The sequence below is a fragment of the Lepus europaeus genome, chromosome 11 (genome assembly GCF_033115175.1).
Source record: "Lepus europaeus isolate LE1 chromosome 11, mLepTim1.pri, whole genome shotgun sequence".
NCBI classification, from domain to species: domain Eukaryota; kingdom Metazoa; phylum Chordata; class Mammalia; order Lagomorpha; family Leporidae; genus Lepus; species Lepus europaeus.
The window spans coordinates 21,435,906-21,706,892 of NC_084837.1; the positions used below are offsets into that span (position 1 = coordinate 21,435,906).

Sequence of the window (270,987 nt, forward strand, 5' to 3'; positions counted from 1 at the left end):
CCTGGGAACACATGTGAAGGCCCTGGAGGTGGCAAGGTTCAGTGTGACTTCAGCTCAGGTCTTGCTGGAGCAGAATCAAGTGGGTCCCAGGTGGCCTTCCCACGCGGCTGCCAGCGAGGGGCACGTGAGCCGGGGAGCCACAGGGGCAGACCACACGCGGCAGCCTGGAGCCACGTTTTAGGGGTGCGGAGACCCCCTTCCCACCACTGTGGCACGCCAGTAGTCCAGCTTACTTGATCTGCAAGATGAATATCAGAACCCGAGACTCCAGATACGAGGAGCAAAGAAACAAATTGGGAACACTGTGTGCCAGAAAGATTTTAATAAAGATTGAGCAGGCTCTGTGCGTAGATTCTGCCGTCTTCTTATTGGGATCTTGACAGTGATGCCGGGCAAGCATGAAGAGAAGAGCCGGGGGTGATTTGTATTCCTGGCACTGACGGGCACACGCGGCCTAACCAGGGCAGCCGTACAGGGGCAGCTCCAGGGGCCTTTCTGGCTTCTGCCAGTCTCCCAGCCTTGCCCTTAGCCCCCCTGGCCCCTGTAGCCGAGGAGTCTCTTCTGTCTGCCTGTGGGGAGCTGGACAAAAAGCAGATCCCTGGGGCCTTGACCTTTATTCTGCACCCCCCATCCCAGGCACCCCCCGAGGAGCTGCGTCTTTACCAAGCTCTTTACATCCTCTTCCTCCTCCTCTTCCTCCTTTTTGTGACAGAAGAGTTTCACCGCGTACAGAAGTAGGTGGAGGAGTGTGACGGACCTGCCTACCCACAGCCCAGCCTCAGAGTCACCGAAATCCAGCCAGTCTTGTTTCGTCTCTCCCCGGCTTCCTCCCAGCCTCCCGTCAAATCCCAGCCATCCTGTCGTTTCACCCACAGTCAGTCAGTAGGTATGGCTGAGGCTCAAGGGCTTCTTACTTAGGCATCACCACAATGTCATTATCCCACCCAAGACGTGAACGAGGCTTGCTTTCTCCTGCGTGCTCAAGTGTGACGGCCGGAGCCCTGCGCTCTGCCGTCCAGTGGGGAGGCATTCCCTCCGCGGCAGGAGCCGCACCTGCACGCGTGGGAGGAAGGCGGGCGTTTACAGAGAAAGCTCCAGCGTGGGGCTCTGCTTCGGGAAATCCACACTCACGAGAAGAAACCAGCGCCGAGTCACGCTGACCACTTGCATTGCAAAAGGGTCCCCGCGGCTTAGCACCCTACCTGCAGCCTTGTGGGAGGGGCCTCCTTTGGGTTTAAGCCAATCTTGTGCTTTCACCTAAGGGGCAGCACAGAGCTGCCATTGAGTTCCCTAGGGAATGGTCCCTGGGGGCTTCCGGTATGGTCACCGTGCAGGGGTTGGGACGTGGGCCTGGATTTGGAATACCCAGTCAGGGGCCGGGTGTTTGGCAAACCCACATCTCATATTGGAGTGCCTGGGTTCAAATCTCAGTTTGCCTTCGCTTCTTGCTTGCTGCAAATGCACACCCTAGAAGGCAGCAGATGATGGTTCAAGTGCTCGGGTCCCTGCCATCCATGTGGGAGACCCAGATGGAGTTCCAGCCTCCTGGCTTCAGCCTGGCCCAGCCCAGGTTCTTGTGGGCCTTTGGGGAACGGATCAGAGGGGGGAGCTCTTGCTGTCTCTGTTTCTCTGCCTTTCAAATAAAACAAACCTGCGGGTTTTAAGAAGAAGCAACAACACGACCCCAAGCGTCTGGCCGGAAGCCCTGAGTCTGGCCTGTGGCTTTGCAGTGCATGTAAGTTTCCTTGTCTGGGTTGGGAAAACGCCGCTTGGCCCGGTGAGCAGGCAGGGGTGTTGGCTTACAATGAAGGCAGTGGATGGTGTGCCCAACAGCAGCCAGGGTGCGTGTCACCCAGTGTCTCCCGTCTGCCCAGGCACTTGTCCTGACAGCTTCTAGCATCTTCTCTCTGAGGTCCAGATTCACTTTTTCCTCCAGGTCTGGGGTCTCCGTGATGCCCAGAACCCCCATGACGGGGGTGCGGGGCACATGAGACTCGCAGGCACTGCTGGGACCCTTGGTGGGACCCCTGGGGAACCCTCCATGGTGGCTGGCAAGGTGCTCCAGGCTCTGTCTTATGGCCCTTGCTGGTGACAGTGCCATCAGCACCTGTCCCAATCCCATTAGAACTCCAATTGCTTTGCCCATGGCTAACCAGGTGTCCCTTGATTATCTTTTTTTTTTTTTTTTTTTTTTAATTTTTGACAGGCAGAGTGGACAGTGAGAGATAGAGACCGAGAGAAAGGTCTTCCTTTACCGTTGGTTCACCCTCCAATGGCTGCTGCGGCCGGCGCGCTGCGGCCAGCGCACCGCGCTGATCTGAAGCCAGGAGCCAGGTGCTTCTCCTGGTCTCCCATGGGGTGCAGGGCCCAAGCACTTGGGCCATCCTCCACTGCACTCCCTGGCCACAGCAGAGAGCTGGCCTGGAAGAGGGGCACCGGGATAGAATCCGGCACCCCGACCGGGACTAGAACCCAGTGTGCCGGCGCCGCAAGGCGGAGGATTAGCCTAGTGAGCCGTGGCGCTGGCCGTCCCTTGATAATCTTAAAGGCCAGGGAGGAGGAAGGGCAGCTTTGCCTGCAGAGGGAGTTGCATGGGGGAGAGCGAGATGCCAGGCTCTTTTCTGGTTGTCTCTCCTCGGAGGCGTGTGCAGCTCAGTACGAAGCTGCGAGGGCCCTGGCACTGGACCCCTTCTTGACAGAGGCCAGAATGTGCACTGACACGGGGCAGGACCAAAGCAGGGGCTGTGGTGTGACAGCTGGGGTCAGAGGCCACTTCTTGGCCCCTTTAGATGCAGGGAGGCCAAGGCGCATCCCCCGAGGGCCCATCTCTCCGGAGCAGCTGTCCTTCGCGGAGCAGGAAGCTGTACTCCTGGACCAAGCTGAGCTCCAGAGGGGCCGGGAGACGCCACTGCCATGGCTCCTTCTGCAAAGGTGTCCGCCACCTGCCTGGCGACATCTCAGCCATGGCCTGGAGGGTTTGGTGAGGAGGAGGTGAGCTGTTGGGCAGAAGCCCTTGGCTTTGAAGCCAGGAGGCCCCAGGTTGCAGTCCCTGCCAACGGAGGGTCACAAGCACAAGAGAGAGAAGTTGGACGACATCTCCCAGTGACCCAACACTTGTGCGAGAGGACACAGGTACAAGGCGTTCACTGCGGGGCATTTGTAACAGCACAGAGTTGGCACTGTCTGATTGCCTCTCCATGATGGGCGAGGTCAATGGCACATGGCATCCATACCAGGGACTTCCCAAAGAAGGCAGCTGTGCACGACTGTGGCGGCGCGGGCTTCCGGGGTCTGTGGAGTGGGGGTGGGGGTGGGGGCACTATGTGAGCACATGGTGTCGTACTCTCTGATGAAATCAGGTACTTAGCATTTCCATTTCCTGATTTTTAAAAATTTTTATTTTATTTATTTGAAAGACAGTTACAGAGAAAGAGAGAGAGAGAGGTCTTCCATCCGCAGGTTCATTCCCCAGATGACCGCAATGGCCAGAGCTACGCTGATCCAAAGCCAGAAGCCAAGAGTTTCCTCCGGGTCTCCCACGTGGGTGCAGGGACCCAAGCACTTGGGCCATCCTTCACTGCTTTCCCAGGCCATAGCAGAGAGCTGGATCGGAAGAGGAGCAGCCGGGACTAGAAGCGGCGCCCATATGGGATGCTGGCGCTTCAGGCCAGGGCTTTAACCCACTGTGCCACAGCTTTGGCTCCTCCATTTCCTGATTGAAAAAGACTCCTTGTACATGCAGGGAATGAAATTCACAAAAAACCAAACTGAGGTTGTCCCTGGGGCGAGGACCGGGGGAGATAGCAGTGGGGGATGTGCTGTCTTTGAACACACCTGTTCAATTTGACTTACCTATGACTTGTGTGAATTACAAACCAATAGACTCTGGAGGGTGTACGGGCTGGGTGACATAGGGCAAATCACTCACCCTCTCTGAGCCTTGTCTGTGAAGTCAGATGAGATTAGGTCGTAGTGTTGCTGAGATGAGGACAGAAGTGCCTTGTGCAGGCCAGGACAAAAGTAGGGATTCAGTGTGAGCGGCTCCCAAGATGGTTAAGTGGCTAGAATCCCAAGGGCTGCGCAGAACAGCCCCTGGTGAGCTGGGACAGGGACCTGAGATCCTGTGAGTGCTTGGGGCAAGGTGGGGGGGCTCGCTCTCATCTGGGTCCTCTCCGTGGCTCTGGCTCAGGCTCTGCAAACAAAGTCACACTGGTGCCGAGTGGCCTCCTAGAGCGAGTGTAGAGTGAGGGGACATAATCCACCAGGGGGCGCCAGCTGCCGCTTTGCTTCCCGGCTCAATCTTCCAGCTGCCAGAATATGACCGATTTCCCTGGGGGACATGTTGATGGTGACCTGTCCCCTCCTTGCTAAGGCCACTCAGTACATGGCTTAATTGGTTCCCATTTGGCCTAGAGGGATTCATAGTCATCAAAAGTGTGTGGGGGGCACTGCATATAAGGTGTGCATCAGGTGTGTGTGCGAATGTGTTTGTATGTACAGAAGTGTGCATCAGGGAGTGGTGTGCATGTGTGTGGTGCACATGTGTGTGGTACAGGTGTGTACATGTGTGTAGCACAGGTGTGTGGTGTGAATGTGTTGTATGTATGTACAGATGTGTGCATCAGGGGCATGGTGTGCCTATGTGTGGCGCACACGTGTACAGGTGAGTGCATGGGGGCGTGGCATGCGTGGCGCATGTACATACAGGTGTATCGGGCTGTGGTCTACATATGTACACACGTACATGTGTGCACATCAGGGGCATTCTTGGTGCACCCCCGCCCACGGTCTTGCGTGTGCAGCAGCCTCGATTGTGGGTTGCAGGTCAGTGAACCTCTGCCCAGAGGGTGACTCTGCCCAGGAAGGGAGCAGTCTCGGGCCCTGTTTGAGGAGGGCTTCCTGTTCCCAAACAGCTGCAGCCCAGCCCGCCCCACTGCTGGCAGGGGGTCCTGTCCTCGCCTTGGTGGACAAGCACTCCATGGCCAGGGGGAGGACAGACTTCCCGGGAGCCCTCCCCAGCCCAGGCTCAGCACCCTCCAGACGCTGTTCCCAGCAGAGGGCGCTGTCACAGCAGCTGGTCATCTGCCTTCCCCTCCTCCCTCGGCAGTCCCAGGGGCCACAGGGCCTCTTCTGTCAGCAGCCCCTGGGGGGCAGCACGCGGCAGCTCAGGCTCCTGAGTCTTGGGTGCAGCCTTGATGCTGGACGCTGTGGATTCCGAGGGGGCGTGGAGAGCCTGCCTGCCTGTGGGATGCCTGGCTTTTGCAGGTGCTTCTAGGCTGGGAATGACCTGGGGTCCTCACTCTGTAGCTAACGACTGTTGCCACTGACTGGTGGGGTGTGGCGGGGACAGCACGTGGGGTTGGCAGTCATGATGGGAGGACTGGCTGCTCGCACTCCACAGCGCATTGTGTGTGTCAGGGCCTGTTCTAGGCTCTCCGCATGCATCCTCTCCCGTGCCCCTATTTCACAGATGGGGAAACTGAGGCACAGAGGGGGCGGAGTCATCCCCAGGAACACACATCTGCAAAGTGGCAGAACTGGGAGCTGCGTGCAGGGAGTTGGGCTCCGTCACCGCGGGATCTGGAGGCAGGCCAGTCTCAGCCGAGCAGGTGAGAGAAACCCCATGGTAAAGGCAGAGGAAGCTGGATTCCAAACTGGGCACTTGCTTCTGACTTCTTAGGTTTACTCCAGAGGCCAGAGCAAGGCCTTCCCTCTCCACCTTAAGAATGTGCCCAAGACGGGTGAGGGGGCGCTTCTGGGGAGCAGGGTGCTGTGAGCTGCCCCCCACCCTGAGAGGTGCGTCGAGGCTGCCTGCAGCCCCACTGGCTGCAGCAGCAGGGCGGGCAGTGGCTGTGTCCGCCTTGCCTCGGCCAAGCAGTCCCAGCGAGTGGGTAGGAAGCCGCCGCAGGCACACCTGCCACTCTTTCACCTGCTTCTTTGTGTTCTACTCTTCAAGTCAGTCCCTCAATCGGCTAGGCTCGCCGGCTTCCTGCTGGCTCTCCGCTGAGCCCAGCCTTTGAACGGGAGACTGAGTCGGAGCGGCCTCAAAGGTGCCGGCAGGTGCGCGTGCTGCTCCTGAGAGCAGTGCCCCAGACTCGGCGCACCTGGGGGGAGCCGCAGGTCTCTGGCAGCTGCAGCTGGTGCATCGAAGAGATTGGCCCGTGCGGCGTGGCGCCCGTGGGTGCAAATGGGGAGGAGAGTCGGCGCCAAGAGGGGCTGGGTGTGGTGTGGAGACCCAGGCCACCGAGCAGCATGCAGGGTTGGGACAAGATGTTGCCCAGGACCACGCCATGTCTGCGGATGCCACTTCCAGCCCCTTTAGGGGAGCAGCGACCGCAGGTAAACCCATCAGAATTTGTCTTCGTAATGAGCCCGCGCTTCTCGCACCGGGGAGGGGTGTGGGCCAGACGCTGCCTTGAGCTGTTTGTTTCTTTGCTGTGTTGGGAAGCTGGGAGCAGCCCCAGGGCCGGAGCCCTGTCCATGTCTGCCCCTCCGCGCCTCCGGCTCCCTGGGAGTTACATGAAGCCACGTGGCTGGCTCTGGCTGGTGGAGGGAGGGCAGAGGTGACCAGTGTCACTTCTGGTGGAAGCCACATGCTTGTTCTCTGGCCCTGGCTAATGTGAATGGTCCTTCTGGGGGTGGCGGTGCCTGCATGGGTTCTGGAGGGAGCCCAGTGGAGCCGAGCGAGGTCCCAGCTGACCTGTTTGGGACGTGCAGCTGGGTGAGAGAGAGAGAAAGGTCTCTGGCTTTAAGCGGCTGAGCTTTTGGGGGTGTCTGGGAATGCAGCATAATCCAGCTAACACTGACAGCTCAGTGGATGGTCAGGTGATGAGTTCAGACCAGAGGGTCATTCAGCTGATGTACTGGGCGCCCCAGGGAATACAATGCGCCAGCTTAAGTACAGGACGCGGGATCTACAACACTGAGTGCTGGTGGTCGGCATGGTGGGCACCATCGGGACGATGCTGGGAAGTGGCCTGAGCCTGCTGGGGCCCCAGTGCTTACTCAGCCTGGCTTGTAGGACCCCTGTGGGTGGGGCACCTGGGCGTGCGAGGGCTCAGGTGTGTGTGCTTGGTGCTCCAGCACTAACAAAGTAAAAGGCTTTGCCTTTGGATCTCATTTGTCAAAGCTGCGGTAGTGCGCAGGTTGTGGTTTGCACACGTGCTGCACGTTGGAATCACTTGGCCATGACACGCCCCCCTGCCTGGCCACGCGCCAGCACAGCTGGGAGCAGCTCCAGGGGATTCCAGTGAGCAGCCAGGTTGAGACGGACAGCCGCTAGGCAGGTGCCTCTCCTTCCATTAGCGGCCGTAACTGAGCCAATGGCTGAGCATGGTTGTTTTGCAGAATTCTGCCTACGAGGAACCTTGCGTCTCAGGCTGTGGCAGGTGTTGGAAAGGAGAGGCCTGGGGAAGTCAAAGCAGTCTCCTTAGTCTGAGGGCTCCCCTGGGGTCCCCGCAGCCCCACACAGCCAGTCACGGTCCTGGACTTGAGTCCCCGCCTTGCCCTATGACTGTTCTGTGACTTCAGACAAGCTGGTAGACATTTCCAAGCCTCAGTGTGCCCATCTGCATAGTGGGGGAGGATACTGGCTTCCCCAGCCTGGTACAATTATCTCTGCATGCTGCTAGCTATTATTCATCGCCGGTGACTTGTGCGGAGCATGAGGTGGGATCACGTAACATAACAAGTTCCAGCCTGCGCCTCCCCCAGCCCCATGGTCTTCCCCCGCTGAACCGGGCCCCAGCTCCTCAGCTGCCCAAGCCAGAGCCTTCGGGAGGCATTTTGGCCACTTCAGTCTCTTACCACCCACATCTGTCCCATCATCAGTCTTGGTGATGCTACCTGCCAGAACCTCACAGCTCTGTCCCGCCCTCCCCATCCCTCGGCCACGCCCTTGAGCTGGGGACTTGTCTCCACCCTTCCACTTGGACCGTTCTCAACTCCACTTCCCAAAGTGTAACCAGAGTGAGATCTTTGTAAGATAGAAATCTCCATGTCTGATATTGAACCAATGGTAAAGTTACAGTAATTAACATGGTGAGGGTACTGGCGCCTGAGCAGACAAATGTGTGGATGGGAAAGAAATAGAAAGTTGAAAAATTGTTCTAAATACAGAGAGGAAGTTTGTAGATTACAAAGGTGGCTTAGCATGAAAAACTGGTGATTGAACCGAAGTGCAGGCACAGCTGAGTGGGCATCTTGATATAGAAGTGTGGTGGGGTTGGTGCCCCAGTTACTGCCCAGGAGGGTTCAGAGCTGTAAATGCAGATATGTGGATCCAGGCAGGGGCCAGAGGAAAGCATACGGTAAAGTGAAGAATGCCTATGCAAATGGGATTCAAAGTCCAGGGAAGACTAAGAAATTCAACTACATAGAACTTCTAGAAAACTTATCATGGCAAAAATTACCATGGTCTAAATCAAAAGATAAACTGAGAAAATATGTCTAACTCATCATGACAGTTACCTGCCATCATCTACAAAGAATCTACAAATTAATCAGAAAAAGACTGGGCCGGCGCTGTGGTGTAGTGGGCTAAGACTTCGCCTGCAGTGCTGGCATCCCATATGGGCGCTGGTTCATGACCTGGCTGCTCCACTTCCAGGCCAGCTCTCTGCTATGGCCTGGGAAAGCAGTGGAAGATGGCCCAGATGCTTGGGCCTCTGCACCTGCATGGGAGACCCAGAAGGAGCTTCAGACTTTGGCTTGGTCCAGCTCCAGCTGCTGTGGCCATTTGGGGAGTGAACCAGCAGATGGAAGACCTTTCTCTCTGTCTCTACCTCTCTTCATCTGTAATTCTACCTCTCAAATAAATATGGAAAATCTTAAAAAAAAAAAAAAAGATGACAACCAACAATGGCAAAATGGGCCAATGCATGCAAACTTAAAAGGAAAAAAAAAATAATGGCTCCTAAACAAATAAAAGATGCTCAACAGCACTCAAGAGAAATGCAAAGACAAGGGGGTGCTGATAGTATTTTTCAATTTTTACTTTGGCGAATATAAAAGTTTTTGGTGACAAATGAGTTATAGCACAAGGACCAGGGCACTGTCATCCCTTGCCACTGGAAGTGTGCTTCTATAGAAAATAATTCGGCAATGGTCAGCAAAACCAGCCTGTGATGGTTAGTGCCCTGTGTCACCCTGACAAGGCCTTGGTCCCCGGTTAATTCCGCAGATCCAGGGGCTGCTGTGCAGCTGTTTGCTCGATGTGCCTAACATCTGTGATCACTTGACATTAAGGAGCTGTTGGCTTGGGGGGACCTCATTCCAGCAGTCGGTTTTGGGGAGAAGGGAAGATTCTGCCTTGAGACCACAATGTCACCTCTTGGCCTGGATATGAGTTCCCTGGCCTGCCACACAGACCTCCCGGACTCCCTTAAAAATAGAGGCAAGTGGGGTGCATCCCACTAGTTCTCCCCTGGAGATCCCTGCCGGACAGGATTCCCTGTAACCTGGCAGTGCCTCTCTCCCTTGGGAGCAGGAGACCCCTGCACATGCGTGAATCGAACCTGTGCCACTTCATCGGCCCATTGCCTGCAGCCCAGGAAAGGCCTGAGTGCCCGCCAAGAGGTGACTGCTGAAGGAGTTGTGTTAACCCACAGCAGAGCCCTCGGGGCTCATCTTGGACGTGAGGCGCTGGGGGAGCCATGTGGGCCCCTGTGTCTGCCTGTGGGGGTTGGTGCTGGAGGGTCCTGGTAGGTGCACAGCACACCCGCCCCTGATGCCCCAGGGAGGGGAACTGAGTGCCCGCAGCATGAGACAGGAGGGAGACGCCGCACACCTGCCCTTCTGTCTTGCAAAACCAAAATGCTCGCAGCTTCTGTCGGGAGTCCGGTCGCGGTTTTCACCTGGCTTGTGAGGCACTACCTGATCTGGTCCACTCTGCCCCAAGCCTTCATTCACATCTGGGCTCCAGCTCCTCTCACTCACAGACTTCCTCTTGCCACCCTCCCCCCGCCCCCCCATCTCCAGGGCCCCAGGGTGCTCTCCCAGAATTCCAGCGTTTCAGCCCTGCTGGGGTGCCTGGGCCGATTCCCTCTGGGGTGAGCAGTGAGACTTTTCCAGGGAACGGCCAGGCGGAACGCTGTCTGCGGGCTTCCTCCGGGCGAGGGGGAAGGCCCTGCAGTCCTACTTCTCCTGCACCAGGACACACTCCGTGGGCCTGTGGGCCTCGCGCCGAGGGACCCAAAGGGGAGCCCATGCCTTCTCGGGTGGGCAGGGGCCTCGTGGTGACTCTGGCCCTCTTCACGTCACTGCTCCTGGAGGTCTCCTGTGTGGCCCCAGCAAGTCTGGCGCCTGCCCCTGTCTGGCCCTTGAGGCCTGGTTAGATGTGAACCCGCCAGGAGCACCCGTGGGTCAACCCCATGAACTGTGGGCGAAATAGGGAGGGCTTGGACCCGCCAAATGCGGTAGGGTTAGGAGCTGAGCTGCCCAGACCCCAGCACACAGCAGCAGGATGAGGTGGGCACACGCGGCCGTGGTTGGGGGCCTGGGTTGCTCCCGTGCATGTGTTTGGGTTCTGTCCCCCACAGCTGGCTGTCATGTACATGTCCCATCTTGGGCAAGGGACGGTGCTCGAACAGACGCGGGCCCAGAACAGAACTCGTGTTGGCGATGGCTCTGGCATAAACAGGACAGAGGGCAGAGTGCGGCTGTCCGGTAGAATACAGTTTAGGGTCTTGGAGGTCCGCGTGCTCGCTGAATTCCATCAGGAGTCTTGTGGCATGGAAAGCTGGAGCTAGCTTTGGAGGACCCTGGAGAAAACAGAGACCCCGAGGGGCTGCCTGGGTTCCCACGAGGGCTTGGCCGGAGCCCTAGGCTGCGCCAGGGCCTGGCGGCTCTGCTGGGGCCGCTCCGCTCACCATAGCTCTGATTTTGTTTCTCTTGGATCAGCCTTAAAAGACAAAACGTCAGAAAACTGTGCAAAAACACTCCTTAAAAACATGTCCTCTGAGGCAGACGCAAACACAAAGTGGTCTTTTTAGAAAGTACAAGCTTTATGAGGTTGCCAAGATGTTTCTCTGTTGGTTTGAAAAAATTGCAATTGAAACCACTTAAGAGTGAAAAATATTCCACTGAAGACGCTGGACGCCTGGGTTTCCATCCCGGAGCGAGGGGATGGCAGGGCCAGGGAGGGCGGAGCCCGGTGCCCCAGGCAGCCGTCCCTGTGGGCTCCTCCCGGATAATCACCTCACCGTGTCTGTCCAAGTTCGCCCAGAGTGCTTCCGGTCCCCAGTCACTGGGCACCCTGTGTCCTAAATGTGTAGACAGACACACCGAGGAGCTGTCCTCTGTTCTCAGCGCATCTGGGCCAGATGAAGAGAGGGTTGCTCTGCAAACAGCGCCCTGTTGACCCAAAGCCAAAGACTTCCGGGTCAGGCTCCCACCTCCCCCAGCAGTCCCAGTGCCACTGGACGGACCCCTTCGTACCTTGCCACCCCTTTCCCATTTACTTTGTTTTCAGCTCTTGCAAATGGCTGGGGAACAGAAGACACACCATTCTTTAAGGTTTATTTATTTGAAAGGCAGAGGTAGGGGTGGGAGACAGCGGAGAGAGAGAGAGAAAGAGACAGATTTTCCATCTGCTGGATCACTCCCCAACTGGCCACAACGGCTGGGGCTGGGCCAGGCCAAAGCCGGGAGCTTCATCTGGGTCTCCCACATGGGTGCAGGGGCCCAAGCAGTCGGGCCATCTGCTGCTGCTTTCCCAGGCCATTAGCAGGGAGTTGGGTGGGAAGTGGAGTGTCTGGGACTCAAACCAGCACCCATATGGGATGCCAGCACCGCAGGTGGCGACTTTACCTGCCACCACAGCTGGCATCTTGCAGACCCAGGGTCACGTCTCTATCCTGCTGAGAGCCTTGTTGGCCTGGGCTGGGGGAGGTGGGCATCCGGTCCCATCAGCACATCCTGAGGGTGAGCGTGCACGCTGCTGACGCAGGCTGACCCCAGAGCTCAGGGAGGCAGAACAGGGCAACTGGATAGCGCTTTGATGGGTAATCTTGTCTGTTGAATATAGCAAAGTATTGCAGGGCTGTATGTCCTTGTCATTTTATTGTACTTTATTGAAGAACTGATGATGTGAACTGGAAAACAGCAAGCAGCAGCCTTCCTGGAATTCACAGATGGCTTGAGCCGCCCGGAGGGAGGGAGGGGATTCCAGAGGTGGAAGTGCCTGGGGAAGGCGCAGCTTTCAAGTACTGAGAGGCGAGGGCTGAGAATGGAGACTGGGGGGTGCTCGTGGGAGACCAGGGACACCCGCGAGATGCTGCGGGGTGCGATGTGCTAGCGTTGCCCCCTGGGAGAGGGGGCTGCATGTTTCCCCAGAGAAGGAATTACGCTCTGGTCATGGATGAGATTTTTGGCTGATAAAGTGCTGCTCCCCAACCTTAACTTCTGGGGACAGTGGCTCTTGGGCTGATGGGGAGTTGGGGCCAGTGATGTCCAAGAGAACAGACCCTGGCGCTCCCACCAGTCTGGATTCTCTACTTCTGTCTCCATGTTGAGTACACGATGAGTTGATTAGAACCTTCCAGGCCAGGGCTGGTGTTGTGGGGCAGCAGGGGTAAGCCGATGCCTGCGACCCTCGCAACCCATTTCAGAGCGCCTGTTTGAGACCCAGATGCTCTGCTTCCAATCCAGCTCCCTGCTAATGGTCTGGGAAGGCAGTGGACAATGGACCCAGTGCTTGGGTCCCTGCCACCCACGTGGGAGACCTCAATGGAGTTCCTGGCTCCTGGCCCAGCCCTGGCTATTGTGGCCATTTGGGGGAGTGAAGCAGCAGACGTAAGATCAATCAATCAATCCTAAAGGATCTTCCGGCTGCTCAGGATTCTGGGCGGAAGCCCCCGCTGCCTCTTCCAGGCTGTTCTGTGGTGTAGACAGTAATCATTGTCCTTCCATAGATGGGGTCAAATCCCTTTCTGGGAGGGAGCTGTCGGGGCAAGAGTTGAGAGTGTCAGGGCGTGGGCCGCTTTTCTCCAGGACTGGTCCTTTCGTCGCACAGGCTGCTGGCTCCGTTTTTGCCGACGACGGCAGTGGCTAACCAGCCACGGCAGGCACCACGCCGAGCCCTTCGTGCTGCCTCTAATCTCAGCGCTCTGCCCTCATTCCGACATTTCAAAGCAAGGCTCGGATTTGATCACTTCTCTCTCTCTCTCTCTCTCTCTCTCTCTCTCTCTCTCTCCCCCTCTCCCCCTTTACGGTACCCGTCATCCCGAGACACAGCTCATTTGGGTTTTAGGAATTCTGCTTTCTGAGAAATGGCATCTTATGTCTCTGCAGATGGTGCAGTTCTTTGTGTCACCATGGACCAATGTGGACTGTGCTTCGCTGGAGTAGCTGAGCCTAGCGAAAAGGAAAATATATTTGGGTTGACTTGAAAGGCAGAGAGAGGGAGGATGAGAGAGAGAGAGAGACTTCCATCCACTGGATCACTCCCCAGCCAGGGCTGGGCCAGGCTAAAGCAAGGAGCCAGGAACTCCATCAATTCAGGTCTCCCACGTGAGTGGCAGGGACCCAAGCACTTAGGCAAACACCTGCTGATCCCAGGTACATTAGCAGGAAGCTGGCTCCGAAGGCAGGTGGCCAGGACTCACACCAGGGACTCTGATATGGGATGTGGGATCCCAAGCATAATCTGCAGGGCCACAATGCCACCCCCGCTGAGAGCTCATTGTCACACAGCTCTGGTCATCTCAGAGGACTCTCGGGTTGCTAAGTTATGGTAGTGATAACCCTCTGTACCTTTTATATTTTATTTTATTTTCACTGTTTTGGATTAGAGGTTTAATTACATAAACTTTGACCAAAAAACAAACAGGCCAAAAAGCAAAACAAAAACCATTCAAGGCTCAGAGAGGTTAAGTAACTTGTCTATGACCACACAGCCAGAGAATGCTGGAGTCAGAATTCAAACCTAAATCTCTCTCTCCAACCTTATGCTTAACTGACCCGATGTTTATATGAATGTATGTACTGTCCTGGAATCAGAGTTGTTAGAATGAGAGTCAAGCTCCAAGCTTTCAAGGAGGCTGCTACTTTTCTGCTGTGATTAAAGTGTGAAATAGTTCAAAGGCCAGGAGGGCGGAGAGAAAGCAATGAAGCAGTGTCTGCAGGTTGCAATTTATTTAGCAACTGCAATGGCTCCAATGCCATTGCCACATTCATTGGATATTCTGGGCACAAAGCAAACTGCATACGTTTCCACACCCCTCTTCCCACCATTTTGTTCAAAAAGCAGCTTGTAGTTGATTTTTTAAAAAATATTTGGGGGCCAGCACTGTGGTGCAGCATGTTAAAGCCCCGGCTGCTCCACTTCTCACCCAGCTCCCTGCTAATGTGCTTGGGAACGCAGCAGAGGATGGCCCAAGTCCTTGGGCCCCTGTACCCACATGGGTGACCCTGAAAAAGCTCCTGGCTCCAAATTGGCTCAGTTCTGGCCAATTAAGGCCATTTGGGAAAGGAAGACCGCTCTCTCTCTCTCTCTCTCTCTCTCTCTCTCTCTCTCACTCTACCTCTCTCTGTAACTATCTTTCAAATAAATAATCTTAAAAAATTTTGAAAGGAAGTGACGGGGGTAGGAAGAGAAAAAGATCTTCCATCTGTTGATTCGCTCCCCAAATGGCTGGGGCTGGGCCAAGCTGAAGCCAGGAGCCTGGAACTCCATCCGGGTCTCCCACATGGGTGCAGGGGCCCAAGGACTTGGACCGTCTCTGATACCTTTCCAGGAGCATTAGCAGGGAGCTGGGTTGGAAGTGGAGCAGCCAGGACAGGGAGTGGCGCTCTGACACAGGTGCCAATATTGCAGGCAGGGGCTTTACCTGCTGTGTCACAGCACTGGAAGACATGTGTTGTGTAGCAGGGCCAAGCGGAGAGAGCTAGCAGGACTCTCTTGCTGCTGCTCCTCTCTTGCTAGCTCATTTCTAAGACTCAGGTCTTATTTTCTAATCGATCGTGTTCAGAAGGAAAAACCACACACACCAGTGTTACAAAACCTTGTATTAATCATTTCCCTTCACTTTCAGTATAACATTGATATGAAATATAGCCATGATTCTCTGTAGTTACATGGGAGGAAATGAGTAATAAATACATTGTAGCAAGTTTCAACCACAAGGGTGTTTCACTGGTAACAACATTTGAAAACTGTACACTTGCAAAGAACAGCGTCTTCACACATGAGTATATCTGTATATCAGTAAAGCTTTGACATGTAACAAACATGCTCTTTCCATATATGACAAATTTAAAAAATATGCATTGCTTGGCAACATGAACTAGGCAAAAATATTTCTTTGTTCACTAACTTTATACAGGAGAACGGGACAGAAGGCATGCATGTACAATACGGGTGCCTGCACAGGGCATGCAACAAAAGGAGGCTTTGAAAAGGCAGCTGACACGGGGCATAAATACATGGGGGTTATATATTAATAAGGGAGGAAGTCTTCTGTTGGACATTATTAACATTCCCGTTTTTCTTCCTATTCCTCCCAGAGGAATACGCATTCACCTTTAAGTAAAGATAAAGGAATTACAAAAAGAAAACAGAAAACTTGCTTTGCAAACATCTCTGATGACTGTTAAAAAAAAAAAAATCAACGTTAGTGTTATCACAGCTCCGATGTGCAGGTGATCCCTCCCGCAGACTATCCTGGCGAGGGGTGGTGTGGGTCAGGCTGACGGCCACCGCCACCTCTGGGGGGGCCAGGCTCTGGGGACTCCACGTCTCCAAACCTTGCACTGGCTGTGTAGCTACGAGGGGTGTGGGAGGACAAGGGGTGTGGGTGACCCAGAGAGGGCTCCCATCCAGAGAAGGCAGCCCAAGACCCCTCAAAAGAAAACTTTGTTTCCCTCAGAGTCTTTCCAGGTGGATGGGAGTGGGGCCCAGCTGTAGCTCCCATCCTGGGTACTCACCCATCCCCCAAAATTAAGAATATGCGACACACAGAACTCGGAGAGCTGGGTGCAAACAGCCGCGCTCAACCGGCGGGCCCGTGGGTGTCCAGGCTTTGCTTGCTGGCTCTCGTTGACGAAGTGAAACTCAAAAGCGTGTGGAAAAAACCTGTAGCAGCAGCAACGTTTGATGTCTTGTACACAGTTCGTGTGTTTCTAACCCTACTGTTACTGGTAAGAAACCACTAATGAATAGAAAGCACCAATAAAACCGCATACACGATAACCATCTCGCAGACGACCGCTGCCGCTGGGACAGCACGGAGATGCCAAGGACGCACTGTTGAGATCAGGACGAGGGGCAGGAAACACGGAGCGAAATAGATTTTAACTCTGAGGTTTTGAAAGCATCAACTATTTACTTAATAGGAAACAGTTGCATCTGAGGGTTAATGGATCAATACAAAAAAAGGCACTGCCGCTTTCTCGCCGAGTCTCTGACTTCACAGCCTGATGCATGCAACTGTTTGATTCTTTTATATATAAATAAAATTCTTTAGGATTTTAAGATTGAGCTGTATACCTGCAGTCAACACAGGACACACAAGAGGGTGGGGACAGGCTCCTGAAATGGATCAGAACACTCAATGTAAAAAAAGAAAAGGCTAATAGAGCAGAACGCGACTCCGTGGATAAATCTATACACAGTCAATGAAAAATAAGCTTTTCTGTTTTTAAAAAAAGAATTGTTATTAATAACAGGCTTTCTCATGGTTCCCAGCCATCGCAAGTTCATAAGGAACATCTCCAAAATCATCTCTCTGCCATTGTGAAGGAATAGATAGAAATCCAGACCCGCAGATTCCCGCAGGTCTCCCTGGAAGGACCCCGCTCCCGTCCTGCGTTCACGCTGTTTTCTTTAGAGTCTTTCGGCTGCTCACTTGCTTTCTCCTTTCCCCACGAGACCTGCGATTCCGCTGTTTCTCCTCCTCTCCGTCCACTTTCTCAGCATCCCCAAACCACATCCTCACACCCTCTCATCTTACCTTGGGCCTTCGACACCACGCGCTCCCCCCACTGCCGCACTCCTGTGCGGCCAGCCCCCTGCATCCCCTCCGCAACACACGCTGCGCTTACAAACGGGATGCGAAGGGTGCGTGTTAATAGCACTTGGTTCAAACAACTAAGCAAGTTCTGCCTCTTTCTGCACGTGGGTTTGCATCTTTAGAACTCGGTCATCCGAGGAGAGATCTGAATCTTTCTTAAAAATGCACTGCATGAAACAGTGGGTTCACGCCTTTGCTCGTTCGCTGCAGGTGGCTGGGGCTCAGGCGCTCTCCTCTCCCCAGGATGGGCTGGGCGTCTGTTTTTCATCTTCCCGGTCAAAGAACGCTGCTGTTGGGGTTTCATTAAGGCCTGCCTTCATCCGTTGTTTCTCAAGAGCCATCAGCTTTTAATAAACAGGCCCTCCGCACATCCCTGAGCTGGCTGCTGATGCAGCAGCCCTGCCATCATCTACGGGACCCGGCCTCCCGGTGCCAGCCCCAGGCCGCGGCTCCTTCTGATGTGATCACATTCCACGGTGCTGGCTGCCTTGCCCTTCAGAAGAGCTCTCCCTCCGTGGTACCGTGGCTAGCGGATACCTTGCGGCATCGCGTGCTTCTCCCCTCCCTCTGTGTGGACAGGTAAAGCAGCTAGCACCACAGCCCATCTCTGACTTAGCCTGTGTAGATGGAGCTGCTATTTCAACATGAATGCCCACCCAGGCTGCAGGGTCCCAGCATCTCCGTCTCCATGCACCCTCTCCTCGCTCAGCGACCCGGGGGTGGGACACAGCTCCACGTTCAGGCTGCCACGAGCAGTCCCCCATGAGGGTTTGGCTGTGGTGCACCGGGAAAACCATCCGTGGAGGTCACACCCCACTGTGTTTGCAGAACAGGGCTGGGAGTCGCAGGCGAGTATGCGTGTGGGGGGGTGCTGGGAGGGGAGAGGGGTCTCTGGTAAAGCAGCGAGTGTGGCCCAGAGAGAGAGGCTGCCAGGTTGGTCGCTGGGAATCTCTGGGCGCCTGAGAGCTCCCCCTTGACTCGTCATAGGTGCCGGCATCCTTGCGCCCTGCTCTTTTGGGCTGCGGCCTTGTCTTCCCATCTGCTCCTTCTACCAAAGCACCTGCACCCATCTTCACAAGCAGCAGAGTCGCTGCTCTTACAGAGACAGAAGAGATACCAACAATGTCCCCCACAACAGACCCCTGCCAAAAACCCTGGCGGGAAGAGGCACTCCGCCAGACGTGCGCGCACCCTGCAAGCTTGTCCTGGAAATGATGCTCAAGTCCAAGTTGCTCTGACGTTCTGTGGGAGGGGCACCTACCTTCCTGCTGCCCTGGCCACGGGCCACCCTGGGGCAGCTCTGTTTCAGGCAGGGGCCTGGGGGACAGCCAGTCGGGGGAGCTACAAGGGGAGCCGCCATCTTGCAGTGGCCACTGGCACCCATGCCCCTGCCTGGGAGCCAGCCTTGGCAGCAGGCACCCGAGGGCTGTGGCACTACTGGTTCCATCCGGGAAGCCACCTGCGGTCCCTCCACCTCCCTCCCTGCCCCCATGTTTCCCTAGAGAACCCCTCCCCACGGCGCACAGCAAACCATCCCATGACACAAGCAAATGACAGAGCAATCGACCCCAGGTCTATGGATATGTTTACAAGGATGACCTACGCTCTCACAAAATCAAAACGGGCGAGGGGCCGGGGGCGAAAAAGGCTGCGGAGCATCTTGGAGGATTCCGCGCAGCCCTGGAGATGGCTGACTCTGGGCCCGCAGCAGTCGGGGTCACGGCCAGCGCGGTCACTCTCATCTTCGGCTTCTAGATTGTGGAAGTCCGGTCGACCCCGTCTGCGAAAGAAAGCAGCACACTGTGGGCACAGGTGAACAGCACGGTGCCGTTCCTGGCACCGACACCATGCTGGTTGGGCTTCCTGGTGTCTGATGAGAGATAAGGGCTTCATTCATTCACATTCATTCGTTCGTGCATGCATTCCCATACTGACCCACTGAACCTCTGGGGTCAGTGTTTTTTTTTTTTTTTTTTTTTTTGCCAGGAGCCATGTTGAGCTTGGGCTGAGCTAGGATGAAAAGCTGGAGTCCTTGGGAGGATCCAGGTCTGGCCGGACGCGGATATGCAGCAGGGATGCTACAGGGAGAGCTGTCGTAACGCAGTAGCTACCAGACAGCAGGAGCAGGAGGGAGACTTTGTTTGTTTGTTTTTTTTAAAGGTTTACTTTATTTGAAAGGCAGAGTTAGGGACAGACAGAAAATGAGAGTTGTCTTCTACCTGCTGGTTCACTCCCTAAATAGCCACAAAAGCTGGGGCTGGGCCAGGCTGAAGCCAGGAGCCTGGGATTCCATTTGGGTCTCCCATGCCAAGCCTGCTTGCCATCTTCACCCCACAGGGGGCTCCGTGGGCAGGGGACCAGGGCCACCAGAAGTGAGCAGGGGCCCAAGCACTTGAGCCATTTTCCTCTATCTTCCCAGGTGCATTGGCAGGGAACTGGATCAGAAGTGGAGCAGCAGGGACTCGAACCCGTGTCCCTAAGGGATGCCGGTGTCATAGGCGGCAGCTTAACCTGATGTCACAGTGGTGGCTCTGGGGGAAATGTTTAAGTTGGTCTCGGAAGTCAAGGGCAACTTCATAGAGACGCAAAATGACTTTTGCAGGCGGGAGAGTGTGTTCTGAGTAAGCGGGGGGGGGGGGGGGGGCGCGGAGGGCACACGGCACCTGCACAGGGCAGTGCCTGCACGCGAGGGTGTCTGTGGGGCCCCTCTGTCATGGGGGTGCTTGCACAGCTCCCTCCCTTGTCTGCAGAAGCGTGATGCCCATTCTTGCTGATCCTCCCCGCCCCCCGGCCACTCATGACTGCCAGACCTTCACGGCCGTCCATGCAGGGAGCCGGAAACACAACCTCAATGAGCCCCGCCGTGAGGTGCCTTTTCACTGAAGTCCAGCCTCGTTACACTCTCCAAGGGGGGCGGTGGCCCTTGGGCAAGTGACCACCCAAAGCCCAGACTCTGCCTTGACAGTCGTGCAGGCTGTGTGCCGCACAACTCCAGGGGGAGCCATTTCTGTGCAGCCTTCGTGGTTATTATGGTCAGCACAGCGACCACGAGGGAGAGCCTTCCCCTAATTTGTACCAAACCTGGGAACTGGCTTGGGGTGGGGCTGGTAAACCCCCAGAAAGTGGGGAGCGGGAGTGGGGGTGGGGAGGAACGGCCAGGCGATCATCCCCGCTGTGAACCTTGAGCTGCTGGCCCTGTTGGGAGGGGCTCGCTTCTGGTGGTCCCCCACCCATGGAGCCCCCTGTAGGGAGAAGATGGCATGCAGGCTTGGCATGGCCTCTTCAACACCCGGTGGCCACTCTGCAGGCACAAGCCCAACTGAGCTTAACAGAAGCCCTCAAGGGAGAGCCCCAGAGCAAGGTGGCAGAGACGACCTACCCCTGGGCCCCTGGGACAGAAAAGAAGGAAGGGAGAGGGTGGGCTGAAGAGAAAGGGGCTTAGGCTGGCTGGCAGCCGAGGGGGCAGCAGTGGCTGGAGCAGAGAGGTCAGTACGACGACGGTGTAGGCCAGGCTGGGAGGCGAGACCTGGGCGGGGACGTATCCTGCTCCGGTCCCGAGTTGCACACAGAGGCACCTCTAGGACACCACTTCCCTCGCCTGTGGGGAAACCCTTCCTGCCGGGGAACCACTTGGTGCGGGCATGCTGGGCTGGCTCCCCCATTCTGTGCTCAGCAAACTGCGTCCCCAGCGGGGTTGGGGGGGGGGGAGACGGTTGAGAAAAAACAGAGCAGTGAACAGCCTGCAGAGACGAACAGGATGGAAAGGGTAGCAGAGTGGCTGGTACAGAGGTTTTCCGCACAAACAGAAGGCCTGGCTGCAATGGTGAAGCCTTGCCTGGGAAAGCCTCCCTCTTAGTCAAGGACATTTGGTGTTCTGAGCCAAGGCAGTAGCGGCGGTACTTGGAGGTGTGATGAGAGCTGGATGATGCTGGTGGATCAGGCCTGGGCGGTGGGTGGGTGGGGTTCAGCCTCCCTCCCCGGAGGCAGTGGAAGGGCGTCACATCCTTCCCCCCCAATTTGCAGAGTCCGAGGTCCTGGGATGTCACAGCACCCCTGGGGTGCCTCCCACTGCCATCGGGCATGGGGGCTGGGGATACTTGTGCCGCCTGCAGTAGGCTGGGCTTGCCTGACAACCTGGGGACCGGCAGGCCTTCCCTCCCTGTGTGTCAGGGCTGTGGCAGGTGCCAGGCCCAGGGGCTCCCTCACTAGCTGCTGCTCATACTCTGGCCTCATGCAGGCCCTCTTTTTTTTTTTTTTTTTTAAGATTTCTTTCTTTGAAAGGCAGAGTGACAGATGGAGAGGGAGAGAGCTTTCATCTACTGGTTTGCTCGACAGAAGCTTGTAATGGACAGGGCTAAAAGCCAGGAGCCAGGAACTCCATCCTGGGCTGCCACGCGGGTGGCAGGGACCCACATGTCTGCACCATCCGCTGTGCCTTCCCGGGTGCTTTAGCAGGGAGCTGGATTACAAGCTGAGCAGCCAGCACGTGTGTTGGCACTCGGATATGGGATGTCGGTGTTGCAAGCAGAGGCTGAACCTGCTGTGCCACGCCCCCCACCCCCTGGCCCTGTTACTCCTTGAAATACATGTAGATCTGAAATGTCACCCCCTTTTGGAATGTGTAATTCAGTGGCTTTTAGTATACCATTTGTACACCTTGTGCCACTAATTCTAGAACATTCTCACCATCCCCAAAAGAGATGTGCTTGCCAGCAGTCACTTGCGACTCCCACCTTGCTCCAGCCCCTGACAACCACCAAGGTGCCTTCTGGCCCCAGTGATGACCCTATTGTGGACACTTCACACGAGTGGCACCACGTGCTGTGTGGGCTTCTGTGTCTGGCGTGGTGTCTTCAGGCTAATGCCCAGGTCCCTCCGTCCTAGAGCACGTGCCAGGACATGCTTCCTGTTTAGGGCTGGGTGCTGATGCTCTGTGCAGCTAGATCAGGTGGCATAGAGCCACATTCATCTTCCTCAGTCTCCCAAGGTAGAGACAGGCAGCTGGTACACCTGCTGCCAGAGGTGCCAGGAATGCCTCAGTGATGCTGCAAAGCTAGGAACTGAATGGCCAAGGGAGAGAGCAGTGGTTTGCAAACGGGGGTTCCCTGGAACCCTGGGGGGCGGGGCTTCTGCTCCCTTCTGCTGCTGAGGTCAGGCGGCCTCTGGCCTGGCCCTCCACTCTGTTCCATGCAGGACATCAGCTGTTCCATTGTTTGGTTTTGGACTGAGACTGTTTGCAGAGACCCAAAGCCTGAACCCAACAGTCTGGAGGACAGGGCCCTGTGGAGCAATGGCGGACGGCGGCCCTTGTCCCCTGGCCAGGACTGGATCCTGGCATGCCACTCGGGGCCGCTGTGACTCTGCTGCTAGCACGCTGGCAGGCAGAGAACAGGAGCCATCCACAGGGATCCAGGCCTGTTGGGTCCCCGGGGGAGCAGGCACAGGGCAGGACTTCAGACCGAACAGAGTTGTGTCTGTGAGCGCCCCACAGGGCCACAGCCCACGCCCCTCACTCGACTCGTCCCTGCCCCACGGTGAAAGACACCTCCGAATGGGGCTCTGGGCATCAGGGAAGCCGTGTGCAACAGGGACACAGAAAAACAAGCAGGGATTTTTGTTTCTAAAATTCTATTTTTAGAGCACGTTGGGCTGTGCTTGGCCTGCACCAGGGGACCAGTGCCGAGCGGGGAAGCAGCCAGGGCCGGGGCGGACGCTCGTGCTGGAAGCCGCGTCTGTGTCCCTGACTCCTCCAGCTCCTGGCCTGGGACAGATGCCGTGGGGCCGAGCTTTGGGCAAGAGACAGGGCTGGCGTCGGTCTCCAGGCCCCTGACTCACCTCCCGGAAACGGGGAGGGGCAGCAGGTCTCAGTGGCTGCTGGGTGGGGTGAGGGCCCGACGGTGCCCCTAGGCCGCACTCTGCCCGTGTGCCTCCCTGGACCACAGGTGGCCAGCACTGTCCCCGACGTGCGTGGTCACAGGGCATGTAGGAAACACACACTCACCTCCCAGGGCGTGCTCGGTCATACTGAGGCACAAGGACTCCAGCCTGTTGTTGATGTCAGGTTCAGTCACGGGAAGCTGGAATTCTGCAGGGGACAAAGGGGGTCGTTGGTGGCGGACTCTAAGGATGACAGGACAGGGCACAGAGTGCCCCCTGACCCCACCTCTCAGGGGACTGCAGGGGCCAGTGTGGAGTGCGAGACGCACTCAGGTTCAGCCAGCTTCCGAGGTCTCTTAGACACAGGAGCCCAGTGCGACCCCGGGTGGCTGGAACAAAACCGGTGATTAAAAATAGCCCGTTGCACTCATAGTCTGTGGCTCCTGCTCACAGAGCCGTCCAGCGGCCTCCCGTCAGAGGAAAGGCCAACCTCTGGCTGCACCCTGCACGGTGCCACATGACCTGGCCCTGCTTCCTCCCTGTCCTGCATAGCTGCTCTTGTCTTTCCCTCCGCCACAGTGCTCTTCTGCCCCAGGGCCTTTGCACTGCTAGTCCCTCTGCCTGGAATGCCATCCCCACGCTGACGTCGGGGCTCCTTCTCCCGGCTTTCACGTCTTTGACTCTGCGGTCTCCCCAGAAAGGACTTCTCGGGAGATTGTGAACATTGCCACACCCCAACACCCTTCCCCTGCTTTGTGCCTCATCGTCTTCACCAGCCTCCGGCATGCCATGTTTTCATTTTCTGTTGCCCTAGGGTTGAGGGTGTCATTGGAGCAGGACTTAGCATTGCTCCCTGTGCCTAGAGCCAGGCCTGGCACATTTCTGTTTCATTGGGAGGGGGCAGGCAGGGAGAGCCACAGCACGGGTCAGACCGCTTCTGAGCCCAAGGCTGTGCTGTGTGCTCCAACTCTGCCTGCGCCTGCCTCACCCAGCCTGGCTCCCATGTGGGCTGCAGAGAGGCTGAGCCGCTCCACAAAGGTGGCCAGCACCCACAGAGCTGGGCCGGGGTGCACGTCTGCCTCCAGGGCTGGGGCTGTCCACACTGTGGGTGGCTTCAGAAGGAAGGGCCTGGCGCCTCCTCCATGGGCAGCAGGGGTCAGCCACCGCCCCTCGCCATGGCCCCTGGTGGGTGGCAGGCGGCACCGAGTGGCCCCACGTGGGTCACCCTGCAGGTGGTGACGATGCTCACGTCTCTGAGTCTTCTGCGCCCCTCACGTGTGTTTAGAGTGGAGAAAGAGCAGGCAAAGGGAATGGAGAGCTACAAACTATGAGCCCACGGAGGCAGGCAGCAAAATGTCCCGGAGTGGGCGTTGGCTGTGGGGCGGGCGCCAGGCACCTGGGAGGTCTCCTCCTCGCCACGACCTTCCTCGGTGAGCCCCAAAAGTGGTTCCTTCCTGTGCGCCTTCGCTCTTCTCCCTGCCAGGTGGGGCCCAGAGTCAGGCCGTTTCTCTGCTCCTTTGGCCTTTCCGAGGGCGCACGGGGCCGAGCGAGGTGAGGCTGGTGGTGCGTGTGCGCGTACACGTGGTCCTCCACGAGCCGTTGGCCGAGTGCTTCCCAGCGATGTGTGCTTCTGATCACCAGCCAGTGCAGGGCTGGACGTGTGGTGTCACTTAAAATCCTCCAAGACAAGGCTGGCAAGCTGGATGGGTGTGGGAAAGCGGGAGGGGGGGGGCGGGGTATGGCAGACACCTGCGCTGACTCCCGGGTGGACAGAGGCCCAGCACGGGGTGGCGGGGGGGGGGGGTGTGGGGTGTCCAGGGGAGTTGGGAGTTGGACCCTGCGAGATAGGCAGGGTGGCTCCTGGCCCCTCTCCCCACAACCAGTTGCTTTTAGAGTAGGGTCAGGACAACTAGCCGATCCCAGAGGGAAGATGTTCAGCATTTTCATCCATTCATGTGAAAGTCATATGCGTGCAAAAATTAGCAGTCTTTGGGGTGTAAAATCTATGACATAGAAACACCGTTTTATATATAGCTAGTTAGCAAATACGGGCAAAGAACCCTCCGCAATTATAGCCCTCCATATGCTCATTGTGAGATTTCGTTTACTCTCCAGCCCTCCCCTTTAAACAAACACTGTGGAGAGATTTGGATAAATAAAGATGCTCGACATTTGGAGATGCTTTTCAGCTGCAGGATTCCTTGCCAACACGTGGCAAAATGCCGTCTTCCGAGCGTGGGACCGCGTGCTCCAGGAGCGGGGCTGAGCTGTGCCGGGCTCCTGGCTCCCGAGTCTCCAACGCGTCGTGGCTGCTCTTTTAGGTGCTGTGTGGGTGCGCCGGTGTCTCCTCGCCCGGCTCCACGTTCTGATCGCCGGGGAGCCGTGACCCACACCACTCTCGGAGCGGCTCCGAGAAATTCTCAGCCTTGGGAGAAGCCCATATGTTCACACTGCAGAGTTTCCTAATAGTGTGACTTTTTAATTGTGTGTTTGATAAAAACAGATCTGTGGCATCAGATAAGACGGAAGGAGACAGTGGCTTCCATCCCAGGCAAGAAACCCTCAGCCGGGCAGGGTGGTGGGCAGCGTGCTCGCAGAAGCTTGGTGGGGAGGCATAGGGGTGGCCCCTGCCCGACCCAAGGCTGCTGCCACAGGCGGGCAGAGCTGCCGGTCCTCAGAGAGGGAAAGCAGAGAGGTCCTCCCTCCCTCCCCCACCAGTGGGCCCATGGCCTCAGCTCTGTGGTTTGTCTGGGTGCCAGGAAAACTCTTCCTCACCCTCAGGCTGGCCTGGTTTTGCTGAGGACTCTTGGTTCTAGGATCGTCAGGGTCTAGGTTCGCTTGGGACTTTTGTACCCTCCGTGTAGAGAGTAGTTGCGTGCTCAGGCCCACAGTGGAGAAGGTTCTAGAAGGAAGCAGCTACTCATCTCTGAGAGGTGCTGCTGCGGGGCCCTCCTGGGAGCCCATGTGGCTTGTCCTCGGCAGACTGGCCACCCTGCTGGATGTCACGCCCGTGGCACTGCAGGTGTGGATCTGCAGCGCGCTCTCTCCGAGGCCGCTGGGGCCGAGAGGCCGACCTCAGAAGAAACAGGCGGGGGCATTCCAGGGAAGCCCTCAGCATCACACTCTGCAAATGGCCCCTCAGCTGAAGAGCTGGCAGGGCCCTGGGGCATTGCTAGAAGGAGAGGGGCTGACCAGGAAGGGGACAGGGGACAGAGGAGGGAGCTGGGCTTCTGTGAGGAAATAGGTGAGGGAAAAGGGGGACCGGGGAAGGTGGAGATGAGCAGGAAAAGCAGCCGAGGGCAGAGTGGCAGGTGGGCTGATGGCCACAGCCACGGTCAAGGTGGGAGGCAGGAAGATGTGTCTAACCGACAGCTCCCCCGATCAGCCGCAAGGAACACGACATCTCTCTGATGGCCTCCTCAGAGTTCTTAGCTTGCAGAAGGAAGCCCCGTGGAAGCCTGCGGGGACCCACCCTCACATGCAAAGTGGCGGGCAGGACAGGGACTAAGCCGATGGGGCACCATCCTGCCCCAAGTTCATGCTCAGAGGCACGGGGGCGCTGGTCCTGCTGGCTTCTTAGCTGTGACAGCACTGAGTTCCCAACCTTGGCCAGTCCTTGGCCCAGGCCTATCAAAGGGGGGAAGCATGTGTTTGGTAGGTATGGCCATGCACAGCTTTGTGGTGGCCGAGTTCCGAGAAGCGTGTCATCAGGGGATTCTGTCACGATGTGAACACCACAGGGCGGGTGCACGCACACGGAATAAGGTGCTGTGTTGTCACTGGGCACTGGGGTCCACAGGAGACTGTCGCTGACCCAAACGCTACTCTGTGGGGCTGGACAGAGTGAGTTCTTCTTCAGGTCTCTGTGGAACAGCCCCTTGACGCTGCATATATTTATTTACAAGATTTATTTACTTGAAAGTCAAGAGAGAGCAAGATACCTTCCATCCATTGGTTCACTCCCCAAATGGCTGCAGTGGCCAGGGTTCTCTCTCCCGCGTGGGTCTGCTGGTGCTTTCTCAGGCACAGCAGCAGGGAACTGGATTGGAAGCAGAGCATCTGGGACTCGAACCAGCGTCGATAGGGATGCCAGGGTTACAGGCGGCGGCTTTACCCGCTGTGCCACAGTGTCGCCCTCATGCCTCATTCTCGGTAAAGGCAGCTCCCCCAAGGAATCAGACTTTTCCCACAAAGGAGGGAACGCACGGCAGCGGCCTGAGCCCCACAGCCCTTGATGGCAGGAGCGCTCCCAGCAGGCTCTGGCGTGAGGGCAGCTGCGCTGACCCACGAAATGCTGCCACGGGGGTGCCCCTCCCCCATCTCGGTGGGTTTGCGTGTGGCTTTGTGCACGAGGAGGAAGAGATTCCTGGAACGCAGTGTGGTGGGCGCCCAGCCCGCCCTTCTAGTAGCTTTTATTCGAAGTCTGTTCTGCACCTCTTGGTCCCTTCCTGCCAGGTGGTGAGCAGCCCCTGTGGCCTCCCGGTGTTGGACGAGAGCCACAGCAAGATCCTCGCGGACCGGATCCCCAGGGCGACTGAGCCTGGGTCAGCAGGAACGGAGCTGCTTCCCCATAAAGGCTCGCTCTCTCTGAGCAGACTTCCACCAGGACAGGAGCCTGCCCTGCTGAGGGACGTGAGCTTTCTCGTCGGTGCTATATGTGCTTGGGGCTCACTTCCCTTCTTGTCCCTCGTGCTCTGGGAGGACCAGATGAGTGATTCTTTGTCATCCAGAGGCCACCCAGTGCTCCCCGGAGACATCCGAAGCCTGTCTGTGTGAGAAGGAAGCGACCTCCCCCGAGAGAGCCTCAGAGCGGGCGTGGGTGACTCGGATCCAGGAGAGGGGAGCATCTTGCAGACTCGGGCTCACCACTGGACAGCCGGCTCTAGTCCCCGATCTCCGGGTGCTTTGTAGACAAATGAAGGCTTCCGTTGTCTCAAGGAAGTTTCTTTTATGCATGTGGACCCAACACTTCCGTAGAACGCATGGGCTTCTGGGTTTGCCCCTGTGTTTGCACGTGGCTGCTCTGAAGACGTGACAGCCAGGAGCACGAGGCATCGCGTTGCACGTGGGTTCTCCGAGTATTTAACGCTGCATGGGGCACGCATTGCCACCGTCACTGCTGTTTGTGTCAGGTTGACAGCTGCTTCTTGGCTTTCCCGAGTTCTGCCCTCCCGATCTGCTGCTTGGTGTCCAGTGCCCCCCGCGGTCTCCACGGCTGGCCAGGCGGGGCAGCTTTGTGTGGAAGGGCTTGTCTGTGAGACCCTCGTCTCTGATGGACCAGCCTTGTCTAGGCCTGGCCAGCGGCTCAGAGGTGCTGCCCCTGTGAAGGGGGAAAAGTCCCCCCGTGACTCCTCATCTGGCCAGCCGGCCTGTGACCGGCAGGGGATGCGCTTGGGGCCAACCCTTTCTGCAGCCCCCTTTTGCCTTCAGCGAGGGCTCCTGGGGCCTGGCACTGCCCAGGAGGAGCCCCCAGCGTGGCAGTGGACACGACGGGCAGGCCCTGGAGCCGCTCCTGCCACCTGCTCACGGAGTAGCCTTGTTCCCAAGCACTGGCCGCTATTAGAAGTGTCATCCGGGAAGTCTTCCTGGAGGTGGGCCTGCGAGGCTTGGGCGAGAGACACAGTACTCGGTTCCTGATTTTAGACGCTCATAGGGGACTCTATGAGAAAACCCAGCCCTGTTCTAAGCAGACAGGGACGGGGAGGGATGGTCACTCGGGCTCACAAGCCCCTCTCCATCATTTGATTCTCTAACCATGGGAAGCAGAAGCTTCCTGTGAAGCGAGAGAGAGGCCTGTTAGGCTCACGGATGTCCCGAGCACGCGCCAGCCAGGGTGGAGGGAAACAGGCACAGGCTGAGGACCCGCGTCGTCACCAGAGCCTTGGAGAGTGGCCTGGCTGCCTGCTCCTCCCACCATGGCCGGGGACGACACGACCACCATGGGGGAGGACGAGGACCTGGGGAAAGGGCCATGTGTGTGGTGAACACAAAGAGGAGGGGGTCCAGTGGCGCTAGGGCGCCTGGGAGGGTGCAAGTGGCTCGGTGGCAGTGTGGGGACTGCGGTCAGGGTGAAATCGTCACTCAGGGTGCAGGATCTCCTCATGCCCACGGCATCTCCACATCTTGTCCAGGTGCCCTGGTGCTGGGAATGGACCACCCATGACTCCGCACGGCGACAGGGTGGGACTGTGTGACCCGGGGCGAAGACCTTAGCAACTGCTACGTTTTACGGCATTTGTTCCCAGGAAGAAAAAGAGCTGCCCAGTGTCGGAACAGAGAAAAAAAAATTTACAACCGGAGCGAGCAGGTGAGGATCTCCATGTAATCTCCATGGGAGCCCCATGCGATCCCCATGCGGCACCTGGGCCACCTTCCCTCATGTCGTCGTCTTGCCTTGGCCTCACCACCGCCCCTCACTCCTGCCTGACTCCCACAGATCCCAAGGGACCGGGGCGGAGCTCCTTTGCTTTGGATCAAAGTGCCCCACCCTGGGCCACAGCCTTTTCAGCACCCTGGGTCCACTCTCCCCAACACTGGAGGGACCGTCAGCCCAGCCACGGCCTCCAGGAGGCGCCATGACATGGCACCTGCGCGGGCTGCTGCCTGGGACTCTGCTCCCTCCTTCCACCTCCTCACCCTCTGCCCTGCCGCTGGGCTCCAATCCCGACGCTGCCCTTGAACTCCAGGGCACTTAGCCAACGGCCTTGCTACCGCCTAGGGTGGCTGTTTACCTGCAGGCAATCCCACGCCTCTGGTTTGCCTGTCTGCAGGGTGGGAGGGGCATTCAGATCAGTGTAGCGACTGATTGTGGGGCTTAGTAGGAGGGCAACCCCAACAACTGATGGCAAATGGAATTTGATAGTTTGTAGGTGCACAAAAATTGAAACCCATGCGTCATTTTTTTGATAATACGCATTTTCCATAGTTTTTGAAGACCCTCTGTATGCAGGGGTCTGAACATTTTTATGTCACCAAATACACTTTTAATTCCCTTTGCTACTAACTTCCTGAAGTATCCTGGCATGGCTCATGGCGTCGGAGTGTAATTCCAAGTACCGCCTCTCGGGAGGCGTGGCGAAGCACGGAATAGACCTGAAGCATGCTGGGCTCCTCTGTAACCAAGTGCAGCGAGGATGGCTGTGCCACGCTCGGCACTTCGCCAGGCAAGCCCACACCAGGGACATCTCTGGCTAAATCAATCTAGAAAGATGGCCGCCATCGAAAACACCGCTCCAGGTGCCGGCTCCCAGCCAGGCGCGGTTTACAAAAGCAGGGGCCTCTCTGAGCTCCCAGGAAGGCCTGGGGAGGGCAGAGGCTGAGGGCTTCCTGGCGGGGTGGGGGCCCCCGTGTGCCGGAGGGGCCTACCTGGTGGCTGGAACATGAGCAGGTTCTGCGGGGAGGTGTGCACGGGCAGCGAGCGGGTCCTCTGCACGGAGCTGTGGGTGCGGCTGGGCATGCTGTTGCTGCCCCCCGGGTTGGCGAACCACAGGTTCTGGTGAGAAGCACAGAAGGGGGACCCCGTGAGTGCGGATGCCCTGTGGTGGGGGAGCAGAGCCGCCAGCCAGGATTCGGGAGGCAAGGATCCCGGGAGAATGCCCTGCTGTAGTGCACTGCGGGTGCAGGCCAGCGCCACCAGCCGGGGTGCCGAGAGGGGGTTCCGTCCCAGCCTCCTCAGCCCCAGGCCTCACTCGATGCCTCAGCTTAATGCAGACCCCTTTTTCTCTCGCCGGCCCCCAGACTCTTCAGGAAATGGAGGAGGTTCTAGAAATGTTTGCAGCAAAGGGCACGCAAAAGTACTCATTTTTTTTCTGAGGTTCTTAAGATTTACTCCAGGGGCCGGCGCTGTGGCAGAGGTTAATCCTCCACCTGCACTCCCAGGATCCCATATGGACAAAGGTTCAAGTCCCGGCTACTTCACTTCCAATCCAGCTCTCTGCTGTGGCCTGGGAAAGCGAAGATGGCCCAAGTCCTTGGGCCCCTGCACCCGCGTGGGAGACCTAGAAGAAGCTCCTGGCTTCAGACTGACACAGCTCCGGCTGTTGTGGCCATCTGGGGAGTGAACCAGTGGATGGAAGACCTGTCTGTCTCCCTCTCACTGTAACTCTACCACTCAAACAAATAAATCTTTTTTTAAAAAAAGTTTACTCCAAAGCCAGAGAGAAAAAGAACTGGTGGTTTGAGTCGGCTCATGTTTCCCAGCGGTGACTGTCTCAAGCTGACCTGGGGGCTGGGGACCATAGGCAGAAAGTCTGGGGCGTGAATCTTGCCTCCCTCTCCTGTAGCGATTTTCCTGTTTTTTTTTTTTTTTTTTTTTTTTTTTAAATTTTTATTTGAAAGGCAGAGAGACGGATCTTCCACCCACGGTTCACTCCCCAAATGCCTGTGGCAACCAGAGCTGGGCCAAGGCCATTGCCAGCAGATCCATCTGGGTCTCCCACGTGGGTGGCAGCAACCCAAGGGCTCAGCCATCACCTGCCGCCTCCCCGAGCGCACATCAGCAGGAAGCTGGATCAGGAGCGGAGCTGCGACTTGCTCGGATGCAGAGTGCGGGGGTCTCACGCAGCCACGGGCGCCCCTGCAGTTCCAGTTTCCAAGGCCCTCTGTCACCGAATCTCAAACCCCCTTGGAGCCCAGCCTGCAGAGCAGGTGGAGAGGCCGGGGACAGGTCACACAGCCGGGACCCCAGACACCTCCAGGCCTGGGAAGGGCTCACCTCTGCCAGCCTCTCTCTGACCCCACGGTTAAAGCGCTCGCGGGGCAGCCCCAGCACAGCCCTGCGGTCCCCTCCGCCGGCTTGGGCACAACCTACCTGCCGGCCCTGCTTCATGATGGTGGGGTTGGCTGCCGCGCTGCGCTGGCTGGAGCTCACGAATCCGCTGGTGCCCAGGAGGCCAAGGCGGGCGGAAGGGACGTTCCGGGAGGGGATCTGGTACTGGCGCGGGTTCCGCCTGCCCACGCCGCCGCCCACAGGGCCGGCCGTCGGGAGGGAATTGGACTGCCCAAAGCCGCGGCTGCAAGAGGGCACAGGGAACCAGAGGCCGCTGGTCACCACGAGGACAACGCTGTGGAGCGAGAGCTCGGAGCTCATTCTGTGGCTGCCCGAGGGCTCCTGGCCTGCGACACACCCGTGTCCCCATCCCACCCCCATCCACAGCCCGCCCTGCAGAGAGGGGGCGCCCCGTGGAGGCGCGTGCTGCTCCTGGGTGCGCGTGGGGAGGCGGCGGCCTCGGGTCGGGTGACCTCAGCGCTGAGGAACTCGCCGTCCGCAACGCGCCCCAGGTTCTGGGAGGCTCCACGACAGCCAGCGGGGTTTCAGGAACCAGCGCATTCTTTCCGGCAAGAGTCAGCTTTAGTTACTGCCTGCGCCTCCGCCCGGGGCGTGGTGTCCCCACGGGCGGCCGCGAGGTGGCGCAGCCGCGCTTCCCCGGCCGCACGCGCAGGGTTTGCACCGAGCCTGCCAGGAGACTCCGGCAGACAGGGCTGACGTAGCTGAACCCGCGCAGGAGGAGGGCGGCCTGCAAAACAGTCGTTTCCCGAGCAAAGCAGGGCCGTGCGTGTGCGCGGGGGCGGGGACGCCGCAGACCGCAGGAGGCGCGTCTCTCCTCCCCAGAATTCCGCACCGTCCGAGGGAGGGGAGAGCAGTCGAGGCTCGCGTTTTTGTTTTTTTCTTTGCTACTTTTGGGCTTTTTTGGTCATGGACAGTTCTAGATTCCAGGGTCAGAAATGTGGTGGTGAGGGGGCCACACCCTGGTTCTGGGACTCTTTATTTTGTCCTTTAAAAGGGGTCATTGCATTGAGATACATGACAAGTGTTTACAAGAAATCCATATGGATCAATGAATCTTTAGCTTTTCCCTTTCTTTTTGCTAAAGCCTAGGATTCTTGGGTTTGAAAGAAGAAGTCGCATCGTGATCAGAGGGCGACATGGTATGGGGCAGGTGGACCCAAGGGGGAAGCGCTGTTTTTAACTCTGGAAACCAGTCTTTAGGGTTCCTCGGTTGGAATGTTGGCCACCTGGGAGATGATTCAGTATTCGGCTAAGACTTTTCCTTATTTAGCGTGGATAGCTTTTTCTCGCCGTTTTGGTTGGGTTTCTTAGAAAGTTATTTCATGTGCAAAATGCCAGCAGTCCATGAGACATGCTAAAGTGAGTTGTGCTTCCAGGAAGGCAAGCTGTGTGCTTCCACACTGTCGCGTGGGTGGAGGGCTCTGCCTTGGGACACTGAGTCAGTGGACAAGCGAGTGGGATGGGAGGGGACGGCTGGTGAGGCTGGCTGTCTCCTGGGGTGGGGGTCCCTGCTGGTGCTGTCCTTGGCTGGTCACTAGGAAGCCAGTGTGGCTGAGGGCTGCTGGCCCTGTGCCTACAGGCATGGGTGGCTTAGGGGTGCCTGCCTTCTGGGCAGAGACCACAGCCCCCCCAGTAAGCCTCCATTCCTCATTCGCTCGGCCTGCTCCCCTGCACCTCTCCTTTTCTGCTTTCTCAGTCCGACAGGGCTCAAGACATGGAAATGCATGAAAAGTCTTTGGTAACAATAGCATTAATAAGGACCAATTAACCTGAGTTTTATGATCATTCAACAAGAGGCTGGGTTACAGTTATCACTGAATTATTGGAGATAGAAGATTTCAAAGCAAACCCATAGCATCAAGAGATCCCAGAGGACATACCCATGAGAACAAAATGTTCTCTGGTGCTTCAGCAATACTCAGTTAAACATCTACAACTGACGACTGAATTCATTCTCATTGAAATCAGTTAAAAAAAAAAAAAAGTTGTGGCCAACGTTGTGGTGTAGCAGGTTAAGCCACCGCTAGCAATGCTGGCATCCATACTGGTGCTGGTCCGAGTCCCGGATGCTCCACTTCCCATCCAGCTCCCTTCTAATGTGCTTGGGAAAGCAGTGAATGATGGCCCAAGTCCTTGGGCCTCTGTGCCCATGTGGGAGACCTGGAGGAAGCTCCTGGCTTTGGCCTGGCCTAGCCCTGACTATTGTGGCTATTTGCAGAGTGAACCAGCAAATGGAGGAACTCTTGCTCTCTCTCTCTCTCACTCTCTCTCATTCTGCCTTTCAAATAAATAAATCTTTTTTTAAAGTCCATTCAGGACTCCAACCTGGGAAACCTTGGGTCAGCCCAACCCAAGCTTTCCTCAGAACTGGAGAAAGGGGTCTGTGCCTGCCCCCTGCTCTGGGCCGTGCAGGGCTCTCCGAAGTGCAGCAAGGACACAGCAGGCTGACAGGCCCTGCACCACAGGAGCCTTCAAGGTGCACAGGTGGGGGCCCCACCCACCAAGGCTGGCATTCCCAGAGAGCTTGGGGCCAGGGAGCTGGCAAGAAAGTACTGCTGTGCCTGACCCTGCTGTCTTTAAAAAATATTTTGGCAGAGAGACACAGAGATCCTCCATCCACTGGTTCACTCCCTAGAATGCTTGCAACAGCCAGGGCTGGGTCAGGGGCTTAAGCCAGAAGCTTGGAGCTCAGTACAGTTCTCCCATGTTGGTAGCAGGTATCCAAGTAGCTGTGCCTTCCACCCACTGCCGCCCGGAGTTCACATCAGCAGTAAAGGTGGGATGGGAGTGGAGCCAGGACTTGAACCCAGGCACTCTGATCTTGGAGTGGGTATCCCAAGCAGCAGCTTAACCTCTGTGCCACATGTCTGTCCCTGGACCGTCTCTTGCCAACATCAGCCTGAGGCTGTGAGAGGTGCCTGGCTCTCTGGAGCTGACCTGCTCAGTCGAAGTCCTGGTGTCACTGCGGACCAACTCATCTCTAAACTCAGGCTATGCAAGGGAACTTCAAAAGTTCATGGAAATGGCATTGAACGATTCATTTATTTTGGTTCAAAAAAGTTTTGAAATCCATACATAGTTTTTCACAATACATAGTTTTGCTGGGCTTTTCAAAGACCCCTTATATGCACAGATTTCCGAATTTTTCACACCAAAATAAAACTGATCTTCTCATTCCATTTTTCCATGAACTTTTTCAACTACTCCCCTAATAGCAGCCCTCCCTGGTAAGGATACTGCAAGGATTAAATGTATAAATGGTCTGAAAGGGCTTGGCTGCCACTGGGCATGCAGGAAGTGCTAAATAAATGTTTGTTTAATAAATAACAGTGCTGTATATGCTGGGAAGGGACTAACACGTCAGTTTTAAAATTAATCTTTCATGACTACTCTTCACAAACTCCAACAGGCCTTATCTTCCTTAAATAATACAAAACAGTGATGTTTTAAGGCATACTTATGCAAATAAATGCCAAAAATTTTTCACAACACAGACAGAGCTTCTATATATGCGCTGGGAAATGAAATGAATTCAGAGCCTTTTAGGTGCAAGTGAAGACATGATTATCTGCCCATGTTTTAAAATGTAAAATAGAATGTTGCCTTCTTTCCCCTGGGATGTTTGCATTATCATTCTCTTATTTCCAAACAACTCCCTATCATCATTCAAGGCTTAACTCAACCCTTGCCCCAGCCGTAATTTTTCCCCCAAAGTTCCCCCACAATTCATCTTTCCCATGCAATGCAATCAGATTCCTCCATTAAAATCCACATCAAGGGAAGAGTTTCAGAGTCCAGGCTGATTTTTAGCTGTGTCCAGCCGGCTACAGCACTAAGATCGATCAAGAGCAGTGTTGTTCCACTAGTCCATGCAGCGCAGACCAAAATAGACCAGCATTGGGTGCTTCACCCTGCCACCCACTATAATTAGCTTGTCTGCAGCTTGGGAGGAGACACGTATACTACTCCTGGAGGCGCCCAGAGAGCAGCCAGCACTGTCCTTTCGAGCCCCTCTTGCGGGTAAACCGCCAGCGTTTGCCTGGCATTTATTCGGTTCCCCTCACTCTGCCCTTGGTTGCCCATCCAGACCAATAGCATCATTTGACAACGTAAACTGAGTACCAAAACTCCTCTGGGAACACTCACTCTCTTACAGCCTTTTTCCAGCCCCACCTGTTTAGGGAATGGGTTTGTGAACAATGCCTGATGCCTTGCCCCTGGCCTGATTCCAGCCCCAAGAACCCGAGCAGGCAACGGGGTACCCAGGGATCCACTGTGCAATACCAAGAAACCCCAACGTACTTTCTTTGCTGTCGATATCCTGATATGTCTAGAAGGGTTTTCCGAGGGAAAGACCGAAAGAGCTTCTGCACCTGCTGTTTCCATGACAACAATCTTTTTTTCTGTGTCTCCGTGAATGCCTGCAAAAACAAACAGGACTTTTAAATGGGTGGTGCAGCCTGGCATGAGGAGGAAGAACGTGCAATTAATAGGGGGAATACGTCAAAGTCTTGGAAATTGCCTTCCGTCACCTGTTTCCAACCTGGTCCAAACAGCAGTCTGTCTAATTCAGAAGCCACGTGGACTGAAAATTCAAGTTATTGGACACGGGAGGTGCCTGGTAAGGTACGTGCAGTAAGCTGCGACAAGCCTCGTTTCTGGGTGCATGTCTGGCAGATCCAGACCCACCCCCCACCTCCTCCAGGACTCTGGACTCAAAAATGGGTTGTGAAACAGATAGTTGAACACTCTAGCGTTTGCTGGTATTCCTGAATTTTCATAATCAATTGAAATTCGAAACCACTCCAAAAATCAATACGTTTGATGGCATGTGGTCACCCGGGAGAGGTGAGTGTGGCTTTGGAGAATGGAGTCCATTCTCTGGGCCTCAGAGCTTAGCTGAGAAAGCTCTAGGAAAGAGGCCCTGTGCGCCTCTCCCCCTGCCCCCCAAACCTCCGTGCACCAGTCTGGACTTCAACCTAAAGTTTAGGAAAATGAAGAGACCCGATGTATTTTCTTTCAAGTGTAGCTTAATAAAGTTGGAGCATGGGACATTTTGCCTGAGCGAGCAGGCCAGGGAAGACCCAGACAGGGCTATGGGTCCCCAGTGTGGGCACTTCTCAAGTTCATGCTATGTGAGAATCACCCCAAGGGAGCAGTCCAATGCAGCTCCCCAGACCCCTCCCTCTGGCCCGGAGCCTGACAGAGAACTAGAGGGGAGTCCGGGGCGCCTGTGTCTGACCCAGGGCTCCCACCTGGCAATTCTGGCACAGGCTGAGCACAGACGTGGCATTCTAGATGGCGAGGACCCCAGGAAATGCACGAACCCCTGCAGAGTGCCCAGAACACACTGTGGGGAATCCATTGGTTTGGCTGATCAGCGGTAAAAAGGACAAGAAAATATTCCAAAGACTTGTGTCAACCAGGCCTGGAATCTGCTAAGGAGTAATAACATATTTCTTAGAGGAACACACTAAATGGCTAGTTTCCTTAAGTGGAGGGGGGGGGGTGACAGCTTAATTTCCTCTTCATGATGCTTCATCTTAAAGGACCCACACACAGGAGAGCGCTCTGTTGTCAAAAGCCAAGACAACGCGCATGACGGATTCCCACGCTGACCACTGGGAGACCCCTTGCTCCTGGGTGACTCGGCTTCCAGCTGCCCCCAAGGTGGGTAAGCAGGCTGAGCGGCCAGCAGAGACGAGGCCAGAGTGCCTGCAACACAAGGCGGGAGGGTCCCGTGGCTGCAAAGTGAGGATGTGCTTCTCCCGTTGTCCCTCTCAACGTGGGTGATGGCTACCAGTGTCCACCCACACGGGCCAAGGCGAGAGCGTCTTCCAGACCAGTAGAGGGAGGGAAGGGAACTCCGCTTTTGATTGGCTTACGCAGCCGAATGTGGAGTGAGGACACACGATGTGACCGTGACGGATGGGAGAAGAGAGTCCAGCCCAGTGGGTTGGAGGAAGGTTCTGGAGGAAGACAGGCAGGGCTCAGCTCCCTGCAAACCCTTAAATAACTTTTTCCACCCAAGACTCGGCCCCTTCTGGAGACAGGTAACTTCTCTCTCAAAGGGATGTTGTGAGGACAACACCTGAAAGGCACGCAGACTACGTAGAACGTGCTGCCTTGTAGCAAGCGGCTGACCCCTGCAAGAGTTCCTGGTTGCACAGAGCAGCAAACTGTGAGGTCAGCTCCCTCACTCGGCATCTGCGGCAGCAGCTCCTGCCATCCGGGGTCGTGGAGAGGAGCCAGTCCCTCGGCAGAGCTGAGCCAGAGCTGCGAGCGAGCTAGCCGGAGCTAGGTCGTGGCTGGCTCCAGGGATCTGGAAACTGGTTCCTGTGCCTGCAGAGCAAACCCTCTGTGGCAGAGGATCCACTAAGGGCTCGGCGCCTGGTGTCTCACTGCAGCACCACGGCGGGCTTGGGGGATTGGCGAGAAAGGGAACATTCTAGCCAATAGATGGCCCCGTCCGAGCCCTCTGTCCCCGACTGGCCCACACCCATGCCCTCCCCGAGGCCCTGCTGCAGCTGAGACAGCAAAGGTTCAGCAAGGGGCCGGAGCCTGGCTCCCAGCTCCAGCCCGAGACAACGAGGAGCCGGGCAGCCTGCGACTCGGGAGGTGCAGCAGAGCCCAGAGCTCCCCTGCCCTGCCTCTCACCGCCTGGGCAGGAAGGGCAGCGGCTCAGCTTAGTCAACACCTTGCCGGCTCAAGCCAGCTGCAGAACAGCACGCGCAGGCGCTCAAAGGGAGGCCTGTCCGGCCCGGGCCAGGCTAACCTCAGCCAGGACGGAGCCGCTGCCTCACGCCGGCCTCCCAGGGCGGGCGTGTTCTGCCCACACACAGCAACCCCAGGCTGTGGAAAATTATTCAGACGCCTTTCCTCTTTCTCCAACTACAATAATAAGAGGAGGCCTTGAGCAACATTTTCCCTTGCATCCTGACGGGGAATCAGCCTAGCAGACGCGTCACGAGCTCTTTCCTGCCCATAACCACCCTGGCCAGAGCCCCCTCCATGGATGCCAGCAGGAGACGAGACCACGTGGTGCCATCTTGGCCCTGGACTGCTAAGGAGCTAAGGAACAGACCTGAGTCTCAGGGTGCCTGGGGTGGGGAGGGGTGGGGAAGGGGAGGCACAGGTCGAGTGTAGGGGTTGGTGTAGGCTAGAAACTTGTCCCACAGAGACAGCTGGAGAGACTAAACGATTTAGTCTGAGGCCCAGCAGAGCCAAGGCCAGGTGGAAAGTCCCTTGTTCTCCCATCTCAAAGCCCCCGTGCCGAGAGCAGGACAGGGAGGAAGCAGAGTTCTGGGTCACTTTTTTGGGAGGTTGTCCCCTGACCTGCCCATCTCAGGACCCGCTATAAGTGTCCTCCATGCAACCGAACATGAAGCCCACACCCTGGGTCCTGGGCTGCCCTCACTGACCAAGTCTTTCCTTCCCTAGCCCTCAGCTGGCCTCCCGGGTGCTGGCCTGCAGCAAAGGCCCTGCCTCTGGCTCTGGCTTAGGGCCCCATGGCTCCTGCTCGGAGCCCTCGCCATCACGGACGAGTGGCCTGTGTTTTCTGTCTCGGCCACTGTCCTTACCCCGGGAGCTGTGGAGCAGGGCCCATGGCGTGAATGAGCCGTAACCCACTTCCACGCCTTCATCCGGCCGCTCCTTGCTGTTCAGGCACGTGCAGAGTCAGGCTTGGAAATAAAAAAGCAGCAGGCCTCGTGCCTTCCAGAAACCACATACACACCAGCCCTCAAGACAGTGCCTGCTTGCTCTGGGAGCGCCGACGTGGAACGTGGGTTCCCTGAAAAGCCAGTGCTATGCAGATCTGGAAACTGCAGAGATGGGCCGTCTGCCTGAGCACCCAGCCTCGGCAGCCAGCTACAACAGAGAGCCTGGGCACACTGAGAAGCAACTAAACACGGAGGATTGGGGGTGGCAGGGATGGGGTCCCACAGGGAGACTGGAGCCTGTGTGTGAGGAGTGGGCAGCGGCATACCCTGGGGAGGTGGAGGCCCCCAAACCACAGGAGACCTTCAGCTGCATGGCGGCCGAGGCAGTGGCTGCACTGCTGCTCAGGGCGTCTCCTCCCCTGGGGTCCCCGCTCACATTAAAACCCTGCAGAAGGACTTCCTGACTCTGAGAGTCTCTGAGCTCCTTGTGGGGGTGCTGTGTGCTCAGGGAGCCACTGGAATCCTGGGCCTGAGGCGCAAGCCTTTCTCCCTACAGGTCTCTCAGGGACAGCCACCAGGGCAGATGCCACCCAGCTGGGCCCAGGGGATGGCCTGGCCCTGTGCATAAAGGCTGTGCCTGCGGGTTGTGCACCAGCCAACCTCAGAGCAAGCGCCAAGCAACACAGCAGTACAGCCGTCCGTCCACCCTAACGCACTGTCCCTCCTGCTCGTTCACCCTCCAGTGTCCCTGCACTAGAAGGCAAAAGGTTCCAACACTCCCTCACCCACCTTCTCCACGCCCTGGTCCCAGGCTGGGCCACTCAGGGGCTCCTGGAGTCAGGAGCTCACCCTCACCTGCTCTGTCCCAGCCTGGGTGACCTTGGGATGCTGTGTGAGGTGGGAGGCTGCTGTAGCTGTTCAACTCAACAGCCGTCCACTCCCCAACAAGTTGGCCACCACAAGGATCGCATCCCAGAAACTTCGAGAAGCATTTCTAAGCCACGAGGAAGACCGCGTCGTGAGAGCCGTCCGCACTCACCTCGTGAATCAGACACTTGTCTATGAGTTGTAAGTAGGAACTTATGTTTTCCTCATCAGGTCTGCAGACCAGGAGCTGGGTGCACACTGCGAATCAGAGACAGAGAATCAGAACAACGCACACCCCCGCCACCCCGCGAGATCTGCCTCTGATTGATTTCCTTTCGGGACCAACGTTTCGAGAGGTGTGTGTGCCCGTGGCTTGCCGTCAGGTTCACGAACAAGGCCAAGAGGCTCCTCATTCCCCTGAAGTCACAGGCCCCGTGAAGCCCCTTGGGTCGAGTCCAGGCATGCCGTTCTATATTAAGCCTGCTGCAGCTGAGTGGCGATGGCAAGGAAACAGCCATGAGCCCTGCTTCCCCCAGCCCCGGCCCTGGAAGAGGCACCGTGAGAGGGGCCTCCGAGCCTCCCAGGGCAGGGCTGTGTGTGTGTGTGTGTGGGCGTGCACAGGAGTGGGAAGCCTGTTCTCAAAGTGAGGCTCCCAGCTACATGCACACAGCTTCCGACACACCCAGCCAGCGTATAGGAAGACGGAGAGGGTCAGTCTGGGGGCAGAGCGGAGACGCTGGGCTCCTCCCAGCCACAGGAGGGCAGCCGTTCTGCTCGCGTCAGAGGCTGTTGGCTACACTTTGGTGGTGGTCTTTACAAGGCCGTAAGGGTGTAGGGGGAGAGACGACGGGACACAGACGTGAACCAGAGAGAGGACGCTGGCCCCTCCAACTGGACACCTGGCGTCACCCTTGATTTCTTCCTTCCTCTCCCTGGCCCGCCTGACCAGTGCCTCACAGGATCCCGTTGATTCTGTGCCTTGGCATATAGATTTTCAGTACTGCAGTGTTTGCAATCACACACAGTTGTCCATTTACGGGGACCCTGGTAACCAATTATGGTTCATGCATTCAGTGGTGGTAGAAATATTCAAAGAATATAGTGTTAAAAAAATTTAAAAAACAAGCTGCAGACAAGAATAAAAAACACTGCAGACCACCAGTGTGTGTAAAAATGGACGTTTGTGCACTCGTAAGCGATGAAGTCCTGCAGGGGATGGCTCCAAGCATCACAGGGCCACCTCCGGAAGAAAGAGTGCAAGGATCGTGGTGGGAGGGGGGGAGGCTGTCATTCCCTGGGCACCGTTTTGTTTAACGTGGAGTGGGAACTGGTTTGTAATTTGTTGTAAAGCAGCTACGGTTTAAACAGAAGCAGTAGCAGAGGGTTGGCAAGGGGCCAGGCCCCTCTGTCACACTGCTGCTTCGAGAAGGGATTGGCAGAGCTGTGTCAGGCCTGGTCCCGCACAGCCCAGGGGTGGGTGGGTGGGGTGGCAAGCAGGGGACAGCAAGGAGCCCCCTGGCCATCAAGCTGGAGGGGAAGCTAGGAGTTATCTCCTGGTACAACCAGATTTTCATGAATTGAAGTCTTTTTTAGGAGACCTATGGGGGTGGGGGTTGTGCGCCTATTGCAACTCTAAAGGTCAGATGTCCATTTCTTTTGGTGAAAAACTTGGCTCTTCACAATGGTCTGAAATAGCGACAACAGAGGAGAAAAACTGGCTTCCCCTGCTGTAAGAAAAAGGGGCAGCATTTGCCGCATTTTTTTTTTTCCAAGTCAAGACACATCCATCAGGCACAAGTTATTTTAACACTGGACATTTCCAAGGATGTGGACGTAAGGGTCAGGGCCACGGGGAAGGACCCCGCTGTGGATTCCCGCCTGCCCCACAGACAGCCGCCCAGTGCGGCCACGGTGTGCTTGGCTAGCCCAGGGTCGAGGCTAACTTTAGGTACTGGTGTCACCCTTCAGCCTGTGCCCACTACTTGGCCGGCACCTAGCACAAGCTGGGCGCTGTGCTTCAGGCAGGGCGTCCTGCGCCTATTACAAATAGAGTGCTGCCGCCAAATGGAGAGGGTGAAGCAGACAATGGCAATCTAGCGTAAACCGGGTGCAGACAAAGAGAAGACAGGGGCTGGGGGCCTGGGAGAGGGGCACCCTACCCCACCCAGGGGATCAGGCTGTGTTACTCCCTTCCTTAGACCTGGAGGATGAGGAGGCATGGTGTGAGTGAAGAGAATGGGGCGAGAGAACTGTCTTCTAGGCAAGGCAGTCCCGTGTGGATGTGTAGGTTGTGCACTACACACAGTCCCAGGTGAGGGCCCGCAGTGCTGCATTTGCCCAGAGGGTGGGAATTAAGAAATGGTACCTTAAGGTTTCACATGGAACAGTGGGGACCCTTGCTCCATCGTGAGCTTATAAGCACGCACAGATGGTAGAAATCCCAGCCATCTACTGTGTAAGCCGAGGTGGGCTACTCAGCCCGTGTGCCCCAGCCTCCTCTTCTGTAGAATGGAGGCATCTGGGCGACTGGCACGGAGACCCGCGCCCGGCACACGGTAACCCGAGTAATCCCATGCTAGGGGTCCTAAGTGTTTCTGGTGGTGCAGCCACCCTAGAGAGTGTGAACCTCACAGCTCTGTGCAGAGAATCCTCACCGTGGGGCACCTGGCAGAAGACTTTAAGCAATGAGGGTCCGAGGCCTCTGCCATGGGCCCGGCCCCTCCCACACAGGGGGCTCTTGGGCTCTAGGCCAAAGGCCCCAACCCCGCATTTGGCTGCCCACCCGCTTCTGCCACTCTGGATTTGGGGAGGGGCAGCACGGAGCCAATGGCTTGTCTGTGAAGTCACGGTTGTCAGCCTCCCCCAAGGACTACTGGGAGGGCCCCATCTCCTATAAGGCTGAGGGGGTCAGAGAGACGGGGCTGGGGGTGTGGAGCCCATGGCCTGGACGTCAGTCCAGGTGCCTCCACCCTGAGCTGCTCGTCCTTCTGGGGCTAAGGAGGACAATACCTTTTCCCATGACGCGTGTGAACTGCCCAGGGAGGTCCCCCTCCGGCAGGGGGGCGACGGCCAGCTCCCCGTCACAGCTGCTCAGCTGGTGCGGCTGCAGCCCGCCACTGGCCCCGGCTGAGGTGCTGGCCGAGGCGCTGCCAGCCGTGGCGCTGTCCTTGCAGTCGGCGCTCTGACTCTCGGGGCCCATGAGCGAGGGCTGCTGCGCAGCCGGGGGCTCCCGGCGGCGAGCTTCCGGGGTGGCACTCGGGGAGCTGTAGGCCTTGATAGGAGTCAGGATCATCTGGTGCAGCTCCTGGAGGGGGACGCGCAGGCTGCCCCCCTCGATGATGTCCTGCATGGCCAGAGGGAGAGGCGTCGGCATCAGGCTCAGGAACAGGGTGTCCCCCTGCCACGCCTGCCCCTCCCCGACCCCAGCTGCTCCCACCCACCCAGGAGTCGCGGCTGCCTGTACGTCAGAACGCTCTCAGGGAGAGTGGCCACTGCCACTGGTCCCACTGCCATCAGCCCGGGAGAAGGTCTGGCGGACACAGGTGTGTGCAGGGAAGAAGACACCCGGCCCCAGGCCACGAGTGGCACGTTCTTCCCTGGCTTCCTCCAAGACGCGTTCCTCGACTTCACCCCACACTCTTTAGAGGATGGGTCACGGGCTGGCCTTGCAGCCTGAGTGCGACTCCTTTCACGTGAAGGAAGCCATCCACGTCCCGTCACTCAGCCCATGCCACCAGCAGCCCAGGGCGGCGACTCAAAGTGCAGACTCTGGGTCAGATTCTGGCACTGTTGCGTGACCGTGGGTCAAGCTCTTGGCAGCTTAGTGTGTGCCTTAGCTTCTGCTGCAGCAGGTGGCTATGGAGACGCCAGTCCTGTACAGCTGCAGGTCAGTGTCACAATGCTCTGTGCATCTTTGATACCCGAGTCAATGGGTGCCTAGTGCTTTAGGTTTTCGGGGCTGTGTGCTAGGCCAGGGGGTCTGCATCCCACTGTGAGATGAAGAGACCATGCCAGGGGCTGGGAGCCGGCCAGGGCTGCTGTGCAGGGCAGCTGTTGGCAGGGGTGGCACGGGAGCGAGGACCCAGAGGAGCATGGGCGCAAGGCTTCAGGGACAGAGTGGCCCAGGTCGAGGGTACGCTTGGAGGTGGGAGCATGGGGAACTTCGAGGAGGCCTGCAGCGGAGCGGGGTGGGTGCAGGCAGAAGGGTGGGGCTGAGGGTTCACCATGGAGGTTGTGGGCTGGGTGGGGGCGAGATGGGAAACCAGGGAAGGTTCTGAGTGGGGAGGGATGTGTTTTGGGAGGATCATTCCGGAGGGAAGTGTGTAATGAACAGCATGCTCAAATACGCATGTGTGTGTAATATATCCATGTCTTCGCTGCATAAGACTGGAACATTGTGCACGTACGGTTTGATATACTGCACGTTAGTTATTAGGAAAAGGGAAACTGATACAGTGCTGTCCGTTCCAGAGGGTCACAGGGCCTGGCTGCTTGTAGTTGGGGGCCAGGGGCCTTTCCCTGGCTTGGGGGAGGGGTGGGTGCTGCCCCACTGCTTGTGCAGATGAAACTCTTGCTATGACAAAGAGGAAGGACACGGACCCTCCAGGCCCTGCAGGCTAGTGAAGTATTTAACCTTCTGGGAGCCCAGTATGGCAAGGACATCACTGAGGAAACTGGACACCAGTGCCCTTCCCGGGACCCCCTCTGACCAGCAAAAATGGCTCGATGACGTCAGGGAACGCAAGCACACGGAACACGATCATTCCTGCCCCACACGTTTCCAGTCGGCCTGTCCGGGGGGACAGACACTCCACAGGGCAGCCTTGGAGGAGGGCACCAGCAGCCCCGCCCTGGCACTGCTGCATCTGGGGGTGGGGTGAGGGGGGGGTGGAAGCAAAGCCTGGATGGAGCCTTAGCCCAGCTGGCACGAGGGCTTTCTGCAGGAAGTGAAATTAGCCACCGGGATCGTTGCAACCCTGGCCAGCGCCACTGGGCAACCTGTTTCAGGGAAGAGAGAGTCCCTTTCTGTCAAAGAGATGGGCGTCCAGGGACCCACGCTGCTTCTACAGCGGCAGCAGTGCCTCAGTGGGAGCAGCCACACCGGTGCTGGCGGCCCAGGGTATGAGCTGGGCTGGGCCCTCCTCCAGCCTGGTTTTCCTGTACCTTTTTCCAGTGTCTGGCCATCAGCATGCAACTGGCTCGCCTTGACTTTGGACCTGGGGATCTGACCAGGACAGGGCACTTGGAGGCAACCTAGCAGGCCCCATGCCAGGAGAGCAGTCACAGCCTCTCCTGACACAACTGGGTGTCAACCCGAGAACCCTGGCCCCTACCTTGAGTTCCTGCCAACTGTCTACCTGGCACCAGTGTTGCTAGGATACTGACCTCCTGGTCCAGCCTATGACTGGGGGAGGGGATGGAAAAGGGAGAAAAGGCATGGGGCTCCTCCATGAAGGAGCCTGGGCAAGCAGCGTTGGGGGGTCGCTGTCCCCAGGCATGGCTGTGATACTGTCACCTGCCACTGAACCTTTGCCTACTTCTGTAGCTCAGGCGAGGGAAGGAGAATTTGGATCTGCTAAGAGCTGAACTCTTGCAAACAGGAAACACACATGCCCCGAGTTCAAATCTTACCTATCCTTCTGTTGGGGGCAACCACACTAAGCACCGTGAGGAGTGTTGGCCGCTTTCTGTACTCTGCTACCTCCCAGGACTCAAGACAACACCTGGCTTACTGCCCATCTGCCAATCCCCTGCCTGTGTCCACACTGGGAGTAGCACTGTGGTCCTCTCCCAACTCACTAAAGTGGATTCCTGAACTCGGAACCCGGTATCCACATGGAGAATGAGGCAGGCAAACAACCCGGACAGAATTCAAGGTAGTGTCCTCGACCGGCTATGGAGCTGATTCCTCCATGGTGACAGACAGGGAATGCACCCGAGTCTCCACTGATCCCGCACAGCCTGAGTCTAACACAGCCCCACACACGCTGGGAGCGCTCTCACACCACCGGCGATGCCAAGCTCCCAATCGCTTTGAAAGCCATCCGTTGGGGGCACAGCAGCACTCACTCGTCAGACCAACAGGAAGCTAAGTCCTTTCCAAAACACAGCCCTGGCCAGTCTTTGGGTCTCTGGGGATGCCGGGTCTGCCCTTCCTGGGCCTGCAGACACCTGGAACAGGGCTTCAGGCAGCTACAGGAGGCGACCCGGGCCCCACCCTTCCTATAGCATCCACTTAAACCCATTCCCTTTTTCTTCCTTGCATTCGTCAGTCAGCGGCGAGGCTCTGCCACTGGTCAGGCCGCGCTGATTTGGGGACGTGGAAACAAGGAAGCTGAAACCTTGTGCTAAAGAGGATCTGTGTGTTCTGACACACACCCCAAGCTCCCCATGGGCCGGGCCCAGATTACTCACGCTTAACCTCCAGTGGACAGGGCAAGTCGAGCCCAAGCTAGCTGCTTGGTCAGTGTCCAGTAGCTGAATGGAAGAGCTCACCTGTAGCCACACCTGATTATGAACTAGCTCGGGTGGGGTCCGAGCGATCTCCTTAGAGATCTCTGGGTTCTGTGTGACGTAAGAATGCTACAGGCTGGCTAGGGTGTGACGACAGCACTTCCACCTGCACCATGGGGCCAGGGTGTCTCAGGTGCCGGAGACGTGGCTGCTCTGGGTCTGCCTTGGTGGCGCCCAGTGATCATGGGTCACAAACAGCCCCTCCCTTGAAGGGCAGGAGAGGTAGAGGTCCCAGAGGCTGAGAGCCTCACCCCCACTCCATCAGCTCCCGTAGGGACAGCATGCGGGGGTTCTGACCACAGACAGGTAAATGCAGCACAGCTTCCCTCTTGGCCATTAGCTGCCATCACACCATATATTAGGTTTGGCACCTTTTTTAACCTGCCCGTTCCCATGAACCTGGGATAAAGCACTTTTTTGTGAGTCTGTATTATTCTCAGTGTGAAATCAGACACAGACCACGTCACTGATGCACGGAAGACTAGACAGGAAGGCAGAGCAGGGCCACTGCGCTCCCTCGCTGGCCCGGTGCTCCTCATGCAATTTTAGCTCAGGGCTCCAGGGAGTCAAACAGCAGCTCCAACCCCTTGCCTCCCAGGGGTGTGCCTTTCCGCAGTGACAGGATGTGAGTGAGCTGGGGAGAGATGCCCTGGGAATATGGGGCGGGGAGCTACTCGGTCACCATAATGCTTAGCAATCTAATCCTCAGATGCACTGGGGTGCAGAAATACTTCCTACCGGATAAGGAGAACACTGGCATTTTGAATGTTCCCCTAAAGAGAATTTTTTTTAATTTTTTTATATTAAAAATGGCAATAACCACTCTGTTACACAAGCTGTTTGGTAAGGGAGTTGGCATAGAACTAAGACTAACAACAGTAACCTCAAGTTCAAGTTGGATCTTTCACTTGCAATTTGTGATTCACTTTAGTTAGGAACAGGCCTTTAACCATGACTGTGCATGACTGTGCATGTGTGTAGCTTCTACCTGTCTAGCCACCAGAGGGGGGGAAAAAAAAATTTTGCAAAAGCAAGTTTCCTCCCTGGGGCAGGCATTTGGCCTAGCAGCTAAGATGCCCGTGTTCTACACCGGGGTGCCTGGGTTCAATCTCTAGCTCTGGCTCCTGACTCTACCTTCTTGCTAACCCAGACGTTGGGAGGCAGCAGTAATGGCTCAAGTAGTTGGGTCCCTGCTGCCCCATGGGAGACCAGCATTGAGCTCCCAGCTCCCGGCTGTTGTGGGCATTTGAGGAGTGAACGAGCAGAGCTGGGAGTTCGCTGCCAGATTTCATGTAAATAAATAAAAATTCAAGAGAAATTTATTTTATCAATTTACATATGTATGAGGGTACTTCAAAATGTTTGTCCAAACATGGAATGAAAAGGATTTTATTTTGGTGCAAAAATTTTTGAAATCCATGTGTATGAAAGATCTTCAAAAAGTTCATGGAAAATGCATATTATTAAAAAAAAAAACTAGGCATGGCTATTTTTTTTTTACACCAAAATAAACTTACCTTTTCATTTTGCTTTTCCACGAATGTTTTGAAGCACCCTTATATATCCTAAATATGTATATATATATGACATACAGAATATACATTAAATATAACTATATAGTGTATTTAAATATATACACACATATCTCTGTGAATAAGTTAAAAATATTTCCATTCCATTAAAAAGTCTATGTGCTAATAAACCTGCTGTGGACCTCCTCCCTTACTACTCTGTCACCTTCTAGAGGGTTCCTGGGTCTCTAGAAGAGATACCCACAGAGCTCTGCAGGCTGCAGATGCCCCCAGCCCCCAGCATCCATGTGCATGGGAGCCCAGCCCCAGTGTGGAGACAGCCCCGGGTCGCCTGTGTGTGGGACAGGCCTGCTGCCTTTTGTACCTTAAGGGAAGTCATACCGTCACCAAGTCCTAAAAATGACACCATTACCAAAGTGACATCTAGAGCCAAAGGTGAGAAGGGATCCCGTGCAGGCAGCATATGAAATGGGATAGTGAGCACACTGAACTCTTTTCCTGGCATTTAGCATTTTGGAGACAGTTCCTATCAGCGTCATGGGAACCCATTCTGCCCAGGTAAGGCCTCAAGTTATTCTCCCAGGAGCCCACTGCTGCATCTGGCTGCCACTTGCCTGCGGGCCCTGGAGTGCACCTGTTGGTGAGGGCTGCAGATCCTCCCCTGGGAGAGCCCTGGAAGGAAGCACATGGGCCTATCCCCTCCATGGCTGGGTCAAGAGTCCCACCTCTGACTTGAGTGAACACCTCGCTAATTTCTACAAAGATGCACAAGGCAGAGGCCGACGTAAAGGTAAAGGGTGCGGATGGCACCGGAGTGCTGGGTGGCAGTCACCGGCAGCTGGGGAGCAGGGAACACCTACCTATCAGCGACAGCGTACAAACGGGAACCTCACTTCTGAATCATTCTATTTTTTTTTTTTTTCTGACTTGGGTAAGGAAGAGGCAAAATGCACCCTGTAAAGCCTGCCCATGACATTCAACTGAGAATTTTCCTTGGTGTCTGCACCTGCTGAAGGCCAGAACGTTCCTCACCTGGTGGTCACTTACCCTTTCCAATGACTTGAGGAGATTCTGTCTCTCTTTGAGCTTCTGAATGCTGATGACAATTTTGTGTCTCGCGCCTTTGGTGACGTTCTGTAATGACAAGTGGGTTACAGTTCTGAAGATCATTTTTGAGAAGGAGCTGGCGACCCTCAGAGGTGACTTAGAGCTTTGCTGGCCTTTCTTCCTACGCACTCTCCAACGCCTCCACACGCACCAAGGCTTCTCCTTGGTCTCCTCTGTCCTGGACCTCTTCTCCCTGGACAAGCTGACTCCACATTTGCCTTCTGGCCATGACCTTCAGGCAGAGCAAGCCAGCACAGCCAGTTATCTCCCTTAAGAGATAACTTTTAGGTCACACGCGGCTCTCACTTCAGTCCCCCAGTTTCCCTGACGGCGCCACGCCCATCGAGACACCGGCTGCTTTCTCAACACCTCCGTGGGTTTATCCCTCACGGGGCGGTGGGAAGCCCAGGCATTCATTCCACATGTGGTGTCCTAGGAAGGTTGCAGGGAACAACCTGTGCCCATAATGCAGCCTCACTGCAGGCAAATGTGGGCGAGCCTGTCGTGGAGAGCCAAAGGCTCTCAGTCCAACACTTGATGACAGAGACAGCAAACTTCCCAGGAGGCTCTTTTTCAAACCAAGTCTCTTATGTGAATGCTGGTGACCGTTTACCACTATTGCATAGAATTCAATGAGAACACCAGCAACATCTCCTTTCCTTAGGCCAGCGACGCTGACATCTCACGTGGGTGTTGTGTCCCAGCTGCTCCACTTCAGCCCCCTGCGAACGCGCCTGGGAAAGCAGAAGATGGCCCGAGCGCTTGGGTCCCTGCCACCCACATGGGAGACCCGAATGAAGTTCCAGGCTTCTGACTTTGGCCTGGTCCAGCCCCAGCCATTGTGGCCATCTGGGGAGTGAACCAGCAGATGGAAAATCTCTCCCTATGTGTCTCTCTTTGTCTCTTCCTCTCTCTGTAACTCTGCCTTTCAAATAAATGAATAAATCTTAAAAACAAACAAACAAACAAACAAACAAGATTCACAGGACCACTGAATCCACTCAGATGAAACGCTGGGGTTGTATTTCTGTTTAGCCTTTACTGTGGGTGTCAGTGAATTAAATTCCTCTGAGATGTCTGTGCCGGACCCTGGCTTTAGCCTCTGGGTCAATTATTTCTTTTCTTTTTTTTTTTATCCTCAAGTTGAACAACTGATGACACAGATCTTTTTTTTTTTTTCCCTCCCCCAACTCTGACCCAAAAGCACAAAAATGCTCTTAGAAACGGTCTTCATCAATTTCTGGGATCACAAGCAGCAAACGGGATCCAAAGAGCGGTGGGAGAATGTTAGGAAGTTGAAATTAGTGCCTTTCACTCCGAGAAGTCCCAGTGACTTCGGGCTTTGTCTTGTGTCTCAATGCTGGTATTCAGCCTGGCCTGCGGAGGTTAAGTGAGGGTACAGAAAGCGCACTGGGAAGCCAGGGCTCCGCATGGAGCTATGCACACACACCAGCCACGCCCCGAACGCTACAGTCGCCTCTTCCTGTGGGTGAAATATTATTAGCCAGGCCAGACCATCAATTCTTTGAAACCACGGCTCAAAGAAACTAAGGTCAATTTGAAACACGCAAATAGCATTTTAAACAAGGAAACAAAGACACCGCCCGGATCTGTTTCCTCGGGCACGGCATGGTAGGAAACGGGGCTCCTTTTAGGAGTTCCACTCACTGTCTCAGACCAAAGGAACCCTGTTCTTTCCCAGGACAAGGAAGCAAGCGAGATCTAAGACCTGGGAGACTCTCGCTCTTGACGGTGCGTGGTACTCAAGGTGTTCAGAAGAAACAAAATATTTTGTACAATTTACTGCCATCTCACCCAAGGCCAGCCTGAACCCGATGTTGGAAAAGTGCTGGGGCAGGTCTGAGCGTGACCTGGTAGCTTCTACTCACCGGTCCAGCTAGAAGTTAGCTGATCTGTAACCAAACTGGACAACAGACAGCAGTTCTGTCCCTCCTGACCCAAGCGCCAAAGGGGCAGTGCGGGGAGAGAGCAAGGAAGGCCCAAGTAGAGGCACGGACTCTGTGAGGCCTTGGGCTGCTGTTTGAGGCCTTGGAGCTGGCGCTGACTCCTCCTTGGAACATTGGGGTGCACCCAGGTCCTGCCTTTTCATAGTGCTATGGAGCTCCTTCTTGTTATTCTCTGATTATCTGCTTGTCTTGGTCTCATGGGCTCTGTAGGCAGGAGCCCAGCCTTACTCACCTGGCAGTTCCTGGAACAAGGCAAGCTACTGGGTGGGACAGGCTTGGGTTCAGACAAGGTCTGACCAGGACTGGTGCCTCAGCTCCGGCTGGGGCAGCCTCTCCCCGAGCAGTCCCCTCGGGCACGTACCTGGGCCTCCAGCTGGCACTCGGTGAGGGCCATCATTTCCTCGTAGGTCATCTGGGAGAAAAGCGCAGCGTACTTGTGCAGGCGGAGGCTTTTCAGCCAGGCTGGAACATCTGCAGAGCAAAGATGTGCGAGAGATGGGGACAGAAGTGACCGGGAACGAGAAGAGATGGTGAGAGATGTGGGGAGAGACAGAGGGAAAGAAGGTGATGATCAGAGGAAAAAAAAAAAAAAGAGAGAGAAAGCTTTATGTTACTACTCATTCCATTCTGGCAGCCAATGTGGGCTCAGCTGTCTCAGGCTAACCCTAATGTTCCTGCTGGTGAGCTCCTTTAGTCCACTTTCCACTAGGGGTTGCTAACTTGTGGGTCCCTGGGCTTCAGCACATATAGGAGTTCTCTAAAACTATATCCCAAGTTGTGAATATATAGTTTTCTGGAAGGAGAGTCACCCATTGCTTCTACAAGAATCCCAAAGGTAGCAGGGATTTGGGGGTGGGAGGCATTTAGCCTGGTGGTTAGGATACCTGCATCCCCCATGGGAACACTTGCACTGGAGTCCCAGCTCTGCTCCCATCTCCAGCTTTCTGCTATGCCCATCCTGGGAGGCAGCAGGTGATGGTCTAAGTAGTAGGGAACTTGCCACCTATATAGGAGGTCTGGATTGAGTGTCCAGCTCCTGACCTCAGCTTGGCCCAGCCACAGCAGTTGAAGGCACTTGGGTTGTAAACCAGCTGATGGGAACACATGCGCTCAGATAAAATCAATTTTAATAAATCTCAAAGGCTTTGGGACCAAAAACCAACAAAATAGCAAGGAATCTCTGCCTTAACCTCTTAATTATTGATTTGGAATAAAATCAACAATTAGGATGATGCCTCTGTGGCCTCAAGACCATCTGTAGGGTAAATGCAGACCTGCACATGCCACTTGTAGAGTGACAGGAAAAAGCAGGCAATAGTTGCACCCTAAGGGTGGAGTCACTGTCATTCCTAACCTGGACTTTCTTCTGTCTCTCTGTAGCCCGGTGGGAAAAAGGCACCCTGGACCCCCCAAACTCACTCTCATGGGAGTAGGTCTCCCGGCCATTTCTCCAAGCTATGGGATGTATCTGGATGTATGTTTAGACTTTTTCTCAAAAGTCAACAAAAAATATATCAGGACATGAAAGGTTCAGGTTTTGGCTTTATCATAGGTTAGCAGAAATTCTAAACACATCCAGGATAAGCCCCAAGTTTGGGATTCTACAGTCAAGAGAATTAAATAGCAACTGTATTAAAAATCCACAAGAGAATTATCTTGCAAAGCACAACCAAAATACCTGCCTGTATTCTTTTAGGTCAGAGTTTTTGGGCTGGGAGAATCTTGAAGTTTCTAGAATCATCTTCCTGTACCCCTGGCTCATTCTACAGAGGGCAAAATTAAGTCATTAAACCTAGAATCATAGAACAAGTGTGTAGTGAGATGGGAACTAGATCCCAGACCTCCGGATTCCTAAATCTTTCCTACTCTGTATCATTTCCTGTAAAACAAAGAGCAAACAGCCCATCCATGGTAGGGCTGAATAAACAGCGCTGGCAAAGTTTTCTGAAATGCTAACGCACTGAGGAGATGATATCCCTGCTTTCTGTGATGCACTAATCCATTACTAATGGATTCAAGATACTCTGAAATCAGGCCCTGCCTCCTGGGTGAACCAAGCCTAAGTTTAGGGAACACGGGTAGGGGATGGGCTTCTGAAACGCAGAGGCAGAGGAAGGGGTGGTGGGCCTGCTGAGGTTACTTCTTGACTGATGGTGAGGAATTTCTAGAGACTGAGACTTGGACATCTGAAGGCATTTTAAGAATACAGTTACCTCCAGCTAGAATCTATTCCATCCTGTGCTTAGAAGCCCTTCGTTCTACTGTGACAGGCACAGGGTCCCTCTGGGAGCATCATGGGACCATCATGAACCACAGTCAGACAAGGCTTTCCCAGACACATGGCATTAACCCCACATAGCCTCCTCAGCTCCAACTGCCACTGGACCAGGAATCCAGGGCGGGCCAGCTCAGAAGTCTGGTATGTTCCCACGAGCGACATGCTAGAATATTTCAGATTTTAGTCTGTACCATGCTTCTATTTTTGTTGAAACAAAGCTAAGGCTTCTGCAGAGGGAGCAGCAGTGACCTTAAGGACAGCCCTGGCTTTCAGGCCCACTCCATGCTCTCACTTTGTTGCCATTTCATGTTTGCTATTTGGAAAGCCTCAAGTTGTTGCTCAGAAAACTCAGTGATCATGACTGAGAGAAGTCTAGGTAGGTCAATGCCACACGAGGGCACAATTCATCACAACAGTGTGTAGTGACCTCCCAGACCACTCACTGGGTGCCCCACAGCTTGGTCACCAGGTCTACTGATGGTTGACAGAATCCTGAGCTACTGAATCATGTTGCAAACTGGTGCTTTGCAAGCCAAAGTGAACAGTCAGCTAGTATGGGGTGCAAGTCTGTTAGAAAGCCTCAAATAGTGTTCACTCCTTTCTTTATAAAACTATCGTGACAAGTAGAATTCCCCTGTTAGAGACATGAGAGTCTGCCTTGCTCTTTGAGTCTGAATGAAGGTCTTGGGAGTAGTTCTCCTGGGGAAGGCTCCTATCCAACTTGAGAACTTGATGAGCTAGGCCTTCCTGAAGAGTTATTTCTGGATACATTCCTAGGAACTGGAAGCTCCTGTTGACCATCCATCCTTTGATGTATCTGAGTGCCTAGCTCAGTGCCATGTGCCTTAAGAGCTCTCCTCCCTGCAATGTGAGTTGATGAACAAAGAAAAGGAAATCCCAGTTCTTAAGAACACAGCCTACTAACCTTTTACACACCCCCCACCCCAGGTTGGCAGCAATGCATCTTGCCTTGCCAGGGATTAAAACAAAACTCCATTACAAAGGAAACAAACCAGAGTACTGAGAGCCTTGACCATGTCATTCCCCAAGCCAGGAATTTCAATGACTTGGATGCTAGCTCCTGTAAGATGTTGGCCAGGGATGAACTCTTACTACAAGCTCAAATCCTTTACATTGGTCCAGATGCCCTCATTGTTGGATGCAATGCCAAGAACCACAATCATGGAACCTCAGAACTTCCTGTCTCATTCTGTGAAGCTGTGGCTATGCTTGGAAGAGAGAGATGAGCAGGGAAGAAGCACTGTTGTTTCTGGGAGGAGCGGACACGTAACTGAGCTCATGTGGGCCTCCTGGGCTCCCAGCTCTTGTCAGGACAAATCTGTTCAGCCTCATCCGGGCTGCTCTTGATAGACAAGCCAATGGGGGCCCCAAGCCAGAATGTCACTTTGTTATGGAGGATGAGAAAGACAAAGATATTTTTGCTATAAGGGTGCTTCAAATGGTGGAAAATGCATCCTATGAAAAAGTTACTCATGGAATTCCAAATATTGTATACCTAAAAAGCTTCTCTTTTCATTGTTTTTCCATGAAGATCTGGAAATACCTTTGTATGTGTTAGAGTGAATTCTTTGCCAAGTGTAGAGATTGTGATATTTGTTCATGCCGCATTTGCTGGACACCTACAATGGGGGACAAGCTCTGTGAAGACATGCCCTGGCTATGAAAGAAATTTCAACCCAGAGAGACTAATGCACACGCACGCACACAGTTGGAATAGCTGCATGACAAATGCTGAGTACACCGCAAGTTTTAGGGGAATCAGCATTTGAGTTTCCTGAGGGAGGAAAGGATAGCTTCAAAGTAGCAGCAACTCGGGTTCCACTGGGCAGACCATATTGAGGAAGCAAGAACGGTATGGAATTAAAACACAGAGGCACAAGAGCATTCAGGGTAGAGCAAATACTGGGTGGTAGAGAATGATTGGACACATGATGGGCAAACAGGCAAGGGTGAGATGATAGAGACAGGAAATGCAGAACAAGGAATGGGTATCAGCTTGTGGCTGAAGAGAGGCTGCTGATCAGTGGAAGTGCCATCAGAGGAGTGTGTTAGAAAGATGGCACTGCCAATGTCAAGGCTGGGCTGCAGGATGTGTGTGGAAGCCAGAACATGAGCTGAAGATGGCTTAGGTGGGTGGCAGAGGAGAAAGGAACACTATAACCCGACAGTACTTTAAGATCAGGAAAGAGCAGTGAGAGAGAGACCAGCTACAGAGTCTCATCTGGTTCAGGTTTTTGATGAGGCAGAAAGCACAGGGGAAGCAGTATTTGGGTGAGAAGGGAGAGGGGGTGAAGTCCATTTTAGATCACCTCATGTCACTGCCTTTGGGTCATCCCAGGGGAGAAGGCAGCCAGCCATGATCTTGGAAGAGAGGTCTATGCCACAGAGCAAGTTACCTTGTCAGGAGGTCACAGTGGTGGTTCTGGCCATAGAGGTGATGAGATTCTACTCAGACTGCAGTCAGAGTAGAAGTGAGCCACAGGCGAGCCCTGGGAGTAGCAGGCTATTGTGGGAAGGTATAGGAAGAGAAAGCTGACAGGTAGGAAGTTTCTGCAAGAAATCAGCACTGTCCCTGTGTGTGACAATGGCCCCATGCCACAATCGCCATCCTTCATGAAGCTTCTTCAGCTGCTGCTGCAGACCACATTGGTTTATCTTCTCTTGGCCATTTTTGATAACAGTGCCACAACCATCTTGTGAATGTTCCGTATTTACCTGCTGGTCATTACCATGGCATCCAGTTTTAAATTATGCTGATTTCCATACTCCTCGTAGAGTGTGGGTGTGTCAGCCAGAGAGGCCTCATGGAACGTACAACAGCTTGCACATATGTTGGGCTCCAATTAGGTCTTGGGTCACCAAGACGTGCAGCACTCAATGTACAAGCAAGGACATTCCAGAAGAGTGGAAGATGGGACCGATAAGGGGAGAGGGCCCAACATGGGAAGCCCTGAGAAGGAAGGAGTAAGGCATCCCTGGAAGAGAAACATGAATGAACCTCCCCACAAAGAGGGCTCACAAGGGTTGCTCCTGCCTCCCTTAAGTGGAAGATCAACTCCCACTCACCAGAGAGCCAGGCTGATCTCAAAAAGCCGTCTCCCTCCAAGGTAAACAAGACTATATGTAGAAGTGAGGAGAACATTCAGGACCAAAGAGCAGAGGTTTAGGGACACCATCGAGACTACAGAAGCCTGTCTATTTCTGGCCAGAGCAGAATGAGCAGTCCCATTCTGTCCCAGCTCTGAGCAGGAGAAAAAAGGAGCCTTGGTCCCTGGTCTCTTTGGAGTCAGATCCTCTTGAATGAACTCCTTGACTCTGGGATGAATCCATCATGGGCTCCTTGCTTGTGGGGACCTATGCCAGGGTCTTCAAAATGTTCATGGGAAATGCATATTATGAAAAAACTATGCCTGGGTTACAAAACATTTGATAGCAAGATAAACCATCTTGAAGTTCTCTCAACTGTGGGTTTTGGAAGGCACAAAAACAGCCTAGTTTTGGGGTAAAATACCCACTTTGAAGGGTTAGATGCAAGAGAGGGACCACATTTCTCCATGCAGTTGTCAGTAGCTGTGACAAGTGCTGTTCTACAGTCAGCCTGCCCTGCACCGAAGCACCGAGGCCATGTCCCTCTCACACACTGCCCACTGTGTCCCAGCACAGTCCTTCAAGCAATCCGCTGAAGAGCCAAGTTCGGTGGAGTGCAGGTTCAACGCCTCAAGACCTTTACAAATGGGGGAATTCCAGAGATTTGCTTTTCAGGGACATTGGAGCTCTCAGACTATCGAAGAAGAGTTCACTGAACCCCAAGCCCACAAGGACCCATGCATGCATGTCACATGTTGGCTTTTGGGGATCAAGAAAATGAAGCAAATGTGTGAAGTCCCAGCCTGCCCACGAAGCAGATTCAAGACAGCTCCTAAAGTCACCATTCAGAAAACAATGACTAGTTTCGATGCCAGCCGTGCTGAAAAGTGTCCCAGCCACTCACTGTGCCGCGTCCCTCCCACTCCATCACATGTCCCTCTGCAACCCCTGGAGGTGTGTACTCACAACCTTTCTTGCCAAGGTTTCTGACAGGTTCTTTTTTCTTAAGAAAGATCTCCCCTCTGAACGATTTTTCTAATCTCATTCTGAGAAAGGCACAGGTTCACAGGTTTGTATTTCGAAAACAACTCCAAACCCCAAATTGGTGATTCCAGAGAAGATAATAGATTTCTTTTGCTACAAAGACAACATTTTTTTAACCTAGGATTCATCTGTGAGAGATTCCTTACAAAAGACAAAGTGAACTTAACTGCTATGTTTCTATCAAGGTTCTGCAGCCAAGGATTTCTGTCTTCCTTTTCCACGTCTACATGCAAATCATCACTCAGTTTCAATCATCTCCGTATTTTTGTGCTAACACCACACATCAGAGGCATTACCAGTAATATTAACTCACAGTGGTGAGGCTGACATTCATATGGAGAGAAACAGGTTGCCATCTCCCCCACCATCTCCACAGGCAGCCACCACAAAGGAATCACCACTTCCCAGGTGCCCACATCTGTGGACTTTTTAGCTAGAAATCTGGAATGGAGTCCCCCAAAGTAATGTTGCTTCAGGTAAGCTGAATGCTGAGTGCAGGTGAGGAGGGGAAGCTAGGGAGGGTGGGCCAGGGAGGCACCTGGGGCGCTGTGGGCATCACTGAAGGGCTTGTACACCTTCACTGGGATGGCCTACACATCTCCACACTGTCCTCCTACAGGCTCTTGGCTGTCCTTGATAACGCAGGCTAGCCGGATGTCCCAGGCAGAAATTGAGGGCACTGTCCTAAATTCCTCCCAGTCCATCACTGTCTGCATTCAGTTGGTTACCAAGTCCTCTCAATCTCTCACACAGGTCCCATGAACACACTCCCTTGTCCCTGTTCTAACTGCCACTTGCCTTGGTCCAACTCAGTTACTGAAACATCCTACACCTTTCTTCTGGCCTCCAAACCCGGATTCCCCTATTCCCTCCTCACGTTAATGAACCTCCCACACTACCGCTGGAGGCCAACTTTCCATATGCAAATCCAAACAAGGCATTCTGCTGTGGAAATTCCAACAGCTTCCAGATAAAAGACAAAAACTCCTTCAGAAAGACCTCTCTCTCCCATGTACCCTTAACAGTCAAACCATAGGATCAACTTGGCTACTCCCTCTCATCATCACGGGCTCACGCACGCCTTCCTCTCTGCACAGAAGGCCCCTCCTTTGCATCTTATACTCAACGGACCTGTGATCACGCTTGGAGACCCAGCTGCAGGCCTCTCCTCCTCTAGGAACTTTCCTTGACCTTCTACCACTTTGAATCAGAGCCCTCTTGGTGCCTGCCCTGACCCAGGTCAAGCCTCTGAAACAACATATTTTCTCATCAGTACACCTAGAGCAGGAACCTGTTTGTTGCTCACAGGCTAGTGATCCCTGGAGGCAGAAATGATATCTCTCATCTCTGTCTCCCTGGAGCCTCTCTCAGCAGGTGCTCAAAAAAGTCCACTGACTTGAACGGGGACAAAAGTGGGCCTGTGAGTCAGTCAGTCATTCTTCCTGTCTCTTTCCTCCCATGCAATAGAGCCACATCATTCATCAACAGCCTTGGCAATTTGACAAGTCTTTAGGTGTTGGGTTTGTACACCTCCTGTGAGGACAGGATGCTAACATCCTTTGTACATGGGAAGAGGTTTCGGAGCACACTTCATTCACGAGTCAACCAGGGAGAGATAGAATCAGGAATTTTACCCCCAGGACAAGTCACAGCAAAGTTTCTGAAAAGAACAAGGACAACTGACTTTAGAAACCACAGCTATCATATTTAGTCCAAACATATATAACCAGTAGCCTCTACAGAGAACAGTCAAGGTGGAAAATTTCACATTTCAGTTCAGTTGCCATCTCTATGGGTTAGTTTGGAGTTGAGCAGCTAGTCTCATTTTTTCTTTAGTTTGCGTTAACAGCCCAATAGCCCTAACCCAAGGGACATTCAACCTGTACTTTGGACCCGTCTTAAACCATCGTGGTGGTATTCACCATACACAAGGAGGAATGAAGTAACATAGGCAGATGATGTTGATCCTCTGAGAGCAGGCATTGGTCTAGCTGGGAAAACACTAGCTGGTTAATGCCAAGATAAATCATACACAGGAAAAAACAAAGAACAAGACAGGTTCTGTCTGCATTTGTTACCCAAGAGGTACATTCCTAAGGGAAAATTAGCAGCCAAGTCTGGCTCATCCATTTAGATGGAAAGGAAGGAAAGGGTAAACAAGTATTTCAGCAAGGTATGCACACCGAGGCCAGATGGATGAATCCACATGAAATCAAGTTCAGTTATGGTGACTTTCTATTCCTTTCCCAGGGTACAAGGTGAGGGGGACACACATGCCCCCAGAATTTGGGAACTCATTCAAATTCTGTAACAGCATTCTAGTTCTCATGAGCTGAATGTTTGAAAATTAGAGGGGCTGGCACTGTGGCATAGTGGGTAAAGCCACTACCTGCAGTGCTGGCACCCCATAAGGGAGCCGGTTCAAGTCCTGGCTGCTCCATGCCCGATCCAGCTTTCTGCTATGGCCTGGGAAAGCAGTAGAAGATGGCCCAAGTGTTTGGGCCTCTGCACCCATGTGGGAGACCTGAAAGAAGCTCGTGACTTCAGATGGGCTCAGCTCCAGCCATTGAAGCCATTTGGAGAGTGAACCTGCAGATGGAAGACCTCTCTCTCTCTGTCTCTGCCTCTACTTCTCTGTAACTCTGCCTTTCAAATAAATCTTTTAAAAAATTAGAAGAAGAGCAGCTACACAATGATACCCTGGACAAGGAGATAGCTTAAAATGATGCATCTGCCCATGGGCATTGGTCACCAAGAAAGAAATGAGTCCAGAAGAAGGAGCAATTCACTTGATTTCACATTTCTTTTCTCCAAACATATGACTTAATTTGAAATTTAAAACCAGCATCTACTTTCAGACAGAAGGTCAGGTGATAACCCCTGGGGATGGGCTATCTAAGGGCTGCTTCTTGGCTGCTCTCCTAGGAGGTCACTTGGAAGGACTCTTGATGGCAGAAGAGAAGAGTCCTTGACAGTGGCTGCCTTGCAGCAAGGCTAAGGGTGGGGGGGTGTCTGTGTAGAGCAAATGCTGGCCTGTGACGCCGGGAATGTGTGGTCACACATGGACATTTCTGCCATCTGACCTGGCAGCTGAACTGTACCTGCTCCATAAACAGACCCCTTCTTCATCTATGATGGTCCCTCTTTCAGATATTTTTGCCGTTAACGTTGCTGATACCTTTAGACTTTTAAACCTGACTGAATTCAGTGGGAGAAAGTCCAATAGGTCAGCAGAAGATGGAAATACCCAGAAAGGACCATTTGTTCCCTCCAGCCACCAAGTGGCCCATTTCCTGACCACATCCCCTGGGTCTCTACAGAAAATCTTGGATTGAGGATCATGTCTGTCATTTTCTGACTGAATAAGCTTCAGGGGACAATTCTCACCCATTCTAAAGAAAGAAATGGAAAAACATATATAGGCTCTTCCTTGAACTTTGGAACATTTTGGTTCTTATCCTAATATAGTGATAGGAAATTTACTCAATATTTCTCACTCATTTCCCTTAAAAAAGTGTCCTTACTCATTTCTCACCTTAAAATGCCAGAATACAAGGAGAACATCTTTACCTGTTTTAGAAGAATGTCTAGGTGTGCATAAGACCTCAAAAAACTAAACAAAAAGGAAAGAAAGTACAAGGAAGGAGGAAAACCAATGTCCAAACACCTGACAGTGGAGCCAGCATTCCTGGAAGGAATCGTATCATGGTGCATGGTCTTTACCCAGAGTCCTCCACGCCCTTTAACACCAAAGCCAATGCTGATTAGAGCTGCAGTTTAGGCTGTCTTGGACATGTGCCTTTCAAACATTGATCTCCACCTACCAAGAAGCTGGTCAAAACCAGTGCTTCCCTTGGTCCTTTAGGTCTTTCCATGCTGGTGACAGATACTGAGCCAGGCTTACCCGAGCACTGCGGAGCCTCACCAGCAACTTGTCACCTGGAGCCCCCAGCTGCTTGACTTCACACATAACTATGTAATGTACACTCAGAAATGCTTTTGCTAGTACTGCAAAATGATGACACACCACTGAAAACTGGGAAAAAAGGAAGACGACACACATCCTCTCTACCCCCAAGCCCCAAAAATGTGCACCACCAGAGGAGCACAGCAAGACACAAGCCACTTGCTCTGAGCTAGCAGCACAGATCCCGTCATGGGCGGGAAGGACACAGGCCCACCCAAGGAGCCCAAAGGAGGCTTCGGGGGAGAAGACAGGAAGTGCCTTCCAGCAAGCTCCACTGGCTCTGCTCTTCAGCCTAGAGCTCTCTCATGACTGGCATGTGGGCAGGCGTGGGCACGCCTTCTGGGCCAGGCTTCCGTTACCGAGCCTCCAACATCACCAGTGATCGTGTTCAAGGGAAATACCAGGAAGAGCCGTGCCTGGGGATGACTGGGTAAAGCCAGCACAGCGCTGCCCCTGACATCCGGGTCCCTAAAGCATGCCTGGGTACTGTCTCACCATCCAACATTGCTCCTCATGCAACTCTGATGAGCATCTGCCCTGAAGGACCTTATAGCCCTGGAACAACTGGAGTCTAAAAATACACAACGCGTGCATCCTCTGTGGGCCTGTGGGGGTAACTTGGAAACCTCTCTCTTCTGATGAGTATCTTTAGAAGAGGGTAGATTTATGGGGCAGCTAGGAACATGTGTGTGCTGCATTATCACCTGTTTGCAAATCTGCTATCAGGCTTAAACCACTGTCACACTCTCTCATATCCCTTAAACAGATGTGGAGAAAAGGCTTTAAAGTTTTCTTCTGATGTCAGAGAGGAAGGGAGCCAGGAAGGACGCATGACTGCGGTTAGGCATTACAAGAGCTCAAGAAGAAAAAGATCCTGTGGTTTGTTTTTCGGAATTACTGACAGGTATCTGGCCACGGCAGCAAAGCAGAAGGTTGGAGCAGGTTAGTGTCATTATGAACCAAGGGTCTTAACATCATGATCTCTGATGCATTTGACCATCTGCAGGTCAGCGCATTGAAAAGAAAACACAAAGAGGGCGGTGACTTCTCTTGCTCAGGTTCCTGCTTCCTGGGTTTGGGCAAGAAGCAGAGGGAGGGGGCCGTGGACCCTTCCTGCCATGGTCAACCCTGGAATTCTGTAAGGGAGGGCATGGAGCAACACACAAAAAAAGCCCAGGGACAGGGGCTGGCTCCTTGGCTCTTGCTGACTATCTCTTGGTACCAAATCCCAGTGGTTTCTCGCATAGTCACTCACCTTTCATACCACTACCTTCTTCTTGGAATGTGTTACGAGCAGCAGTCTGATCTTCTAAGTGTTCACTCCCACCACTTCCTGAAGAGGCTACACTGCTTTGTGGAGACAGGGGGGCATGATCGGATGGGAGGCACTGGGGGCCTCTAGCTCGTAAGTCCTCATGAGACATCCATCCATGTCCTAGAGGCTGGTTTGGCACATTCATGGGTGGGGTAAGGGACACAGATCGTTTCAAAGGGCTGTGATGTGCCTGGCCTGAGAGAACTGGAAAAAAAAAATAAAATGAAATAGGTTATTCCCCACCCCCCTTTAGCCTGGGATGCAGAACCCACAAAAACCTCTTAACCCTGAGACACACCACTGTCTTGTGACTCCATCCGTGGGCACGGCTGGCAGGGCCCTTCCCTTGGGGTGCCTGCTGCCTGGATTGCTCGGTGGGTTTGGTTTCTCCAAGGAGGCCAGACTTGGAGTGTTTGCACATCTGACGGTGGCCTTTATGGGTCTGGGTCTATTCTCCATTCCAGCTCCAGAAAGCAGAATTCAGAGCAGTGGGCCCATTAACCAGACCAAGCCTGACAGCTGGGCACGGTGGCCATCAGCCCACAATGGCAAGAGCATGTGTGGATGATCCTGGTTTTTTAAACATGAAATCTGACATTACTCTCTGTGGTTGGGGGAGGGGGGGTACCTCTCAGAGGGCAGGCCGGCTGGCCACCATTTGGGATCTTTGCAAGTAGACGGAGGAGACGGACTGGTCCTTCCAAACAGGAATCTGGGGGATTCTCGGCTCTGAAGGGTGGTGCAGGCTCAGTGAGGGGCCCTGTACTAACACGACCTCAGGCTAGGGGACAGTGGCAGCTAAGGGTGAAAGGGCCGATTCATTGCCTTGGCCTCACGGGTTAATGCCAAACTCGATACTGCAAACACTCTGAGGTAACAAGGCTTCCATTCAGAAGCCACAGGGCGCTCTCCTAAGCTGGGAATGGGTTCTACCAGCATGTCCAGCCCTTCCACACAGTGGGCACCATCTGTGCAGCCCCTATGCTTACTTTCTTTTCCAGAAAACGTAGGAAAAAGCAACAAAACTCACATCCCTAGCCAAATTAAATTGAAGTTGTTTCAAGGGAGGGATTTAACCAAAATGAATGCCGAGAGAGTCCATGTTACCCTTGGTTGGTTTTTCTGGGTGTGCGAAGTGACAGTGTCACAAAGTAAGTCTATTCATAATACTCTCTTAGGTACCAGTTGCTGACAGGTTCAGTTTATTTTGACTGCTGCTACACTAACATGAAATTGTGCCACATGCATTTTTAAACATTTTTCAGGGAAGCCATTAAATTCCATCTCAGGCGCTGTCCCCACCCACGAGGCGTTTGCTCTCCCAAGTTTGGACTAGGACTTCTTTGCTGGCATTCACCTTTCTGAGTGTGCATGTGTGTTGCAGGAGGTAGACCAGACACCCCAGTGGTGGAGGTCCTCTGCTTTTGGTTAACCTGCCTTTCTGGTTGGGACCACACCTACTTAGAGACCTAAGCAGTAGATGACTGTGCACCCACTTTAAAAGATGAAAGACCAGAGTTAACAGGCTAGGTGTTTCCAAGGGGGCAGTAATGGTGTAGGGAGGCTGCGGATGGTCCCTGGCAGGAACCAAGCCCTGGGAGTGATGCAGCTCATTCCTCTGTGGTCAAAGTTTCCACTTGGCCTCATGTGGCCAGAGCGGCGGGCCTTCCTTGAGTGAGAAGGACTAGAAACTTCTTCATTAACCAAAAGGGAGGCAAACAGGGAGTTTAGTATTTGTAACCTGAAAATTTCCAATTTGGATAGAGTCTATGCCAGGCAAGGACTTCTGATCTAATGTATAGATATGCAAAACACAAGTGACACCAATAGGCTGAAAGAACTCACATGTTCTTTAGATAGACAGACTAGGGAAGAAACTATTTCTTTTTTCTTTTTCTTTTTCTTTTTTTTTTTTTTTTGACAGGCAGAGTGGACAGTGAGAGAGAGAGAGAGAGAGAGAGAGAGAGAAAGGTTTTCCTTTTTGCCGTTGGTTCACCCTCCAATGGCCGCCGCGGCCAGCATGCTGCGGCCAGCGCACTGCACTGATCCGAAGCCAGGAGCCAGGTGCTTCTCCTGGTCTCCCATGGGGTGCAGGGCCCAAGCACTTGGGCCATCCTCCACTGCCTTCCCGGGCCATAGCAGAGGGCTGGCCTGGAAGAGGGGCAACCGGGACAGAATCCGGCGCCCCGACTGGGACTAGAACCTGGTGTGCCGGCGCCGCAAGGCAGAGGATTAGCCTTTTGAGCTGCGGCGCCGGCCGGGAAGAAACTATTTCTAAAATGCTCCCTGGAAAATGCATTGCTACCTGGATGGACCACAATTAGCAAGAGAAAAAGGGGGGGGGGGGAGTGGAGAAGGAAAAAAAATGTATGAAAACAGCAGCAGCAGCAGGAACAATGAAGAGAGAAGCCAATAGGAAGGAAAGCCAGACACCCAGAAAATCCATTTCATGCCTGTCTAAGTATTTGTACAAAATCAGGCAGACCCATTGAGAGCTGCCAGAGTGCTGGGACCTCCCAGCTCAGGCATCTTTGCTTTCTGGGACCTCTGCATCTACTTCAGAATCTCTGGTGGAGGCTTTGAATGGCACCAGCCAGGTGTTCCCCCCATGGAAGTGGGGGAGCCTCAGTACCGCTGGGCTTGGACTGCATCTAAGAGGGACACACAAGTCGGAGCCTGTGGGACCCTCAGCGCCTGCACTGGTTCGGGGTGACCACTGAATGGATAACTGATGACCATGGGCGGTTACTGCTAGGTCAGTGCCCACCTCTGGATGTTGGGAACAGTGCAATGCATATGTAGGAATTGAATTTCATTACTGGATGGAGTTAATTTCCTTTTATCTTAAAGTTTTCCTAAAGTCTATGCCACACTCCCTTTGCCCCATCACGGAAGGACATTCTTGGGGAGGAGAGACGCTGGTCAGTCTAGGAGGACTCTCCTGGCTGGGTAGAGATTGGAAGTAACTTAATGGATTTATAGGGACTCGTTCATAGAAACCTATACTCCTTTCTTCTCATTTTCCTGTGCTGAACTGGAGTCACAGCGGATATGGCATGAACCCAGCCTCTACCTCTGTCTAATGAAAAAATCAATTATACTTGAGGTGCCAGGGTCTTTTGTACAAAAGGCCCACACCCTCTATATTCCAAAGGGAGCCCCTTGAGTCGCATGGCTGCTGTCCAGCTCAGGCCTGTGTCCCTGGGAGTCAGCCCACTGTCTCGACCAAGCATGGTGCCTGGCACCAAGCAAAGAGGGCCACGGGTTTAGAGCCAGGCTGAACGCGGCACCTAAATCAAAGCAAAGTCTGCTGGACAAATGCCTACATTTCTCCAAAGAGAGCCAAGGCCGGCTGGCAGTCCAGGCTCGTGTTCCCATGGGGAGCAGACTGAAGCAGGTGACGGTAACCTGCCCACAGTGCCGCTCTAGGGGGAAGGCCTATCTTCAGGTTTAAACCATGGGGTGGCCACAAAGCCGACTCTGGTGCCATCCATTGTGCTGGGGCAGCTCCTTGTCTGGCCTGAGTGGCAGAGGAAAGCGCGGGTGTCATGGGCAGAAGCTCTGCAGTCGGATAGGCCACACTACTGCAGAATTCACCAGGCAGCCAGCACAGCGTCCAGTGGCCACCTCACGCTGTTGAACCAAATAAACTCATCTCAACTGTGGGCGTTCCACCTTTCCGCCCCAAATCTCAGACTTTTCCAGAGTAGGGAGGGGAGAACAGTACAAACAGGCTTTCCCATTGCCTTAGTGCCTCACAACGAGGCCAGCCAGAGGCCTCTGAATGCTTTTGCTGTTGAATATTGTGCAGTGGCCAACGATTCCTTCGGACTTCCGTTGCCCCGAAGTAATATTCAAACACTGCAGAATGAGATACGCCTTAAAAAATCTTCACATAGATTAGAAATCGGCACGTCCCAGCAGAATTGAAGGCCTAAATTTATACTGCGTTTGTGACTTTTAGAATAGCCTAGGTGGAAGGACAGCATATTTCAAGATGGATTTTTTTTCTATTGAAAAAATTGTGCCTTTTCTGGTCTTGAAATACTGAAATGAAAACTTAATATTGTATACCACATTGACTCAATACTGCTTATATTTTTAGGAATCAGACAAGAAATTACAGCTCTATATACTTATATACATATGTTTGCATAATATACACATATGCCATTAGGAAACTATAATTTCTGGATCATTTATAAATGCAAGTGAGCCAAAAATAAATACTAACTATTAAGTAAGTCTGCTTGGACTATGGAGGAGGCAGCTACAAGTCCTCTTGCCGCAGTAGTTGAGCCGTGTGATTGAAGTGCAGAGGGTCTTCTAATCCAATCTGGCAATGAGACTCGGCCATACCTTTCAGAGTCATTCAGCTTCTCTGACCTCATCTAACCTCAGGATTTCTTTTTCATCTCCAGCATCTTTAATGAGGCCCCTTTCAACACCTTTCTAGGGGGAAATTTGATGCCTGTTTCTGGATTCTGTTAAGTATTTTCTCGAAAGTCTGGAATTTAGCTTTCCTTCCCATTTCCTTTGACCAACCTTGGTTTCACCTTGATTTTTAATGATTCCAGTAAGATTCACACAAAGACTTTTTTTTTAGGACACTTACTATTCTTTTAAGAAAATTTTCTGCTCTCTAATATGAGTATAATAGTGCTTGTGGATAGTGGAAGGTTTGAGATACCGACTACCTCCTGGGCCCATTATCAGGTTCAATATTGTACTTCAATGTCAAGTAGAGAAATCATTGGCAGAAGCAGATAGTCCACATATTGAAGCTTGGCGCTCACACCAAAGCTTTATTCTAACAAACTTTGAGATCTTTCAAAGATACATTACATATTTTTTCTGCTGTCTTTAAATTTATAAATTACACGAACTTATGCTTAAAATTATTTTTATGAGGTGCCAGCATTGTGGCACAGCAGGTTAGGCAGCCACCTGCAACACTGGCATCCCACATGAGCACCAACTGGGTTCCTGGCTGCTCTGCATCTAATCCAGCTGCACGTTAATGCACCTGGAATAGCAGCAGAAGACGGCCCAGGTACTGGGGTCCCTTGCCATCCGTGGAGGAGACCTAGATGGAGTTTCTGGCTCCTGGTTTCAGTTCTGGCCTAACCTTGGTCATTGTGGTCATTTGAGGAGAGAACCAGCAGATGGAAGATCTCTTTCTCTCTCTTTCTCCTTCTCTGTAACTCTGCCTTAAACATTAAAATTAAATAAATAAATTTTTTAAAAAAGTGTTTATGAGTGGAGAGGTTTGAGTTGGAAGCCTTCTGACATATGCTATAATCAATTCCTAAACTGTTAGCTGTGAGCTCTTGGGTGATGGAAAGATTTTAAATTCCTATGAATACCAATCCTTGTTACTGTATGAGATACTGTGTTATAAATTATTTCTAGATATATATATATAAAGAGTATTAAAATACAATATAAATGAATTGAAATAAAGTGGATTTAAAAGATCCATTCTGAGTACACAAGCATTTTTGATCAGTAGATATGAAAGATAACCATAGTTTCAATGGGAATCCCTGTTTTTAAAATCTTAGTTATGGACTCTCATGTTCACATTACTGTTGGTGTAGTGCTCTCCTATTTGATGGCGATAACTTCTGTACTACACTGTCTCTGTTGAGGGAGGCTTCCATGGTTAATGTAGGTAGCCTCAGGAACTCAACGTTCCTTTCACAATCATAACATCTTCCCACATTCAAGCTACCTATTACTTCTCTTTGCAGTCACTATGTGTTTCTACTTATTTCCAGGCTCAGTGTTGTGTCCTGGACTCTAGGATTCAGATGGCCAAAGCTGTCAGAAATTTGACTTCTTTTGGAATAAGAGCATTAAGTACTCCCACATTCTTCACACCACTCTCTTTAACCAAATACCCTGCATTCTCCACCCGAGGCTGGGTTCTGTATTCTCATCATATCCTCCAAGTCCAGCCACAAAGATCTGATCTGCAAATGTAATCTTTTCCTGAGCCAGTCTCTTCATTTTTCATTTGAGAGCTTGCCCTTTTCACACAGGCAAAAATAGGCTTTGTGAAATTTTTAAATTTCTAGATACTCACATGACCAAATTCAAGCCAAGAGCTAGCACAACGAACTTCATAAAAACAAGTCATCCAAATTTCGGGATGTTAGAAGGTAGAATGAGAAGACTAAGTAAGTATTCGCAGAATATTTTAAAAGGTTAACCTAGAGCTTCTTTCCTTAATTAAAAGATTCTGGCCAATTCCCTATGATATTTGCCATGTGTGCACATACCTGTGACAAAGCAGGGCACTATTTTCTTTATAGGTGGCAAATATTTTTTAGACTCATTTCCAAATGAAATTCATAAGTGTGCTATTGGGCTCTGGCAATACCAATTTGAGGGTTCGTAACACATACTGCTTATATTTTGTGCAGCAAATGGTTTGATACTTGTCAAGTTTGAAGACAAAAAGGCTCTCATTTCATAAGAACTGGGTGAAGGGGGACCATTCCCTTAGGTTTAGGCCTGCTTATCCGGCATGCTGCAGGCTCCATCCCACAGATGTCTTCTGAGAACTCTGGCTTCCTCTAAGAACTACTACTGGATGCATTTAGTTCTCAAAGAGGGGAGTTGTGTGAATGATTGCAGGCATTTGCTTCAAAACAAAACAAAACCAAACCAGCCAACATTTTAAGGAAGGCTCAGTGGTGAAGTGACATTAGACCCTGGATTCCTCTTCTGTAGTTGGCTTTGTGGTACCACAGCCAGTAATCTCAGGCCCTGTGGTGGGAATCTTTGGGGAAGAAAAGATTAACAGTACTCCAAGAATACATTTTGAAGAATACAAAACCACAGTAGTATTTAAGCAGTGACATCATGCAAAAAAACAACACCAGTTGCATTTATGACCGCAAACAGATCTGTGTAAGTAGGGTGGAGGGGTGGGGTAGAGGGAAAGTATTCATTACTAAGGTTAAAAATTAACATGCTCTGCCATCGCTGCTACAGGGAGCAGATTAAAAGCAAATCCAGAAGGTTAAAAACCTCAACTCCACATGCTTGCTCTCCGCTTCCCATTCAAAGGTTTGGAAAACCAATACTCATAACATCTGGGTGCCAGAAGATGGTTTCCCCAAGCTGCTTCCAAACTCCATCTCATTCCAGTGGGAAGAGGAGAGAACTTGCTACAAAGCGAAGATGTGGTTGGTGGATGGGATGTTCGCTACAAACCCAAGGAAGCCTCATACTTTCTGTGTACATTTGCCTATGCAAAATGGAACCAAATAAAACAGAAGAGGAACCTGCAGAGAACATCACAAGAGCAATAGATGCACACAGCTACATCTCTCATTCACTGAACCTCTGCACACAGTGTGGGAATGGAAGCATTGAGATGCACGGAAAGCACTGGGAGAGGCCTTTCCAACAGTGTGAGTCCTTGTCACTGGTGTCAGCGCCTGTCACTCTCAGGACCGAGCAGCCTTTGGGCAGAGCAAAGATGTACGATTCTGCCTTCACAGTATCACTTAAACATTTGGGCTTTTATGAAATACATTAAAATGTTTCTGGCAGACTTTTATTACTGCATTAATCTTTGGTACATTTCATTTGTCCTCTTTTGTCAGTGTCTATAAAGGCAAAACTGGGTGTCATCCAGTAGAAAATCTATTTTAGGTAACTGCTGTTTGACTTTATATTGCCACTATTTACAAAAGAAGTGCGACGTGCAACCAATGTCTACTTTTTATAGAAATCAGTAGCATCTCATGATTTTAACTTCAGATCAAGCTTTCCTGAAAGGCAACTGCCCAAATCCTCTCATTCCCTTCTATCAGAACCAATGACATCAACTAGAGAAGTGATTTAATGCCCGTGAAGCAGATGTTTAGGCCAAGTCAAAGGACTGTGGGATCAACCCAGTCATTGCTAAATCTCCTGCATCTTGGGTTAAATTCTACATTCCTGCACTGTGTGTGTGTGTGTGTGTATGTCTATAGCCATGCCTATGTGTATTTAACTCATAGGTTTGTCCAAGAATTGCTCTCCACATAGTGAAGAGATGTCCAGAAAATGAGTTTAGACGGATCCACAGAATTTCATTCATTTTGCTTATGACACCAAGTCAAGAAATCAGTGGAGGGAAGTAAGTGACTAGCAGTACAGTAAAGCAGAAATTTCCTCTTCAGTTTTTCAAGGTAGCTGTAAAAACGACTCTGATCACTGTTTAAGGAAGATGGTACAGAAACTCAGAGTTGTTTGATGACAAATCTTTCCTCCTACACCTTTTCACCAAAAACAACTTTGGAACTGGAACTAGAGTCGTAATGGTGACGTCAGCTCACAGGCCTACTAGAAAGTGCATCTGAGGCTCAGTCAATGCAACATGCAACCTACGCTTAACAACTTCCAGACTTACTGAATGTGGGGACCAGCAAGGCAGTCCAAGTTCAGACATGCAAATAGCCAGGATTTCATGACTGAGCAACCAAGATGCTCTCACAGCATCAGTTCCAAGGTCATGGCCAGAATTGCTGTACCCTTCATCAGGGTATCCTTTTACACCTGGTCACCAGCAATACTTGTCAAGAGAAGTGGGTCAACAGTTTGACAGGAGCAAACAATTCCACTAATCCACTAATCCCTATCTTTTTTTTTTTTTTTTTTTTTGGACAGGCAGAGTGGACAGTGAGAGAGAGAGACAGAGAGAAAGGTCTTCCTTTGCCGTTGGTTCACCCTCCAATGGCCGCCATGGCCGGTGCGCTGCGGCCGGCGCACCGTACTGATCCGATGGCAGGAGCCAGGTGCTTCTCCTGGTCTCCCATGGGGTGCAGGGCCCAAAGACTTGGGCCATCCTCCACTGCACTCCCTGGCCACAGCACAGAGCTGGCCTGGAAGAGGGGCAACCGGGACAGAATCCGGTGCCCCGACCAGGACTAGAACCCGGTGTGCCAGCGCCGCTAGGTGGAGGATTAGCCTATTGAGCCACGGTGCCGGCCCACTAATCCCCATCTTGAGCTGAACTTCAGGCAAGGACTTCACTCCTGCTGGAGTTGAAAGGCTTCCAGATAACTGAAAAAGGTGGCTCTGTCCCCAGAGAAGCAGTGTTTACATGATTGCTCTCAGCCACCAATCATGGCCCTGAGTGGGCAAGAATGGGCATTAGAAGATGCCTAAATGTTATGGCCAACAGGGTATCCACTCAGCAGTGGAACACACAATGGGGACTAGGGTTTCTCCGAGCATGAAAACCTCAACTTTTACCTTCATCAAACAATTTCTTTCTTTTCTTTCTGGCATTAGGAGAAGGGTTACAAACAATTAGAAATGCATTATGTAGTCCTAATTCTAAACTTAGCTCCTTGTTAAAGAATGGGACTGCGAGTTTCTCAGCATGATGGCCAGAGGGGCAATTTACTGATTATGGAACTGGTTCTTCTTTTCATCAAAGCATTCTATCTAAATGTCAAATGTAACAATACACATAAATGATCATTCCAAAAAAAACCCACACAATTTGGACTTACACTAATTAGATGATTTTTTTTATTGTTGTTAATTAGAGAAATTGGAAGATGTAGGTTCTCCTGGCTTCTTAATTATGTTTGATTGAATCACCATGTGATTCAAGACAAGATCTGGAGGTTTCACACATCCCAGTTCCCACTTGCACTTCACCTTCAGCCTCTTCCTGAATTCTAAACCATCAGAAGTTGACCCCGTGTGGTGTTGGAGCACGATGAGGTTGGTACTGTGTGTGTACAATTGATTTACTGTGGTCTGTAATTACAGCAGAAAATAACGATTTGAATTTTTGACTTGGTACAGCATTTTTCATTTAAACCGTTCTGTTCTTCTCGACTCCAGAGAAATAGTGTTTACGTAATTGCTCTCAACTCATCTGTGTGGGCCCTATACATCCGTCCTGCGATAAGAGACTTCCAGGGATGCAGCAAGCTGCATCCTGGCATAACTCAGCCCCAGGACTGTTCCAGTTTAAACTGGACAGGAATTGAACAGCATTAATTTCCTACTGGAACAAGATAGAGAGGGCCGTCCGGAGCCTCAGACTGTGGCAGCAAACAGGCTTTGCAGGCGGTCAGGAGGGCTGGATCAAGCCCAGACACCAGCTGTGACCCAGAGGTTGGGCTTCCTCTGATCTAGGCTCCTGCCAGGCCCCCTCACCTGTCCTGCAAGCTGTGTCTAGTGTCTAGTGCATGTCTCAGACACCCCTTATTTATAGATTACATGTTTCTGAATTCACCTACTTGTGAAAACTTATTTGTAGCCTAACTCAATATTCAGAGTGGTTTTTGGTCACTAAGAGGCACAAACATAGTGACAAAAAGTCAAGTTTCTCTCGTACACGCTCCTAGCTGATGTCCGACAAGGCAATGCTCTGGCTTCTCCTGTCAACTGTCCTATTGACAAGTGCCCTTTCCTGTGTTTTGCTGATTGCAAAGTTACAGAGAGAGGTGAGAGACAGAGATCTTCCATCTGCTGGTTCACTCTCCAAATGGCTGCAATAGCCAGGGCTGGGACAGGCTAAAGCCAGGATCCAGGAGCTTCCTCCAGGTCTCCCTTGTGGGTGCAGGGGCCCAAGACTTGGGCCATCCTCTGCTGCTTTCCTAGGCCATTAGCAGGGAGCTGGATGGGAAGTGAAGCAGCTAGGATTTGAACTAGCGCCCATATGGGATGCTGGCATTGCATGGGCAGCTTAACCCACCAAGCCACAACGCCGGCCCCGAATGCCATACTTTTTATGTGTTTGTACCTTTTGTTGACAACTTCACTGTTAAAACTGTCCCTAAGTGCTGTGTGAAGTGCTGCCTCATTTTTCGAAGTGCAAGAAGAGAGGCCATGTAGCTTATTAGTGCTGGATACACTTCATTCAGGCATGAGCAGAGTGTTCTTGTTATGAGTTAAATGTTAATGAATCAATAATATGTGGGGTTCCTGCAAAAAGTTCATAGAAAATGAAACTAAACGTTGTTTTCAGTGTTAAGCTTTAAAATCCATGCATGGTCCCCCTACCCCAATGAATTTTTTAAAGACCACTGGAAAATGAAGCATCTTTAAGCAAAACACACAAAACAATGGTACACTATGACTGGGATGTGACCAGAGGCACATGGGAACCTAATGCTGTATTTCCCTTAGGAGCAATTGTTCAGCATTTGCCAATTCAGCATTCACAGCAACTTTATAGAACTACTGTGAATAGCAAGAACCAGTTATACATCTATATTGATAGAGACGCTTCATTCCACCTGACATCTTGTGACTAACCACATTTTTCTCCTAGGCCAGTGGTTCTCAGTCATGGCTGCACATTTAACCCCTCTCACAGCCTTAAAAATAATCATGTTGCCCAGGTTCCACACTAGATCAAAGAGTTGAGAATCCCGGCAGTTGGATCATAGAGTGCCTATTTTTAGACATACTAGGTGGTGGGGGGGCTTTAATGGATAGTCAAGGCTAAGAACCACTATGTTAGGGTTATCTTCCTTGCCTCAAGTCACCCCCATCCAAACGTTGCCTCACATCCTGGGCATTCCAAACCACCCCACATCAGCTGCTGCTTCTGCCTGGTCTCAATAAGATGCCCCTGAAGAATGAGCTTGTTGTTTATTAAGATGCTTTTAAAGGATAAAATTCCAATCATCGCTTTGCCCACCAACCAGGATCTTGCTTGCCTTGGGTTTGCTTTGGGCTACAAAGGTTGATTCTTGGGCTTCAGCCCAGATCTACTGAATCAAGATCTGCATGTTAGCAAGATCCCAGGGGACACGTGTGCCCATTCCAGATTAAGAAGCACGAACTCCACACTCAGCTCTACCTTGCTGGTTTGATATTTGCTCCACCAACATTGGGGTAGGCATCAGCCAAAGCCAAAACACCTGGCAGAAGTGAGAAGCACTGGGGATTTGAGTGGGAATGCCAGTGATGCTTCTGTGCTTCAGTTCTCCCATTAATCCTCAAAATCTACATCAAGAGATTGTTGGGAAAACGTTTAATGAACACTAACGTATTTTTTTCAAACTTTAAGCTGCTATAGAAATCTTAGTTACTAGTTGTCCAAGTAAGAATAGCCCAATATAAACCAATGCTGTTAACAGAAAAACAGCACAAATTACTGGCTAACCTAATGACTTCCTTAGAGAACTTTTAGTGCATTACATGTGGCAAGAAAAAATGCCTTCCACTACTTGATGGTGGTTCACAGATGCACCAGAGATGAACTGCCACCATGGGCTCTCATATCAAAGAGAATGTCCACCTTGCCCCTTCAGAATCTTTAACTATGCTGACAAACTTGTCTCCACCTGCTCCAATGTCCCTCTCCCCTGAGCCAGACTCAGCTTGGCCTCTCCCTGCCTCCACACATTCATAGTCTTCACATTTCATGTCTATTTTCTGGAGGGACATGGCCTATAAATCATCTCCTTACACTTCAGTGATCAAAGTGCCTCATGACACTTTCTCTTCCCCCTGACAGTGGTAAGCAATACTGATTCACAGAAATCCTTACGGAAGAGTCTGGGTACCTCCATTATGTTGAGAAATTCAGACTGAGGACCTGTTCTGTCAGCAAGCACCAGTGTGGTCCTCATATGCAAAGCAATGGTGGGTTAATTCATTCATCAGACATTTGTTGAGTGGTCCCCATGCGCCATGCTCTGAAAGCTGAGGGTGCAATGTCAACAAGCCATTACAGCCTTTCCCAGGGCCAATCTATGATGCTATGATTCTCTCTTAACATCCCCGTTTGTTTGGACAAGATACTAATTTCCCCACATCATTTATGCATTTATTTATTTCTCCGTATTTTTTAAAAGTCTTCCTTGCAATACCAACAGAACAGCCAGTCAGGGTAAAGGAGCCACCAGCTGCTCCTCCAGGAGCTAGATTCTGGAGAAGAGAGTGCACAGAGTGGTATCATCCCTCAGGGTGCCTGGCGCGTCCCCACGTTCTCATTTCTCCTGCATTTTGGGACTGAATGAATTTTCCGGCTATCTGTCCTGTTTCCTTCTTACCAGCCTGGACTGGGGATACTGTGCTGTCATTTCCACACATGCAACCTGAAGACCCACTCTTGAGGACCCATTTCCCAGTCCTTTGCCCTTTGAAGAAGGGGCCACATGGTAGTGATCACAAGGCCAGCATCCGCTACCACCTGCCAGTGCTATATGTCAATTTCAACTACACATGTACATAGTGTTCTGCATAGTCTTCATTTAATGTCTGTGAAGCAGAATCCATCATTATGTTCCCTGTACGCCCATTTCACAGACAGGAAGCTGGGATGCAGAAGAGATGAGGGGACTCGTCAGAGATCGGATGGCAAGGAAGTGCTAAGAACCAGAGTTCAAAACCCAAGGCCTTGCAAGGTTGTCCTTAAGCCCAGGGCTACACTGTTTCTCATGGCAACAATCCACATCAACCAGCCAATATCTACACCCCTGAGCAAGTGTACTATTTTCTCAGGGCCTTGGTACACTCATCTGGAAAATACCTATTCAACCCACCCCAAGAGTTGCTGTTGGGCCCACAAGAGCATGCAGGCCGAATCCCTGCTTGCTTCAGCCAGCCCGCCAGCCAGCTGCATTTGCAGAGCATCTGCCTGTGTGTTGGGCATATGTTCAGCACCAGGAAGGATGATGGTGCAGGCCCTCTGAGACAGTATACAGGAAGATGCCTTTAGAAATGAAAAAATATTAGTGTTACCTTCCTGGGAAATGAGTTGAAGCTAATCTCCTTATTTATGTACTCACTCAACAAACCATGTGCACCTCTCTGCATAGGATACCATGCTAGTCTCTAGGGCGGCAGATTCCAGAGGCGGCGCTACACAGAGGCAAACAGTGCCTTGTATCACGTATTAAGCCATCACCATCCATTACTTGGAAACACACAGCAGCCAGGTGCCTCAAGGCAGCATTAATATTCCAAGTAACGTTTTACATGAAGGTGAAGAATTGCTGAAGGAAGTAAAAATTTTACATGATTTCAATTTCAATTAATTTTCTAGCATATCTTGAGGACTAATAATTATTTTAAAAGATTTATTTATTTATTTATTTGAATGGAAGAGTTAGAGGGAAAGGGAGAGGAAAAGAGATCTTCTATCTGCTGGTTCACTCCCCAATTGGCTAGAGAGGCTGGGACTGGGCCAGGCCAAGGCCAAGAGCCTGGCTGTCTATCCAGGTCTCCCACATGGGTACTGCAGCCCAAGTAGGGCCATCTTCTGCTGCCTTCCCAGGCACATTAGCAGGGATCTGGATCAGAAGTGGAGAAGCTGGAACTCGAGTGGGTGCCTATATGGGATGCCTGCATTGCAGGTGGGAGCTTAACCTGCGGTGCCATAAAGCCAGCCCCTAATGAGCGTTTTCTGAGGAGGCAGTGAGGCCCTGGACCAGGGTACCTCTCTACATCCTGGCCTTTAGAGTGCTGGAATCAGGGGAACTCTATGATAAAGTCTCAGAAGCTGTTCTCCTTTGCTTCTTGTGTACATATCGTGTCCCCTTCTGCAGGGTGGCTGTTCAATGCAGTCATTTAAAATCCACGGCTCTGAGTAGCATCAAGATTCCCTATGACCAAATTAGAAATCACCTGCTCCACCACATGGCAAGCATCTCTATTCCATTTGGGCTTTCCCCAAATGGCTCACTAAGCTTATGGTTTTGGTCTTGCGTGGGCGTCCCAAGGGCAGAGTTAAGGAGGCATCTGTACAAAACAACAACAAAGCCATACCAGCATCTGCATTTTAAATTAGATGCCGGTGGCACAGCCAACTAAAGAGAAACAACCTAGAAGATGTTTCTGCCTGTACAATGCTGGGAGAACCATGTCCCCCTAAAGACAAAGCTGAGCTTAAAGAATGGCTCCCTTGAAATGAACACGCTGACTCACCAGGTACCAGATGGGGTCGGTATAGAGCCTTTCATGCCTGAGCTGAGCCTTCCAGAACAGTGGTAGAGAGTGACGCCGGCATTTTAGCTGGAAGTGGCTGGGGCTGCGGTGACAGTGCCTGGTGTAATCGGCCCTGATGGATTTGAATGACAGTGCTGTGCTTCTCAAGTTCTTCCTCCAGGAACATTATTTTCAGAACACTGGGAGGTGTCACTAACCCTGTACTTTGTTCCCCTCACCTACTGACTCCTCAATTATCTCAAAATTCCAGAACTTTAAAGCAGGAAGGGATTTCACAAGGGTGATTAGATGAATCCCATTTAACCGACCCCCTCAGCATCTTATCAGTTAAGGAATCTGAAAAACAGAGATACAGCTGCCCAGAGTCACTTAACAAAGTTGATACTGAAACCAAGACAGAACCCCAATGTTTTTGGTCTTCATTGTTCATATCACATCAATGGTCTTTCAGCTGTCCTCTGTACAGGACTGATAGAAACATAGAAAATCTGTGATCTAAGACAAGTAATTCCTTGCTTACCGCCAGCAATATGCATTGTGGAACCTAACTGATGTGTCCTATAGATGTGCACACTGCTTATGTGGTGTTGGCACAACACAGCATCAACAAGGACCTCGCCCCATCCCAGCACCCCTAAAAACAACAACAACAAACACTGTATTCCATTGAGAAACTTCTGGAACCAAAGCTATCATATCCTCACACTGGGCTGGAATTTTTTAAGCCTAACCACTGTGTAGGCCTCTCCTAGTCATGTGAGCCATCCCAGCTGGTCAGACAGACGGCCACCACTGATGTGAAAGCAGGTGTCATTGTTGGATTGGAATCAACAACGCTTTCTTCAGCCAAAGTTCCCATTTGCAGAAGGGAGGGAGGGGGAGACTAATTTAGAGATTCACAGATATTGATTCATGCCACAAATGCCTACAGAGCTTGGACCAGGATTAAGCAAGGGGACTCAAGCATTTAGGCCATCATCTGCTGCTTTCCCATGCACATTAGCAGGAAGCTGGATCAGAAGTGGAGCACCCAGGGCTTGAACCTGCACTCTGGTGTGGGATATAGATACTACAAGTGGCAGCTTAACCAACTGTGCCACAACACCACCCCCAGAGATTTTTTTAAAAATTTACTGGTACGTTAAAACTAAACAGAACTGCAGAATCTATTATTTTAGAGCCTGAAAAGAAAAAGAAAAACCCTTCAGGTATTTAATCAAACTCTCTGTTATCCACAGCTGAGTTTCCAGACAAGACAAAAGAAACTGAGGGGAGGCAGGTGATGCGCTGAAGGTATGGTTGGGAATAAGAGCTGAGCTCTCCCCTTCTAGGTCTGCTTCTACTGGCAATGTGATCTTTAGTGATCTCTTCCATTCTAAACACAGACCTGACTCTAACAGAGACAGCCCATTTCCTATTCATAATGGAGTTGACCAGGAACAATGAGCACTTGAAGAGGAAGCTATAGGGGAGATAAAGATATTTCAGACACTCCCCATTAAATTTTTCTGAGACAGATTGAGTCCCAGTGAAAATCAGTTAAGTTTCATATTCTATTCCTCAAAGATTAATTATGGGCAGTTATTTATTGGGCTATAGGCACTGTACAAACAGATCTGCATACATGTCACTCATCCACGCATATACTCATTTATTCATTCAACAAGCATTTATTGAGTAGATATGCATGACATGCCAGGCAGTGCTTTGAACCATAGGAGTACTTTGGAGAACAAGACAAGGTTCCTGACCTCTTGGAATTTATATTCTAATGGGGGTAATAGACAATAAACAAGTAAACAAATTAAAATAGCCAATTCCAGCTGTTATCTCTGTTCCTTCTGGAAACACTAAAATGACAGCAAGGGCATAAAGCAATGAGGACAAAGAAGGCTGCAGAGAAGGTGTAAGAGATGTTTGAGTTATCAGTCGACCACTGAAGTCAACGAAACATTGGAAATTGGACAACAGAAGTACAAGGGGGACTTGACTCAAAGAAGGGGAACAGATGTCCCCGCAGCAAGGGGAAGCTGTAGAACATCCGAAGAACTCAGGACTTAGAGACCAGTTATCTCCTGGGGTGGGACCAGCGGTGTGGGCAAGGGCCAAAAATAGCCTCAGTAGGAAGTGTGTATGTCTAAGGTACAGGGAGATCCTTAGATTCTATCCCTAACCCCAAACAACCAGATGACTGTCAGCACCTTTTTTTTTTTCTTTTTTTTTAAACAGGCAGAGTTAGATGGTGAGAGAGAGAGAGACAGAGAGAAAGGTCTTCCTTTTTCCATTGGTTCACCCCCCTCCCCAAATGTCTGCCATGGCCAGCGCGCTACGCCAATCCGAAACCAGGAGCCAGGTGCTTCCTCCTGGTCTTCCACGCAGGTGCAGGGCCCAAGCGCTTGGGCCATCCTCCACTGCCTTCCCAGGCCATAGCAGAGAGCTAGACTGGAAGAGGAGCAACCGGGACAGAATCCGGCACCCCAACTGGGACTAGAACCCGGGGTGCCGTCGCCACAGGCAGAGGATTAGCCAAGTGAGCCACGGCGCCGGCCAGCACCTTTCTCTTAATAGCCCCTGGAGCTCTGACAGCCAGGCGTGTATCTCCCAGAAGCAGGTTCCAGGATTCCTCTAGTGGAAATGGGCTAGATAAAAAAGAATTATAGGCTGTGATATGTGTGAATGCCTCCAGAACAGCCAGGCCAGGCTCCTCCCTGATCTTCCTGTGATGAAATCTGCACACACAAAGTTCTGGTGCCTTCCTCTTAAGTGAAAGGATAAACCAAGGGTCAACAGATAACGGAGGACTGCTTCTCGCTTGAGTCCAAAACAAACAGGAAAGCAACTCCAAGGACGCATAGGCAATATTGGGAGCATAAAACACACACACACACACACACAAATCAAACGGAAAAATCTCCGGAGAGATTAGAAAAGATTTTGTACCCATGAAACAAGAACAGAATGAAGTAACAAAAGAAACATTCAAAGAACAAGAAAGCACCTTAGAATTAGAAAATAGGACAGTACAGATTTAAAATTATATGGTGGTTTTGGAAGACAGCTCTGGGGATCAGATAGCAGAATAAGAAGACTGAAACTAGAAAACAACAATAAAAACAGGAAAAATTAAGGAAATCAGATAGATTAGAGCTATCATCTCATTCAAAGGGGTTCTTGAGAGAAGAGAGAAAATTACCGTTTGGCAAAATTTCCTAGAGCTGAGGCAGCACGAGTTTTTAGACGAGGAGACTCAAAAGGTGACTGGCATGGGCTGCAGTAGAAGACAGAGGTTCCAAGAAGGCGGTCTTAAGAAAAAAGACTACTTATACCCAGAGAAGAGTGGCACTTAAGGAAATCAAGGCAGAGAGAGGTTAACACATCTCTCCAAGGCCACACAGCTGGTATCAGACCCAGGCTGGGCTGACTGCAAAGCATTCACTCTGAAAGGCAACTTGCTATTGCCTGCGACTTTTCTGGACTCCGATTCTGCCATCTGGGGTCTTAGTGATCCTGCCGGAGCTGGCCACAGGCACGTGTCCCTGAAGGAACCATGACAGAACAATGAAGGGAAGGTCCAGAGGTGTGGGTCACTTGTCCCAGCTCTTCCTTCAGTCCTAGAAACTGGGCCCCCTGCATTACTAGCCTTGGGGACTGTGGATCTGAACGGAGACAATTCTAGCAAGTCAGATTCATCTTGGAACTCCAGGACTGGAGGAAGGCAAACTACATAGCACCAGAAGAAAATCCCAACTGTACTTGGTCACGGGCTTAAGGATATGATCCCCAGTGGGACCCTCATATGGCCATGATGGGCTTGAGGTAGACATTCTACCAGTGTTCCAACTGGATAGACTTGGCATTGAGACTCTACATTCTTTAAGCTGAAGATAATCTGTGTATTGAGCATCTCCTAGAGTTCTGAGCTCAGCCAAAGGCCCACCCAGACCCTTGCTTCCAAGAGACTCAGTCTAAACTATTTAATCTAACAGAGGGAGGACAGAGGTGAAAGGTATTCCTCTGTGCCATTTTGTCCCCCAAAACCAGGATTCTTAAGTGACTTAAGTAGATGCTTTATTTCTCCCAGTCCACCTTGTTTCAGGAACAGGGTATATGATGGGGTGAACATCCCTTAAACAGTTTACCCAAATGATGAAGTAGAGTTAATAATAAAAAAAAAATCCTACAGGCAAAAGCGAGCTCCTAAGCCAAAGAATTTCAGCAGCCCTTTGGCGTGGTGTCCCATGGTTGAGAGTTTAACCCCTGAGTGTACAAAGCTTCTTGCTCCTAAGCCATTGCAGGGGCAGCCAAAAATACAGAGCTTTGGTGACAGATAAGGATATATCTCTTTTTATTGACATTTTGTGGCTATTTTTCCAGGCGTGAAGACCCAAGAAGTACATGTGAAATCCTTTCTTTGCTATGTTCTTTAGCAAAAAGCATCTCTTCCTGTGTTGACCTTTCTAAAAAGTTTGTGCACGCAACTGCAGAAGGATGGAACGCAGCTCACAGGCAGACATGGAGACAGAATGAGGATATGGCCACGAGCGTGACCCGGCACTGAGCGCTCTCAGTCAAGCACTTAAAGAGCTCTTCTCTGGGCAACTGCTTTGGCAGTACCCCTTAATTAGCCCATGCTCTCAACTGCATACAGATTGAGTGGCTGGGGGAAGAGGAGCAAGAGAAATGCTCTCAAAGCAAAAAATTATGCAGATGTCTGCTAGAGAGACAGGGATCACCACCAGAGAGTCGGGGAAAGAACTGTGACCACACAGAACTTTACATTCTTTGTCACACATCCCGTAGATTGAAAAAGTCTCGAAGCAACACATCCTTTGCTGGCTAGACATTTACTCTTCTCTGAGAACTGACAACGAAGCTTACCTGGAGTTTAGGATCTGCAGCTCAGATCCCTCTTGAGGAACTGGTTGGCCTCACCCACACTGGCAGTCTCCTACCCTAAGTGGACACTCTGTTGGGAATCAAGAGTTCTCATACTGTGAAGGTCAGCACACAGTGCTTTCAGATTCCAGGTGAATTTGGAAAGTGTACAGATGTACAAAGAGTGGTCATTTTTACCCAAAGTCACATCAGTACACCAGCAGTGGGCTCTGACTTTTAGATTAAAACTTGTACATAGCATTCAGTTGGGGTGTTACATTATGCTGCTAAGCATAGCAGAGCTAAAGACACTATCACAGGCGTGAAAAAATAGCTTGTCAAATAATGATGAACATATGGGAACAGTAACCTTTCTCACAATCTAGCTCCCTGAGGCCTAATGACTACACTAAAATCCTTCCCACTTCCCAAGCATGCTGCAGAGTTGAGCATCCCCTCACTACAACCCAGCAGATACAGACCCAGGCAGTATTCTAGCCAAGCCCTCCTGGCCGTCTCTCTCAGCCCTGACTGCATCCAAGAAGACCATGTTCCCTACATCTGGAAGCTCAGCTGAGGGGTACTGAAAGTCACCATCGCTCTACCCATCCAACTTCATATAAATGGGGCTTGTCAAAGACAGCTGAAGTCACACAGGTAATCCCGACACCCAGACAGCAATCAGAGGACTACTACATACACTGAAAAAAAAAAAAATCACCTGCAGAAACCTTTTCAGTACTTGCTGTTTTAAATATTTTATAGATCAACTTGACACAGGCTCTCAGGAACTGAGGACCTAAACACTACATCTTAAGAATTCCTGCCAATGAGGATTAATTAGCATCTAAGACAATTCATGCCCCAAATCATAGTTTTAGTCAATTGGAAAGTTATTTTATTTAAAAAATGGTCATTTCAGGCAACTTTTTAGGAATACTCCTGCTGCATAAAATGAGATGTTTCTATGGTGTGCATTTTCTTTTGTATATGTTCCTAGATATTACAAACAGATAAGGAATTCACTCTGTTCCCTTATAGTCAGCCCCTCCACATGCGGGTTCTGCATCCAAGGATTCAACCAATGGTGGATCAAAAATACACAGGAGAAAAACTGAACCTGGGTCTAGCAAGGTGGTGCTGCAGGTTAAGTCACCTCCTGCAGTGCTGGCATCCCATGTGGGCGCTCGTTCGAGTCCTGGCTGTTCCACTTCCAATCCAGCTCCCTGCTAATGCACCTGGAAAGTGGCAGAGTATGACCCAAGTCCTTGGGCACCTGCACCCACATGGGAGACCTGGAAGAAGCTCTTGACTCCTGGCTTCAGTCTAGCCCAAACCAGAGGATGGCAGATCTCTCTCTGTCTCTCCTCTCTGCAACTCTGACTTTCAAATAAATAAATCTTAAAAACAAACAAAAAACAAAAAATTGTGGGCCAGTGCTGTGGCATAGTGGGTGAAGCCTCAGCCTGCGGCATCCTATGTGGGCGCCAATTTGAGATCAGGCTGCTCCACTTCTGATCCAGCTCTCTGCTATGGTCTGGGAAAGCAGTAGAAGATGGCCCAGGGGCCAACGCCGTGGCGCACTTGGTTGATCCTCCACCTGTGGCTTTGGCATCCCATATGGGTGCCTGTTGCTCCTCTTCTAGTCCAGCTGTCTGCTGTGGCCTGGGAAAGCAGTAGGAGATGGCCCAAGAGCTTGGGCCCCTGCACCTGCATGGGAGACCTGGCTCCTGGCTTTGGATTGGTGTAGCTCCGGCTGTTGCAGCCATTTGGGGAGTGAACCAATGGAAGGAAGACCTTTCTCTCTGTCTCTCTCTCTCATTGTCTGTAACTCTACCTGTCAAATAAATAAATAAAATCTTAAAAAAAAAAAAAAGAAGAAGAAGATGGCCCAAGTCCTTGGGCCCTTGCGCCTGCTGGGGAGACCCAGAGGAAGCTCCTGGCTTTGGATCAGCCCAGCTCTGGCCGTTGTGGCCAATTTGGGAGTGAACCAGTGGATGGAAGACTTCTCTCTGCCTCTCCTCTTTGTATAACTCTGACTTTCAAATAAATAGTTTTTTAAAAAAAAAATTGTACCTGTAACTGAACATATGTTAATGAATAGAGGAAGGGGAAAAAGGATATGCATACACATACAAAACTATGCCATTTCACATAAGAGACTTGTACATCTACAGATTTGGGGATCTGCAGAGGGCCCTGGAACCAACCCTTAGGGACACTTCATTGAGGCCCAACTGCTCTTCCCTCCAGTAGCCTTTTTCCTTCTAAGGAAGTTTAATCTCCAGGCTCCTTCAGATGGTGCTGGGTACCCCAGCTACCCACTGATGCCAGTCAGAGACCGCCTCTTGGGAAACTGGAGCTGAAGGATACACATCTAATTTTGTTTGGACTTGGACAGAGCCAACGTTTTTTGATCCAAAAAGGGTAGTAGTTTTTGAGACAGCCCTGAAGTTGCATGTCCCTGCTCCCCCGTGGAAATATTTGAGCTGGTGCAACAGGGTGAGGATCAGTGACATGCAGATACTTCTCAGACCTCTGGAAACAGAGCCTCCACACAGTCCACTTTCCTCCCAAAAGACTCCCATCACTATCAAGCCACAGCCACAGATCAAGACTGGCATGCAAGCGGCCTGTCCTCTGATTTTTCTCTTAGAAATATGTGTGTGGGGTCCACATTTGTAATTGAAGCATGCTCTGGACTTTTACAATCACCGAGACCATAACTGTTATTTTTTTGCCAATTTTCTTTTCTTTCTATATGGTAGAGAATAAGGAGTGAGTCTCATGATTCCGCCTTTCCTATTAATACATTTGAGTATATTTCTAAATTATCAAAATCACTCCCTCATTAGCAGTATTATTCCAGGATAAATCATGCTGTCTTTTGTTTTTTATTTCAGGATATCTTCTTTTTCCCTTTTCTCTATTCATTAATATTTTCCTATCTTTTTCATTTTATATGCATGTGTACTTTAAAGATTGATTTATTCATTAGAAAGGGAGACAGGGAAGAGGGGAGGGAAGGAGGGAGGGAGGGAGGGAATGACCCATCTCCTGGGTCATTCCCCAAATGGCCACAATAGCCAGGGCTGGGCCAGGATGAAGCCAGAAACTCCATCAAGTCTCCCACATGGGTGGCAGGGGCTCAAGCGCTTGGACCATCCCCTGGTTACACTAGCAGGCAGCTGAATTGGAAGTGGAGCACAGACCCAAGTATTTGAGCCATCAACCTTGCCAGGGTGTGCATTACCAGGAAGCTGGATGGAAAGCACAGGAATCGAAATTCAAACCAGGCACTTTGATATGCGAAGCAGGTATCTCAAGCAGTATCCTAACCTCTGCACCACACACCCATCGTGCCTATTTTTTTTTTTTAATAGGTACTTCATGGCACGAACATGGTACGCACTTCAAAAGGTAGACGAAAAGTCTGCTAGATTTTCTGTTCACATTCCTGGAAGCAGTTACTGATTTTCACATTCTTTTTTTAAAGTGAGGAAACCAAAATCCTATCAGATTTTCTACCGAGTGTGTAGTTAATGCTGAATATAGCGGTTTTGACGTCCCCCACTTCTCTTAGACACTTCACCCTCCTTCCCCCACTCTCCCCATGTGGTGACGATAAGCCCCATAGCCTCACCATCAGCACTCTGTGGGGTGGGGAGTGCTGCCTAGGAAGCTTAGACTGAAAGTGCTAAGAAAGATCCTCAGGGACCGTGCAGTCCCAGGCCTTCGTAAAGAAGTAGGGGCCCCTGAGAGTTCAAGGTCATGCACTGAGTCAGAAGTGGAGGGAATTTGCTAATCCACTGCTTTTTTCACCACGGCATGTTATTTTTCTTCCAAGCACTTTGCACTCTTGGGGCCGACCACACTTCCCTGGCCTATATCTTTATGCATAGCTTTCTTTATCCCTATGAAGACCGATTCTGTTACTTAAGGCCCATTTCTATAAATCTGAATAATATTTCTACACTTACTACTAATTTAAAAGATTGTTCCTGTTAGCAATGGATCTCAAAGAAGCAATACCAAACAGAATTTTACCTTACTCTTCATTCTTTGTGCTTTTAAAATTTGGTCCATTTTAAGGTATTTAATAAGATCTATTACTGAAACAGTCCCTAAAAGGGATCCTGGTATTTGTGGAAAGCTGGCTCTCTATGGAGTTGACTCAAGGTATCTTGATTTCAACTTAGCATATTGGCTTAGCTTTGTCATAGGGCTGCCCTGCCACAGGGATTTCATTCTACTGTAGTTGGTGAAAGACAGTACCCCTTACTATCAGTAGTAATAAAAAGGGACATAGTAACAATAAGTGCTATCATTGGTTGAGCATCTCCCTACTGGCAAGTGCTTTGTATACACCTGAATTAAATTTAAATCTCACGACCACCCAATGCAGCTGTCCCAACTGGAGTCTTAAGCACTAGGCCAAATGCCCACCGTTTTCATGTGTCTTAGCCACCTTGTTGGATCAACGAGCACTCTCCATTCCCTTTAAACTCCTTATTGGTGCTCATGGCTCACAAACTCCTCCAGGACTGTGATTTACTTGTGCCTCTGCTCCAACTCGCTGACTGGTAGGTGTACCAAGGGTCAAATGAATTTCTTCCCAAACCCGTTTACGCCAGTTGTGCTGATTGTAAACATATTTTTAGAACGTATAACAGAAACAATGACCTATGAGTTAGAAAAAGTTAACTGCATGAAAACTTGGTTACATGCCTTACAAATACTCATATTCATTAAGTGTTTTTGCTTAAAAATCTGCTGAATTTAGTGAGAGTAAGAAAATAATAAGCTCAATTATTGAGAAAACCCAGAATCTACAAAGATTCAATGCTCTGATTGTTTTTGCAAATGTCTTCAAACTCTTGCTGTATTACAGAGCAACCAGAAAAAATAACACACTAAGGATATATTTTATGCAGGCCAAACAGCAACCTGCCAGGGACCCCAGCCTCAAAGAAAGGGCCATTATGTCATACAAGAGGCTGCAAGCAGATGCGAAAATTTATGCTTTAAATTAAAATAATATATTTAAGATCTTGTTCTTTATGATTCTCTTCCTTAAGCAGCTATTACAATGAACTTATGAACTACCCATCCTGATTCAATCAATCAAGAGATCTTCTACTGAAATTTGTTCCCATTGTGTACGTGACAAAAGCAAGTTTAGAGGTCATGTAACTTGCCCATGGCCACGTCTCTAGTTATTAGTGGGGCTGGATTTTTAAAAGCCAAGTTGTCTGACTCTAAAGCCACGTTCTTGACTTTGGTCAAGACCACCTCATTACTGATACCTCAACCTTGAATATCAAAAGCACCACTCACAGCCCTTCATTTCCATTTGTATAGATAGCACTGTCTTACTGTGCAAAGTCAAAGACTAAAGCATAAAGTCATCTGTTATAACTGTTAGCCCCGTATCAGCTTGGCTTAGCTCCATCCATGTCAGCTTGAAAGGATGCATCTCAATGAGGTCGGCTGTGAAACAGATATCTCAGGTACACTCTGTGCTCCCATTGGTTCCACTCTCTGGTTCTAGCCATGGAATTTGTCTATGGAAACAGTCCAATGTTTTGGCAAAGAAGGCTGTCCCAGAATAGTGTGGGAGTTGTAGCCTTTCTCCAACCCATAAAAACCCTTTCCAGCACTGTCCAGATTTTGGAACCACTTGCCTATCTTGCTCTCCCATCTCTACGTCCTTCTCTTAATGGACTCACGCTGGAGATTTGCTGATGTCCTGTTCTTGCCTCAACAGAATGCTGAGGGCTGCTGGGGGTGAAGGGATGGTAGGAATGGTCCTTAGTGTTTAAGAGGCAGAAAATGTACCCTAAATTGACAGTAATTGCTGGCACTAAGATTTACATGAAATTCAGGCATTTAATTTGCTCGATATCAAGGATCTCTCTTCTGAATTTGCCCACTGGAAATCTTAAAAGTGAGAAGAGCAAAACCTAAGTCAGTGCAAACTTAAAAGTTTTCCATCTGTTTGTATGCAGCTGTTGTCAGATTCAGATCCTGCATTTTGTAAAATGATAGAAATCCTAAGACCACAGGGTTCAACAAGTCTTCGGAAAGCCATTTGGTTAGTCTCCCCCCTCTTCTCCTCCCCTCTTCCCGGCTAGGCCAACTTAAGCCATTTATTCCAGCCAGAAGCCATCCTATTTTTAAAGCGTGGTGGAGAATGTGAACACAACTGCCTCCCTCTGCCGCTCATCTGGTGTTTAATAACCCTCACTGTCATGAAAGTCTAAAATAATCCTCCCGCATGGCGCCGGATGGCAAAGCCCTCATGACCCGAGGAACATGGAGTCTGCGGTGTCTGCACCATTTCCCGAGCAGTGGGATTTCCACAGCACAAGAAATGCACAAACTTCTTGCCTGCAACACTGCCTTTTCTGATTGTCCCCACCCTCTCAAGCTCCAGAAAACAAACACAAGTCACAGTGAGGAAAACTGTCCCTTTGGGGGAAAAAAAAAAAAGCTCTGGACTCTTGCACAGGGGAGAAGGATTCATCCGTGGCGACATCAGGCCCTCCGAGGCCTCACCGAGCCATCTTGACAATGCAGTGTGGGCTAGGAGGGCCGGTGCCCTACTAAAAAAAGTTCCCCCAAAAGGGGAAGGAAGCTCACGCTAAAAATATATCGTGCCAGCTGTCATACATGCTTCCCAAAGGCAGCAAACCAACTATTTCAACAGATAGTTCTTTGGAGAGCAAATAAGGGGTTAAGGAAATAATGGAATTTTTCAGTTACGTGCCAGGTTAGCTAGATTTTTGAGAGGAAGAAATTTTCCACCGAGAAAAGTCTGTTGGTGAAAGACAAAATAATTCCATAAAAATTTAAAAGGAACTCTAAGTCATTCCAGGGACTGCAAAGACGGAGAGAGAGATGGCCTGCAGCCTCCAAGACAGAATCAGGTCTGCGGGGCCTTTCTTTTCCTTGTCATTTTAAGACGTCATGAGCAAAGGGGTCTTTTCTCAGCAAGCCTCGCTGGAGCTTCCTGGCCTCTCTCCTTCCCTTAAAAAGCCACGTTCTGCTGGTTTCTTGCAGGCTGACTGGCATTAGCCTGAAGTGGCTGGAGGCCTTGTATGATGATATGAGAGGCAGAGGGACAAGGACGGACTTCAGAGCAAAACAGATTTCTGAGAGAGAGCTGGCCCCGAACACCCAAACGGGGCCGATGGAAATGGGGGATTTTCTTTTCCAGTTGCAGACTGGGGCTCCTAAAGGAGTGAGCCCTTCCCAAGACTCACTTCCGCCATTCACCTTGCTGCTCAAATAATTTTGCTTGGGATGTTGTCTCTGTAGGATCCGGTAGCCTTCCTACCATAAATGGAAGGACCCTCCCACCACCCAGGAAGGCTAAGAAGACACAGACCATGCCCCTCACCCTCCCTGCCTCCAATCCACACACTGACTATCCCAGTAATTTCTTAGTTTTAACTCTGAAATAATTCTAGATTTATAAGAAAGTACAAAAATATGACAGAGATGTCTCAAGTGTTCATCACCCCACTTCCCTCAAAGTAATATTTTACATCATAATAGTGCAAGATCAAAATCAGGAAACTGATGTTAAAACAACTAGCTAGATTCTAGGCCTCACTCAGATCTTGGCAGTTTTTACACGTCCCACTTTTTTATATGAACTTGTGTATAACTCTTTGGAATTTCATCACATGTCAAACTGCATACAACTACTGACACCTTTGTAATCAATATCACAGTACGTTTGAAAAGTCTGTTAGAATTGAGACTGACTTGGTATGATGAGTCACAAAAGCAGCAAGAGTAGTAATAAATGTCACTATGATGACGATGACATAAAGCTAAGGGATCAAAATTATCACCAAAGAGTGAATTCCTAGGGACATTTTCTTATTCAATTTGGAAATGCATTATTTTCATGAACATTCGTCCAGTGAGTCCAGGAATTGATCAAGTTCCTACCGCTCAGCAAACACTAACGGAGGGGTGGGCAGGCAGGCCTAGGCTCACATGGCAGCTCTTACTGAATTACAGGAGTTGCCAGGAGAGGCATATAGGGGAGGCCTGGGAGGCCACACATGGGTGTAGCAGGAGACAGCCATGACCTAACAGAGATGCTCTGCTTGGAACGTGCAGCTGAGTGCATGCCAGGGATCTGCCAACTCCAGAACCTCTGTGACTTTTTGAGCCACACAGTGATCCTGGTGCTGGGTCACAGGGATAAAGAAGACACAAGTACCTTCAAGAGTTTATCATGAGAGAGGTGACCAGGCTGATCAAAGTCTGCAACCCAGAATGTCAATAGCTGACATGGAAGCATGTAGGAAAGCCAGCCCCTGAATGGCTCCTCTGCTTCAGGGAGTCAAGCAGAAGCAGCTATTTGGGCAGGTCTTAATCTGTGGCTTTTGGCGACCATCAGTTCTATAGGGTGGCTTTCCCGTCTGGAGGCAACTGAATCAGAGAAAACCAAGAATCTACCAACTATTCATTGGTCAAGTTCTGAGGACTGGACTAGGAGGCAGAAGCAGTGTAACCTTGAGTTAAGAGCTAGACACCGAGACTTGACTGCCTGGGTTCAAATCCTAGCTCAACCACGTAGTTGGTCTATGACATTGGTCAAGTTACTTAACCTCTATTTCTGCATCTCAGCTTCCTCATCTACCAAGTGAGGATAACAACAATGCCCATATCATGGAATTACAAGGATTAAGTGAGCCAATCTTTTTATAAAAGGTTTGTAACTGCATGTGCTATGTAGTAAATAAACACAGTAGGTGTGTGCTGCCATTGCTAATTTACTTTGTATGGCATTTATCATCAGAGATTAAATGAATCAACATTAACACAACAAATATTCAAGTTACAGCTGAACCATGAATCTGTTAAAGAAGGGGACACATGAAATAAAACATTTTGGAAGCCAAAATTTTTGAGTTCTTGCCTTATGTTGAGCCACCAAAGGCGAGCAAGTTTTCAAATCCCAATGTAAAGAATTCTAAGATAAATCAACTATTGCAGTTCTCTGAATAGAAACAAGTTCTTTACAGTTGGGGCTGCAGCACAGTCTTCTCCAACATCCAATACATTAGTGAAGAGTAGGAAAGGGTCAGGCAATCTGGGGCAAAGTGAGTGACACTGATCTCCACACAAGGGAATCCTGCAGGCTCTCAAGAAAGCCAGAAAATACTTATTCTTTCCCTGGTCAACTTTTCCTATAGTGGACTTCAGACTGGAAGCAGACCTCGAGATGCTAAGATCTATGCACCTTGTATTTGGAATCACTTGGAATGGCTCAAAGTTGAGCAACTCTATTGTAGGGTTTGTGACAGCTAATACTTTGGTCCCTTCTGGTCCAGTGGACTCATGATAAAGAACCATCACATTCTCCATCTCGGTCATCAGACCCCTGGATAGCCTCACAAGGAGAGTGAGGTATACATTTCAACCTATCCCAACCCATTCTTCTTTTATCTCATGGAAGAAAAAGGCCAGCTTGAAGGTCCTTGAGATCGCACTGATTTAACCTCTGCAATCAAGAAAAGATACTCTTCCCTCTGGACAGAAGGAGAGTTGAATCTCATTAGATTAGGACTTAGTTTTTGCCCCCTCTCTTAGCCCCTTCCTTCAAAAACTTTCGTGGCTCTATCACCTACATTTAATGCCTTCTAAACATTATTTTCCTCCACACCAATATTCAAACTTCTCCTCAAAACCAAAAACATCCAAAACTCAAGCTTGTGGATAGTCTGTTTCCCTATCTTGCCTCTTAATCTCTTTGGAATCATTAACTCTCTTCATCTCTTAAATGCCTATCACATGCTAAGTGCTCAATTTATCACAATCTCCCTCCTTGATAAGTCCAACAGTCAATTCTTGGCCCTGCTCTTATTAGACCTATCCATAATACTTTCATTGGTTAACCCTACTTTTTTCCTTGACATATGTTCTTCATTTGCCTTGCAGGAAACATGCCTTTGAGTTTTCCTCTACTTGCCTTGCCTTTTTGCCTTCTTTCCACCAGTCTTCAGGCTGAAATGCCCAGACTCAAGGTAGTCATCTTTATTATTTCTGTTCCTTGGTAATCTCATTTAGTCATACAGTTTCAAGTACCACACATGTGCTGGTAACCCCCTAGTGTCTACCTCAGATCAGGCTTCTCTCCAAGACTGCATCGTCGTATACCCAACTGCCTACTGAAAGCGAATTGTCCATCATACCTGCCAAACTCATCCTACATGACAGTGAGCTCCTGATCTTAACCAAAACCTACTCTACTTGATGGACACTTTCCCAATAGTCATACCTCCTTCCATCTGCTCAGACAAAACCAACCAACCTCCAAGATGCTAGAGTCATTTTTTTTTTAATTTTGTAAGGTGGTATCATCTTTTTAAAGATTTTTATTTATCTATTTGAAGGACAGAGAGAGACAGCAAGCGAGCACATGGGTGCTTCATCTGTTAGTTCACTTCCCAAATGGTTTTTTTTTTTTTTTTTTTTTTTTTTTTTTTTTTTTTTTGGACAGGCAGAGTGGATAGTGAGAGAGAGAGACAGAGAGAAACGTCTTCCTTTTTGCCGTTGGTTCACCCTCCAATGGCTGCTGCGGCCGGTGCATCTCACTGATCCGAAGCCAGGAGCCAGGTGCTTCTCCTGGTCTCCCATGCGGGTGCAGGGCCCAAGCAGTTGGGCCATCCTCCACTGCCTTCCCGGGCCATAGCAGAGAGCTGGCCTGGAAGAGGGGCAACTGGGATAGAATCCAGCGCCCCAACCGGGACTAGAACCCGGTGTGCCAGCTCCGCAAGGCGGAGGATTAGCCTGTTAAGCCACGGCGCCGGCCCCAAATGGCTTCAACAAAGCTAGGAGCCAAGAACTCAACCTGGGTCTCCCACATAGGCACAAGTACCCAAATCACTTGAGCCATCACCACCACTCCTGTGCACTAGCAGGAGGCTAAAGCATGGGCTGGAGTAGGGAACTGTGGCCGGTGCACCTCGCTGTTCTGAAGCCAGGAGCCAGGTGCTTCTCCTGGTCTCCCATGCGGGTGCAGGGCTCAAGGACCTAGGCCATCCTCCACTGCCTTCCCAGGCCACAGCAGAGAGCTGGACTGGAAGAGGAGCAACCAGGACAGAATCTGGTGCCCTGACCAGGACTAGAACCCGGTGTGCCGGCGCCGCAGGCAGAGGATTAGCCTATTAAGCCACGGCGCTGGCCTCCCCTAATTGCTTTTCACTCTTCTACTGTTGTCATCTTGGTTTGAGCCATCATTGTCTCTTGCCGAGATCACTGCAAGAGCCATTTATCTGGTCTCCTGTTTCTGTCCTTGCCCTGATATAATCTATTCTTTAAAAAAAAAATGTTTAACACATAATACTTGTACATTTTCATGGGGGTACAGTGCAATATTTCAACACCTGTATATTGCATAAACTGATCAAATCAGGCAATTAGCATCTCGATTTCCTTATCTTTCCTTTATGGTTGCTGCTTATCAGCTCCTCTTGGTACAGTCTATTTTTAAAATAGCAGCCAAAGAGATTCTTTAAAATGTGAATCAGATCATACAATTCACCGGCCAAAAATCCTCTAACAGTTTTCCTGGTTAAGTGAGAGCAAAGTCCCAGTCCTTGCAATGAGGACAGACATCTAGCCTAGCAGTTAAGATGCCATGAGAAGCTGGTGTCACATCTTGGAGTACCTAAATTTGATTTCTGGCTCCCGCTGCAGTTTCCTCTACTGCGCACCATGGAAGGCAGTAGTGACGGTTTAAGGAACTGAGCTCCTGCCACTCACATGTCATTGCTGCACTGAGCTCCCAGCTCCTAGCTTTGGCTATGGTGTAGCCCCGGCCATCTCAGGGATTTGGGGAGTGAACCAGGACATAGAGGTTCTTTCTCTGTCAAACAAATTAATTTCAAAATACTACTAATTAAGAAGTCCTTGCGTTGGCAATGGCTTACAATGCCCTACGGAGTTTGTTCCTCCTCTGATCTCTTCACATTCTCCCATCACATTCTGTCTCACTCCCTCCTCTTTAATCATCAGCCTTCTTGCCTTTCCACAGACAAGAAGGGCACCCTTGTGTCTTGGGGTCTTTGCTCTGGCTTTTTCTCTGCCAGGCAGACTTGCCCCTGAGATGACCACTTGGTTAACTCCCACACCTCCACCAAGTTTGCACTCACACGTCACCTCCTCAGGGAGACTATCCTGCCCAGCCTATTGTACACCAGAACCACCTCACCATCCAGACCTGGTCTTCCCTCCTCTGTGCTTTTCCATAATTCTATGTCACTTATTAACCTTAAAAGAGCCATGTGATTTACTCACGTACTACAACTTATATACACGAGAATGCCAGCTCCACGTGGGAAATCATTTTTGTCTTGTCCATTGATGTGCTGCAAGTGCCTTGGCCAGGCTACGCAAATGATGTGAATAAGTGAATGAATAAATGAGAGACACAGTAACATCGGTCCACACCGACTCCTAATCCTGACAATCCCACCCTAGACCACCTCTAGGACCCATCCCTTCTGCTCCGTACCTGCTCCTATCCTCTCCATACTTTTGCTACTTCATACACTTGAGTTTTGGAAACTTGTGGACTCTGCATTTGTGCCTTGCTACCCAGCTGGTTTGCCTCTAGTCAGTCTCTCACACAGCATGGCTCACGTCACCCCATGCTCACAGCATAAATGCTGGGCCTCTTTAGGGGCTCTCAGATCCCTCTCCTGGGTCTACTCTCACGGTCTCCCTCAACTCCCCTGCTTCCCTTTAGGAACCACTCCTTTTCTTTCCTCTCCCCACACCAGTCCTCCATGTCTTTGCTCCCAGTGCCTGTTCTCTCCCCGAGGGCCCTGTCCCATCAATTCTCCCTCCCCTTTCCAGCCTTGCTCACTTCCTGCTTGCTCTGTTAAGGTTTTCTTGACCCTTCAGCTCACACGGATTTCTACACTCACAGGATCAGAGTGGAGAGCCTGCTACGATTTGAATGTGTCCCTCAGAGTTCATGGGTTAGAAACTTGGCCTCAGAGCAACAGTGTTGGCAGATGAGACTTGAGGAGGTGATCATGTCACAAGGGCTCTGTCCTCATGACGGATGAACGACATTACAGTGGAAGTGACCATGTGATCGTGACAACGGCTTTGCTGTAAAAGTGAGCCCAGGCCGGCGCTGCAGTTCACTAGGCTAATCCTCCGCCTACAGCGCTGGCTCCCCGGGTTCTAGTCCCGGTTGGGGCACCGGTTCTGTCCCGGTTGCTCCTCTTCCTGTCTAGCTCTCTGCTGTGGCCCAGGAAGGCAGTGGAGGATGGTCCAGGTCCTTGGGCCCTGCACCTGCATGGGAGACCAGGAGAAGCACCTGGCTCCTGGCTTCGGATCGGCGCAGCGTGCTGGCCATAGCGGCCATTTGGGGAGTGAACCAATGGAAGGAAGACCTCTCTCACTAACTCTGCCTGTCCAAAAAAAAAAAAAAAAAAAAAAAAGTGAGTGAGCCCAGTCCTCTCCTGTTCTCTCTCATACTCTCTTGCCATATGATACCTTCCTCCATGCATGACAAAGAAGGCTTTTTGCAAATATGGGCCCTGGATCTTGGACTCGCAAGCCTCTAGAACTATGAGCCAAATGAATTTTTTTTTTTTTTTAAAACAGGCAGAGTGGACAGTGAGAGAGAGAGAGAGACAGAGAGAAAGGTCTTCCTTTTTGCCGTTGGTTCACCCTCCAATGGCCCCTGTGGCCCGCGCACCGCGCTGATCCAAAGGCAGGAGCCAGGTGCTTCTCCTGGTCTCCCATTCGGGTGCAGGGCCCAAGCACTTGGGCCATCCTCCACTGCACTCCTGGGCCACAGCAGAGAGCTGGCCTGGAAGAGGGGCAACCGGGACAGAATCCTGCGCCCCGACAGGGACTAGAACCCGGTGTATCAGCGACGCTAGGTGGAGGATTAGCCTATTGAGCCACGGTGCCGGCCCCCAAATGAATTTCTATCATTGAGAAATTACCCCTCATCTGTGGCATTTTCTTATGACAGCATACAATGGACCAAGACAGACCCCTACTCAACTATCACTTAGCCCTCCATGCCTCATGGAAGCTCCTGGAGTGAGGGTGGAGAACTTTTTTCCACCAAGGGCCATTTGGATATTTATAACATCATTTGTGGGCCATACAAAATTATCAACTTAAAAATTAGCCTGCTATAGGTTTATTGAATTTCAAGTCCCATCTGTAGTTGCCTTGGCAGGGCCAGACCAAATGATTTCATGGGCCTTATACAGCCCATGGGCTGGCCGTTCCTCATCCATGCCTTAGAGTATGATCCCACTACATATTTATAACTCATGATTTAGTTGCATGAAATTTCTGTGGATAAGAAGCCTGGCAAAAAGGAATATTGAATTTTAATTGTGGAATTGATCAATATGTGTCTTCTCTCTTCAATTATAAGTTCCCTGAAAGTAGAAACAATTTCTCAAACCTCCTCGTATGAGAAGTCTTCAAAAAATTCATGGAAAATCCACATTATCTTTTAATTCTATTTTTTCATGAGATTTTTGAGGCTCCCTCATAGTTCCCACAGAGTCACACAGTGTGGGGCACACAACAGTGTGGGGCAAGTGTTTCCTGGAATCCCAGACAGGGAGAAAGGCAGGAATGCTAAGGGACTTGGTGGAAGGCACCATAACCAAAGGAATAAACTATCAGTGCATTAAACCAAGGTGAAAAAAACAAAAAACAAAAAGACCATTAACAGGCTGGATTGCTAGTTAATTTTCATTAGCTGTCATTAGTGTAGCCAGCAATTTGCAAATACTCCTAATTGGCTTCAGTTTTCATAATCATGTATTGTACAGCTATTTCCTTCCACCTTGAAAAAGGTGAGAAATGCAACTCCTCAGTACAGTGGAAGCAGCCACTAGTCCAGTTCATTTTCTATTGTGACGGAATGACCCAAAGTCAGAGCATATTCAAGGATCTCTAGACTACAGACGGTCCCTAACTCCTGATGGTTCAGCGTCACGACGCTCCAACTTATGCTGCTGTGGAAGGACACCCATACAATCATTGTTTTTCACTTCCAGTACTGCATCCATTAAGGTACATGAGATATTCATTATCGTATTTATAAGGTAGGGTTTATATTAGATGATGTTGGCCAACTGTAGGCTAATGTAAGTGTTCTGAGCACACTTAAGGTAGGCTGGACTAAGTTACGATGTTCATTAGGTTAGGTATAGCAAAGACATTTTGACTTATGTTATAACCCTGTTGTAAGCTGAAGAACATCAGTATTCTACATGGCCATGGGCTCAGGGGCAGGTGCATCATCAGGTGGCCTTCAGAATTGCAAGTGAGGGCACAGACTCTGTATTTCAGGGTTGTACTTTGCTCCCTGTGGTCCTCATCAGTTTCTTTTATTTACTCATCTAGCAAAGACAGAGTGGGAGCTTATTGCTGCTGCTCTGGCCGGGGCTGGACATTTTCCATAATCTTATTTATTCTCACCACAACTCTCAAAGGTAGTTAGCACAAATGTTCCCATTTTACAAGTTGGGGACCTTGTTCAGAGAGGTTTAAGAAAATGGCCAGGCTGTAGTGAGCAGATTGTAGGTCTGGGCATTGACACCAATTACTCTTCTTCCTTTGCTGTCAGCTTGCCTCGCAGGTACTCAGTATGTGTTTGATAGAGGCATGAGTGGGACAATGGTCCAAAGATTTAAAAAATGCAATTTGTAAACACAGGTTTTACAAATGCAATTGAGCTACCATAGATGATGCAGAGGAGTAACGAAATGATGCTAATATTTTGGGACAGAGACGTTACTGAAATACAAGTATTGGTGGCCCAAGTGTTTGGATGGAACTTGCTGGAAGGAAATCTGAACTCTTCTTCATGATGCTCTTACAGAGGGCTCTGACTCCTTTCGTCTTCCACGGAAATGGAATCCAGTCGGCTGGCTAAACCTCCAAGGCCTTTCCAGTTCAAGGATACTTGACCTTTGAACCAGGGCTCAGAAGTCTGGAAGACTGTGACAGCCAACTACAAACGTCCTTGCTTCGGTTGGGCTGGGAGGTGAAAGCAGGGGGTGAGACTGCTGACTACAATCCAATCACCATGCTCCAGCACTAACCTTGTCAAGGACAACCCTGAGTATGTAAACCAGCAGGGAAAACGGGTGATGACCGGAGACTAACTTCCAGACAAATGAAACACAAAACGCCAAGTTGAGAGGGAAGCTAGCTCAGAGCTTGCATCTCTCCCACTTATCAATTGCTTGGTGACAATTACCAGATCCCACTGCTGACCGGGCAACCCGGGGCCGTGCCACTCCATCATCTGCCTTCTGGTGTCTGCTGACACTTCTGGACACGTATAGACACATATACTGAAAACCGCCCTTGGCTCAATGACTGGTTTAGGAAAGAGACTGACTGTCATTGGAACCTCTTACATAATCAATGAATGATGCCATCATTCCCAAAATGTTACCCCCGTATCTAAATGTAAAAGTAGAAAAAAAAGAATTACAGAAAAAGCTCATGTTGTGGTGATATCAACAGAGTATCTTCAGTATTTATTCTTTTTTTTAATTTTTTTTTTTTTGACAGGCAGAGTGGACAGTGAGAGAGAGAGACAGAGAGAAAGGTCTTCCTTTACCGTTGGTTCACCCTCCAATGGCCGCCGCGGTAGGCGCACTGCGGCCGGCGCACTGCGCTGATCCGATGGCAGGAGCCAGGTGCTTCTCCTGGTCTCCCATGGGGTGCAGGGCCCAAGGACTTGGGCCATCCTCCACTGCACTCCCTGGCCACAGCAGAGAGCTGGCCTGGAAGAGGGGCAACCGGGACAGGATCGGTGCCCCGACCGGGACTAGAACCCGGTGTGCCGGCGCCGCAAGGCGGAGGATTAGCCTAGTGAGCCGCGGCGCCGGCCTCTTCAGTATTTATTCTATTCTACTAAGGTATTATTTCAGTTATTGTACAATACAACCATCCTGTGTATTTCAGGAAGCCATTTAAAGAGGCCCAGTAACCAATGGATCCAGGTGGAGGGAGAGGCCAGGAGGGTATCACTGCTGATTCTTCACTGCCTTATCTTTTTAATCAGGGGCATCCTCATGTTGACAGGCACAGTAGGTCTAACCGCAACAGCTCCCACTCACCCCCTCGGCCCTGCCCCAGGAAGCGATCTCTGTGATGCTATATCCACCGACCCGTGCAAACTAGCATCACAGAATACTGTTCGGTGATGGGCCACTCTCCCACATGGCTGCTTTTTATGGGCGTCAATGGCATGCTGCTCTCTCACCCCACCTAAGCAGGGAGCCACAGAGGGGGCCTGTGCGCAGTGCGGGTGGGCACGGCACTTTGCTTCAATGGTGAAGGGAGACAAGGCCTGACCTCTGCTCTTTTACTGCCACGAAGCAGGTCCTGATCAGGCCTCTCCTAAGGGATTAGAGGGAGGGAGAGGAAGCCCCCAGCCTTCACACCAGGCCACAGCAAAGAGCAGCATTCTCAGCCAGCAATGCCGCTCTTCCGGCTCAGGAGCAAAAGTGGCCCCCACCACTGGGGATACAACCAGGGAATGCAATGGAAGGGGCCATTCCAGGGCACAATGTTAAAAAAAGAAAAGAAAAGAAAACACGCGAAGCCCATGAGGCTGGCTGGTTAAACATGGGTTAGAATCAGGTTTAGAGAACCACACGCTAACTCAGTGTCTCAGCAAATCCAAACCCAGGGTAAAGATGTGAATGAAAGGCATTTCTGTCTGTGGAAATAGGCTGTTTCCTTCTTTCCCCATCAATTCTCCCTCTCTTTTTTTCTTTCTTTTTGCTCTGGCTGAAGCCCAAATGTGGACCATCCATCACTTTCACCTGCCCAGAATTGTTATCTTTCCAGGGTCAAAGAGCAACAAATACGGGGTCTAAGGCTCCCTTTCCCGCAGCCAATGCCAATCAGCCTCGTTCTCCCAGGGTGCTCAGAGCAGACACTGTCAGCAGGACATGCCACACACAGCAAGTCACCAAACCAGACCATGGGAGAGGGCTTCCACGGCACTTACTTGTACTTGTGCTGGTTCCAATCGTATTGATCGTGGTGGGGACGGACGAGGAGGAGTAGAGGGGCACGTGGCCGTTCTCACACCCCAGGTTTTTGTCCTGCCAGCTGGAGGCGCTCATGCAAATCCCAGAATCCCTTGAGTTCTGCCACCCATTGAGCTTGTCATCGGAGTTCTGTCTTTGGTGATAGTAGTGCGTCTGCCCATAATCCACTGAGTCCGAGCGGCTTCGGTTTTGGCCACCAAAGCTGGCCGACGTGCGGTCCTCCAAGTGGTTCAGCCACATGGCCAGAGCACTGCGGTCCTCCAACGATGTGGCCGGGTGTATTAGAGCATAAGACAGCAGCTGCCTGCTCTCCTCAATGTGCTGGTTGTGTTCAATAGAGTGTGCCAGGATTTGGGGCAGCAGTTTCATATACTCTACTTTTGCGTCAAGGTTTCCTGGCTTCAGCAAAGGCAGGTGAGTTAACAGGAGGGAAATCACTTTATCCTTGGATTCCTGTTGCCATTGGTTAATGATTCCTGCAAAAGAAAATATGCAGAGCAAATAAGCAAACACACCCACCATGACATGCAACACCAAACTAAATATAGAGGATTTCTGCAGATTAGAGTCCCAATCTATGTATCCTGGCTACCTTTTCTCAAAATGGCCTTGTCCGTCAGACTGGTTAACTGACCTCTGGTTTTCAGGGGCCAAGGACTTCCACTAAACAGAAGACCAAACATTCTTAGATGGCTGGGGGTCTCGATGTAACCTTCAGGCATATTTCCCAAGAGGCCAACAGCTACTGTGGTTCAGCCAAATAAGATGCCAAGCTGTGTTCCTTAGGAGAATCTAGATCCAACCCCACAGACACATGGGGCTCAGACTACGGAGTCTCCTTAGCAAAACAAGTGTACCCAGGGTTCACATCCCCAAACTCCCCAGCTCCCACCAGCCACCACTCTGTCTTCTGTCTGGCTGAGCCTAAGTATTGCAGAGACGTGGAATCAAGACACCCTTTGTAATTTGTCACATTTCACCGACGCAGCGTCCTCAAGCTTCATCTATTTCTAACTCTGAGGATCCCTTCCACTCAAAATGCAACCAGTGCTGCCTTGATTGGCCTTTGAACAAGTAGCCTGTTCTGGAAGCTGATCGTTATCCACAGGCTCTGGGACAAGCAAGCAAGCTCCCTTCCAGAGAAGTCTCTCCTGAAACCTGGAGACCTCCCCATTCTGGCTCACAAACGACCCTACAAAGGCCAGGGCCAGCAGTCCTGGTTTTCATAGTGTCTTCGGGGTGAGGAGGGGTTTCTGGAATTCAGCAGGACTTCATTCTTGTAGTTAGACACACACATCACAGAACAAGCCCCAGGGCAGAAGTTACAAAAGCACCAGCCTGCACTGTGAGATCCCTCAAGTACCACGGGAAAGAATTCTGTCAAAGAAAAGCTCCAGCAGGGGAAGCAGGGGATCCAATGAAAGAGCGTGGGCTTTGGGGTCAGGCAAATCCGGGCACAAGTCCCAGAGCTGCCACTTAATTTGCGGTGGAATCTTGGTAAGTCACTTAACTTCTCTGAGCCTCAAGTGCCTCCTTGGGCAAGAGTAGTACAAATAGCATCTGCTCCTCCTCCTGCTGTTGGATTACACGAGGCAAAGGATCAATCAAGGACTTGATGGTGGAAGTCGCTCCTTTCATCTGTCTCTACATGAGTCAGATCCCCGGTAGAGCCACATGAGTGCTTTTAGATCCCAAGTTTTAAAAATTATATAGAGAAACCAGAGCCCACCTGGGGGAAATCGTTAAAAATTACCAATAAGTTGGAAATGAAGTAGAAAGTCAAAAAGTGAAAGGAAATGGGGTTATTGAGCTGACAGCAACATGAAGAGAAGCAAGGCTCTCTTTTTTTTTTTTAAGATTTATTTGAAAGTCAGAGTTACGGGAAGAGGGGGAGAGAGGAGGAGAGAAGGGAGGGGGGGAGGGGGGGGAGGGAGACAGGGAGGAGAGGGGGAGGGGGAGAGAGGGGGAGGGAGAAAGAGGAGGAGGGGGAGAGAGGTGGAGGGGGAAAGAGGGGGAGGAGGAGAGAGGGGGAGGGGGCAAAGAAGGGGAGGGGGAGAGAGGTGGAGGGGGGAAAGCGGGGGAGGGGGAGGGGGAGAGGGGGGAAGACAGGGGAGAGAGGGGAGGGGGAAAGAGGGGGAGGGGTAGAGGAGGGAGAGGGGGAGGGGGAGGGGGGATCTTTCATCTGTTGGTGCACTCCCCAGTTGGCCACAACAGCTCTAGGAACTTATTTTGGGTCTCCCCTGTGGGTGCAGGGGCCCAAGGAGTTGGGGCATCTTCTACTGCTTTCCCAGGCCATAGTAGAGATCTAGATCAGAAGTGGAGCAACCGGGTCTTGAACTGGCACCGCAGGTGGTGGCTTTCCCTGCTACACCACAGCTCCCCCTGAGAGGCTCTCTTTACATAGGGATTTTACAAGGAAATGCTGAAGAGTCAACATCTGAGGCAGAGTTCTTCCAGTTGAAGAGGAGAGCTATGGAAAAGAACTGGGCCATCAAAGGCTCAGACTCAGAGGAGTCACCAAGGAAGGCTCTAGACACTCCGTCCGGAAGTTTGAATAACAGAGCAACGTGGTCTGCAGCAGCTCCATCCAATGGTAACAATGTGGGCCACACGAGGAGTTTTCAACTTTCTAGTAGTCACATTAAAGAATAAAAAGAACAAGGTGTGGCGTAGCAGGTATAAAGCAACTGCCCATGACACCAGCATCGCATACAGTTGCTAGCTTTTGTCCCAGCTGCTCCACTTCGCATGCAGCTCCCTGCTCAAGGCCTGGGAAAAGCAGTGCAAGATGGCCCAAGTGGGAGACCCAGAAGAAGCTCCTGGCTTCAACCTGTCTCAGCCCTAGCTGTGTGGCCATCTGGGAAGTGAACCAGTAGATAGAATATATCTCTAACTCCGACTTTCAAATAATAAAATAAAAAGTAAAGTTAATGTTATTTAATTCAGTACATCAAAATATCAACATGTAATCAATATAAAAATGATTCCAACATGTGATCCATAAAAATTCAATATAAGAAGGGGTCTTCATGGAAAATGGGCATTAAGGAAAAAAATTTTGTGTGAATTTAAAACTTTTTGCAACCAAACATCTTTTAATTCCATTTTCTACTTTTTTTTTTTTTTTAATGGAGAGAGCCAGCAAGAGTGAGAGAGCGAGCTCCCATCTACTAGTTCACTCCCCAAATGCTCACAAGGGCCTGGGTTGGGTCAGGCTAATGCTGGGACCTGGGGACTCAACCCAGGTTCCCCACACATGGGTAGCGCAGACCCAAATGCTTAGGCCACCTCTGCTGCCTCCCAAGGTCTGCATTATCTGGAAGCTGGAGCCAGAGCTGGTAGGGAATCCAGGTATCACAACATGGGACATGGGCATATTAACTATGGGGCCAAACACTCACTCCTCCGTGAACTTCTAGAAATCCCGTGGAAAATTATGAATGAGATGTTGTACCTTTTTATTTATTTATTAAATATAATATCAAGTATTTGAAACCCAGGGCCTACTTCATCCCTGGGAACAGACCTCAATTTGGATCAGCCACGGTTATAGGGCTCAGAGCCATGTGTGACTAGTGGTTACTGAACAGGTTACAACAGGGCTGGAGACACTCTGATGGGACAGGCAGGCAGGCGGCACAGATGACCTCAGCAGGTGCCTCCCAGCTCCCTGGTTCTATATTTAGCTAATTGCCAACCGACACAAGACAACCCTTATGCATTCCACAAGGAATGATTTCCCTTTTAAAGCAACTCCAGTTGGAAGACAACGCCAATCCTAACTTCCTCAGCGATACATTTTCAGCAACCACCAGGCATGTTTTAAAAAGATGGCTATGCTTAGAATGGAGCCAAAAATCAATTCATTGAGCCCAGGAGGCCTTGGAAAGAAGCCAAAGGGGCCACGAGGAAGATGAACCCAGCGCTGTGTGAACGCTGCTCGGAGCTAGTGAGGGTTCGCCTTTGAACAGGTACACTGAAAGATAAAACCCGGGAACAACATTTAATAAAAGTACACAAGGCTGCAGGACTCCCTAGCTCTCTGCTAGGTCACTTCCCTGTTTGGATACCCTACCCTTCCGCAAAAGGTCAGACTAAAAAAACACAAAACAAAAACACCCAGGAACAAAAACAAAACATAAACAGGACTCAGAGTACAAAGTAAACATGTATCTCCAGGTAGCCACTCTCTGCCAGGGATTACACGGGATTCAGGAGAGGAACAAGAGCAGCAAAGAGGAAGGAAAATGAGAGGCCACAGATCCTGCCAGGCCCAGATGCTTCTTTCTCCATCCTGACAGAGCCTGGGAGGCGGGGCTTTCCCAGAGGAAGCACTGGCCACGCCTACAGCCACTGCTGCTGACAGCCAACAGGACTGTCCGTCTTCAACCTGCCAGGGGCTCCTCTAAGCCCTGTGTGTTTAATTGCTCTTTCAATCCTCCCAAGAAGCCGTGAGGTTCTGGCGTCCATCCTGGGCTACTGTATTTTATACAACGGGTCTTCAAAAAGTTCATGGAAACACATATCACAAAAAAACTACTTGCGAATTTCAATATTTCTTTAAACCAAATCAAACCCACCTTTTCACTCCATTTTCCCATGAACTTTTTTGAAGTCCCCTGAGGACACTGAGGCAGACTGGCCAAGAAACTTGTCCCAGGTCCCCCAGCCAGCAAGGTGGCAGAAGGGAGGAGCCAATTAGTGTGAAGATACACAATGGCTATCACACCAGAAGGGCTTGACCACACACCAAGTATATTAATGATATAGAATGTACCAGGATATGTCAAAAAGTTTGTGGAAAATATCATTGCTAGATAAGTTTATTTTGGTGCAACTGCATATAATTAGTATAATTATATATAAAAGGTACCTCAGTGTGTAATGGTCATAAACATAACTAACAGATATTAAAATATAAAAATTGAGACTACATGGATCAGGAGAGGGGTCGGTCAGACATGGAAATGTAAAAAAAAAAAAAAAGAGTTGGAGACAACATAGGTGAGACTTCCTGTGGTTTTAAAATATGCTCATCATTCCTTTGACACGCCCCCCTTCTGAAAGGTACAGGTTTCTGTCCCTTGCCCTTCGAGAACAGGTTGGATTTAGTGAGTCACGTCTTGCAAACAGAACGTAGCAGAAAGGATGGTGTGATTTCATGGGCTAGGTTATAAAAAGGCAGGCCAGGTTTTCCCGTCTTCTCTCTGGGGGTGGCTCACTCTCGGGGAAGCCAGCTGCCATGTTGTGAGGCCACTTAAGGAACCCAACGGAGAGGCCCTGGTGGTGAAGAACAGAGGCCTCCAGCCCCCAGCAGCACCACCGGACCAGGTGTGAGAGGGAACCAGCTCTGAGTGGATCGCCCATCCCAGGTAAGCCCGGACATTCCAAGGCAACATGGGTCCTCATCCCTCATCTCCCTCATCCACAGAGCCTACGGGCTCACATGCTTCCTAAGTGCTAACTTTTGGGTCATGAGTTATGTGGCTAAAGGTACCCTCTCAGGCCGGCGCCGTGGCTTAACAGGCTAATCCTCCGCCTTGCGGCACCGGCACACCGGGTTCTAGTCCCGGTCGGGGCACCGATCCTGTCCCGGTTGCCCCTCTTCCAGGCCAGCTCTGTGCTGTGGCCAGGGAGTGCAGTGGAGGATGGCCCACGTTCTTGGGCCCTGCACCCCATGGGAGACCAGGAGAAGCACCTGGCTCCTGCCATCGGAACGGCGCGGTGCGCCGGCCGCAGCACGCCTACCGTGGCGGCCATTGGAGGGTGAACCAACGGCAAAAAGGAAGACCTTTCTCTCTGTCTCCCTCTACTGTCCACTCTGCCTGTCAAAAAATAAATAAATAAATAAATAAATAAATAAATAAATAAATAAATAAAATAAAGGTACCCTCTCTAGGCATCCTGCAGTCTCCACCATTACCCATCCCATTCAGGGAACAATCTGGAAAACTGAAGTCCAAGAACCACAGGTTTGGTGGTTCCACCTCACCACTATAAAAATATTCTCTGGAGGTGGCATTTGGCCTCGTGATTGATGCCTGTGCCCAATATTGGAGGACCTGGGTTTGATACCTGGCTGTGGTTTCTGGCTCATTTCATGCCAGCTCAGGTCCTGGGAGGCAGTAGGTAATGACCCTAGTAGTTGAGTACTTACCACCCATGAGAGACCTGGACTGAGTTCCTAGCTCCCAAATTTTGCCCCACCCTAGTTGTTTCCTGAGTGAGGAACGAACAGGTGGATGGGAGCACTCCCCCCGCCCTGAAATAATTGCTTATGAAAAAATTTAAAAATACTCTGAATGTTCTCTATGATTTCTATGAATAAGGAGCAGAGATGTAAGAGTTTGCTGGATTTTTTATGGGAGCAAAAGTTAATGATTTATAATTTGTAAACCAATGACAGAGGAAAAGTAAGAAAAAATTAAAAGAGCTATGATTAAAGACTACAAGGATTAGGAAACTGTCCCAATGATTCTTGGAGTGACAAGGAGTGTATTTAAATACCAAGTCTGGCATTATCACTACACAATGGTATGTCAATGTTTAAGGGCTCCAGTTGTTAGTAAATTACCCCTAAATTGCTATTTTATTATACCCTTGTTTTCAGTTTAATAACATTTACCATAAAAGGCTTTCTCACAAGTGCATTTAGGTAATTTGCTCATGCAAGAAATGGCTGGGAATTAAGAGCACACACAGAAGTAGTACTGGCTAAATAAATGTGTTAAAAGGCAGGAAAACTAGTGGTCTTAAATGGTCAAATACTCCTTATAAGAATTTATATTAACAAACTCATTTCTAGACACACCATGTTGTAAAGGCTTCTGGATTTAATGTAACTCTGCACTATTCAAAATTGGGTACCATCACCACGCATAGTGCATTTGGCAGGGATGTGAGCGGACAAAGGGCACCTGAAACATCAGGGGGAAATGCAAACACCAGCGTGGTAAACGAAAGGATTCCTGTGTTGGCTCCTGCACTTGCTGGAAGCCTCGCACGGTACAACCTAGGGCTAAATGGCGATCAGAGAAGCATCCCTATAATTAGACAAAGCCCTGAAAGTGAGGCAAATTCGCCCCGTTACGCCAAGAGACCCAGGTGATCTGGGAGTACTAAGCAGATGCAAAGGACTAAGCAGACACAAACCCACTGCCTACCTTCAAGGAGGGCGTGGCTGGCTTCCAAGATGGCCCCAACGACCCTGGTCTCTTGGTATTCACACCTGTGCACGCCCCTCCCACACTTATCAGAGCACGACTCCGTGACCAACAGAGTGTGGTGGAGGCCTTCAGTAGGAGGTCCTGTGGGCATGGCAGCTTCTACCTTGCTGTCTTGGTGGATGCCCTCGATAGGGGGCGGGGGAGGGAGCCAGCCGCACCAATTGTGACGTACAGGAGGAACTCGGGCCTCCTGTCCACAAATTGCCAGCCCTGTGAGCGCGCTACCTTGTGAGTGACTTCTCCAGTTCCAGTCAACATCCTGACTGCAAGCGTGGTAAGAGACTGGGAGCCAGACCCACCCAGAGAGGCGGTTCTGAGTTCCTGACCGTCGGAAGACTAGAAGACAAAGGGCCATCATGTTAAGACTCCAAGTTTTGGGGTAGTTTGTTACACAGAAATATTCCACAAATAAAGGAGCTTCCTGCTCCTTGAAAGAATCACTTACTGATGCCTGCTTCCCTTGAGCTCACCAGAAAAGGGCTCTGTGCAGTAGACCCCATGGCCAAGGGCAACCATTATCGCACTTTGATAGCAGGGAGGCCAGTGGGTGCTGGTCATCCATTAGGTACCTGACCATGCCCATAGGGCATGACCCAGGTTCCTCTGGCCCCAGCAGACACATACAAGGACCCCTTCCCCATGCCACGGTCATCTGGCCATCTCTTCCATGGGTACCTTCCACCCATAATCACTTTTTTGCCAGTGCTGGCAGAGCTGGGTGCTCTGGGGTGGGAGGGGTCTCCTTTGTCCCTGAAAGGCCCAGGCCAGCCGTAACTCCTCCCAAGATCTTGACCAGGGGCTCAAGGTAAAGGTCAGGATTCACCTTCAGGGTTCCAGCTTCTGCCCGGCTAGGACTGACTCTTGCAGGTCACAGGCCAGCTCCCTCAACCGCTTGCCTCAGTCCTGACCTCTGGCCCATTTCCAGCCCAGCTCACTACCCCGAGAGCCAGACACACAAGCCCAGCTGTGTCCTGTGCACCTCTAGTGGAATGACCTCAAAGTCAAAACCAACGCCTGCTCTCACTCCCACTAGCCCTGCTCTCTGGCTCAGGCCAACACTTGGTATCTTTAACACCTTTTTCTCATGGCCAGTATTTAATCTGTCAGCAAACCTTGTAGGCTGAATCTCCAGAATACATTTAAAAAAAATAATAATAAAAATCGGCCTTTCACCTGGTTTCTGCATTCTACCCCTCCCCCAAGACCTGTGAGTGACCACTGCTTCCATGATCAAAGTGATGTTTTGAAACTGGAAGGTGGGTCTTGTTGCTCCCCTGATCAAGTGATCAGAATAAAAGCCAAATCCTTATAGTGACTTCTGAGACCCTTGGAACCAGCCCCTACCCTACTACTGTCCCTCTCACCCCGTCCATCCTGGCCTCCTTGCTGTTCTTGAACAGCCAGATACACGTTACAGATACAAGCAACAGCCAGATACAGACTCACGCCTGTCTCAGGACCTTTGCACTGGCCGTTTCCTTGGCCTAAAATGCTCTTTTCCCAGACCCATATTTGCACCTCTAAGCTCCATCTTTGTGCCAATGCCACTATCCTATCGGGACCTTCTTTGTCCACATGATTTTTTTTTTAAAACAATTTGTTTGGAAGGCAGAGTTACACAGAGATCTTCCACCTGCTGGTTCATTCTGCAAATGACAGCAACAGCCGGAGCTGGGCCAGGCTGAAGCCAGGGAACCTGGATCTTCATCCAGGTCTCCCGTTTTGGGTACAGGGGGCTCAAGGACTTGGGCGATCTTCCAGCTGCTTTCCCAGGCATGTGAGCAGGGAGCTAGATGGGAAGTGGAGCAGCTGGGACTCGAACTGGTGCCCATATGGGATGCTGGCATTGCAATTGGAAGCTTAACCCACTACACCACTATATTAGCCCCTGTCCATGTGATTTTTAAAAATGATTTGATGATAATTTTATATACTCAATTTACTTCAGTGTGTTCATGTGATTTTAAACTGCCCAATCAGTGCCTGGGCCCGGCTTCATTTTCTCCACGGCACTTATCCCCATGGGACCTGCTTCACATATAGCTTGTTTTCTGCCATTAGAATGCAAGCCCCACAAGGATGGTGTTGGCGTCTCCATTTTCCAACACTGACCTCGCCTTATTAATCACATTTTAGTGGCTTTATAAAATGATCCCATGGAATTATGTTTGATAATATGTTGCTAGACTTTTGATTTCATACTCAAAATATTAGGTACTTCCTAGAAATGTCCTTCCAATAAAGACTGACAGACTGACCTCACAGTACTCACAGTAGGTACTGCCTGTCACACAAAAACTGTCTGGTCAACCCTCTTGGTAGGCTCTGCACTGTTCTAATTACTTTGAGTCTTACAAATAAAAAAGTAGGAATGTGCAAAAGAGGAAAGTAAAATGATTAGCTCAGTTTTCAAAAGTGTCACGACCACCATGTTCTCAATATTCTGGGTAACATGGGAAATGGCCCCACGAGCTGGCAAACAGGAATATGGGTGTTTTCCTGCCTGTAACTGACACGATTAAAGTAATCTTCACAAAAAAGTCGAGAGGCTGAAGCAGCAAAATGCAGTGTATTTTATACAACTCTTCTTGCAAATATCTTTTGAAGAATGAAAGAAATCCATAGAGTTATACGAAGACTATTGTGTGTCCAAACTTGTTAGGTGCTGAGTGATGTTTTAATAAAACTTCAAACGAATCAGTCTCATGCAAGTCATAAAAATTAGAGGTGAAGAAACATGTTACCTTACTCAATACATGCTTGTAAACCACATTTGGCTATTTCTTTTTTTAATACCAAAAACCTCTCCGAGGAGAGGCTGTAAATGCTCTCAAACCAGGAAGCTTTCCCACTTTCTACTATTCATCTTCATACTCCCAGACCATCCCCTGCCCCACACCACACACCACTAAGCAACTCTCCAAGCGCAGTTTAAACAATGAATTAGTGGGGTCGGTGCTGTGGCATAGTGGGTAAAGCCAGCATCTGCAGTGCAGGCATCCCATATGGGCACCATATGGTACTGGATCGAGTCCCAGCTGCTTCACTTCCAATCCAGCTCTCTGCTATGGCCTGGGAAAGCAGTAGAAGATGGCCCAAGTGCTTAGGTCCTGCGCCCATGGGAGACCTGGAAGAAGCTCCTGGCTTCAGATCAGCTCAGTTCTGGCCGTTGTGGTCATTTGGGGAGTGAACGAGCAGATGGAAGAACTCTCTCTCTCTCTGGCTCTACCTCTCTCTGTAACTCCGTCTTTCAAATAAATAAGATCTTAAAAAAAATAATAATAATGAGTTAGGAGCCCTCACACCAGAGGAAGCCTTGCTTTGTGCAACTTCGCTTAGATGCAGGCCTCCTTCCATCAGAACCACTAGAAATGAGAGCCCCAGCAGCTGCACACTGTGGGCCAAGGCCAACATCTTTGGAAACATCCAGACATTGTTACCAGAGGAGTATTTGGGGAGGACTGAAAACACAGGTCCCATCACAAAAAATAGTTCATGTTCGATCCAGTGAGCCCAAATGAGCATCAGCCATTTCCTGCAACAGGTCCTTAAACCTCAGGAAGCGTGGAAAGAGCCAGAGCAAATAAGTTCCATTCCTGACACGTGGGAGCCATTCTCAGGGTCCCACACTTTCTAAAATCAACGAGGAAGTTGCTCAACAACTTATAGACAAAATTTCCCATCTTGAGAGATGGGAATCCAAAGTATAAGTGTGAATGTGACAGCCTCGTGGTATGTTGCATAATTATGTAAATATTGTCACCCAGGAACAGCACAGAGAGAGTCCCAAAATAGACATGTTGGAAATGTTGATAGTAAAATTTATGTATCATTCATTTAGGTATGAAATCAGAAACCCTTACACATGTAAGTCTGGAGATGAGAGAATGGAATAATTTTGTTGAAGTAAGATATTTGAATGCGAGAGCACAAATGAACTAGGGACTGTATTTGAGAAGAGGGGGCTGGTTAACTGCACAGGATAGAGTTGGTGACCCTGGATACCCAAGCCCATTCTCTGGCCCTCCTTAGGCACGGCCCTGTAGAGGGAGTTAGAGGCACACTTCCTTCCAGGTTCTACTCAGCTGTTAGCCAACTCTGAAATTTATCTAAGTAGTAAGAGGCAGCTTCTGTTCACCTGTTACTTGTACTCCAAACTTGTTTTCAGGTTAGCAGATCTGTTGATGCGATCATTCTATGATTTTTTTTTTTTTAATTTTTTGAGAAGGGAGGCTACTTTCTCACTGCTGAATTCCAAATTTGCAACAGTGAGTAACATGGAGAAAAGGCAAGAAGGACAATGCTGGAGCAGGCAGCTCTCTGACTAGGAATGAGAATGCTTGGGGCCATGTCTCTCCTTCTGGGTATCCCACTGTAGACCCAGCGATCAGTGAAGTAGGCCCAGAGATCAATGGCTGCACCAGAACCAGGGGCACTGACCCCCTGAGGACCCTTGGTTTTAGCTGACTTGGTGGGAATTTGCAGGCACAAAGAGAGGGGCTCAGGGGTCTGTGGACACAGGCCTCTGGTCATCCTTCCAGAACCTCAACCGTGCTATCCAGGATTCTACAACAAAGAAAAACACCTGGGCAGCTCAGGTGGGGGAGGCGGTGGGGAAGGAGACAGCATGCGGAGAAGCCCACGCAGCTGGCCACTGGGAAGAGTCTGGAGCTTCGTTCTGAAGGGCAGGTGGATCCCCTGCCATTGTGTGACAGCGGGCGAAGCAGTGGAGAAGATTCACCTGGCCGGCCCCTTCCTGGAGGCAGACCTGAACTCTACAGAGGAAGGCAGATGCAGGCCAGAGGCCCCTGTGTCCAGGGAGCTTGGGGACTGACCCCTGCCCTCTCTCATCTTTACCCCAGGGTTTTGAGGGCACGGCCCCGTAAGGAGAGACAGAGGGAGCCTCCAGCCATGCTGGTGCGGAGCCAGGGAGTGAAAGCGTGGCCTGCTGTTCTAGTCTAGCTTTACCCCACCAAATTTGGAGAGATGCATTAATGCATCAGATATTTCTCTCCAGTCCTTACTCGTGTAGATGGCCTGGTGCTAGGGCCACTCCACCAGGTATTTGTGGCATCAGAGAAAGCCATGGGGAAGTTTGTATCCACAGGAATGTCTACACTACAAAGAATTCGGGGAGAAGCAGACCAGAGGGGTAGAGAAATAGTTTGAGAAGACCAGTTTCTGAAAGGAGTAGAACCTATTTCTATAATACCCCCAGCCCTTCCAGCCAGGAGCCAACACATTATTTCATGGAAAAAAAAAAAAAAAAACCACAAAAATCTTAAGCCATTCATCAGACCAGTGGAGACTCGGCAGTTTACATCTTACAAGAGACTACTGTTTGGGGCCGGTGCTGTAGCATAGCGGGTAAAGCTGCCGCCTGCAGTGATGGCATCCCATGTGGGCGCCGGTTCATGTCCCAGCTGCTCCACTTCTGATCCAGCTGTCTGCTATGGCCTGGAAAAGCAGCAGAAGATGGGCCCCTGCACCCATGTGGGAGACCTGGAAGAAGCTCCTGGCTCCTGGCTTTGGATCAGTGCAGCTCTGGCCATTGTGGCCATTTGGGGAGTGAACCAGAGGATGGAAGATCTCTCTCTACCTCTCCTCTCTCTGTAACTCTTTCAAATAAATAATAATAATAATAATAAAGAGATCACTGTTCATCATGGAACGTTTGCTGCTGTAGAAATACCTTGGACACACTCCTTCTCCCTCCTGCCCACCATTATCCACAATGGAGCGCAAGAGTCCACCCCCTCCCCAAACCCTGTTGCTTTTCTCTGGCCCTCACTGTCCTCTCGCCACCACAGCTGCACAAAATGACGTGGATGTGTGACATTGCTTCTCTTCTACCAGATCGCTGGCTTCCCGTGGGTCAGGGACAGTGCCTCCCCATCATGTCTCTCCTGCTCCCTCACCCAGCTCAGCAACGACCACACAGGCTTCCTAGACAAGACTGGTCAAAAAGAAGCGCTTTTGCATTCCCGCCAAAAAAAAAAAAAAAAAAGATAAAAAAAGAGCATTTCCGTACCTTCTAGCGTGGTCTGCTGCTCTGATGCAGGTGCTCAATACTAATGGCAGTCACATGGCCCTCAGGAGCAGAAAGGGCCCTCAAAGACCCCACCCCAAAGGGAGCATGAGCTCTTGTCAGAGATGGCTGCCTCCAGTGCCTTTACATCAGGCCCCTCCCCTGGCCGGCACGAGGCCACGTGCCCATGGTCCTCCTGCACCAGGGAGCTGACCGCGCTGCCTCCACCACGTGCAGACCCACAGGTGGTACAGCTGAGTCGCCTGGAGACTCAGAGCCCAAGATGCTGGTTCTAAGGACCCCAGAGGGGCTTGATTGTCGAGGGCAGCCAAGCATAGGATTATCGGGTGCTCTAAGTGACTTGAGGGGGGATAGAAAGGAAGATGATGGGGTGCAGTGAGTCTCCAGACAGCCACGCTGTCTGGGTTAGAATCCCAGATCTTACACTGACTCAGCTGTGTACACTTGGGTAATTCACCTCACCCCTCTGCTCTTTGGTTTCCCTGACTGCAAAATGGGAAACCTCCTAACACTGCTGTAATGTTTGATTTATCTCATCTTCATAAAGCAAGAGCCTGTGGGCTTTGCCTACAGCACAGGCTACACAATTCTCGGAACTAGGACAATGCTCCACGGCGAGCGCTCTTCCCGGCGGAGGAAAGGTGAGGTGAGGGGCTGGGGAGGGGGGGGATGGGCAAGAGGCACAGGTCCAGAAAGCATGGAGGAGCACACCTGGGAAACTTGTTAGAAATGCAAATTATTGAAGCTCCTCTTAGATCCACTAAGTCGGAAACTCTGTGTTTAGCAAGTCTTCCAGGTGAGTCAAATCCAGCCTGATACTTGGGAACTATGGGTAGAGAGAACCAAGTAGATCATGGTCTCCAATTTCCAGTGCCAACCAGTGAGGCTGATGTGAAACTGGGTGAGGAAAAATGATTTCTTAGCAGAAGAAGGGCTAGGAAGAACCCATTCCAAGGGTGGCAAGGACCCGTTTTTTAAAAGGAAGTTGTTGGGTTAAAGAAAAACAAACCCCCTAGGACGGGGCTGATCTCCTGAGTTGCCTACTCATGGCAATCTGGTCAGTTAAATGGGGTAACAGATCCTCGTAAGGGTGCCATGGCTTAGGCCCATTTGAGTTTTAAGAACAATAAAGTCTGGGCCCGGTGCTGTGGCGTAGCGAGTAAAGCCGCTGCCTGCAGTGCCGGCATCCCATATGGGTGCCAGTTCGAGTCCCAGCTGCTCTACTTAGGATCCAGCTCTCTGCTGTGGCCTCTCTCTCTCTCTCTCTCTCTCTCTCTCTTTGTCCCTGCCTCTCTGTAACTCTGCCTTTCAAGTAAGTAAATAAATAAATAAAATCTTGAAAAAAAAATCGAGTTCACCCAAGCTGGGATGGCTCAGGAACAAAATGAAGATGAATCTCAGAATCAAAGCGCCTGCACCATAGACTCCCACCCCCACACACCACCCCTCCACTGTCCCTGGGGCGCTGAGTGGGGGTCGGCAGGAAGCCTGCAGGGGCCCGCCCCTCCTGCCCCTCGGAGGAAGGCCATTACCTCTAGACGGGTGCTCCAGAGAGTCGGCCAGTGAAGAAGGAGCAACCACTGGTCTGACCGTGAACCAGGAGACACGCAGCAACAGGAGTGAAATTCTCTTGATTCAAGGACCATAATATTTTGCTGAGTTTGAGGGAGAGGGCACAGACGCTATCCAGGTTATACGGAGCTGAACACATTACAGTTGAACCAGATGTTACATGAAAAACGTGTGCGTTGATGGAAGGATCACATAAGGGATTGCTCCATCTCCTCCCTCTCCACGTCACCCTCCTCCTTTTCTTCCCTCCTCTGGTATCCACTGGGCATGCGCATCATTATTGAGTGTCTGGTGGGCATTGTGATGTCAGAGGGAGGTGCCTGAGCAGGGACCAGCAGCCCAGTCCTGTTCAGGGACACATGGCTCATGCTCCCACCTGTACACCTGACAACGTCTTTCATCTCAAACAGCTCCTGTAGCTTTTACTGACCCACCCCCAAACCATTATGGCACTTAGGGGAAACCAAGGCATGGAGAGAAACTCGTCCAAGGTCACGCAGCAATATCCTGGCACCACCACGCACAGTGGCCGGGCTCCCTGACCACTTGTCCACACCAGCCGAGCTGCCCTTTATAGAAAGTTTCCACACACCTTCTATTCCTAACCGGATCACACGCATTGCCCAAACATGTGCTCCCGCAGCTCCGGCTGACCGTGCCACAGACTTAGTAACACGCCCCATTTAGGGCCATGAGCACAATGTGTTTGCACCGCGAATGAATGAACTCAATTCTAGATATCCTTGTGGGGCTGCTGTTTGGTAGAGATGACAAACTCGGTTCACCGATCAGGGCCTTAGACATCAAGAAAGCCATTTTTGATTCTTTAAGACACAGCAGCAGCTCGACCTCCCTGGCTTTCCCCAGGACGCCAAGTTTGGGACTAGGAAGGATTCTTTGTTCATAACTACTTTTGATGAGGGAAAAGGATCCAGCTTATTTTGTTTTTATTTTGCAAGCTGACATTTATAGCGACAATGCTGAAGAAACGGAAGAGAACCTAAAATATGGCATTCATCCCTCCACACACACAGAATTTTCAGTCATCGGTCTTGACCTTGGGACCTCAAATAGAGCTTTTGGAGGAAAAGGAAGGAGCCCCTTTGGAACCAGTTGGGAAGGTGAAGAAGGTGAAGAGCAGATACATAACCTTTAGCCTGCTCTGCTGGTCACGGGCTAGATTCCAGTGCCTAAATAAAGCCCAGAAACACACATATTAGAAGAACGGGTTCGTTTAGGAAGCAACCGATGAGCCAGGACAGGGGACATTCCCGAGCCAACAAGGTGACTTGGTTCCTCATGCGATACGAGCACCTTCCAACTGTGCAGTAAGTAAAATAAAGTTCATTGTAAAAGAGCCCCCAGGTCCCCCTGTGGTCTGCCTTTGCTGCCGCCTCATGTGACCGGCCTCCCGATTTAGCGCGTAACCAACTCCCAATGACCTGTAATAACACTATTCCCAAATTAGAGCTCTCAATTTGACTTGGCTTCGGTCCCTCCCTCCAAGCAAAATAAAGCATCCGTTTTCTTCTTTTCACATTCATAATACTCTCCTTTTTCGGTTGCCAACTCAAACCCTGCCCCAGTCAGATGGAGCCCTTCCTCTGTTTTTTTTTTCCCCCCCTGGTTAGCCAAAGAGCTTGATGGAAAAACACCAAGAGACAAAAACAAAAACAAAATCAGCCGAAAATTCCAAGTAAGTGACATTCCGCTGGAGAAGCTATGATTCACATGCAAATAAAAATCTCCCTGAATTCGCTTGTTCTATGACGTAAGCCCCTGGCTTGGACATAAAAAAGGGCAGAATGAAATCACCCACAATTAAATTCACTCCAGAATACTGGAACGCTCTGGCTAGACCTTCCCAACTAATGATAAGAAAATCCCCACTGTAACAGAAGGAACCTAATTGGGCAGGAGCCCGGGCATCCCCAGCTTGGCTGAGATTCACTCCCGAACTCCCAGATCCAGTGTTCTCCACCCTCACCAACACCCTCACCTGGACTGGGCATCACCTACAAAGCCGTGTGGCTCAGTCTCCAAGGGACAGACCTCTGCGGCAGTGGGCAGGAGGGAACGCTGCTGCGGTACCTGGCCTCACCACCCTGCCCCCGGGATGCTAGAATGCAAGGAGCCTTCTATGGAGCTCTGGACACACCTCCCCAAGACTACACAGAACTTCCTCGAAGCATCATCCGCCTTGATCTCCAGCCCCTGACTGGTCCATAACCTCCATCTCCTTTCCCCAAGACACAATAGCGCATCTGCCACTACTTTTTTCTTTGAGCTGCCACCTGCAGAGCGCCTACCCCATCTACCACCAAACACGGAATACCTGAGACAGAAGGCGCCTCCGAGACTTCGTGGGCTTCCCTGTACCTGTTGTGAGCAATCCCCATGACACGATTCCTCCTTGAGCCACTCCCAGCCACCGTGAAAGAGGAAGCCCTTCTGCCATCAAGGAGAACCACCATCAGCCTCTCTGCAGCTTCCTCCCACTCAGCTAAGGCCAGTTTTTCCTGTAACCACAAAGATGAAATCTACAAATACTCATGGAGCAATAGTCACAGTGGCCACAAGGTGGAGGCAACCCACGTGGCCATCAACAGAGGAACGGATGGATAAACAAGCTATGGAATATTACTCAGCCTTCACAAGGCAGGTGACTCTGACACACACAACAACATGGATCCTCAAGAACTTTACGCTAACCAATTAAGCCAGACACCAAAGGAGAAGTGCTGAATAATCCCACTTCCAGGAGGCACTGGAGTAGTCCAGGTCACACCGACTGGAAGACTGGTGACTGCCAGGACTGGGCGCATGGAAAAGTGAGAGTTACTGTTTAATGGGTACAGAGTTTCTGCTTGGGATCATGAAAAAGTTCCAGAAATGGGTAATGGTGATAATTGTACAACGCTATGATTGGAATTAATGCCACTTGAAAATGGATACAATACATATTTAACCACAATCAAAAAAACACAGAAAAACAAGTCTTCTGTCCCATTCACAAAACAAGCCACTCCACTAAATCTTCTTTTTCAGGCCTAAAAATCCCGTTCTTTTCTGATCATCTCCATGTGATGTGATTTCTAGGTTCACATAGCCTCCTGGCTAACGCCCTCCAGGGGAACCTGCTCTGCCTCTGAAGACCTGGTCCCCAGAATTGAACAGGGGACCATTCTTGGCCGTCTCCCCACAGGGTGCAGCTCTAAGCCACCCAGCTGAACCCCCAGGTCAAGAGCAGCACAGAACGTGCCTCCCCGACTACCTGCTTTGGTTACCAGGGCAAAGGTCCAGTCAGATAGGAAAAAAAAAAAACAAAAAAACCTGCTCCCCACCCCCAGCACCCTGCTGCACTTTCCCCACCCACCTACGTTTCCCAGACAGCTGTGGGCAGCTGCAGCTGGAAGCAAAACCAGGAATGGCAATAGTGGGGAAGGGGCTGCCTCTCCGCTGAGGCCACTCTGGCCTTCCCAGAGATTACGCCACTTCTCGTGGGTGTCTGGCACATGGCAACAGGCAGCACTCAGCGACTGCTCTTACCAGCAACCCACCACAAGTCTGGAGCCATCTTCTCAGTGCTAAATGTGTACAGCTGCCTGGGCTGAGCCAGTCCTGCTGGACTCAATGCCATCCTCGCCCATCTTGGTCCATCTGGGAAAGGTTTGTAAGTTTGAGGCAGGATTGCATTTTAAAGTCTGTTGAAACCAAGTGGGCCTGGCTGTTGAGCTCATACCACCCGTGAGTAATCTACTTCCTGAAACTAAGCCACTCACCCTCTGCAAGGGGTCCTGTGATCTTGGGGTGCAGCTGAAGTGTCACTAACTTGGTAAATATTTCTTGGCACAGGCACGAAGCTTTTCTAGGAAAGCCAGTTCACTGGCCAAATTCATGACCCTTAAGGCAGCACCCTTAAACGAAGTTAAGTCCTCCCTCCTAGTTGTGCAATTTATGCCTGGGACAGGGACAGGAGGGTGTGCGTGTGTTAGAATAACCACATGTAAGTGAAAACCCAACCTAGCTTTACAAATCTCTACCTTCTTCCTTTTCTTGACTCCAGATTTTTTTTTACTATCTGGGCCAATAATAGGTTGACTTTGGAAAACTTTTCTTTGCCAATATTTTGCCTGGAATTTGAAATGATAGGGATCTCCCTTTTCTGTGAGTTTTTTTTTTTTTGGCTCAGGGAGTCCATACACTTGATCTTGTATGCCTCAAGACTGTGCCCACCTGGCTGCACCTGGAGACAGGTGTGTGTGATGCTTTAGACTTAAGTCAACTTGAGAAAGCCTTTTGCCTTGAAGAATAAGCAGTTTCTTTATGGCTGAAACAAACCTTTCTTAATCCTTTCAAAAAGACTCCTGTGCTGTCTTCTCCTCTTTCATGAAATAGGCAATATGGCGGCGGGGTGGGTGGTGGTGGATCTAAATTCTCCGATTAAACATACGGAGACAGGTGGGTGGGCTCTGAAGCAGGAGTAGATCAAGCTGAGATGTGATTCTCGGTGAGGAATCAGGGGAGGCTGTGAGTCTGGCATACAGAGGTCATGCTCAATTTCCAAACTTGTCATCAACAATCTTCCTCCATCTTTCTCGGAACTCGCCTTTTTCATAAAGACCTTAGAGACCCATGAGACTGTTGGGCTTCAGGGATCACCACCGCCCAGGGGGATCTTCTGAGACACAGAATCCCACGATTCTCCCTGAACCCGGGCATGGTTCTTGCTGTGGACTCTGGCTTCCCTCACGAGGATTTGTGCCTGTGTTGTCAACCATCCCTGCAAGGTCTATCCCAGGATCAGATCAGGCGCCATGCACCTGCCATGCGATCTCCTTCAGGTGTACCAGAGAAAGAAGCTGACTGCTTGACTCCGAGAGGTAAGAGTGCTGTGCAGACTTGGTGCTGATGGAACCTAGGCTCTGAGGCTCAGAGCAACAGCACCCGCTCCAGCCCCTTGAGAACTGGGCAGGGTGCTCCGTGGGTCCAGAGCTGCCTGGGAAGGGCCGCTGGCAATGGAAAGAAGCAATATGCTGGCTGCAGAGGCCCAGGGTTGGCCATCCAGGCAGCAGCAACACTGACACCACTGTTTGTCCTTGTTCATTGTTTCCTTTCTTTCCAGCAGGCCTGCCACTCACCAGGCAGCATCGCTTAGCCATAAGTCACCGATGGCCTGCAGGAATTTGGTCTTCAATTGTTTCCTTTTTTTTTTTCTTTAAAAAAAGAGTTATTTGTTTTTTTGAAAGTCACAGTTACAGAGAGAGAGAGGGACAGACAGGGACAGAGATCTTCCATCCACTAGTTCACTCCCCAAACTGCTGCCAATGGCTAGGGTTGGGCCGGGTCGAAGCCAGGAACCTCCTCTAGGTCTCCCACATGGGTGCAGGGGGCCAAGCACTTGGGCCATCCTCTGCTGCTTTCCCAGGCCATAGCAGAGAGCTGGTTTGGAAGTGAAGCTGCCAGGACTGGAATCAGCACCCATTTGGGATGCGAGTGCCACAGGTGGCGGCCTAACTTGCTGTACCACGAGGTTGGTCCCTCCAATTTTTTCCTTTTAAACTTTAATTGGTGCCTATTTCTCCTCCATGGCATGATCCTTTTCACTTATTTACTGTAAGGGATGCAGCCATAGATGGAGTGCGAATCTGCAGCAGAGCATCTTGGAGACGGGATCATGTGCTCAGAAACCTTCTGAAGTGCTGTTTGGAACACACTGGGGTGTGAGCAAGAAAACGCTTAAAATACAGCCCATGAGCGCCCTGTAACTCACGTATGCGGCAGGGTTACCAGGAACAGGGAAATGCCAGACTGTATGGAGGAGCAGCTGACCCAGTGTTTGGTACCCAGATGTGGCGTGTGCTTGTCATGCAGCTGCTGGTGGTGCCAGTGCTCCAGAGTCTCAGGGGAAACCTCTTGGTGTCTGTGACCCCCTCCTATCCAGGCTCAGCCTGGGAAGCTATGAAGGCCACACAGGAGAGAGGACAGAATGAAACAACAGAGACAGGAGGTCCACGTGGGACTGAGTGAGCTTGGCTACTTTGGCGGCTTTTTGAGTCGTGGGAGTAAGTGTGATTCACAAACTTTCCCCCGCATCAGCTCATGCCTTGGGGCTCTCCCATGCACGTGGCAGACCCCCTCCCCCACATAACGACCAACACATGCACAGGGCCCCACGCCACTTCTTAGTTTCTGATTCATAAATATTGATCATAAGGGAAGGCAAAATCTCTTCCCATACATGATTGCATCGCATTTTCAAGGCAAGTGCGAGTGGCAGGCAGTGGAGAAACAGATGCTGACGGGGGTGAAGCGCCAAGTCCAGAGTTCCCCTGTGAAGCGAGCGTAACTTCTGGTTCCCAGCGTGGCCGGGGCTGGTGCCCACTGTGGGGTCACTGCCCCGGCTGAGCTAACACTCGCGGCAGGAAGGGTCCGCACGGCATGGCCTGACGGTTTCATTTATGTTTTCATGGTTCTTCTTTCAAAGGAATCTAAACCTTGACAGACATTAGAAATTTAATAATGGTTGAAGAGCAAATCCCAGCATGTCTCCAGAGCAACACAGAGTCAGATTCTGAAGGCAAATAAGCCCTTGCTTTCTTCTCCTCTCCCTGGCTCTGCTGGCCGGGTGTGCGGGAACTGGGTGTGTCGGGCAAGGGGAGAGGAGACTCCAGAACATACCATCATGATTATCTAACAATAACAGCACTCTCACTGGCAATGGCCTCTGAAAAGACCAAACGCATGAGGTTTCTCTTACTCTACATGGCAACAGGCTTCCGAAGTTAAGAAAAAGAAAATAAATGAAAACACAAACTGTTTCCTTAGCTATCGGGGATACTGGTTTCCTTCTTAAAACTTCAATGTTGTAAACTGAAGAATGCACTCAAACAAAGCTTTGTGTATCTTGTTTCAACTGAGAGTCATTTCCAATTTTCCAGAAAAGGATATTTAACCAATGTGGCTAAATTTAAGTAACTTAAGCTCAGTTAATTTCCCCTTGAAAAAACCATATCAGAAAGTAAGCACATAGAAAATAAAAGTCCCAATACTGACATTATAACCCTAAACACACTAGCTCTGGGCACAGTCCAGGAACACACGGCCCAGTTCTCCCAGTCACTGCCTCGAAGTTGACAGCACACAGGCACGCGACAATGGCACAGCACGCGCATTAAAAACAAGCGGCAATTGTCACGGCCCCACTCGCCATGCCTGGCCATGTTCACTTTTACTTTCTGGGAAGTAGCTTTTCTTTTCAAACAGAAAACCTGGCAGTGTTAGCCCCACCAGTACCGTTCTTATTCTACAACCACAGGAAGCCTAGAGAGATTTCTATGTAAAGAAATACACAGTGGCTTCAGATAAGCCTGCAAGATCTCCCAGTGGACACAGGGAAGGAACGGTGGGAGACGGTGTGTGTGTGTTTGTGTGTGTGTGCGCGCACGTGCACGCACACATGCCTGTGTGCAGGAGGGATGGGCCTCCTGTAATCTGAAAATAAGGGAGTGTGGTTCCAGGTGGGATTCTGAACAACACGATCCATTTTCTCTGGACACACGCTGGGTCCACAGTCATTTTGCTTCCAAAGTCCTCCAAAACACTATCCCATTGTGTCCCATCTTTGGCCCACAAGGCATCCTCTAGTCAAATCCTGAAGAACAGCATCACTGCTCATGACACACTCCGAGGTGGTAAGGAGAAGCAAGCGGAAGGGCTGCCACACAGAAACTGGCAACGTCAAAGGGCTGGGTGCACGGTCGCCTCCCGGCTGCAGACAGGACCTCAGGGACCTAACACAGGCTGTGGGACTGGGAACGCAAGCTCTGGAGCTCCAGATGCAAAAGTAAACCCAGACCCCTCCATCACCAGTCACGTCCAAAGAGGGCACAGGGACAGTGGTTTGTGCATCTAAAGACTTGGCCCTGGCTTCAGGACACTCACTTGGACAGTCCTGTCTGAAGATCTTTACATCTAGGAGCTAAACCCTCCACTCCGGCCCAGGCCTTAGGGTGTCCTCTGAGTCCACTCAGCATCCTGCATCAACTGGAAAAGGAAGGAAGTACTTAAATATTCTTGGTTGCAGATTGGTATTTTTAGCACTTTTAGAAAAGATTAGACTGGCTTCCATATAATTCATTTCTCATAATATTAGCACTTGTGTTTTAAGAGCACGTAGCAGAGAACTATTGTTAGAGAAGACAGGATCAGAATAAAGTGGCTGAGTTATAAGGGATATTACTCATTCTCTGCTTTAGCTGAAAATATCTTCTAAATGTCTAACTTTCCAAATAGCAGTTTCAAAATATTCCTCACCCAATGGATTGCAGACAAAAAAGATTCAGCAAAAAGTAACTCGAAATATTTGACTTTCCACCCCAATCCCCAAGAACTATGGGGAACAACCTTATCTGTGGGTTCCCCTATGTCCTGTCATATACAAAACACAAACCCAAGTCAATAAAAAAGCAGTATTTGAACGTCTTCCTTGCTTCCTCCACTTCTACCTGTGTCTATCTCTTGGCCAGTTACTATTTTTAAATCTTACCCAGCACAAGGGAAAGGGCTTCATATTCAAAAGAAGTTTGGGAGGGAGCTGGGTTGTGGCACAATGGGTTAAGTTGCTCCCCTTCCAATCCAGCTCCCTGCTGAGGCACCTGGGAAAGCAATGGTCCTGCCACCCACATGGGGGACCCGAATGGAATTCCTGGCTCATAGCTTCAGCCTGGTCTAGCCCCCATTGTTGAGGTCACTGGGGAAATGAACCAGTGGATGAAAGATCTCTTTCTCCCTGTCTCTCTCTCCATCTTGCTCTGTTATTCTGATTTTTAAATAAATAAGTTTTTTTTTTCTTAAAAAAAAAAAAGGTGTTTGGGAACAAGGCTGGACCAAGAAGAAGCTAACAGAAAAGGGAGGATTACCTAGGGTTTCGATCATCCATTCTCTCCCAGCAGATCCTACACACTCCCCCGCCCCCTGCACACACACACAGAGTGATGGGCAGGGATGGCCCCAGTACAGCATCTCCGCATTGACAAAAGCAGCAGAAGCAGCAAGGTTGCCCCGCTTTCCCTCCCCCTCTCCCCCCAGGCAGGTGGGAAGTCTTCATCACAGAGGTGCCTACCTTCACGCAGGAAAGGGATGGCCGGCTCCCCGGCGACACAGAGCTGCCTGGGCAAACAGGGCCACCCATTTAATCACCACCAAATCATACCCTTGGCCCTCTAATCACACTTCTGCATGACTGTCCTCTCTTCTTTCAACACAAACACGCGAGTTTGCCTGTTTCTTTGGGTCTTCATTTCTGAAGGCGTCCACGTCCTCCAACACTTGTACTTCAATAAATGTCCGGACTTGTCTCCCATTAAAACCTAGCTTTTATTACAGCAGCTTCAGCCATGAACCAAGTGATGGGGAAGAAAGGTATTTATTTGCCTCTATGATCGATTGAAAGAAAGAAAGAATGAATGAAATGCCCTTTAAGCACAAGAGTTCCAACATGTGAGCGAATTTTCTCCTTCCTCCAAAGCCAAATATTTGACTGTGCTTTTTAAGACTAATTAAAACAATATTGTGGGATTCAGGCATGTGTGGGCTACAGAGAAGAACAACCCACCCCACAAAGCACTTCATTTCTTCAAACAGACACTGAAGCCATGTGAGGGTTCTGCCAGCGCCTCCGGAGACTTTTGCTTTATTTCATTAATATTCACACATCCACTGGGTAAGAACTGCAGCTTGGAACTCCGATTTCCATTACAAAGCCTGCGAAATGCCAGGCATGGGTCCTGGCTTGTGCAGCCTGGGCAGTGCAGGCAGTGCGCTGGTCTCCTCCATTACTGGGGCGTGCACGCTGCCAGCTTGCAAGAGAAAAGCTGAATGAGTCAGCTGCAGGGCTAAACCACACGAGAATACTACGTGCGTGGAGGAGTTAGGAGGACAGACATTGGGTGTTTGTTGTTGTTAACATTTTGCTCTCTTTAAATAGGAACATTCATAAAATCTGTCTTCAAAGGCAGCAACAGACAGGCCTATCCCCTTATACATATGCTAACACACTGGCCAAGTTGGTTACCTAAATACCACAAAGTGTACTGTAGCCGCCAGGATCAATAACAGCCCTTTCAAGGACAGTTCCACAGAACATGGCCTCTTCCTAACGCCTGCTCCTGCTCTGGCTGTCTCCCACGCGCTGACTTCCACAGAAAAATGGGAAGTCAGGAGATAGCAAATCAGGTTACAGAACGAAGGAAACACGCAGCAGAGTTTGGGCAGAACACATGTTCCAATAGGACCAACAGACCTGGTGGAACGCAGGGATCCCTGGCTTCTGCAGGCTCCACTGTGGGGATCTCTTCTGTATCCTGGCAGGTCCCTTCCCTTGGCGCTCTGGAAACCCGAGTCCAAACCTCTTGAGCCCTGTGGTTTCTTAAGAGTTGAACGGGGATGCAGGCCTAGGGCATCGACACCCCGGAGCACCTGCTAAAGCAGGAGAGAAGCTAGTACATTCTGAGCAGCCTCGGGACTTGTTGCCCAGTGGAAATCTTGGAAGTACTACCAGCATCAAATGGCTAACACTTTCCTAGAACTTCGGATCTGATCTGAAGATTGAAACCAGGACCCTAAGGGGATTTGAAAACTGAGCATAACCATGAGAAATGGAGATGGTGGGTATGTCCAAGACCTTTTTAAAGCCAGAAGCGAGAGGTCACTTCACAAGGCTGAGGACCAGTGGCTGGCCACTCTCCTTTCCAACAAGGATCTGTGGCGGGTGCAGGACCTCCTTTGTCCAGGATCAGACTCAGTTGTTCGACATCTGTCCCAGGACTGAGCCACGGGCTGGCTTTTTCTTTTTTTGGATTTGGCCTCCGATGTTCAGGCGCAAGTCAGCACACACAGATGAATAGATTAACTGAACTAATTTAAGGGAGCCCTCCCATGGAAGGATTCTGTGTTAGCCATCTATATTTAGGTAAAAGTTTAAGCCTGTGTCAGACACTTAGGAAGGACTGGGTTTTCAAAACCTTGCGAGGGCTCTCTACCACAAGAGCTTCCTCCCAGACTACTCACTTGTTCGGAGGAGCTCGGATGTCCCATAGCCATGAAGTATTAAGACGGCCCAGGGAAGGTGACCTCGTTCAGATGAGGGTGACTGGCCTTGCTTTCATAAATGCAGGGAGCACTTACTGTGTTGTTTTCCCAGCTGCAAAATATCCCTCCCAGGTGAAACCTGATACAACTTAATTTGATATGACAACTCTATTGAACTGCTACCAGAAGCAATCATTTTGATTAAATCACAGTTTCTTTTTTTTTTTAATTTATTTTTATTTATTTATTTATTTTGACAGGCAGAGTGGACAGTGAGAGAGAGAGACAGAGAGAAAGGTCTTCCTTTGCCGTTGGTTCACCCTCCAATGGCCGCTGCAGCCGGCGCATCTCGCTGATCTGAAGCCAGGAGCCAGGTGCTTCTCCTGGTCTCCCATGTGGGTGCAGGGCCCAAGCACTTGGGCCATCCTCCACTGCACTCCTGGGCCACAGCAGAGAGCTGGCCTGGAAGAGGGGCAACAGGGACAGAATCCAGCGCCCCGATCGGGACTAGAACCCAGTGTGCCGGTGCCACAAGGCGGAGGATTAGCCTATTGAGCCACGGCGCCGGCCTTAAATCACAGTTTCTAAGTCTCGTGTTTAGTGGCAAACTGAAGACTCCCCACTGCTTCTTGTGTTCTTCTGCTATCGCTTAGTCAGACCTCAGGCCTGGCTAAGGAACAACTTTAAAGTGTTGCACTTGAGGAAAAATCTCAGAATAACTCTTGTGCCTTCTTGGTCCCTGGGTAAGCAGCTCTCCATGGCGATGAACTCTCTGCCTATCCCACTTATGTGAGGGTCACGTGGGGCATGGCTCCACAGATGCCAAGGGATGCCCCACATGGTTGCAATGGTAAGAGGGTGGATGGATTTTCTTCCTGTGTTGCCAGCATTTAAAAGCATCTGCAGAAACGCCGACTCCAGCTGTGTCTTCCTGCTGGTGGAGACCACACACCTGTAGGGTAGGAACCAAGCCAGGACCTCCCCTCTCCCAGTGCCAGAAGGGCCTTGAGGGAGCAGAACCGATTATCTTCTGCCTTCTCTTTTGGTCTGCTGACTCTTGGGCATGCTGAAGAGGTCACGTTTTAAACAAGCAGCTTTGGCGTTCTGACTTTTGAGAAGTTTCTAGCCAAAAAGAAGCAACTTAAAGCAGCAGCAAACTCTTGCCTTTCCAGCCCTAAAAATGGAACAAACATCCTCAGTAGCCTCTTTGCTGCCACGGAATAGATTTCCTTCTTAAATCAGATGAACCTCTTGCCAGGCTTCTTGCCCACCTGCAGAGGAACCTGGGCCTTCTTTGCATGAATTTTCTTTCCTGTCCTACGTGGGCATTTCTCTTTGGGTTCCAGCTGGATGTGCACACAGGGCTAGGTCCCCGAGGGAAGAAATGAATGGGTTTTCATCACTCCCCTCACTTGACTGTCAGTGCCCCAAGCCTGGCTTCTTAACGATCCGGAGAGAGGCCACTGGCTCAGACAGAGCCATCAAACGCTCCAGAAAGGCTGGAAGAGGCTCCTCCAGGGTGAGGGTCTGGAAGAAGGAGCCAGGCCAGATCCTCGGGCTGAGGTTTGAAGTTTGAGACTAATGGCCCTTACTGTTTACACAGACAGAAGACAGAAATTTGAGCTCTGCTTGGCGCGGCCAATATGATGACCGGGAGGAGAGTTATGCTATTTCTTGTCTGCTTGGCTGGCCCAGGGCCCTGTGGGCTGCAGGGCTGCTGGGACTGGTGTCCCCTGCTAAGGGTCTCAGAGTGCCCTCACCCTGGCCCAGGATACAGGGCCTCCACCACTTCCTCTCTGCGGATGCCCACGCTTTCTGACAGCAGGTGAGGGCTCCACAGACTTCCAGAGAGTTCCTTCTAAGCCGCTGAGAGGTCAAAGGAAAGCAGCCCAGACTTCAAGAACTAAAAGCAGCAGGCAGCCTGCTCTGCTGACTCTGACACACAACCCACGGTTGAGTACAAGACAGTCATTATTTCTGCCCAGACCCCGAGCTCGCTTTTATTGTGCGTCTTGTTTTCTGACTTTGGAAGCACCAAATAAGGATGACTTTTGGTTCAAGGTAGGAGCCATGACTGTTTATATGACCTCACTCTGTCTTACATAATATATTCAACAGGCCCTTTCGGCTCAAGTGTGAAAGAGCCAAATTCTGCCGCCAGACAAACAGGTGCTATTCCCTCTGAAGTTGGGGTGACATGGCCCTCAGACAGCGGGGGGCAAACTTCACTCTTAGGCAAGGATGTGATGGGCAAGTGATGGTTTCCAAGCCTGGAACGTAGGCTCCAGAAAAGAGCCACTGGAGAAAGATGCAAACAATGTCTCGAAAGTCCAAATCAGCAAATATTTCGCATTGCTTACAAATGTGCTGCTCTACCTCCCAAGGCTACAAGGTAACCTTTGAGAAAGGGCCTCTGCGAACTACTGGAGACCATTCCCGATCTCTTCCGGTGAGCTTCTAACACAGGCGGAACGTAGCACGGGCCAGCAGACCACACTCTCAACCACCGAGACCACAATATTTCCTCCCAGTCTCGCCCGGGGAAGAGCCAGTGCTGCTTTCCATGGTTGCACTTTCTCCTTTCACTATCCCCACACTGCAAACTGACATTTAATGGTAACTGATCTTTATTTACGCACTCCCTTGTTCTTTACATGTATGTAGTCTTAGGAATGAGCCCACATGCTCACAACATTTAAAAGTAATGTCATCCTCTCATAATAACTTGGATGGGCTTTTATAAAACCAATGACAGGGCTGGTGCTGTGGTGCAGTAGGCTAATCCTCCACCTGTGGTGTTGGCATCCCATATGGGCACCGGTTCTAGTCCCAGATGCTCCTCTTCCAATCCAGCTCTCTGCTGTGGCCTGGGAAAGCAGTAGAAGATGGCCCAAGTGCTTGAGCCCTGAACCTCCATGGGAAACCCAGAAGAAGCTCCAGACTCCTGCCTTTGGATCAGCTCAGCTCCAGCCACTGTGATCACTTGGGGAGTGAACTAGTGGATGGAAGACCTTTCTTTCTCTCTCTCCCTCTCACTATTTGTAACTCTACCTTTCAAATAAATAAATAAAATCTTCAAAAAATTGGTGACAGCTTTTACACAGCTCAAGTGGTCAAACCCTCAGGTAGGCAGGGTATCCTCTCAGGGCCCTGGGAACACTGGCCAGCCCTTGCTAAAGTCCCACTGCTTCCCAGCTATAGATGCCATGGGGGGTGGGGTCCCCAGTGGCAGGCTCCACATCAGGACTAAGCACAATGTCTACAGATGACTGAAAATAGTCTCCTATGGGACTGGTGTTGTGGCCTAGCAGGTAAGGCCTCTGTCTGCAATGCCGATTCCCTTAGGGGCACCAGTTCCTGTCCTGGCTGCTCCACTTCCCATCCAGGTCCCTGCTAATGGCCTGGGAAAAGCAGTGGAAGATGGCCCAAATGCTTGGGCCACTGCCACCCATATGAGAGACCCAAAAGATACTTCTGGTCCCTGGCTTTGGCCTGGTTCAGCGCTGGCCATTGTGGCCATCTATGGAGCAAACCAGCAGATAGAAGATCTCTCTCTCTCTCTCTCTCTCTCTTTCTCTCTCTCTTTCAAATAAATAAATAAATCTTTGAAAAATATAAGTCTCCGGATAGACAGACATATGGAGCAAGACAACAGAGACTACTCATTACACCTGCATCACCAGTGCTGTATCACATGACCCCCCTTGACCCAGGCAGGCTGAATGACTCAGAAAGGGTCATGTGAACTCAGAGGTAGCTAGTCTGGAGATTGTGCAGGGACCAAAACACAGGATAAAGTTAAAATCTGAGCTGAGGATAGAACGGGCCATCAAAGAAGGCAGTACCTTTCTCTGAAGGGAGGAGAGAACTTCCACTTTGAATATGGCCTTGTCTAAATAAGGTCAGAGTTGGGGAACTCAAGAGGCTTCCATAGCCTTGGCAGCTCGTGACAAGGGCATCGGGTGATTACTGACAACATAAATAAGAGTGTCAATTGTTAAATCAACAATGGGAGTCACTGTGCACCTGCGCCCCATGTAGGACCTCTGTCCTTAATGTGTTGCACTATGAGAATTAATGGTAAATCTATTACTCAAACAGTACTCTATACTTTGTGTGTCTTTGTGGGTGCAGCCTGTTGAAATCTTTACTTAGTATATACCAAGTTGATCTTCTGTATATAAAGATAATTGAAAATGAATCTTGATGAAGAATGGGATGGGAGGGGGAGTGGGAGATGGGATGGTTGTGGATGGGATGGAGTTTATGGGGATAAAAGCTGCTATAATTCAAAAGTTGTACTTTGGAAATTTATATTTATTAAATAAAAGTTGTAAAGAAAAAAAAAAAGAAAAATATAAGTCTCCTATATCATCCCTATTCCCCTCCACCATAGCACTGGAGTTCAAAAAGTTCATGGAAAATGGAGCTAAAGAAACATTTATTTGGGGGAAGAAGTTGTGAAAGCCCATGCAGAACAAGGTCTTCAAAAAGTTCATGGAAAATGAGTGTGATGAAAAAACCACACACGGATTTCAAAGATTTGGGGACCAAAATCAACTTATCTTTTAATTCCATTCAGTAGGCTTGTATTCCCTCTGCTCTTAGGGGAGTGCCAATATTGCATGTAAGTAATCGACATGCATCCCAAGGCTCAAAGAAATACAATGTAGAAGCAGAACAGCTAACTACAGCCTGACGGAAAATATAAAATCGGAAAAGGAAGCAGCAGATGGCGGTAATGATGTGACATCTCTTCCACTCCACTCCTCCACACCACCACCCTCCCACCCTCGGCCCCTCCCTGCAGGTATTTCCTGCTCAGGTCTTGCTGGACCTCTTCCCTGAGGTGTCAGTTCAGGCTTGCATATTGAACCCAGATAATCCAAGCCTCGATTTCACGGCTGCTGGCAACGGGTTCATTGCCATGGTCACTGGCACTGAGATGTAGAAACCTACCCTGAGACAGGTCAAGGTTCTGACCTCACACATACTATTGACTGTGGAATTCTAGAAGACTGCGTCATTTCATATTTGCAGTCAAGTCTAAGATTCCAGGCCCAGCATTTAAGACCTACCACGGTCTTGCCCCAAGATGCCTCTCCCACCTCTCACCTCCTCACCCCATGCCCGAGTCCAGACACTGCACTGACTCATGCTACCTCTCCGTCTGCAAGAACACTGTCCACCTCCGCTTGCAAGGTACTCCCATCCCTTCCTGGCCTTTGAAAACGGCATTCAAGAAACACACAGCGGTCACTACGAGCCAGGTGCTGTTCTGGGCACGTTGTACCTCACTTAAAGTCACACCAGCCCCACCTGAAAGGTGGAGAAGCAGAGCTGTAACCTAGCTGGCTCAAGAACCACACAGAAAAGTGGCAGAGCCAGGGGTCACAGCCCAGATTCTGTGTTCTTCGCAAAGATGACGCTAAGCGGGACCTTCCATTAAGACCTGCAGGTCTCACTTGTGGCTGAAACTAACTTCTCCTGCCTCTCAGGTTCCACAGCCCCTTGGCTGGTGGCGTCTCTCTTGTGGCCTCACCACTTTCTATCTAACTTTCAAGGTATTTATGGGTGCTTCATCTTCCCTGGTGGGCGGCAAGCTCCTTGAGGACAGAATCCCATGGCTGACTCTTAAGTAGGTCCCCAGGGCTCACTCCCGAGCCCTGCACATGCCCCAGGGGTGCCTGTCAATATCTGTCAGGGGAAGCAAAAACTGAGGCCGGAAGGGGCATCTACTCAGCTAGAGGACTCCTGCTGAAGTGAGGGCGCACTTCATTCTTTGTTATCTCTCTGCAGTTGTAATTTTTCATGTTTACTTTTGTTGCTGCGGTAGCAATTTCAGGTGCTCTGGGTAAGGAATACGGGTAACCTCCAAAATTAAACCTACGCCTTGGGAGCATGAGAGGCAACAGCAGTCAAGCTCCCCTCTGTTCTTCCATGTGCAAGAGCCACCTATGGAGGTAGTGGTTATGATAGTGACAACTAGCATCAATTATAAAACACGAGGCACTTTACATCCGGCAATCCTTTCAACAACCCTGTAAGCTAGGCCTTCTCACCCTTCCCTTACATATAGGAACTGTGATGCAGGAAAGGGAAGTCCATTGGCCAAGGTCCCAAGCTGTGCAACTCGCTGCACTGAAGCTGCCGCACCCAGGGTTGGTCTGGCTCCACCCACTGCCCCAGCACAGCCTTTCATGGCCCTGAAGTCACCTGCATCCATTCATTCTACTTGCTGAATTCTCAGTGTGGCTTGGCCTTTTCAGTGAAAAGCTGTGAACAATAAGCTACTTTCGCACTGCTCAGAGAACCCTGAATGACTAAGGACTGGACGGGGATCACAAGAATGTACCAGAAGTTTACAAGAGGGTGGGGGAGGCGGGATGGGGCCAGACGGACTTATTCGGAGTCCAACAGGCAGAGAGAGAACTCAATGTTCTGTTTAGAAGAAAGAGTAAATCACTCTTCATTAATCTGTAGGGTTGTCCTGGATGAGCCACAACAAACATTCAATGCATTCGCGACATGGCCACAAAAGCATCAGTGGTGTGGGTGTAAACGTTTTTTTCTCTACATCGGAAGAGCGCAGCTTTTCACCCCCTGCGGCGGGGGGTGGGGGGTGGGGGGTGGGGGGGAAGAGAAGGGAATCCCTCAAAAAGCAGCACACGCTCACACATGACTCAGCTCTGACTCACTGGGTCTAGAATATTACTCGACTCACTCTAGGGCTCCGGGTGCAAAGTGTTCTCTATACACTAGCAAAATCATCTTTTTTGCTCCCACACAGTATACCAGTATTTTTTTTTTTTGAAAGGCAGAAAAAACAGGCAGACAGCTAGAGATCACCCCTATGTACTGATTCACTCCCCCAAATGCCTGCAACAGCTGGGACTGAACCAGGTTGAAACCAAGAGCCAAGAACTCAATCAAGGTCTCCCATGAGGGTGGCAGGGACCCAAGTACGTGAGCCATCACCTGCTGCCTCCCAGGGTGTGCATTAGCAGGAAGCTGGCATCAGGAGTGGACCTGGGCCTCAAATTCAGGCACTCAGGTATGGGATGTTGATGTTCTAAGCAGCATCTTAACCCCCAAACCAAATGTCCATCCAGACAATTTCCGATTGCTCTGAAGCTCACGGTCTGGTTAGGGCAGACTCTGTGTGCACAGGAGCAATGGTGCTATCATAAGCAGACACAGTAATGCTACTTGGAGGTCTACTTTAAAACCAGAACTGGGGAAGGTGATTGCCTGAGTAGTTAGGATGCCTGCCTCCCTTGTTGGAGTGCCTGGGTTGGAGGACGGGCTCTGGCTCCGGACTTGAGCTTCCTGAAAACGCAGTCCCTAGGAGGCATCAGGTGATGCCTCTAGTAATTGGATCCCTACCACGCATGTGGGAGACCTGAACTGAGTTCCTGGCTCCTGGCTTTGACCTTCACCTAGCCCTGGCCATCGCAGGCATTTGGAGTGTGAACTTATAGATGGGAGCTTTCTCTCTCTCTGCCAGTCAAATAAAAGCAAATGTTTTAAACCAGCATTAACAGTACACTAAGTAGATAAGGGGTGCATCTATAGACAATGCACGCGTTCAGTGTTCTTTGTCAGTTGGTTTCTGCCACCTTGACACACTTCTCACCGTGGGAGAATCACGTCTTTGGACTTTGTCCTTAAGAAGGTGTCACACAAAAGAGCACAACCTTCCCCTTCTCTGAGGGACTCTGACTTGGGGCCACGTTAGCTGCAACAGTCCTTGTCTACATCTCCATTAATGAATAGAAAGCAAGGAAGAAAATATAGACGATATGTTCACAGAGCTTCAAGGTCATGTGCTTGAAACAGTAACCCAGGCAGTGGCCACCCTTTCTGCTACCTTACCACGGCCCCTGCTTTCCCAACAGAGGACTCATACATGGGATTGCTCCTCAGTTTAAAATAAAAGAAGGGGCCGGCACTGTGGTGCAGCAGGTTGAGCCACCACCCACAATGCCAGCATCCCACATAGGCAATGGTTCGAGTCCTGGTTGCTCCACTTCCAATCCAGCTCCCTGCTAATGCACCTGGAAAAGCCATGGAAGAAGGCCCAAGAACTTGGGCCCCTGTTACACATGTGGGAGACCCAGATGAAGCTCCTAGTTCCTGGCGTAGGCTTGGCCCAGCCCAAGCCATTGTGGCCACTTGAGGAAGAATCAGTGGATGGAAGATTCATTCTCTCTCTGTGTGTCTCTCTGTCTCTCTGTCTCTCTCTCTCTTTCTCTTTCCTTCTCTCTGTCTTTCAAACAAATAAATAAATCTTTTAAAAAAATAAAAGCAGACAAAGGATGGTAGTCTAATTTAAATGTCTGCTCCATCACCTTGGGTGCTGGTCTTATTTCTTACCCCTAGGTTTCCCTGTCTCTCATCCCTTCTTGACTTGCAGTGGAAACCCTAGACTGGGGAGCCACTACCTGAGGTTCCAGCTGGACTCTGTCACTCATCAGCTTTGTGACCGTGGGCACCTCTCCTGCCTCAGTCACCTCACCTGTAAAATGGGATGGAAATGACAGTACTGCCCTTACGAAGATGTCACAGGAATGAGCTAGAAGGGAGATTAAATTAAAATAATTCATACATAACCTCTTTCCTTTCTTTCAACAAGGATTTCTTAAAATCCCACTAGCTGCTAACAGATACAGACACAGGCAGGATATATTCCTGGCTCACCAAAGAAAGACAGAGGGGAAAAAAAAAAAGCTGACACCGCGGCTCACTAGGCTAATCCTCCACATGTGGCGCCGACACCCCAGGTTCTAGTCCTGGTTGTGGCGCCGGATTCTGTCTTGGTGGCTCCTCTTCCAGTCCAGCTCTCTGATGTGGCCCGGGAAGGCAGTGGAGGATGGCCCAGGTCCCTGGGCCCTGCACCTGGGAGACCAGGAGGAAGTACCGGCTCCTGGCTTCAGATCGGCACAGTGCGCCGGCCATAGCAACCATTTGGGGGGTGAACCAACAGAAGGAAGACCTTTTTCTCTGTCTCTCTTTCTCACTGTCTAACTCTGCCTGTCAAAAACAAACAAACAAACAAACAAAAACCTTTAGTAGGAAAGAAATCATTAGCCTGAGATTTGGCGAAACTAGACCCTGGTTCCAGCCCCGTCACTAAGCTCATTGTGGCTTTCTCACCTGTAAATTCTAAGGTCCTTTTAGGGGTCCTGGCAAATAGAAAATAAGCGTACTGCGGGCCTCCCGTGCTGTGCCTTCCAAGTGATTCTACAGGCAGTGCCACCAAAGCTCAGGGGAGCATGCAGAGGCCTCCCAGGCTCTGAGCTTGCACTTGGTCCTGAGGGAGGCGCTGGAGCTGAGTGGGCAGAGACGAAGAGAGGCTGCTCAAGTGCAGGAGAGATGACAGAAGGCACCGGAGGCATTTGGGGACAAAATCTGGGAACTGCTTTTGGGAAACCAGGAGGGGAAAACACACAAGGCCAGCTTGTGGACGGATGGCTGGGGTGCGGTGAAACCAAGGGCAGTTGTTAAGGGGAAACTCATAGAACAAACAGCCATCTGGGGCAAGACGAGAGGGTACTTCAAAAGTTTCTGGAAAAAATGGAATTAAATCAGGTATTATGATATCTCTTGCCTTTTTATTTGTTGTTGTTTAAGATTGCTTTAGATATTTGGGGTCTCCTGTGTTCCTATATTAATTTTAGCATTTTTTTCTAGAATAAAAAAGGCAGAAAATGATCCAACATGGGAAGTGGGATACACAGTAGACTCATAGAACAGCAGATGCCCTAAACAGCACTCTGGCCTCAGAATCAGCCCTTAAGGCATTCAGATCTGACTGAAGAAAGAGCCCATGACAGTATTTTAGGCATGGAAAGCCAAGACACTCTGGCAAAAGAAAAAAAAAAAAAAGAAGACCTAAATGAAAGATCTCTGCGAGTGAGATCCCAGTGGAAAGAACGGGGCCATCAAAGAAGGAGGTACCTTTCTCTGAAGGGAGGAGAGAACTTCCACTTTGACTATGACCCTGTTGTAATAAGATTGAAGTCGGCGAACTCAGAAGGCTTCCATAGCCTCGGCAACTCATGACTAGAGCCTAGGGAGATTACTGACGCCATAAACAAGAGTGTCAAATTGTTAAGTCAACAACAGGAGTCACTGTGTACTTACTCCTCATGTGGGATCTGTCCTTAATGTGTTGTCCAATGTGAAGTAATGCTATAACTAGTACTCAAACAGTATTTTACACTTTGTGTTTCTGTGTGGGTGCAAACTGATGAAATCTTTACTTAATATATACTAAATCGATCTTCTGTATATAAAGATAATTGAAAATGAATCTTGATGTGAATGGAATGGGAGAGGGAGCAGGAGATGGGAGGGGTGCAAGTGGGAGGGAAGTTATGGGGTGGGGGAGCCATTGTAATCCATAAACTGTACTTTGGAAATTTATATTTACTAAATAAAAGTTTTAAAAAAATGGAATTAGATGGTAAGTTCAAATTTCAACATCGATGAACACATAACACACATCTTGCATGAACTTCTTGAACAGCCCTTGCATGTGAGTGACAGCCTGCAGGAGGGGCCGGTGGAGGCTGAACAGGTGGAAGACAACTGTCATAGTCAGATGAGGGGCCCAGTCCCACCAGGAGGGAGGCCTGCCACTCTCTAAATAGCTGACCCACTGTGCACTCCCAGCACTCCCCTCTTCTTTAAGAAGAGACGATGGGGCAGGCACTTGGCACAGGGTTCAGATGCTTAGGACACCAACAGCTCGTATCAGACCTGGGTTTGAGTCCCAGCTCTGCTCCTGACTCTAGCTTCCTGCCAGTATGCACCCTGGGAGGCAGCAGGGGATGGTTCAGAAACTTAGACCCTGCCACCTACATGCGAGACCAAGATGGAGTTCCTTTGGCCTGGCCCAGCCAGAAGCCGTTGCAGGCATTTGGGGAGTGAACCAGCTGATGGGGCGTCTCCCTGTCTCTGTTTCTTTGTCTCTTCCTTTCAAATAAGTAAAATGGATAAATAGATAACATAATAGCAGCACGGTGTGTGACACACAGTTAGGACTCAGTAAACATGACCTAGAAAACAAAGTAGTAAATGTGTGAAAAGTTGTGAATGAAGTAGTACGATTCACCTAGCAGTCAGTTATTGGTGAAGCAAATAGCAGGTGACTGCAAGAGACTGGAGTCATGGATCTTTCCACCAAACCACCAGTCTCAGGGAGAGAGAGAGTTGTCAACACAGAGAGCCATGATCACAGGTGAATAGGATGTGCAGGGGTGGCACCCAACTCTCCTGGTTCCTCAATCAGGTGGCCTAGGGAGACCTGGACACTGCAGCTGCCCACCCTGGTCTCTGGTTCTAACAAAGGCACTGTGTCTCCCTGGCACCTTGATCTACAGACTTGGAATCCCCTGAGAAGTCATACCTCCAGACTCTCAGCCCAATGCCACCAATGATACCCATCACAGACACCACTGCAGCTCATAAAAAAGGCAGTAAGTAGGCTCACTGCTGTTTTTGAAGACAAGGGAATTGAGCCAAGGTCACTTGGTAGGTTGAGAACAGCTGAACCCAAAGCCAAGGACTTGGTCTGGGACTTGAAAACCTGTTCCCCTCCCAGCTGTTTCTCGGCTGTTTCTGCCCCCAACAGCCTTCACAAATAGATCTAAAACTGCACTGCAAAATACAAGAGCATGAAATTGGAAATAAAATAAATGCTTCCATATGTATTTACATTCTTTTTTTTTTTTTTTTTTTTTTTGACAGGCAGAGTGGATAGTGAGAGAGAGAGAGAGACAGAGAGAAAGGTCTTCCTTTTTGCCATTGGTTCACCCTCCAATGGCCGCCACAGCCGGCGCATCTCGCCGATCCGAAGCCAGGAGCCAGGCGCTTCTCCTGGTCTCCCATGCAGGTGCAGGGCCCAAGGACTTGGGCCATCCTCCACTGCCTTCCCGGGCCACAGCAGAGAGCTGGCCTGGAAGAGGGGCAACCGGGATAGAATCCAGCGCCCCAATCGGGACTAGAACCCGGTGTGCCGGCGTCGCAAGGCAGAGGATTAGCCTGTTAAGCCATGGCGCCGGCCATCCATTTATTTTTAATAACTACTGAGGTTTGACCTTGCAGGAAAGGTGAAAAGGTGGTTTAAATCTTGATTTATCTCTTGGTTGGCTAGTAAAACCCTATCATTCTGCTCAAGTGAAGAAAACAATCACTGAAAATGTTACACTTACCTAAATTTCCTCAGAACCAACAACCTGACTTTTGGATGCTTTCTTCCAGTATATTTAAGCTCCTGTGATTTGCCTGCTTTTCGTTTGCTGGTCTGTTCCTTTCCTCCATCGTGGCAATGGACGAGCAGGGGCACATACCTCTCTACTGGCCCAGGGCAACCAAAGGGCTAAGGTCCCCTGTCAATCACACATGAATTCTCATCTTAAATGGGAATCATTGTCTCCTTAGTTAAGTATCTCTGACATTACATGCTATTTATAAATGGATGGCATATGACTCAGAATGGGGGACAACACAATTCGAATAAAAATAATAATACGAGCCGGTTAGCAGCAGAGTATCCAATAAGAACAAAAACAATTAGGGCACTAAACCTGTGCTGATAGGGAAGCAAATTATCAGTCAGCTAATCAGGAAGTCCACATAGGCACTATTTTAATTCAATCCAAGAGAGTTGCCATCTCTAGTAGGAGGGCGTCCCGATAAGTCCATGAAGAAATAGACATAAAAGGTAAGTTTCAGTGAAGAGAGAGGGAGAGAATCTTCCATCTGCTGGTTCGCTCCCCAAATGCCTGCAACAGCTGGGGTTGGGCCAAGCTGAAGCCAAAAGCCAGGACCTCCATCTGGGTCTCCCACATAGGTGGCAGGGCCTAAGCACTTGGGCCATCATGCACTGCCCTCCCCGGTGCATTAGTAGGAAGCTGGACCAGAAGCAGAGCAGCTGGGACTTGAGCCAGCACAGACACGAGATCACAAGCAGCCACTTAACCCACTGATTGCTGACAAAAGTCTTGAAATTCATGCCAAGTTTTTCTCATCATGGGTGGTTTTCCTGAACTATTTGAAAGTCTTTTGTACACATGGATTTCGAACTTTTTGCACCAAAATAAACTCATTTTTAATTCCATTTCCATGAACTTTTTAAATCTCCTTATTCTTCCTGTGGGTGTTTCTTTCCATTACCTTGGGGGTCTCCTCTTTACCTCAGTGGCACAGAACACATCAGTGGGTCCCCACAGTCATCTACTTCTTCCCTCACCCCTCTGCCGCTGGGAGGGCCCCTAACTGCCAGTCTTGCTTAGTCAGGGATAGCTTAGAGTTTCTCACCTGATGACCTAAGACCCAAGAGGTCTCTGCCTAGGTTTTACCTGAACAACGGTCTCTTAAACGTCCTGTCTGAGCTCTGGGCTTTGTATGCTGCCTACTTGCATCTCCTTATTACCAGAACAATCGATTACTACTAAACATGACGAAAGCAGTTGAGACAACTCCTTTCTTTGAAAAGCTTGCTCCTTTGGTCTGTCCTGACTTCAGTCAGCACATTTTGCTTACTCAAGATCAAGGAAATCCTCAGAAATCAGAGTTCGTTAGGAAGGGTTAGCAAAGGCGAAGATGGGTCACCATCAACCGGGAACTGACGGGGACACAGCAGATTTAACCAGTTTCACCTGGAGATCTCCGTGGCCAGCCATCTTTTGCACCATCTGCTTTGAATTTGGAGCTTTTCCCTGAGAAGCAAATGACAAATCCAGGCATTCTTAAAGTCCACCCAGGGGCCGGCGGTGTGGCATAGCGGGTAAAGCCACCGCCTGCAGTGCTGGCATCCCATATGGGCTCAAGTCTCGGCTGCTCCACTTCCGATCCAGCTCTCTGCTAAGGCCTGGGAGAGCAATAGAAGATGGCCCAAGTCCTTGGGCCCCTGCACCCGCATGGGAGACCAGGAAGAAGCTCCTGGCTTCTGGCTTCAGGTCAGGCCAGCTCCAGATGTAGCAGCCATCTGGGGAGTGAACCAGCAGATGGAAGACCTCTCTCTCTCTCTCTCTGTTTCTCTCTCTCTCTCCCTGCCTCTGCCTCTCTGTAACTCTGCTTTTCAAATAAATAAATAAATCTTTAAAGTCCATCCAGGTGAAATGCCATGAAATCGTGGTACTGTCCAGAACTGAAGAGAGGAACATTGCTTTCCAGGCTAAGCTGGCAGCCATCCATCATTCCCCATGAACTTGGGAGAAGCATCTGGTTTCTACTCTAGAATGAAACACCTTGAGATGTGTCCAGGTGAAATCCCTATGAGCTATTCCTGAAATGAAGGGCGGGCTCTTGTCTGTCGGCGGTGGGTGGATTCCTGCTTTCCCACGGAGTTCACGTTCTGACACGCTTATCCGAGGGATCTGCATTCCCTGGGGGAACAGGAGTCCAATAATCATCCCTGCTTTATGATTCGAAGCATTCCACGTTAGCACAAACTACAGCACATTCATGTGGCTTTTATTGTTAAAGATAACAACTGCCTCACTGTAAAATATTATTCTTCCCGCGGGCTCTCAGACACCTCTGTTAACATGTTCCAGGATCTACAGGCTCCAGGATCTACAGGATCCCATGTGTTTCCCCCTGCGGTCACCTGTGATCTGATACATTGTAGATACAGCAGGGAAATAGAGGAAGATCTTTCCAAAACGTTTTCAGGAAAAAGAATAGAAAATGGCTCCCAAAAAACTAGATTTTAGGATGCTTCAAATAAGATGTGTTTGGCTTCGTGAGAAATAAGAATACTCCTGAACTATAGAGAGTCAGTCAGGTTTTCATCAATCAAACCTTATTATTTTTTAGGAATTCAGAGAGGAGAGAGAGAGAGAGAGAGAGATGACATAACATAATTAAATATATTTTAAAATTTAAAAATTAAATATATTTAAAACTCCTCAGCTCTGGGTCTAGCTGTTACCAAAAATCGCATCTTTCATGGATTGCATACTTTGAAATACACTCTGTTGGGGCAGGCATTTGACCTAGCAGTTAGGATGCCAGCGTTCCATAGCAAAGTGCCTGGGTCTGATTCTTGGCTTCAGCTCCTGAATCCAGCTTCCTGTGGATGCAGACCCTGGGAGGCAGTGATGATGGCTCACGTGGTTGGGTTCCTGCAACTCATGCGGAAGACCCAGAATGCGGTCCCTGCTCCTGGCCCTGGCTCTGGTCATTGTGGGCATTGGGGGAGAGAACTGATGGATAACAGTTCCGTTTCTCTGTCTGCCTCTTGAATAAATAAGTAAATGTTAATATATATACATGTATATACACACACACACATATATGTGTGTTGTTCAACTTCAAATGGTTCCTTCCTTATTTATTTCAGAGTCACATCGTAGGATCATTGAAGTTCCTTGAACCCAACTACATTGTGGAGCAAGTAAGAGAGGGAGGAGGCTGAGAAGGGAGGGGCATGTCCTGTCTCCTTAGCCTAGATCAGTTCTCTAGTGACTTGCACAGTGCACACACCTTGCTCAGTAGAGACGTATGTTTTACATCACATGGCCAGGGCCACCACTACAAAAGAAACCCTCTAATGTGACATGGTCAAGGATGGGTTGACAGTCAGTCAATCTAAAACTGCCAAAGCATGAACTCAGAAAAGTCCTATTCTACACCTTAAGCATACTTGTGCATACGTTAATGTCAAATACAACTGCACACACACTCATTCACAAACTTGGTAGAGGGGCAATACCTTGTCTTTGAAGATGTGCCCTGTCTGGAATTCCCCACTATCTGCTCCTGTATGAACCAAGAAATCTGTTCTGTTTTCAGACTCAGTTTCGTTAAAGAAGACAGAACTCAAAAGCAGCTGAAAAACCATCTGACTGCAGAATCTCTCCAGATCTTTATGACATTCTGTACAGTCTTTTAGAGTTATCTTGTTTATATTTAATTTGAGACTCCTCTTTTTAAACAAATCATCATTAACACGTTTTTCCAAGGCAACAACGTACTTGTCGCTTTCATAGAAACTTGTCGCTTTCATAGACACTGCTTTCCTCCTTACACTCATAATTCATCAGTTGGAATACTGTCTAGTTACACGTCTTAAACAGAGCAGGTACAACTGGCATCAGCAGATGTAGGAGCACACAACTCTCAATGGACTCCCAGTTGAGCTCATGGTACAGTAGGAGGGCTCACTACCACAGAGCTGACTAACTGTAGCAGAGAGAGGTTGGTGCACTCGCTCACTGTAGAGAGTGACAGCACAGCACAGGTTAACTGGTACAAGTGGATTACATGAGCTTCTACTCTACCTCATCCTGGGCTCAACCAAAGAAATAGCTAACGAAGCTATTCCAATGCTAGACGGAAAAATATTGACCAACAGCAGGCATTTACTCTAGCAATTAAGATGGCCACATCACTTCTCAGAGTGCTTGGGTTCAATTCCCAGCTCTGACTCCTGACTCCAGCTTCCTGGCAATGCAGATTCTGGGAGGCAGCAGGTGGTGGCTCAGTTAAATGGCACCCACATGGGAGACCTGGATTGTGTTCCCACCTCCTGACTTCAGCCTCCTGGATGGTCTAGGGCATTTTGGGGAGTGAAATAGTGGATGAGAGCACTCTCTGTCCATTCCTCTGTGTTTCAAAATTAAGTGAGTAGGTAAGTAAGTAACAGCCAGGTTAAACTATGCAGGGACTGTAGGTTGGTCTCTAACCTGATCCCTTTCTAAGGATCTGAAGAATTTTTGCTTTTTCCATTTTTATCTTATAGACCATTGGATAAACCCTCTCATGAGATGCAGTGGCACTTTTATCAACAGGACAGAAAGGAAAAGCAGCCAGAGAAAAACTAAACGGCAGAATATGCACGTATCTGATGCCCGTGGCACTTCACAGGGATGGAGGTTCACATCGTGCCTTAAGATCCTTTGGCTAAAATCTTTCATGCCTTGAATTCTGGCTGGGTTCACAGATCAGTTTAGTTGCCTCTGTTCAGCACTTCAGACTTCAGTCATAATTTTACCCATTATTACTATAATTGTACAGGGCTAGAATAAAAATATTTGGACAAAAAGTATTTCAGGCAGGATCCAATCTCAATGTCAAATACACACCTGCTAATTCCACCCTGAAACACTTGCAGCTGTGAGGAATGGTATATTTAAAGAGCCTTTATTTAGCTCTTGAGCTTTATTTATTTATGATTTATTATTTACATCCTGGCTACTTCCATGAAGGATTTGAGGCAGCCTGGCTCTTCACTCCAGCTCTATCTTCATCCGCTCACTCATCTCTCATCCTGCCATGTCTAACTTCAATGGAGTGGCTGCCCCAGTGTCATCAATTAACTGAGACCCCTGTGGTCTGGGCCCTCAACTGAGCCACACAGACTGTGCCTCTGAAGAGTCTGACCTTTGGTTCATTGCTTGGTGCAGGGAACAGTGCCTGCAGCGCAGGAATCCCTGGCAGAACTTCCCAGGGCATCCCCTTTGGTGCCTAAGACCCCTCCGGGGCACGGCATGGGGTGTAAAGTCTGCAAATGATTCAAAAGGGTTGGTAGCAACCTCACACCTTGCACCCAGGGAGCTGAGAATGGCAAGGATTCTCCTTTGTGAGGGATGTAGAGCATTGGTAAGTGTTCCATCCAGTAGGGGTCTCCACCAATAGCTTCAATAATTGTACATCCTTTTTTGTAAAACAAGAAAAAGGATCTCAGCTACTTGACGCCCTCCACCTCTGTCACTTCTCTGATAGGGGACACCGTATCCACAGGCATTACTTCAATCTGCCATTGAGCTCTCTGGGCTAAATGGGTCATCTAACCTAACCATGCTTAGGTTTCCCCTCTATGACTTGGTGATGAAAACACCTACCAGAGTCGGACAGGACAAACCTCAGGAGACAGCTCCAAGGCCCTGGTATCACTTCTGTTTGCCAAATCTGACCACCACCTCTGGTTCCCAAGCCTTGGCTCTTGGCTCATCCATGTACAAATGGCAGCTCCAATCTCAATGCCTACTCAACTCAACTTTTCCCAGCTGATGGATCAATCATTGCATCCAACCATACACTCATGTCCCCTAAGCTGCTTGCCTGCCAAGTTCACTCTCTCAAACAGAAGCCCTCGGCACCTGGTCAATGGCTGTGCCTGAAAGGGCTGTCCTCAAAAAGAGGTGCTTTAGGCCATCTGGAGAGGTTTTCCTGTTGGTGGGGACCAGAGTTCAGGAGAGCTGCACACTCTCTAACCAATCTTTTCGCTACAGGTAGAAGACATCTAGATTTCCTGGCTGAATCTTTTGGTGCAATCTGAGGCCATGGAATAGTATGAAACCAAACTGCATGCGCAAGGAATGAATCCATACCCACGCTAGGAGCTTCAAGGGTTGAGGTCAGTGCGTAGACAGAAAACTCAAATGTCGCCACTGTCTAGGACTCGAGCTGTTTCCACAGATCAGGGCTCTCTGGGATGGATTCCTCAAGGCTCTACTTCACTGGTCTGTTTTTATCTGCCAATTTGCACTCTGTTCTAAACAGTTGACTAACCAAGCACAGACTTACAAACATGGCAGACACACCAGGGGCAGAACTTTGAACTCTTCAGTAGTAAAAAGGCATCAAAGACATCTATAGAACTCACACTATGCATCTGAGATATATGAAAAAGAATTTTTATTCTATCTTATTTCAATCTAACCTATCATGGTAAACAAATTTATATCCTTGTCCTAGATATAAAAGTGCATGTAGACCAGAAGACTTGAATCACACTTTTCTATTTATAGATCACTTCCAAAATTTTTAAAAACTATCGCTGTTGTGACAACCTTGTTTGACAGATAATGAAACTGAGATTCTGAATAAAAGGGATTTGCATCAGACCGACAATTCTGATGCTTTGGCTCAAAGTTCCTAGTGCCTCTTGATCTGCTATGTTCATACCATTTGTGAGATACAAATTCCCTGGTCAGGTCCATAGAGAAAAAGTCCCCTAGAGAACTAAGAAGACATCTGAATAGTATAATCATTGGCTGGCTTTGCTCAGCTCTCAGGTATGCCCACAAAACTCAGGTTTTAATAGGCAAATGATCCTGTGGCTCAAAGGACAGCCGGTATAGGCTTGGGTATCAAGTCCAACACAACCCATTAAAAGTGGCTGGTGGGAATTCACTTGGCGCTCACCATAAAATGGCTTTAGAGACTTGGTTCAAGGAGGCTGTTTTTAAATGACCTAAATGAGATTCTCAACTATTTTCTTAAAAGATTTATTTTGTTTATTATTATATCCACTTCCAATTTCAGCATCCCGCTAAAGTGCACCCTGGGAGGCAGCAGTGATGGCCCAAGTACTTGGGTCGCTGCCACCCACATGGGAGACCTGGATTGAGTTCTGGGCTCCTGGCTTCAGTCTAACCCAGCCCTGGCTGTTACAGGCATTTGGAGAGTGGACTAGCAGATGGAAAATCTCTCTCTCCTCCTTTCAAATAAAATGAAAACAAATCAAATTTATTTTTAGGTAGGGAAAATAAAAATAATGTCCACTTTGCAGGTTCCTCTGAGGAGAAAAGGAAATAAGGTGACAAGTGAGACAACACAGCACCATGCAAGGAATTTAGAAATCAGTGACATCTGAGAAATTAGATTCACTAAGACTCTGGGACAAGGGGATGAAGAATGATAAGGAGCCATCCCCACCTGTCCCTCTCAGCCACCTACCAGCAGCACCCTCACCCCACCACAGGGAGGATACCCAAGCACCTGAATTCTGTGTGACCACACCTTCTGTCACACAGGACACACAGCATGCACGGCCAGTGGCTTCCAAACAGTTTCCAGAAATCAGACACCCTACACTCTACGGCTGGGATCCTGGACTTTCTTTTTTTTTTCTTCATTTTTAGGTGACATGTTCCACCTCATGACCATCAGCCCCCAAAGACTGGGAAGCAGGAAGTCAGTTGCCCTCCCACTTTTGTTCCCCCAAAGCACCCTGTAGCACAGGATAAGGATTCACCTGCTGATCATTCATGGTTCAGGTAAAGGAAAGTTATCAAAAGGCAAAACACAGGCGTGGCGTTGTGGCACCGCAGGTTAAGCTACTGCATGCGATACTGGCATGCAATATGAGTGCAGGCTGAGGTCCCAGCTACTTTACTTCTGATCCAGCTCCAAGCATTTGGGCCCTCACCACCCACAGGGGAGACCCAGATGGAATTCCAGGCTCCTGGCTTTGGCCTGGCTCGGCCCTGACTGTTGTGGCCATTTGGGAAGTGAACCTGTGGATGGAAGATCTCTTTCTCTCTCTCTCCCTCTCTCTGTAACTGACTCTGCCTCTCAAATAAATACATCTTTATTTTAAAAAGAGAAAAAAAAAACACCAAAAAATCCCTAAAACCAAACAACCACTACAACAAAAAGATAGCCCTGGTAAGAGAAAACAGAGAGCGCCAGGTGTTGGGGACACAGAGACTGAGCCACTCCCCACCCCCACGCTGCCTCTTGGGTACTTCACATGCCTGGCCCGGGAGCAGAAGGGACTGCCCGGGATGGCTGGGTGACCCCAGCCTGTGGGACAACTGTCAGCCTGTGCCTGGGAGAACGACCAGGGAGACCGGCAAGGGACCAGGGAGCGGCTGCAAGCACACAGAGTTGCGAGCCGACACTCTCCTTTCTGTACTACAGACCATGCAGGATATGAGGGGACATCCACAAGTTCATGGGAAGTGTGTCTTATGAAAACACTATGCATGGAGTTAAAAAAAAATTTTTGTTTTTGCATCAAAGTAAACATTTTCTGAGGAGTAACGAGCAAGTGGAGCCTTCTTCTTTTTCTTCAGCAGACATGCAGCAGGGATGCTCTACTGGGTACCTTGGGAGAACGACGGTGGGTGGGCATCTGTCTTCCTGCTCCCCAGCCTGGGGCGGAGGTGGCGGGGCTGTTAGAATGTAATGGCTGATACCAACTGTGACTTATCACTGTGAATTTGGGGAGAATATTCACAGAAGGTTGCACTGCGGGTGTGAGACCTGTGTCCAGAAGAGATGGAATGCACGCATTCCCACAAGGCATCCTGAGGACCGGTCAGTTTGCCATCAGCCTCTCCTATAAAGCAGTGACATTGCTCAAGAGGCGGGAGAATGGAAAGAATCAGGTCATTTGTTGCATTGTCCCATGGGTGTGGCGCAGTATGAGCAAGCACATGAGGAAAGCACGTTGCACAATCAGTTTTACTACTGTTTCTGCTGCGTGCTTTGAAGAGCCCCTGTGTAAGTACCGTAGCATCTCTCGGTACCTAGCAGACCAGTTCGTGCCTGGCGTATGAAGAGCTATCGGGCTGCCTCTATTACCACCAGATGAGTCCAAATCCAAAGGCAAGGGGTCAAGTGCAAAGAAGAGGTAACGTGGGAAGACAGGCTGACAGGGGCCCACACACCATGCACAGAAGCCTCTCGCAAGGTGTGACGGACATAGAACAGACTGACATCTCAGATAAAGCATCTCTCCGCCTGTCGACAGCAGCAGTCAAGCAAAACCGAATCCATGAAAAACCATCCAGATGGAGAGACAACCTGAAGATCCACTGAGATGATGAAGGGGAACAAATGTCAAGCAAAGGTGAGGGGAGAGCTGAATTCTACAATAAGGGAGGTTTACGGGTGAGAATCCAACCAGTTTTGCCGGTCTGATGGTTAATCGCTTTTCCATGTCTGTCACAAAGCTAGCTTCCTCAATAATATCAGAATATTAAACATTTATTGATCATTTACTGTATGCCTCTTAAACACTTTTTTTTTTTTTTTTTTTTTGACAGGCAGAGTGGACAGTGAGAGAGAGACAGAGAGAAAGGTCTTCCTTTTGCCGTTGGTTCACCCTCCAATGGCCGCCGCGGTAGCGCGCTGTGGCCGGCGCACCACACTGATCCGAAGGCAGGAGCCAGGTGCTTCTCCTGGTCTCCCATGGGGTGCAGGGCCCAAGGACTTGGGCCATCCTCCACTGCACTCCCTGGCCACAGCAGAGAGCTGGCCTGGAAGAGGGACAACCGGGACAGGATCGGTGCCCCGACCGGGACTAGAACCCGGGTTGCCCGCGCCGCAAGGCAGAGGATTAGCCTAGTGAGCCACGGCGCCGGCCCCTCTTAAACACTTTTTAAGCACTATTTTTGTATTAGCTCCTTTCCTCGTCAGAACAAACCTGTAAGGCAAATGTAATTATCCCCATTTTATAGATGACAAAACGGAGGCATACAGTAGTCCAAAAAAATTGCCCAATATCACAAAACTAATATAAGGCAAACCCAATATTTGCACTCAGGCATTCTGGCTCTTAACTACAATGCTTTACTGCCTCGCAACAAAGGAAAGAGAGAGAAAACACCAGTAAAGTAAAATGGGTTCTTCCTCAACCCTGTGGAATACACCCAGTCCACCAACCCCACTGCTTCCAAAGTGGACGCTTGATCTCCACCCCAGCACCCACACCGCCCCTCCTCTCCCTGGCTGCAGGGACGATGTGGGGTTTGGGCAGACCGAGCCGTGGATGTGGTCTCGGAAACAGCATGTCTTCTCCTTGCAAAGTCCTGAGCTGGCATTTTTGTTTCGGGATTACCCCTGTGAGCTGGGGAAGTGTTGGTCTTTCCAGGTTACCCCTGCAGTGGCTGAGAAAAGCAAACTTCAGGCCTGTGAGGCTAAACTCCGATCCTGGTCTCTGATGAAGAGAAACCCAGGAAGAGTAGTGTGCCCTGAAATCCAATGGTCTGGTTCACTCCTCTGATACGCTGCGTGTGCAGACTGACAAGCCACCACACCTGCTACCTTCTCAGGGACTCACCAGTCACAGAGTGGAGGCCACAACATCCCAAGTATCACAAATGGATGCTGCTCTATGACAAAATCTGTGCCGACAGTGGCTGAACGTGAAGAATCTGGGTAACGTGCCTGGAGTCTATCCTGACTACCCGTGGACAGGGCAGAGTGCTACCCTCTGTCACGAGATAACAGTCTGACTTTTTTGTTAAAGAATTATTTATTTATATTTATTGTTAAAGATTGATTATTTGAGAGGCAGAGTGATAGAGCAAAGGAAAGGGAGAGGGAGGGAGGGCAGGAGAGAGAGAGACAGAGAGATTTTCCATCTGCTGGTTCACTCCCCAAATGGCCCCAACCGCTGGGGCAGGCCAGGCTGAAGCCAGGTGCCTGGAACTCCATTTGTGTCTCTCACATGGGTGACAGAGGCCCAAGCACTTGGGCCATCTTCTGCTGCTGTCCCAGGTACCTCAGCAGGAGGCTGGACAGGAAGTGGAGCAGCCAGGACTCAAATCGGTCGGTACTCAGGTATGGGAAGCCAGCGCTGCAGGCAGCACCTCAATCCACTGCTCCCCAGTGCTGGCCCCATATTGTTGCTTCTGCTGTTGAAATGTCTTTTCTTTTATGAAAGAACTGCAATACTATTTGACAAATTTAACATTGGTGTTTTTTAATATCTTTACTTGTTAAGATAAAAGCTAACACTATATTGATCCTCTGCTATTAAAAACTTTAGAAAAAATGGCTGTTGGATCATAAAATCCCATAGTGTGGAATAACTGGCCCAGGAGGCTGATTTTCCTGGGATCTGCCTGGCCTGGAGCAGGAACAGAATCGAGAAGACAAAAGGATGCCCCTGTGAGCTAACGTGTACCCAGCGCTGCTGGCATCCTGCTCACAGAGCTCCGATGTGACCTCTGGTTACTCCTTAAGTCCCCAGCGACTGCTACCAGTAGGAATTCCCTGTCCTTCCTGGCCAAGCTAACATTCTGGGCAGAGTTCAGAACACAGCTTTACATGTGGTTTCCTGAGTAAAAGGGAGACTCCAGTCAGACAGGAAGGAACTCAAGCCTGAATATTGTGTCACTGTCAAACACCGGTTCTGAGGAATGGAAACATCAACAGAAGTGACCTGGAGCAGAACAGCATTCCTGAGAAAATCCCCAACAACCCGGCGAGACACTTCCCGCCGGGCTCCATCTTTGGCGATCACGAGGCACACATAGGAGCCCCGCATGCTAAAGGACTTGAACCTGGACAGCATTCAAGAAGATGCGCGGTGGTCGAAGGGCATGAGCCATGAGCAGAGCCAGGTGCAGCATCTATAAGACTTTCTGGCCAAGAAACAGAGTGGTGAGAAGACAGCCCCGAAGCAGGCATGAGGAGAGGGACTCACTGCCACTGTTCTGCCCCTAACCTGCCTTCCAGTCTCAGGGGAAGGTCATTCTCAGGTCTCCCCCTGCCCCCTGTGCAAAATAATCCAGGGGGCGGGGTGCCAGGAGGGGAAAGCCTCAAAGGTGAAGCGGTGAGGTCGCCCATGGCTGCAGGGCCCACCTAACGCTGGTGAACCGTGGGCGGGTAGAGCAGAACCCCAGGAACATGTCCCGCCAGGACTCCCCAGGGGGAGCTTCCAACCAGAGACCAAGAACTGGGCCTGTGCTGCACAGAGCGAGAAAGAGAAGGGAGAGAGGGGGGAGAAGGAAGGAAGCAGGAGAGAGGAAACATCGAAAGGCAAAGGCCTAGGGTAAGTGGGATCCCAGTAGCATCAAAGAGCCCCTTAGAGCACGGAGGACCCCCAGGACGAGGTTCACAGCACGCGGTGGGAGACTTGGCGAGGAAAGATGTGAAGGCCCAGAAGAGGGACTGGGCAGGTGAGCAGAGGAAGAAAACAGCGTGAGAAGACGGGGCTGGCGCTGTGGCTCAGCTGATCAGCCACCGTCTGGGGTGCCTGCAGGGGCTGGGTTTGAGTGCCCCCTCTGCTTTCTGTCCGGCTTCCTGCTGATGTGTTCCCTAGGAGGCAGCAAATGATGGCTCAAGTGCTCGGCCCCTGCCACTCATGTGGGAGACTTGGATGGAGGGTCTGGCTCCTGGCTTCAGCCTGGCCCAGCTGTGGCTGCTATGGGTATTCGGAAAATGAACCAGCAGGTGGAACATTCTCTGTTTCTCTCTCTCCCTCTTTCTGCCTTCAAATAAATAAGTAAATGTTAAACAAAAACAAACAAAAAAAACAAAAAGGGGGGAGCCAAGATAGAAGAAAAAGAGGCAATCAGGACCCCCTCCTCTTATTTGAAACAGAAATAGGATTTCTTCCTTCTCCCACCTTCCATTCACCAAAAGTTACCAGATGTGGGGTTCCCTGGCATCCTGCCAGCTCTCACAGGGAGGAGTCTGAGCTGGAGAAAACCCGCCCTCTGAATGAGAACAAGGCAGCCGCACTTCCCACTGCGCGAACACAGATGCGGCCCATCTGTACACAGATATGGAAGCTGCACAAAGCATAACCTTTCAAAAAAAAAAAAAGGCTCCAAGCTAAGCTATCCAGAAATAGAACATTTTGCTTACCAAATAAAAACTAGGTCAATAAGATAATGGACGTGATTTAAATGAAAATCACAGCATTTGTAATGGGCTAAAAATGGTATCCGTGTTACTGCAGAGAAAGAATATAATTAAATATATTTTTAAACAGCAGCTCCCCGCCCCAGTGCTACAAATCCCCGGCCGGCCGGCCACCAGTGCTCCTCCACCTCATCGGAGAGGAATGTGCAGGCAGGCCGCAAGTTAGCCTGAAGAATGCGGCGTTTCCGTACTACTCAGAGGATCCCAAGTGACGCTGGCGCGCTGCATTCTTTCGCTGGTACATCACTGTTATTCATTTATAAAGCAGAGGAATGGAAAGCTTGGAGATCGCCTCACCGGCTCATTCTTTGACCATTTTCACTATGCGGGCAGGACCAGGGCAAGTGCAGCCGAGCTCTTGGGACAAGGGACTGGGGGAGAACTCCAGATGCCTGGTGAACAGCAGCCCTGAGAGCCTGAGTGAGGGTAGGAATTCAGAGAAGGCAGAAGTACCCATTTCTGGCTTTCCTTCTACCGCTCGTGGTGGGCTGGTGTGGAGAGACTCTTAGAGTGTAATTTACCCTCCACACTCTCATTTGGAAAAGGCGGGGCAAGATGAGCCAGGCGTGAGGCTTAGACTTCTGGATGGTGAATACAGTTACTGAAGGGGACCATGACATCCCCTAGGTATCTACATAAGACCACATTCAAGGAGTCGGTTTCACTGTGATGAATCGATGGCCTTTCCAAATGTGGGAGGCCTTCAGGGGGCAAATAAAAATTAGGATGGGCATTTGGCATGGCAGGTAAGCCATCAGCTAGAACACCCCCATCTCGCCCCAGGGGGTCTGGATTTGGGTTGCAGCTCTGCTTCCAATTCCAGCTTCTTGCTAATGCACACCCTGGGAGGCACCGTGTGACGCTCAAGCACTTGGGTCACAGCACACAGAGGGAGACACAGTGAGGAAAGACGGGACGTGGCTACTGTGAGCATCTGCAGCGTGAACCAGTGGCTGCAGATAGCTCTGTGTCTCTCTCTCTGCTTTCTGCCTTTCAAATTAAAAAAGTCAAATATCACTCCATGATGAATACATGACAACGGTAGAACATATATGAAAGTAAATTTAAAAGTTTGGGGAGAAACTGAATTAAAAGATGTTACTTTGGTACAAATGATTCATGAAACTCATGAATAGTTTTTTCTTAATATGCATCTTCCATGAACTTTTTGAAGTACTTTTATAAATACAGTATCTCTTTATTAAAGGAAATTGCATCAATATTCATATTATGGAAATCTAAGAATAAGATATTAGCAAGATACCAATAAATATTAATCATTCAGAAGAGGTTATTTTCAAAATCTCTTATGAGTAATACATATTTACTGGTAAGTTATTGAAAAGAATTAACTCTGTAAAATGTTTAAATTCCAATATACCAGACATCAGAAAAAGTAAATTTACCTCCCGTGGAGCACATCTGTTCATGACAATGGAGACAGCAGAGAAGCAGGGATCTTACTCTTTGAAAGGACTAAAGCGCTGCTGCACTCCCCAGTGTGTTACTCTGTGTGGGAGCGCTAAGTCAATGCAGACATCACCTCCTCCTGCCTTTGAACATGGCCGTGTCCGCGAAGAGCATCCCTCGTCACAGAGCCTGTGTTCAACTCCCAGCTCTGCTCCTGACTCCAGCTTCCTGATAATGCAACCCTGGGAGGCAGCAGTGATGGCTCCAGTGACTGGGTCCCTCCCACTCACATGGGAGCCCTGGATTGAGTTCCTAGCTCCTTATTTCGTCCCGGCCCCATGCCGGCGGTTGTAGGTATTTAGGGATTGAACCAGCAGGTGAGAACTCTCTGCTTCTCAAAAAAAAAAAATTGTTTCAATAAGCAGCGAGTTGATCAATACCACAACCACAAGCCCCTTCTGTCAGGGACATAAAATCCTGTTGCTTTGAATCAGGTGCGGCAAGTCGCCACAACAGGTCTTAAAGAACTCTACACCAAGAGGAAGGCCTAAAAGTTTAAGCTAATCAGAGCTCCTCCTAACATGCCTGGGCTGTTTGTATGTATCACCAGGGCCTTCTTATCACCAGGGCCGTTAAATCCTGAAGACAGTAAAAAACAAACAAACAAACAAAGAGCAAGGTGCCCTATTTCCTGAGAGAGCCGCCCTCAGCTGATTTATGTATTGTTTTAACTCTAACCTCCCGTGACCTCAGTTTAGAGATTCTGAAAGGGGTGAAATAAAAGGACTAAAAGGTCAAGCAAGTAAACCTTAGAAGAATGCTCTGAGCAAGCACAAGACAGAGGGACAGAGGGCCCGCCTCTGTTCTTGGGGCTGGTGGGGAAAAAAATAGATTATTTATAGAGGCAGGGAAGCAAGATGACAAAATAAGCTCTTGACAAAGAGGATAAAAGCTTATGTTGAGGAAAGCTTGGTGGGAGGAAGTGACATCAGAGTCATCCGCACTGTCGTAGGATAAACTTGATCAAGCAGTCACTCTGGCACATTTTGGCTTCCCAGCAAGGAAGAACTGATTGGGGGCTGGGAAAAACTGGTGCTTTTGGGGAAGGAGAAACAGCTGCTTGAGCCTGCATGTGGCAAGGAAGTCCTCTTCCCTACGCCGGCCCACAGGGCGGCACTAAGTCCTGTGCCAGAAGCTACCATATCATAAGATAGCAACAGGACAGAAGTAAGCCACTACCGATGAATGTCCTGAGACCTCCAACAACGGGACCACGCCAGCAAGTAGGAGAAAGGAAAAATCCACTAGCCAATAACATGGCTCAAAGAAGGAATTCTGATTTTCTCTTTTTAAACCACTATCAGTACAGGTTCAAGAGGTACAGGTAAATCAATACATGGTGTAATGGTTGTCTGTAAACAACATGTAGACCTATTCCAAGTCTTTATCAGTCACCAACAAGGTGAGTCTGATTGATTTAATTCACCTTCCTTCACTTCTGTTGACTTTGTCAAGTGAGGGTCAGTGAGCTAAAAAGAGGAGATAAATGGGAAGACAAGAAAATTCTCCTTGGCCAGTCATTCCTGAAGTAGGAGTTCTTCCTACCCCCACTGTATTGTCAATTGGGATATTGTAGTCAGTAGCAGTAAAGGAAAATGTTGGTTTCTCCAAAGTAAGCATTCTTATGGCTGAATGTCTAAATAGAATAGACGAATACAAATATACCCAAACTGGTCATTTTAATAGAAAAATATTAAATATGACATGTAAATAGAAAGACTACATTCATAAAAGCAAGCATGACAAATTCTTACAGGCAAATGAGAAAAAGTTAAAAAAAAAATCCTGCCCTCTAAAATAATCTTTTTTTCAGCATATAATTCTCCTGAATTCTGACATTTATGCTTGCTTGTAAAAACAATTTAAGTCAACACTTTCCACTCTGTTATTCAACCCTGGAGCATGCAATTTTGATTAAATGGCCCCCAAATACTTTCTTTTTCCTTTAAAGGTTTATTTATTTATTTGAAAGTCAGAGTTACACACACACAGAGAGAGAGAGAGAGAGAGAGAGAGGCCTTCCATGTGCTGGTTCACTCCCCAATTGGCTGCAACAGCTGGAGCTGAGTCCATCTGAAGCCAGAAGCCAAGAGCGTCTTCCGGGTCTCCCACGTGGGTGCAGGGGCCCAAAGACGTGGGCCATCTTCTACTGCTTTCCCAGGCCATGGCAGAGAGCTGGATCAGAAGTGGAGCAGCCAGGGCTTGAACCAGCCCTGGGATGAACCATATGGGATGCCGGCACTGCAGGCAGCAGCTTTATCTGCTATACCATAGCACTGGCCCCAAATACTTTCATACACAAGGAACAGGCACCAATTGACCAAGTCATCATGCAGTGTGACTTCCACCCAGTGACTAATGGCCACCTCACTAAGCCTCAAGTTCTCTGTCACTCACTCTTCCTTTCTCCATCCTCCTCCCTTCTTTGAGGACTACACCAAAGCCTCCTACTGTGGGCTCTCCCCAGTCATCACCATCTGCTATAGTTTTGGCTATTAGTTTAGTGTTCCCCCAAAGGCCCATGTGTTAAAGGCTTGCCCCTCCCTCCTTAGCTGGTGCTGCAGCTCACTAGGCTAATCCTCTGCCTGTGGTGCCAGCACCCCGGGGTTCTAGTCCTGGTCAGGGCGCTGGATTCTGTCCCGGTTGCTCCTCTTCCAGTCCAGCTCTCTGCTGTGGCCTGGGAGTACAGTGGAGGATGGCCCAAGTGCTTGGCCCTGCACCCCATGGGAGACCAGGAGAAGCACCTGGCTCCTGGCTTCGGATCAGCGTGGTGCACTGGCTGCAGCGCTCTGGCCACAGCGCGCCAGCCGCAGCGGCCATTGGGGGGTGAACCAATGGAAAAGGAAGACCTTTCTCTCTGTCTCTCTCTCACTGTCCACTCTGCCTGTCAAAATAAATAAATAAATAAAAATAAAGGCTTGGCCCCCAAAGTCTTATGTTAATGAGTAGTGTATTAAGGGATTCTTGATCCAGTTATGATTGCCGTCTAGGAGGTAGGTCAGTCACTAGGCAGGCAGTTCTCGTGAACTTCTCTTTCTCTTCTGGCTCCTCCAAAACCTTAGTAAACCACAACTCACCAAATCACAAAACAACCATATGTTCAACTACCTACTTGGCAGTCTCACCAGAATGTCTAACAGGCACGCCTGATTTTATACGTTCAAAACTTGGTACACATTCAGTAGACCAATGAATGATACCACTCAATTGCTCAGGCAAAACCCTGCAATCCCCCTCAACCTCCCTCTTTCTCTCATACCACACATTTCATCCAACAACACATTCTGTTGACTCCACTTTTAAAATACCTTTCCAGAACCCAGCCACTTGTCTCCATGCCCACCATTGCTTTCCTGGCCCAAGCCATGGTATCTCTTGCCCTGCTGCCTGGATCAACCTCACTAAGCTCCCAGCTTCTTCTCTTACTCCTTTGCAAGAGTCTACTTTACACTGCACTCAAAGTAATCATTTACAAAGTTCATAGAACTCTTCCATTCTGCTTCTCAAACCTTCCAAGTGTTTCTCCTCACACTTAAAATACAGTATGAAGCTTTATGTGACATGTGCTGTACTGAGCCTAGCAGCTCCATAGCCTATAAGGCTACTTCTGCCACTTCGTTTCCTACCATACTTTACTGGGCTCCCTCCCTTCTAGTCACATTGATTTTCCTACTCTTTTTTAATTAATTAATTAATTTGAGAGATGGAGACATACAGTGAAGGCAAGCTCCCATCCACTGGTTCACTCCTCAAATGTTCACAATGCCCAGGGCTAGGCTGGGGCCAAGGCCAGGATCCAGGAACGCAATCCAGGTCTCTCACCTGGGAGGCAAGATCCCAGCCACTTGAGCCATCATGGCTGCCTCCCCAGGTATGCCTTAAAAGGAAACTGGAATCCAAAGCTGAGAAATGAACCCAGGCACTCCCAAGTGGGATGCGAGTGTCTTAATTGCTAGGCTAAATGTCTGCTCCCTTATTATATTTTTAAACACATAACTGAATATCATCTGTGCACATGGACTAAAGGCTACCTCTATGCAAATGTTAAATAAATCCATCTAGCAACCTGCTTCTCTGATACAGCCTCAGGACATGCAGTCTGTCTACGAGGCATCTCAAGCTGGATGTCCGTGTGCCAACTCAGATTAGACACTGCCAAAAGGAGCCATTCCCCTAGCATCAGGCTGGAAGACTTGAAGTAGCTGCCAACTTCCACTGTACTTCACCCCACAGTCCGTCAGCTGCCAGATCATGCCACGCTCCCACTACAGAAGTCTCAATTTGCTCTTTCCTCTTCCTCCCTCTATTTAGAATCACAAACCTCTCCTGGTCATCTCATGTCTGAAATCTCACACTTCCTCCAGCTGCTCCTTGGATTCCTCACGTTGCTGTAACATATCCTTCCAGAGATCTGACAAGGGATTCTTTATACATCCAAGTTTGGTTCCATGGTCAACCTTTATTCCTGCCTCCTACTATTTCACCCTCTATTGCCTCCTCCTGTCTTGCGCTGTTGCACATGTGGCTATTCAGGTTTCAGCTAATTAAAATTAATAAAGTATAACTTTCAGTTCCTCATTGCACTAACCATATTTCAAGTGCTCAGTGGCTGCATGTGGCCAGTAGATATCCTATTGAATAGTATATTTATGGGACATTTCTATCATCACAGAAAGCTCCACTGCATGGTGCTAGAACCTCTCCACTCTGGCGAATTTATTCAACTTCCACAACAAAATCTGCTAGAATAAATCCTAAACCCAACAAACCCTTTCCACCTACCCTTTACTAAGACTTCATGGGTCAATTTTAAGGAACACCCAGAGATACTCTCAAATTTTAAGAAAAAGGTAGATTTACACACCCTTTGCCCTATCCCACATGGACATGAACTTTCTTTCAGGAAATTTATTTTCTGTGCCAAGTCAATATTTACATATTCATATTGAATTCATGCCTTTTTCAATGCTTGTTTAGCTGTTATACCTTTACTATGTAATCAATAGGCTGCCTATTATAGACTGAATGTTTTTGGGGCCAGAGCTGGTATTTAATGGTGCCAAGCACAAAAAGCTCTTCAAAAGTTGTGTTTTTAGGAGGGTGATAACATAGCAGAGAAACATTTAGGTTTCAGAGTTACCCAAGCCTAGGTCTGTTCTACCACTCATTAGCCCAGGCCTTTAGGTAAGCTATTTAACCCTTCATCATCTGCAACTTCAGCATCCATAGAAGAGATAGAAGACCTGCTTATAGAGTAGTGATAATTAAACAAGATCACACCTGTAGGCCGGCGCCGTGGCTTAACAGGCTAATCCTCCGCCTTGCGGCGCTGGCACACCGGGTTCTAGTCCCGATTGGGGCGCCGGATTCTATCCCGGTTGTCCCTCTTCCAGGCCAGCTCTCTGCTATGGCCCGGGAAGGCAGTGGAGGATGGCCCAAGTCCTTGGGCCCTGCACCCGCATGGGAGACCAGGAGAAGCACCTGGCTCCTAGCTTCGGATCAGCGTGGTGCGCCGGCCGCAGTGGCCATTGGAGGGTGAACCAACGGCAAAAAGGAAGACCTTTCTCTCTGTTTCTCTCTCTCTCTCACTATCCACTCTGCCTGTCCGAAAAAAAAAAAAAATCACACCTGTAAATCTTTAGCAATAGTAGCGACATCGAGATGACTCATTAATGCTAGCTGAGGATAATGGTGATTACATATAAATTATTTTAAATAGTTAAACAAGACAAAAAAATAATACAGGAAGAGTTTTAAAGCAAGATGAAAATCCCATATACAACAGCTTGTCTTACAGAGTTAAATGAATGTCTTCAGATACAATGAGTAGATATTATTTAAATAGCAAACCTTGGAAAATATGTATCAGAGTGGCATAAATTTGGACATTTCTATTCTGACTCTTGAACAAGAACTGCATAGAGTTTCCAGTCCTTTGGAAAATTTGTCTCAGGGATGGTGGAACCTTGCTTGGCATGTTGAACAAGTTTCCATTAGTAAAATGCAAGAAGGATGATTTCATTTTAAAAGTGAAATGTGGAGAGTGGTTAAATGAGTGGCAGACAACTAGTCATACGGATCTTTCTAAAAATTTGAAAAACAAAGCAATAATAGGGAGAAGCAAAGCTTATAACTCAAAGCACATGCAGACATTATTTTGCATTGTGTGCTTAAAGATGCATAATCCCAGTGGACAAGTAAAATGGGCACATTCATTGCACACATTGGGAGCAGGGAGTCTCCCTCCATGCCTTCAGTAGCTGCAATTCAAAGGAGGCTGTAGGTACTCAATGGCCAAAAGCCAGTACAAAAGCCAGGCACCCACTCTTCTCTGGCCAGAGCTTCTAAATGTGCCAGGCCAGTGGTTCTCAAACTGTGCATCCCAGGCCAGCAGCAGCCGTAGCATTACTTAGAAACTTGCAAATGCTTTGCCCCCAGAATTGCTGTATCAGGAACTCTTGGGGGAGGGGGAGGCAGAGGTGACCTGCTAAAATGTGTGTGAACAATCCTTCCAGGTGTTTCTGGTGCTAGAACATGTGAGGTCCACCTGTGCTACCTGTGCACGCTCTCACTGGGCCAGCGCCAGCAGAGAAGCCATTAGGCCTCCTCTTGGACAAGTAGTATTGAAAAACTCTTCCATGGGCTCTCACCTGGACTGACACATACCATGTTTCAGTCTCCCTCACTAAGACTTGATTCCCTGTTATGAATATTAATAGACTCACTCTGATAAGTAGATCCTAAAAGTGGGACCTCTGTGACTCCAAGGCACCCTAAAGGTAGGCCATGCAGATAACACAAACCCCAGAACCATTCATTCTGTCTCTCATGCAGAACAGGGCCAAAGAAAACTTGGCTCAAAATCATACAGTTTAATTTACTTGGCCTTTATAAAAAGAGTTATTGATCCATAATGATAGAGCAATAATATAAAGCATGGAGTATTGTGGTTAATTAAGGAAAGTCCCTAACACTTTCAATCATGATAGAAAGCAGAAGAATCATGGAATTATATAACAAAATCCCACCCACTATATGAAAAACAAACACAAAGGAAAGAAATAAAAAACACTCTTCAGATGTTTTTCGAGACACAACATTTCTTAATAGTCAAAACTCAGAGGGAAACAGAGAAGTACTCTGGCCCTCAAAACTTGAATAATCACATGATAGGCCTTATAAGCAAGAATTCCTTAAGTGATTTTGCTGTCATTTTTAAAAGAACCAAAACAAAATGATAGCTTATTTTAATACTTTGGTGCTTCTCTAACATTGACAGTCATATTTTCACATTTCAAATATATCTCCCAGCAAAGTTCCTGATTCATTTTTTAGTGAAAGGAAATAAAATTGAATATAAAAATTTAAAATCTCATTCTTTTAAAAAATTGCAAACAACCATTATATAGTCATATTGTTTTTGTAATGAAGATAATTTAAAGAAATGAGCAGAGTTTGCCACCCATTCATGTGAAAGATATATTGTATAGCTGTGGCTCCAACTTCTGAAAAGTGAAAACTTAACAGGAGTTATGTCTGGGTGGCCGGCGGCAGGTAGAGGGAGTGTAGGGAAATAAAACTCTAAGTCCTTAGGATCGTCTTCCTAAATCCAAATACTTTTAAAACTGTACTCAATAGAAATAAGAAAGAAAGTTAACTTAAAAATGGCATCTCCCTAGGACTGAGACACTAACCTTTAGTATCCATGACATTGAATGTCCTTAACACTGGAGTCAGCCTTGGCTAAACTTTCCTGCAACCCAGATACTCCAGCATTAGAAGACAGTAGATTCTGATCTGGGACAACTCAGCCTCACACAAATGAATGAAAAGTTGAGGCCCAGAGAGGACAATAACATTCCCATTCCATCAAACTCAGGGACCCCAGAGGCAAGGTCCACCCTCAGCATTTTGGCTTCTCAGCTTGTGCTCTTTGTTTGATGCTATCATGTTGCCTGTCACACGTCCTGCCACACCACTTGTGTTTCATCCAAGCTCTGAATCAGACTCATGAACTTTCTATGCTTTTGCAAAATCCTAACTCCTTGAGAACAAAAGTTGAGCACCGTCATCAAATCCTGCACTCAACAATGGTCCCCACAGAGGCAGGGCTGCGGTCAGGGACTTGGGAGTTTTCTGCCTAAATTTGATTTCACCAATGACTAATTGTGTGACTAAGTGCATATAACCTCTTTTTGCCTTCTTTGTCTCATCTGTAACGTGACAATGAAAAACATCTATCTGCTTGATCAAATTGTGGGGGTTAAATGGAATAATTTAAATGAGTATGTGGCCAAGGGCCTGGTACCTGGGAAGTGCCCAATACATGTTTGCTCTTATGAATCAACACTGAAATTAATAAAAGAAGCACAATTTAGAACCTTCCCACTAACTCTGGGCTGTTTGGAATCTGCTAGAACTATGGTATCCTGCTCACAGTGTGATGAGAAATGCTCACCTTCAAGCAGATGTGCATTTACCATGAGTTGGTTTCCCCGGACCAGATTCACCCCCAGGTCTCCTTGTTCCCAGTAGTGAGGGCTAAGATTTAGCAAATATGTGAACCCTGTGGGGTGATAGTTTCCTAAACAAAAGCCAGGCTTTGCTTTGGAGCTTACTCTGAATCACAGGGGGAAAAAGAGGCCCGTGCTGTGGCTTGCTCTCGGATTGCCAAACGTCCCCAAACACCTATGACAGGGTCACTCAGAACGACCCTTGACTCTTTCCCCTAGCTGCCTGCCCACCAGCCTGCAGTGGGACTTTGCTCTGATAGGTCCCTCCTGGGCCTGGCCCGCTCCTGGCCAAGTGGGCAGCCCCTTCCTGGACCTGACCCCCACTAGAAAACCTCTTTTCTCCCTCCCCCCAGTGCAAGGCATTTCTTCTCTATGCTGGAAGGGCCAAGAGCCCCTGTGACTAATTTCTTTTCAAATCTGAAGAAGGTAATTTTCCACTATTGTCTTCAGGAAAGAAGTAGTCAAATCCCAGTGACCTCCTTAACGAAAACATTCTTTGAAGGTACAAACAGAATAAGCAATAACTGACAATTTAAACATACCTGGAATAGTTTGCCACACATATTTCTCAAGTGCCTTATAAGACCACAAAACTTCAAAGAGCATGCCAACCCCTGCCTACCGGCTTAAACGGAAACCACCATATCCAAGCCCATTGTCGAGGTATTTCAGGGAGATGAAAAATGCCGACGGGGACCAATAACAACAACCACTTGAGAGCTTGAATATTTGGGTCTAGCGGACTTCATAGCTTGAGGCTGGTATTTCCATGAAAGGACCGCCAAGCACCAGGGTCTGCATCAGTGAAAACGAACAGCTTTGGATTTTGAAACCAAACAAGCAAGGGCGTGCGGCAGGCACTTGCTGCAACCAACAGCTAGGTGAAGAAGGGTCACGGTCAATGTATTTGTAGAGTTAGACCGATTATGAGCTTGCTCAGTGAGCTCCACAGTTAGGGCAAACAGTCCTGAAGGGTGTAATCCTTTCTTTTCCTAAAGTTCTTCTTCAACATCAGGGCTGCCCAAGAGAAGTGAGTAAGGGATCGCTTCTCGGCCTTTTGGCTAAGAACAAGCGAGAAGTGAGTGAGACAGGTGGGAATGTCTAGCCGCCCGGTTCTAAGTCCCGTGCTCTAGCCTGGTGTCAGTGAGCTCTAGCAAGTTCCTTGCTGACTCAGCACTTTCTTCTTCTCGAAGAACTGCTTCCCTATCCAGATATGCGAGGAAATAAAGATGTGGCTGAATCAGAAAATCACTCAAGACCTTTGAGCAAAAGGAGTTAGCGTCTTTAACAACCTAGGGCTTTCCAAGCCCCATCGCCCCATATGTTGGGCTCACCCCTGATTTCTCTATGGCTCTTGGGGGCCAGTGACTGTGATGCATCTCTGGTATTTATTAATGTTCATGGCTGATGGCACCAGGTCCAGGCTTTGCAGGTTTGGTGTGAGTGATACGCTCGTCCTTGACCTGGAATGCTTTTCTCTCCGTCCGACTTTCCATTCCCCTCCCCATCAGCCCCTGCACCTGGAACCACAGCGAGAGCATGACCCCAGCAGCAGCGTTTATCTCTGTGACCTCAGGGACCAATGTAGTACTAGGCTCACAGCTGAAAATGACCAAGTGCCGAATGGATGAATGAACGCAGTGCTCATGCTACTCTATCTGGATAAGAGGGCAAGGATTTGCCTGGAGATCTGAGGGTACAGTCAGGAACGGGAAGTCACAGAGCCTGATGGATCTGAAAGAATTCTTCCATGGAGAGTCAACATCAGGCCAGGCTGAGGGCAGCGGCTCACGTCAGGTTTGCGACACCAGCTCCCCCTTCATTATCTCCTCTACTCACCTCCAATTCCAGGATCTGCCTGATGTGCCCTGTGCTGAACAGAGTCCCTTTCAACAGTACTTCCCCAGGACAATGTTTGTAGCCCAAAATGTGACATGCCCATAGTCATCTGCCCTCAGAGAGATGTGGAAGGAAATCTGGCAAATCAGTCCTGGCCATAATGCTGGTAGAGGACTAGCCAAGTGTGCAGGTTAGAGAGAGAGTTAAAAGTGATATTGAGGCTGGCATTATGGCATAGCAGGTTAAGCCACCTGCGACCCAGCATCTCACATGGATGCCAGCTTGTGTCCTGGCTGTTCCACATCTGATCCAGCTCTCTGCTGATGTACCTGGGAAAGCAGCAGAAGATGGCCCAAGTGCTTGGGTCTCTGTACCCATGTGGGGGACTTGGATGGAGTTCCAGGTTCCTAGCTTTGGTCTGGCCCAGCTATGGCTGTTGTGGTCATTTGGGGAGTGAACCAGCGGATGGAAGATATCTCTCTCTCTCTCTCTCTCTCTCTCTCTCTCTCTGTAACTCTTCCTTTCAAACAAATAAGTAAATCTTATTAAAAAAAAAAAAAAGATGTGATTCTGACCTTTTAGGCACTTAAAACTTACTGACTTCTTCATAAATGCCAAGATAGAAAATTAAAGACCATTGGTCTTTCTCAGGATGGCTCTACATAGAGAAAACAAAACTAAACTAAACTGGACTTGGAGTCAGAAGTCTTGAGTTTGCCTTCTGCTGGCTGGTTTTCTTAAGCAGAACACGTCCTCCCTCTCTGAACCGTGACCTCATGTGACATGGTGAGTGTCCTGCCCCAGGTCTCACAGTGCTGATATAAGGATTAACCACAATAACATTCATAAAACTGCCTGGCAAAATCTAGTCTAGCAAATGAATGGGTGATACAACACGGAAAAGAAGGGACAAGAAGGCTATTCATCGAGAATCTGGAATGTCAGAGAGAGAGGGACACGGATACCACAGTAAGTGAGTTTCCAAGGGGTCATGATGTGTAGGGCCTAACGTGACCAGACGATGACGAGGACAGGTGGCCCCTGACGACAGGTAGAGCCAATGTCTTCCTAGAGGCAGTGGCAATGACAGAGATACTGATGATGCTGCCTTCACTGAGTGACAGCCATAACTGGCATTATTCTGAGCACTTGATACACGTTATCTTGTTCAACCTGACAGCAGTCCTTTGAGGAGAGGGAAACCATTCTCCCTATTTTACAGGTGAGAAAAAAAAAAACAAAAAAACAAAAACACAGGCCTCCAGCGGTCAATTGCTCATGAACAGAATTCCCTCTGAGAACATACTTTTCTTTCCTTCGCACTGCTGAAGGCGAGGCTGGAAGCATCAGGCAGTGAAAGCCCGGTGTTTCTTCAGCAGGACTGGAAAGGGGGAATCGGAGACAGAGGGGACTCAAATCCAGGGTCCAATGAAGACACTGATGAGAACCCTAGTGGGAAAGACCAGGGGGCAAATTCTTCACCAGGCCAGACAAACAGCAGCCTGTGTGAGGAGGGAAAGCCAGCAGGAAGCAGGGAGATTGGGACTGTGGGAAATCAGCAGAGACTCACGGGGCATTTCCCCCACAGGCCAGCAGTCAGCACGGTTCTCCTGCGTGGACGCACGACCTTCTGTTGTGACAATGGAGGACAGGGGCGAGGAGGCTGCTGCCATGGCCCAAGCTTCCTGTACCTCTGAGTATTCAGCACCATTCCCGCAAGCAACGATGGCAGGAGGAAGCAGCGCAAGCAGGCTGTCACCACCCGACTGCTAATGAAAACCAGGCTGCCTGCAAACAAACCCGCAGCTTCTGCGCAGTTACACCCACAGAGGGGTGAATTCAGCCGGGGAGCCCCGTGCCCCGGGGACAGGTCTCCTCCCGGCCAAGTCACAGAGGGAGCTGTCTCAGCAAGAATCAGCCACCGGGAGATACAGAAATCCCGACCATGCTTGGCGACTGTGTATTCTCCTTCTCAATCAATAAATCATTGATTCCATGTCAGTTGGGACCTCTTACATCCCAAAGGCAGACAACAGAATTTGGAGATTAGCTATAGATCTTGATGATTATGAAAAAATTTACAAAACCACAGTGCAACAGAGATATCCAATGGCACAAAAATATCAGGTACTGGAGAGAGAGAGAGAGAAGACAGAAAGAAATGAGAGCAAGTGTCTCTGAGGAGCGGATGAAGGCAGTGGCTACAGGTCTGGGAAGGCCAAAGTCAGCCGAAGTCACTCTTTCTCTTCCTCAGCTTACTTGGGGTACCAGGTTTGCAGAGGGTGATTGGAAGGCACATTGCAAACAAAATCCCAAGGTTATTTCTCACCAAACACAAATATTTTGCTTTCATGAGCCAGTCCCTGCAGACTTTTTGGCCAGACAAATCCTATTGGAAATAAGCAGAATTACAAGGATTTGGAACTTAAAAGGGGGTTTGTTTGTCAACAGCAGAATGTTAGCCCTCTCCTTTCTATCCATGGCAATGAGCCAGAGTACAGCTAGTAACCAGGAACGTGTGTGTGTGTGTGTGTGTGTGTTTCAGTCAACACTGACTTGATATTCAGAACGTGTAGTTGAGGTAGGCAGGCAGCATCCAGGGAAGTGCAAGCAGAGTGGTATGAGCCGCCTGTTTGAAACCCCAAAGCCTACAAACACCAGGGTTGAACAAGGGGTGGAGGTTTGACAAAGAAGTGCTGAGAGTCTGGGCATGACAGGGACATCCTGAACAAAGTTCAGCATCTGGGCTGCTACATGCGGCCCAACTGGTGGTGGCTGTGAGAGGTGGTCCCCTCCTGTGAGGCTGTCACCGTCCCGTGCCCCAGCTCCCCGACCCTGATGCTCAGCTCCCAGAGGAAGTTGTGATTATTGAAGAGAAGCTGTTTTAGACAAGGCTGTGGGCTACAAGGGTGAGGGCGCTGCCATATCTTGCCAAGGATCAAGCGCCGTGGTGTTACATCTTCCAGTCTGCGAAGAGCGATGGCAACAGCCAACAACAGTAGTCGTAATAACAGCTGCCATTTATCCCGCATGCCCTGTGCTGAGAACTTCACACGAGACACCCCCACGTGGCTCTGTGAAACGGGTTATTTTCCCCATCATGGACATGGAGGGATGGCAGCAATTTGCCAGGGTTGGTAAGCACTGGCAGGTGTGGTCCTCAGATTTAAACCATGTCCCTCCCTACAGCAAGCCACCCTTGCCCGGCATCTGGTACAACATTCTGTCTCCTAACCAAAGAAACCTAGACCTGGTCAGGTTTTTCCAAACTAATAAATGCCCAAAGCAGAATCAACCTGCTTAACTTAGGGAGCAGCTTTCTTTTCAATGCCAAATGTCCCCTCTCTCCTGGAGCATCCACATACATGGGATCCAAATAATAAACTCACTTCTCAATATCTCGCCTGGCTGGAAATTATGGTAAATCGCTTCCATGACGACACAAATTTGGATTCCATTATAACACAGATTGTCATTCAATGGGAAACAAAATAATAAATGCTGGTTTGATCTGCAAAAAAAAAACTCCCTGTTGCTCAAAGAATAGTTACAGAAACTCTCTCATGTATAGACAAATCTGCCCTTAAACCAAAGAATATGCTTTCAAATCAGGGAATTGAATAACCAGCTTCTTCAGTAATTTATCGTGACTTCTCTTTTCTCTTTCATGTTTGCTTTAAGAGCATTTCCATAATGTTCACCGTCTTTAATATCCATCACAAAATAGGCACCCTAGCATACTATTGTCCTGGCTCAAGGTACAATATTAACATGTGCAGGGATTTGTATAGGATTGACAGAGCCAACCCGGCTTGACAGATGGGGGAATTCCGCACACAACATGTATGGGAAACATTGGGATAGTTTGCTCCTAAGACCAGCTGTCCTCTGTGCTCTGGCTCCTGGGTCCAGCCACCCATGAGTCACAAGGATTCACAGTTGCCCCAAGCACCAAGTGGCTTGCCGAAGCAAAGACAGGACTTTTCTTCTGCTCCTGGAGAGTGGAGACACCATATGCCATTGCCATAATCTCCTTGTAGTAAAAATAGCCTCAGAGATCTGTGTCGCTTCCAGGAAGGAAGGATGTATGGACGGTGACCATTTGGCAAGCAGTTAGCAAGGCTGGGGCTCTGGGCAAGGACTGACCCATGTGATACTTGGGCTCTTCCTTGAATAAAAGAGCCACATGTTAACAGCAAGGCCGTGGAGTCTGTGCATTGTTTACTGGTATATGAGGAATTCTTTATAAAAAGTTCAAGAATTCAAGGGGCCCTGAGTGGCACATGAAACAAAAAGGGAAAGAAATCTCATCTGCTAGGGATCCCAGAAGGCCCTGAGAACAGATTGAACAGAACGAGCGTCACGAAAGGGTCATAGGCACATCATTACGTCATGTTCAAAGCCACCTTCCACCCTCTGTTCATTTCTGCTCTTGGAGGAAGACACTTCCGCTTCCTCCTGCGGGAGCTGGTGGCGAGCTCTGAGGCCAGGAGGCCTCTTTCTCATATTCCTCTGTGCTGAGCCCAGGCTCCCTGCCGGCCCTTCCACACGGCAGGAAGTGAGTCCTTCCAGCGTGACCTCTCTGCAGCTTTGGACACTGGTCATCATTTTATCCTTCTCAGCGTCCCTTCAAGCTCCATGCTCTCCTGGCTTCCCACCACCCTCACCAATGGATCCTCTTCCTCCTCTTCTGCCAGCTCCTACACTTCTTTCGGCCTCTTAATGTTGAAGTGATTCAGTTGTCAGTTCTCATCTCTGCTCGGTCCACCCTCAGTCCCCTGGTGAGCGCATGCACTCTCCTGCCATTTCGATGCTACTCAAAGCAAACAACCCTTGAATTTATGTCTCCATCCTTGATCATCCACTCCGGAACTCTAGACTTTTTACAACAGAACTTCAAAATGTCTGTAGAAAACAGAATCAAGAGAGGTCATTTTGGTGCTCCACCAAAAAACCTGAAATTCATGTAGTTTTTTATATATACAATTTCCATGAACTTTTGGAAGACCCTTCACTTCACAAAGATTTCAAACTTTTTATACCAAGATGAAGGTCTCCTTTAGTTCTACTTTCTGTAAACTTTATTAGTAACTGCCTATTCAGCGCTGCCACTTGGGAGGTGTAAAGGGATTCCAACCCAACAGGTCCCAGCAGAGTTTCTGAGCTTTACTCCCAAGCCCAATCTCCCTGTTTCAGCTGATGGTTTCTCCATCCTTCCAGCTCCTCAGGCCAAAAACCTTGTGGGTAACTGCTGACTCTTGCCTTCTCTCATGCCCTATACTCAGGAAGTCCTACTGGCTCTACCTTCAAGACGCATCCAGAATCCATCCAGAGCATGACTATTTCTCACCGGCCACACTGCTCTCAACCAAGGGTGAACTACGTCATCTCTCACATTCTACCCACCTCCTAACAGTTCTCTCTGCCTTCCTAAAGCCAAAGTGCTCTTCTTAAAGTGTTAAGTCGGGGGGGGGGGGGGGGGTAGAAGGGCAGGTAGTTGGCATGGTGATTAAGAAGCCAGTTGGAGCACTCATGTTCCATACTGGAGGACCTGAGTTCAAGTCCTGATTCAAGCTTCCTGCTCATATGCACCACGGGAGGCAGCAGGTGATGGCCCAAGTGGCTCCTCGCCACTCACACAGGAGACCAGACTGAGTTTCCAGCTCCTGACTGCGGCCTCGCCCAAGCCCGGCCTGCATGGGCACTGGGGGGAGAGAACCAGCAGAAGGGAGCTCTGTCTTTGTCTCTCTGCCTCTCTCACTTTTTAAAAAAGATCTATTTATTTATTTGAAAATCATAATCAGGGAGAGACAGGCAGACACACAGAGACCCTCCATCTACTGATTCACTTCTCAGATAGCCGACCAGGCTGAAGCTGGGAGCCAAAGACTTCTTTCAGATCTCCCACAAGGGTGACAGGGGACCAAACATTTGGAGCATCTTCTGCTGCTTTTCCTAGGCCATAAGTAGGGAGCTGGATCAGAAGTGGAGCAGCCAGAACACACAAACCAAAATATGGGATGCTGGCACTATAGAAGGTAGCTTTGTCCACTATGCCATAATGCTGGACCCTAATTATCTACCTCTCAAAAAAACAAAATAAATAAATAAGGTGTGGGTCAGATCATATCACTTCAGAGGTCAAAAATACAATATCTCCAAAATTCATCCAGAGTGGATGCCAAAGGCCTTAACATTAGCCTACCAGGTCCCACAGGATTCCCAGGGCTCTGCTCTCCTCCACCACCACTCACCTGCTGGGCTTCCCCACCTCCCTCCACCCAAGCCCCATGCTGCACCTTCCCCGCTGACCCCTCTGTCCTAGGTAGACCAGCCTTCTTGTCCACCCCAACCTGGGGGCTTTTGCAGTGGCTGTTCCCAGTGTATGGAGCAAATGGAAACTCCTTTACCTCCTCCCCATCTCTGTTCAAACATCTCCTTCTCAATGGGGCTCCTGCCCAGCTATTTAAAAGCACAACCCTCTGCATAACTCTAACCACTTGGCTTGCCTGATGTTTTCTTTTATCCTTAGCACTAACCAACCCTGGCATACTCTGTGATTGACTTATTTTATGCGAGGTATTGCTTGCTCTTGTCTGTCTTTCCACATCCCCTATGAGAATGTAAGCGCCACAAGGGTAAGGATCTTTGTTTTGTTAGTTAATACACACCAAGTGCCTATAACTGTGCCTCGCCTCGCACGTAACAGTTGCTTGACCATGACTTCCAGAATGAATATAGGAATGCTTGGCTATTGTGTGCTAAAATACGAACACTGTGGCTTCGAGTCCTGGTGGTTTAACTTGCAGCTCTGCAGTTATTTTTCTTATTGGTTGGCTAATTCTTCAGATTCTTTTATGTCTCATAGGCACTGCTTTTAATTATAAAATATGTTTGTCAACTATTAAGGAATGGGATTCATTTTTCTCTGTGAATGTTTTTGAATAACAAGTTCACGGATTCAACTGATATGGGCAGAATGCACAGCAGGGCACAGAGGCCAAGTACTTAAGATCCCCAAACCTTAGTTCTTGGCTCTTAGTTCTGGGAACCAGAGCCCAGAGAAAAATTTTAACTCAAGAGTCCTGCTGACAATGCAGCACTGTAGCACTGTATTTTTTAAATTTTATTTTTAATAAATAAATACTATGTGAGCATAGTCACACTGTAAAATAGAGTCAGTACAAATATGTAAAACTGGGGCCAGTGCTATGACACAGTGGGTTAAGCTGCCGTCTGTAGAACCAGCATCCCACATGGGCATTGGTTCAAGTCACAGCTGTTCCACCTCCAATCCAGCTCCCTGCTACTGTGCCTGGGAAAGCAGTAGAAGATGGCCCAAGTTCTTGGGCCCCTGCACCCACGTGGGAGACCTAGAAGAAGCTCCTGGCTTTTGCCTGGCTCAGCCTCAGCCATTGCGAACATTTGGGGAGTGAACCAGAGGGTGGAAGATCTCACTCCATCTCTGTTTCTCTCTCTGTAATTCTGACTTTCAAATAAGTAAATAAATAAATAAAAAATAATAATGTGAAACTTTATGTGTCAACCACTCATTCCCATCTCTTGACCATGAATCCTATTTCTATGCACTGATTTATTTTATTAAAAATATCTTATGACTAGTAAATGACTACATACCAAATACTGCTCCAAATGCTAAGCATATGGCAATAAACAAATCAATAAGATCCCCACCCATTTTCCGCATCTCAATTCATACTTACAGAGCATGAGCAAAGCCTTTTGCACATAGTCATTCATTTATTTACAACTACCATATAATTACACTGAAAACATAAATATCTTTATAGACAAAGGAGAAAAGACATACCTCTAGTGAATGGCAGAGCCACAAGGGCACCATGATCCTTGATTCTCTCTCCCAATCTGCCCCTCACATCTTTCCCTGGTCCTTGGTATCGAATCCATCAGCAAAGCCAGTAGGTTCTGTCTCTTCCATGTCTACTACCACAGCAGGCACCCAAGTGCGATGCTGCCCTGCATGACTCTCTGCTGTAGTTCCTAACTCATCTCCTCATCTCCCCCCAGACCTCAGCTATCTGCTCTCTACACCACGGCCACAGTGACCCTACATACCAACCTTTGCATCACCAATGGCTTCCACTACACTTGGAACATCACCCTAAGTAGGGTCTATAGGAACCCTGCCTTCCTATCCTCCTCACACCTTCCTCCTCACCTGCCAGGCTTCAGCCACATTGGCTTGCTTTCCAGTGTTTGAAAACACAAGGGCCATTTCAGCCTTGAGGCCTACCATAGCTGTAGATCTCAGATCTTATGTAGCTGGCTGTGTCTCATTATGTAGGATTTAATCTCAATGTCACCTTGGCAGAGGAGCTATCTTCAACCACCTAAACTTAACTAGTTCCCTGCCTCTACCCCAAACATCTACCCTTACATACTGTTGTTAGGACACTGGATTGATATGTTGTCTTTGGACAGCTAGTTGGCAGTACCCATCAAAACCTAATGCACATATCTCACTAGTTGACCCAGAAATTCTACTTCTAAGAATTTATCCTAAGTATAAGCTTACACATGTGCAAAATGATATACAGCTCAGTAGTATTCTTGGCTGTGTTGCATATAATAGCAAAAGGAGAGACAGAGAGAAAGGTCTTTCTTCTGTTGGTTCACCCCTCAAATGGTCGCCATGGCCGGCGCGCTGCGCCGATCCGAAGCCAGGAGCCAGGTGCTTCCTCCTGGTCTCCCATGCAGGTGCAGGGCCCAAGCACTTGGGCCATCCTCCACTGCCTTCCCGGGCCACAGCAGAGAGCTGGCCTGGAAGAGGAGCAACCGGGACAGAACCGGCGCCCCAACTGGGACTAGAACCCGGAGTGCTGGCGCCGCAGGCGGAGGATTAGCTTAGTGAGCTGCGGCACCGGCCCAACTTCAATAAATTCTTGAACACAGCAACCAACAGAATGCACTGGGTGCTTTCTCCATGCCTAACAACCACCATAGCAGCTATGTAGTATTATAAGCCCTATTTAAGATGACAAAGCTAAGGCACAGACAGCTTAAGTCATTATGCCAAGAGGCATGCTGAATTAGTAGTAAGTGAGGGGTTCACAGTCCAGGCTCTTGCTGTCTTATGCTATACTGCTTCTCAGTACACATTCCCATGGTATAATGCTATACAACCACCAAAAGGAATGAGGCATTATATGTATACTGATATAGACTGATTTCCAAGATACGCAGTGAAACGAGGAAAAAATGTGTAAAACAAATGGGTAAAGTTCAACTTCTAGGAGCTGTGAGGTTTTATAAGAAAGCATATATATGTTCCATACATCTATACAAAAACATACAAGAAATAGAGGAAAACATGTAAGACACAGTGGCTACTCTGGAAAGGGAAACCACACATGACTAGGGACAGGGGTGAAAGATTTTCTTTTCCCTGAATATTCTTTCATGCCATCTGATTTTTGCCGTATTTACACAAACACACACACACATACTGCCTATTCAAAGAACTAAATAATGAAAAACAGATTGCTAGGTTGAGATTTTTCTAAAAGAAAAAAGAATATATCTAAATCCCTATCATATACTGTTGTATTTTCTTTCCATATCTAATAGTCCATGGTTTATTTATCCATGTACATTATCTTGTGACTCTACTACAGTCATTATCTAAAATCATTTGTTTTTTTCTTTGCAATAGAGTGTGGGGAAACAGTGCATGTTTATTGTACTATGTACATAAGCTCACTAGACCCCACCAAATATAAGCTCCATGACAGCAAAGATTGTACTACAGCCTCAACAGTTAACACCCCACCTGGGGAATAGTACACTGAATGAATGAATGATAATTATATCCTAGAATCTAGGTCTTAGAAAATCAGAGAGTTAAAATAGTAAGCACTTTCTTTATCAGAAATACATAAAACTTGGTATTCTTTAGACCAACAATTTTCTTAGTATGAAAAATTAAGGTCTTGGCTCCAAGAATGCTAGTAAACTCTTAACACAAACCCTCAAAGTGAAGATTCTGAATAACCAATAGTCACAACGAAAAGCCCCAGATCCCAAGAGATTTCACTTAAGCTCAAACAGGGCCAGGAAATGTTGACCATGGGCAAGAAGTGACAAGGAGATGAAAGAAAAGATGACAAGAGCTCAAGCCCTGAACAACAGATGTAGAGAAGCTACGTGGACATTTACAAAGTTTCATCCACTGTTTCAGTAAATCTGGGTTATTAAAATTATAATCAACTCAGTAAAGGTAACCTCCCTCTGTGAGGATGCCAATGTTAAGTGGGACATCTGTCCTATGACTGACCCACTATGGTCACCCTGGAGTGGCTCTGATGGTCATAGCTTCCAATGTGAAAAGAAGGATTGCAACAAAACCTACAGGAAATGACAACCCCAAGTATGCTCTTCATTTTTCAAGCTAATTAGCCAAGGCAGAGGAGGAGAACATCATTTACCAGTACTGCATTATCATTAATTTTATGTGTCAACTTTATGGGGCCACAGAGTACCCAGATATTTGGTCAAACATTATTCTGGATTTTCTATGAGTGTGATTTAACATTTGAATCTTGAGTGAGTAAAGCAGATTGTATTCCCCTAAGGTGGAGGACCTCATCCAAACCAGTTGAGAGCCTGAATAGAACAAAAAGGCTGGTCCTCCATCGAACAAGGGAGAATTCCTCCTGCTTGATTGCCTTAAACTGGGACATTGGCTTCTTCCTGCCTTTGGGTTCAGATTGAAACATCAGCTTTTTTTGTGTCTTGAGTCATTGGCCTATGGACTGGATCTACAGCATTGGTGCTCCTAGGTCTCTGGCTGCTGACTCACCCTGATTCCTACACCTTCATAATCACAAGGGTCAATGCCTTATAATATATGAGTATATACAAGAAGGGTCTTCAAAAAGTTCATGGAAGACACATATTGCAGAAAAACTATTCATGCACTTTATAATTATTTTGCACCCAAAGAATCTTATCTTTTAATTCTGTTTTCCACAAACTTTTGGGAACACTCTCATACACACACACACACACACGCGCGCACGCGTGCGCCTCTATATATACCACATCCCATTGGGTCTGTTTCTCTGGAGAACCCTAATACTTGCTGCTTTCTGTTAGGAAACTTTCTATAGTAAAACAGTCCTTGCTGCAACCTATGACTGGAAGCCTGAGATGGGAAACCAACATCCCTTCCTCATCGATATATGCTCAGCTGACAGAAAGAATCAACAATGTGAAAGCTAAGGACGTAGACATATTTTTGGTAAGAGATTAATGTCCATAAAATATAAAGAACTATTAAGGAGAGGAGCTGGTAGGCTCCAAACACAAAGAAAATGATGACGAAATGGAAAGCCTGGTTGCCTGGCTTAATTAGTTCACACTATGTGTATGTGTTGCAATATGGCACTGAACCCCATAAAATGTACCAATATTGCATGTTCATCAAGAATTTTTAAAACTAATTTTTAAAAAAAGGAATGTCTGTAACTCAGCAACAATAAAATAACAAACAACCCAATTTTAAAAATGGGGAAGGACTTGAATAGACATTTCCCCAAAGAAGATATACAAATGGCCAGTAGGCACATGAAAAGATGCTCACCATCACTCATCATTAGGGAAACGCAAGTCAAAACCACAAGGAGATCTCATGTCAAATCCATTAGAAGGGCTACTACAAACAAACAAAACAGGACTCAAAATGTTGGTGAGGACACGTGGAAGTCAGAATCCTTGCGCACTGCTGCTGGGAAAGTAGAATGACAAAGTCACTATGAATAATCATATGGCAGGTCCTCAAAATATTAAAAAAAAAAAGAATTACCATATGACCTAGCAATTCCACTTCTGGGTATAAACCCAAAAGAACTGAAGGCAGGATCTCTGAGAAATGCACACTTTGTACTCCCATGTTCACAGCAGCAACATAGATAGCATCCAAAAGGTAGAAGCAACTCAAGTTCCATCTGTATATGAATGAATCCTATACATATAAAAGTTCTATCAACATGTGATTGAATAAACAAAATGTGGTAAATACATTCAATGAAATACTATTACATCTGAAAAAGAAAAAAGCCTCTAAAATATAGAACAACACGGATGAACCTCAAGGATACTATGCCCAATGAAATAAATCAGACACAAAAAGACAAATACTGTATGATTCCACTTATATGAGGTACATAGGACATCCCAATTTATAGAGGCAGAAAGTAGAGTGGCAGTTACCAGAGAGAGAGGAATAGTGGGGACTTATTGTTTGATGTAAACACACAGCATTCTATTTTTGCAAGATGAAAAGAGTTCTGGAGATAGATAGCAGTGAGGGTTGTACAATATGCACTTAGTATGTTCATATCACCAAATGGTACACCTAAAAATGGTTAAGACACTAAGTTTGGGCTGGTGCTTTGGCATTAGTGGGTAAAGCTGCTGCCTGCGGTGCTGGCATCCCATATGGGCACCAGTTCAAGTCCCAGCTGCTCCACTTCCAATCCAGCTCTCTGCTATGGCCTGGGAAAGCAGTAGAAGATGGTCCAAGTCCTTGGGCCCCTGCACCCACGTGGGAGACCCGGAAGAAGCTCCTGGCTTCGGATCGGTGCAGATCCGGCCGTTGCGGCCATCTGGGGAATGAACCAGCAGATGGAAGACCCCCCTCCGCCTCTCTCTGTGTAAATCTGACTTTCAAATAAATAAATAAATCTTTAAAAAACAAAACAAAACTTTCTAAAAAAAAGACACTAAATTTTACATGTATATTTTTTAAAAAGACTGAAAGGTCCTCAAGGGTCTTAAAGAAAAAAATGCTGCACGGAAATACATTTAATAGGTCGGTTAAGTAAACATTAACACAAATATATATCACAGAAGGGAGACAACCTTCATTAGCAGTTACCAATGCGATGGGAAGGGGAAGACAGAGCGGACTGCTCATGTATGTCTCTGTGGGCCTCGGTATTGATTGAACCTGGTACAACAGGGACATATTTGTATTAGCTTCCTAGTGTGGTGGTAATGAAGTACCACAAATGTGGTGACTTAAAACCACAGCAATTGACTGTCTCACACTGCTGGAAGCAAATCAAGGCGTCCACAATGAAGGCTTGACATCAAGTCTGAAACCAAGGTGTCAGCAAGGCCATGGTCCTCTGACAAAGGGTGGAATCTTCCCTTGCCCCTTCCTAGCTTCTGGTGGCAGCTGGAGCCCTGGGCATTCCCCGGCTTGCAGCTGCCATCATGCCTGTCTCTGTCCCTGTGCTCACAGGATTGTTCCTTCATGAGACATTGTCCTCCTCTTATAAGGATACTAGTTGTGCTGAAGTGGTCCCTCCCTCATGATCTCATCCTGATGACTCTACAAAGACCCCATTTTCAAAGAAGGTCATAGTCACAGCTACTGGGGTTCGGGACTTCGACACCGAGGGGAAGGCACAATTCAATCTCTAACCATATTCACCTTTGAAAAGCCACAAACTATAAACAGAGACCTGAAGTACTCTACTTAGGAGACGTCAAGAGAATAAGGAAAGATCCACTGGGGACAGTAACTGTGAGAATGAAGAGCCTGGATTTAGAAGCCACACGGCAGAGAGTCGAATCCCAGCTCAGCCACAAAGTGACATAACTTTAAAAAAGTTCATCAGCGTCTCTGGGCCTCCATTTCCTTAGCTGTACAATAACAGCACCTCGCTCAAGGGTTGTGAGGAGGATTAAGTGAGTTATAAAGCACTTAGCACAATGCCTGGTACCCAGTAGTACTCAATCAATACGAGCAATCAAGCAATCGTTGCTAAGATTATCAGCATTCACAGCATCACAAAGACTCCCCTAGCTGCAGTCTTGGGGCCCAAGCACCTTTCTTTCTGCTGCACCTACTCAACACCATCTCTGTGGGTGCTGGCCCAACAACCGTCTCACACTTGGCTTTCTGAGCACCAGCAATTTCATTTACGCAGCTGCATTAAACAGCTTTCATCGATGTGTTACCCAACCATCCTCCTGGGTGCAGCTCCATCTGTGGCATAGCACTTGAGCCCTGGTGGCCAGCAGATTCTTAGAGAAGCGCAGCCTACACCACCAGGGCCAAACGCCTGTCATCTCATAGGCAGCCCTAGGGAGAGGTGCAGGGCAGCCCTCGGCCTCGGGCCTGCCACTTTCTGCGATCCGGGGCCCTATATTTGGATTTTGATCCCGGCCTGACTTGCTGCTAAATCTGTATCCAGTTAATCTTACAGGGTTGTGGAGGAGGAGTCACGTTACCATGGCAACCCAACAACTCTGGGCAGAAGGAGAGGAGAGGAAATGCAATTTCAGGACTGGGGACCACCAACAGACTCAGAAACACCCCATTTCTGTCTTTGTGCCCCAGAAATGAATGTTGATAGGCTAAAAGAAACAGTTCTCTCTTCTCTTCTTCACAAATTTCCAACCATTGAGAAAAATAAAAGCCTGCTTATACCAATGCTCTATTCACATGTCATTTCCTAACAGGACAGAAACCAAAACTCGCACTTCATTCAGCAAGTCAGGAAGTCAGCTGATTTCCTTGAAAACCCTCTCTCTGCATGAAACGAACAATTGTCTAGTCTGGATTTTATACATAACATTACTTTCTGATCTGCAGTGTACAAATAAACTAGTGGAGAGATGCAAATAGAACTTGGGCCCTCTTGGATACCATGGGCCTAAAGGAGTCCCAGGGAGACAAAGAAGGGTGACAGGAAGTGCCTGGTGACGCAGGGGCCTGGTTGCACAGTGACTGCTGTCCTGCCCACACGGCACAGCTCAGCCAGCACCCAGCAGCACTGTGGTACTGCATTTTCATGTTTGCTTTCCTGTCTACACTCTGGTGGAGCTTCTGAGGAACCTACCAGCTAAATCACTGTCAAACAAACACAGAAACCCAACCCAAGACGAACACTGTGTGCTGGGTATTCAGGAGCCAGGTAATCTAATGAACGGACCCAAGAAAGTTCTGGTAGGCTGGTCCAAGACACGGCCAGCCGGGGATAGCATATATAACTCACAGGCTCTGTCTCTGAAAAAACCCCTCTGGCTTAGCCTTAGAGCTCACCTCTTCGGGTAGCACAGCAGTTGAGACTTATTTTCTTTTAAAAATAAAAGTCAGAAGCACCCTTCCATCTTTTCACCCTTACTTTCAGTCTTTTCTACTTCTTACTCTATGACAGCTTTTCTGAGCTTCAGCTAGGACAGAGTGAGTACTAGAATAAAATTTGTTGACTCAGGATCTGAGAGTTAGTTAGGTTATGATTAAGCGATTCTTCTGAGTTTTTAAGGGAACAACAATTGCTTGGAATTACACAGAGTTTATATGGAGAAACAGAGTAGAAAAATGAGATGTAATTAGGAGAACCGATTCTGCAGCAGGAGTCAGAAGATTCAAGTCCTTGATTGGCTCTATCCCTTATCTGGTCCAACGATCACAAAGATATTTAATTTCTCAGGACTGCAGCTATTTCTGCTCTAAAATGGGTATAATACTTGCCTTGGCATCAATCGTTACCTAGATCAGATGAAGTCACATATGTGAAAGTCTATCAACTAGTAAGTGCTGTGCACTGAATCTATCACTATCTGCACGAGAATCTAGATTTATTAGGCATAGACAATGGACGTTTCCCACTTTGTATCTCCTGCAGCCTGCATAGGAGGAGTTCCTTATCTCCAGTAGGGGAAAAAAAGCGTCTGAAAATAAAAACGTGCCAACCCAGTATGTGGATAGGTTTTTAGACCAAGTTTCCAATTGTAGGCCTAAGGGAGAGCTGTTCAACTTGAAAATCAAAGCACTTGGCCATCACACCAAGCAATCAGCAATGCATCCACAAGGTACGGAACCCCATAGGCAAAGCAGCTCTTCCTCCTTAATGGCACCTGCATAATGAGCTCGCTCACTGTTGTGCAAGAGATAAGAAGTTTTAGTTCATAAAACTCCAGTTGGTAGCATGCCATGTCAATTAGCTTCTTACTCCATGTTCATAGCATTAACACTAAATTAGAACTAATTACCATCTCAATTGACAATTCAGAGGCCATTAAAATATAGATTCGCCTGAAAGAAATATTGTATCCTGTGCAAAGCGAAATGCTGATGGAGATTAGATAAACTCTAACATGTGACCTTTAGTGTGGAATGACCCTGTAACAGGTGCTAAAATAAGATATAATTAGGGGTCAGCACTGTGGCACAGTGGGTTAAGCCACTGTCTACAGCGCCAGCATCCCATACGAGCACTGGTTCGAGTCCCAGCTGCTTTATTTCCAATCCAGCTCCCTGCTAATGTGCCTGGGAAAGCAGAAGAGGATGGTCCAAGTGCTTGGGCCCCTGCACCCACGTGGGAGACCTGGAAGAAAATCCTGGCTTCTGGCTTCAGATCAGCCTCGCTCTGGTCATTGAGGCCATTTGGGGAGTTAATCAGTGGACAGGGAAGAAAATAGAAGAAGTGAAGCAAGAGTGACCATCAGTCATGAGCTCAGCCTTCCCAATTAACAAAGCAGCATAACAGAATTTGATGTTTTAAAAACTACTTCATATAGAGCTTCGCTCCTTAGACACTTGCTGAGTGCTTCACATTTCGAACTAACAACCACTTAACTATGGGGGACTTTATCCAAAAAGACTTGAAAATATGAGGGCGATTATTAAAAAAAAAAGTGCAAAGAGATTGAACATTTCATTCTGAGAACATTTCTGGGAGATCAGAAGAACCCTTGCTTGTCAATGAACAAGCCCCACTGGGTGCACAACCAAACTGCACCTTCCCTTGAGTTCTTGCTATATTTTCCTGGCTGAACTTTCCGACAGCTAATTTAAGAATGGCAATGTTTATATTACTTTCCCTACAACCTCACACCTAGAGGAGGAAAGACTAATGACAGAGTGTGGGGAGGCAGAACCGTGGGAGTAACTGCTCAGCATGTCAGGAGCTGTGCATCGCCACAGCGGGAAAGCCCATTACCCCAATTGCTGAAATTATGCCTCGCCTGAGTCAAGTTTACAGACATATTTATAGAATTAGCAAAACCCTATCTTCAGCAGTTTTAGGGGATGCCTAATCTGAAAACCTTTTTCAGGGTGTGGGAGAGACAGCATGGAGAGGGGTAGGAACAAAGCAATCCATCCACCAAAAAATACTGTGTTAAAAAAAAATGACTGGGTTTTGGTTTTTTGTTTTGCTGCAGTATCACAGTGGTACTTAAAAAGTTCCTGGAGGGGCCAGCACTGTGGTGTGGCAGTTAAGGCTGCCACCTGCATCCCATATGGGCACTGGTTCGAGTTCCAGCTGCTCCACTTCTGTTCCAGCTCTCTGCTATGGCCTGGGAAAGCAGTGGAAGATGGCCCAAGTCCTTGGACCCCTGCACCTGTGTGGGAGATCTAGAAGGGGCTCCTGGTTCCTGGTTTTGGGTCGGTGCAGCTCCGGCCATTGCGGCCACTTGGGGAGTGAACCAGCAGATGGAAGACCTCTCTCTCTTTCTGCCTCGGCCTCTCTGTAACTCTGCCTTTCAAATAAATAAATAAATCATTAAAAAAGAAAAAAATGAGTATAAAATTTTTTTAAAAGTTCCTGGAAAAATCAAATGTTTTGAGTAGCTTTGTCACATGATGCCTTCTTCATGAACTTTTGGAAGACCCTCCTAGTATCACAAATTTCAAAACTTTTTTTCACCATTGGAACTCATCTCTTAGTTGTAGTTTTCCATAAACTTTTTGAAGTGCCTTTGTATAGTGTTTAGAGAAAGCATGGGAACCCAAACCCATGTCATAGCTCATTCATTCATCACAAACAGCCAACAGGTTGCCTCTCGCCAGCAACTCCAGATGTATTCCAGACTTCCCACGATCAACAAAATCCTTCCATTTGTAGAACACCCTGAAATATTCATCTGCCACTTTAAAAAAAAAAATTACTGCATATCTTTGCTGCTTCCTTTTAGTCCTGTGTGGTCACTTTCCCCACAAAAATCCATCTGCTCCCAGGTTGTCTTTCATTTCACCAAAGGATTATGGGGCTCATCAACTGAACTCGAGGACAACTGTAGAGTCATGTGAGTGAGCCCCATTTGCTGTCTTGCCAGTTCGGTTGGTTCTCAAAGTCTATTAAGCCCCAGTGACGCGGAGGGAACATTGCATTTACCTTCTAGTTCCCAACTGTAGGCTTTTTACCAAACCTTGTTGAGCGCATCATTTGTACTCAGTTAAATTGGTTGTTGCTGCAATTTCCTGCTAGCATTGAAATAGATGTCAAAGCAGGTGGCATCTAACAGATCTTAGGTCAGCAATGCCTGGGCTCCCTGGCACTGCCGGGGTTTGTGTAAGAAGGGTCTAGAGATGGGGTTCCACAAGAAAAGTACAGAGGTATTCAGGGGTGTTTCATATCTTTTTCCTTCTCTCACCATACACCAATGGGTAAGTTACCGCATGACTGCAAAGGACGCAACAGAAATTAAACATGGGAGTGGATGGAATCAAGCCAGCTCCTCTCAGACACAATCCGTGGTCTGCTCACACGAAATTCTTGCGAAAACAGAAGCATCTGACTCATTTTCACCCTGGTGGAGTGAGAGGAGGGGCCCTGAGGAGTCACAGCCCATTTCCTCCTAATGTTTCAGGGAGTTTGGAAAGAATGAGAACATTCCAGGTCAAGAGACTCTGAAAGAGGTTTTGCAGTAATAAGCAGGACTTCCATGTTGCTATCCCCCACCCCCCAACAGTGTTCAGAACTTTCCCCCCAAGATGCCCAACGTGGCCTCCAATTCAGCAAGTCCACGTCCGGCTCATCCACATTCTCCCAGCAGCCAACCCCCACCCTGCTTGCTTTACTTCCACAACAGAATTCTCTGCCATTTTCTGGTGGCCAAGAATTAAGGCTTTGGAATAACCTCTTATTTCTTTCCTCCTTTATCACTGATGTCTAAACTATCTCTGGTTGTTTTTTTTTTTTTTTTAAAGATTTATTTATTTATTTGAAAGGCAGAGTTACAGAGAGGCAGAGGCAGAGAGAGAGGTTTTCCATCCACTGGTTCACTCCCCAGATGGCCGCAATGGCCAGAGCTGTGCTGATCCAAAGCCAGGAGCCTGGAGCTTCTTCCAGGTTTCCCATGCGGGTGCAGGGGCCCAAGGGCTTGGTCCATCTTCCACTGCTTTTCCAGGCCACAGCAGAAAGCTGGATCGGAAGTGGAGCAGCCAGTACTCAAACTGGCACCCATATAGGGTGCTGGCACTGCAGGTGGCAGCTTTACCTGCTACACCACAGTGCCAGCCCCAAAAGATGATTTCTACTGTGTTGGGATTTGACCTGGATGACAGAGGGTTAACACTAGCAACTATAACAAGCTTTTATATTTTAGTTTCTTAACACAAAAATAGCTGATTGTTCAATCACTGTAGTAATTTCATGTGCTTTTCTTTTTTTAATTGTTGCAGGCATTAGTCTAGGTGCTTTCCATTTGCTTACTCATTTAATCCTCAGAATAACCCTAAGAGTTGGATCCCGATACTAGTCTCTTTCACAGATCAGTTTTGGCTCTGCAGCTGCTAACTTTGAGGTTCACGGCAAGTTAAACGCGCAAACCCTCCATTTCAACATCCGAAAAACAAGGATTATAATGTCAACCTCGGGGCTGGCACTGTGGTGTAATGGGTAAAGCTGCCGTTTGCAGTGCCGGCATCCCATATGGGTGCCAGTTTGAGACCCAGCTGCTCCTCCTCCAATCTAGCTCTCTGCTATGGCCTGGGAAAGCAGTAGAAGATGGTCCAAGTCCTTGGGGCCCTGCACCCACGTGGGAGACCTAGAGGAAGCTCCTGGCTCCCAGCTTCAGATTGGCTCAGCTCTGGCTGTTGTAGCCATTTTGGGAATGAACCAGCAAATGGAAGACCTCACCCCCCTCCCCCATAACTCTTTCAAATAAATACATAAGTCTTTAAAAACAATAATAATAATGTCAGCCTCATGAGACCATGTACACAAAGTTCACATAGGCCAGGCATCTGTAGAATGCCTATCTGAGCATAGCCTTAGGTATTAGCTGGATGCCTGGAGGAAGAAATTTCAGGCCATCCAGATGACGTTTTCCCGAGATCAATGAAAACTTGCAGGTGTAAAGGGGAAAGGCATTTTCAAAGATTAATTGACTTGTCTTTTTTGTCTTATAATTGATAGGAAAAAGATTATCTGAACTCAAAGCATGACCCGTTCCCTAATTTCTGAACGTGTTCTACGTTAAACGTGTTCCAGCGGTGGTAAAAACAAGAAACATGTTCTAGGTAGCCCCTAGAGTGTTGTTACGTAGGGAAAAAATACTCGCTATGTGAGCTGTACTGAGTGCTAAGATACAACTGGTAGACACAGCCAGGCAAGAAAAATGGAAATAAGACAGGATCTCAAGCCTACCCCTTCCTGCTCCTAAGGGACTAACGAATGTTAAATATAATTTAGAATAGAGTGGGTAGAAATTCATTATCATTTTCAAAACTTATAAAAACTACTGAAATTTATATTGGTTAATTAATATTTTAACTTAAGTAATTCCCTATTAATATATCAATAAGTGAATTATCATTCCTAGCAATTTTCCCATTTATAATTTATTCTGTTTTAAATAATTATTAAGAACATATGTGATGGCTGTTGAATTCACATTAGAAATGATTCTATAAATCTACTCTCAAAACATATTTAAAGTGACATATATTTGACCAATAAAGAGGCTCTTTCTGATCTTTTTATATGAAAAATATAGCTTTTCTGCCTTTTTTTAAAATATGACATTTTTATATGATGTTAGTCCTATTCTATGGTTAGCCTTAGGAGAAATTACATTGCTTTATAAAGATCAATAAACAGTGAAGCAAAATGAAGTAAAACAGTTTTCTTTCCTGCCAAAGTCATTTTTGAGTAAATAATTTTCCAAAAGTCAAATGTAAGCTTAAAAAGATAACAAACAGGGTGGGCATTGGGACAGTCATTAAGATGCTGCTTGGGATACCTTCACCCCATACTGCAGTGCCTGGGTTTGAGTCCCAGCTCTGTTTCTGATTCTACCTTCCTACTGATGTGCACCCTGGGAGGTAGCAGGTGTTAGCTCAGGCACTTGGATCCTTGACATCCATGTGGGAGACCCAGATTGAGTTATAGGCTCCTGGTTCCAGGCTGGCACAGCTCTGACTTTGGCAGGTATTTGGGGGAGTGAACCAGTGGATGGAAGATTTCTTTCTGTCCCTATCTCTCTGCCTTTTAAGTAAATAAAAATAAAATAAAAACAAATAAGAAGGGGAAACACGGAGAAGACTCTTATCCAAGATTGATCAACTCCTGTGATCACCAGGCAAGAAGAATTCTGAAGAAATAGCCACAATAACTGGGATAACTCTCTCCAAACTGGAGAAATAACTATCTTTAGAGGGATCTATTCAATCAAACAAACATGTAAAAAATAGGAAAGATAAGTTTGATAAATGCTTGGATGGAAATTGTCTGGCTAATCATATGATTTCTCAAAGTCAAAAGCCTTACGTGATATTTCCTTTGGGATCAATCTTCAGTAGAAATCATTTTATATCAAATCTGCAAATTTATTATCTCTTGGTTTTTAAGCAGTAAGGAGCTGGTAAAAATGTTTCAACAAGTGGTTCTCGGCAAGGAGAGGGGAGGATCTGGCATGTGCCAATTTGTTTGGCATAAATATTCCTGGTATGCCTGATCTCAGTCTACCAAGCCAGTGTCATTGAAAATGCTGTGCACATTCAGTGCATGGGAGTGGTGCGAGCTGTCTCTAGCACAGCACTGAAAATAAAGTACAGCAGCAATCCCATATGGCTTGATGCCAATTTAAATCTGAGTTGTGCCAGAAGCCATCTCACCCAAGTTGAAAGCACTTAATTTTTAAAAAATTCTTACCATGTTTGTCGCCAACAGATTGATAATGTTTGGACACAATCAACTGAAAACCCCGGGGGCGGGGTGGAGGGAGCAGGGAACATGCTAATAAATGGAATGACTTCTTAAAGAACAAATCCTATTATATTAATCTCCACCAACTCAAGGACAGGCTTAAAAGGTATTATCTGTCTTGATGTCAGGAAGGCTTTCAATCTTTCTCACAGTGTAATTATCAATAAACTTGCGAAAACATAGTTTACATCATGGCTAAAATCAGGTATCCAACTCTCAAGAACTGTATAAGCGAGACATGGTTAATGAGTTGCAGAGAAAAGAACTGCCATGGGAATGGTTTTAAATGGTGAAGCAAGTCCAGGTTAACGCTGTCCTCAGTAGGGCCTGTTAGTTCTACAGGTGATGTGTGAGCGGCAGCAGTCAAAACTCCAACAGACAAAGAGGCTGGGTGACTTCTCAGCACCAATTATGAAATCGCATGACTCATCAGAATGACTGCATGCACTGTCAGTACATGGACTACCAGACATTTGTTCATTTTCCCAGTTTCAAAGAAGACAAAAATGTGAAACCATTAGGGAACTGGCCAAACCTAAAATATCTTCCTACAGCATTTTGCTCTGGAAAAATATGAAGGAATTTTTTCTTCCTTTCCCCCTTACATAATTCTAACAAATCAAGCCTGAACTCACGTCTTTTAAGGAAGAAACGGTTTAGGGCTTTCAATGAAACTACCACCACAATAATTCATACCTGCATGTCCTTGTAACTGATTGATCTTCCAAGTATTTTCAAGCATGGCTGTATCTGCATTTTGTAAAAAGAGCTAGTGTTTTGGGGAACTACAATCCTTTCACATACAGTTGAGGGAGAAAAACCCTATGTGCATATCCTGTGGAATATATTATCTCAAGAAAATGAATGAGCCTTCCGTCTTAGCACCTTTATTCTCACACCATTGCAAAGAATGTTACCACATTTAAATATCACCACACTAACAAAACAATTTCCAACCCTTTAAAAATTTCTTGGCTTGTGAACATAGATCTGCTATTCATGGCGATCTTGAACACATTGCTTGACACAGTGACACAAGGATAAATTTTACCCACAAACGTAAACTAGCTAGAAACAAACTGCAGCACTGACTTCTTCAGCTTTTACTAGCTCACATTCAAAATCCTCCTTTTGCAATTGAGAAACGTTATTCTCCACTGCTCCCTTATGAAATAAAATTTCAGAAGTGGGCATTGTGGTGCAGAGGATTGAACCGCTACTTGGAACAGCTGCATCCGGTATCGGAGTGCCAGTTCACGTACGAGCTGCTCTGCTTCCAATCTGCCTTCCTGCTAGTGCATCCCAGGAGGCAGAGGATGACAGCTCAACTACTTGGGTCCCTGCTACCAACATGGGAGAGACTTGGATAAAGTTCCAGGCTCCTGGCTTTGGCCTAGTCCAGCTCTACCTGTTGCAAGCATTTAGGGAATGAACCAGTGGATGGAAGATCTCGCTTTCTCTCTCCCTCTGTCTCTCTTTCTCTATAGCTTTCCCTTTCAAACGAATGAAAAACAAACATTTTTAGAATTGTACTTTTTTTAAAAAAAATTTAAATCCTGAAAATGTGTGTTGTTACTTCAGAAAATTGGAATAAAAATAAGCAGCTACAGGGTTGGTGACAAAATAGACATTTAAAATCTCTGAAGTGCCAAAACAAAGTAATTACATTAACAAACTGATGATAGTAGGCTCAGTTTGGGAAAAACTTAACTAAAGGAATTCACAACAGTTAGGTTTCCACCTTATTAAGTAATGGAATGAGCCAATAAGGGAGAGAAGTAGATCAACTCTGTTTATTTAAAGTAGAATAATTTTTTTGGATGATCTGGGGTATTATCTTACCAGGAACTTGGGGCCTCAACCAAGTTGGAAGCTTCCAACAACCAGATCTTAAGCTTTAACTAGCATTCACACAGCCACCATGACATACACGGTTTCATTCAACGACACAGGGCCCTACTGGCCGGATAAGTGTATCACACAATGAGAAAGGCAAGTAAGAGTAATATACTGGCTGGTGCCGTGGCTTAACAGGCTAATCCTCCACCTTGCGGAGCCGGCACACCAGGTTCTAGTCCCGGTCAGGGCGCCGGATTCTATCCCGGTTGCCCCTCTTCCAGGCCAGCTCTCTGCTATGGCCCGGGAAGGCAGTGGAGGATGGCCCAAGTCCTTGGGCCCTGCGCCTACATGGGAGACCAGGAGAAGCACCTGGCTCCTGGCTTTGGATCAGCGCAATGCACCGGCCGCAGCGGCCATTGGAGGGTGAACCAACAGCAAAAAGGAAGACCTTTCTCTCTCTCTCACTGTCCACTCTGCCTGTCAAAAAAAAAAAAAAAAAAGAGTAATATACTAGCACGTAATCCTTGTTGTGGATATGCCTGTTCAGGAAAGACTTAAGAAGTCCCAAGGATCAACAAGAAATAGCCACTGTCACCCAATTCAGTAGAAAAATTCCCCCTTCCAGCATATCAGAAAAATACGGAGTAACACTCCAAATAGTTTTAGAGAGAACAATAAAGACACATATGAAATGTGCATGAGCAGAAGGACCAGCCAATTTATAATCTTTTCCGTACAAGGGTTTATATTTTCAAACATGAGATGAAACTTAAATAGATGCAGCTAATAGCCTATACTTATCTTTTCTAGAAATAGCGTGTGATTTTAACAGAGCCACATGGGGTAGACCATGAAGTACACAGCCATGCAGAAATACAAGTAAATTGTGCTTAAAGCAGATACAGAACAATGAAATTATATTAATAAGAAATAATAAGAGAATTTTTCCCTGACTCACTTCTATTATATAATTAAATCTTCCTTGGATGGAGTAGGGGGAGACTGCTTACATGTAATAAAATGATGGAATAAAGCTTTTTAAAAAAGCATTTTTAGAGATATCATTTTCACATTAAGTAATTTTTAAAGATTTTATGTATTTATTTGAGAGGTAGAGTTACAGTTACAGACAGAAAGAGGGACAGAGAGAGAGATCTTCCATCTGCTGGTTCACTCCCCAAATGGCTGCAACAGTTGGAGCTGGGCCAACCTGAAGCCAGGAGCCAGGAGCTTCTTCTGGGTCTCCCATGTAGGAGCAGGAACCCAAAAAATTTGGCCCTCTTCTACTGCTTTCCCAGGCCATAGCTGGACTGGAAGAGGAGCCGCCAGGACATGAATCAGCACTCATATGGGATGCCGTTGCCATGGGGGAAGGCTTAACCTACTGTGTCACAGCGCCAGCCCCCATTAAGTAATATTTTAATACTTAAAATATTAGTGACACCATGTGTCTCAAGGAAGTTATAAAGTAAATATGCATAGATCAAAGCAGAGCACCAACTCCAAGTACACAACTAGAGAATGCTTTGAGTTCTAAAAGTTCACTTACAAATAGGTTATTGTGTGGAACCTGGAACTCATTCTTCTAGAAACAGGACCATCCTGCTGATGTGCCTGGGAAAGCAGTGGAAGATGGCCCAAGTGCTTGGGCCCCTGCACCCGTGTGGGAGACCTGGAAGAAACTCCGGCTCCTGGCTTCAGATTGGCCCAGCCCCAGGCATTGCAGCCATTTGGGGGGTCAACTTGTGGACAGAAGATCTTACTCGGTCTCTTTCTCTGTGTAACTCTGCCTTTCAAATAAATAAATAAATCTAAAAAAAGAAAGAAAGAAAGAAAGAAAGAAAGAAAGAAAGAAAGAAAGAAAGAAAGAAAGAAAGAAAGAAAGAAAGAAAGAAAGAAAGAAAGAAAGAAAGAAAGAAAGAAAGAAAAGAAAAGAAAAGAAAAGAAAAGAAAGGAAAGGAAAAGAAAGGAAAAGAAAAAAGAAAAGAAAAGAAAAGAAAAGAAAAGAAAAGAAAAAAGAAACGAAACGAAACGAAACTGAGCTATCAGGGCCTTGGGAAATTCACAAATATATCTACTTATGCCACAACGTTCCTGAACCATAGCATTCAAAGTTCCACCAACTCCCAGTAACCACAGTAACATTACTTCTATTTGAAATAATTTTGAAATAATTCAGAGTTCCAACCTGAGGAGACAAACAGCTCTCGGGTGCTCTGAATATGACCAAGAGTACCTCAAAACATTCACAGAAAATGGAATTAAAAGTATGAGTTTTTTTTCATGCAAAAACAATTTTGAAATCCTTGTGTTTTTATAATATTTTGCCCCCAAATAGACTCGTAATTTTAATGCCATTTTTCCCACAAACTTAATGAAGTAGCCTTGTATTTCTCACAGGCTAAGAGACTGTGGCTCATGCAAACATTTGTTTATTAGGAAAAGGAACAGAATTAAGTGTCATGACTCATTAATCACATCATCTGAGGTATTTCCCCAACTATAAAACAGAAGCATGAAATGACATCTGCCCTAGCTACTCAGAGATTTGCTATGAGAATTAAATGAGATAAGGAGCAAAAAAATACACGGCGAACTATAAACCTACCTCTTCCTTCTTCGCATGGATAAATCTTTACTGACAGATGACCCAGGGCACTGGGCATTTGGGTGACTTATACCAGGTTCAAGGTGACATTGTGAGATGCCATGGGAAGAAGCCAGGAACCTAACTGTGGTCCAGCTCCCTCCACACTAGAGACATGGCATCCAACACACATTTTGGGTAGCTAACCCTTATCAATCACACACTGGGTAAACTACCAAAGGCAGGCAACACAGTGAGACTGAGACATTGAAGGTGATGGAGCTGATGTCAAGACAACCAAGTCCCTCCTAACTCACCTCTAGGGCTTTATCAGGCAATCCCTCAGGCACCTTCCATATCACAAGCTCCCTTTAACTCGGGAGAAATACTGCAGTTTCTCCATTCTTCCTCTCCAGACGCTGATACTTTTAATGGATGAATAACTGAGAATCAATGAAGTTTTGTTGTAAAGCTTTGTGTCCCTTAGGCAAAAAGCACAGCACTGCTAGCTTTTATTAAAGCATCACTGACAACTGAAAACATTTTATGAAAAGCAAATAATGGTCATTAAATGTTTCCCATGTGTTTCTATGAGACTTGTATCCGCTGTTCAAGTTTGGGGATTCAATCTCTACGTCAGGAGAAGAGGACAGAAATGTTATCAGTACTTGGGTTTTTTTGTTTTTTGTTTTTTTTTGTTTTTTTTGTTTTTTGTTTTTTTTTTTTTTTACAGGCAGAGTGGATAGTGAGAGAGAGACAGAGAGAAAGGTCTTCCTTTTTGCTGTTGGTTCACCCTCCAATGGCCGCTGCAGCCAGTGCATCTCGCTGATCCGAAGCCAGGAGCCAGGTGCCTCTCCTGGTCTCCCATGTGAGTGCAGGGCCCAAGCACTTGGGCCATCCTCCACTGCCTTCCCGGGCCATAGCAGAGAGCTGGCCTGGAAGAGGAGCAACCGGGATAGAATCCGGCGCCCCTACCGGGACTAGAACCTGGTGTGCCGGCGCCGCAAGGTGGAGGATTAGCCTGTTAAGCCACGGCGCCGGCCATTAGTACTTGATTTTATGCCATGCATTTATGTCATTAAACAAATTGTATTTCTGCATTACCCAAATGCTTACTTTAAAGCCAAGTTCTTAAAACTGTTTTAAAAATATTTTATGTATTTATTTGACAGGTAGAGTTACAGACAGTAAGAGAGAGACAGAGAGAAAGGTCTTCCTTCTGTTGGTTCACTCCCAAAATGGCCGCAAATGGCCGGAGCTGCGCAGATCCGAAGCCAGGAGCCAGGTGCTTCTTCCTGTTCTCCCATGTGGGTGCAGGGCCCAAGCACTTGGGCCATCCTCCACTGCACTCCTGGGCCACAGCAGAGAGCTGGACTGGAAGAGGAGCAACTGGGACTGGAACTGGTGCCCATATGGGATAATGGTGCCGCAGGCAGAGGATTAACCTAGCGCGCCATGGTGCTGGCCCCCTTAAAATTTTTTAATCGTTAACACTCTTAAGACTTATGAAGAGGGGCGGCTCTGCGGCACAGCAGGTTATGTTGCCACCAGCAGCACCATCATCCCATACAGGTGCCAGTTTGAGCTCTGGCTGCTCCACTTCTGATCCAGTTCCCTGCTAATGCACCTGGGAAAGCAGCGGAGGATGGCACAAGTACTTGCTTGGGTCCCTTTATCCACGTGGAAGATCTGAATGAGGCTCTTGGCTCCTGGCTTCAGCATTGTCCAGCCCTGGCCATAGTGGCCATTTGGGGAGTGAACCAGCAGATGGGAGAGTCCTCTCTCTCTTTCTCACTCTCTCTCTCTTCCTTTCAAATAAATAAAATCTTGAGGAAAAAAAAAAAAAAACTTATGGAGAAAAAGCAGATGGTTAGCCTAGCTGTTAAGATGTCTCCATCCCATATTGGAGTGCCTGGGTTTGAGTTCTGGCTCCTGCTCCTCTCTCCAGCTTCCTGCTAATACTAATGTAGAGCCTAGGGGCCAGTAGTGATGGCTTAACTGGCTGGGCCTACCACCCACATGAGAGACCTGGACTGTGTCCTCAGCTCCCAGCTTTGGCCCAAGCCTAGTCTTAGCCATTGCAGGCATATGGGGAGTGAATGAGCAGATGAGAGCTCTCCTTCTCCCTCTCTCTCATTGTCTTTCTTTCTCATCAATAAGTAAATAATATTTTAAAAGTCATAGATAATTCCAAAGAGCCTCACTTATGTATATTATGTCTATCCAGAGTAAATATATTATAAACTAAACTAAAATTTTTATATATTTATTCACTAACTTATATTAACATAGCAACAGCCCAACATGTAGTAATATAAATTACATATTTTCATGAAAATAACTATATTTTCCAGAAAATTTTCAGTGAGAAGAACCACTCTGATTTTTGCAGAGCTCCTTCGTGCTGTCTTAGTTGAAGTTGGCTAGGTTCTCATTTCTCCCTCTGCATTCAGTCTGCTGCATTGCACTCCTGTGGTTACAGTATAGGAAGAAAACTCCAGACTCACAGAAACATAGTTGGAAAGGAAAGAGTCTTTTCATAGCTTTTTTGCAAGTTTGGATACTCTTCTTTGATAGATAGAGCCTGAACTCACCATCTGTGATATCATTTGCAACACGGAATCGAAAATCTTATTGTATGGTCTGTATATCGTATAGTCTGTATATTCACAAGACGTTGTGAACCAAAAGACAAACAATGTCTTAATATTCTTGTGAAAATGGGTTTGACCTTGTAGATTCTCTGGAAGGGCAATTGGAGGCTCTGAGTTCCGCAGACCACACTTTGAGAACCGCTACTTTAAGGTACAAATGATCTAGCCATCTGTAACTGGTGGAGTGAGCACAACTCTCTGTGACGCTCAAGGAGCTGGGTGAAATAGTCTCGCACAGAAGAGTGGAAGAAAGATGCACATGCATCACTCATCAACCACCCCCCACTGGCAACTGGCAAACAGGCACTGCATGGCAGGTGCACAGAGAAGTGCCCCAAGCTGGAGCAGGAAGTGGCAGCTGTACCCTAGAGGGTGACTTCACAACACCACTGAGAACCACTGGGTACAATGAGACAGTCATTTCACTGTGACTGCTCACCACCATCAGTGCCCTGTAAGCCAGCCTGGCATGTCACATATCCCACACCTGCTTCCCAGGGACAAATCAGAGACACCCAGTTCTGGCTGTGGCAACCCTGCCACTTACCTCATTTCTTTTTCTTTCTTTTTTTTTTTTTTTCTGACAGGCAGAGTGGATAGTGAGAGAGAGAGACAGAGAGAAAGGTCTTCCTTTTGCCGTTGGTTCACCCTCCAATGGCTGCTGCAGCTGGCGCATCGCGCTGATCCGAAGCCAGGAGCCAGGTGCTTCTCCTGGTCTCCCATGGGGTGCAGGGCCCAAGGACTTGGGCCATCCTCCACTGCACTCCCAGGCCATAACAGAGAGCTGGCCTGGAAGAGGGGCAACCTGGATAGAATCCGGCGCCCTGACCAGGACTAGAACCCGGTGTGCCGGCGCCGCAAGGTGGAGGATTAGCCTGTTGAGCCACGGCGGCCGGCCACCACTTACCTCATTTCATCCCAACCTGCTCCTCCTCCCTCCAGTTTCCACCCAGCTCGTGGCCAGGCCTCCTATCCCTGTTTGCATCTCTGTTCTGGTTGTTAGGATTGGTGAGTTGGTTTGTTTTCCTCAGCTCTTGTGTTTTGTGAGGATTGTGGCTCTTTCTCCTAATGTCTCAGGGCATCCCCCTTCATACCCCATCCCATCTTCCATGTCAGTTTTAGCCCCACCCTCCCAAGCACCCAAGTGGACCAGAGTGGGTGTAGCTCCTCTGAATGGGCCATTTGATAAAAAGGATGTTTTTCAGTCTTATTATACACATTTTTCTTTCTGCTTGTTTCTTAGCATAGAATGGCAGAGAACATGAAAATAAGTCACTTTCATGGTATTAGCATATTTAGCGAATAGGCTTGTACAGTAATTAAACTAATGAAGATGACCCTAGACTGAAGAAACAGCAATTAGAGTTGACTGAATACGCATTAGGGGAAATGAAGACATTCACATTCAAAGAAAGATGAGATTTTTTTTTTTAATAAGGGATAAAATTAATAAAAGCCCAAATTGTATGGAGCAGAAAAGACCTTCCAATGACTCAAAGAAGACTTGGAAACATGCAAATTATTCTGTCTTAGTCAAGTGAATAAAGCAGTAATGGTATCCTATCGTGAAAATACAGACATGAAAGTACAGCCTAAAAGAGATGGAAAAATTAGAAGAAATTGGATAACACATGCAACCTAAGCCAGAATGGAAAGGCTTTTCAATACAAAAAAATTTTTTCCATGTTAAATTTTGAGTTGTTATTTCCCAAACATAAATAACCAGCCTATAGAGTAACAATTCATATTCTGTGCTATTCGTAAAGGCAATGTGGAAACCCACAGTGGCATAAGGGATCTGCTCCAGTGGTGTCAGGTGCCCATCACTCACTCATGTGGTTCACCTCAGCAAAGGGGCCTACAGGTCTGGGGACGGTCAAGGTGAAAGTGGGATCAGAAGGTTTCTACACACAGATTGAGTAGATCTGTCCATGCTAATCATTAGTGATGACAACAGCTATAGCGGCCTTATTGCTTGGAAGATCAGGATGCTAATACAATCTATATATTAGGTTCTCTTTTCAGCTTCTCAGGAACCCAGAGGCCAAACCACAGGGGAGAGCTAGTATAAGGAAGTTTCTCCCAAGGCATTCTCTGCACGGTGGTGTTTATGGAAAGGTTGCCCATGTGGTTTGCTAGAGCCTGGAGATTTCTGTCCCCTCTGGAAGGCCGCTGGGGTGCTCAGGGTTGCTCACTCACCACAACAGAAGCTCTGGGAAGCCTCCAAGGCCACTTTTGGGGAAAAGAAAGAAGATGCTCATTCTTGTAATTATGAATTAATGGGACTATGGATAAAAGGCAGAAGAGACCTATGACGTTACGAGCATGAATTCTTCATTCATTTATCTTGGAATTTTTAGTTCTTTTCTCTAATACAGGCATGCTGAACCAAGATTCAAAGGTTTCCTTTAATAAATTAAATCACAATATTTCTATGTCATTATTATACATAGCCTTGAGGAATCACAGTGAATATGATTTTTTGAGCACAAATTAAATGTGTGATAAACTAATTATCATCAGGCTTGGTTTTGATCACTATTATTAAATGAAAACTTAGAAAAAATTGAAATTCATCATGGTTCCTAACAGCTTTTTATTTTTATTTCTACAGATTAGAAGGTGGGGTAAAGGGAGAGGGAGAGGGAGAAAGCCAAAGCTTTCTCTTTTTCCATTTAGCTAGGAGTGCTTTTCATAGCTTGTTCTTTCCACACTCACCCCTAAAAAATGCACTGGAGTTGAGTGATTGGAAGGCTATGTAAGACTCAAACTATTATGTCACTAATATACCACAGGAGAATTGAACTATCTGGCTATATAAAAAAAATCAGAATGGACTTTTATAGTAGCAAGACTTTCTCAACAGTGACTTAGTGTGACGTGCAACTTGGCGCCGAGAAAAAAAAAAAACTGAAAGCTTCAGAATTTAACTTTATCACAGAAAAACATTGAGCTGTAAGCTATATCCAGCTGTAGAGGCACAGAACCAAAGATCAGAGAAATGTGCCAAAAAAAGAAATCCTTTTCAGACCCTGGGCGGCAAGAACACTAGGAGCCAGTGTCAGCCGCGGCGGTGCCAGGCCGGGCTGGCTGGTGAGTTCTCCGGTACAGAAAAGCCTTCTGGTATGGCTATAATGGCTACTCTGTGAGCTCTGGGGCCTGCCATTGCTGTTCCACAGGCGACTTTGTTCCTTCTTGACATTGTAAAGAAGTTCAGTTTATGTTTTTGTGGAAAACATTCTCATCATTTCCAATGAGGACACTGATTTGTCATGGTTTGAAGAAAGGAGCCCTACTTTGGGAGAGAAAATGCTGTAAAAACCCTTGTTTATTTTGGAAACTTGCATTAAATATTCAGAGCAGAATGAATGTGAGCTAATTCTGGACCAGAAGAGTCCTATTTACAAAGAAAAACAAAAAACAGGTTGCAGAAAGATCAAAAGACAAAAAGGGGGCCACTAACTGGCTGGCCGTTAGAACCGCCACACCCACTCTGCCTTAACGTAAGCGGGCCCTCGGCTTTCAGAGCGCAAATAAACACCTTATTTTGAAAAGAAAACCACGAAGAGGTGGTGATTTTACATTTATTTCCAAGACTGACTGAAGTCTTAGAACCTACAAACAACAAGATATCTGGAATGATTTTGCTAACTTTTGCCGTTGGTGTGACTCATGAAAGACTTAACTTTGAGGGCCAAGAAGGGTGCATTGCATGTGGCAGAGAGAAACGTGCTGTGAGGCCAAGAGGAATCCACAGTGCCATGCTGATCGGTTACAGTAATTTCTTTCAAACCTCAGCCCTGGAAAACTCCCTTCTTCTCTAGGTGTCACACACGAGCCTCCATTAACACATCTGGATGCACAACGTACGTGATTCTTTACAGGTGTCCATTAGGGGCAGACAGAATCCACTCCTGGGGACCCTATGGAACTGTGTTGGTTTCCAACTGACTGCTCTCCAAATTAGCACAGACTTAGTGGCTTGAAACAACACACCTGTAATCCTCACAGTCCTGGAGGTCAGAATTCCCAGCATGGGTCTCCTTGGATGAAAATCAGAGTGGGGAGGCCGGCATTGTGGTGCAGCAGGTTAAGCCACGGCCTGTGAAGCTGGCATCCCACACGAGTGCCAATCGGTTTCCCAGTTGCTCTGCTTCCAGTCCTGCTTCCTGCTAACGTGCCGGAGAAAGCAGCGGAAGATGGACTGAACGCTCAGGCCCCTGCCACCCCAGCCTTTTGCAGCCATTTGAGGAGTGAACCAGCAGAAGGAATCTCTCTCCCTCTCTCTGTGTTTCTCCACCACAAACCCTGTGACTCTGCCTTTCAAATGAATAAATCTTTAAAAAGCAAAATAAAATCAGTGTCCATGGGGCTTCCATCCCTTCGGCGGCTCCAGGAACAACCCACATCCTGGCCTTTTCCAGCGTCTAGGGGCCGCTTCCTCCATCTTCCAGTGGGCAGCAGCGCCAAGCTGTCCTCACTCTACATCTCTGCAATGACTCCTCTTCTGCCTCTCGCTTCCACTTACTCTGCGCCCACTCGGAAGAGTCCTCCTATACTAAGGTCAACCAATCACGGATTTTAATTGCATCTGCAATGTTAATTGTCCTTTTCCAGGTAACACGACATTCTCCCAGGTTCCAGGAATTAAGACCTGGACATCTCTGAGAGGCCGTTATTCTGCCTACCACAGTTAACAAGAGTAAGATGAACTTACCTTCGCTAACTTTTCAAAAGCGGTTTTTGACTGTTACAGGTGCCTTTTACTTACTCTTACTAAGTGACGTCACCTCAAAAGATCTCAATCCCTCCTCCTCCCCCCTCACTGTTCCTGCCCCGCCGTAGTGACCCCACACCCTTGAGTGCAAGCTCCTCGCCTTCAGAACAGAATTAACACTAGGACCACACCCTTGCTCCTGCTGCTGTTGCTTCCACTTCTAAATCTATTTTTCTTTCACTGGTTTCCCTTAAGAAAGTCCCACCAACAATGCCAAGCCATGTTGCTCTGAGTGTAACCCCCTTTCTCCACATATAAACACAAAACTCACTGCTCAAGGAATTTGGCAAGATATTCATTTAAGAAATATTAACTCAGGGCAGGTGCTATGGCATAGTGGGCAAAGCTGCCACCTGCAGTGCTGGCATGCCATATGGTGGTCAGTTCAAGTCCTGGCTGCTCCACTTCCAATACAATTCTCTGCTATGGCCTGGGAAAGCAGTAGAAGATGGCCCAAGTCTTGGCCCCTGAACCCTCATGGGAGACCTGGAAGAAGCTCCTGGCTCCTGGCTTCGGATTGGCCCAGCTCCAGCTGTTGCAGCCATTTGGGGAGTGCACCAGCAGATGTAAGATGTCTCTCTCTCTCTCTTCCTCTTTCTCTCTCTCAGAGTCTATAACTCTGCCTTTCAAATAAATAAATACATCTCTAAAAAAAAAAAAAGAATCAGAAATATTAACTCAGCACCTACTTACTATGTACTGGCACCACACATCCTCTAGTGAACAAAAGTGGCAAACTCCTGCCCTCGCTGGACTTGGTTTAACATTTTCCAGAATTTTTGGGGTCGGGGGAGCTACATATGCAAACAATTTCCTGTTACTTTTTCCCTAGTTCTTTTCAAACATGTCTGAAAGTGTATGACAAAAAGATGTATGCAACAGACTCTTTAGACTGTGGCAGCATGCTACAAAGATTAAGTTATCACGACGCCGAGGCCTGGATGGAGACAGTGAGACTCAGGGCAGAGTTCCTATGTTTTGCACAGGACCCCGCAGTGTGCTGAGCGCTGTCTGATCATTGTCCCTTTGATTCACACTACAATTGGGTCAGGGATTAAAAAGATGCTCCATGTGCAGGTGACAAAGTCAAGTCCAGGAAGTTTCAGCAAGCCAGCTAAGGCCACACAGTCAGTGGCAAGCCCAGCGCTCAGATTCATTCTTCTCACTTCCATCACCGTGATGCTGTGGACTGGGGGCCCTTTCCTTTGCTGGCTTCCAGAAGGACACACTCCTCCTCACTCTGTGCCTCCTCTTTCTTCCTTAGACTTCTTACCATCTCCTCACAGAAAGCACTGCCCGGTAGCCACATCGCATTCCTCAACCAGCCCTTCTTCTCACGTAAAAACCACACTGACATGCAGTGACCACACAGGAGCAGCCTCCTTCCTCGAGGACCACGCCCCCTGCCCGCCCCTCTTCCTGCCACTGAGGAGCGCCACCTGCATGACCAGGACCACGTGCTTCTGCTTGGTGCTCAGACCTCAGCTCTGCCCCCTTCCTTCCCTGACACCATCTTTTCACCTGATGACTTTACATCAGGAAACAATATCTCCTGTAGACCATGACCTGTCCAGGCCTCATGTTCCCTGGGGCCCAGTGTTGTCCAGCAGTGGCGAGAGCCACTCCCTTGGGTCCAGTAGCAGCTCCCATGGCCAGGCCCAACTCTACTCTCCAAATGCCACCCCCGCTTCCCACCAGACAAGGAGGAAGAAAGCTCCTGAAGAATTTCCTCCCAAACTAAACTTGCTCCTTTCTCTTTTCGGGGGAAGCACCAAAGACAGATTGGCAAGTAAGTGATCTTTATCTTTACCAAGACAGGTGTTGCATTGCATAGAAAACTCTCACACTGAATGAACATGCAAGGTCCAGCAATGACTTCAGATGCAGAGGACAAACGGCCTGTGCCCTGCATCTTTCCAAGGCTACTGTGGCTGCCTCAGGGGAGCTCCCTGCAGCCTCACGCCCAGCCTGATGGTGCGAACAGGTGCCAGCACCCTCCTGGGTCTCAGGGCTGCCTCCACCAAAGCACACGCTGGAACTGGGCACATGCCACAGATCAGGCAGCACCAAGCATCCCTCTGCAAACATCTTGTAAATGTGAGCTTGCCAATCCGGAACAGTCACTACTGGAAGCCAGAGGGAGAAGGTCCAGGGCACAAAAGCAGGTCTCTGTCTTTCTCTCTCTCTCTCTCTCTTTCTCTCTCTCTCTCACAGACACACACACACACACACACCATAAATGACATGCTTCCTACTTCCTAAAAGGGTGATGGCTGCTCTTTCTACAACCTCCTTACTCTCCTTGTACTTAAGCCATTCCTAGGTCAAAACAGGCACCTGATAAAACACCTGTTGGAATAGGTTTATTATTGTCCTATTCTAACAATATATAGTCTGCCTGGGTTCCTTAAAAAGTCTATAGGGAAAAGTGATAATTCTATAAAATAACTTTTAAGTTATCCATAGATGTGTGCATATGCTTAATGTCCTGATCTGTTTTAAGAAAATATAGTTTTATTCACAAAGATGTTTAAGCCATGGATAGTCAAATTCCAAACAATGGAGAAACACAGAAATTACTATGGGAATCAAAATTATATTTATAAAGACAGGCATCTGGTGCACTAGTTAAGACATCATTTGGAACACCCACATCCCATATCAGAGTGTCTAGGTTTGAGATCCAACTTCACTCTCCATTCCAGCTTCCTGCTAATGTGCACAGTGGAAGGCAGCAGTCAATGGCTCACATAGTTGGACCCCTGTCACCCCTATGGGAGACCTGGATTGAGCTCCTGGCTCCTAGCTTCTGACTGCCCCCCACCCCGGCTCTCATAGGCATTTGGGGAGTGAACCAGAAGATGGGAGATCTCTGTCTCTCCATCTGTTTCTCTGTTTTCATATAAATAAAATAAATAAGTTTTTAAAAAAAGTATTTATGGGGGCCAGTGCTATGCCGTAGCAGGTAAAGCCACCTCCTGTGGCGTGGGCATCCCATATGGGTGCCAATTTGTGTCCCGGCTGCTCCTCTTCCAATCCAACTCCCTACTATGGCCTGGGAGAGCAACAGAAGATGGCCCAAATGCTTAGGCCTCTTGGATCTGCATGGGAGACCTGGAAGACGCTCTTCACTCCTGGCTTCGGAGATTGGCCCTGCTCCAGCCGTTGTGGCCATTTGGTGAGTGAACTAGCAGATAGAAGAGTTTTCTCTCTCCCTCCGTCTGTAGCTCTCTCTCTCAAATAAATAAATAAATATATTTTTTAAATGTACTTATGGGGCAGGTGCTGTGGCACAGTAGGTTAAGCATCTGCCTGTTGTACCGGCATCCCATATGGGCACCAGTTCGGGTTCCGGTTGTTCCGCGTCTGGTCCAGCTTCCTGCTGATGGCCTGGGGAAGCAGTAGAAGATGGTGCAAGTGCTTGGGCCCCTACATCCATGTGGGAGACCCAGAAGAAGCTCCTGGCTCCTGGCTTCAGATTGGCCCAGCCCCAGCTGTTGTAGCCATTTGTTAAGTAAACCAGTGGAGGGAAGACCTCTCCCTCTGTCTCTCCCTCTCTGTGTCTGTAACTCTACCTTTCAAGTAAATAAATAAATCTTTTTTTAAAAATGTATTTATAAAGCACCTGTGCTTTTTGGCCATGCGCCCAAACATCCAGCAAGAAGAGCTAGAGGATGGGGCCTCATAAGACTTGTCACATCAGGTGGCCCAATCTTTGTGAGGTTTCCTTGCACTTTTCAAAATTACACAATTCGTGTAATTCAAAATTACACAATGTCCTTCACCCTTTTCCAGCTATGATTTTCACTAAAGCATGTATATTTTTAAATACAAATATCTAATCTTGGCTTTTCAGAATTTCAGATAGAAACAAATAATCCACATCAGAAATCAAAGAGCAGAACTTTAACGCGCTGATCACGCACCCAGGAAATACTGCCACCTTTTCAGGACGGAATGTTGATGGTTTAAAGACAGTTCCCATTAGTTATGCTCCACTGAGTTTTCACATTCTCAGGGCACAGGTCCACGCTCAGCTGTCTTCCTCTACAGCAGAAACCCAAGCTGATGGATACGCCTTCTGTGCTCTGGGAAGTTACCACGGCCGTAATTGTCAAGTGAAAATGGGAAAATTAAAATCATGAACAACACTATCATTTGAAGCAGGATAATGAGCTCATTAAAGATCAGGTTCAAAGTGGTAAAATTTAACCATTTCTAAGTCCAGTATCAGACAGACTGGAAATCTGAAAAGAGTTTGGGTATAAACATAGCTGAGATACTTGCACTTGGTATTCACAATGATCACAAATAAAACACCGCAACACACAAATCTAACACATTCTAGCAGTCTTGAAATGCACTAAAATGGAAATAGTGTCAAAGATGCTGGTCATGTCCTATTTCTTGGGCTGAGTGGTTGGCATAGGGCATTCATTCATCCTCTTATAATCTTCAGCAGTACCAAATGCTATCATCTCGTTCATGTGTGTGATGAACTTCATAATGTTAAGAAGACTGCAGGTACAATAGCAACTGCAACAGTGCGTACCAGTGGGGACATCAATTTTAGGCAGAGAGCCCTTTTTCTCTTCATCTAGGATTTATATATAACCTCTGTAAGAGTTCATAAAATGTCTAGGAACTGGGGAAGACTGAAGACCATCTAATCTAATGCCTTTCCACATCCCAGAAATAAAATCTCATCCTACACAGCCACACCATCAACTTATTGTTCAGAGCTGTGGCTTTTCCTAGCCCTTGAAGCTCACTGGGTTCATCAGAAGGGTGGTCCTAAATCTCTCCATACCCAACACAACCCCTAGTAGGTTCTTCCTTTCTTCATTTAAGACCCTTTTTCCTATATCCTGAATAGCTTCAAAAAAGATACCGATTTAATTTGTGGATCTTTGAGGGGTTCAGAGAGAAAGTTACAACATGCATGGAATAGACAGATTCTAGGCAAAGGGCCATGTGGAAATCCAGCATTGCTGCTGGAACAGCACGGGGAGACACCAAAAGCTGGAAGTGCCAGGCGAGGAGCAAATGGCTAATTATACCATAAACAACCATGGTTAGCAAGGACAAGCTTAAGGAAAGGAAGTCTTAGAATACAGTAATAGAAGAAAAAAAAAAAAAAAAGTCCTTCTTTAAAAAAAAAAAAGTCTTCCAAGTTGCTGAATGTGCTAAATTTAAAAAACTTTATAAGTCCCTGGGAGTACATGATACACACACCCAAGTCCTGAATGACCTAACTACTTCATCATAGGAGAGGACTGCAAACTGGACTCACTTGCTCAGGCACTTCATTGGCCATGTGCCAAATGCTTGTACAACTATTAAAAAAAAAATCAATTTCACAGGCTAATGGGCATGGTGGGAGCCAGAGCTGCACACTGGACTCTAAGCAATGCTGAGTGCCATGCGTTTGGCAAATGCTCGCACTGACCAGTTTCTGTGAGCTTGAAGCAAGAAGCAGCTATTGTGAAATCACCAGAGAGCTCATTTATATTAGAGCTAAAAATCCATATTAACAAAACTGCCCAAAGCATAAAAATTTTACAGCATTTTCGGGTTTCATTATCTTTGGGCTAATGAAAAGTAAGACATAAACAATGGTATTTTAAAGTAGTAATAGTGCTACAACTTGTTTGATTTTGAATAAATCATTAAGTTTTTCAGTCACTGGGAGCGACCTTGGCCATGACAGAACTGTTATGTGTTAAAGGAAAGTCTCCCAAGTCTTAGACACTGTAACAGAAGCCTTCAAAAATTTTGTAGAAAATGGAATTAAAAAATAATTATATTTTGGTACCCAAAAAATGAAATCTCTACTTGGTTTTTCTTAATATGCATGTTCCATGAATGTTTTGCAGATTCCACACATCAGATGTACCTGTTGTGGCCTCTTCCTCCCACAGCTCCTCCTGTGCTTATGCATCACTGGCCCTGCCACCCCCTTGTGCAGGTTGGTTACACTGGGGTGGGCACCTCAGGAAGGTAGCCAGGTACCCACACCAGTGATCCTCAGACCCTAATGTGCACATGAATCATTAGGAAGGTCTTGTTCTAATGCAAGTTCAGATTCAGTAGGTCTGGGGTGGAGACTGGGGATCCACGTTTCTAGCACGATCCTGGTGGATGCCCATGCTGTTGGTCTCCAGTTTGCACCTGAAGTCACAGGGATCCGGACATTGAGCCTGATAGATGGGATGAACTCAGAGAGAATGCAAGAAAGTGACTATCTTGAGTGCCCAAAGTTCCACAGGTCTAGCTTCCCTGAGGCCAGGATGGTTTCTGTCAATGGGAGACCACTGCTATGCCCCTGCACTCAAGCCCCACCCCTTAAGCTAGCTCTGTCCCCGGCAAACAGAAGACATTTGGGCAGGACAGGCACAAAATGAGGGATCTTCATCCCTAAAAGCCACTGTCCATGCCATTCAGGGGTTTTTCATCTTTGCTTTTTAAGGTAGTCCTCTAGCAGTAAAACACTACTTTGAGTTTATAATCAAGCAGTAGCACGCTAATGTGTAGTGTATGATGATTTCCCAGTCGACCCAAGTGGAGGGTCCAGGGCCAGAGAGATGTCCCACGGATTCCCCAGCAGCCTGATCTACGGTCATCCACTCCCACGCCCCCTTCTAAGGAGCCTGACTGCAGTGACAGCTGACCAAGCGACACAGAGGAGAGGAAGTCTCTGATGTCACTTGGCTCCCAGGATCCCGCTGCCTCTGTCTTGCCTTCTCTTTTGTTTCTATGTTGTTTTCCTCAATTTTCTCTCTATCCTTACTGCCAGCTGCCTGGAAGATTTTCCTCCTTCTCTCGTGACCTAGCACCATCATCTTACCCCTAGATTTTCAAGTCACTCTAGCCAGACTATGGACCTGCATTGTGGATGGCGACACAAGAGCATCGGAAGAGTCAGTCTTTTCTCCAAGTCACCAGCTTTGGTTTCTGCCCCAGATAGCAACTCCTCACACTAATACATGAGATTCAATTTAAAAGAATAAAATAAAATAAATGTGCTTTATAAAGTCTAACACTGGAACCCCTAGCAGAGCCTGCAGTCATGAAACACGCTACTTAACCTCAAGGCCCACAGCTAATCCCTGTAAGCCTTGTACCACACTTGCATCAAGTGTTGGCCCCTTGATTTGCATGAAAGTATTTGTACAGTAACCATCATCATTTTATACCTTAAGATGGTTCTGGGGCCAGCGTTGTGTTGCAACAGGAAAAGCTGCCGCCTGTGACACTGGCATGCCATATGGGCATCACCTTGTGTTCTGGCCGCTCCACTTCCAATCCAGCTCCCTGCTAATGGCCTGGGAAAAACAGTGCAAGATGGCCCAAGTGCTTGGGCACGTATACCCACATGGGAGACTCAGATGAAGCTCCTGGTTCCTGGCTTTGACTTAGCTCAGCACTGGCCATTGTGGTCATCTAAGGAGTGAACCAGCAGATGGAAGATCTCTCTCTCTCTCAAAATAAATAAACAAATCTTTAAAAAATGTTTCTGGGTTTCTGTCGAGGTTCATTTTTCTGTTTTTCATTCTCATCCAACTACAATGAATCAAAAAGGATGAAGAAGTTCGAGGGAAGCAGGAGACTAACATCAACGATGCATCAATAATGTGACCATGACAACGATACGGGTGATCCCGCTTTATTTATACTCTGAACTCTACCTACTTCCATAACGGATTTAAAACGGCTTAAAATGAACACATGTACAGGACAGTTGAAATAACAAAAAGAAGAGCTAATCCACACGGAAGAGAGGGGAGATAACTACCAGGAAATGGAGATGAGTTATTGTAATGAAGCCCTAATTTTGACCCTGAGTTTTAGGAAACCAAAGCTTAAAAAGGAAACATGATAGGTTATGAATTCTCAATTTAATAAACGTGGAATCGTATGGATTTGTCAGGAAGGGTCACCTATTTCTACTGCTGAGCTCCAAGGGGGATTTATGGTATAGTCCCCCCATGAAATGCACTACAGAGCAAGGAACAGTGACTTCCTCCTTCAACTGTGGGTGGAAACCAAGCCCCATATACTGACACAGCTCAGTGAAGACTTCTGTGCAGAGCGGAGTTACCATAGTTTAAGGATGCTGTTTTCTGGTGCTAATAGGATACAATGATAACTCCTGGAAAACCTGGAGTGGCTGATAGCTAATCTGCCCTATAGATTGTCTTCTAGAGACTTAGGTTGCAGTTGAACATTTCAAGTACCGCATGTTGGAATGGCTGACTGATGCTCTGTTAGGAAAACGCAGGATCCTGCCTTGAAATCTCACCAGGATAGCAGCTTTCAACTTCAACCATGGCTTCTATAGATAATAACAAAATTGCTTTTCAATGTCAAGCTCTTTATATGCTTGATATTCCAAACACTTACTTGGGAGATAGCCACTCAGAGCTCTGGACAACAGAGAAAAATAATTTTAGTCTAGAAAATTAAGGGTAGGGGTTATCTGGTGGCTGACTACATCACAAAGACGCCCCAGCCTGGTTCCAGTAGAATAACAAATTCCATGAGAAATTATATCCTGTTGACAGCTCACTGGATTCCAAACAGCTGGGTCAATGGAAACACTGGCCCAACTTCATAAAGCACTTTCAGGAACAAATAGAAAAAGAAAACCAGTGACAACAAAACCTTGGAGAATGCCTTCCAAAGATCCTAATTCCAGGTGTGAAAAATCATTTTTTAAGTGGCCACCTGGCCACCTCTCCAGACTGCAGGTTTACAGACAGCCACGGGGGCAGGGGCCAGACACCTAACTTGCCCCCAAAAGAGGGACGTTCAGCTATCATTTAAAAAGAAGAAAGGCTAACACATAGCTTTGCTTCTTGCATTCTAAAAGTGAAATTGGATCTGCCAAAAGGTTGCCAATGCTCATTCCAATCTAAATCAGGAAATGATGTGGCACAAGGTTGGGAGAATTCAAAGCAAGATTAAGGATCTGAGTGTGTGTAGGAATATAGGCATCTTCTCTCCAGGACCCTAGACCATGAGTCTGTACATCTTCCTGATATTTTAATTTCAGACAGAGAATCCCAGAGTTCACAGAAAATCACAGTTTAAGAGGATGTCCATCCAACCAATAACCTCTAATATGAAGAGTTAATCTAAGGCACTATACCAGAAAACTCTAGGAAGAATGTTACTCTTATTACTGAAGACATTAGTAATATTTGTATACTGCTCTGTAGTTTACGAAGTAATTAATGTTTTTACCTATGGCATTTTGTCACTTATAGTCTACAATACTTCTGTCAGTCAATGATGGTATTTTTCCCACTGAATAACTGAAGATATTGGGACAAGCCAAGTAGCTTGTCCAAGATGACACAGGCTTGTTTCTCATATTGCAACACAGAGAATAAAAACACCTTTTCATAAAAAATTCGTGGGTCTCAGCTATCCTACCTATTGTTAAAAACAAAAACCTAAAGATTGTAAAATTCTCAGATTATTTATACTGGATGATGACAACAGATTATATACAGATACATACATACTTACATACATACAGTCAGTCAGTTTCTATCACAAACACCTGACAGGTTGCCCTTATACTGGGAGATATATATGTATATTATATATGTGTGTGTGTGTATATATATATATATATATGTACATATATATGTGTGTGTATATATATATATATATTCTTATTTGAGGTTTCACTTCTTTGAGGTTATTTTCCCACATGTATAGGGCAGTTCGACAACAGGGACTGAAGGTCTTAAAAGCAGGTTTGCTATTTGCGAATGTCTTACCAAAAACTCAAAGGTGAATTTCTCCAGCAACTCTCCTAGGCATCTGTGCTAAAGAAAAAAGGACAACTGCACACAAATGTAAGTAACAAGAGTTCTTGACAGTGTTGTTTATCCTGACAAATCACAGACTTTCTATTTTCTTCTCTACTTTGTTTTTGGATTTTTTGGTGAGCCTATGTTTCCTTTAAATTAGAAAAATGAAGATTTTTTTTTAAGGGGTGAGGAAAATGAAGAATGTCTTTTGACACAGCAAATCTACATTTTCTGGAGTAAAAGTTGGGTACATGCTTAAAAATATGTGTACAAAAGAGGTACCTCGGGGCTGGCACTGTGGCATAGTGGGTAAAGCCGCTGCCTACAGTGCTGGCATCCCATATGGGCATCAGTTCGAGTCCCAGCTGCTCCACTTCTGATCCAGCTCTTGCTAATGGCCTGGGAAAGCAGTGGAAGATGGCCCAAGTGTCTGGGCCTCTGCACCCGCATGGGAGACCCGGAAGAGGCTCCTGGATCCTGGCTTCGGATTGGCATAGCTCCAATCATTGCAGCCAATTGGGGATTGAACCAGCGGACGGAAGACCTCTCCCTCTCTCTGCCTTTCCTTCTCTCTCTTTGTAACTCTGACTTTCAAATAAATAAATAAATCTTAAAACAAAAAAAGAGGTACCTCACAGTATTTTACAGTAGCAAAAAATTGGCAAAAAACTAAATTTTTTCTATGGTAACAATATCTAACAATTGTGATATCATCAGAGAATTGGCCATTACATAGTAAAAATGATAATGCTTGCTTTTTTTATGGAGGTGAAGAAAGCTAAGTATAAACAGGGATGTCGATAGCATTACCTCGCAGTGTATATGTATGGAACTATAAGTAAATGCCTGCAGAGGATAACAGTCTACACAACCATGGCACTGTGGGATCAGCTCTGGTTAACAGCTATCTTAGGCATGGACAACAGAGTCAGACTGCCTGAGTTCGAGTCCTGACTGTGCCAAAGTATCTTAAGCACGCTAATCTTCAGTTTTTTCATTTGTAATGAAAATAACAACAGTGTCCACCTCGTAGGGCCATTAAGAGGAACAGACCCATACAGTGCTTATCTACCCACGTGCTAGGCACACAGTGAGTGCCACGCAAAGCTAGCGGCAGCAGTGTTTGTGTTTCCTGTATCTTCCAAGCCTTCTAGGCCTCATGTTTTTAATTTTTTTAAATATGGGTTAATTATGTAATGTTTTAAAAGAGCTGATAACAAGGACACAGAAGTATTTGTACACCCATGTTCATAGCAGTAGTATTCATAACAGCCAAAGGGTGGGAACAGCCTGGCTCTCCATTAACAGAGGAACAAATGCATAAAATTTGGTGGATACATACAAATTGATTATTAAGCTTTAAAGAGGAAGGAGATTCTCACAGATGCTACTACATGGATGGACCTTGCAAACATTTTGCTAAATGAAATAATCGCAACACAGAAGGGGACATACTTATGATTCCACTTGGAGAAGGTTCCTAGAGCTGTCAAGGGCAGAGACAGAAGGTGGAATGGGAGTTGCCAGGGGCTGAGAGGAGGGGAGATGGGGAGTTTCGTGTTTCATGGGGACAGAGTTGCAGTTTGGGAAGACAGAAGTTCTGGCGATGGTGGGTGCCAGTGGCTGCACAACACTGTGAATGTGCTTAATGCCACTGTGCTGGACACCTGAAGATAGCTCAGATGATGGATTTCTTGCCACAGACATTTTACCCATGCAGAGGGTGCTGCCTCACTAGAGAAAGGCGCCAGAGAGCACAGGGGCTCATCTCCCCACTGCCAGCTCTCCTCAATCTCCCTGTGTTGAGATCCCCTCTGCCCCTCCCCAGCCTTTCCTTGCCTCACACGCGCTTGCTCTGAAGTCAGAAGATGCTTGGCACATGGTCCCCGTGGAACAGCATCAAAACCAAAGAGTCAACTGAACTTCCTTTCTCTCTGCAAAGCCTTTTCCTACTCGGTCCAACAAACACTGACTGTGTCCTCAGGGCCAACCCTGGTCTCCTTGCCTCTTCTCCCTTTGTAGAGAAGAGCACCTTCTGACGCAGCTCACTGTCTTTCCCGATGAAGGCTGGTTCTTCAGGCCTTCCTTCTCCAATGCACGTCACAGAGGCCAGAAGTCACAAACCTGGATGTCTACAGGGACAAGGGTTAAGATGCACTAGGGAGTGGTGGGGAGTGAGCAGAAGTAGGGTACCCAAAGGGCAAGCCCCTACTAAGCTTGGCAAAGTGCCCCCGTGCCGGCTCAGTGCTGCCCCGTCTTGCATCTTTAAAGAAGTATGAAACTCAGATTCTGATGTGAATCTCCCCAACACCAGTACGCAGTTTGGTTTCAATAGTAGTTTTCTTTCCTTTTCTTTTTCAAAACAATGCTGTGTGCACCCAACCAAACACTGCTGCTTGGGGCTGCCCCTTCCGACAGCTGACACGGAGGTCTGCTGTGGGCAGCGACCTGTTCATACATGAGGCACCGCAGGCAGCCCTGCAGAGGAAGGCAGGGATGCTGGGAACAGCTCCTCTGACCTGCAGACCTCTCCTCCTGGCGGGTCCTCTCACCTGCCTCTCCAGCTCCCCGCCCCGCCCTCCTCACCCTGCTCTGTGCCCAAGGATGCTGCTCCTCCCCCCGCCCCCCCGCACTGGGCTCCCTGCTGTCTGGGCTGCCTCACCCAGAGGGCTAGCCAGCGGGAAACTGATGGGAACAGAAGAAAGGTTGGGGGCCTTGCACCCCTGCTCCCTCTCTGCCATGTTGCTTTGGCAGTGGCTGCAATCTGCCTATGACAGCTCCTGGCAAAGGGGACCCTCTCCTACAGCTTCACCTCTGACACAGCTCCAACAGGTTCTTCCCCTTCCCACCCTCATTAGGACTGCAGTGGTAATGGCTTTCTGCGGCTAACTTCTCTCAGCCTTGCTGACACTTTGTTAGTAGCTGCTTTATGTAACGTCTCCCCTCCCTCTTCTGAGGGTACCACCTCTTTCTTGCAGGACCTGACTGATGGGTCTTCCCATGACACATCCCTGGATCTGGTCACTGTACTGAGTAGGTAAGAGCAAGATCCCTCCCCTCCAGATCTGCCAATCATCCACAGAGGAAAGAGACCCCCAGTGAAGCAACTTTGACCCTAATTCTCTAGGTTTTTAAGACACAGTTTCTTGGGTGCTAATTTCTTTTTAAAAAAAAAGATTTATTTATTTATTTGACAGAGTTACACAGAGAGAGAAGGAGAGGCAGACACAGAGGCAGAGAGAGAGAGAGAGAGAGAGAGTTCTTCCATCTACTGGTTCACTCCCCAGATGGCTGCAATGGCTGGAGCTGGAGGTTCTTCCAGGTGTCCCACATGGGTGCAGGGGCCCAAGGACTTGCGCCATCTTCTACTGCTTCCTCAGGCCATAGCAGAGAGCTGGATTGGAACTAGAACAGCCAGGACTTGAACCGGTGCCCATATGGGATGCCAGCACTGTAGGCAGCAGCTTTACTCACTATACCATAGCACCAGCCCCAGGATGCTAATTTCTAAATCACAGTTCTGAGTTACTAAGATCCCAAAACCAGCAGTTCCACTCTGGAATAGTTAACATCAAGGGCAAAACACCAGAATTCTCCCACTAAAAATGCAGTTCCTAACTCAGGAATGCTCTGTGGACAAAGATCCTTTCTTTCCATTTTCCTAAAATACCCACCTAAGAAAATTAATAAGGTTTTCCAATTTTGAGTGAGATGTGCCATTAAGAAACATTATATTGGGGCTGGCATCATGTTGCAGCAAGTTAAGCCACATCTTGCAGTGCCAGCATCCCATATGAGCTCAAGTTCAAGTCCCAGCTGCTCTACTTCCAATCCAGCTCCCTGATAATGGGCCTGGGAAAGCAGTAGAAGATGGCCCAAGTGCTTGAGCCCCTGCCACCCATTTGGGAGACCCGGATAGAGTTCCAGGCTTCAGCGTGGCTCAGATTGGCTGTTGCAGTCATTTGGGGAGTGAACTGGTAGGCAGAAGACCTCTTTCTCTGTCTCCCCCTCTCTCTGTCACTCTGCCTTTCAAAATAAATTGATGCTTTTCCTCCAAGTTAATCCTATTCAACACCTTTAATGCCTTGCTTAATCCAAGTATTACACATTACAGATCTACATCAGCAGGGACCCTGGAGTGACCCTCTTCTCCTCCTAAGATTACTTTTTGGTTCCTGTCTGACAGTTAAGAATATAGACACTTTAGTCAACCTCACTAGATTTTTTATTTCACTTAATCATTTATTCAGCACACATACAGTCAACACCAATCCTAGGTCTGTTTTCACACTAAGGCCAGGAGAGGGTGAGGACCTCCATGGCAAGGAGACTGGTGCCTAAGTGATGGTGCTCATGTAAGACAGGGAGATAATGCTTCAGCAGAGGCTGCTCCAACGCTCAACAGAACAACCGTGAGGAACCTGCTAAGACAGCCTTAGAGCTCAGAGGGCTGGATGCTAGACATAACCATCGTGTTGGGACAGGAAAGACGGGAGGGATGTTGTCAGATGGAAAAGAAGAAGGGATTCCAGATGGATGGAAAAGCGTTTGCAAAACAATTCTTATTTCTAATACTAGATACGGCCCCTGGCACAGAGTAGGTATTATTGAAGGAATGAATGAATGAACAAAGTAGGATTTCACATGCAAAAATGATGCTGTCTTTACAACCTAAATTCCTATTAGGGTAGCAATATCATCATTTGTGGTTGGCCCCAAACTGGAAATAAACCTTGTGAAATGCATTACTTGCAGTGTCCCCAAAACATAAACATCCTAATGTTAGCAATCCGCATTTCTGTCAGTTAAATTCCAATGCAACAATTAAGCTCCAACAGGTTGCTGATATGTTAGTATGGCTGAGACCAGTTTCCCATTTTAAATTCATTCATGATTCAGTCATCTTGTCATAGTGAGTATTTTAATGTATTCCCAAGAGAAAGAGTACAACCACCAATTAGACCTGATTCAGCGATAAAAATTTAACCTCATGGGCTTCTACTCCCTCCTTTTCATAAGGTTTCCTTTCTGCTACAGTTACCACACCCCATTATTTGTACTTCTCATCTTGCTGCTACCCAGGAGAAACCGTATGTGGTCTGAACGCACCAAAGGTTTGAATTCTCACTGATCAATTCAGGACAAGTAGCAATTTATAAAGCAGCACTTTTGCTCCACACCTTACCCAGATAACATATGCCAATACAAGCAAGAAGAGCAGATGCACAGTGCACTGTTAAGATACTGTTTGAGACTCCCATGTTCCATATCAGAGTGCCTGGTTCAATACCCATCTCCGGCTCCTGACTCCAGCTTCCTGCTAACGCAGACCCTCAGAGGCTACAGGGATAGCTCAAGAGGTCAGGTCCCTGCCACCCTGACGGGAGAGACCTGGATTGAGTCCCCAGCTCCTGCCCAGCCCTGGCTGTTGTGAGCACTGGAGAATGAACCAGCAGATGGGAGACTTCTCTGTCTCTCTTTCTGTCTCTCATATTAATTTATTCACCATAAAAAGTTTAAAGCTTCTAAAAAAATATATGAACAGGTATAGAACCATTAACAGTGGCCATCTAGAGGCTGACATTGTGGCACAGTGGGTAAAGCCACTGCCTGCAATGCTGGCACCCCATGTGGGTGCCAGTTCGAGTCTCGGCTTCCCCACTTCTGATCCAGCTCCCTGCTAATGCAGTGGGGAAAACAGTGGAAGATGGCCCAAGTGCTTGAGCCCCTGTACCCATGTGGGAGACCCAGAAGAAGCTCTTGGCTATTGTGACCTTCAGGGGAATGAATTAGTGGATGAAAAATCCCTGTGTGTGTCTGTGTGTGTGTGTGTCCCTCTCTGTGTAATCTGACTTTCAAATAAATTAATTAAAAAAAAATTGTAGTCATCTAGTGGAGAAGGTGGCTGGTTTTAGGATACTTATATACTTCCATCATAAATCTCTGAAAATCTACTTTGAAAAATAGCAACCACATTTTACTTGTGGTAAAATGTGGAATAAAGACATTTTCCTAGAGTAGGCAGGCACATGAGTTACCTTCCTGTACAAGATCTGGTCTGGAAATCTGAAGATACTGCACAAGAAATCCCACCAGGACGAGGGCAGCAGCAACCCTGCCTGCACATCCGCAGTCTTGCCATGGCTCTGACTCTGCCCCTCTCGGCTCTTCCTCCCCCGGCTCACGCAGGGCAGATCGACAAAACCATCTCTCGTCACCACCCCGAATATAGCACCTCTTTAAGACAGAAGCCGCATGCATGGCCTGTCCATGGAAAGATGCTGGGGTGTTTTCAATATCAAATATAATTGCTAAAATATACATCAAAATCAGCTAGAGGGAAACTCTTGTTCATACTGGGGTCAGAAGCACTTTAGTCACTGCTCCAGTCTCTTAAAGGAGACCATTCTAAAAATCACCATTAAGCAGAACTAAGCATTTGTACAATAATGTTCTACCAGGCAAAGATTATAATTTTTTTTGACAGGCAGAGTTAGACAGTGAGAGAGAGAGAGAGAGAGAGAGAGAGAGAGAGAGGTCTTCCTTTTCCATTGGTTCACCCCCCAAATGGCCGCTATGGCCAGCGCGCTGTGCTGATCTGAAGCCAGGTGCCAGGTGCCCCTCCTTTCTCCCATGGGGGTGCAGGGCCAAGCACTTGGGCCATCCTCCACTGCTTTCCCAGGCCACAGCAGAGAGCTAGACTGGAAGAGGAGCAACCGGGACAGAACCAGCACCCCAACCGGGACTAGAACCCGAGGTGCCGGAGCCGCAGGCGGAGGATTAGCCAAGTGAGCCGTGGTGCTGGCTAAGATTATAATTTACCAGATGTAATTTCTCCTGAAATTTTCTCTTTTCTTCTTCTACAAGCTCTTTAAATTATCTAGGAAGTAAACACGAGCTCCTTACATTGCCAGTTTGCAGTTTTATCTTCTCTAAAAAAATAGAAAACATAACTTGCTATTATAATTCATTTGAGACCCATTCTGGCTAATGCAAGAAATACTTGATGGATGGAGGAAAGAAAAATGGCAATGAAAACAGCCGCAGATATGAAATACAATAAAAACCCCAGAATGTGAAACTAATAATGATCAAGAATGCTTAATCATGGAGAAATTAATTAGGTTCTCCAGGAAGCAAGAATAATAATTATGACCAGAAGGACAAAAACATAAGCATCTGTAATTATAGAAAACTAGAAATCATCTAAATTTTCAATAACAGAGAAATAGTTAAATGAATTATGTATTGTCCAAATAGTGGAATGGTATACATTCATTACTAACCAGAATGGCAGAATACTGATAATTATTAAAACTGAATGTCAGTATTTAAGGATTTATTATATAATTCTATTTTTTGTATTTTTATAGAAACATATATTGCAAGATTATGGAGTGACACAGGAAAATGCTCACATATAACATTAACTAAAATGCAGAGGAAAATACAAATGACAGACAATAAAGGCTCATTATTTTGCTGAAAACGCAGATAAACATAGGGAAGACAGCACGGAAGGAAAGGCTCTAAAATGGTAGGCAAGAAGAAGTTAAAGAAGAAATTCGTCATCATCAGTGATCTTGCCCCAGGACCTCTTGTATTTTCCTCTGCATTTAACTTCTCTGTACTTAAAAATACCTTAACAGTGAAAGTCTTTCACTTTGGACATTAACAAAATGACAGACAGGAAAGGATACGTAATTAAGAAAGGAAGGAACCTAGCAAGAGTGCTGACTATGAGCATGAGCTTGTGTATGGCACAAAAGTAACACTCGGGTCAGGCATTAGACCTCATGAGCCCACGTCCCACACTGGAGTGCACAGGTTTGATTGACATCTGTGGCTCCTGATGCTAGGCTTCTGCTAATGCAGATCCTGGGAGGCAACAGTTATGGTCCAAGAGATTGGGTCTTTGATACCCATGTGGAAGACCTGAATTGAGTTCCTGGCTCCCAACTTCCAGCCCAAACTTTTAGGGGCAACTGAGGAGTGAACCAGTAGATAGGAATGCTCTCTCATGCTCTCTCTCTCACTAATAAATAGATACATAGATACACAGATAGATAGATAGATACCAAGACAAATTTATCTGATAGGCACCTTACAAGCCATGTAAGGAGACAACTTAAATGTAAAAAGATACTAGATGCATGTCCAATGAGTTCTTCCAAGTGTTAGGGTAAGTCCAAAGAAATGGGAGGTCAGAGAGCTGTGGTGGTCAAAGACCAGTGACCAGTGACCTTCTGAGGTTGTCCAGGGACCCAGGGTCTCCGATGGATGAGGGTGACTTGTAGAGGGGGAGATGAAGAGCTGGGAGAAGGAAGGGCAGTTGGAGCTTGAGGTACATAAAGAGAAAAAGAATCAAAACACGGAGCAAGTCACTTGGGCTGGAACAGGGATCGTGAGAAGATCAAGGAGAAGAAATGGATGCAAATTTAGGTTAGAGCCAAGGTTTTCCACTCCATCAGACTCCATGTCCCCCTTACGATCCTGAAATGCGATCACAGATAACATGACCTAATCTGCATATAATCTTAATAAATCAACGTTATGACCAAGCTACAATATAAAAGAGGAATAAAGATTACACTATCTCAATGTTCAGGCACAGGTCTCTTGGTCAGATTCCCTAGGCCACAATCACTGTGAATGTGACACTGCACATGCTGATATGCCAGTTTCCAAACCATTCATTGATGCCAGCGCAGGGAAGGACTGCTGGTGATGTCTTGAACAAAACAAAATCCATTTGAATCGTGCACAAATTACCTTCTGTTTATAGAGTTGGTTCGAGGCTCCAATGATTATGAATAGGTTATTCACTTCCCAGCTGCCTGGTGGGCATCGGAAAATCAAGGGGGTAGGGCGGTGGCTGCCCTGTACATTGTAGGACTTCCAGCATCCTTGGGCCTGCCCACTAAATACCAGTAGCAAATCACCCTTGATGTTATGAATACGAATATACACCCATTAGGTGTCTAAAGTGCTCCCACTAGAGTCTAGGGCACACTTGCTGAGAACCATTGGAATAGAGCTAGAATCAGCCAATCTCAGAGGGGCACTGCTGACCTGGGCAGGACACTTAATCCTGTACTGCAGGATGGGGGAGGGGGATCCCGCTCTCCCTGTGCTGAAAACCAAAACAGCCCCTCATACATCTGCCTGGGTACCACCTTTGAGAGACACAGCCTGAGACCTTGGAAGGCTTGGATGGCTCACTATTGCAGCAGCAAGGCACACACGAGGCCTGTGATAAGGAACTCTGCTTTTGAAAATGTTTCAATTCCTCTCTGATCCATCTCTCAGACAATGTACGTTCAGAATCACACGATTATGAAATCAGAACAAGAAAGCCATGATAAAAGTGTCCTTGAACATTTACTAACAGTTGACCACTCTGCAAACCCTAAGGCAGCCTTGGGCTACTTGTGGAAGGAGCCAGCCGTGGGAAAGCTTTATTATCCGGGAATCTGGGGAATACAAGGCTCACAAGTTGACCGCATTTGGGTTTTCATGCCACTCACAGGAACGTCATGTCGCTCCTTAAAAGGACTGGGGCCAGCTGACAAGTGGCCCTGACCAGCTGGGAGGAGAGGAGGGGAGGAGGGGACTAACAACAGGCAGAGCAGAGCAGGGAGGCAGCCTAGCCAGAATCTTCCACCTTGGAACCCAAGCCCTTCCTGGACAGACATTGACTGTTAAGAGGCTTCTGTGTCCTTACCCTCTTTAATTCTTCTCGTTACACTTTTCACCGCCTACTCTGTCAGCCACATTACAAGTATGCAAATACTCGGTGAATAAATTCATCCAACAAATATTTATTGTAAGCATGCTGCTCTCCACAGACTGTTCCTGATGCTGGGGAAACAGTAGTCCACAGACCCACAACACTCCCCTTTCATGGGTCTCTCCTTCTAATAGGAGCCTCAGATAATGACCATGTGAGAAGTATGGCATGTCATACATGATGAACACCATGATAAAATAATTCAGGGTAAAGCGTTCAGAGAGAATGGCCAGGAAGCTTTTCTGACAATGAGACATATGAGTTGAGGCCAAAGGAGGTGGAGAAGTGAGCCACCTACATGTCCAGGGTAGGAGCAGTGCACCTGAGGGAACTCCTGCCTTACATGGAAATTACAGTCAAGCCGTCATGATGAACAAATCACATAAAACACAACAAAGCAATGGACTTAGCTTTCAAATTAGGAAATGGCTATGTCTTACATACAGCTGGATTCTCAACTTTTTTTTTTTCTATTTTTTTTGACAGGCAGAGTGGATAGTGAGAGAGAGAGACAGAGAGAAAGGTCTTCCTTTGCCGTTGGCTCAACTTCTTTTTTTTAAGATTCATTTATTTATTTATTTGAAAGGCAAAATTCCAGAAAAAGAGGGAGACACAGAGAGAGATCTTCCATTCTCTGGTTCACTCCCCGAATGGCCACAACCATAAGGGTTGGGACAGACTGAAGCCAGGAGCCAGGAGCTTCTTCCAGGTCTCCCATGTATGTGCACGAGCCCAAGCACTTGGGCCTTCTTCTGCAGTTTTCCCAGGTGCACTATCAGGGAGCTGGATTGAAGTGGAGCAGCTGGGACTCAAATCGGCACCCAAAAGGAATGCTGGTGTGCAGGTGGTGGCTTTACCTCTAGGCCACAATGCCAACTCCAGATTCTCAGCTTCTAATATGGTATGTGTCCTTTCTTACGAACAACATAGATCTCGGTAGGCCCAAAAGAGTGATTAATGAGTGAATTAAGGAATGGCAAAAGCCACCTTTTCCCTGATAGAAGGATAAATACAACAGCACTTCCAAAAGTTTGTGGAAAATGGAATTAAAAGATAAGTTTCCTTTGGTGCAAAAATGCTGAAATCCATGCTCAGTTTTTTCATGGTTTTCCATGAATTTTTGGAAGCCCCCTGTATGCCTCCCAGTGATAAGCAGAGAATCACTAGCTCAACTGATGCTGATACTGCTTGGCTTATGAAATCATTTTGCTTCCTAGTTGAGTCTTGTTACCTATATTGGTAACATAAATTTCATGCAGAATGGACCAAAAAAAAAATCAACTCAGAAAATCCAACCAAAGTATTCATATAACCTATGTTTATAAAATTGGGACACATTGAAGTGAAAACATGGGGCTTTTCCACTCCATGGGTACCTGTGAGTCATGGTTTGCAGCTCCATTTCCACCTCTGATAGAGGACAACATAGATTGTGTAGAAAACTCCACATGGGGTCAGCATTGTGGCATGGAGGGTAAAGCCACCACCCGTGACACTAGCATCCTACATGGTTGTGGTGCTGGTTCGTGTTCCAACTGCTCCACTTTCAATCCAGCTCCCTGCTAATGGCCTGAAAAAGCAGTGGAGGATGTACCAAGTGTTTGGGCCTCTGCTACCCACATGGGAGACCTGGAAGAAGCCCCTGGCTCATGGCTACAGCCTGGCTCAGCCCTGGCTGTTGCTGCGATCTGGGGAGTGAACCACAGGATAGAAGATCTCTCCCTCTCCCTATCTGTAACTCTGCCTTTCAAATAAATCAACTCTACACACAATCAGCCGCTCTAACACATATCCCACTTCTAAGTGTCATAAGTTGGTACACAATAGACAAAACTCCAAAATGAGACCTTCCCATGATGAAAGTACTAATTCAAGCTCTTAGATACACTGCTCAGAGAACACAAATACAGAAATGTTATCATTTTTAACATATAAGCTATATCTTTTTTAATAACTCAACTCTGAGATGATTAAATTAAATTTGAGGAGTGACCTTTCCCTTCCTTCTGGAAAATGAAATTATATCAGACAGGGGGAGAAAATAAACTTTGGAAAGAAACATCACTTAGTCTCAAAAATCCGTTTTATGGGGTGGGTCGGGTAGACATTTTACCTAGCAAGTTCGGATACCCACATCCTTTTTCTCAGTGCCTGGGTTCAAATTCCAGCTCTGCTCCTGATTCCAGCTTCCTGCTAATGTGCACCACGGGAAGCAGAGGTGAGGAATCAGGTAGACAGGTTCCTGGCACCACTGAAAGACCCAGTTTGAGTTCCTGACTCCCGGCTCCAGCCCCAACCACTGCCGGCGTATGAACCAGCAGATGGAAGCTCTCTAGCTGTCTGCCTGTATCTTTCTCTGTCTCTCAAATAAATAAACAAATAATTTAAGAAATCATTGTCCTATAAAAATTACATTAAAATTTAAAACTTCAGAACCAAATCACAGTACATAAAAATAGAGGAAAACCATAATATGACAGAAAGCTAATAATCCATAAGAAAGAACAAATGTTCTCATGGAAAAGGATAAAAACTAATTGGACTGTAAGTATATGATCCAGTGTCATCAAGGAAATGGCACCCAAAAATAATAAGAATCCATCAAATCAACAATGGTCTCATTTGTTTTTAATGATATCCAGCGTAGCAAAGAGGCTACAAGAGGCAGCATATTAAATGCTTATAGGAACATTCACTGGTCCAATCTTTCGGAAAGATGATAGGGTTAACATGTACTATATGCGAAGTTTTCAAGATGTGTGATGCGGAAATTACACGTACAGGCATACAGTCTGAGGCAATAATCACAGCTTAAAGGACGTTTATCACAACACTATAAAAAACTGTAAATACCCTGTCAACATGTAAGGATTTAATTTAATAAATTAACACACAGCCATATCATGGGATGCTACATGGCCCTTTAAAAAGCTGTTTATGATTCATAAAGTATCAATGATATATTAAGTTTAGAAAGTTTATATATATGTATATATATATATATATATATATGTATATCTATTCACCAAACAGCACATACGCACATACAAAGGGTATTCCAAAGTTTGTGGAAAATGCCTACTATGAGGTAACTTCGCATGGATTTCATAAAAATTTTGCATCAAAATAAATTACTCTTAATTCCATTATTCCACAAACTATTTTTTAAGATTTATTTATTTGAAAGTCAGAGTTACACAGAGAGAGAAGGAGAGGCGCAGAGAGAGAGAAAGGGGTCTTCCGTCTGCTATTTCACTCCCCAACTGGATGATCTGAAGCCAGGAGCCAGGAGCTTCTTCCAGGTCTCCCATGCGAGTACAGGGGCCCAAGCATTTGGACCATCTTCTACTGCTTTCCCAGGCCATAGCAGAGAGCTGGATTGGAAATGGAGCAGCCGGGACTCGAACTGGTGCCCATGTGCGATACCGGCACCACAGGCGGCAGCTTTACCTGCTATGCCACAGCACCGGCCCCTCCAAACTTTTTGAAGTAACCTGTATGCCACTGTACAACATATTGATACAGTCCTAATTTTGTGTATTTTTGTAAAGATATTATTCTTGTATTTATAGCAGGAAGAAAACTTTAAATGTATTCAACAAAATTAAAAATATGATTACAGATGATAATGACATGATTTTTTTCTTTAAAAAAATCTTCCTATGATAGAAATGTAATTATCCTTATAAGAATATTGTCTTAACTCTTCTAATTTGCTGGGACATGATTTGCAAAATTTGATAAAAGTTTTCAGACACAGGAGAAAGTAGCCTTAATAAAAGATATTTCTTGGACATGTCTTCGGTGTCAAATTCCATTTCATCCATTTAGTGCTTCTAATCCTTTATGTTATAATCTTATCTGGTATAAACTTAGATCAGAACATTTATTTTAATCAGAAAACATGTTAATTGTGTTGCTAAGCAATTAGGTAAAGGGTAGTGACTGAAAGATCTTTTACTGCAAGTAATTAAATCACATTTAAAGTTGAATAATAATCCAGACATAATTACTGAGTCCATTCCATTGAAGAAATTTTACTTTGAGTACCTACTATGTGTGAAGCTCTGTGCTGATAAATTAATTTGACACAGCCTTTGTCAATGCTTTAGACCTAAGATCAAAGAAAATTCAAGTCCAAAAGCTTCCTCCGAGCAGTTGCCCCTAAACGTTAAGCCCAGGAGACAATAGCTCTTTTGATAAGAATTCCTCTGCTACATGGAGAAGGCCCTGCTTGTGTCACTCCTCAGCTGTTCCACTTCACCTGTGGAGCTCTCCACTGCCGCACACCCACGACACTCCACGGTGAACACAGATCCCACTGAAATGCGATTGGCCAAAACCGAAGTCAGTGCAGCACATGGCCACAATGCCCATGTGAAATAATGCAATGCTTAATTTGAATCAAATTTCAGTGAAAGCAGGCCAACTGAAGCCACCTGTTACAAGGACAGAACACCCTTTTAGCAACTCGACAACAAAATACTATAAATATTCATTCCTTCGGAAATTGCTCAAAGGTCATTTTTAATGGGAACGCTATCAATGGGACAGCTGGTAAAGACGCTACCCCAGCATTCAGGAGGGCACTGGAAATTGAGAACTTTGTAATGTACTATTCCTATGTTGGGGAGGGGGTGGAATTAATGGAAAATTTGACAAGATGTATAATTCCTAACAGCATTGCATTTGATCATTTCCCTGTGAAAACCAAAGTCATTTAGATTCTATAAAATACTATTTGCCTGAATGGTGCGCACGCCTTTTCAAAAGGTTCACCGAATAATACAGGTGTCACAAATAACCTCTTTAACCTCCTGTAACAACAGCCTAGACTTTCAACAGCTGTCAAAATAGATTCCAGTATCCATTCTACTCAAATGTGTTAGCAGAAGATCTTAAAACTGTCAAGGAGTGTCAGGATGTGAGGAACTTGGGATAAAATGCAACCGAGCTGGCTCCACTGACATCAGAGAAATGGCAAAAGCTCAGATCAGCTCAAAGGAAAAAGATGAACCAAAGGCAGACGGACAAGTAGAAGATCACATCCAACCACGGGCAGAGTCCCAGCTCCAGGCTCAGAAACAATGGGCGTTTTCTCGTAGGAGACGCCAGAGCACAGCCCTGCCAAAGCTCATCATTCATTCCACAGGCCGGATAAACCCTTCCTGTGTGCCGTCCACTCTGCTCAGACTGGGGGCGCTGCTGGTGTGGGATGGGACTGCCAAAATAAAAGTGCAATGGTGCCTCCAGTGTAACCTGCACGGCAGACCCACGTCAATCATATTTTGTTTTAGTGGATGTAGTGTAACTGTGCCCCTTATTCCTGGTACATCCGGGAAGTAACTGGGGGTCCTGCCATTTCTGCAGCCACCTGACACAAAGGGGATCGCATACAGGCCCCCTCCTCCGGGAGCCAACGTTTCAGGGCAAAGGTAACTGAGAGGTTAAAAAAAAAATTAACTTTGTCATAAAAAATATTTTAAATGACACAAATATCCAATTAACAGCATCATTCACTTTTTTTGAGTGATTCATTCTCTTTCACCTTCCACCTAGGGTCACCGATTGTCACCTGATGTGTAACCATTTGTGAGCAGGTTGCAGACATCAAGTCCCTTAACATCTAATGACCTCAGCATGTAACTCTTAAGCAGGACATTTCTGACATGACCAAAGGACCATTATGACATAAGGACGTGTACCACTGATACAATATTCGCCCCAATAACGTGAGGATACTTCAAAAAATGTGTGGATAAAAAGAATCAAATGAGAAGCTTATTAGGGTGCACACTTTTGTCTGAAGTCCACGCAGTTTTGTCATTGCATGCATTTTCCAGAGCTTTTTGCAGATCCTTCTGCATGGATCGCAAAAATGTTCTGCACTAAAATGAATTTCTCTCTTAATTCCATTGCCCACAAACTTCCTGAAGTACCCTCATGTAGCCCACACCCACACTTCACCACCTGTCCCCACAGTGGCCCTTCTGGGGACCCGTGGGGCACTCCATTGTCCTATCGCTGAGGGTCCCTCTGAGCCAGTGCTCAGCGAGCAGGATCATTTCCATCCAGTGCGCTAAGCACCAAGCTGGTGACGTGCAGAGGCACGTAGGCTCGGGGATGACATGATTCCTAGGCTCTGTCCTCAAAAACACATCCACTCTACTCCAGGATGAGGAGCCGACCATCGCCACTCACCATTTCACCTCCTGTGGAGTTCAACCAAACACCCAAGCATCTCTCATTTTATTTTATTTTATTTTTATTTTTGACAGGCAGAGTGGACAGTGAGAGAGACAGACAGAGAGAAAGGTCTTCCTTTGCTGTTGGTTCACCCTCCAATGGCCGCCGCGGTAGGCACGCTGCGGCCGGTGCACCGCGCTGATCCGATGGCAGGAGCCAGGTGCTTCTCCTGGTCTCCCATGGGGTGCAGGGCGCAAGGACTTGGGCCATCCTCCATTGCACTCCCTGGCCACAGCAGAGAGCTGGCCTGGAAGAGGGGCAACCGGGACAGGATCGGTGCCCCAACCGGGACTAGAACCCCGTGTGCCGGCGCCGCAAGGCGGAGGATTAGCCTAGTGAGCGACGGCGCCGGCCTCTCATTTTATTTATTTATTTATTTTTAAGATTTATTTGAAAGTCAGAGTCACAGAGAGGCAGAGGCAGAGGCAAAGAGAGAGAGAGAGAGAGGTCTTCTATCCAATGGTTCACTCTCCAAATGGCCAAGAACCAGGAGCTTCCTCCAGGTCTCCCATGTGAGTGCAGGGGCCCAGGGACTTGGGCCATCATCAACTGCTTTCCCAGGCACATTAGCAAGGAGCAGGATGGGAAGTGGACCAGGTCTTGATCCAGCTCCCACATAGGGTGCTGGCACTGCAGGCAGTGGCTTTACCCGCTTGGGTCCCTGCACCCACTGGGAGACCAGGAGGAAATCCTGGCTTCTGGCTTCAGACTAGCCCACCTTCAGCTGTGGCAGCCATTTGAGGAGAGAACCAGTGGATTGAAGATCTCTCTCTCTCTCTCTCTCTCTCTCTCTGCCTTTCCCTCTCTGCAACTCTGCCTTTCCAATAAACAAATCTTTTTAAAAAGTAAGAAGAAGAAGGTAGAGGAGTCTTTTTCAAAACACCAGCAGTGGTAACTCTTGCCTAAGTTATTCCTATCTAAAATACTGCAGGTCTAGTGGTTAGGATGCCTGGGTCCCCTATCAGAATGCCCGGGTTCAATGTCCAGCTTCAGCTTTTGACTGCAGCTTCCTGCCAGTGCAGACCCGGAGCAGCTGATGGCTCAAATGGTTGGGTCCCTGCCACCCACATGGGAAACCTGGACAGTGTTGCCAGCTCCTAGCTTCAGTCTCAGCCCAGTCTTAGCCCAACCCCTGCCACTGGAGGGCATTTGGGGCTGAACCAACAGATGGGAGTACTCTCTCTCTCCCTATCTCCCAAATCAGAAAAGAAAATGCTGCAAACTAAACATCTGTGCACCACAACTATTTCTCTATAACCCACCAGCAGCTCACCACCGGTCACACATGCAGCTCAAGTTTGACCTTATTGCTCAGGACGTCAGTATTTTAACTGTGCTGATGCCATCTGTAAATACCACAAAAATCTGGAAAATGCACTAGCCCAGCTCATTCTGCCCCCTCCTCCACACACGCACAGTAAAAATTGGGAGGTTTTGTTAAAACAATAAAAAAGAGCGACGACAAGAAATCTTTCTCTTTTTCCAGCTACAACTGTTGATTGAAACATAAAGACACAGATAATGCCAAAATATTAAAAGCAAAGTGTAACTACTGCTCAGCTGAGCTGTTCAAAAATACTCAAAGGTTCTGCACTGAATGGTTTTAAGCTGCCTAATGACTTTAATCAAATGTTACCTGTTGAAGAATAAAAAAATTTAAAATTTTATCAGAAATTTTTGAAGAGAACAGATGAACAATTTGTGTGGAGAATGCCAGTGTCACTCACAGAGGAATGTTTATGACAAGGGTACAGTAGTTACAACACAAAATCTAACATAACTTTCCCCCAGGAGATACCCTTCCTACTTGAAGAGAAGTCACTCAATGATCTAATCAGTTATAAGAGTGAACTTGGACCCAAACTGAACTTGGACAAGCTGCAGCTGGGCCAGCCTGTGGGGACTCCAACCATCCAGCTTCCAGTCTCAAAGGAATCGGCAGAGCTGGCCTTCGTCCAGGCCCAGAGGTGGTCCGTGTCCATCTAGACAACCAAGTGTTTGCTTCAGCTCTTGCTAATGAAAAGAAAGCTGAGAAAAAGAAACCCTGGTTACCTTTTCCTGAACCTTTCAAACACCCACATTCCTGCATTCTTTGCCCCATTGTTGTAAGTGGTCCTTTGAGAGTAACAAGGTAAAACTCGCCTACAGAGTCCTGGTCATAGCCCTGTGGTTTCTACAGCGGTAACACAGTCGAGGGCATCCTTTTCATAAGGCAACACACCGGTAAGTGATGCTGCCAAGACCCCAACCCAGGTCTTTAGGAAAGAGCCGAAGAGTAACGGCACTGCCTGTCGTTCTCACCTTCAGCACTTCTCTGGTCACAGCGTGAGAAGTCTCTGCTTTTCCTGCTTTATTACTGAATCTTTACGCATGTAGGGGCAGGTGTTTGGTGCAGTGGTTAAGCCAACACCTTGGACAACACATCCCATACAGAGTGGCTGGGTTTGACTCCCAGCTCTGCTTATGAAGCAGCTTCCTGCTAACATACACCCTTGGAGGCAGCAAGTGATAGGTGAAGCACTTGGGTCCCTGCCACTCACGTAGGAGACTGGGATTCAGTTCTGCATTCATGGCTTTGGCCTGACCCATCCCTGTCTGTCGTAGGCATTTTTAGGAGTGAAACAGCAGATGGAAAATATCTCTCTCTCTCTCTCTCTCTCTCTCTCTCTGCCTTTCAAATAAATATAAATAGGTGAATAAATTTTAAAAATCTTTGTCCACTTGATTTTTCTCACAACATGGATGGTAAACCCCTGATGGACTAGGGCTGTGAGTTAAATTCTTTGTATTCACTCATTTTTCTTTCATTTGCAAGCCAGGCACAGGGTGAGGGGCTGGAGCATAAAGGGGACCAAGACACAGTCTAGCGAGCAATGTCAATGCTGCATGACCAGTGCCAGTTCAGGTTCCGGCTGCTCCACTTCCGATCCAGCTCTCTGCTATGGCCTGGGAAAGCAGTGGAAGATGGCCCAGGTCCTTGGGCCTCTGTACCCACATGGGAGACCCAGAATAAGCCTCTGGCTCCTGGCTTCAGATCAGCACAGCTCTGGCCACCGCACCCATTTGAGGAGTAAACCAGTGGATGGAAGAGCTTGCTCTCTCTCTCTCTCTCTCTCCTCCCTCTTCTTACTCTCCCCCTTCCTTGTCTCTCTGCCTTTCAAACAAATAAATTTTTTTTTAATTTTTAAGCTTTTAGTGGAAAAAAGGAGATAGCATATCCTGCTCCATCGGATTAAAACACGATGGAGAAAAAGCTACCAAAACAGACACACTGACAAGACTTCTCCTGAGACTAAATATATAACATGTTAGAGCGAATAATTAAGATTACTACTAACAATCCTGAACCGGTTTTTCTTTTAAACGCCTAAGAAGGGGAAAAGACCCTTGGCACGGTGGTAAGCATTCAGCGTGGGCTTAGAAACAGGTAGGTGGTCTGAGACACATTTCCAACTACCGACCACCATAAGCTTATCATTCCTCATCTGTGAAATGGAAATCAGGTCTACTTTGTGGGATTTGTATAACTTAAACACCACTTAAGCACCTCCTATGTGCTAGACTTTGGGTGATAAGCACACTATCTAGTTATTGCAATACACTGCATTTAATGATCACAAACAATAGTTCCTGGAGATAGTATTCAGTGTATATGTACCTAGTTGCATGGGGCCTAGCAAACAGAAAGTACAAAGAAGGAAATGGGGGGTTGGCACTGTGGCACAGTTGGCTAAGCCTCCGCCTGCGGTGCTGGCATCCCATATGGGAGCTGGTTTGAGTCCCGGGTGCTCCACTTCCAATCCATCTCTCTGCTAATGGCCTGGAAAGCAGTGGAAGATAGCCCAATGCTTGGGCCCCTGAACCTGGGCTCAGAAGAAGCTCCTGGCTCCTAGCTTTGGATTGGCCCAGTTCTAGCCATTGTGGCCATTTAGGGAATAAACCAGCAGATGGAAGACCTCTCTCACTGTCTCTCCCTTTGCTGTCAGTAACTCTGCCTCTCAAATAAATAAATAAATCTTAAAAAAAAAAAAAAGAGGAAGTGGTAGAGGGAAGGGAATTCTCATCACCAAAGAATATCCTATGGTCATTTTCAGAACTACTTGAAGAGACCAAAAAAGATTTGGAGATTCAGACTGTAATTATGAGTGAACTGTGCTAATAAGTGATTGACATACTTGGCACTTACCATGACTCGTGGTGACCCAAAGGAAACAAGACTCACTTCAGTTCATTCCAGCTTTTTTTTTTTTTTTCATTCCAGCTTTTCTTAAACATCAATGCAGTGACCCAACCTCCCCTTACTGCCTACAGCAAGAAAATAACCGAAACTTTCTCTGTAGGTGGATTTCATAACAAAAAAAGTCACAAATCTGCAGCCCAAGTAGGTAAAAAATACAGAAAAGGAAACTCTGGAAAAAATTTGAAGATGCTTTTCCAGATCCCCCTTATTCATGCAACCACTCACTCACTCACTCACCCACTTACCCATCTACTGGCTCACGCTGCCCCCCTCCCTCCTCTGCTCCTGATAGGCCTGTTCTCCCCCTTCTACTCCTGATCCACAAAAGAATCTTAAGGTCAGGAGGGACTTGGTCACCCGTGATGTCATAGCTTCTTTGCTAAACAAACAGATGGAAGTCCCTATCATGGAGAGGCACCTGCAGGGGTTCTTAGGTCCCTGGCAGTTGCCAGCTCATATCCTAGGTTTGCTGGGAAGAAATCAATGAGATAATGTATACAAAGTTAGGTGCCTGGAATACAGTGGGTATTCAGTATATAAGGGAACTTCACAAAGTTCACGCAGAGAGTGATATGTGGCATCAAGGGTTAAACTGTTGCCTGAAATGCCTGCATCCCATGATCAGAGTGCCTGGGATGCAGTCCTGCCTCCATTTCTTTTTTTTGTTTGTTTGTTTTAAAGATTTATTTATTTATTTGAAAGGCAGAGTTACCTAGACACAGAGTCAGAGAGAGAGAGAGAGAGAAAGAGAGAGGTCTTCTATCCACTGGTTCACTCCCCAAATTGCTACAACAGCCAGAGCTGAGCCGATCTGAAGCCAGGAGCTTCTTCCAGGTCTCCCATGTGGGTACAAGGGCCCAAGGATCTGAGCCATCTTCCACTGCTTTCCCAGGCCATAGCAGAGAGCTGGATCAGAAGTGGAGCAGCCAGGACTCAAACCAGCACCCATATGGTATGCTGGCTCTGAAGGTGGCGGCTTTACCTGCTACGCCACAGTGCCAGCCCCATGCCTCCACTTCTGATCCAGTTTCCTGCTAATGTACGTGGGAGACAGAAGACGATGACCCAAGAACTTGGGCTCCTGCCATCCATGTGGGAGACTCTGATGGAGCTCCTGGCCCAGCTCAGCTCTGGCTTTTGCAGGCACTTGGGGAGTAAGACAACAAATGGAACATCTCTCTCTCTCTCTCTCTCTCTCTCTCTCTGTCCCTCTCTCTGTATCACTCTGCCTTTCAAATAAAGAAACAAACTCTTTTTAAAAATTGATGAAAATGGAACTAAGAAATGTTTATTTTGGTGCAAATTTGTCGAAACCCATACATAGTTTCTCTTTGATATGCATTTTCCATGAACTTTTTTGAAGATCCCTAGTACAGAAGCCAAGGTTATTTAAAAGTATTTTATTATTATTATTTAATTTGTTTTCTGTGGCAGAGAGGCCGAGACAGAGCTCCCATTCGCTGGCTCACTCACCAGATGTGTAGAATGCCCTCCCCACCCTGGGTGCTGAAGTCCAGCCCCAGATCATCCACCCAATTACTTGAGGCAACACCTGCTGCCTCCAGGGTCTGTCTTCACAGGAAGCTGGGGTCAGGAGTACAGTCACATATTGAACCCAGGTACTCCAAAGTGGGATGTGGCCATCCTAAGTAGCATCTTCAGTGCTAGGCTCAAGACCCTCCCCAGAAGTAACTTTCTGTGCATGGCCCAGTGCTGAAGGCTCATCCAGTTCTGATGGAACCCAGGGCCGTGCTTCCTCCCTAGCTGCTCACCTTGTTTGGACAGCTCTAATCTTTACCAACATTTTTTTTTCCTTTGAGTTACATGAACTGCAGCTTCTACTCACTGGCCTCTACATAGACACAGAATTTAACCCCTCACTTTCAAGCCAAACTTCCAAAAACCAGGGATGGTTCTCTGCTCTTCACAGTCCACTCTGGTCTCCAGGTGTCCCTACCACTCTCCGTCCTATGGCTACATCCTCACACCAAGTGTGCACCCCAGGCCCCAGAGACAATCTGGCCAGGAAGACAGTCTTGTTCTGAATACATTCATTCTATCAAAGGGCTTGGTGGCTTTGGAGGCAACCACACTGTGATGTTACTCATACCAAGCTTTGGGGCTCCTAAGTCCTCTTCATGCATGCTATTGCTGACCCGTGTCACCCTAACTCAGATTTTAGGGATCCTTCACCATAGGCACCATGCTTGGGGGCCTTCCACATCACCGTATATCCAAGTATTTTGGATCATGATTTTGTCATCGAGCCCTCAGTTATTTCTCTAGGTTCATCCACAGATCTGACAAATAAGAGGCTTCTTCCAAAAGTTAGTGGAAAACTCAAGCATGAAACAAATGTTCCAAAAATTTACTTGAATTACTCCTAAATAAATTCAACTTCTGTATCCATCTTCCACAGACTCTGAAGTGCTTTCCACACCACCTCAACCTAGGTTTTGCCTCAGTCCTTGCGCAGTCACCTGCTTCAGGTAGGTTCAGCCTGACAGCACCCTGCCTCAGCTGTACCACTTCTCTGACACCATAGCCTGAGACACCTGCAGACAGGGCTCACTGGCACCTGCGCAGAGCTGCAAGGACTCAGAAACCCTTGGCCAAGGGAAGACAGGAAGCAGTGGATACAGACTCCCTCTGTGTCCCTTAGCATGGCTAAGGCATGTTCATGTGGCGCCGCAGGTGGCCAATCACAGGTGCTGTTACCCCCCTCCCGGGCCCCTGCCCTTATGCTGGGGATCAGTGCCCAAAAGCAGCCACCTGCACCGCTGGTCCCTACCTCGGGCTCTGCTTTCTCTGAGATCCCAGGCTAAGTCACACTGGGCCAACCCCATTAACAATCTGGAACACGTCGGGTCCAAGGCTCAGCTCCAGAGACCACTCTCGAGGCTGATGGCCCTGGAGTCAGGCCTGCGTGTCGGGAAAGCCATGCCCAAGCCACACGACCAGACTCGCACCCACCCCCTGCTCTGTTTGATTCACCAGGAAACAGGGGCTTTGTCAAAGCCTCTGTTGGAACGTAAGAGAGGGGACGCCCACCAGGATTCCTGTGATCTGGCCAGAACACAGCTGGCTCAGTCAACACCATCCCCCTTCCTCTCCCACTCCCCCATCAAAGCGGAAATGACATCCGTCCTCCATGGCCCGCTCCTCCCATTCTTGGGAAGCCCTACTGGCATGTGTTTCCTTATCCAAATGCCCACACATTACATTTTTCAGTTCTTAAAATTCATTTTTCATTTTGTTTGAAAGGCAGAGAAACAGAGACAAAGACAGAGAAGGTTTCCATCTGTGGTTCACTTCCCAAATGCTGACAAACAGCCAGGTCGTGGCCAGGCTGAAGCCAGAAGCCTGGAACTCCATTTGGGTCTCCCAGATGAGTAACAGGGACCTAACCACTTGAGTCTTCATCTGCTGCCTTCCCACTGTGTGCATTAGCAGGAAGCTGGATCAGAAGCAGAGCCAGGACTCGGACCAGGCACTCCAACATGGGACGCAGGTCTCAACAAGCAACAAGCACTGTCTTAACCACTGTGCCAAACGCCTGCCTTCAAATCATGTTTTTTTTTTTTTTTTAATTTGACAGGTAGAGTTATAGACAGAGAGAGAGAGAGACAGAGAGAAAGGTCCTCCTTCCGTTGGTTCACTCCCCAAATGGCCGCCATGATTGGCGCTGCGCCGATCCGAAGCCAGGAGCCAGGTGCTTCTTCCTGGTCTCCCATGTGAGTGCAGGGGTCCAAACACTTGGGCCATCCTCCACTGCCTTCCCAGGCCACAGCAGAGAGGTGGCCTGGAAGAGGAGCAACTGGGACTAGAACCCGGCACCCATATGGAATGCCAGCGCTGCAGGCGGAGGATTAACCAAGTGAGCCAAGGCGCCGGTCCTCAAATCATGTTTTAAATCCTCTTTGGGAATCTTCCCCAGGACCCATACTCACTTCCAGAGTCCTACAATATATAGAACTTACTTTCTCCCTCCCTTTCTCTGTCTCTAATGGAAACAACATCACATCTCCTGAGCCTTCTGGGGTATCCCCTATTTCTTTATGACTCCTCAAAAATTCACAAGTGCTTCAGCATTGCTGTGTCAGTCACACATGTTACCAGTGTTGGAATCAGAAGTGCGGTGCACACACACAGACAGAAATGTATACAAAGTCAGTGCACGCACACGTGTGCACACACACACACGTGCACACTCTCAGATTCCACTGACAGCTCCGGCTAAGCCACCGCAGAAATTCCCATGACTGCTTTCCGGGAGTACACTAAGGAAGGAGGAAGAGCTCTCTCCCATCCGGTCTCTGGAATTAACATTCCTGCTCTTTCCAGCTCAACTTTACAGTCCACAGCCTCAGCAAAAATAACCGAATCTTTCCTGGAGCCTCATTTTCCATGGGACACTGACCAGAAGAATGCCGGGAAATTCTGGCAGGGGCACATCCTGGGGGAGACGCCACGGCAGCGCAGCTCGGCCTGCCTCCGCCCCACACTCCGTCCCTGCTGCGACAGAGAGCTCCAAGAACCTGGCAGTGGATGCTTGCAGACAGTGGCAGTCGAGTTGCTCGAATGAGTGACCGAGCGTCAAAACACAAATAAACCACCTGCCAAGTTCAGTGTTTAACCTGTGTAAGTAAAGCTTGAAAAGATTTCGGAGTCAATGAGCCCAGCGTATGAAGCACACGGGCATCCCCGGGACTCTCTTTGAGGAAAACAGTCCATCACTGTCCAAAGCAAACCCTGAAAGTACTGTGCAGTCAGGAGCACAGTACCACCTGGGAGCGACCACAATGTATGTCAGAAGCGCCATGCCCTGAACCTCTCCATGCACCCACTTCCAAAGATGTGCTGGCCCAGAGCTGAGACAGACTTGCTTTGCTCTGCATGGGAAGCCACCCTGAAACTGTGTAAGGGGTCCCAGAAAAAGGCCTTTCTCCAAGCAGCAAGTTCCAGTGTGTCAAAGGCAGGGGATCTCCATCCTAGCACCTGAGCTATCTGTGCTGCCTTAACATCTAGCCCCAAACGAGGGCTCTGCCAGGCTAGTGCCATTTGATGGAGCCTGAGTTGGCAGGACAGCCCTGAACTGAGAAGATTCCAACTCTACCCCCAGCTTTCCTGGCCACAGATCTGTCACCGTCTCATCTCAGAGCCTGGGGACACCACGGCACATGGCCTCAGGCGGAGCTCCTGGGTCAGTCAAGGACTGGGGCTTGGGGAAGCACCCACTTCCCACCAGCTTTCACTGAGTCCTCATTTGTGAACAAAGGTCTCCTGGTACACACCCTTGAAGCCCGAAAGCCACTGCCCCAAACTGCCTTGTCTAATAACCTCCATTCCTTGTACTGCAGGCACGACACACAGGCCTGCAGCACACACAGTCCCCGGAGCTCAGCACAAGTGCGGGAGGCCAGGCCCCGCCACAGGCTCCCTCAGTCACAGTGTTCAGGAGCAACGTCCCCCAGGGATGTGCATACACATTAAATTCTGAGAAAAGCTAGACTTTTCCTAGAGGTGTTTTTTTTATTATTATTATTGTTTAATACTTAGTGCTAATCACAGTATCCTACTGGGAGGAGCCAAGAGAACTCACCAAGTCTTATAATTTTATGGACACTTAAGATGGTTGAAAATATTCGGTGACCACATATTTGATTTTCCTACCTTTAAATACATGAGAAATTGGGGGCTGGTGTTGAGGCATAGCAGGTAAAGCTGCTGCCTGCAATGCTGACATCCCATGTGGACACCAGGTCGTGTCCCAGCTGCTCTACTTCCAATCCAGCACTCTGCTAATGGCCTGGGAAAAGCAGCAGAAGGTGACCCAAGTACTTGGGCTCCTGCCATCCACCCAAGTGGGAGACCTGGATGGAATTCCTGACTCCTGGCTTTGGCCTGGCCCAACTTTGGCTACTGCAACCATCTGGGGAGTGAACCAGCAGATGGAAGTGAGCTCTCACGCATTCTCTCTCTCTTTCTCTCTCTCTGACTCTGACTTTCAAATAAATAAATAAATAAATACATTAGAAAACACGAGGGGCCAGCATAGCAGGTATAGGCACCACCTGCAGTGCCGGCATCGCACATGGGAGCTGGTTCGTGTCCTATCTGCTCCACTTCCGATCTAGCTTTCTGCTATGGCAGAGAATGGGAAAGCAGTAGAAGATGGTTCAAGTGCTTGGGCCCCTGCACCCGTGTGGGAGAACCGGAAGAAGCTCCTGGCTCCTGGTTTTGGATTGGCCCAACTCTGGCCATTACGGCCATCTGGGGAGTGAACCAGCGGATGGAAGACCTCTCTCTCTCTCTCTCTCTCTCTCTCTCTCTGCCTTTCAAATAAATAAATAAATCTTTTTTAAAAAACATGAGCATTTGGCCTGCCCCACAGGTGCCCCCTCCTCCATCCACCAAGACATCATTTCTGGTGGGCAGCTGGCCTCATGCTCCTCTCTCTAACCTGTTCGGACCCATCCCTCCGAGGCCCAGCACGCCTGCCCCGTAGCCAGCACATGCAGAGTTCCCCTCTGTGGTTTCCTTCGCGAAGCCAGCAGTAGCAGCACTAACACGGCAAGAGTCGCATGAGCCTCAAGGCACATGTTTCAAAGGCCACAATCCTTTCTGCCATTCAGCTCCTTAGACTGCCCCACTGCCCTGCTCTCTCCCCTTTGCTCAGCTCAGTGTGGTTCTCTAATCAGAACACAGCATCTAGCAACTATTACTCGTGCATCAGCTTTACCCCCGCAGCTGGACTGTAAGCACCCGGACAGGAATCATGACCCCAGCTTCACCTTGGGCAGAGCACCCAGCTCTCTGTTGAGGAACCAGGTGCCATAGTTTCTTGCTGGATACTCATAGATAGGCACCATTATAATAGTATTATCTGGCTGGTGCCGTGGCTCAATAGGCTAATCCTCCGCCTGTGGTGCTGGCACACCGGGTTCTAGTCCCAGTCGGGGCGCCAGATTCTGTCCCGGTTGCCCCTCTTCCAGTCCAGCTCTCTGCTGTGGCCCGAGAGTGCAGTGGAGGATGGCCCAAGTGCTTGGGCCCTGCACCCGCATGGGAAACCAGGAGAAGCACCTAGGCTCCTTGGCTTTGGATCAGCGCAGTGATCCGCGTTGGGTGAACCAACGAAAAAGGAAGACCTTTCTCTCTGTCTCTCTCTCACTGTCCACTCTGCCTGTCATAAAAAAAAAAAAAAATATTATCTACTGTGTAAAAGAAATCGCTAAATGATTTTATTTTTTCCCCTAGAAAACTAAGACCAGAAAACTGTATTAAAACCTTGATACACAAAATGGGATGGGAGGGGACCCTCAACCCAGCTTCTGAGTGCCAAGGAATCCCATGCCCGATATATAAGCAGAGCATTTGGCCTAGGGTTCCAGATGCCAGCTGGGATGTTCCATAACTAAATGACTGGCTTCCAGTCCCAGCCCTGCTCCCAATTCCAACATCCTGCTAATTTGGACCCTGGAAGGCAGCAGGTGATGGCTCAAGTACTTGGGTCCCTGCCACCCATGTGAGAGACCCAGATTGAATTCCTGGCTCCCAGCTTCTGCCTGACCCAGACCAGGCTACTTCCTCTGAGCTGCAACAGGCTCTTGGCCTCAGCTTGAGGGCAAAGCCCGAACCCTGAGCAGCTCACCAGCTGCCACAGACATAACAAACAGCTCAGGAGACATCTGACCCCGTTGCTTCATCTATGAGGGCTGGATGAGGTTGGAGAGGCCTTGGAAGCAATGAGCAGGAGGGATGGAAGGAAGGAAGAGGCTAAAGACTCAGAGCAGGTTGATGGTTTATCCCGGTTCTATGCACACAGCCCCTTTCCTGGCCGGTGAGCTACATAAGGCACTTCACCCATGGGCAGAGGTCCCCACTCTTCTCCCCCTACCACAGGGAGGCGCTGTGCTCCCGCTGCTCTGCCGGAGCCAATCCTCTTGTGAATTACCCTTCTGCAGGAAGCACTGCGAAGCTTTCAGCCACTTCCCAGCCCTTCCCACCCTGGTTCCCCTCTCGCTGGTGTATTTAAAACATACACAAAGCAATCTGACTGCTGTGAAGTTTGCCAGCCATCTGCGGGCCGGGATGGGGCCAGATCAGAACATGGACTCACTCGCTGAAGCTCTGAGCAACCACACTAAACAACTACATCCAGGTGCTCATGGCACAGTCTGACCGTGCCTGACCTGCCACAACTCACACTCGCAACAGCCCCATCATCGCAGAATGAGCCCAAGAGACCCACAGCACCCTCAGTGACATACAGCAAATGTCACTCAACTAAGTCATTGGGCCCATTCATCACTGGAAGGGAAAAATGTTGACAAGCAAGTTGGGTACACTGGGTTAGAGCTGCATTTTTTTTTTTTTTTGACAGGCAGAGTGGACAGTGAGAGAGAGAGAGAGACAGAGAGAAAGGTCTTCCTTTTGCCGTTGGTTCACCCTCCAATGGCTGCCGCGGTTGGCACGCTGCGGCCGGCGCACCGCGCTGATCCGATGGCAGGAGCCAGGTGCTTCTCCTGGTCTCCCATGGGGTGCAGGGCCCAAGCACTTGAGCCATCCTCCACTGCACTCCCTGGCCACAGCAGAGAGCTGGCCTGGAAGAGGGGCATCCGGGACAGGATCGGTGCCCCGACCGGGACTAGAACCTGGTGTGCCGGCGCCGCAAGGCGGAGGATTAGCCTAGTGAGCCGCGGCGCCGGCCAAGAGCTGCATTTTTTTAAGGATACAACACGACAGATAGTAGATCAACGTGGCAGAACCAGAGTAGGAAGGGCACAGTGGGCTCAGATTCTTCTGGGGTTCCAAGTCATCCCCAGTCTCCTTTGGATCCCATTAAGTGAAAAGACATCTGATCACTTAGAAAGATCTCACTTATAGCAATTTCATACCTGAGGAATAGGAGAGACCTTCAGGGCAAGCACTGTGGCGCAGCAAGTAAAGCTGCCGCCGGTGGCACCAGCATCTCATATGGGCACCAGTTCAAGTCCCGGCTGCTCCACTTCTGATCCAGCTCCCCGCTAACGTGCCTGGGAAAGCGGCAGAGGATGGTCCAAGTGCTTGGGCCCCTGCACCCACATGGGGTGACCTGGAAGAAGCTCCTGGCTCTTAGCTTTGGACTGGCCCAGCTCTGACTGTTGTGACCATTTGGGGAGTGAACCAGCAGATGGAAGATCTCTCTGTCTCTCTCCTTCTCTCTCTCTCTCTCTGTAACTCTGCCTTTCAAATAAATAAAAATAAGTAAATCTTAAATAAAAAAAATAAAAAAGAAGAAGGCTTCAATGGATCATTAAAATGTTAACATCTATAGAGTAATATGGTTTTATTATCACCATTTTACAGATAGGAAAACAGAGGCTTAGCAATTAGTTGACTATCCCAGTCTAATTTCAAAATCTCTACCCTAACAATCCTCTATAATGTATGCTGTCCCACAGATATAAACAAATGGCCACCTGGGCATTCCTCTTCCTACCAATCCTTCCTTCTCAGAACATAAACAATGACAGCAACCCAGCTGCCCTAGGATGGTGATGCCACCTAGTGGCCAACCTGGAAACCATCTAAACCAAATTGCTCCATTTCTCCCATTGCCGTCTCTCAGGACCACGGCACATACCAGATAAACTCTCTCCTGAAAGTGTACAAATGTATACACACACCATACCACACACCCCATACTATCCACGCATCAGACATACACACAACACATTACCCCATATTACCCAAACACACACACACACACACACACAAACCCTTTTCAATTTGCAGCTCCTTTGCTCTTCCCTCCACACCCTCAATACGCCCCTGCCTAGATGTCTACTTGTTTCTACCTCTATCTCTGCAGGATGAGCTCTAAACCCCTTAGCTGGCAAAATCCTGCACCCATCGCTTCTGTTTCTACTTCCCGCTCCTCAGAGCTCGGCATGTGACAGCCTTCCAGCCACTCTGAACTCATCATTTCCTGCACACAACCAGCCCCTTTCACAAAGCAATGTGCTTTCTCTTTTTCACCAACACTATTCCTTCTGTTCTGACAATGCCTCTGACCCGCGCTCAACAATCCTTTTTACATATCGAACCAACTCCCAGTCACCCTTCAAGACTGAATGCCAAGCTCTCTCCTCAGTGAAGTCTCCCCCAGCTCCGCCAGGCAGTCCACCGCTGGGTCCACGATGTCCCTGGGCCCTTCCCCTCACACTTCCTAGTCCCATGTCCAGGCACCACCAGCTGTGACACTCTGTTGGTCACTGGCCCACCACGGAGAGCACCTGTCACGCACCAGGTATGGGTTACTATCCACATCATCAGGAAAACCTGATGCCACCCCTGAAATGTAGAAACCCCAAATCCTGGAAATGGCGGGACCGACACGTTCACCCTCTAAAGACAACACATGCCCACCATTATTTTCGCCTCAAGCACCAGTGTTTCAGATAATCCTTTCTCTTGAATTGAAGTGAGCAACAATCTTTTTTGCCATTTATTTACTACAAACATACGCAATTTTCTCGCAAAATATGCGCTATCCGGCAAGTTAAAAGGCTTTGTGGATTAACTTGTGAAATTCCATTTGTTGCACTGTTTCTACTGAGAATTATATTTCAAGTCCAAATAACCCAAGTCACAAATAACTGACTCCACACAACCTAGCTTTCTTGAAGGGGAGCTGCAGATAAAACCAGGGGATTCATTCTTGGCATTTGCAGGTATCAAATGACCCACAAAGTGAGACTGCCCCGAAGTCTCTGGATTAACCGAGGCTGGGAGCTCAGGGGTCCTTATCTATGCTGGAAAAGGTGCTGGAACTGAGCTCCCACTTAGAAAGGTGACCACAGTCAATGCCCCCCGACATGAAAAAGAAAAGTGAAAAACAAAACAAAACACAAGAAATAAATCCATAGGAACTGACAGATACAACCATTTTCTCTGGATCTCAGGTGACCATCAAAGGATGAACCACGAATCCTTGGATTCTCCATAGATTTTAGGGAACAAAAAGTCAGTATCAAAACGTAGGCCACAGATCTCAAACAAGCCATGTTTAAGAATACAGTAAATCTATTCAAAGTCTACCCTGCAGCAGGCAGAGCCAAGTTCACACTATCATTAATTAAATCTCTTTATTATACCAAAATCAAGCCCCAGAGGTGAATCTGGTTCATGTTCACCAAGTTTTGACATCTCTAGACACTAGAAGAGATGTGTGTGTGTGCACGCACACACTTCGTTGATGATTACAAAATAAACTAAATGATACAAGATGACTTTGGTACAGGAAGTCTCAGCCATCCAATGAATGAGTCATTCCGCACAGCCTGGTTTTCTGAATTGGTAAGAGCTTTACACACCAAAACAGCTTTGGAGGTTAATTATCTTGGGTGTAAATATTTTCAAAGTTTATTGTAACATTTCCCTGCCTTCTTAAAGACTGTGTCCAAAAATGTATCCTTTTCATGTTTCCATGTTATTACTGGTAAGTAGTAATTACTGGTTCTGTTACCACACAGTGATGTCCACAGGGTCAACCAAGGTTCCTACCCATGTTCCCCAGCCTCCGGTGCTTCTGCCCCTAGTTTTTGTGTCTGAAGTTATAGCTTTCCTGTGTCTGTCCTCGTTTGTGGGCTATCAGGAGTCCTGCTTCACTGCTGGTTACAGCAGCCTAAATGTGCTACCGCTAACACACTGTAGATTTTTTTTAATTAAAAATAAATTTAAGGGACTGGCATTTGGTGTAGCAGTGAAGCTAGAGGCCCATATCCCATAAAGCAGTGCCTGGGTTCCAGTCCCAGCTCCACTCTTACTCGCAGCTTCCTGCTACTGTGCATCCCGGGAGGCAGAAGGTGATGGTTCAAATACTTGGGGCCCTGCCACCCACGTGGGAGACTCTGAGTTTCCAGCTACTGGCTTTGGCCCAGGCCTTGTCCAGCCCTGGTTGCTGCAGACATTTGTGGAGTGAACCACTAGTGGACGGGAGATCTGTCTCTGTCTCTGTGTCTGTCTCTCTCCCCACTCCGCTCCATCTTTCCCTCCCTCTCAAGCAAACAATTTTTTAAGTCAGACTCGTGTCTAAAGTCAGAGTCTGAGAGAGGGCCTGAAGTATTCTCCAGGACTTCGGTGCCATCCCTTCTGGCTGCCAAGTGGACATTTCTCCACCCCCCTTCCTGGTTCTTGGCTGATTCCTGACTCGGACAAGGAAGTCCACACTACAGACTCAGCTACGTGAAGACAAATCATGATGCTTTTGATTATCCTCATACTTTAAAAGTAAACCCAACCACCACAGGCCCTCCCTGATGAATTTCTGTCTGAGCCACAGCAAACAAGTACAAAGGTTTCCACGCAGGTTGAAAGATCAATCCAGGACCAGACCGTGCCAGCATCCCATGTAGATGCCAGCTTAGGTCTCTTCTGATCCAGCTCCCTGCTAGCACGCCTGAAAATACGGCAGAAGTTGGCCCAAGTGCGTGGGCCCTTGCACCCCTGTGGGAGACCTGAATGGAGTTCCTAGCTCCTGGCTTCACCACGAACCAGCTCTGGCCACTAGGGCCATTTGGAGAGTGAGCCAGTGGATGGAAGAACTCTCTTTTTGAGTAACCCTGCCTTCCAAGTAAATAAATTAACCTTAAGAAAAAAAAAAAAAAACAATCGAGAACATGATCCCTATCTTACGCAATGGTTCTACATGCTATACATGTGCATGACGTAGCAGCTTGGATAAGTAGTGTCATATGCAAAAAAAATACAGAAAACATTTTTTTGCGAGAGAAACTTACCCAATGACTTAAAAGTAATTCACAGAAATCCAATTCGGGTTACTAGATGACGAGATTTTTAAACGAGACCACTTCTTTCAGCACCATACATCCACTGGCGTTACTCCCTAAGCTGACAGCTGCTGTCTGGGGAAAGGCCCTCGCCCTTCCTCGAGGCTCAAAACTGTTGCTGCAACACGGGAATAACCGTCACGTGTGCCAACAGCCCCTAAAGCAGCAAGGCCACGCACACACGGTGAAGAACTGGACAGAAATCCTCCGCACTCTATAACACGCAAAAGTTTATGTAATCCTGTTTGCCAAGCCTGCCAAAGCAACACCAGGCAGGTGACCGGGCTAGCGGCGGACACCAAGGAGGAGGCAGCAGGTCAGCACTGACTGTAGTTTGCTCCCACCCCCTCAGGAGGAGGCCAGTCCTTCAGCTATTTATAAACGTGGAGCTCAACCAAAGGGGGCCCTGCCACGGCCACCCCGGGGTGGCAGCTGGGGGCCCCCAGGCTGGGGCTGAATGGGCTCTCCCTCTGGGTGGCCATCCGTACTTGGCAGTGCGCGGGGCCTTGGGTGCAGTCCTGTCTGGTCAGGAAAAGGCCTGTGAGAATTTCCAGCAGGCACTTCCACCCTGGGATTCTATATATGGAAGCATCCCATTCTAGGGTTTTCAGCATCACACCACGAGCAGCGCCATGCCGGAGAGGGGGAGGGGAGGGGAGGAGGAGGCCGGCTCTCCGCCTGCGCCCGCCCACCAGGCGCTCTCCCTTTAGTGTCCCGCGGGCCCTGCCGCCCAGGACCAGACCGTATCATCAAATGGCAGCCCAGCGCTCCAGTGAGCCCGCGAGGCTCTCAGCCCTAACACGGAACAGCTGGAAGAGGACCCTGCATTCTACTCCCTGCACAGACACTGGGGGCTGCCTGCGCCCACCACCAGGGCAGCCCTCGCCCCCTCCCCCAGGACAGAGTTTCAGTCTGTCACCAGCCGTGCAAGCAAAACGTCAAGCTGTGTACACTTTCCACACTAGTTGGGGTGTCAGCAAATGCCAGCAGGGTAGCAGGAGGTAATTCTGCTCCGGAAAGTTTCCGAACCAGACCTAAGGAGGAACCCGACCCCTGCCTGCTCTCTCCACAAGCCTCCCCGACCCCCCCTCCCACAAGCTCCGCGTGGGGCCCGCCAGGACCGGCAGGTGTAACCGCAGCGCAGCCCGCTGCAGGTGCCGTCCTAGCCGTGCGTAGTGTCCCCTCCACAGATCCTGAAGCCGAAGCTCTCAACAAGAATGTCCACGGCGGGGTGTTTTTTGGGGAGGGGGGGACCCGCATAATAACACTGGATTGTCCTCCCTTCTCCAAGCTCGGCTCTCAGAGGGCAGCCCCCGGCTGGCTTTTTTCACGTGTTGCTGAAATCCAGCGAGCCACGCTGCCCAAAAGAAGAGGGGGAAAAAAAAAAGCCCAGAAAATCCAGACTCTACGTGACCTGACTTACTTATTTCTCAGGAAGCTGCATGAGAGAAAAATCAATCATTCATGCTACCGTGGCGACCACACGGAAGGGACCCAGGAGTGCCCGACGCGGCCACAGGAGGGGGCAGGTGCCGGGGGCTCGCGGCGGGGGGAGGGGGGAGGGTCTCCGCGCGGGCAGCGGCCCGGGAGCGGGGAGGGGAGGGGAGGGGCGGGGGGCGGCGGGCGGGACAGCGGCGGCCGCGCACTTACCCGGGCTGTTGGCTTCGCCCTCGAGGACGTGCAGCTCGGCGCAGTCGGCCAGCGAGTGCTCCAGGCAGAGCTGGAGGAAGCGGGCCTGGGTCTGGCTCACGCGCTTGAGCAGCGACAGCAGCGCAACAGTCTGCTCGCACTCGTTCCAGCCCTTAAACCAGCCCGCCAGCACCCCGACCTGGTCGCGAAACATCATGGTTCGGGGGCCGCGCTCGCTCGGCAGAGCCCCCCTGGCGCCCCCGTGCGCGCGGCGCGGCCCGGCCCGGCCCGAAGTTTGGCGGCGCCGCAGCCGCGCGGCCGCGGGAGACGCGTGCCCGTTCCAAGGTGGCTCGGGCGCCGCACGCTGCAGGTACTGCCTCCGCGCCGCCCCTCTCCGCCGCTCTCGGCTGCGTTCCGGTGGGGCTGGCTGGCTGCCCCGGAGACGGCGACGGACGGTGGCGCGGAAATGTTTCTTTTTTTATATATATTTTTTAAAAAATGATGTTCTTGCTTTTTAAAAAAAAATCTGTCTCAAGGCACACAACTGAATGAAGAATGCTCTTTCCCCCTTCTCGCGGCTTCGCGGTGGTGGTTTCCGGCGTCCCGGGGTCTCCTCCCCCGCTGGGCGGCAGCGCGGACCCTTCACGCCCGCATTCCCGAGCGGCGATCACCACTGGAAGGAGAGAGAGAGCTGCAGTGAGACCTCGGCCAGCCCCGGAGCGCGCCGGGGGGCGAGCGCTCGGAGGGGCCGGCGCGGGGGCGCCCGCGGAGGCGGCTCGCCCGGATTCCAGCGTCCCCTCGCGCCCGGATGCGGGCGACGGGCTATTCCCGCCCGGGGGGGGGGGGGAGGTGGCGCGGAGCCTCCTTCCCAGCTGCGGGAGGAGACCCCGCGGCTCCCTGTTGCTGCCGCGGCGAACGGCTGGAAGCTGCGCGCACGCCGCGCCCGGGCGGCCTCCGGCTGTGCCTGCGAACGCCGGCACCAGCAACAGATCTTCCCCGCGCACAAAACTTGCACTGCGGCTGAGGAGGGGTGCGGGCGTGGGGGCGAGGGCTAATGCGAAGCAGAGGCGGAGGCAGCGGCAGCCCGGGTTCCTTCCTCCTCCTCCTCCTCCTCCTCCCACTCCTCCTCCTCTTCCCGGAGAAGCAGCCGAGCGGCTGCAGCTCCATCTACAGCAACAGCCAGCATCTCCACCGCCAGGCGCCCCTCTGGATTTAGGCCGTGAGCAGCCGCGGCAGCAGCTCGAGACAAAAATAAACTCTCCCCACCCAGAGCTGCGCGCCCAGCGGGCGGCGGCGCAGCCTGGAGCCCGGGCTCCCCCGCGCCGCGCCGCGCCAGCCCAGCCGGGCGGTCTCCGGGGCCTGCTCGGTCCGGAGCGGCCGGGTGCGTGCGTGCGTGTGCGTGTGTGCACGCGCGTGTGTGCTTCGGGCACCCTGCCCCGCCGTCGCCGACGGGCGGAGCTGTCCGGCCCAGCGCCTAGCCCGCGCGTCCCAGGCCGAAGGCGGCGTGGCCCCAGGCGCACGCCCGGCGCCCACAGCCCGTGCCCGCACTACTGCTTCCCGGGGCGGCCCGGCCGGGAATGCGGAGCCCAGCCGTCGGCACACGCCCCCCCAACGACAGCAAAAAGTTCGGTTTCGGGGGTTCCCCCAGTCCTCTCTTTGGATCTGGCGGCGGTGGCGCGGGTGGCGGGGAGGAGAGCCCCAGCGGCTGCGCTCTCGAGGGGTGCCCGGCGCCCAGCATCCCGCCTCCCGCTCCCCCAACTTCTCCAGCGGAAGGGGACCATCCCGCGACTCCCCAGCAACCAGAGGGTCTTGCCCGCCGCGGGCGGCAGAGAGAGGGCGCTCACCTTGGCGCGGCTCATCCCGGCGGCTCGGGGCGCCACGCGCGGGTCCGGGGCCGGGCGGCACTCAGCGGGGCTGGGCGCGCCCGGTGTACGGGCCGCGGGCCATGCCGTCGGGGCGGGCGGCGCGGGGAGTGTGCGGCGCGGCGGGGCGCGGGCGCTGCCGCGGCCGCTGCTGCTGCCTCCGGCGTCGGCTGGCGGAGGACTGAGCCGCCCGAGCCGGAGCTCCCCACATGCTACTGATTAACATACACCATTACATCATGGGCTTGGCAGGGAGCGCCCGAGCGGGGGGGAGAGGAACCCGGGCGGCGGCGCGGCTCGCGGGGGGAGTCGGGGGAGGATCCCCGGGCCCGGCGGGCGGCGGGGGGAGGCGGATTCCTGAGGGGGGGGTGACGAGGAAGGGGGAGGGGCGGGTGGGAGGAGTCGGCCGGCGCGAGGGGTCGGGCTGCAGGAATCGCCTGGCGCAGCGCTCAAGTTTGGAGAAGAGAAGGGGGCGGGCGAATTCCTACCCTCTGCTGCCTGCGTGTGCTGGAGGGGTCGGGGCGCTCAAGCCACAGCAGGGGCCTGGAGCCGGGGCGGTGCTGTCCCCCCCACCCTCCCCACCACCACCGCTGCTCGTCCTTGGGAACCTGACTGTTCAACCCCGGTGACCCCTCGGCCTTGCTGGGGCTCGGGGGTGGCTCAGCGGCGTGGCCCGCGGGCGGCCGACACAGGGGGGTCCCTGCCGCTGGGGGCCAGGATGGGTGCCGAGGGTCGCAGACGCGAAGGGTGGAGGAGGGCGCGCGGCCGGCCCTTGTCCGAGGAGCGCCACAAGTGCCCGTGCCACACCCTGCCTCGGCCCCCTTGGGTGCCAGGGGCCTTTTGCACCATCCGGGCGCCCCCTCCCGGCCTCGGTCTCCTTGGGGAGCCGGCCGGACCTCTGGGACCCGCCCGGGAGCTATGCCTGGCCCGCGAGCTGCGACGTGGAGCCTGGAGCGCAGGCGATCGCCGCCCCGGGCGGCCGCGAGGAAGAGGCCGGGCCACCTGTCAGCGCGTCGGGGTGGCGGGGCCCGGCTGCCTTGGCCTGGATCCGCGGCGTGCGCGGAGCGCAGCCCAGGCGGGGGGCTTCAGGGTCTCGGGCGAGAGCGGGGACGCGAGGGCGGCCGCAACACCCCTCCCGCTGGTCTTGGTTTAGAAGCCCCTAAAACCTGCACGTCGCTGTGCCGTCTAATGGGAGGGGATGAGCCGCCAGGAGGACCCTCGGGCCGAATGGCGCTGTCTCGGCGCGGCCTGAGGAGACGCGGGGCTGTGTTTATCAGGAGATCCCGCCTCGCGCCGGCGCGGGGTCCCGCACACCGGGTGCGTGACCAGGCCCCTTCCGCGCGGTCACGCGGCGTCCACCGCCGGCCCGCGCCCGTGGAGGCGCACGCTGCCCTCCTCCCCTCGTCAGCCCGGGTCTCCGTCAGGGCGGTGAGAGGTGCCGCGGAGCTGCCACAGCCCGAGGAGCGACCGCTCACTCGGGGCTGTCAACCTGGGGAAAGTTCGTCACTAACCAGCCAGGAGAGGCGTCCGCTTCATCGAATAGTTTGCCCTATTTAGGAAACAGAAATTCTGCAGTCCGAATTTTATTTTTGTTTTGTTTTATTTGTTCCTGTTGGATCCATGATCATTTTCCGCAAGACTTTGCTGTCTGCCAGTCTTTAGTCTTAACTGCGATCAGGAAATGGGGCAGGGGGCTAGCGCAGGATCCACCTCCCCGTGCGCCTCCCCGCAGACCCCCACCCGAGCCCGCGTTCCGTCCGGGGCTTCTGGAAGCCCACGAGAGCGAAAGTTTTAAGAGAAAGAAACATCGGTTTCATTAATTTGCTTTTTGTCACCTTCAGCTTCCTAAACGAATAGTAAAACTGAAGCAAAAGCAAACCGAAAAAAACCACCTCTTGAGACAAGCAGCTGTTCAAGAACCCTGCGTCTGCGGATGAAAGAAAATGGTGCCATCTACTGGAGGAGTGGCGTCCTACCACAGCCTTTGACCTGGGGGAGGTCTTAGCTCCTCGCGGAGTGCCTCCTGTGCAGGACATTCCTGATTGGGAAGGACGAAGGCCGGAGAGGCCGGAGAGACCAGAGTCGCAGTCGGGTTGTTGTTGAGGATCAGCAGTTCTATGATGTCCCTGCCCTGGGTCTTTTCCAGGATGCCAAAGGGAGTGCGGAGAAACCCAGCGATGCGGCCTCACTGTTCCCCAGGGTGAAGTCACGGCTCTAAAGGAAGGAAAGGATCGCCAGCAGCTACGCATAAGGTTTTGTGTTCAGGGTGGATTTTTCTCCTAAGTAATTCTGCGCCTGCTTTGTATTGATCATTAGAAGGGGCCCACAGGTCTTAAATATCCACACCACTTGGAAAGGATCGGAAATATCCATTAGCGGATAAAGGAAATATTGCTGGATTTTTGCTATGTTTCTATTCATTTGAAATTTTTTATTGTGTACCTATTTTGTGCCAGGCTCTGAGACAGGCAGTGATACACCAAGTACTGTCAGGACATTGAGTACACAATGGTGCGCTAACCCAAAGTTTTGCCTGAACAAAACTGATAGGATTATCAAAGGAATGAACATTCAAAACATTGTTTTTCTTTTCTCCTTGCTGAAATCCAGTAAGGAAAGAAACTAGCGTTTGCTTAGTGAATAATACTTCCAGTCACATAACTCAACTGCTCAGATGTTTCAAAGATTACGAACTCTAGATAATCCAGTTCCATGTGGATAAATCACAGTTTAAGAGGATATCTACCTATTGTTTGCATCAACAAGGCATCCTGAGGGTCCCTAATCTGTGTGCTTTAAATTCGTGTTTTGTTCTAGCAGTAAGATGAAGAGAAGAGACGCACTGGATTTAGAAGTGTTTGAGTTGTTATCTTTAATGATTTGCGTTATAAAGTAGCAAGAGTATTGAACTCTCTGCATACAGGTATATGACAATGAATAATTACCATTCATTCAATCATGCACTAAATATACATTGAGCATTGAGGACAGGTGGAATTTTTTCAATCTAATATAAAAGTTCATATGACAAATACATATATGAAATCATTTAATATAGAATGGAAAATATTAAAAGTTCATATATCTGTTATATTTTTATATATGAAATAGAAAAGGTTGAAAATGTTTACACTACAATGGTAACTATTAGTGATTTTCTCTGTATGGTAGAATTACTGTAGGTTAGTGTCTTATTTCTCTAAATTTTTTCTACTGTAAATAAAAAATTTAACACAAAACAAATATTTCATGAGCTCAGGATTATCGATGCAAATTAAATTTAGGAAATGTATTAAAGAAACTATGATGTTGGGGGCAGCGCTGTGGCACAACGGGTTAACACCCTGGCCTGAAGCACTGGCATCCCATATGGGTTCCAGTTCTAGTCCTGGCTGCTCCTCTTCCAATCCAGCTCTCTGCTGTGGCCTAGGATAGCAGTAGAAGATGGCCCAAGTCCTTGGGCCCCTGCACCCACATGGGAGACCTGGAAGAAGCTCCTGGCTCCTGGCTTCAGATTGCTGCAGCTCTGGCCATTGAAGCCAATTGGGGAGTGAACCATCAGATGGAAGACCTCTCTCTGCCTCTCCTCTCTCTGTGTTAACTCTGACTTTCAAATAAATAAATAAACCTCTTTTTTAAAAAAAGAAAGAAACTATGGAGTTAAACTTAGTTCTTTAGCTCCCAAGAATTGCTTGCAAACCTGTTTTGCTTCCTACCTGGGTCTTGTCTTAGACTTATTTCTCGGTCTCCTGCCCAAGCTCTGATCTTCCCACTTCCCACCTCAGACGTTGTCTCTGGTTTGTGAGTAGATATAAATACATCACAGGCTCTTTGGAGTGGAAAATAAAGACTCCAGGATTTGGCCACTATCTGCTCCTCCAGCCTTGTTGTCTACATTTCATTCACTGATCCATTCAACAAAAAAGACTGAGTATGAATCATTGTGCTAAGCAAAAACAGGATACAGAGGTAGAAGAGGAGGCCTGCTCTCCCCAGCCTCTAAGTGGGGAGACCAGAGGACGCTTGTGGCATGCATCCACACACAGGTATGCGCACATGCGCACTACGCAAAAAGGGACAATGTGAAGTGGGTCTAGAAGGAGGCCACGCACAGGGTTGAGAGAGACCAGAAGAAGCAGCAGTTCTGCCAGGAAATAAAAGAAGGCACTATGGATTTGTTGCTTGTTGAGCGGGTGTTCGTTGGAGGAACAGTTCCAACAGAGATTGGCAAAATCCTAACAACTGATGACTTCCAGGGAAGCCTGGATGTTGAGATATTGTCTACATCAATAAAGCAGCATCCTGTATCAACAAAGCACAACCCGTGTGTGTGTGTGTGTGTGTGTAGTTCATATTTCTCCCAGCAGTGCTAAGATAAAGTGAAGAGGGGGAAACACAGTTCTTCCCAGACTTTGCTTGGGGTGATATGCTAGAAGAAAAGGATCCTACAGTAGCTACTGGGTTAGAAGTGGCCTCTTTTGGATTACCTAGTAATCCATACTTAGCAATTTACCCTATTGGAGTAAAAACACCATTCTATAAGGTGAAGTCTACTAAAGTGTAAGGATTTTAAAAAAAAAGTTGCCCAGCATTACTTGTAATAGCCAAACCCTAGAACACTTATCAGTGGAGGAATGGTTGAAAAATGTCCAAGCCTTCACACTATGACTATTTGAAAAATTAAGCAATACTTGAGAAAAATACATAAAAGTATAATAGATTGATGAATGGACAGAAGGGAAGATATGTAAATTAATATGTGATAAAAACAAGCACGGCAAAATGTGAGTTGTAAAATATATCCAGTGACTACAAGTGTATAAATATTCACCACTGAATTCTTCCAACTTTTCTGTATTTTGAAATGTTTACAATAAATTGTTGAGGATAAAAAGGAATTAGTCTAGTTTATACATATTGGCTTAGGAGGATGATAAGTTTTGGAGCCAATATGGCACAGTGGGTTAAGCTACTGCTTGCGAGGCCAGGATCCTATATTAGAGTGCCAGTTCAAGTCCTGGCTGCTCTACTTCCCATCCAACTCCCTGCTAAAGAGTGAAACTGGGAGAGCAGTGGATGATGGGCCAAGTCTCAGGGCCCCTGCCACCCTTGTGGGAGACCAGGGGGAAGCTGTGAGCACCTGGCTTCAGGTTGGGGCCCTCTGGGGAGTAAAACAGCAGATAGAAAATCTCTTTATCTGTCTCATCTCTCTGTGTTACCCTTTCAAATAAATAAAATAAATCTTACAACAAAGAAAAACTAAAAATGTTTAAAATGTCTATGGGCAATTCTATGTTTATAGTTAATAGAAATAGTTCCAGAACAAGAGGCCTGATTCTCAGAAGCCGGCCCCATCATGTGCTAGCCCTGTGACCTTGTACAAGTCACTTCCCATGCTGCTTCAGTTTTATGGCTAATAAACCTCCTACCAATTTGTTATAAGAAATAAATAAGCCAATACACTTAAATTTCTTAAAACAGTGCCAGGCATATAGTAAGTGTTCCATAAATGTTATTATTGACTAGGATTGTTTGAGGAGGAATGTGGAATAGATCAAGCAAACTTGATCTATGTAGATCTAAAAATATAAACATATATAACTATATGTATATGGAACAGAAGGGAGAAATATACCGCAGAACACTGTTTCTTGTTTGTTTGTTTTAATGTTTAATGCAACTCCATAAGGAAACAATCAGACAAATCCAGGAAGAGGAACATTCTCCAAGATAACTGGCCTGGAAAAAATGACAGAAGGATTGTTCCAGATTAAAAGAGACAAAAAGCACACAACCACCATATGCAATGTGTGATCCTTGATTGCATCCAGGTTTAAAAAATAGCTATGAAACACTTTTTGGGGATAATTGGGGAAAGTTTAAGCATAGGCTAGAGATTGCCTGATATTAGGGAATCATTATTAGTTTTGTTAAACATGATCATGGTATTGTGGATGTGAAGAATATAATTTTTGTTTGCCTATTTAAATAATGTTCATGCAAAGGTGTTTGAGTAAGGAATTAAGGTATTTGCAACTTACTTTGAAACCAATTCAGCAAAAAATTAAAAATGAAAACACACAAATACATAGATAAGGCAAACATGGTACATGCTGACTTCATGTGAGTATACTGATGTTTGTTGAACTGCCCATTCTAATTTTCTATGTTTCAGATTTTTCTTAATATAAAGTTTGGAAACAAAGTTACACTGGGAGAGGTTTGTGAACAGGACTTCCAAAGCCAGGAGATGCTGGAGTTCCTAGTGAATGATGTCAGAGCTTTGTTGTTGAGAACAAATACATGAATTGTAAATTATCCAAGTCTGATAAAGCCTTTCTCAAAGTGGACCCCACAGGCCTCGGGCATCAGCATCACTCGGGGTCTTACTAAAGGTGCACGAGTGAGCCCCTGAGTTCCTCCGAGGCTGTCGTGAGTCAGAATCTCGAAATGTCCCAGGTGAGTCTCAGCTGCCATGCTCACTACACCTCCCTGTTACAGGATGCATCTGGAGCATTTATTAAATGTTCAGGCTACCAGGTCTTTGCTTGGTAATTCTAATTCATTTGGGTTGGGGCCAGAAACTCTGCACGTGTAGCAAATACCCTAGACTATTTTGCAACTGGGCAAGTTTAGGAAACACAGAGTTAGAGAACTCTGAAGAGTCACTGCCAAGGGGTTAAACACACTTGTTAAGAATCACCTGGGGCCAGCGCCACGGCTCATTTGGCTAATCCTCTGCCTGCGGCGCCAGCAGCTTGGGTTCTAGTCCTGGTCGGGGCGCCGGATTCTGTCCCGGTTGCCCCTCTTCCAGTTCAGCTCTCTGCTGTGGCCTGGGAAGGCAGGGGAGGATGGCCCAAGTGCTTGGGCCCTGCACTCGCATGGGAGACCAGGAGGAAGCACCTGGCTCCTGGCTTCGGATTGGCACAGCATGCCAGCTGTAGCGGCCATTTGGGGGGTGAACCAACGGAAGGAAGACCTTTCTCTCTTCTCTCTCACTGTCTAACTCTGCCTGTCCAAAAAAAAAAAAAAAAATCACCTGGACCATTGTTGGAAGCCACCCATATTTGCAAGCCTTGCTGAAACTCTCCAGAAAAATAGGCATGGGGGTCTCTATGTTTATCAAGAGCCATTGGAGATTTGTTTTTTTTTTTTAAGGCAAAAGCACAGAGACAGAAAGAGTGATCTTGCATCCACTGGTTCACTCCCGAAATGCCTGCAACAGCCATGACTGGATCAGGCCAAGACCAGGAGCCAGAAACTTAAGCTGGGTCTCCCATGTGGGTGACAGGGATCCAACGACTTGAGCCATCACCTGCTGCCTCCCAGGGTCCGCACTGACAGGAAGTTGGAATTGAGGGCAGAGCCGGGACTCGAACCCAGGCAGCATCTTGACTGCTATACCAAATGCAGTCCCATTCTCTAGTGATTCTTGCCATCAGACATCTTGGGAAACATCAGAGCGCAGGAATGCAAAGCTACCTGACCAAATGGCCTGGAGAAGCAATGGGGTAGCACAGATAGGGTGAAAGGACGGTGCCCACGCAACAAAAGCACCTCTACTGTCTCGGCGGCCCTCTGGCACATCTCCCAGGTGTTCTATCCCCACATTGTCATCCTGAGAGTCTGATTAGAAGGTGCCCTCCCACAGGAAAAGAGGGAAACATGAGTTTCCCTCCAGGAAGGGCCTCCAGGAAGAAAATGGGCTGGTGGAAGTGTGAGGTTTGGGTGCCCTTGGTAGCTAGAGCTGTCACTGTAAATTGATCTTCTGTTGAGCCGGATTCATGCAGAAATCTCACCAACTCAGCTAAGTGCAGGGCAACACCCGAAAGATGGCCTAATTTTTTCACTCAGGCACAATATTAGCTAGAAGCTGGATCAGAAGCACATTATCCAAGACTCCAATAGGCTCTCCCATATAGGATGCGGACATCCCAAGCAGTTGCTTAACACGCTATGTCGCAACATCTGCCCCCAGGCTGCCTTTTTAGTCCACACATTCTAAAAAAGTGGCCCTGGGGCAGGCATTTGGATTCTACTCGGGATGCCTGCATCCTATATCAGAATGCCTGGGTTTGAATCCTAGCTCACCTGCCCATCTTAGTTTCCTGCTAATGTGTACATTGATGAACAGCAGATGGTACCTCAAGTATCTGGGTCTCTGCCACCCACCTGGGAGACCCCGATGGAGTTCTGGCTCATATCTTCAACCTAGCCCAGCCCCACTATCACAGGCAATTGGGGAGTGAACCAGTGGATGGAAGACTTCCCTGTTGCCTCGTGTGAGTGTATGTGTCTGCGTTCCAAACAAATAAAAAGTTAATAAAAATTTAAAGTGAGGCTAGCCAGTGTTGTGGCTTGGTGGATAAAGTTGCTGCCTGCTCCACTGGCATCCCATATGGGTGCTGGTTGGAGTGTCAGTTGCTCTACATCCAATCCAGCTCCCTGCTTATGGCCCAGAGAAAGCAGTGGAAGATGGCCCAAGTGCTTGGGTTCCTGTCACCCACGTGGGAGACCCAGAAGAAGCTCCTGGCTCCTGGCTTCAGTCTGGTCCAGTCTTGGCCTTTATGGCCTTTTGAGGAGTGAACCAACAGATGAGAATCTCTCTCTCTCTCCTCCCTTTCTCTCTGCAACTCTGCCTTTCAAATAATTCTTTTAAAAAAAATCTTTGTAAAAAATGTCACAGTAGGGGTCCTTTCCTTATGGTAGCACTTACCCCAAACAGAAAGTATACTGCTACTCATATTTCCCTCTTTATTCTCTTGCCCTGTTCACCAGATTTTAAGCTCCACAAGCACCTTTTTCATCCTTAGGATCCCCAGCCTCTTCACAGGCCCTACCAGAGACTTCATGTGAGTAACTGATGTTTGTTGCATAGTGAATGTGTGTGAATGAATGACCAAGACTCCATGTTGGAAGTTTCTGCAGAAGACATCCGGTGCAAGGTCCCACTCTGTACTTGTGTATCCTCCCCCCATACTTGGAGACCCTCCTCATGGACTACTGCCTGCTGGTGAAGGGGTTTTTGTTTTTTTGTTTTGTTTTGTTTTTTTAACCTGATCTGCAGTGAAACAAGACTGATAAGACCAGTGCTTTTCCATTGCTCTAAATGCATTCAACTTAAAGGATTTTATTTATTCTGAGATGTTCTTCCTGTTTGGGGAGTATTAAAACATTATGCATTAAATTATGGTGACAGTGAGTGGCATTTAGCTATTTAATGTCCTGGGAAAACAAGAATAAAAACTGGCTACCCTTGGTTGGTTTCCTGAGTCTTCTGGCCTGAGAAGTTCGGAAGCCTGGAAGCCCCAGGTCTCACATCCACCCTAACTGGCTCTTCAGACAATGCTGGCATGGCTGTGGAATCTCTGGGTGGCTTTGTGAAACACACTTTCTCTAAGTCTTTGTCTTGCTGTGCCTTCCTACATGGCAACCGGTGGGGAAGGGTGGGTGGTGCTACTGTGCCTTCCTCCCTGGGGGTCTGCTACAGGTGGGAGCTGACCCCAGCTGCTGCCTCTCCAGGTTCACCTTGGGGTTCATGCGAAGAACATGCCCAGTGGCTGAGCACAGCATGGGTGTGGGAGCTGAGCCATTCCTGACCAACACTGGATTCTTTCCACGTGGGGCCCTCAGCTCAGGAATACACCCCCTCCCAACTTCACAGAGACTTTCTCTGGACTGCGCTGTAGGGTGAGGCTCTTCTGCCCAATTATTCTTTCTCTCTCTCCTTTCAGAGCTGTTGCACCTGCATCCCACTCCGAAGTTCCTCCCTGCCTGCTCTTGCTCCCTTCTCAGTTAACCTCCACGGTATTTCTGCCAATGAGTGGCTTCCTTGTCTAACCTGCTTCTTCAAGGGCCCTCCTGAACTGCTACACCTACCCATTGTCTTCAAGGGACTCTGGGAGTTGGTTGAGGTCTTCCCTCGTGTGATCCAACCAGCTGCACAACCATGGAGAGGTAACCTCATCTATTTCACCATTTGTAAAGTGGGGATCATGCAACTCATCTTGTGAGGTTCTAAAGCTCGAAGTGGACATGGGAAGGGCCTAACAATGTCTTGTAAAATGCTAAGGGTGTCTCCCCCACCTACAGGCACTGTGAGGAAATGGCGCTGCCCATTCAAATAGTGTTCTGAGCTGCGAAAATGCATTGTATATGTTCAAAGAAAAAATGGACACATTGATTTTTTTTTAAAGTTGCAGATTTTAAGGGACTTGGAGTTTTCCTAGAGTTATCAGTGTATGATATTTAATGATCTAATGTACAATGAGCTATAGTGCAAGTGCTCACTTCCGAAAGCAGATGACCAGGCTGTAACCTGAGAGGAGCAGGATTTGGGCAAGGTAGAGACAAGGCTGGCTGGCAGGGAAATGATTTCTTGGTTGGAAGGAGAGTAGCACAGGCGATTCTCTGGACAGAAAGGTACAGAACCACTCCTCTGCAGGCACGCGAGAGTAGGATACTCAGGTCAAGGTGTGGAGAAGGAGTTGAGTAGGAAATTAGACTTGGGTCACTGAACAAAAGCACCAAGGATGGAGGAAATGTGGAAACTGGCTTAAAGCAAGTCAAGCTAGTGTCTGCATCAGACAGAACTCTCTCTCTACAAACATCCGCCACTGGGATCTTCAGACTCTGTTTTACTACTGGTCCACTCAGAGTTTTTTGGCTTTACAATGGTGCAAAAACAATGTGCATTGAGTAGAAGCCATCTTTGAACTTGGCTCTCTCCCTGGCTAGCGCTGCATGGTCCAGTCCTCTCTCCTGCCTGGGCAGCAGCAATGGGCACAGCTCCCAATCAGCCCCAGGCCACGGGGGAACCCTCAACACTTAACAGTGTGCAGAGCTGCTAAGCAAAGGTGCTTGTAGGTTAAGTACATTTAATGACTTTTCAACTTATGATGGTTTCAACTTACGATGGGTTTAATTGGACGTAACTCCCCAGTTGAATAGGGGAACTTCTGTCATGTTTTCTGAAGGGTAGCCACAGCTATGAGAAACTGGCTTCTGGATTTAAAAACATTACAAACAAATAATTGCAATGTCTGTTCTCATAAGCTAGTTAGGAGGTCTGAAAATGAGCTGACACATTACAGGGCACAGAGTAAGTCCCTGATCAACGTTAATTTCTTTGCTGTTCTGCACAAATGTACAGCCGGGGTCTGTCTCACATGGAAACAGGTTTTATTGACTTTTCAAAGACAGGGTCTCTTGAAATCAAGCAATAAGGCCTAGGACAAGAATGCCAGGGCTTGAGTCAGGATGTGAGGGGATGAAGAAAGAGAGGAGGAGGGAGGCACTGCAGAATTGGTGACAGATGGGACGTGGGGAGGCCACACCAGGAGTCAGCCCTGCTGAGACACTAGAAGCGACAGGCAGGCTGGAGCCAGGTTCCCTAAACTTGAGTTCAGATCTCACGATGAGGCACTCAGGTATCTTTACGCTGTGGGGGCACACAGGCTGACACCCAGCCAGGGCATTGTGATGGCTGGCTGCACAAGCTTCAGGAACCCCCAGTGCTGCTTTACCCCAGGGGGTCATGAATCCAAGTTTACAGGGGAGCCAGGTGCAGGGCAAACGTGGCCAGGGCGAGCCTCGGCTGAAGTGCTGGGATGCGAGGAATCCGTTTGCAGCTTTCACTCCGGTTCTTACCGCCCTGAGGACAGTTTTCAAATTTCCTTAGGTTTCTCAGTTTGGAGAATTGCAGAGACTACTCCATAAGGGTAGCTTTAAAAGACTGCCGCCACACACAGGCCGTGAGCGGCTGTGAGTGGTTACTCTTCAACAGCCACACCGGAGTGTGGGTTGGATGAGCATGTTAGATCGACGCAGAAAAAAACAGACATAACATCTACCCCTGTAACCATCCTTAGGTGTCAATTTCAGTGGCATTAAGAGCATTAGGGGCCAGCGCTGTGGCATAGTGGATAGGGCCACCACCTGTAGTGCCGGCATCTCAAATGGGTGCCCGTTTGAGTCCTGGCTGCTCCACTTCTCATCCAGCTCTCAGCCATGGCCTGGGAAAGCAAGCCCAAGTGCCTAGGCCCCTGCACCCACATGGGAGACCTGGAAGAAGCTCCTGGCTCCTGGCTTCAGATCAGCGCAGCTCCAGCCGTTGTGACCAAATGGGGAGTGAACCAGTGGATGGAAGACCTCTCTCTTTCTCTCTGTCTCTTCTTCTCTTTCCTTCTCTTTTAAATAAATAAATCTTTAAAAAAAAAAAGACCATTCACAATGTTGTGCAACCATCACTACTATCTGTTTTTCCACACTTTTTTTCATTTTCCCAAACTGAAACTCTATTCATTCAACAATCACTTTCCATTCCCCTCCTCCCAGCCCCTGGCAATCAACATTCTACTTGCTGCCTCTGTGAATGTGAAGCCCACAAGCTTTGTTCTTGGGGCAAGCATTGCGGCGCAGTGGGCTAACCCACCACTGGCAACACCAGCACCCCATAGGGGACGGCCAGTTCAAGTCGCAGCTACTCTGCTTCTGATCCAGCTCCTTGCTGATGCACTGGGAAGGAAGCTTCTGATGACCTCAGTACTTGGGCTCCTGACACACACATGGGGAGACTTGGATGGAGTTCCTGGCCTTAAGCTTTGGCCTGACCCAAACTTGGCTATGCAGCCATGTGGGGACTGAACTAGTGGAAGGAAGACTGATCTCTCTCTCCCCCAACAAACTGTCACTCTGCCTCAAATAAATACGTACATCATTTAACGTCTGTCCTTGTGTGACCTGTTTATTTCACTTAGCATTACATCCTCAAGGTTTATCTATGTTATAACCTGCATCACTTTTTTTTTCTGTTTTGTCTCCAGCACCTGCCTCTATGAGTGGCATTTAGTAGGCACTCAGTGACTGCAGGGGTGAATGGATACATGCCCATGTCGCTGCCTTGATGGGCAAGTGGCTGGCTGCAGCGAGCAGGCTGAACAATACTCCACGAGGAGATCTTCCGAGGCAACTTCCTTTGCCGTAGAAGTAGGCACAAAGGGCTAATTCTGATTTTTTGAACATTTTGTCAGGTACGCTATCTTTCTGAGTGATTTCTAGAACATACAATCCAAACCAAGTAACTGGTACAGTCACTCCAAAAATATAAATATAAGCAAATGAACCACAATTTCAAACACAAACGCAGATGGATCACACTGTTTAAAAATAAACCAATGTGTGAAGTATTAATTATAGTTTTTTTAAATGATGGAACATCTCAAAAGATGTTGTAAGCTTTAAAATAAATACAGTCAGAAGGGTAACTACAACCATGGCACAACCACTCCTATGTACAGACTTTAGGTCAGAGTTACAGAAATGGGACTTGAGATCATGTCGGGGAGATAACTTGCTCACATATCATCGTGAGAAAAACAAAGTAGAAATTACTTCTACTAGAAGTTATCAAATCCCTCTTCTTTTTTCCTCAAAGATTTATTCATTTATTTGAAAGTCAGTGTACAGAGAGAGGAAAGTCAGAGAGATCTTCCATCCGCTGGTTCACTCCCCAAATGGCTGCCATGGCCAGAGCTGGGCCAGCCTGAAGCCAGGAGCCAGGAGCCAGGAGCTTCCTCTGAGCCTCTCATGTGGGTGCAGGGGCCCAAGCACTTGGGCCATTCTCTGCTGTTTTCCCAAGTGCATTAGCAGGGAGCTGTATCAGAAGTGGAATAAGCCGGTGCCGCGGCTCAATAGGCTAATCCTCCGCCTGCGGCGCCAGCACCCCAGGGTTCTAGTCTCGGTCGGGGCGCCAGATTCTGTCCTGGTTGCCCCTGTTCCAGGCCAGCTCTCTGCTGTGGCCTGGGAGTGCAGTGGAGGATGGCCCAACTCCTTGGGCCCTACACCCCATGGGAGACCAGGAGAAGCATGGTCTTCGGATCAGCGTGGTGCACCTGCCGCAGCGTGCCGGCCATGGTGGCCATTGGAGGGTGAACCAACGGCAAAGGAAGACCTTTCTCTCTGTCCACTCTGCCTGTCAAAAAAAAAAAAAAAAAAAAGAAGTGGAATAGCGGGGAATTGAACCAGCACCCATATGGGATGCCAGCACTGCAGATGGCAGTCTAACCTGCTGTGCCACAGTGCTGGCCTCTATCAAATCCCTCTATTGGCTGTTTTTTTCAACTGCAAATGCAAATGAAATGTATGCACAGGTTGAAATAGTTGAGATGCAAAACAAATCTAGGGTTGTATTTTTTATAACTTAAATGACCAGAATCTCTTCCCAATATGTTTTTTTAAAGATTCATTTTTTATTAATTTGAAAGGCAAAGTGACAGAGAAAGAAAGAAAGGGAGAGGGAGAGATCTTCCATCCTCTGGTTCATTCCTGAAATGGTGACAACAGCCAGGGCTGGACCAGGCTGAGGCCAGGAGCCAGGAACTCCATTCTGGTCTCCCACATGCGTGGCATGGCAGGGACTCAAGCACTTAGGCCAACATCATTTGCTGCTTTCCCAGGTGCATTAGCAGGTAGCTGGATGGGAAGTGGAGCAGCCAAGACTTGAACCAGCACTTTGATAGGAGATGTTGGCATTGTAGGAGATGGCTTAACTCACCCTGCCACAAAGCAGTCCCTTCCCCAATATTTTTTAACAGCAACCCCTGCATGATGAGAACATTGCACAGTTGCTGGCGATGACAACTTCCTCCCAAGCAGGCAATGCTGTTGCATGGGATGCCTTAGATGTGGATGAACTCTACACTGTCCACATCTCTGGGAACACGGAAGAGAAGCTGCCCGGTTCTGTATGTTAATTTATGGCAGATTTTCTCAGAGATTTTGTTATGTTAATACCCCACCATTCAGAAAAGTACAGTACTACAGCAGTTCCTAGACTTACACTTGAGTCCAGAGCCCTATTTCACAGGTCTTCGGGGAGGACTAGTGCTGCCTGCAATGTATTTTGGGAAACACTGGGTCTGAAAATAAGTTTGAGAATGCACTAAAGATGATCAATTAAAAACTTGCATCTAACAGTTCAACGTTAAAGAAAAAACACATGTTTTGGGGCAATGTAGGAAGGTGGCCAGTGATTAAAGACCAAGCTTCAGGCAAAACAAAACTGGGCTCAAATCCCAGCTCTAGGAGCTTAGTGATTGAGATGCCTATGTCCCACAGGAGAGTACTTGGCTTCCGTATCCAGCTCTGGCTCCTGACTCCAGTTTCCTGCTGATGGACACCCTGGGAGGCAGTGGTGATAACTGTTACTGGGTTCCTGCCATCCATGGAGGTGGGGGGCTTGGATTGAGTTCCTGGCTCTCGGGCTTGGACTAGCCCCAGTCATTGCAGGCATTTGAGGAGTGAACCAGTGAACAGGAGTGCTCTCTTCGTCTCTGTCTCTCTCTTTCTCTGACTCTCAAATGCACACAAACACGCAAAGTTTGGTTAAAAAGGAGAAAAGTCAAAAGAGGAACACAGAAGTATCACAGAGGAAGCAGGAGGCAGCTGCCATCCAGAGAGCTGGGAAAACCAAGTGCAGCTAAACTTAGAGAAATGTAGAAGCTTGGAAGGGGGGGGATCCCATAGACCCAAAACACCCTGGCCTCTGAGGAGGCTGCACTTGTGGGCAGGGCCCGGGGCCTAGAATGGGGGCGAGGAAGCACCCATGACAGACGTCAGAACTGCAGTCTGGGTTCAGCGGCTGCTCCCATGATCAACCACTACCGCCGAGGTAAAGCAGCAGGATGGGCTGATGCTCACAGGAACAGGAGGTGGGCAGGAAGCAGACAGGAGAGGCAGCCTCTTCCTCCTCTCTTCTGGTCTCCCCTGTTGCTCTGATTTGCAAAGCCTCACACGGAGCCAGCTGGCAAAGCACAAATGTGGTCTGCAGGGTCCTAACTCCAGCATCACCAAGCAGAGACCGGAGGCTAAGTCTGGAGCCGAGAGGCAATCACCTAATTGCTGGCATGGATACAAAGTGCCTGAAGCAGACAAAACCCTGACAGTTACTCCTCCTTCTAACCTGTCTAATTGACTCAGCCCTCCGCCTGCTAGGTATTTGCAGAATTTCTGTAGGACCTAGCTGTGATAAACACAGATGGGACTAAATGCCTGGCAGTTGAACCAATTAGATGAAATGAATAAGGTGGGCTTAACATCAAACTTAAAACATTAAAATTGAACTCTTGCTTCTGTCCCTCACCTCCCTCCCTCATCTTTAAAAGTCTAACTCAGAAGAGGCCACTTCCCGCTTTAACCCCATTCCTCCCACTGCACAGCAACAACTCCTGCCCTGGCCAACTCAGTCTGTCCTCTCTCCTGCTCCCTCCACATGGCTCATCCTTGTTTATTCAGCTCACTCACACAGCCCTCTTCTCTGTTTCCTCAACACCCCAACCTCTTTTCTTTTTTTAAGGATTTATTGGGGCCGGTGCTGTGGTGTACCGGGTAGGGCTGCTGCCAGTAGTATTAGCATCCATATAGGCGTCAGTTCAAGTCCTGGCTGCTCTACTTCCAACCCAACTCTCTGCTGTGGCCTAGGAAAGCAGTAGAAGATGGCCCAAGTCCTTGGGCCCCTGCACCCACATGAGAGACCTGGAAGAAGCTCCTGGCTCCTGGCCTCAGATCGGCCCAGCTCCAGTTTTTGCAGCCATCTGGGGAGTGAACCAGCAGATGGAAGACCTCTTTCTCTCCCTCTGCCTCAGCATCTCTGTAACTCTGCGTTTCAAATAAAATAAATAAATCTTTAAAAAGATTTGAATGGCAGAGCAACCAAGAGAAAGGGACACACATACACACATACACACACACACACAATCTTCCATGCACTGGTTCACTCCCCAAATGGCCACAACAGCCAGGTTTGGGCCAAGCAGAAACTACGGGCCAGAAATTCCATCCAGGTCTCCCATAGCAGTGGCAGAGGCCCAAGTATCTGGACCATCTCCTGCTGCCTTCCCAGGTACATTAACAAGAAGCTGGCTGGGAAGTAGAGCAGCCAGCACTGGAACCAGCACTCCCAACATGGGATGCTGGCATTGCAAGCAGCAGCATAACCTGCTGCAGCACTGCTCAGGCCCCACCTGAGCTCTTGTTCATTTTGGGCTCTTGCACCTTCAATTCCTACCACGCAAAATGCATTCCCCAGGTGCTTGACATAGCTGGTTCTCTGTAATCCTGCAGGACTCAGCTCAATCACAGGATCTTCAAAGAGGCCTGCCCCAACACCATCCTATCAGGTTACTCCCTAACTTGTGTGTCTCCTTCCTGGCACGCAACATGGGCTGCAGTATATATTTTTTTAAATGATTTATTTATTTGAGAGGCAAAGTTAGAGAGAGAGACAGAGACAGACAGAGAGAGACAGAGACAGAGACAGGGAGAGAGGTCTTCCATCTGACCCAATGGCCAGAATTGGGTCAATCCAAAGCAGGAGCCAGGAGCTTCTTCCAGGTCTCCCAAGTGGGTTCAGGGGCCTAAACAACTTGGACCATCCTCCCTTGCTTTCCTAGGCCATAAGAAGAGAGCTGGATCAGGAGTAGCCATGACACAAAGCACCATCCATATGGGATGCCAGCGTTACAGGCAGAGACTTAACCTACTACACCACAGCACTGTCCCCAGTATATTATGTTTTAATTTACTGCTTATTGTTAGTGTCCCCTTGCCTCATACCCACTTGAGGGTGTTCTATTGAGGGCAAGGACCCCTAAGAGTAGGTTCAGCTTGTATCTCTAGCCCCAAGAATAGCAGTGAGTTCAAAGAGGTCTTTTAAGTATTTGCAGAATGAATGAGTTGTGTTGAGGGATGGGGACCAGGACACATGAGTAAGACAGAGTCTGGCCTGCAGGGAGCAACAATCACCAGAAAAGTGGACTTGTGCTCCAGGCTCACCTGTGGGTATCACTCACCTTACCCTGGCCAGAGCATGAGTCATCCAAGGCCACTCACCCCCAAGTCCTTGGACCCTTCTTGTCCCTCAGCTGGATTACTGCAGTAACATCTTGATGCTGACACGCCTACCTCCAGCATCCCCATAATATGAAAGCTAAGCCATTCTCCAAACTCGTGTATTTATTTATGTGATTGACATGTTCTACAGCTTAATCCAATACTAATGAATTTTAATTTCTTATGTAGATAAAAATAAACAGGAGTTCAACACTTGGACCACACCCACGCGGTGGACTGAGACATTTCAAACCACTTCCAGTGGTGATGTTTCTAGAATGCAAATCCAATCATATTGCTCCGTTGAAAATTACTGCATGATTCCTTAATGCTTTTCAGATTCATTTATTCACTCAGCAAATATTTGTTCAATGGAAAATTGTGCAAAGCAGTGAGAATACACAGATAAACAAGTCTTAGGCAGTTTCTGGTCTATCAAGAGGCACAGGTAAGGAAACAAGCAGAGAACACGCAATGTGGTAAGCGTCACGTGTGTGGGTGGAGGAGGAAGCCACCTTAGACTTGGAGGGGAAGGGAAGGCTTCCCAAGGGAATGAGGGACAATTAGGTGTCAACAAGGCACAGGACAGCACTTACAGGTCCTTCTAAGTTCAGGGGCATGGGAGAGTTCAGAGGAGCTGGAGTGTTACCCAGTGTGCTGGAGAAAGCACAGGGAACGAATGGGACTGCAGAACACATGGTCAGGATAGCGCTGGGCAGGATTTAAACTTTATCCTGATGGCAAATGGGAGGCACTGGAGGGTTTTAATAATAGCTTGATTGTGGGTACGTGTGGTATCGGACTGCGTGTGCAGGATAAACAGGTGTTGGGGAGCCTGAGGGGTTACCCTAAGAGGCCGAGAGACAGTGAGGACACTGTGGCAAAGCATCAGGTACTGATGAAGGGGAGCCTGGCACGGGGCAGGCAGGGGTGAAGGCAGAAGCAGGACATGATAGCTATGCTTCCGGCCTGCGCATCTGAGTTGTGGATGGTATCATTCACCAAGATGAAGGACTCAGGAGGCACAATGAGGCAAAAAGGAAGAGGAGCCTGGGAGACAAGGAGTAGGGTTATGGGCCTAGGGTTCAGCAGAATGTGTAGGCCTGGGGCTACACAGGTTAGGGAAGGTGTTCAACACAGGAAGGGATGGACTCAGCTCCAGATGAGAAGCCGAGACCCTGGAGGTCTTGGTCCCGAGGGCACCCACATGTAAAGAGCCCCATGAGGTTGAGGAAGGCCGAGCGGAGACCAGGAGCAGAGAGGAAAGCAAGTTTAGTGAGCAAAGAAAGGAGACAGGACTTAGTACAGGGGTGAAATTCAGACCGGCTAACTGATCGGATGTGGGGAAGGGTCAAAGGGCCCAGAGGAGTAGAATGGGACTGGGGATTTGGGTGGTTGGGAGATAGCCCTGTCACTAGCTAAGGAGGGGGAAATGGGAGACAAACAGGTTTTTGTAGGAAGATGTGTTCTACTTTGGACATGTTGGAGGTACCTCTGGGCAGTATAGATGGAAATAACTACTAGCTGGGGTCAGCACTGTGGCTCACTTGGTTAATCCTCCGCCTGCAGCGCCGGCACCCCATATGGGTGCCAGGTTCTGGTCCCAGTTGCTCCTCTTCCAGTCCAGCTCTCTGCTGTGGCCTGGGAGGGCAGTGGACAGCCCAGGTGCTTGGGCCCTGCACCCACATGGGAGACCAGGAGGAAGCACCTGGCTCCTGGCTTCGGATCGGTGCAGCGCTGCCGGCTGTAGCGGCCATTTGGGGAGTGAACCAATGGAAGGAAGACCTTTCTCTCTGTCTCTCTCTCTCTGTCTATAACTCTACCTGTCAAATACATTTAAAAAATAATAATAAATAACCACTAGCCACAGAAAGATCAGAAATAGAGAAACAGATGTGAGGAGAACTAGCTAGAAGTAAGGATTGTACACAATCCAGAAGAGAGAGCATGAGCAGTTACCTGTGGGAACTGCTAGCTAGTCCACATTTGAGTCCCAGATGTCTCCTTGCACACAGCCAGGCACACCAGGGGGACCAGTACATAATGACGAGACATTGCTCCACTTTATGATGCATGAGGCCGTCAGAGAAGAGAGGAATCAAAGGCAATGATATCTGTGGACCACCTGCATTAGACTCATTGAAGGGCTGGTTAGAACGAAGATTGCAGACCTCCTGAATCAGAATTTTAAGAGGATAGACCTAGGAATCTGCATTTTTACTTCTCCCCAAAAGCAATTCCTAAGCACCATTAAAATGCAGTGGAGAATGGAGACTCAGAAATCCTAACTTGGGGCCGGCGCTGTAAGTTAATCCTCTGCCTGCAGTGCTGTATGGGCACAGTTTCTAGTCCTGATTGCTCCTCTTCCCATCCAGCTCTCTGCCTGGGAAAGCAGTGGAAGATGGCCCAGGCACTTGGGCCTCTCTATTCACGTGGAAGACCTGGAAGAAGCTCCTGGTCCCTGGCTTCAGATCAATGCAGCTCTGGCTGTTACAGCCAATTGGGGAGTGAGCCAGAGGATGGAAGACTTTTCTCTCTATCTCTCCCTCTCATTGTCTGTAACTCTACCCCTCAAATAAATAAATCTTTTAAAAAAAATCATAACTCAAAATAGTTATGTGTAGAATCCTCCAAAAAGTTCACCAAGAATGAGGAATGAGAAAGAATCCCCCAGATGGGGTAACTAGGAATGCACCAGGCATGCTTGGGAATAGAACAGAATAAAAACAGAAATTCAAGTAGAATAACAGGAAGGTAAGAGTAGAGGTAGACTAACAGCGAATGAGAGACAAGAAATCAAGGACTAGTGCAGGGTTCAGAGGCTCCCAGGCCCACAGTGTAGCTGGGTTACCTGGGGAACTTCGGACTCAACATGTCGAGGTTCTGTTGTGATTCTGTTATGTATCAACACTGGAGAATCACTGGTACAGGTGACTTTTTCAAGATGTTCAAAGCTAAGGGAAATAATAATGGGATAGGAGCCAAATAGCTGTCATAGGGTTAAATAACGGTTGATGGAGGGGGTTCCATTATTTTTAGTAATAACTAGCATAATTTGAGGCTGAAGGAAATAGGTTGAAGACACAAGAGAAAAGAGTTAAGCCAGTGTTCTGCTTTCTCAAGGACATCACTCTGTTCATTTTCTGTCTATGGCATTGCCAGTTTTTCCCTGTCTACTGGATCATTCTTATAAGTGTTCCAACGTGTGGCTATTTCCTCCCAGTGCTTCCAATTAAACACTGGCAGACCCACATCCTACAGTTACCACACCACCTCCCTGCTCCTTGTTACCACAAGACCCTCCAAGGAGTTGTTTCTCTTCGCTGCCTCCAACGCCTCTCTTCCCGCCCTCTCTTGACCTCAGTGCAGATTTTCACCAGACACACCACCAAAACCGTGCTTATCCAGGACACAAATGGCCTCTGCTTGCTAAAGCCAGTGGCCAATTCTCGACCTCACACATTTGACACAGATCACTGCCTCCTCCCTAAAATTCATTCTTCATTTGGTGTCCCAGGAACCAAGTGATGGTGGCTTTAAAACAGGACTGAAAATTCTTGAATATTCCCCCCATCATGAGGTGGAGTCAACGTCTGCTCCCCTTGAATCTGGACGGGGTTGTGGCTGTTTGGACTAATCGGGGACAATGCGAATGACGCTATGTGGCTTCCATGGCTGGGTCATGGAAGACTAAGCAGACTCAGATCAGGAACAAAGCTGCCCACTGTGCCTACTGCAACGTTGTGCAGGAAGTACTAACCAGGGAAATTAGGCAGGGAAAAGAAGGAAAAGCCTCTACATTGGAAAGGAAGAAGTAAAATGTCTGTTTACACACGACATGATCTTATACATAGAAGGGTATAAGGAGTCCAGTAAAAAACTACTGAGACGAATAAATAATTTCAGCAAATTTGTAAGATACATCAATACAGAAAAAAAGTCAATTGTATTTCTATTTGTATTTTCTGTTGAAAATACATTTTCATTTGAAAATGAAACTAAAATAACAATTCCACTTACAATAGTATCTAAAAGAATAAAACACTTTGAAATAGATTTAATAAAAACAAATGCAAAACTTATGTGCTGAAAACAAACACTGTTGAAAGAAAACAAAATCCAAACTAAGTCAAAAGACACCAGGAGGAGCAAGATGGTCGCCAAGTAACACTAATATGAACAGCTATTCACATACAAAACCGGATTCACAAGAATTAGGGAGACCAGGTGAGAGATCACAGTACGTGGTTTTAGCATTTGGCACAGTGGTTAAGACCTTGCTTGGGATGCCCTATCCTGTACGGGAGTGGCTGGGTTCAAGTGCTGGCTCCTGTTCCAGGTCCAGCTTTCCGCCAGTGCACACCCTGGGAGGCAGATGATGATTCATGTACGTGGGTCCCTCCACCCACATGGATTCCTGGATTCAGTTCTGTCTTCCTGGCTTCAGTCTGGCCGTGGCCCCATCGTTGCAGGCATTTGGGGAGTAAACCAGCAGATGGAAGATCTCTCTCTCTCTCTCTCTCTCTCTCATTGCCTTTCAAATAAAATGAAACTAATAAAAATATCTTACAATATATTTTGAAAAGAGAGCGAGAAAAGACCCATTAAAGAAGGCAAGAAGGGAAGCACTGCCCACATTATTTTAGTCCCAACTCCAAGAATGTAAGGTGGAGAAAGATACCTCCTATTTCGCGAAAAGACCACCTTTTAGCCATCGTCCCAATCCATCTGGAACAAAACACTAGCTACAGATTTGGAATAAACTTGAGCCTGGGGCACCCTCAGAGTGACGACATCCCAATCACGGGCTTGGGGCACACTTGAACTTAGGATGCCATCTAGTGCTGGAACATCAACAGTGACCACAAAGAGAAAAGAAGCGTGAACTTCTAGAAGAGCAGGCACAACCAAAGCCAGGACACAAAGACTAGAATGAATGCCTAAAGCAGCAATGCACAGACATCGCCACAGGCCAAGAAGCATCTGAAACACTCAGGAAACAAAGACCTCACTTAAATGGCACCAGAAGCCGATCATAGAGCAGCCAAGATGTATGAACTCTCGGACATTAAGGAAACACAATGATCTTCAAGAAAACCCAGAGAAACAGTTCAGTAAGCTATCACAGAGATTTAGCTGAGTGATTGAAATACCTTTCTATTTATTTTTTAAAAGACATATTTAGTTGTCTGTTTGAAAGGCAGAGTGACAGGTAAAGAGAAAGGGAAGGGAGAGAGAGAGATCTTCCATCCACTGACTCACTCCCCAAATGGCCACAACAACCATAACTAAAAGCCAGGAGGCTGGAACTCCATCCTGGTCTCCAGTGTGGGTGCCAGGGGCCCAAGTACTTGGACCCTCTACTGCAACTTTCCCAGGTGCAGTATTAGGGAGCTGGATTGGAAGCAGTGCAGCCAGGACTCAAACTGGTGCTGATATGAGATGCCAGCGATGCAAGTGGTGGCATAACTCACTGTGCTTTACCTGATGTAATTTTTTTAAAAATCAACAGAAAATGTTCAAGCTGAAAAATACCACAAAACAAAATGAAAACTCAATAAAGCATCAAATGCAGAACAGCTCCAACAGAAGAAAGACCCAGTAAGCTACAAGACAGGCTATTTGAAAACACAAAGGAAAAGGAGAAAAAAAGAATGAAAAACGATTACAGGAGCTAGGTGACAGCATCAAAAGAGCAAACATTCAGGCTGTTGGGGTTCAAGAGGGACCTGTGAATGTCAATGGGGTAGGCAGCTTATTCAAAAAGATAATAATAGAAAACGTTTCAAATCTAGAGAAGAGGGGCCTGCGCTATGGTGTTGCAGGTAGGCGCTGGTATCCCCTATGGGCGCCAGTTCAAGTCCTGGCTGCTCCACTTCAGATCCAGCTCTCTGCTATGGCCTGGGAAAGCAGTGGAAGATGGCCCAAGTCCTTGGGGCCCTGAATCTGCCTGGGAGACCTGGAAGAGGCTCTTGGCTCCTGACTTCAGACCGGCCCAGCTCTGGCTGTAGAGGCCATTTAGGGAATGAACCAGCAGATGGAAGACCTCTCTCTCTCTGTCTCTCCCTCTATCTGTTACTCTACCTCTTAAATACATAAATAAATAAATAAATAAATCTTTTTTTAAAATCTAGAGAAGAACACAAATATCTAGTTGCAAGAAGGTTAAAGGCCACCATTATGATTCAACTCAACCAAGAAAATCCCAAAACATACTATAAAATTAAGGAAAGGAGATTCTAAAAGCAATACAAGAAAAGAAAGAACGAACTCATAAGGGTATTCTAATTCACCTGACAGCAGACTTCCCACCAAAAACCTTACAGGTCAAGAGAGAGTGGAATGAGATATTCACAGTGCTGAAAGAAAAACACCTGCCCAGGACAGGCATTGGGCACAGTGGTTAAGATGCCACTTGGGATGCCTGCATCCCATATCAGATTTCCTGGATTCAAGTTCCAACTCCACTTCCTGCTAATGTGTACCCTGGGGGGTAGCAGTGCTTAGATCCCTGTGGTGTAGCAGACTAAGCCTCTACCTGCAGCACCAGCATCCCATATGGCTGCCGGTTAACGTACCGCTGCTCTGGTTCCAACCTAGCTCCCTACTAAGGCACCTGGAAAGCAGTAGAAGATGGCCCAAGTGCTAGGTCCCTGAACCCACATGGGAGACCTGGAGAAAGCTCTGGGCTCCTGGCTTCAGCCTAGCCCAGTCCCTGCCATTGCAGCCATTTGAGGAGTGAACCAGCAGGTGGGAGATCTCTCTCTGTCTCTCCTTCTATATAACTCTTTCAAATAAATAAATATTGTAAAAAAAAAAAAAAAGGATCTAAAAGCCCAAATTCTAACTACTCCTTTGAGGCACATTTCATTGTGAACTACTATACACTCATGATCATAAACTGTCATTTGTCAGTTTAATTCATAGGCTCACAATCACTAAACCTGATAGGGTAGAGACAAAGTTTGTGTTTTCCCACACATAGACCCAGGACAAAGGAAAACACACTCATAAACCCACATGACAACTTGCTGTTCACAGCAGCGAGTGGGAACATCCAAAAGTCCATCAGTGGATGAATGTATAAACACAACACGGGATACCCACACAATGGAATACTACTCAGCAAAAAAGGAATAAAGCACGGATTCACAGACAAAGTTTGAACACATTATGCTAAGTCAGACACAAAATACCACAAATTGTGTGATTTCATTCAGTGCAAAGTTCAGAAGAGGCGTATCTATAAAGGTGGAAAGTAGATCAATGCTTGCGCAGGGCTGCAGGGAGATGATGGGATTGGGGGTGGGTGTTGTTGGGCCCAGGGCTTCTTTTTTGGGGTAATGAAAAACATTGTAAATTTAATTGCAGGGATGGTTAGACAACCTTGTGAGAACATTAAAAACCCTGAATGGTGCATTTTGAAGGGTAATTGTATGGTATACAAAGTGTATCTCTGTAGAGTTGTAAAAAGAAAGCCAGCCGTGCAGTTTTTGCTGTGTTCACTGCAGACACTCGCTCTGAGAGCCTTGAGCCCACTTTTAATAAGTCTGACTTCCATTGAGCAAAGCACAAGATGCATGAAGAGGCCACCTGCACTAGCTTGGTCCAGCTTCTGAGTCATCATAGATTAGAAACAAAACACCTGACTGAAGAAGCCTTCAGATGATTCTAGACCTTAAACCTTTGAGTCATCATCAACCACTGGAGTCTTCCCACCTAAGATCCCAGGCAAGGCAGTCTGGGCCCTACTGTGTCCCAATACCTGACCAGAACCTGCGATCATAAAATGCTGATGGTTTTACACTACTCAGTTTGGGGACAGTCTGTTAAGCAGTAATAGATCACTATAAAGACTACTCTTCCGGCTTTCTTCTTATCTCTATGTACTCCTGCCTAGTCCCCTAGGTCCTTCCTAACCTCCCTGATTCGTGGACCATCCAAAGCCTCAGTCCATGGACCACTTCTACTCCTGTGCTCACCCCCTTGGCATCTCATACAGTCTTGTGGCTTTAAATACTGTGTTGGTGACCCCCAGGTTGGCCTCTTCAGCTCTGGACCTCCCTCTGAACTTCAGAGTAGGACATCCACCTGCTTATTCCATTTCTCTAATTGAATTCTCAACTGGCATCTAAAACTGAACAAAGACACATGCCTCCAAATGACGCCCTTTTCCCAAGCATCTCCATCTCAGTAAAGTGCAGCTCTCTGCCTATGAGTCACAAGCCTTGTCACCTAGATACTCACATGGCTCACTTCCTAGCCTCCCAGGGTCTTCACTAAAATTCCCAGCAAGGCCTTCTTTCACCATCACACTTCAAGTGGCAACCCCACAACCCATCCATCCCAGCTGTGATTTTCTAAAATAACACTTACCTCCACCTGATCCACAGTAACTTCTGCTAACTGGTCTTCTCTTCCCAGTAGAATGTAAGGATTTTTAAACCATTTTGCTCACTACTGTATCCCCAGTGACCAAACAATGTACGATGGGACTTCAAAAAGTTCATGGAAAATGGAATGAAAAGACAAGTTTACATGCACAGTTTTTTCATAATATGCATTTTCTGGGAGCTCCTGGATGACACCTTGTGTATCTTTGACTTTCAATAATTACCTAATTATTGAATAAACAATCAAATGTCTTTAGAGAGCAAGCAGAAATGAAATCAGAAACACAAGTAAGGCATTAGCTTCAGAAAGGGAAATAACACATTTCTTCTTTTGGGGAAG

At 48.6% G+C, this 270,987-nt stretch overlaps 1 protein-coding gene across 3 annotated transcripts; it reads right to left on the reverse strand.

The window, feature by feature from the left end:
- Positions 1 to 14,991: 14,991 nt before the first annotated feature.
- On the reverse strand, positions 14,992 to 242,768 carry SAMD4A (sterile alpha motif domain containing 4A). Of its 3 annotated transcripts, none has more exons than XM_062205095.1 (12): positions 242,525 to 242,768; positions 100,886 to 101,404; positions 62,974 to 63,237; positions 51,683 to 51,792; positions 49,295 to 49,381; positions 43,212 to 43,545; positions 40,375 to 40,460; positions 35,977 to 36,095; positions 31,696 to 31,897; positions 30,252 to 30,378; positions 23,011 to 23,094; positions 14,992 to 18,789 (listed from the first exon to the last, which is right to left on the reverse strand). In XM_062205095.1, exons 1-12 carry the CDS (start codon positions 242,718 to 242,720, stop codon positions 18,761 to 18,763), a joined length of 2,157 nt encoding a protein of 718 aa, XP_062061079.1. In that variant the 5' UTR covers positions 242,721 to 242,768; the 3' UTR covers positions 14,992 to 18,760. The 3 variants fall into 3 exon arrangements, with proteins under 3 accessions (XP_062061079.1, XP_062061080.1, XP_062061081.1); XM_062205096.1 differs by lacking the exon at positions 242,525 to 242,768 and adding an exon at positions 118,111 to 118,189; XM_062205097.1 differs by lacking the exon at positions 62,974 to 63,237 and having other exon boundaries at positions 242,525 to 242,764.
- Positions 242,769 to 270,987: the final 28,219 nt, after the last annotated feature.

Excerpts from the sequence above, each read along its gene's own strand:
- SAMD4A (XM_062205095.1), bottom strand. The coding sequence starts at position 242,720 with ATGATGTTTCGCGACCAGGTCGGGGTGCTGGCGGGCTGGTTTAAGGGC. Across the intron at positions 40,461-43,211 it reads CACACGCGTCATGGGAAAAG|TGTGCACCCAGCTCCTGGTC; the intron begins GTATTGTCCTCC and ends TCTGATTCGCAG. Across the intron at positions 31,898-35,976 it reads GGATATCGACAGCAAAGAAA|CCGCGGCTTTGGGCAGTCCA; the intron begins GTACGTTGGGGT and ends GCCCTCTTGCAG.